Source organism: Ptychodera flava, chromosome 7, assembly GCF_041260155.1.
Source record: "Ptychodera flava strain L36383 chromosome 7, AS_Pfla_20210202, whole genome shotgun sequence".
NCBI lineage: Eukaryota > Metazoa > Hemichordata > Enteropneusta > Ptychoderidae > Ptychodera > Ptychodera flava.
The window spans coordinates 23,326,017-23,614,374 of NC_091934.1; the positions used below are offsets into that span (position 1 = coordinate 23,326,017).

At 39.7% G+C, this 288,358-nt stretch overlaps 12 protein-coding genes across 13 annotated transcripts; 6 read left to right on the forward strand and 6 right to left on the reverse strand.

Moving 5' to 3' along the window:
- Positions 1–18,163: 18,163 nt before the first annotated feature.
- On the reverse strand, positions 18,164–49,233 carry LOC139136380 (pneumococcal serine-rich repeat protein-like). The gene is made up of 25 exons (XM_070704105.1): positions 49,070–49,233; positions 48,572–48,751; positions 47,575–47,754; positions 47,029–47,256; positions 46,580–46,804; positions 46,363–46,477; positions 45,815–46,141; positions 44,592–45,643; positions 43,907–44,321; positions 43,220–43,781; positions 39,546–42,442; positions 38,442–39,374; positions 37,906–38,340; positions 36,181–37,843; positions 27,452–36,067; positions 26,277–26,429; positions 25,083–25,193; positions 24,286–24,401; positions 23,874–23,944; positions 23,165–23,328; positions 22,362–22,542; positions 21,268–21,335; positions 20,576–20,690; positions 19,790–20,099; positions 18,164–19,597 (listed from the first exon to the last, which is right to left on the reverse strand). The coding sequence occupies exons 1-25, from the start codon at positions 49,231–49,233 to the stop codon at positions 19,574–19,576; spliced, it is 19,305 nt and encodes a 6,434-aa protein (XP_070560206.1). The 3' UTR covers positions 18,164–19,573.
- Positions 49,234–49,415: 182 nt separating this feature from the next.
- On the reverse strand, positions 49,416–54,955 carry LOC139136381 (mucin-2-like). The gene is made up of 12 exons (XM_070704106.1): positions 54,335–54,955; positions 54,030–54,209; positions 53,357–53,770; positions 53,126–53,231; positions 52,831–52,933; positions 52,555–52,734; positions 52,060–52,239; positions 51,562–51,741; positions 51,064–51,243; positions 50,566–50,745; positions 50,373–50,463; positions 49,416–50,291 (listed from the first exon to the last, which is right to left on the reverse strand). Exons 1-12 carry the CDS (start codon positions 54,953–54,955, stop codon positions 49,416–49,418), a joined length of 3,291 nt encoding a protein of 1,096 aa, XP_070560207.1.
- A 65-nt stretch (positions 54,956–55,020) lies between these two features.
- Positions 55,021–60,159, reverse strand: LOC139136383 (transcription factor SPT20 homolog). The gene is made up of 12 exons (XM_070704107.1): positions 59,999–60,159; positions 59,502–59,681; positions 59,004–59,399; positions 58,459–58,686; positions 58,010–58,189; positions 57,512–57,691; positions 57,319–57,409; positions 56,625–57,193; positions 55,971–56,195; positions 55,522–55,701; positions 55,329–55,419; positions 55,021–55,203 (listed from the first exon to the last, which is right to left on the reverse strand). Exons 1-12 carry the CDS (start codon positions 60,157–60,159, stop codon positions 55,021–55,023), a joined length of 2,664 nt encoding a protein of 887 aa, XP_070560208.1.
- Positions 60,160–61,736: 1,577 nt separating this feature from the next.
- LOC139136384 (transcription factor SPT20 homolog) lies at positions 61,737–78,518 on the reverse strand. Its single transcript, XM_070704108.1, has 16 exons — positions 78,378–78,518; positions 68,274–68,462; positions 67,970–68,148; positions 67,472–67,651; positions 66,974–67,153; positions 66,476–66,655; positions 65,978–66,157; positions 65,480–65,659; positions 64,982–65,161; positions 64,485–64,664; positions 63,988–64,167; positions 63,491–63,670; positions 63,298–63,388; positions 62,495–62,719; positions 61,994–62,220; positions 61,737–61,878 (listed from the first exon to the last, which is right to left on the reverse strand). The coding sequence occupies exons 1-16, from the start codon at positions 78,516–78,518 to the stop codon at positions 61,737–61,739; spliced, it is 2,814 nt and encodes a 937-aa protein (XP_070560209.1).
- A 35,808-nt stretch (positions 78,519–114,326) lies between these two features.
- Positions 114,327–120,632, reverse strand: LOC139137056 (uncharacterized). 2 transcript variants are annotated; one of them, XM_070705012.1, is made up of 4 exons: positions 120,387–120,632; positions 116,716–116,940; positions 115,613–115,715; positions 114,327–115,394 (listed from the first exon to the last, which is right to left on the reverse strand). In XM_070705012.1, the coding sequence occupies exons 1-4, from the start codon at positions 120,496–120,498 to the stop codon at positions 115,244–115,246; spliced, it is 591 nt and encodes a 196-aa protein (XP_070561113.1). In that variant the 5' UTR covers positions 120,499–120,632; the 3' UTR covers positions 114,327–115,243. The 2 variants fall into 2 exon arrangements, with proteins under 2 accessions (XP_070561113.1, XP_070561112.1); XM_070705011.1 differs by having other exon boundaries at positions 116,716–116,943; positions 120,387–120,626.
- A 7,352-nt stretch (positions 120,633–127,984) lies between these two features.
- Positions 127,985–165,422, forward strand: LOC139136385 (H(+)/Cl(-) exchange transporter 6-like). The gene is given in 23 exon segments (XM_070704109.1): positions 127,985–128,062; positions 130,350–130,365; positions 130,368–130,402; positions 130,761–130,892; positions 133,099–133,165; positions 134,915–135,021; positions 136,448–136,574; positions 137,415–137,541; positions 138,045–138,091; positions 138,878–138,963; positions 140,246–140,359; positions 141,736–141,899; positions 142,894–142,984; positions 144,205–144,367; positions 153,482–153,635; positions 154,469–154,628; positions 154,849–154,955; positions 155,574–155,763; positions 156,061–156,218; positions 156,682–156,829; positions 158,124–158,231; positions 158,966–159,091; positions 159,965–165,422. Coding segments are annotated over 23 exon segments (2,589 nt in total). The 3' UTR covers positions 160,049–165,422.
- LOC139137058 (uncharacterized) lies at positions 146,095–153,447 on the reverse strand. Its single transcript, XM_070705013.1, has 6 exons — positions 152,854–153,447; positions 152,385–152,571; positions 151,772–151,839; positions 150,288–150,413; positions 149,545–149,743; positions 146,095–148,290 (listed from the first exon to the last, which is right to left on the reverse strand). The coding sequence occupies exons 1-4, from the start codon at positions 153,371–153,373 to the stop codon at positions 150,385–150,387; spliced, it is 804 nt and encodes a 267-aa protein (XP_070561114.1). The 5' UTR covers positions 153,374–153,447; the 3' UTR covers positions 146,095–148,290; positions 149,545–149,743; positions 150,288–150,384.
- A 5,159-nt stretch (positions 165,423–170,581) lies between the features above and the next one.
- Positions 170,582–190,337, forward strand: LOC139137059 (NACHT domain- and WD repeat-containing protein 1-like). Its single transcript, XM_070705014.1, has 20 exons — positions 170,582–170,979; positions 172,756–172,886; positions 173,321–173,523; positions 174,013–174,125; positions 174,728–174,939; positions 175,222–175,461; positions 175,852–176,063; positions 176,461–176,706; positions 177,121–177,333; positions 178,339–178,669; positions 180,011–180,313; positions 181,032–181,251; positions 181,720–181,870; positions 182,465–182,639; positions 183,619–185,313; positions 185,521–185,652; positions 186,076–186,245; positions 186,862–187,009; positions 187,610–187,737; positions 189,353–190,337. The coding sequence occupies exons 1-20, from the start codon at positions 170,882–170,884 to the stop codon at positions 189,428–189,430; spliced, it is 5,199 nt and encodes a 1,732-aa protein (XP_070561115.1). The 5' UTR covers positions 170,582–170,881; the 3' UTR covers positions 189,431–190,337.
- Positions 190,338–190,477: 140 nt separating this feature from the next.
- LOC139136387 (NACHT domain- and WD repeat-containing protein 1-like) lies at positions 190,478–218,083 on the forward strand. Its single transcript, XM_070704111.1, has 20 exons — positions 190,478–191,850; positions 192,589–192,728; positions 193,281–193,483; positions 194,107–194,219; positions 195,599–195,810; positions 197,085–197,324; positions 198,166–198,377; positions 199,196–199,444; positions 201,627–201,839; positions 202,225–202,555; positions 203,231–203,533; positions 204,162–204,381; positions 205,893–206,043; positions 206,857–207,031; positions 207,404–209,110; positions 209,507–209,638; positions 210,496–210,665; positions 214,316–214,463; positions 214,921–215,069; positions 217,811–218,083. Exons 1-20 carry the CDS (start codon positions 191,750–191,752, stop codon positions 218,081–218,083), a joined length of 5,442 nt encoding a protein of 1,813 aa, XP_070560212.1. The 5' UTR covers positions 190,478–191,749.
- An 8,009-nt stretch (positions 218,084–226,092) lies between these two features.
- Positions 226,093–230,192, forward strand: LOC139136175 (E3 ubiquitin-protein ligase TRIM56-like). The gene is made up of 2 exons (XM_070703923.1): positions 226,093–226,710; positions 227,689–230,192. Exons 1-2 carry the CDS (start codon positions 226,164–226,166, stop codon positions 228,798–228,800), a joined length of 1,659 nt encoding a protein of 552 aa, XP_070560024.1. The 5' UTR covers positions 226,093–226,163; the 3' UTR covers positions 228,801–230,192.
- Positions 230,193–256,136: 25,944 nt separating this feature from the next.
- LOC139137060 (tripartite motif-containing protein 2-like) lies at positions 256,137–262,431 on the forward strand. The gene is made up of 2 exons (XM_070705015.1): positions 256,137–256,713; positions 259,101–262,431. The coding sequence occupies exons 1-2, from the start codon at positions 256,158–256,160 to the stop codon at positions 260,381–260,383; spliced, it is 1,839 nt and encodes a 612-aa protein (XP_070561116.1). The 5' UTR covers positions 256,137–256,157; the 3' UTR covers positions 260,384–262,431.
- A 6,800-nt stretch (positions 262,432–269,231) lies between these two features.
- LOC139137061 (tripartite motif-containing protein 2-like) lies at positions 269,232–274,832 on the forward strand. The gene is made up of 2 exons (XM_070705016.1): positions 269,232–269,818; positions 270,764–274,832. The coding sequence occupies exons 1-2, from the start codon at positions 269,242–269,244 to the stop codon at positions 272,407–272,409; spliced, it is 2,223 nt and encodes a 740-aa protein (XP_070561117.1). The 5' UTR covers positions 269,232–269,241; the 3' UTR covers positions 272,410–274,832.
- Positions 274,833–288,358: the final 13,526 nt, after the last annotated feature.

Below are 288,358 nucleotides of genomic sequence, written 5' to 3' on the forward strand. Positions count from 1 at the left end.
ATGGAAACAAATTACCCAATCTTTATTACTGATATTCAAAACGGCCACCATCCCTTGTGTAAATTATTTGGGAAATAGTAAATTTTCGATTTCAGTGACAGAAGACAGTGTAAATCTTAATCACTACAAGAGCTTTAAAATGAGCCCCACATAACGCTCTAATAAAGTGAAACTGAACTAAGCATGCTAACATTCACTCCGTAATTTACATATGTGCTGTACTAGTGCTGTTGGGCAGTTCGTCAACGCTATTAAAGGGAGGGGGTCGTCGGAACTGCGCGTGTGCGACTTTCTTGTTTACAAACAATGAATAGACCATGTTCCGAACAGCGCGAGACATTCCGAGATATCGCGAGAATATGTGGTTCGCAGTGGACGTGTTCTCGCAACACAGGACAAACTGCGTAAAACAGGACAAGTCGCTAATTACGTTAAACAATGTATAAAACATATGAGGTTGCAATCTTTGCTCAGTTCTGCACTTTTTCTAGTCCCATACAAAGTTTGACTTGTATTACTAATTTGGAATCCTGTTTCTATGGGCATGTATTAAAGTCTCGCGAGATCTCGCAATCAGCGGAACATCGTCTATTGCATGCATGATATCTAGATGAATCACGTCAACATAGCTGCAACATTTAAATTTTACGATATTCATTGTTAAAAAACATGTTTTAACTTTCGTCAATCGCCAACGTACCCAAGATACAGTGTTTACGTCGGTAGGGGTCCCTGGAAACCTTTGAGCAGAGTTCCGACGACCCCCCTCCCTTTAAGGTAAGACGCACATCGCCAGGACAGATATTCAATTTCTCAAACTTTTACAATAATTCACTGGCCTACCACTTGTCTGGGCTCATCTTAAAGTGGAATGACTTAAGTTTCTACTGGCATATTTTTGTGAAAAGTAACATGCTATTTTTGCTCACAAAGTTTAACACAGGCTGGCAGCCACTTTGAATTTAAAATGTCGGTAAATAGTTGTAATTTGTTTCTCTAATACCAAATTTAGGACAGTGACCTCTGATTTTCATTCATGAATTGAAAAGGTACTGATTTTAAAGTTCGATTGAGGAAATTTTGAGCAAAAGTTTAAGTCTTTAAAATACGAGGCGCGTGCTACTTTAATCCGAGACTCTGCGAGATGAGAGCTACGTCACAGAAAACATGCTATCGGTACGTACAAAATTCGTGTCACTTTATGGGGTGTGCAGGCAGGATTCAACTACTACCACTGAAAAGCTTTTCTTGCAGGAAGCAGACTGCAATGTGCGATAAGCAACAGAAAATACTTCGGCAACGAGAAAGGCCGTGAAATCTCCTGTACACCGGAATACCACAGATAAAGAAAAATGTGATCTCGAAGATACGCGCGGGAAAGAATTTTGCGAATGATATTTAATCACATTTTATCTGACATCAACAGATTAAAAAACGCGCCCTCTTGTACTCTAAGGTTTCCTATCAGCATCTCTGCATTGATGAAACTCACTTCCTCAATAGTTCTAAGAAATAAAAACATATGTTAGAAGACTAAAATCGTCCATCTGTCTGTGTGGTAAGCGAAAGGTTTGCAAAGTTCCGGCAAGTTGGCAAACAAAAATATGTGAACGTCTTGGTGAAGTAATCTCTACCTCAAACTAAAAAAGCTGTTATGTATTGTTCATTGTCTTGCTGTAATTTAAGGCAATTACTGACGTACCGAATCACTATGGATACACGATCACTACAAATTTGCATATATATCCATATGTGGGAAAACGGAGCTCATCAATCATGTTTACTTGTATAATGTCAGTGACACTGTGCAGCTATGTATTTTTATATGTAACTTTTTTAAGGCTGAAATCACGGCTCGGGGACAGATATTCTACCATTCTTTCCTGATCTACCACTTACGGGGGCCCAATTTAAAGCTCTTAAAGAAAGAAAATATTCACCGTCTTAGTTTTTCGAAAATCCAAAATTGAATTTTTCCAATCGAGTTAACGCAGTTGTGGCGGCCATTTTCATTTTCAAATGTCGCAAAATATTTGGTATTTTGTTTCGATAGTTTCAAAATTTGCACGGAGACATCCAATTTTTATCGTTAATTTAGTAAGAGAATGGTTGAAAGTTTCCCTAAGGAAAGTTTGACCGAAAGTTTAAGTCTTTAACCTTCGAGTAGCGTACTACCTTAAAGACTGTTGCCAGACAATGAACAATATATAACAGTCTTTATGAGGTAGAGATCAGTAAAGAAGACATATTTTTGTTTGTCGACTGATTTACTGTAAATTAAATAGTAGGTCGTACATGTTTCTACTGTACAATTGTCACTTTGTTAAAGCACAGGAGGGACTGTGACTTAGGGTAGCTGCGTTGTTTAATCATTGAATAGGCAATCGAATACATTAAAGGGATACAGTCGTCGGAACTGCGCCCAAAGGTCGTATGGACCCTTACGACCAATGTAAAGACTTTCTTTATTCAAGGTACGATGGCGATTGATGAAAGTTAAAACATATCTGTCATAATCTACATCGTATAATTTAAATGTTGCAGGTATGATGATGAGGTGCATCTAGATATCGTGTATGAAATACATTGTTTGTAGACAAGAAACTCGCACAGGCGCAGTTCCGAGGACTGTTTCCCCTTTTCAACCCTGTAGAGATATCATCGTCAGAAAGACACATTGACTGTGTGACTCAAAACCATGTCACAACTTGCACCCCAAGAATCATTAGAGCCTAGGTTCATAACACCTCGCGTAGGAGTGATGAATTTAGTTTACTAAACCAAAGGTTAAAGCGTGCCCTGTTCTTTTATGAAAATAGTGGTAACACATTCAAATTAATTTCTGGCTTAGAGCAAGTCTCTATCGACAGCGTTATATTTTTTTTATTAGTCACCTTCGATAAAATGCTCTCATGGATTATTAATGAGCACAGCGACTAGGCGATGGGGAATACATGAAAATCCGTCAAAAGTTTGTCACACTTTGTTGCAGCGCCGAATGTCAGCAATGGAGATTTCATTCCGCGAACAAAAAACCTGGCCAAATCAATTATTGCTCCTGTGAAATATTCTCCAGTATCCCTTGTTGAAATTATTATACTCGAGTTCGACGCAAATAGAGTCTTTTTTCCTGTAGCTGGCTATTAAAGAAATCCATTATACACAGAAGAAAGTCCGTACAATCCATTTGATTTCTTGTAATACGAGATGACATTATTTGATGAAGACTGATTTCACTAAAGCAATTACAGTGGAAATATACTGGCGGTGATATCACCTTTCAGAGGCGTAAATGTGAGCGTTTGACCGTACCCCCTTGCAAATGTGAATGGTTGATTGGAACATGTATGGGCATTCTGTTACCAACTCTAATTCGTCTCTCAGCAGGCACAAGACCACTAATTCATTTCCCATAGGCCACCACAGTAGCGTTGAGCTCGATTTTCCTATTTTAAAACATTCAGCGGCACGAATCCTCTTAACAGGTGTTAGGTCAATGTCAGCTTGACTACTGATTAATTTTTCGTGTGGGCAAGTACACGGAAATTTTGAGATAGCGATGAAAATAGCGCCCTCAGTGGTGTTTTTGACAAATTTCAGGCTTATTGTTATGATTTCTATTAGCCCTAGAACTCCTCATATTACCACCAAATGCTTCAGCCATTATTCGCAACAGTCTGCATTTTGATTCAGGCAGAAAAATATCTTTACAAAAATTCTTGACGTTAAAGTTCAAACTAAACAAGCATCCATGTAGATATCAAAACTTCAAGGTCTGCACTATTTTTCTTCCGAACTATCTTCGTGGGTAACGAACCCGGATCCGGAAGTGAATTAGTGATCTTGTGCCAGCAATTTGCGGGGAAAAATCACACTAGAATTTTCATTAGCGTTGGGTAGTATCCTGAGATGTAAGTCACGTGGTCTTATGAAGAATCGCCGTTGTCTTCAGTTGTCTCAACTTATGCTTCAACGGTTAGTATATAGTTTCCAAGTTACAATCTCCGCGGTATGATTTTTACAAAATTGTACACTTTTCGAAAGTCCAAATCTGATAATTTGGTAACTTGGTCGTGAACAGATTAAAGATAGGCCAACATGGCAGTAACGACTCCATACAAATGAATAGGGTCGTCAAAGGTCGTATGGGACCCATACGACCAAAAGATGTAGACACTGTATTCAAGGTACGTTGGCGATTGCTGCAAGTGAAAACATGTTTGTCACAATTTACTTCGTAAAATGTAAATTTTGCAACCAAGTGACGTGATTCACCTGGATATCGTGCATCAAATATATTGTTTGTAAAGAAGAAAGTCACACAGGCGCAGTTCCAACGTACAAGGCCCCCCCCCCCCGTTCAACTACCACGAGCACTTTTAAACGTGTTTCCTGTCTCTCAACACAGTCACTATCGAATATGCATAGTACTTGATTAATAGCTTTTATATTGATCTGATAATGGCAATATATTCCGAAATTCCTACCCCGAAAAATGATCAATATTGATCGCATTCATACTGCTTTTGCAGATATCAGTATTATCCCAAGACAGATACAACAATGATAAATATCCATCATTACTGTGAATATTATGAACTAAGTATGAAAAGCAGAGGAAAGAAATTCTGGTGCCATTTACAAGTAAGGAGACACGGCATTGTCGGCCTTTGATTGTGTAACATTCGATGTTGAAGAACTGAATAGGTCGTCCACCATCAAATGAATTTCGTCGCTCACCAACCATTACCTATACTCCCATGTAGCTTCGCATCTCTGCGCCTATCTTTCTTTCCATAATCCCTCCCCTTTCCAAAGGACCTGATTACTTCGGATATTTGATACAAACAAGTGGCCGTTCCTACATCCCAAACTTACACACATATATCATTTACAGAAAGTAAAATAAAGAATCCAGAGAATTCCTTGCAACACAAATATGACGATCCTTTACTCGTTTTACGATGTTATTTGATAGATAGATAGATAGATAGATAGATAGATAGATAGATAGATAGATAGATAGATACGTACGTACGTACGTACGTACGTACGTACGTACGTACATACATACATACATACATACATACATACATACATACATACATACATACATACATACATACATATATACATATTTAGAGCGTACAATTTAATTCTGTCTTGAAAATCTTTGAAAAACGGATCCGATAAAAGCATATGCAAGGTCCTATACGTGTAGATAAAATCATTTATTCACGTTCACCCTTATGTCACTTGAAGCAGTCTTTGATACCGACTCAGTTCAGATGACGTTTTACTTTTGGCACCCAATTAATGCAAGTTTCCGAACCCTTTTATGTAGTAACCGAATATCAGGCAAGACAGAGATTTTAGCTCATTGCAATTTGCCTTTTCTAACATCTCAGGTTGCCGCTGTCAGCATGACGCAAATCCTGCAATCCATAAAATGATAGGAAGCCATGAATCTGGCGGATTATTCGTCAATGTTCACTACTGCAGGTCGTGATACTCGCGCTCTTCTCGTCGTTCCTGTGGTAAGGACAGTGAGGGCGCCACCACAGTTTTTCTTCTGTCGGAACCACCTGTTCGACAGAGGAAGTTCAGTAGATTTTCGATCGGATTCGAACTCACAACTCACGGCGCCCAGTCACCTAGTTAAGGCATCACTATCGTATAACAATATCGCACGTCGGAAATGGTAAAATTTTTTTGTTGTTTAACGCAGTTGCCAGTTGTGTCTATGCTCGGATAAATATCCCTAAACGGAAGATTAAAGTATGACACAAATAGAGATGTCATACTATTTCTAAGCCAGTAACTAATCTCCCGGTCGACGCTTCAGTCTCCGGCTGAAAAGTTCATCCAATATAGCAGCAATAATCAATTCGCTCTTCAATGAATGTATTAAATAGTAATGAAGACGTCAACGAGTGAAAATATTTCTGGCCGAGGCAAAGTATTGTCTAGCTATGCAAGACGCCTATTTATATCATATATATCAAAATATTCATGTAGGCGGCTATTTATGTACTTTGACATGCTTCTTTGTCCGGCCTGATTTTTTCGTGTGACCTTCCCGTTCTCCACTCACGACAGGGTGCAGAGAATCGGGCCCTTTTACTGAAATTACACTGTGTATTTTTTTTTTTTTACTACATTGGATCGTCATTTTATTTTCAATGTACGACCATGGCGAGTGGAAGTCGTCATTCAGAAGACAGAGCTACTCGAAGTCCACTGACGCCTGTAAGACCAAGGTCATCTTCTGTACAGGTAAGGATAAAGTAAGAGTTAAGCCGCGGGGAAATAGCGCCCTCATTGATAACTTTGCGAAATCCATGTGCCGCTTGATTCGGACATACTAAATCTACATACTACGCTACACAGTCTACCGTCTGGTGTCGTCTCTGAGTAAATGAATGAATGAATGAATGAATGAATGAATGAATGAATGAATGAATGAATGAATGAATCTAAGGTCCCGCTGAAAAAAAAAACATTTTAACATGTTCAATTCTGTAAACTCATTATCTGAACTCTCAAAATAAATTAAATAGGCAAACAGACACACAAAAGATCAGCACTGTTTCTCATCCGAGCTATTTTGGTGAGTACAAAAGTGAACTACAAGTCTGAAATATTCTTAACCGAGGAGCACGAACATGTCAAATGGTGCGATATCATACTGTAATTTGTTAACTAATATTCAAGGTGATGTAAGGCGAAACAGCCGAATCCCAAAATAAGTTGTTTTTTTTTTTAAATTTACTCTGATCTTCCTTCGTCGATTCCCCAAACGTCGGCCTGTCGCCACCGTCTGCAATGTCGTTTGCGCCTCTGCATAGTGCTTCGTCATCATTTAAAATGATTTCTCTTCACAACTGCATCATAATTGTTATGTTTAACAACGATTCAACGAACACTATCGACAATATTTTTGTTCACAACAAACAAAAAAAATCGCCTTACTTTCGTACGCAGTGTAATTATCTCTTTCAGAGAGAGTTTGTTTATACAGAAAAGGTAGTCTCTCCTAACATACGGTCAAAGACTCGGGTTAGGGCGTAAATAGAGGGGTTTCTTAATCTTAGCTTGAAGCAGTTACAAACATCGACAATGTCCATAAAAGACCCACCTTAGCATAGTGTCGGTAGGTCCTTATCACACTAGTTAGGGCTATTCTATTTGCAGCAAAACTATAAAAAGGCGATTTCTTTCTTAGGGCATACATTCATTGAGGATTTCATTTAGCTCTATCCGTCTTGTGACTTGATCTTGAAGTATGGTGTTTCACAGCGCCCGACGGGGCGCCCTTTATAAATGTTCCGTACTCAGCGATTTGGTCGCACCCTTATTCAAACGATTTACCAAAGGAAGTAATTCCATTTACTCGTGTCCCTGGCACAAGACGATTTTACATGCATTTACATGCACTGGCGACTCCACACTGTGACACAAGACAATGATCATGGCAAAGGCGGACTGCCATCTTGTTTTGTCTTGTCTAATCGAAGATTCCCCCTGTCAGTAGAGGCACCTCAAACTGAGTTTCAAAACGGAACATACGTCACCATGCATCAATACGGAACTCCACAAACAGCAAATAGCCCTTTATGTCTTTATTCATTTATTTATTTATTTCAAAAAAAAAACACGATCGTCTATTTATCATGAAATGTTTGCTATTGCTTGGCAAAGATAATTTGTCAGGTTGCATGTGACAGCGGATGCAGTATTGGTTCAGGATTCATGCCAAAGAGGGCGTTCTTCTGCACATAAATGATATTATTCTCGACAAGTCGGAAGTCGTTCTCGGCCTTTGTTCCTCGCACTATAGTCTAGTCGGAAGGTAGGGTTCCCATGCACCCCATGGATGTATTTTTAACCTACATTTTTGTAATCCTTAGGGTCTATATTTAATGAATTTTGATGTTCCCAAAATCAAATAGTGTCCCATGGGGTTCATTTGGCGCCATCTTTGCCGCCATCTTGGCCGCCATCTTGGATTTCAACAATGGGGTAGGGGTCACGTATTTACCGCTCGACGGAAACAGAAACAATAAAATACTATAAACGTTACATTTTAAGAAAGCCAAGATCATGGCCTTTTCATTGATATATAACTTAATAGGGATAAATTAATATTCGAACGTCGATTAGACTTTATATCGGCCATTGACCGTAAATCGTAAAATTTGCTAAATTTCACACCCAATAATTAAGTTCCCGTTCCTCCAAACAATTTTTCATAAGGTATTTATATATTTTTTGAAAGAACTCAGTGCAATAAACAAGAAAAACAACATTAAAAGTATGTGTCTTGAGATTTAGTGGGTGCATGAGCTTGTTTTCTTATTACGCAGTATGCCATATATCCGTGTGTAACATAAGGGGTAGGGGTAATGTTTCCCTTTCTGTTTCGAATCATGAATGATGAAACCATATAAATGTTACATTTTTTGAAAGTGCTGCATCAGACCTTTCTAAAAATATATAGATTTATGGGAAAAAGATGCATATTTAAAAGTTACAAAGCTTAAACCTTTCGGTTTGTGTCGATTTTAAGTGATTTTTTAAGACCGAAATTACAACATATGGGGTAGGGGTAATGTTTCCCTTTCTGCCTCGAACCATGAATTATGAAACCATATAAATGTTATACTGTTTAAAAGCTCTGAAATAGGCCTTTCCAAACATGTATAGTGTTATTGGGAAAAGTCCATATTTGAAAGTTACAAAGCTTATGCCTTTCAGTTTGTGTCAATTTTAAGTGATTTTTTAAGAACGAAATTACAACATATGGGGTAGGGGTAATGTTTCCCGTTCTGCCTCGAACCATGAATGATGAAACCATATAAATGTTATACTGTTTGAAAGCTCTGAAATAGGCCTTTCCAAACATGTATAGTTTTATTGGGAAAAGTCCATATTTGAAAGTTACAAAGCTTATGCCTTTCAGTTTGTGTCAATTTTAAGTGATATTTTAAACAAAATTATAATATAAGGGGTAGGGGTAATGTGTCCCGTTCTGCCTCGAACCATGAATTATGAAACCATATAAATGTTATACTGTTTTGAAAGCTCTGAAATAGGCCTTTCAAACATGTATAGTTTTATTCGGAAAAGTCCATATTTGAAAGTTACAAAGCTTATGCCTTTCAGTTTGTCTCAATTTTAAGTGATTTTTTAAACAAAATTATAATATAAGGGGTAGGGGTAATGTTTCCCGTTCTGCCTCGAACCATGAATTATGAAACCATATAAATGTTATACTGTTGAAAGCTCTGAAATAGGCCTTTCCAAACATGTATATTTTTATTGGGAAAAAATGCATGTTTGAAAGTTACAAAGATTAAGCCTTTCAGTTTGTCTCAATTTAAAGTGATTTTTTGAACAATATGCACAAAACAGTTAGTCCGTTGGCCAGGTATCGAAATCATCCATTCTAAGGCATTTTACCCACTATGATTTTCTGTTAGGTAGTATTATCAGCTGTCATAATCTGCTTATTTTCCATTTAACTGATGGTGTGTGAGAGTGTAACGACTTGTTTGTTAAGTGCTGTCACGCCCTCAGTAAATAGGAGTGGGTTAGGGGTAACATATTTACCGCTAGTCGGAAACAAAAACAAAAAAGTACCATAAACAATACATTCTTAAAAAGCCAAGACAATCCCCTTACCATTGGTATACAACTAAATGGGGATAAATCGATATTCAAACATCGATTAGATTTTATATCGGACATGAAATGTAAATTGTAAAATTTGCTTAATTTCAAACCCAATAATTAAGTTCATGTTCCTCCAAACAATTTTTACAAGGTATTTATATATCATTTGAAAGAACTTAATGCAATAGAGAAGTAAAAAAACATTAAAAGAGTGTATCTTCATGAGACTTATGGGGTGCGTCGATTGTTTTCCTAATATATGGTATGCCGTACATCCCTCTATAATATACATTTAAGGATAGGGGTATGGGTAATGTTTCCTCTCCTACCAAACGCAGCGAATAAGGAAGCCACATAAATATCATATCTCTGAAACACTAACGAAGTTGTTTTTCCAACAAGATATGGCTTGATGGGGTTTACTCAAAAATTATGCAGTGACAATGCCTAAACTCAAAAGTTTGTGCTACTTTACTGACATTTACTTGTTAAAAGGAACATAGAAAAATACTCTATAGGCATTAAATAGCACTAAAAAGTTAAAATGGTGGTTAATAAAAGACGTTTTACTCATTTCAATAACTCAAATTAGGGAAAGAAAGTTAACAGCTATAATATATCAAAAATTATATATTCCAAACCCACAAACACTAAATTGGATGTCATAGTCGTCATGCTAAGTTGATATGACAGCAGCAACAATCAATCCCTTTTCTTTAATTGTATCGCGAGAGATATATAAGCAATAAAGCACCACTTTGAAAGGATACCACACGGTTTCGACCGGTAAACAACATATACGCACGAACTTCAGTCGTGTGTATAAGGAGTGAAATGGTCAAAACCGAGCTCGAGTGGTGTACCCAACTTATAGGGGTTGTTTATCGCTATATTATATCAGTATATTGAAACTTGTGATGAAAATAAAAACAATGTGAAAGTAACCCACTTTGGAGATAGGAATGGCACAGTCACGTGACCGTCTGGGCAAATCAGAGCTCACTATTAATAGTGTTACTTTTAATACCACACGGGAACACGAGAGAATCTTTTATCGCTCAAAACCAATCACCATTAATCCACAATATAGCTTCTACATACTAAGATAAGATGGATCGACAACACTTTACCTTCCTTACCAGAAAACAAGAGATCATAACCAATTTTTCGAAATTATTTTACAACGCAGAACACTATATACTCCCAATGAGGATTACATTTTCGACTGGGTACTAAAATTAAATAGCAAAATAATTCTGATCTAAAACCCGAAAAGCCAAATGTCACAGAACGCATTCAAATTACGCAACTAAATAGTAAACAGAAGGCGAACAAACACTCTCTACACCAAGCAATAAGAAGGCGAGACAAACCTCAGAAAATGACTAAAAAGGCTTATATTTCCATTGACACCTCAATGTTTAAAATGCCTTGTGAGTGAATCTATCATTAGTTTCTTATCATGGATGCTTTTACCCAATGTTAGACCCTGACGTCTTTGAAGCAAAGACCCTACAAACGGACGTTTTAGGGTCAATGCTTGAAGATACCATTCCCACCAGCATGATCGAATCAGAGAGACTAGATTGATCTAACTTTCGAGCTAGATCAGCCACCAGCAGCTGAGAAAAAATAAGTCAACATAATCATCAGAGTCAAGCGAGCTAGACAACGGCTTCACACATTATACTCCACAGAGAGGACATTCTTACACAATTCACAAAAAGCGTTCAAAAGCTTCGTCAAAGGCATTGTTCGCGATCCCAGGGATGGGCATGGCTGGTTGCGTGGCAAATGCAAAATATTAGTCGTGCTGAATCAAGGTGTAATCAAGTAATAGCTTATTTATAGATTGGGAAAATCCTAATCCTGATAGTAATGATGGAATATAAACTTTGTAAAAAGTTGAGAAAATTTGCCACTTCTTTGATTTGTATGTTTTACATTCCATGTTGTACAGTACTGCCTGTACTATACATGAACAGTCAATACATCCGGCAAGTATTCTGTGCTGTTCTTTTATAGTTAGGTCCCCGCAGTCCGAGATAAGTCTTTCTATAGTGTCAACCATTCTCTTCGATTACTGTAATCTACTCCAATAAATTCCCATTTAACTCATTTGTATGATTACAGGGAAGCCTAAGCCTATCTCTTACAATCTAAGATTTGAGATATTTGACAACAACATGTATGCAATTTTCATATTTTTCATAGGCCTAAATAACAGATAGAAGAAAGTCATACTCAATGTTTTGTCCAATTGAAAGTCAAATTTTCACCGAAACAAGTAGCGGTGGCCATCTGTAAGCCAAACGAGAATTAATATTAGCAAAGATGGATATTAATTAAGCCTTTCCCATTTCCGATCCCAGTTACTCATACAACGGGGTATAAGCGAAAGCCAAGAGTATCGAATGTGTTGAAACCTAAGTGGCCCCTATTCAGTACCACGTAGCCTACAGGTACACCTTAAAGAATACTTACCAGGCCAAAGTCCTACAGGTACACCTTAAAGAATACTTACCAGGCCAAAATACCGAGTGTTGAATTCCTTCAAAAGTGGCAACACCTGGAAAGACACTGCGGCAACCAATTTATCACCCTGATCTCTAACTATTTACCTCTACACCCAATAAAGCACCGGGACTCAAGACAGTTGTACATCACAAACTTAAGAGAGCGATCGAAGACACTCGCTACACAGAACGCAGGATGGAAGGCTGCAAAGGGACGATTCTTCAAATAGGCAAAAAAGAGGCTAAAAACAACACAAACATTCACAGCAACGACGATAGGTCGGGTTTTCTTCCTATACTACGGTACAAAACCAAACCAAAGGGTCTTTCAAAGGCCACCGAACTTCCCTTAAAGCCCGGCTTGAAATGGACTGGGATCATGATTAGTGCCAAGTTTTGTTGAGCGTTTTGGGGCATGGCTCTGCATAATGAGTCTGTTGGTAACGGTTGCGATTGTTCGCATTATCTGCGGATCTGTTTGCTCTCAGATCACGCTCAGCCTCGGACTAATATAGATACGTACAGCCTTCGTTTCCAGGTTCGTTTCAGTTGTGCCATGGCAAATACTCGAAATAAAAAAGAAAGGAAAACTATCAACTTAATCAAACAAGAGTTTGCTTGAAAACGATTGGAAATATTTGGGTTTATAGGATTTTGAAAAGTTTGTCAAAAATTATTGAAAAATAAGGCACCAGACCATAATTTGTTGCTACAGACTAAGGTAAATTTCTTAATTTTGTTCAATCTACTTGGCAACAAAGTTAAGTTAACTGCTTTTTACTAAATCTAGTCAAATTTGCTTTTTTTGCAAATGTAAATACAGTGAAATAAACAAAAATTTTGCAAACTGTACTTATCATATAATTCTGCAGAATGTTTTGAATCTTACAAATTTTCATCCTTTACCTGTTTTTGATATATCACGGTTGTCAAATTGCGATTTTTCAAACAGTTATAATCACTACTTTGTTTGACTGCTGATAGTACATTGTAAACTCTCCTATTTTGCCAAACTGTCATTTTCATTATGTGGTAGATGTTCAGGAAACTAAGGTATTTCATACTTTTGAAGTTAGTACCTCAATAAGGCAAAGTAAAATAGTTAAAATTGTATTTTTTTATTCTATCTACTTAAAAAGTACAAGGAGTTCAAGTAGCTGGTGAAATATTTGTATTAAAATGATATTTTGAAATTGAAAAGTTGAAAATGTCTAAAAATTGTTCATGACAACACTACCTTATATTTTCAAGGCCACCTTGAACATGACCCTCTATTTTTCAAGGCCACCTTGGACATGACCCTCTATTTTTCAGGGCCACCTTGGACATGACCCTCTATTTTTCAAGGCCACCTTGAACATGACCCTCTATTTTTCAAGGCCACCTTGGACATGACCCTCTATTTTTCAGGGCCACCTTGGACATGACCCTCTATTTTTCAGGGCCACCTTGGACATGACTCTCTATTGTTCAAGGCCACCTTGGACATGACCCTCTATTTTCTCAAATTACCAAAACTTGGGGAATGGACAAAACAATAATGACAATTTCAAAGAAAACAATGGGATCTGTCATTTTGAAATGGTAGAAATCTATTTATTGTGCAAATTTATCAAAAGTGTCGGGTACCCTATAGCTGTAAGTTACAATATTACAGATTACCTTAAAAATATGTGAATTGCAAAAAGCGAAGAGTAGATGAGCTTAAATTTACTGAATAAACCAATATTACTACAATATCCTATTATCCCCAAATATTTCCAATCGTGTTTTGAATGAATTTACCGAAGTTTCAGGCCATATCAACGTTCATTATGTGAATGATTCGGCTATGGACTGCCATGTACATACGGAAAATTGGCGCCGTCTAAAGTCGAATAATTATCAAAAAAGTAAAAAGCTTATATCTGAGCTTTCTAAGAATGTATTGTTTATGGTACTTTTTTGTTTTTGGTTTCGACTAGCGGTAAATATGTTACCCCTAACCCATTCCTATTTTACTATTGAGGGCGTAACAGCCCTTCACAAACAAGTCGTTACACTCTCACACACCATCAGTTCAATGGAAAATAAGCAGATTATGACAGCTGATAATACTACCTAACAGAAAATCATAGTGGGTAAAATGCCTTAGAGGGGATGATTTCGATACCTGGCCAACGGACTAACTGTTTTGTGCATATTGTTCAAAAAATCACTTAAAATTGAGACAAACTGAAAGGCTTAAGCTTTGTAACTTTCAAACATGCAATTTTTCCCAATAAAACTATACATGTTTGGAAAGGCCTATTTCAGAGCTTTCAAACAGTATAACATTTATGTGGTTTCATAATTCATGGTTCGAGGCAGAACGGGAAACATTACCCCTACCCCTTATATTATAATTTTGTTTAAAATAATCACTTAAAATTGAGACAAACTGAAAGGCATAAGCTTTGTAACTTTCAAATATGGACTTTTCCCAATAAAACTATACATGTTTGGAAAGGCCTATTTCAGAGCTTTCAAACAGTATAACATTTATATGGTTTCATAATTCATGGTTCGAGGCAGAAAGGGAAACATTACCCCTACCCCATATGTTGTAATTTCGTTCTTAAAAAAATCACTTAAAATTGACACAAACTGAAAGGCATAAGCTTTGTAACTTTCAAATATGGACTTTCCCAATAAAACTATACATGTTTGGAAAGGCCTATTTCAGAGCTTTTAAACAGTATAACATTTATATGGTTTCATAATTCATGGTTCGAGGCAGAAAGGGAAACATTACCCATATGTTGTAATTTCGGTCTTAAAAATCACTTAAAATCGACACAAACCGAAAGGTTTAAGCTTTGTAACTTTTAAATATGCATCTTTTCCCCATAAATCTATATATTTTTAGAAAGGTCTGATGCAGCACTTTCAAAAAATGTAACATTTATATGGTTTCATCATTCATGATTCGAAACAGAAAGGGAAACATTACCCCTACCCCTTATGTTACACACGGATATATGGCATACCGCGTAATAAGAAAACAAGCTCATGCACCCACTAAATCTCAAGACACATACTTTTAATGTTGTTTTTCTTGTTTATTGCACTGAGTTCTTCCAAAAAATATATAAATACCTTATGAAAAATTGTTTGGAGGAACGGGAACTTAATTATTGGGTGTGAAATTTAGCAAATTTTACGATTTACGGTCAATGGCCGATATAAAGTCTAATCGACGTTCGAATATTAATTTATCCCTATTAAGTTATATATCAATGAAAAGGCCATGATCTTGGCTTTCTTAAAATGTAACGTTTATAGTATTTTATTGTTTCTGTTTCCGTCGAGCGGTAAATACGTGACCCCTACCCATTGTTGAAATCCAAGATGGCGGCCAAGATGGCGGCAAAGATGGCGCCAAATGAACCCCATGGGACACTATTTGATTTTGGGAACATTAAAATTCATTAAATATAGACCCTAGGGATTACAAAAATGTAGGTTAAAAATACATCCATGGGGTGCATGGGAACCCTACCTTCCGACTCGGCTCTTTGTTCCTCGCACTATAGTTTAGCGCCCGGTTTCCCACGCTTCGCAAGGTTAAGGACATACAATGCGGTTATTAATCTGGCAGGCGCTAAACGTGTTGAAATACCGCTCACTGAACAAAGGGCGCGCTACCTGTTTGAAGGGAGCTGGAGGGGACACCTTTTCAGCGTCGTCATTAAGATCTGCTCTATACGTCTTTCTTTGTTTGCTTTCTCGATGTTCACAGTATAGTGCGAGAAGCAGCTGCGACTGTCCAATTAAGTTTCAGCCAAGGTAAAATGCACCACAGGAATATTATTTTGGCCTTCCATTTGTGGGGGATGAGTTTGAATTTATGGAGTAAATAGAGTTTTCATCAGCTTCTGTAAAAATTGGGTAATTTACATTTCCCCATTGAAATAACACAGGCAATTTTGATATTCAAATATCAACAAATGTTGGGTAATTTTTCTTTCTTCTTTCTTATACCAAAAGTTGCACGGTGACCCTCCCGAAACTTATTCTTGATTTTGAAAGAGGATACTAGTAGTTGACAGTTTGCTTTTGGAAAGTTTTAAAAAAAATGTTTAAGTTTCACATTTTTCGAGTCCCATGCTATTAAACTTAAAGCTCCTTATATCCGTAACTTGTGATTGTTGACGTATTATTTTCGGTATGCTTGTAAAGTTCAGTCACTTGACGACCTTAAGGTCGTATTGAGCCGGTTAGTGTACAAATTGTCAACTCAGTAGCGTCCAGTGTTATTGTTGACACCGAATTTTAGTCCGGACCAGAAGAGAATTGTCAACAATGCAGTGGCATTGTACACAATACTTTAAATTGACAGGACTGATACTTTGTGTTTCAACATTAAGGAGAATGATAACGACATGTATTTTTTTAAAGACAAAAATAATAGCTTTCCTTTTTATACATTTCTTGGCAATCTTGCATATCGATGCTGAGTTTTCCCCGTAGGGTGAACAAAAGAATGAATTTCTTGAATTTCATGTGTCGGTAAATGAAATGTAATTTCTTTCTGTTGTACCAAAGTTTGTAAGGTGACCCTGACTTTTTATTCTTGATTTTGAAAGAGCATGGTTGACCAAACGTCTAAGGTCTTTCGGTGTTGGGTCGCGTACTACTTTAATGTGGAAGTATTTTTCAGCTAGTGTCATTACGACCATGGGCAGTCCATGTTGAGGGCTGCTCCAGCCTTGGAGTTTTAATCTGCTTCATAGGTGTCTATAGCTAACTGGGCGTCCTCGTACTCCTTTTAGCACTGGTTATATTTCTTGTTATTCACAACAAGAACCGTGTCAGTACATTAAAAGGAAGGGTCGTCCAGTCTGCGCGACTTTCTTCTTTTAAAAACATTGTCTCTTCCCAGATATCGGACAGGTGATGAATGCCGAGCAAATATGGAGCAAAATTCAGTATTTTATGCATGTTCATAATTCACCACTCTTGTAGTTTGCCAATCGCTGATACACTTTGCCACATAAAATTTGGTTACGACCCTTTGTTTATATGAGGCTGCTTCGGCCGAGGTCATCACTATCTGTACAGCTGCCATTTTTAAATGGTGGATGTGCATAACAACAGACCCATCGTTTAGTCCATATGCACATCTGCAGACAAGGCGAGCCTCTCCCTGTAAACTACAGAGATGCCCCAGAATGGTGATATCATATAAACATACACTCTTATCATTCTTCGCATTCCTGCTCGTCGATGAAAGTTCTAGTAGCTTCACATTCTTCACTGTTGATGTATAATCCCCCTTCCAGATTCTAGCCCTTATGAGACTATTGTCAATGTAACTTCCAGGTGTCAGAGATGGGAACATGTAAAAATTAGTAGGAAAGAAAGCAATATTTTGCACTTGTAAATTAAATTAAAGGTAAGTTCTGTGCTGTCGTGTCAGACCATAGGCCAGTGTAGTATACTTTAATGATATAAGTCGTCGAGCGCGATGTTAATGAGGCTCACAGAACGCCGGGTTGGAATTTAAGTTCATATGCAACTGGAAAGCGACAAAGGGGTTTGCTCGCACTTTCCAAGCAAATTACCCTTACATTTATATTTAAACCTCAAAGTAGCCGCAATTTCAGTGTTAACTCTATTTAGAACTCTAGATGGTGAAATTGTTTTCTTCAAAGAGCCCAAACAAGTGGTAGATCAGAGAAATATTATAAAAATTTGAGTCTGAAGATGTTTCCGATGCACATTCTAGCTATTCTAGTGGGTTACGACACACGTATAGGCTGTGCCCATGCTAAAATACAGATACAAGTATAATTTCAAAGATCTTACATGAAATGATCATCTTGAGCTTCCTGAAGCTGCTTATGAACAACAATGATGATACAGCTGACACCGCAGTTTTACTTTTGTATCTCCGTAGTGTCGCAGCTCGATTGATAGTGAACAAATATGGGACAGATTATTTTGTCTTTATAAAATACTTTATTTTGAGTCATAAATACAAAAATAATATTAAAATTTGTAAATGTTTGTCTCAGCAAACTTCTTGAGTATAGACTTCAACTTCATCAAGGTGATTTTGCTTTGCTTCTTTAATGACTGAGAAAATTTATTATAAATGGCTTTGAGTTCAAGCTATTGCAGCATTACAAATTGAAACTTGTTCCTCCAGTTTAAAAACACAGATAGAGTCACAATGGTGCTGTAAGTTATCCCTAAACTGTTGTATATAGTGTTTTTCTCTATTCCTACAAGGTAGTAAGTGTAATTCATCCAAGGTATGTATGCTGAACAATGTTGTCGATTCACTTTAATGGCTTTGTTGATATTGCTGATTCGATATTCGTCAAATGCTATTTCGGTCATTGCTCGTAATGCAGAAATTCAGTCACCTTAGCGGATCGATTCAAGTTACCAACCTTCATAAAAGTGGAATGGCGATGATTTACACTTCCATATCGATTTCCAATCACTGTGAATGCTGGATAGAAACACTTGGAAAGTTTCAGGTTGGCAGTGACTTAACCCCTTCATCACCATGGTTTGGCCCCAAACCCATTATTATCCATGGTGATTGCGGACCTGTTTACAGGGCATAAGGGTAAACAAGTTGAACTAACAAATAAAAGACTTTCTATGTTGATTTCATTTATATATCCTCTCGATATTTTTCATAATAATTGCTATTGCATATTATGCCGTATAATGCACAGCTTACTAAAATATTTCGCACGTTTCTCATGTAAATCTACAAAGAATATAACCGATACTGCTTATAAAAATAAAGTATCATAGGCGAAAGATATGCAGCATTTTTAGATAGAATAAGTTATCAAATATACACCATTATTTCTATTCTTTCAAAGTTCACATGCTTGTCATAGATTTAAACAATTTATACATTACATATTGCTTAAAGCAAATTAAATAATGGCAGACGAACTATACATTTCCTTGGTATTAAAGATTATCATAATTACTATATACATGACTGTAAATGTATGCAAAAGCTTACAGTCTTTTGTAAGTACAAGGAGATCGAGGATATCTCCTACAGTCTTAATAAAAATCAAGTTGGTCAAAGATACCATGTTACAAAATAAATATTTCTTCTGTGGTGATGAAATGTGCATACTGTAAACTAAAGTTACAAATGAATTGAAGTTCAGCAAATTGAAACTGACATGGATTTGTTTACCAAAATGTTCTTTATATTGTAAATTGTTATACAATTGGTATATGATTAAAATATGTTTAAAGGAATTAAGTATTTATTGTGGCCTCCACTGGTTGTGATCAAGCAGAAGCAAGAGTTCATTTCTATTGTCTCTGTGAATATTATGTCACTTCCGGATAGGCAAGACATATGTCATATTCATCTTTCAGATATCTTCACCTTCGGGTTTCTACAGAAAAAAAATCAAAAGAAGTTCACTTGATGATAAATTCTTTGTTGGAAATATGAGAGGGAGTATTTGTTGTGTGTGCTGACGCACAATCACTACTGTATGCTAAAAAGGTCTTAATTGTAACTTGCAATGAAAATAAAACTTTATGATGGATCATTAATGCACATCGATTGAATTACCGTTGCCTACCCTCAAGGTGTCGAAATCTTCGCTGTAGTGATTTATATCAACTTGTGGCCGGTTAATTGCAAAATGTCCTTCTTCCAGGTCGCCTTCCAGGTCGTAATCCCATCTGAACTGGAAGTTGCTGTCGTTAGCAGCAGCATAGGAAAAGTTGTCCCGATACAGGTGCTCAACCCCTTTCCAATCCCAGTCCATGGTTTGTTCGTCGGTGTAGTCTTCAATGGTGTCCTCGTCACTGTAGTCAGCGGCAGGGTAAGATGAAGCCACATAGTCACTATCAGTCGAGGTGTCGTATTCGTACACGTATTCTACTTTTCTGTGGTTGACAATGGATAGCAAAAAGAAAGGCACGAGAATTAGAGCACTTAAAGACTAAGAGATGCTGCAAAACTTTATTCCAATCTACCCCATATGTGAGAAACGCTGTAAACGTCGCTAGCTTAAGTAGTTCTCAGTATGGCAAACGAAATATTCTGCTCACTGTTGCATGTAAGCCTAGACTAACAATACCTCATAAAATACTTTGTAATTTGTGTACAATGAGGAAAGTATGAAAAAAGAGTATATTGCTCTTTCATAGAAAGACACTGCGCAAAGAGGTGTATATCGAAGGAAATGATGTTCTGTGAATTTGAAAGAGACATTTTAATATCCTTTAACCCTTTCATCACAATGGTTTGGCCAAATTCCATTTTTATCGTTGGTGATTGTGGAAATGTTTACATGGAACTGGGGTAAACAGGTTTAGTACGTCGTTAGATCTCAGAGTCAATGTGAAACAAGATAACTTACTCCTTCTGGCGTCGCCTTCTGGCAATGCAGGCTATACAGCAGCAACAGCAGCACAGTGTTGTCAGAATCAGACCAGTGATTGCAATGACAACCCACAGCCATGTCAAATCTTGAGCTGTGGTTGGAAAATATAATTTTGTTATTAAAAAGAAGTTTATCACCAAGTGGACACTGTTATGTTGAAAAGAACTTAATTACATGTTGAATTATCTCACTCCTTGTTTTCAATTGCATTAACAACTGGAGATTTATATTAATAACAGCAATACATTATTTTCAGATTGTTAGAATTATTTAAAGTTGTTTGAGCAACACAGAGTTTTTTGTCGCAGGTATACTTTTTAATTTTAATGGCGTATTACCCATTTTGGAGCACTCAGTAACCCCATTTTTGTGTTCAGGCGCCTATACTTTGTTGAAAGACATTGGCGTTGTTTCTAAAAACGATTTAAAGAACCGACTTTGTCGGGTATAAGCACCATTCGAGAACAGATTCCAAACAAAACAACAATAACGATATATTGTTTGAAACTACAGGGGCAAAAATGCTTGGATGACCCTTTTTCAAGTCAGCATTTAGTCATATTTTTAGTTATATCAGAGCAGCTTTATAGCTGCTTTCGTGAAATAAAGTGAAAATTCACTTATCTTAAGTCGATGAGGCCGATGAGTGTGAAACTTAAGTTACTTACCAGGTGTTGCCTTCGGCTCAGGGGTGGCTTCTAGGGTACAGTTGGGCCCGGTAAGGCCATCTGGGCATCTAAAGTGCAGGCGAAATTAGTGATATTTAATATGTTTAAAATGTTTAAAATATAAACACAAACAATAAACAACTTATCTTGATATCAATTATTGAGACAATACGTTTTGTAAAACCTAATTATATTTCATGCTATTTATTAAAATGATATCTGCGATCTTGTAACACTTTCTTCTGTCAACACTGTGGAATATTACTCCTTAAAGTATAAAATTCGTAACTTCCTTTGACTGCCGATAGATTTGACAAATTTCAAAACCAGCATTTTTATACTGCTGAACACTTTATTCTAACTACAACACCGTCATTGTAGTACAATGTGTACAGATTGAAGTTTAAACGGTACACTTTCATACATGTGCCTACATGCAATACTTGTTTTCTGGTCAAGTGCCTGCATTTCCTGTACAAAGTTATGATGAAATTGCGAGGCACGAGTACTTGATTTGTGTTGCGCCAATGATATATTTAACGGATGTACTTTACCATACAGGTATGTTTCAGAAGCTAGGGGCAAGACTAATGGAGACATACATATGCTCTCTTCATGCGATTTGATTCTTTGCAATTGATCTGTCGTTGAAAAATTTGATGTTGTCGCATTTACCTGTTCATCACTAGTGACGTATTTTAATAAAGCTGATCATGATGAACACGATTGGAACTAATTTAGGATATATGGATTTTCAATTTTTTTAATTTCCCAAAAGTGTTTGGTGCCGTATAGCTGAATGTTGCAATATTGCAAATAACTCATAAAAAGAAGTGTTAACTGTAAAAAGAAAAGCAGATGAGATTATATTTGTGGATTAAATCGGCATTACTTCACCGTCTATTTATCCCAAAGTAGTTCCAATCGTGTTGATGGTACATCTGTAGGTTGCTATCATAAATATGGCGACGTGGATGCGACTTTTGCTGTCATTGCCAGAAATTAAAAAAAAATGTTGTATTTTTTGCTCATTAATGTTGAACTCTGAAGTCATTGAGCCCTATAAACATTTCCCTTCCAATTGATGTACTTACTGGCACTTGATGAACGGATCTGTCTGAGGGTCTGTCATATTCACACACTGGGCGTTGGGCGAACAGTACTCTCTATTGTCCGAGCAAATGGCAATGCAGTACTCATTGATATAAGATTTGCAGTTCATCCGACTTGGACATAGAGTAAAGTGACAAGGATCCCTATAAACCATCTCAGAGTCTGTAAGGAAAAGAACAAAATTTAGATACTCCAGATTGTAAAATATGTTCGTCTAAATTAAATATAAATACACTATATTTACAGTGGTTTGCGTTGAACCATTGACAATACGCAAACTCGACACACTGTCTAAATTGAGGAGTAGCCAACACTGCCAGGCATAATTACTGTTTAGGTAGTATAATCAATCAATAACAAAGAAATCAACGATGAGAAAGTTGAAATATTGTCTGGGAGGAGGCAATGAGTAGTCATAACAGCACCACGCATCCACACACATCCTGCTTTGGTGGTATTGTTTTGACTAAGTCTTACCCCATTGAACACAGTTTTCAACCTTTGCAGAGTTGATTTCTTTGCGATCGACTGAAATTACCGATATGACGATAGTTACATCTGGCAGTGTTGGCAACTCCTCAGGACGTCTAGTTCCCGCATTGCAAACGGTTCAACGCAATAGTTTATATTAGTGTCACTTAAAGATTTAAGTCTGCACTAATCCTACTTTAAAATCTACAAGGGTTCATGAACGTCTTCAATGAGAGGAAAAGTTAAACAAATACATTCAATAGGCACAATTTTATCAGCTAGAGGAAAGCATTTAGCAATGTACAGGACTCACTTCTCTGCTCACTCGTTGCTGCAAGAATTTCTCTGACAGTGAAATTGCCGAGATGTTGATCTTCTACAACTGAGCTGTAGATCTCGTCGATAGCATGCTTCTGCTCGGCCTGCGTGACCGTATCATTGAACACCAGATCGAAAATGGAGATGACACTCCCTGGCCTGGAAATTAAGGTTTAAAAACAATTTATTACAGTTTACAGGAATCAAAGAGAGATCTATCTATCTATCTATCTATCTATCTATCTATCTATCCATCTATCCATCCATCCATCCATCCATCCATCCATCTATCTATCTATCTATCTATCTATCTTTTGTTTTAATATTTTAGGGTTTTATTGCATTTTCTAATCGAAGAAGTGAGTAACTTTAGTCTATGTTTGCTCTACTTATTTAACTAAATCATGCTTGGCTGGACGTTGACAATATGTACTGTGCCTGGGCACATCGCTTATATAAAATAAAATTGTGGCACATCTCATACATGAAGATTTTTGATTGGTGACAGCTATTCAGAGGCATATGCTCAATTAAAATTGAGTACATTTGTTCAAGTTCCTATAAAAGATATGTCACCACTTTTGGATCAAACGTGTTGTTATCATCTGACATATGTGAACATCTGAACATATATTCATCTAAAATAGAACATTTGAATACTCGTGTGTATGAAAAAATATCACATTGTTCTTGCGTGTACTTACTTAAATCCACGGATCACGATGCGGTCATAGCTTGGTATTGATGAGTAGATACTGGAGAGCAGCTGGGTCACCTAAAAATATAATGATTGATTCAAGAGACTTGGATTATTTTTTTCGTTTCCCTCAGATTCTAAGCATATGAACCTTTGCAGAGTTTGTTACAGTATTCAAGCCAACAATATTAAATTATGGATATTAACATCAACTCAAACTTTTGAAAAGAAATGAATGTGCACTCTTCCATATGCTGGACAGCAGATCTAGGACACAAGTGGTGTAGAAGATTGTCAAAGTGAATTTACACACTCTGTTACAATAAGTGTTGATTACTATCTTCTTTTGAAAATGTACATCTTTCTTAGTGCTCAAGGTGTCTTCATGCCAATAAAGAATTATATCACTCAATACTTACTGCAAATATAATTTCAATGCTCAATTCTATGTATGCCTGTGATGATGGGTCTTCTAAATCAGTCGACCACTGGCGATTACTTATTCGAATTTCCACTGCAGCAGAATAAGGGATCTCTGCAATGCAATATATGACTTTATAGATTATTTTCTTTTTTCTCAGATTATTAGAAGACTTGTACTGGGTTTCTTAACATGTACTCAATTAAGAGATAGAGGTTTTTAAGAATATCTCCAATCTAAATAATCTTCATGAATGCCTGTGTACAAACTGAGTAGCTGACATTCCAACTACTCAAACTTTCTTCAACTGTCTTTTAATATAGACAAGATAAATCCTCTGATCTTCAATAGATAAGACATAAGCAGCTGATAATCAAACAATGAAGTAAAATCACCATTACCGCCATATTTGTGATAGAATGCACCTTTTGGACAGATATTTGAACTCTCAAACTTTCACAATATGCTTTCGGCTTTCTACTTGTTAGAGCTAACTTTGCAGTTCGTGGAAGAACATGTGGATAGCGGCTATTTTGCATTTCAAATATCGGTAAATGTTTGGTAATTTGTTTCTGAAGTACCAAATGTTGCACTGTGACCCCTGATTTTTATTCATGGTCTTGAAAGACAATAATTGAAAGTTTGCTTGAGAAAAGTTTAAGCAAAAGTTAAAGTCTTAGTTTAAGCAAAAGTTAAAGTCTTTCATTTTCAAGGTGCAAACGACCTTAATCTATCATATTACATTGTATATTAATCAATTTAAAGTTGTAGAAAGGAAATGTTTGGAAAACTTACCGTATTGACAAAGGTCACCTTCATAGTATCGATAACACTTACAGTAAAAATCACCTGGATCACGTGGAAAGCACTCACCATTAACACACGGCTCAAGGTCACATGGGAAATCTAGAGGCAGGTAAATGTGAGGGTCCGTTAGCTTTTATATGCAACAATAAATTAACTTTGGAAAACTCTTAACCTATAATTCGTGTACAACTTTTACAAAAGTTACACTATCGTGAGTGTCCAGGTTCAAACAGAAGTGTTCACGCTTCTCTTGGAAGATTACTATCGATTACAGCTTTATCCCTTTGTGTAATAATCTTATGTTTCGTTGATGCAATTTGAACAGAACTATCAGGCTGCTCAAGTCATCGTTCAGCTAATTACTAACATTACTGATGATGTTGATCTTGCATTGAATTTAAATGCGTGACTGCTATTACAGAATTCTTACAGCAACAGATGAGCACTTTCCTTAAATTGGAAAACTGTTGTGTCACAACTCACGCTTGAAGTGAGATATATGTTTGTTCATAATATACAGGAACATACATCTGTTTGATACACTTGCTCTACCTTTATTTCAATTATTGTGCACAAATTCTCACAATAATTATATGCAATGGTTACATCATGGATACTATCAATACAGATGATACTGATCACTAGCCATATTTGTTCTAAAACTGTTTTTATGAAAAATTCGCCAGTTAAAACTTCCAACGAACCTCTTCCAACAGGAAATTGCGTTTAAAAAGTGTATATAATACATTTTTTGCATTGATTACCCGTGCACACTTCCAAACTTCACATGCACTGAGCTTCGTTTGAAGTGTGTGGCTGTGTTTCAAAGGACTCATGGCAGTGTAAAGATGACAGAAATTTTGCCTGCTGGCAGTGCTCAATGAAATCTCTGTATTTCCTGTACAACTACATTCATTGAGCACTTTATAGGAAACAAAAAGTAATGACAATCTTTCATAACATGTAACAAACAGTTCGATGAAAACCTGGGTAAGTGAATTAACTTGAACAGGATTAACTTCTGATATTCAGGCTGTGCAAAAACTTATACATGCTAGTTAACCATAGTGTAGTATGGGTGCAAATGGCATTAACACATACGTATGTCTACGCTTGGCCTAAAATAAGTACTCATGAGATTGTGATGTTTGAAATCAGCATATTCATTATTTGGAAACGTACATAGCTGGCACTGTTTTCCTCTATACCCAGTTGGACAGTTACATTTGTAGTTTTCTCCTTCTTCAGACCTGCTGTCACCCTGAGGTATGCAGGTACCGCCATTCAAGCATGGTGAAGGGTTGCATGGATCTTGGCTGCTGACTGTTGATGACGCTGCATAAAAATGTGTATAATAAAGCCAAACATTTGCAAACTTATTGTCACGTAGGTAAGATGATATCAAAATTGGCCAATAATCACTATCATCAAAGGTTAAATAATTTACCAGGCCAAGACACATTTGGAAATGACAATAACAGAAGGGTACTCTGTAATCATTTTCATGGGTTGTACAGGGATTTCATACAGTATGTAATTGACTGCACCGATAGGTCACCCGTGACAGGCCTGATTTACCAGGGCCTAAAGTATCGCAGACTTTCTCATAATTTCTCTTTTCAAAGTAACTGACACTTTGCAAAAGGTTATGAATATACTTGTTCAGTTTTTGTCATCATTTGGGTGAGACTTCTGGCAGGGTAAAATAAACATATCAAAATCTCTGCTTCCATCAAAGCATTAAAAGCAGAATACAAAGCATTATTAAGATAATGGAAAGTAGGTGGATATAGTTGCACCAGTCTTTTCATTCTCTGTGAGTTATTGATAATATGACTCTGAACGTGAATACAATTACAGTTCATGGACGATACCATAATACAATCATTAATAATGTTGATTGAAATCATACAATAGAGCTTATAGATGCAGTCCGCCAAAAAGTTACATATACACCTACAACAATAGTAGTGACAAGCGATGATACTGCAAATAGCATTTGTTAGCAATTTGTTTTTCACTTTGAAGAAAACAATAATCTTAGAAGCTACTCGGAAATGTAAATCCCAGATAACGTAAGATTTGCATCAAATTATTTAGAAATTTCTTTCCAATAAATTTCAATGTCTTTAGGGTTAGCAATTCATCTTCTAAATTGAATCCCTGTTGTCAAAGGCGCAGATGGAGTAATTTCAAATGACTCTGCATAAGATACCGACAATTTTTTACGGTCAAGAGACAAGTTGTGCCAATGTATTTCCATCTGACAGAAGTGCTGTAACAGATAAAAATTAAACAGCATTTTTGCTTGGATCTCACTGGGAGCAGGCACAATTCGTTTCTTTACAGTACTGTACCTGAAACAGTGTTAGTTGTAGCTATAGATCTTCTAGCTTCAGACGTTGCTGGTGTTGTAACTTTACTTTTGGTAATCTTGCTCGATTTTGGTATGGTTGTTGTGGCAACTGTGGTAGATATGTCTCTTTGATCAGTTGTTCTGGACAATGTCTTCTGACTGGAGATTGGAGTGCTAGCCATGCTCCTACCATGACTCGTAACAGAAGTAGGTGTTGCAGACGTTGTCACTTTAGGCTGTGTAATTTTGCTCGACTTCGGTACTGTAGTTGTAGCAGATGTCGATGTTATGTCTTTATCAGCAGTTGTTTCAGGTGATGTATCCTGAATGGAGGTTGAAGTGCTAGCCTGACTCGAATCGTGACTTGTAACAAAAGTAGGTGTTGCAGACGTTGTCACTTTAGGCTGTGTAATTTTGCTCGATTGTAGAATGGTACTTGTTGCAGTTGTGGCAGTTATGCTTTTGTCAACAGTTGTTTCTGGCAATGTCTTCTGACTAGAGGTAGAAATGCCAGCCTTACTAGTGTCATGAGGTACTACTTTGGTAGTTGTTTCAGACGTTGTAGTTTCAGCCTGTGTAATCTTACTTGATTTTGGTATGGTAGTTGTAGAAGCTGTGGTTGTTAAGTGTTTATCACGAGTAGTTGTTTCAGGGTATGTCTTGTGAATGGAGGTTGAAATACTCGTCTGACTTGTATCATGACTTGTTACAAAAGTAGGTATTTCAGATGTCACCTTAGCCTGTGTAATCTTGCTTGACGTGGGTAATTCAGTTGTATCAGCTATTGATGTTATGTATTTATCCCCAGTTGTTGCAGGTGATGTCTCCTGAATAGAGGTTGAAGCACTAGCCCTACTAGAATCATGACTTGTTACAAAAGTAGGTGTTGCAGACGATGTCACTTTAGGCTGAGTAATTTTACTTGTTTGTAGTATGGTACTTGTTGCAGTTGTGGCAGTAATGCCTTTGTCAACAGTTGTTTCTGGCAATGTCTTCTGACTAGAGGTAGAAATGCCAGCCTTACTGGTGTCATGAGGTATTACTTTGGTAGTTGTTTCAGACGTTGTAGTTTCAGCCTGTGTAATCTTACTTGATTTTGGTATGGTAGTTGTAGAAGCTGTAGTAGTTAAGTGTTTATCCTCAGTAGTTGTTTCAGGGTATGTCTTGTGAATTGAGGTTGTAATGCTGGTCTTGCTTGTATCATGACTTGTTACAAAAGTAGGTATTTCAGATGTCACTTTAGCCTGTGTAATCTTGCTCTGCATTGGTAATGCAGTTGTAGCAGCTGTTGATGTTATGTCTATATCACCAGTTGTTGCAGGTGATGTTTCCTGAATCAAGGTTGAAGTGCTAGCCTTACTGGAATCGTGACTTGTAACAAAAGTAGGTGTTGCAGATTTTGTCACTTTAGGCTCTGTAAATTTGCTTGATTGTATTATGGTACTTGTTGCAGTTGTGGCAGTTACGCCTTTGTCAACAGTTGTTTCTGGCAATGTCTTCTGACTAGAGGTTGAAATGACAGCCTCACTAGTGTCGTGAGGTGTTACATTGGTAGTTGTTGCAGATATTGTAGCTTCCGCCTGAGTAATCTTGCTTAATTTTGATATGGTAGTTATAGACACTGTAGTAGATGAGTGTTTATCAGCAGTTGTTTCAGGGAAGGTCTTGTGAATGGAGGTTGAAATGCTGGTCTGGCTTGTATCATGACTAGTTACAAAAGTAGGTGTTGCAGATGTCACTTTAGCCTGTGTAATCTTGCTCTGCATTGGTAATGCAGTTGTAGCAGCTGGTGATGTTATGTCTTTATCACCAGTGGTTTCCGGTGATGTATCCTGAATGGAGGTTGAAGTGCTAGCCTGACTCGAATTGTGACTTGTAACAAAAGTAGGTGTTGCAGACTTTGTCACTTTAGGCTCTGTAAATTTGCTTGATTGTATTATGGTACTTGTTGCAGTTGTGGCAGTTACGCCTTTGTCAACAGTTGTTTCTGGCAATGTCTTCTGACTAGAGGTTGAAGTGACAGCCTTACTGGTGTCATGAGGTATTACTTTGGTAGTTGTTTCAGACGTTGTAGTTTCTGCCTGTGTAATCTTGCTTGATTTTGGTATGGTAGTTGTAGAAGCTGCGGTAGTTAAGTGTTTATCCCCAGTTGTTGTTTCAGAGTATGTCTTGTGAATGGAGGTTGAAATACTCGTCTGACTTGTATCATGACTTGTTACAAAAGTAGGTCTTTCAGATGTCACCTTAGCCTGTGTAATCTTGCTTGACGTGGGTAATTCAGTTGTATCAGCTATTGATGTTATGTATTTATCCCCAGTTGTTGCAGGTGATGTCTCCTGAATAGAGGTTGAAGCACTAGCCCTACTAGAATCATGACTTGTTACAAAAGTAGGTGTTGCAGACGATGTCACTTTAGGCTGAGTAATTTTACTTGTTTGTAGTATGGTACTTGTTGCAGTTGTGGCAGTAATGCCTTTGTCAACAGTTGTTTCTGGCAATGTCTTCTGACTAGAGGTAGAAATGCCAGCCTTACTGGTGTCATGAGGTATTACTTTGGTAGTTGTTTCAGACGTTGTAGTTTCAGCCTGTGTAATCTTACTTGATTTTGGTATGGTAGTTGTAGAAGCTGTGGTAGTTAAGTGTTTATCCTCAGTAGTTGTTTCAGGGTATGTCTTGTGAATTGAGGTTGTAATGCTGGTCTTGCTTGTATCATGACTTGTTACAAATGTAGGTATTTCAGATGTCACTTTAGCCTGTGTAATCTTGCTCTGCATTGGTAATGCGGTTGTAGCAGCTGTTGATGTTATGTCTATATCACCAGTTGTTGCAGGTGATGTTTCCTGAATCAAGGTTGAAGTGCTAGCCTTACTGGAATCGTGACTTGTAACAAAAGTAGGTGTTGCAGACTTTGTCACTTTAGGCTCTGTAAATTTGCTTGATTGTATTATGGTACTTGTTGCAGTTGTGGCAGTTACGCCTTTGTCAACAGTTGTTTCTGGCAATGTCTTCTGACTAGAGGTTGAAATGACAGCCTCACTAGTGTCGTGAGGTGTTACATTGGTAGTTGTTGCAGATATTGTAGCTTCCGCCTGAGTAATCTTGCTTAATTTTGATATGGTAGTTATAGACACTGTAGTAGATGAGTGTTTATCAGCAGTTGTTTCAGGGAAGGTCTTGTGAATGGAGGTTGAAATGCTGGTCTGGCTTGTATCATGACTAGTTACAAAAGTAGGTGTTGCAGATGTCACTTTAGCCTGTGTAATCTTGCTCTGCATTGGTAATGCAGTTGTAGCAGCTGGTGATGTTATGTCTTTATCACCAGTGGTTTCCGGTGATGTATCCTGAATGGAGGTTGAAGTGCTAGCCTGACTCGAATCGTGACTTGTAACAAAAGTAGGTGTTGCAGACTTTGTCACTTTAGGCTCTGTAAATTTGCTTGATTGTATTATGGTACTTGTTGCAGTTGTGGCAGTTACGCCTTTGTCAACAGTTGTTTCTGGCAATGTCTTCTGACTAGAGGTTGAAGTGACAGCCTTACTGGTGTCATGAGGTATTACTTTGGTAGTTGTTTCAGACGTTGTAGCTTCTGCCTGTGTAATCTTGCTTGATTTTGGTATGGTAGTTGTAGAAGCTGCGGTAGTTAAGTGTTTATCCCCAGTTGTTGTTTCAGAGTATGTCTTGTGAATGGAGGTTGAAATACTCGTCTGGCTTGTATCATGACTTGTTACAAAAGTAGGTATTGCAGATGTCACTTTAGCCTGTGTAATCTTGCTAGACGTGGGTAATTCAGTTGTAGCAGCTGTTGATGTTATGTCTTTATCGGCAGATGTTGCAGTTGATGTTTCCTGAATAGAGGATGAAGCGCTAGCCTTAGTGGAATCATGACTTGTTACAAAAGTAGGTGTTACAGACGTTGTCACTTTAGGCTGTGTAATTTTGCTAGATTGTAGTATTGTACTTGTTGCGGTTGTGGCAGTTATACCTTTGTCAACAGTTGTTTCTGGCAATGTCTTCTGACTAGAGGTAGAAATGCCAGCCTTACTAGTGTCGTGAGGTGTTACATTTGTAGTTGTTGAAGACGACGTAGTTTCAGCCTGTGTAATCTTGATTGATTTTGGTATGGTAGTTGTAGAAGCTGTGGTAGTTAAGTGTTTATCCTCAGTAGTTGTTTCAGGGAAGGTCTTGTGAATTGAGGTTGAAATGCTGGTCTTGCTTGTATCACGACTTGTTACAAAAGTAGGTGTTGCAGACGTTGTCACTTTCGATTGTGTAAGTTTGCTCGATTGTAGTATAGCACTAGTTGCAGTAGTGGCAGATACGCCATTGTCAACAGTTGTTTCGGGCATTGTTTTCTGACTAGAGGTTGAAATGCCAGCACTTGTTTTAATCTCACTTGACGTTTGGGCAGCAGTTGTTGCATCTGCACTGGCTGTTACCTCTTGAGCTGTAACGAGTGGCTGTGTTTGAATAGCAGTTGCCAGAGTGGTGTCTCGAGTAGTTTCAACACTACTTATTGCTGAAGTTGTTGTTTCGGACTGTGTGCTTTGGCTTGATGTTGGGGTGTTACTGGTGGCAGCTGAGCTTGAGGTGGCTTCCTCGGTACTTGTTTCAGGCTGTGATGTTTGAATAGGGTTGTAAGTCATCACTTGCGATGTTGCCTGCATTGATTGCGATACAATACTTGTTGATTTTGTTTCTTCTGATTGTGTACTTTGGCTTGATATTTGAACAGTACTTGTTGTAGCTGCAGTGCTTGTGGATTTGTCAGTAGTTATTCCAGGTCTTGAACTTGAAGTAGCTGCTTGAGTTGTTGCCTGTGTTGTTGGAGCATCATTTGTTGTTGAAATTGTTGTTTCAGCTGTGTGACTCTCGCTTGAAGTTTTGCCAGCAGTTGTTGAAGCTGCAGTGCTTGAAACTAAATCAGTAGTTGTTTCAGGCTGTGTTGACGGAAGAGAGCTTGAAGTAGCTGCTTGAGTTGTTGCCTGTGTTGTTGGAGCAACAGTAGTTGTTGACATTGTAGTTTCAGCTGTGCTACTCTCGCTTGAAGTTTGGGCAGCAGTTGTTGCAGCTGCACTGGTTGTTTCCTCTTGAGCTGTAACGAGTTTCTGTGTTTGAATAGTAGTTGCCAGAGTGGTGTCTTGAGTAGTTTCAACATTAGTTGTTGTTGAAGTTGTTGTTTCAGACTGTGTAATTTGGCTTGATGTTGGGGCGGTAGTTGTGGCAGCTGCGCTTGTTGTGGCTTCATTTTTACTTGTTTCAGGCTGTGTTGTTTGAATAAGGGTGGAAGACAGCCCTTGAGTTGTTGCCTGCGTTGATTCAGAAACAGTAGTTGTTAAAGTTGTTGTTTCTGCTTGTGTACTTTGGCTTGATGTTGGGGCAGCACTTGTTGCAGCTGCAGTGCTTGTGGCTTCATCAGTAGTTGTTTCAGGCTGTGTTGTTGGAAGAGAGCTTGAAGTAGCTGCTTGAGTTGTTGCCTGTGTTGTTGGAGCAACAGTAGTTGTTGACATTGTTGTTTCAGCTGTGCTACTCTCGCTTGAAGTTTGGGCAGCAGTTGTTGCAGCTGCACTGGTTGTTACCTCTTGAGTTGTTGTGAATGGCTGAGTTGTTTGAATAGTAGTTGCGAGAGTGGTGTCTTGAGTAGTTTCAACACTAGTTGTTGCTGAAGTTGTTGTTTCAGACTGTGTACTTTGGCTTGATGTTGGGGCGGTAGTTGTGGCAGCTGCGCTTGTTGTGGCTTCATCAGTACTTGTTTCAGGCTGTGTTGTTTGAATAGGGGTGGAAGTCAGCCCTTGAGTTGTTGCCTGCGTTGATTCAGAAACAGTAGTTGTTAAAGTTGTCGTTGTTTCTGCTTGCGTACTTTGGCTTGATGTTGGGGCGGTAGTTGTGGCAGCTGCGCTTGTTGTGGCTTCATCAGTAGTTGTTTCAGGCTGTGTTGTTGGAAGAGAGCTTGAAGTAGCTGCTTGAGTTGTTGCCTGTGTTGTTGGAGCAACAGTAGTTGTTGACATTGTTGTTTCAGCTGTGCTACTCTCGCTTGAAGTTTGGGCAGCAGTTGTTGCAGCTGCACTGGTTGTTACCTCTTGAGTTGTTGTGAGTGGCTGAGTTGTTTGAATAGTAGTTGCCAGAGTGGTGTCTTGAGCAGTTTCAACACTAGTTGTTGCTGAAGTTGTTGTTTCAGACTGTGTACTTTGGCTTGATGTTGGGGCGGTAGTTGTGGCAGCTGCGCTTGTTGTGGCTTCATCAGTACTTGTTTCAGGCTGTGTTGTTTGAATAGGGATGGAAGTCAGCCCTTGAGTTGTTGCCTGCGTTGATTCAGAAACAGTAGTTGTTAAAGTTGTTGTTGTTTCTGCTTGCGTACTTTGGCTTGATGTTGGGGCAGCACTTGTTGCAGCTGCAGTGCTTGTGGCTTCATCAGTAGTTGTTTCAGGCTGTGTTGTTGGAAGAGAGCTTGAAGTAGCTGCTTGAGTTGTTGCCTGTGTTGTTGGAGCAACAGTAGTTGTTGACATTGTTGTTTCAGCTGTGCTACTCTCGCTTGAAGTTTGGGCAGCAGTTGTTGCAGCTGCACTGGTTGTTACCTCTTGAGTTGTTGTGAGTGGCTGAGTTGTTTGAATAGTAGTTGCCAGAGTGGTGTCTTGAGTAGTTTCAACACTAGTTGTTGCTGAAGTTGTTGTTTCAGACTGTGTATTTTGGCTTGATGTTGGGGCGGTAGTTGTGGCAGCTGCACTTGTTGTGGCTTCATCTTTACTTGTTTCAGGCTGTGTTGTTTGAATAAGGGTGGAAGACAGCCCTTGAGTTGTTGCCTGCGTTGATTCAGAAACAGTAGTTGTTAAAGTTGCTGTTTCTGCTTGCGTACTTTGGCTTGATGTTGGGGTGGTAGTTGTGGCAGCTGCGCTTGTTGTGGCTTCATCAGTAGTTGTTTCAGGCTGTGTTGTTTGAATAGGGGTGAAAGTCAGCCCTTGAGTTGTTGCCTGCGTTGATTCAGAAACAGTAGTTGTTAAAGTTGTTGTTTCTGCTTGTGTACTTTGGCTTAATGTTGAGGCAGCACTTGTTGTAGCTGTAGTGCTTATTGCTTCATCAGTAGTTGTTTCAGGCTGTGTTGTTGGAAGAGAGCTTGAAGTAGCTGCTTGAGTTGTTGCCTGTGTTGTTGGAGCAACAGTAGTTGTTGACATTGTTGTTTCAGCTGTGCTACTCTCGCTTGAAGTTTGGGCAGCAGTTGTTGCAGCTGCACCGGTTGTTACCTCTTGATTTGTTGTGAGTGGCTGAGTCGTTTGAATAGTAGTTGCCAGAGTGGTGTCTTGAGTAGTTTCAACACTAGTTGTTACTGAAGTTGTTGTGTCAAACTGTGTACTTTTGCTTGATGTTGGGGCGGTAGTTGTGGCAGCTGCACTTGTTGTGGCTTCATCTTTACTTGTTTCAGGCTGTGTTGTTTGAATAAGGGTGGAAGACAGCCCTTGAGTTGTTGCCTGCGTTGATTCAGAAACAGTAGTTGTTAAAGTTGTTGTTTCTGCTTGCGTACTTTGGCTTGATGTTGGGGTGGTAGTTGTGGCAGCTGCGCTTGTTGTGGCTTCATCAGTAGTTGTTTCAGGCTGTGTTGTTTGAATAGGGGTGAAAGTCAGCCCTTGAGTTGTTGCCTGCGTTGATTCAGAAACAGTAGTTGTTAAAGTTGTTGTTTCTGCTTGTGTACTTTGGCTTAATGTTGAGGCAGCACTTGTTGTAGCTGTAGTGCTTATTGCTTCATCAGTAGTTGTTTCAGGCTGTGTTGTTGGAAGAGAGCTCGAAGTAGCTGCTTGAGTTGTTGCCTGTGTTGTTGGAGCAACAGTAGTTGTTGACATTGTTGTTTCAGCTGTGCTACTCTCGCTTGAAGTTTGGGCAGCAGTTGTTGCAGCTGCACTGGTTGTTACCTCTTGAGTTGTTGTGAGTGGCTGAGTTGTTTGAATAGTAGTTGCCAGAGTGGTGTCTTGAGTAGTTTCAACACTAGTTGTTGCTGAAGTTGTTGTTTCAGACTGTGTATTTTGGCTTGATGTTGGGGCGGTAGTTGTGGCAGCTGCACTTGTTGTGGCTTCATCTTTACTTGTTTCAGGCTGTGTTGTTTGAATAAGGGTGGAAGACAGCCCTTGAGTTGTTGCCTGCGTTGATTCAGAAACAGTAGTTGTTAAAGTTGTTGTTTCTGCTTGCGTACTTTGGCTTGATGTTGGGGTGGTAGTTGTGGCAGCTGCGCTTGTTGTGGCTTCATCAGTAGTTGTTTCAGGCTGTGTTGTTTGAATAGGGGTGAAAGTCAGCCCTTGAGTTGTTGCCTGCGTTGATTCAGAAACAGTAGTTGTTAAAGTTGTTGTTTCTGCTTGTGTACTTTGGCTTAATGTTGAGGCAGCACTTGTTGTAGCTGTAGTGCTTATTGCTTCATCAGTAGTTGTTTCAGGCTGTGTTGTTGGAAGAGAGCTTGAAGTAGCTGCTTGAGTTGTTGCCTGTGTTGTTGGAGCAACAGTAGTTGTTGACATTGTTGTTTCAGCTGTGCTACTCTCGCTTGAAGTTTGGGCAGCAGTTGTTGCAGCTGCACCGGTTGTTACCTCTTGATTTGTTGTGAGTGGCTGAGTCGTTTGAATAGTAGTTGCCAGAGTGGTGTCTTGAGTAGTTTCAACAATAGTTGTTACTGAAGTTGTTGTGTCAAACTGTGTACTTTGGCTTGATGTTGGGGCGGTAGTTGTGGCAGCTGCACTTGTTGTGGCTTCATCTTACTTGTTTCAGGCTGTGTTGTTTGAATAAGGGTGGAAGACAGCCCTTGAGTTGTTGCCTGCGTTGATTCAGAAACAGTAGTTGTTAAAGTTGTTGTTTCTGCTTGCGTACTTTGGCTTGATGTTGGGGTGGTAGTTGTGGCAGCTGCGCTTGTTGTGGCTTCATCAGTAGTTGTTTCAGGCTGTGTTGTTTGAATAGGGGTGGAAGTCAGCCCTTGAGTTGTTGGCTGCGTTGATTCAGAAACAGTAGTTGTTAAAGTTGTTGTTTCTGCTTGTGTACTTTGGCTTAATGTTGAGGCAGCACTTGTTGTAGCTGTAGTGCTTATTGCTTCATCAGTAGTTGTTTCAGGCTGTGTTGTTGGAAGAGAGCTTGAAGTAGCTGCTTGAGTTGTTGCCTGTGTTGTTGGAGCAACAGTAGTTGTTGACATTGTTGTTTCAGCTGTGCTACTCTCGCTTGAAGTTTGGGCAGCAGTTGTTGCAGCTGCACTGGGTGTTTCCTCTTGAGCTGTAACGAGTTTCTGTGTTTGAATAGTAGTTGCCAGAGTGGTGTCTTGAGTAGTTTCAACATTAGTTGTTGTTGAAGTTGTTGTTTCAGACTGTGTACTTTGGCTTGATGTTGGGGCGGTAGTTGTGGCAGCTGCGCTTGTTGTGGCTTCATTTTTACTTGTTTCAGGCTGTGTTGTTTGAATAAGGGTGGAAGACAGCCCTTGAGTTGTTGCCTGCGTTGATTCAGAAACAGTAGTTGTTAAAGTTGTTGTTTCTGCTTGTGTACTTTGGCTTGATGTTGGGGCAGCACTTGTTGCAGCTGCAGTGCTTGTGGCTTCATCAGTAGTTGTTTCAGGCTGTGTTGTTGGAAGAGAGCTTGAAGTAGCTGCTTGAGTTGTTGCCTGTGTTGTTGGAGCAACAGTAGTTGTTGACATTGTTGTTTCAGCTGTGCTACTCTCGCTTGAAGTTTGGGCAGCAGTTGTTGCAGCTGCACTGGTTGTTACCTCTTGAGTTGTTGTGAATGGCTGAGTTGTTTGAATAGTAGTTGCGAGAGTGGTGTCTTGAGTAGTTTCAACACTAGTTGTTGCTGAAGTTGTTGTTTCAGACTGTGTACTTTGGCTTGATGTTGGGGCGGTAGTTGTGGCAGCTGCGCTTGTTGTGGCTTCATCAGTACTTGTTTCAGGCTGTGTTGTTTGAATAGGGGTGGAAGTCAGCCCTTGAGTTGTTGCCTGCGTTGATTCAGAAACAGTAGTTGTTAAAGTTGTTGTTGTTTCTGCTTGCGTACTTTGGCTTGATGTTGGGGCAGCACTTGTTGCAGCTGCAGTGCTTATTGCTTCATCAGTAGTTGTTTCAGGCTGTGTTGTTGGAAGAGAGCTTGAAGTAGCTGCTTGAGTTGTTGCCTGTGTTGTTGGAGCAACAGTAGTTGTTGACATTGATGTTTCAGCTGTGCTACTCTCGCTTGAAGTTTGGGCAGCAGTTGTTGCAGCTGCACTGGTTGTTACCTCTTGAGTTGTTGTGAGTGGCTGAGTTGTTTGAATAGTAGTTGCCAGAGTGGTGTCTTGAGTAGTTTCAACACTAGTTGTTGCTGAAGTTGTTGTTTCAGACTGTGTACTTTGGCTTGATGTTGGGGCGGTAGTTGTGGCAGCTGCGCTTGTTGTGGCTTCATCAGTACTTGTTTCAGGCTGTGTTGTTTGAATAAGGGTGGAAGTCAGCCCTTGAGTTGTTGCCTGCATTGATTCAAAACAGTAGTTGTTAAAGTTGTTATTGTTTCTGCTTGCGTACTTTGGCTTGATGTTGGGGCAGCACTTGTTGCAGCTGCAGTGCTTGTGGCTTCATCAGTAGTTGTTTCAGGCTGTGTTGTTGGAAGAGAGCTTGAAGTAGCTGCTTGAGTTGTTGCCTGTGTTGTTGGAGCAACAGTTGTTGTTGACATTGTTGTTTCAGCTGTGCTACTCTCGCTTGAAGTTTGGGCAGCAGTTGTTGCAGCTGCACTGGTTGTTACCTCTTGAGTTGTTGTGAGTGGCTGAGTTGTTTGAATAGTAGTTGCCAGAGTGGTGTCTTGAGCAGTTTCAACACTAGTTGTTGCTGAAGTTGTTGTTTCAGACTGTGTACTTTGGCTTGATGTTGGGGCGGTAGTTGTGGCAGCTGCGCTTGTTGTGGCTTCATCAGTACTTGTTTCAGGCTGTGTTGTTTGAATAGGGGTGGAAGTCAGCCCTTGAGTTGTTGCCTGCGTTGATTCAGAAACAGTAGTTGTTAAAGTTGTTGTTGTTTCTGCTTGCGTACTTTGGCTTGATGTTGGGGCAGCACTTGTTGCAGCTGCAGTGCTTGTGGCTTCATCAGTAGTGTTTCAGGCTGTGTTGTTGGAAGAGAGCTTGAAGTAGCTGCTTGAGTTGTTGCCTGTGTTGTTGGAGCAACAGTAGTTATTGACATTGTTGTTTCAGCTGTGCTACTCTCGCTTGAAGTTTGGGCAGCAGTTGTTGCAGCTGCACTGGTTGTTACCTCTTGAGTTGTTGTGAGTGGCTGAGTTGTTTGAATAGTAGTTGCCAGAGTGGTGTCTTGAGCAGTTTCAACACTAGTTGTTGCTGAAGTTGTTGTTTCAGACTGTGTACTTTGGCTTGATGTTGGGGCGGTAGTTGTGGCAGCTGCGCTTGTTGTGGCTTCATCAGTAGTTGTTTCAGGCTGTGTTGTTGGAAGAGAGCTTGAAGTAGCTGCTTGAGTTGTTGCCTGTGTTGTTGGAGCAACAGTAGTTGTTGACATTGTTGTTTCAGCTGTGCTACTCTCGCTTGAAGTTTGGGCAGCAGTTGTTGCAGCTGCACCGGTTGTTACCTCTTGATTTGTTGTGAGTGGCTGAGTCGTTTGAATAGTAGTTGCCAGAGTGGTGTCTTGAGTAGTTTCAACACTAGTTGTTACTGAAGTTGTTGTGTCAAACTGTGTACTTTTGCTTGATGTTGGGGCGGTAGTTGTGGCAGCTGCGCTTGTTGTGGCTTCATCAGTATTTTCATGCTGTGTTGTTTGAATAGTGGTGGAAGTCAGCCCTTGAGTTGTTGCCTGCCTTGATTCAGAAACAGTAGTTGTTAAAGTTGTTGTTTCTGCTTGCATACTTTGGCTTGATGTTGGGGCAGCACTTGTTGCAGCTGCGCTTGTTGTGGCTTCATCCTTACTTGTTTCAGGCTGTGTTGTTTGAATAGGGGTGGAAGTCAGCCCTTGAGTTGTTGCCTGCGTTGATTCAGAAACAGTAGTTGTTAAAGTTGTTGTTGTTTCTGCTTGCGTACTTTGGCTTGATGTTGGGGCAGCACTTGTTGCAGCTGCAGTGCTTGTGGCTTCATCAGTAGTTGTTTCAGGCTGTGTTGACAGAAGAGAGCTTGAAGTAGCTGCTTGAGTTGTTGCCTGTGTTGTTGGAGCAACAGTAGTTGTTGACATTGTTGTTTCAGCTGTGCTACTCTCGCTTGAAGTTTGGGCAGCAGTTGTTGCAGCTGCACTGGTTGTTTCCTCTTGAGCTGTAACGAGTTTCTGTGTTTGAATAGTAGTTGCCAGAGTGGTGTCTTGAGTAGTTTCAACATTAGTTGTTGTTGAAGTTGTTGTTTCAGACTGTGTACTTTGGATTGATGTTGGGCCGATAGTTGTGGCAGCTGCGCTTGTTGTGGCTTCATCTTTACTTGTTTCAGGCTGTGTTGTTTGAATAAGGGTGGAAGACAGCCCTTGAGTTGTTGCCTGCGTTGATTCAGAAACAGTAGTTGTTAAAGTTGTTGTTTCTGCTTGTGTACTTTGGCTTGATATAAGGGAAGCACTTATTGCAGCTGCAGTGCTTGTGGCATCATCTGTAGTTGTTTCAGGCTGTTTTGTTAGAAGAGAGCTTGAAGTAGCTGCTTGAGTTGTTGCCTGTGTTGTTGGAGCAACAGTAGTTGTTGACATTGTTGTTTCAGCTGTGCTACTCTCGCTTGAAGTTTGGGCAGCAGTTGTTGCAGCTGCACTGGTTGTTACCTCTTGAGTCGTTGTGAATGGCTGAGTTGTTTGAATAGTAGTTGCCAGAGTGGTGTCTTGAGTAGTTTTAACACCATTTGTTGCTGAAGTTGTTGTTTCAGACTGTGTACTTTGGCTTGATGTTGGGGCAGTAGTTGTGGCAGCTGCACTTGTTGTGGCTTCATCTTTACTTGTTTCAGGCTGTGTTGTTTGAATAAGGGTGGAAGACAGCCCTTGAGTTGTTGCCTGCGTTGATTCAGAAACAGTAGTTGTTAAAGTTGTTGTTTCTGCTTGCGTACTTTGGCTTGATGTTGGGGCGGTAGTTGTGGCAGCTGCGCTTGTTGTGGCTTCATCAGTAGTTGTTTCAGGCTGTGTTGTTGGAAGAGAGCTTGAAGTAGCTGCTTGAGTTGTTGCCTGTGTTGTTGGAGCAACAGTAGTTGTTGACATTGTTGTTTCAGCTGTGCTACTCTCGCTTGAAGTTTGGGCAGCAGTTGTTGCAGCTGCACCGGTTGTTACCTCTTGATTTGTTGTGAGTGGCTGAGTCGTTTGAATAGTAGTTGCCAGAGTGGTGTCTTGAGTAGTTTCAACACTAGTTGTTACTGAAGTTGTTGTGTCAAACTGTGTACTTTTGCTTGATGTTGGGGCGGTAGTTGTGGCAGCTGCGCTTGTTGTGGCTTCATCAGTATTTTCATGCTGTGTTGTTTGAATAGTGGTGGAAGTCAGCCCTTGAGTTGTTGCCTGCCTTGATTCAGAAACAGTAGTTGTTAAAGTTGTTGTTTCTGCTTGCACACTTTGGCTTGATGTTGGGGCAGCACTTGTTGCAGCTGCGCTTGTTGTGGCTTCATCAGTAGTTGTTTGAGGCTGTGTTGACAGAAGAGAGCTTGAAGTAGCTGCTTGAGTTGTTGCCTGTGTTGTTGGAGCAACAGTAGTTGTTGACATTGTTGTTTCAGCTGTGCTACTCTCGCTTGAAGTTTGGGCAGCAGTTGTTGCAGCTGCACTGGTTGTTTCCTCTTGAGCTGTAACGAGTTTCTGTGTTTGAATAGTAGTTGCCAGAGTGGTGTCTTGAGTAGTTTCAACATTAGTTGTTGTTGAAGTTGTTGTTTCAGACTGTGTACTTTGGCTTGATGTTGGGGCGATAGTTGTGGCAGCTGCGCTTGTTGTGGCTTCATCCTTACTTGTTTCAGGCTGTGTTGTTTGAATAAGGGTGGAAGACAGCCCTTGAGTTGTTGCCTGCGTTGATTTAGAAACAGTAGTTGTTAAAGTTGTTGTTTCTGCTTGCGTACTTTGGCTTGATATAAGGGCAGCACTTATTGCAGCTGCAGTGCTTGTGGCATCATCTGTAGTTGTTTCAGGCTGTTTTGTTAGAAGAGAGCTTGAAGTAGCTGCTTGAGTTGTTGCCTGTGTTGTTGGAGCAACAGTAGTTGTTGACATTGTTGTTTCAGCTGTGCTACTCTCGCTTGAAGTTTGGGCAGCAGTTGTTGCAGCTGCACCGGTTGTTACCTCTTGATTTGTTGTGAGTGGCTGAGTCGTTTGAATAGTAGTTGCCAGAGCGGTGTCTTGAGTAGTTTCAACACTAGTTGTTACTGAAGTTGTTGTGTCAAACTGTGTACTTTTGCCTGATGTTGGGGCGGTAGTTGTTGCAGCTGCGCTTGTTGTGGCTTCATCAGTATTTTCATGCTGTGTTGTTTGAATAGTGGTGGAAGTCAGCCCTTGAGTTGTTGCCTGCCTTGATTCAGAAACAGTAGTTGTTAAAGTTGTTGTTTCTGCTTGCATACTTTGGCTTGATGTTGGGGCAGCACTTGTTGCAGCTGCGCTTGTTGTGGCTTCATCAGTACTTGTTTCAGGCTGTGTTGTTTGAATAGGGGTGGAAGTCAGCCCTTGAGTTGTTGCCTGCGTTGATTCAGAAACAGTAGTTGTTAAAGTTGTTGTTGTTTCTGCTTGCGTACTTTGGCTTGATGTTGGGGCAGCACTTGTTGCAGCTGCAGTGCTTGTGGCTTCATCAGTAGTTGTTTCAGGCTGTGTTGTTGGAAGAGAGCTTGAAGTAGCTGCTTGAGTTGTTGCCTGTGTTGTTGGAGCAACAGTAGTTGTTGACATTGTTGTTTCAGCTGTGCTACTCTCGCTTGAAGTTTGGGCAGCAGTTGTTGCAGCTGCACTGGTTGTTTCCTCTTGAGCTGTAACGAGTTTCTGTGTTTGAATAGTAGTTGCCAGAGTGGTGTCTTGAGTAGTTTCAACATTAGTTGTTGTTGAAGTTGTTGTTTCAGACTGTGTACTTTGGCTTGATGTTGGGGCGATAGTTGTGGCAGCTGCGCTTGTTGTGGCTTCATCTTTACTTGTGTCAGGCTGTGTTGTTTGAATAGGGGTGGAAGTCAGCCCTTGAGTTGTTGCCTGCGTTGATTCAGAAACAGTAGTTGTTAAAGTTGTTGTTTCTGCTTGTGTACTTTGGCTTGATATAAGGGCAGCACTTATTGCAGCTGCAGTGCTTGTGGCATCATCTGTAGTTGTTTCAGGCTGTTTTGTTAGAAGAGAGCTTGAAGTAGCTGCTTGAGTTGTTGCCTGTGTTGTTGGAGCGACATTAGTTGTTGACATTGTTGTTTCAGCTGTGCTACTCTCGCTTGAAGTTTGGGCAGCAGTTGTTGCAGCTGCACTGGTTGTTACCTCTTGAGTTGTTGTGAATGGCTGAGTTGTTTGAATAGTAGTTGCCAGAGTGGTGTCTTGAGTAGTTTTAACACCATTTGTTGCTGAAGTTGTTGTTTCAGCCTGTGTACTTTGGCTTGATGTTGGGGCGGTAGTTGTGGCAGCTGCACTTGTTGTGGCTTCATCTTTACTTGTTTCAGGCTGTGTTGTTTGAATAAGGGTGGAAGACAGGCCTTGAGTTGTTGCCTGCGTTGATTCAGAAACAGTAGTTGTTAAAGTTGTTGTTTCTGCTTGCGTACTTTGGCTTGATGTTGGGGTGGTAGTTGTGGCAGCTGCGCTTGTTGTGGCTTCATCAGTACTTGTTTCAGGCTGTGTTGTTTGAATAGGGGTGAAAGTCAGCCCTTGAGTTGTTGCCTGCGTTGATTGAGAAACAGTAGTTGTTAAAGTTGTTGTTTCTGCTTGTGTACTTTGGCTTAATGTTGAGGCAGCACTTGTTGTAGCTGTAGTGCTTATTGCTTCATCAGTAGTTGTTTCAGGCTGTGTTGTTGGAAGAGAGCTTGAAGTAGCTGCTTGAGTTGTTGCCTGTGTTGTTGGAGCAACAGTAGTTGTTGACATTGTTGTTTCAGCTGTGCTACTCTCGCTTGAAGTTTGGGCAGCAGTTGTTGCAGCTGCACCGGTTGTTACCTCTTGATTTGTTGTGAGTGGCTGAGTCGTTTGAATAGTAGTTGCCAGAGTGGTGTCTTGAGTAGTTTCAACACTAGTTGTTACTGAAGTTGTTGTGTCAAACTGTGTACTTTTGCTTGATGTTGGGGCGGTAGTTGTGGCAGCTGCGCTTGTTGTGGCTTCATCAGTATTTTCATGCTGTGTTGTTTGAATAGGGGTGGAAGTCAGCCCTTGAGTTGTTGCCTGCCTTGATTCAGAAACAGTAGTTGTTAAAGTTGTTGTTTCTGCTTGCATACTTTGGCTTGATGTTGGGGCAGCACTTGTTGCAGCTGCGCTTGTTGTGGCTTCATCCTTACTTGTTTCAGGCTGTGTTGTTTGAATAGGGGTGGAAGTCAGCCCTTGAGTTGTTGCCTGCGTTGATTCAGAAACAGTAGTTGTTAAAGTTGTTGTTGTTTCTGCTTGCGTACTTTGGCTTGATGTTGGGGCAGCACTTGTTGCAGCTGCAGTGCTTGTGGCTTCATCAGTAGTTGTTTCAGGCTGTGTTGTTGGAAGAGAGCTTGAAGTAGCTGCTTGAGTTGTTGCCTGTGTTGTTGGAGCAACAGTAGTTGTTGACATTGTTGTTTCAGCTGTGCTACTCTCGCTTGAAGTTTGGGCAGCAGTTGTTGCAGCTGCACTGGTTGTTTCCTCTTGAGCTGTAACGAGTTTCTGTGTTTGAATAGTAGTTGCCAGAGTGGTGTCTTGAGTAGTTTCAACATTAGTTGTTGTTGAAGTTGTTGTTTCAGACTGTGTACTTTGGATTGATGTTGGGGCGATAGTTGTGGCAGCTGCGCTTGTTGTGGCTTCATCTTTACTTGTTTCAGGCTGTGTTGTTTGAATAAGGGTGGAAGACAGCGCTTGAGTTGTTGCCTGTGTTGATTCAGAAACAGTAGTTGTTAAAGTTGTTGTTTCTGCTTGTGTACTTTGGCTTGATATAAGGGCAGCACTTATTGCAGCTGCAGTGCTTGTGGCATCATCTGTAGTTGTTTCAGGCTGTTTTGTTAGAAGAGAGCTTGAAGTAGCTGCTTGAGTTGTTGCCTGTGTTGTTGGAGCGACATTAGTTGTTGACATTGTTGTTTCAGCTGTGCTACTCTCGCTTGAAGTTTGGGCAGCAGTTGTTGCAGCTGCACTGGTTGTTACCTCTTGAGTTGTTGTGAATGGCTGAGTTGTTTGAATAGTAGTTGCCAGAGTGTGTCTTGAGTAGTTTTAACACCATTTTTTGCTGAAGTTGTTGTTTCAGACTGTGTACTTTGGCTTGATGTTGGGGCGGTAGTTGTGGCAGCTGCACTTGTTGTGGCTTCATCTTTACTTGTTTCAGGCTGTGTTGTTTGAATAAGGGTGGAAGACAGCCCTTGAGTTGTTGCCTGCGTTGATTCAGAAACAGTAGTTGTTAAAGTTGTTGTTTCTGCTTGCGTACTTTGGCTTGATGTTGGGGCGGTAGTTGTGGCAGCTGCGCTTGTTGTGGCTTCATCAGTACTTGTTTCAGGCTGTGTTGTTTGAATAGGGGTGGAAGTCAGCCCTTGAGTTGTTGCCTGCGTTGATTGAGAAACAGTAGTTGTTAAAGTTGTTGTTTCTGCTTGGGTACTTTGGCTTGATGTTGAGGCAGCACTTGTTGTAGCTGTAGTGCTTATTGCTTCATCAGTAGTTGTTTCAGGCTGTGTTGTTGGAAGAGAGCTTGAAGTAGCTGCTTGAGTTGTTGCCTGTGTTGTTGGAGCAACAGTAGTTGTTGACATTGTTTTTTTAGCTGTGCTACTCTCGCTTGAAGTTTGGGCAGCAGTTGTTGCAGCTGCACCGGTTGTTACCTCTTGATTTGTTGTGAGTGGCTGAGTCGTTTGAATAGTAGTTGCCAGAGTGGTGTCTTGAGTAGTTTCAACACTAGTTGTTACTGAAGTTGTTGTTTCAGACTGTGTACTTTTGCTTGATGTTGGGGCGGTAGTTGTGGCAGCTGCGCTTGTTGTGGCTTCATCAGTATTTTCATGCTGTGATGTTTGAATAGTGGTGGAAGTCAGCCCTTGAGTTGTTGCCTGCGTTGATTCAGAAACAGTAGTTGTTAAAGTTGTTGTTTCTGCTTGCATACTTTGGCTTGATGTTGGGGCGGTAGTTGTGGCAGCTGCGCTTGTTGTGGCTTCATCAGTACTTGTTTCAGGCTGTGTTGTTTGAATAGGGGTGGAAGTCAGCCCTTGAGTTGTTGCCTGCGTTGATTCAGAAACAGTAGTTGTTAAAGTTGTTGTTGTTTCTGCTTGCGTACTTTGGCTTGATGTTGGGGCAGCACTTGTTGCAGCTGCAGTGCTTGTGGCTTCATCAGTAGTTGTTTCAGGCTGTGTTGTTGGAAGAGAGCTTGAAGTAGCTGCTTGAGTTGTTGCCTGTGTTGTTGGAGCAACAGTAGTTGTTGACATTGTTGTTTCAGCTGTGTTACTCTCGCTTGAAGTTTGGGCAGCAGTTGTTGCAGCTGCACTGGTTGCTACCTCTTGAGTTGTTGTGAGTGGCTGAGTTGTTTGAATAGTAGTTGCCAGAGTGGTGTCTTGAGTAGTTTCAACACTAGTTGTTGCTGAAGTTGTTGTTTCAGACTGTGTACTTTGGCTTGATGTTGGGGCGGTAGTTGTGGCAGCTGCGCTTGTTGTGGCTTCATCAGTACTTGTTTCGGGCTGTGTTGTTTGAATAGGGGTGGAAGTCAGCCCATGAGTTGTTGCCTGCGTTGATTCAGAACAGTAGTTGTTAAAGTTGTTGTTTCTGCTTGCGTACTTTGGCTTGATGTTGGGGCGGTAGTTGTGGCAGCTGCGCTTGTTGTGGCTTCATCAGTACTTGTTTCAGGCTGTGTTGTTTGAATAGGGTGGAAGTCAGCCTTGAGTTGTTGCCTGCGTTGATTCAGAAACAGTAGTTGTTAAAGTTGTTGTTGTTTCTGCTTGCGTACTTTGGCTTGATGTTGGGGCAGCACTTGTTGCAGCTGCAGTGCTTGTGGCTTCATCAGTAGTTGTTTCAGGCTGTGTTGTTGGAAGAGAGCTTGAAGTAGCTGCTTGAGTTGTTGCCTGTGTTGTTGGAGCAACAGTAGTTGTTGACATTGTTGTTTCAGCTGTGCTACTCTCGCTTGAAGTTTGGGCAGCAGTTGTTGCAGCTGCACTGGTTGTTACCTCTTGAGTTGTTGTGAGTGGCTGAGTTGTTTGAATAGTAGTTGCCAGAGTGGTGTCTTGAGTAGTTTCAACACTAGTTGTTGCTGAAGTTGTTGTTTCAGACTGTGTACTTTGGCTTGATGTTGGGGCGGTAGTTGTGGCAGCTGCGCTTGTTGTGGCTTCATCAGTACTTGTTTCGGGCTGTGTTGTTTGAATAGGGGTGGAAGACAGCCCTTGAGTTGTTGCCTGCGTTGATTCAGAAACAGTAGTTGTTAAAGTTGTTGTTGTTTCTGCTTGCGTACTTTGGCTTGATGTTGGGGCAGCACTTGTTGCAGCTGCAGTGCTTGTGGCTTCATCAGTAGTTGTTTCAGGCTGTGTTGTTGGAAGAGAGCTTGAAGTAGCTGCTTGAGTTGTTGCCTGTGTTGTTGGAGCAACAGTAGTTGTTGACATTGTTGTTTCAGCTGTGCTACTCTCGCTTGAAGTTTGGGCAGCAGTTGTTGCAGCTGCACTGGTTGTTACCTCTTGATTGTTGTGAGTGGCTGAGTTGTTTGAATAGTAGTTGCCAGAGTGGTGTCTTGAGTAGTTTCAACACTAGTTGTTGCTGAAGTTGTTGTTTCAGACTGTGTACTTTGGCTTGATGTTGGGGCGGTAGTTGTGGCAGCTGCGCTTGTTGTGGCTTCATCAGTACTTGTTTCAGGCTGTGTTGTTTGAATAGGGGTGGAAGTCAGCCCTTGAGTTGTTGCCTGCGTTGATTCAGAAACAGTAGTTGTTAAAGTTGTTGTTGTTTCTGCTTGCGTACTTTGGCTTGATGTTGGGGCAGCACTTGTTGCAGCTGCAGTGCTTGTGGCTTCATCAGTAGTTGTTTCAGGCTGTGTTGTTGGAAGAGAGCTTGAAGTAGCTGCTTGAGTTGTTGCCTGTGTTGTTGGAGCAACAGTAGTTGTTGACATTGTTGTTTCAGCTGTGCTACTCTCGCTTGAAGTTTGGGCAGCAGTTGTTGCAGCTGCACTGGTTGTTACCTCTTGAGTTGTTGTGAGTGGCTGAGTTGTTTGAATAGTAGTTGCCAGAGTGGTGTCTTGAGTAGTTTCAACACTAGTTGTTGCTGAAGTTGTTGTTTCAGACTGTGTACTTTGGCTTGATGTTGGGGCGGTAGTTGTGGCAGCTGCGCTTGTTGTGGCTTCATCAGTACTTGTTTCAGGCTGTGTTGTTTGAATAGGGGTGGAAGTCAGCCCTTGAGTTGTTGCCTGCGTTGATTCAGAAACAGTAGTTGTTAAAGTTGTTGTTGTTTCTGCTTGCGTACTTTGGCTTGATGTTGGGGCAGCACTTGTTGCAGCTGCAGTGCTTGTGGCTTCATCAGTAGTTGTTTCAGGCTGTGTTGTTGGAAGAGAGCTTGAAGTAGCTGCTTGAGTTGTTGCCTGTGTTGTTGGAGCAACAGTAGTTGTTGACATTGTTGTTTCAGCTGTGCTACTCTCGCTTGAAGTTTGGGCAGCAGTTGTTGCAGCTGCACTGGTTGTTACCTCTTGAGTTGTTGTGAGTGGCTGAGTTGTTTGAATAGTAGTTGCCAGAGTGGTGTCTTGAGTAGTTTCAACACTAGTTGTTGCTGAAGTTGTTGTTTCAGACTGTGTACTTTGGCTTGATGTTTGGGGCGGTAGTTGTGGCAGCTGCGCTTGTTGTGGCTTCATCAGTACTTGTTTCAGGCTGTGTTGTTTGAATAGGGGTGGAAGTCAGCCCTTGAGTTGTTGCCTGCGTTGATTCAGAAACAGTAGTTGTTAAAGTTGTTGTTGTTTCTGCTTGCGTACTTTGGCTTGATGTTGGGGCAGCACTTGTTGCAGCTGCAGTGCTTGTGGCTTCATCAGTAGTTGTTTCAGGCTGTGTTGTTGGAAGAGAGCTTGAAGTAGCTGCTTGAGTTGTTGCCTGTGTTGTTGGAGCAACAGTAGTTGTTGACATTGTTGTTTCAGCTGTGCTACTCTCGCTTGAAGTTTGGGCAGCAGTTGTTGCAGCTGCACTGGTTGTTACCTCTTGAGTTGTTGTGAGTGGCTGAGTTGTTTGAATAGTAGTTGCCAGAGTGGTGTCTTGAGTAGTTTCAACACTAGTTGTTGCTGAAGTTGTTGTTTCAGACTGTGTACTTTGGCTTGATGTTGGGGCGGTAGTTGTGGCAGCTGCGCTTGTTGTGGCTTCATCAGTACTTGTTTCAGGCTGTGTTGTTTGAATAGGGGTGGAAGTCAGCCCTTGAGTTGTTGCCTGCGTTGATTCAGAAACAGTAGTTGTTAAAGTTGTTGTTGTTTCTGCTTGCGTACTTTGGCTTGATGTTGGGGCAGCACTTGTTGCAGCTGCAGTGCTTGTGGCTTCATCAGTAGTTGTTTCAGGCTGTGTTGTTGGAAGAGAGCTTGAAGTAGCTGCTTGAGTTGTTGCCTGTGTTGTTGGAGCAACAGTAGTTGTTGACATTGTTGTTTCAGCTGTGCTACTCTCGGTTGAAGTTTGGGCAGCAGTTGTTGCAGCTGCACTGGTTGTTACCTCTTGAGTTGTTGTGAGTGGCTGAGTTGTTTGAATAGTAGTTGCCAGAGTGGTGTCTTGAGTAGTTTCAACACTAGTTGTTGCTGAAGTTGTTGTTTCAGACTGTGTACTTTGGCTTGATGTTGGGGCGGTAGTTGTGGCAGCTGCGCTTGTTGTGGCTTCATCAGTACTTGTTTCAGGCTGTGTTGTTTGAATAGGGGTGGAAGTCAGCCCTTGAGTTGTTGCCTGCGTTGATTCAGAAACAGTAGTTGTTAAAGTTGTTGTTGTTTCTGCTTGCGTACTTTGGCTTGATGTTGGGGCAGCACTTGTTGCAGCTGCAGTGCTTGTGGCTTCATCAGTAGTTGTTTCAGGCTGTGTTTGTTGGAAGAGAGCTTGAAGTAGCTGCTTGAGTTGTTGCCTGTGTTGTTGGAGCAACAGTAGTTGTTGACATTGTTGTTTCAGCTGTGCTACTCTCGCTTGAAGTTTGGGCAGCAGTTGTTGCAGCTGCACTGGTTGTTACCTCTTGAGTTGTTGTGAGTGGCTGAGTTGTTTGAATAGTAGTTGCCAGAGTGGTGTCTTGAGTAGTTTCAACACTAGTTGTTGCTGAAGTTGTTGTTTCAGACTGTGTACTTTGGCTTGATGTTGGGGCGGTAGTTGTGGCAGCTGCGCTTGTTGTGGCTTCATCAGTACTTGTTTCAGGCTGTGTTGTTTGAATAGGGGTGGAAGTCAGCCCTTGAGTTGTTGCCTGCGTTGATTCAGAAACAGTAGTTGTTAAAGTTGTTGTTGTTTCTGCTTGCGTACTTTGGCTTGATGTTGGGGCAGCACTTGTTGCAGCTGCAGTGCTTGTGGCTTCATCAGTAGTTGTTTCAGGCTGTGTTGTTGGAAGAGAGCTTGAAGTAGCTGCTTGAGTTGTTGCCTGTGTTGTTGGAGCAACAGTAGTTGTTGACATTGTTGTTTCAGCTGTGCTACTCTCGCTTGAAGTTTGGGCAGCAGTTGTTGCAGCTGCACTGGTTGTTACCTCTTGAGTTGTTGTGAGTTGCTGAGTTGTTTGAATAGTAGTTGCCAGAGTGGTGTCTTGAGTAGTTTCAACACTAGTTGTTGCTGAAGTTGTTGTTTCAGACTGTGTACTTTGGCTTGATGTTGGGGCGGTAGTTGTGGCAGCTGCGCTTGTTGTGGCTTCATCAGTACTTGTTTCAGGCTGTGTTGTTTGAATAGGGGTGGAAGTCAGCCCTTGAGTTGTTGCCTGCGTTGATTCAGAAACAGTAGTTTGTTAAAGTTGTTGTTGTTTCTGCTTGCGTACTTTGGCTTGATGTTGGGGCAGCACTTGTTGCAGCTGCAGTGCTTGTGGCTTCATCAGTAGTTGTTTCAGGCTGTGTTGTTGGAAGAGAGCTTGAAGTAGCTGCTTGAGTTGTTGCCTGTGTTGTTGGAGCAACAGTAGTTGTTGACATTGTTGTTTCAGCTGTGCTACTCTCGCTTGAAAATTGGGCAGCAGTTGTTGCAGCTGCACTGGTTGTTACCTCTTGAGTTGTTGTGAGTGGCTGAGTTGTTTGAATAGTAGTTGCCAGAGTGGTGTCTTGAGTAGTTTCAACACTAGTTGTTGCTGAAGTTGTTGTTTCAGACTGTGTACTTTGGCTTGATGTTGGAGCGGTAGTTGTGGCAGCTGCGCTTGTTGTGGCTTCATCAGTACTTGTTTCAGGCTGTGTTGTTTGAATAGGGGTGGAAGTCAGCCCTTGAGTTGTTGCCTGCGTTGATTCAGAAACAGTAGTTGTTAAAGTTGTTGTTGTTTCTGCTTGCGTACTTTGGCTTGATGTTGGGGCAGCACTTGTTGCAGCTGCAGTGCTTGTGGCTTCATCAGTAGTTGTTTCAGGCTGTGTTGTTGGAAGAGAGCTTGAAGTAGCTGCTTGAGTTGTTGCCTGTGTTGTTGGAGCAACAGTAGTTGTTGACATTGTTGTTTCAGCTGTGCTACTCTCGCTTGAAGTTTGGGCAGCAGTTGTTGCAGCTGCACTGGTTGTTACCTCTTGAGTTGTTGTGAGTGGCTGAGTTGTTTGAATAGTAGTTGCCAGAGTGGTGTCTTCAGTAGTTTCAACACTAGTTGTTGCTGAAGTTGTTGTTTCAGACTGTGTACTTTGGCTTGATGTTTGGGCGGTAGTTGTGGCAGCTGCGCTTGTTGTGGCTTCATCAGTACTTGTTTCAGGCTGTGTTGTTTGAATAGGGGTGGAAGTCAGCCCTTGAGTTGTTGCCTGCGTTGATTCAGAAACAGTAGTTGTTAAAGTTGTTGTTGTTTCTGCTTGCGTACTTTGGCTTGATGTTGGGGCAGCACTTGTTGCAGCTGCAGTGCTTGTGGCTTCATCAGTAGTTGTTTCAGGCTGTGTTGTTGGAAGAGAGCTTGAAGTAGCTGCTTGAGTTGTTGCCTGTGTTGTTGGAGCAACAGTAGTTGTTGACATTGTTGTTTCAGCTGTGCTACTCTCGCTTGAAGTTTGGGCAGCAGTTGTTGCAGCTGCACTGGTTGTTACCTCTTGAGTTGTTGTGAGTTGCTGAGTTGTTTGAATAGTAGTTGCCAGAGTGGTGTCTTGAGTAGTTTCAACACTAGTTGTTGCTGAAGTTGTTGTTTCAGACTGTGTACTTTGGCTTGATGTTGGGGCGGTAGTTGTGGCAGCTGCGCTTGTTGTGGCTTCATCAGTACTTGTTTCAGGCTGTGTTGTTTGAATAGGGGTGGAAGTCAGCCCTTGAGTTGTTGCCTGCGTTGATTCAGAAACAGTAGTTGTTAAAGTTGTTGTTGTTTCTGCTTGCGTACTTTGGCTTGATGTTGGGGCAGCACTTGTTGCAGCTGCAGTGCTTGTGGCTTCATCAGTAGTTGTTTCAGGCTGTGTTGTTGGAAGAGAGCTTGAAGTAGCTGCTTGAGTTGTTGCCTGTGTTGTTGGAGCAACAGTAGTTGTTGACATTGTTGTTTCAGCTGTGCTACTCTCGCTTGAAGTTTGGGCAGCAGTTGTTGCAGCTGCACTGGTTGTTACCTCTTGAGTTGTTGTGAGTGGCTGAGTTGTTTGAATAGTAGTTGCCAGAGTGGTGTCTTGAGTAGTTTCAACACTAGTTGTTGCTGAAGTTGTTGTTTCAGACTGTGTACTTTGGCTTGATGTTGGGGCGGTAGTTGTGGCAGCTGCGCTTGTTGTGGCTTCATCAGTACTTGTTTCAGGCTGTGTTGTTTGAATAGGGGTGGAAGTCAGCCCTTGAGTTGTTGCCTGCGTTGATTCAGAAATAGTAATTGTTAAAGTTGTTGTTGTTTCTGCTTGCGTACTTTGGCTTGATGTTGGGGCAGCACTTGTTGCAGCTGCAGTGCTTGTGGCTTCATCAGTAGTTGTTTCAGGCTGTGTTGTTGGAAGAGAGCTTGAAGTAGCTGCTTGAGTTGTTGCCTGTGTTGTTGGAGCAACAGTAGTTGTTGACATTGTTTCAGCTGTGCTACTCTCGCTTGAAGTTTGGGCAGCAGTTGTTGCAGCTGCACTGGTTGTTACCTCTTGAGTTGTTGTGAGTGGCTGAGTTGTTTGAATAGTAGTTGCCAGAGTGGTGTCTTGAGTAGTTTCAACACTAGTTGTTGCTGAAGTTGTTGTTTCAGACTGTGTACTTTGGCTTGATGTTGGGGCGGTAGTTGTGGCAGCTGCGCTTGTTGTGGCTTCATCAGTACTTGTTTCAGGCTGTGTTGTTTGAATAGGGGTGGAAGTCAGCCCTTGAGTTGTTGCCTGCGTTGATTCAAAACAGTATTTGTTAAAGTTGTTGTTGTTTCTGCTTGCGTACTTTGGCTTGATGTTGGGGCAGCACTTGTTGCAGCTGCAGTGCTTGTGGCTTCATCAGTAGTTGTTTCAGGCTGTGTTGTTGGAAGAGAGCTTGAAGTAGCTGCTTGAGTTGTTGCCTGTGTTGTTGGAGCAACAGTAGTTGTTGACATTGTTGTTTCAGCTGTGCTACTCTCGCTTGAAGTTTGGGCAGCAGTTGTTGCAGCTGCACTGGTTGTTACCTCTTGAGTTGTTGTGAGTGGCTGAGTTGTTTGAATAGTAGTTGCCAGAGTGGTGTCTTGAGTATTTTCAACACTAGTTGTTGCTGAAGTTGTTGTTTCAGACTGTGTACTTTGGCTTGATGTTGGGGCGGTAGTTGTGGCAGCTGCGCTTGTTGTGGCTTCATCAGTACTTGTTTCAGGCTGTGTTGTTTGAATAGGGGTGGAAGTCAGCCCTTGAGTTGTTGCCTGCGTTGATTCAGAAACAGTAGTTGTTAAAGTTGTTGTTGTTTCTGCTTGCGTACTTTGGCTTGATGTTGGGGCAGCACTTGTTGCAGCTGCAGTGCTTGTGGCTTCATCAGTAGTTGTTTCAGGCTGTGTTGTTGGAAAGAGCTTGAAGTAGCTGCTTGAGTTGTTGCCTGTGTTGTTGGAGCAACAGTAGTTGTTGACATTGTTGTTTCAGCTGTGCTACTCTCGCTTGAAGTTTGGGCAGCAGTTGTTGCAGCTGCACTGGTTGTTACCTCTTGAGTTGTTGTGAGTGGCTGAGTTGTTTGAATAGTAGTTGCCAGAGTGGTGTCTTGAGTATTTTCAACACTAGTTGTTGCTGAAGTTGTTGTTTCAGACTGTGTACTTTGGCTTGATGTTGGGGCGGTAGTTGTGGCAGCTGCGCTTGTGGCTTCATCAGTACTTGTTTCAGGCTGTGTTGTTTGAATAGGGGTGGAAGTCAGCCCTTGAGTTGTTGCCTGCGTTGATTCAGAAACAGTAGTTGTTAAAGTTGTTGTTGTTTCTGCTTGCGTACTTTGGCTTGATGTTGGGGCAGCACTTGTTGCAGCTGCAGTGCTTGTGGCTTCATCAGTAGTTGTTTCAGGCTGTGTTGTTGGAAGAGAGCTTGAAGTAGCTGCTTGAGTTGTTGCCTGTGTTGTTGGAGCAACAGTAGTTGTTGACATTGTTGTTTCAGCTGTGCTACTCTCGCTTGAAGTTTGGAGCTGCACTGGTTGTTACCTCTTGAGTTGTTGTGAGTGGCTGAGTTGTTTGAATAGTAGTTGCCAGAGTGGTGTCTTGAGTAGTTTCAACACTAGTTGTTGCTGAAGTTGTTGTTTCAGACTGTGTACTTTGGCTTGATGTTGGGGCGGTAGTTGTGGCAGCTGCGCTTGTTGTGGCTTCATCAGTACTTGTTTCAGGCTGTGTTGTTTGAATAGGGGTGGAAGTCAGCCCTTGAGTTGTTGCCTGCGTTGATTCAGAAACAGTAGTTGTTAAAGTTGTTGTTGTTTCTGCTTGCGTACTTTGGCTTGATGTTGGGGCAGCACTTGTTGCAGCTGCAGTGCTTGTGGCTTCATCAGTAGTTGTTTCAGGCTGTGTTGTTGTGGAAGAGAGCTTGAAGTAGCTGCTTGAGTTGTTGCCTGTGTTGTTGGAGCAACAGTAGTTGTTGACATTGTTGTTTCAGCTGTGCTACTCTCGCTTGAAGTTTGGGCAGCAGTTGTTGCAGCTGCACTGGTTGTTACCTCTTGAGTTGTTGTGAGTGGCTGAGTTGTTTGAATAGTAGTTGCCAGAGTGGTGTCTTGAGTAGTTTCAACACTAGTTGTTGCTGAAGTTGTTGTTTCAGACTGTGTACTTTGGCTTGATGTTGGGGCGGTAGTTGTGGCAGCTGCGCTTGTTGTGGCTTCATCAGTACTTGTTTCAGGCTGTGTTGTTTGAATAGGGGTGGAAGTCAGCCCTTGAGTTGTTGCCTGCGTTGATTCAGAAACAGTAGTTGTTAAAGTTGTTGTTTCTGCTTGCGTACTTTGGCTTGATGTTGGGGCAGCACTTGTTGCAGCTGCAGTGCTTGTGGCTTCATCAGTAGTTGTTTCAGGCTGTGTTGTTGGAAGAGAGCTTGAAGTAGCTGCTTGAGTTGTTGCCTGTGTTGTTGGAGCAACAGTAGTTGTTGACATTGTTGTTTCAGCTGTGCTACTCTCGCTTGAAGTTTGGGCAGCAGTTGTTGCAGCTGCACTGGTTGTTACCTCTTGAGTTGTTGTGAGTGGCTGAGTTGTTTGAATAGTAGTTGCCAGAGTGGTGTCTTGAGTAGTTTCAACACTAGTTGTTGCTGAAGTTGTTGTTCAGACTGTGTACTTTGGCTTGATGTTGGGGCGGTAGTTGTGGCAGCTGCGCTTGTTGTGGCTTCATCAGTACTTGTTTCAGGCTGTGTTGTTTGAATAGGGGTGGAAGTCAGCCCTTGAGTTGTTGCCTGCGTTGATTCAGAAACAGTAGTTGTTAAAGTTGTTGTTGTTTCTGCTTGCGTACTTTGGCTTGATGTTGGGGCAGCACTTGTTGCAGCTGCAGTGCTTGTGGCTTCATCAGTAGTTGTTTCAGGCTGTGTTGTTGGAAGAGAGCTTGAAGTAGCTGCTTGAGTTGTTGCCTGTGTTGTTGGAGCAACAGTAGTTGTTGACATTGTTGTTTCAGCTGTGCTACTCTCGCTTGAAGTTTGGGCAGCAGTTGTTGCAGCTGCACTGGTTGTTACCTCTTGAGTTGTTGTGAGTGGCTGAGTTGTTTGAATAGTAGTTGCCAGAGTGGTGTCTTGAGTAGTTTCAACACTAGTTGTTGCTGAAGTTGTTGTTTCAGACTGTGTACTTTGGCTTGATGTTGGGGCGGTAGTTGTGGCAGCTGCGCTTGTTGTGGCTTCATCAGTACTTGTTTCAGGCTGTGTTGTTTGAATAGGGGTGGAAGTCAGCCCTTGAGTTGTTGCCTGCGTTGATTCAGAAACAGTAGTTGTTAAAGTTGTTGTTGTTTCTGCTTGCGTACTTTGGCTTGATGTTGGGGCAGCACTTGTTGCAGCTGCAGTGCTTGTGGCTTCATCAGTAGTTGTTTCAGGCTGTGTTGTTGGAAAAGAGCTTGAAGTAGCTGCTTGAGTTGTTGCCTGTGTTGTTGGAGCAACAGCAGTTGTTGACATTGTTGTTTCAGCTGTGCTACTCTCGCTTGAAGTTTGGGCAGCAGTTGTTGCAGCTGCACTGGTTGTTACTCTTGAGTTGTTGTGAGTGGCTGAGTTGTTTGAATAGTAGTTGCCAGAGTGGTGTCTTGAGTATTTTCAACACTAGTTGTTGCTGAAGTTGTTGTTTCAGACTGTGTACTTTGGCTTGATGTTGGGGCGGTAGTTGTGGCAGCTGCGCTTGTGGCTTCATCAGTACTTGTTTCAGGCTGTGTTGTTTGAATAGGGGTGGAAGTCAGCCCTTGAGTTGTTGCCTGCGTTGATTCAGAAACAGTAGTTGTTAAAGTTGTTGTTGTTTCTGCTTGCGTACTTTGGCTTGATGTTGGGGCAGCACTTGTTGCAGCTGCAGTGCTTGTGGCTTCATCAGTAGTTGTTTCAGGCTGTGTTGTTGGAAGAGAGCTTGAAGTAGCTGCTTGAGTTGTTGCCTGTGTTGTTGGAGCAACAGTAGTTGTTGACATTGTTGTTTCAGCTGTGCTACTCTCGCTTGAAGTTTGGGCAGCAGTTTGTTGCAGCTGCACTGGTTGTTACCTCTTGAGTTGTTGTGAGTGGCTGAGTTGTTTGAATAGTAGTTGCCAGAGTGGTGTCTTGAGTAGTTTCAACACTAGTTGTTGCTGAAGTTGTTGTTTCAGACTGTGTACTTTGGCTTGATGTTGGGGCGGTGAGTTGTGGCAGCTGCGCTTGTTGTGGCTTCATCAGTACTTGTTTCAGGCTGTGTTGTTTGAATAGGGGTGGAAGTCAGCCCTTGAGTTTGTGCCTGCGTTGATTCAGAAACAGTAGTTGTTAAAGTTGTTGTTGTTTCTGCTTGCGTACTTTGGCTTGATGTTGGGGCAGCACTTGTTGCAGCTGCAGTGCTTGTGGCTTCATCAGTAGTTGTTTCAGGCTGTGTTGTTGGAAGAGAGCTTGAAGTAGCTTCTTGAGTTGTTGCCTGTGTTGTTGGAGCAACAGCAGTTGTTGACATTGTTGTTTCAGCTGTGCTACTCTCGCTTGAAGTTTGGGCAGCAGTTGTTGCAGCTGCACTGGTTGTTACCTCTTGAGTTGTTGTGAGTGGCTGAGTTGTTTGAATAGTAGTTGCCAGAGTGGTGTCTTGAGTAGTTTCAACACTAGTTGTTGCTGAAGTTGTTGTTTCAGACTGTGTACTTTGGCTTGATGTTGGGGCGGTAGTTGTGGCAGCTGCGCTTGTTGTGGCTTCATCAGTACTTGTTTCAGGCTGTGTTGTTTGAATAGGGGTGGAAGTCAGCCCTTGAGTTGTTGCCTGCGTTGATTCAGAAACAGTAGTTGTTAAAGTTGTTGTTGTTTCTGCTTGCGTACTTTGGCTTGATGTTGGGGCAGCACTTGTTGCAGCTGCAGTGCTTGTGGCTTCATCAGTAGTTGTTTCAGGCTGTGTTGTTGGAAGAGAGCTTGAAGTAGCTGCTTGAGTTGTTGCCTGTGTTGTTGGAGCAACAGTAGTTGTTGACATTGTTGTTTCAGCTGTGCTACTCTCGCTTGAAGTTTGGGCAGCAGTTGTTGCAGCTGCACTGGTTGTTACCTCTTGAGTTGTTGTGAGTGGCTGAGTTGTTTGAATAGTAGTTGCCAGAGTGGTGTCTTGAGTAGTTTCAACACTAGTTGTTGCTGAAGTTGTTGTTTCAGACTGTGTACTTTGGCTTGATGTTGGGGCGGTAGTTGTGGCAGCTGCGCTTGTTGTGGCTTCATCAGTACTTGTTTCAGGCTGTGTTGTTTGAATAGGGGTGGAAGTCAGCCCTTGAGTTGTTGCCTGCGTTGATTCAGAAACAGTAGTTGTTAAAGTTGTTGTTGTTTCTGCTTGCGTACTTTGGCTTGATGTTGGGGCAGCACTTGTTGCAGCTGCAGTGCTTGTGGCTTCATCAGTAGTTGTTTCAGGCTGTGTTGTTGGAAGAGAGCTTGAAGTAGCTGCTTGAGTTGTTGCCTGTGTTGTTGGAGCAACAGTAGTTGTTGACATTGTTGTTTCAGCTGTGCTACTCTCGCTTGAAGTTTGGGCAGCAGTTGTTGCAGCTGCACTGGTTGTTACCTCTTGAGTTGTTGTGAGTGGCTGAGTTGTTTGAATAGTAGTTGCCAGAGTGGTGTCTTGAGTAGTTTCAACACTAGTTGTTGCTGAAGTTGTTGTTTCAGACTGTGTACTTTGGCTTGATGTTGGGGCGGTGAGTTGTGGCAGCTGCGCTTGTTGTGGCTCATCAGTACTTGTTTCAGGCTGTGTTGTTTGAATAGGGGTGGAAGTCAGCCCTTGAGTTGTTGCCTGCGTTGATTCAGAAACAGTAGTTGTTAAAGTTGTTGTTGTTTCTGCTTGCGTACTTTGGCTTGATGTTGGGGCAGCACTTGTTGCAGCTGCAGTGCTTGTGGCTTCATCAGTAGTTGTTTCAGGCTGTGTTGTTGGAAGAGAGCTTGAAGTAGCTGCTTGAGTTGTTGCCTGTGTTGTTGGAGCAACAGTAGTTGTTGACATTGTTGTTTCAGCTGTGCTACTCTCGCTTGAAGTTTGGGCAGCAGTTGTTGCAGCTGCACTGGTTGTTACCTCTTGAGTTGTTGTGAGTGGCTGAGTTGTTGAATAGTAGTTGCCAGAGTGGTGTCTTGAGTAGTTTCAACACTAGTTGTTGCTGAAGTTGTTGTTTCAGACTGTGTACTTTGGCTTGATGTTGGGGCGGTAGTTGTGGCAGCTGCGCTTGTTGTGGCTTCATCAGTACTTGTTTCAGGCTGTGTTGTTTGAATAGGGGTGGAAGTCAGCCCTTGAGTTGTTGCCTGCGTTGATTCAGAAACAGTAGTTGTTAAAGTTGTTGTTGTTTCTGCTTGCGTACTTTGGCTTGATGTTGGGGCAGCACTTGTTGCAGCTGCAGTGCTTGTGGCTTCATCAGTAGTTGTTTCAGGCTGTGTTGTTGGAAGAGAGCTTGAAGTAGCTGCTTGAGTTGTTGCCTGTGTTGTTGGAGCAACAGCAGTTGTTGACATTGTTGTTTCAGCTGTGCTACTCTCGCTTGAAGTTTGGCAGCAGTTGTTGCAGCTGCACTGGTTGTTACTTCTTGAGTTGTTGTGAGTGGCTGAGTTGTTTGAATAGTAGTTGCCAGAGTGGTGTCTTGAGTATTTTCAACACTAGTTGTTGCTGAAGTTGTTGTTTCAGACTGTGTACTTTGGCTTGATGTTGGGGCGGTAGTTGTGGCAGCTGCGCTTGTTGTGCTTCATCAGTACTTGTTTCAGGCTGTGTTGTTTGAATAGGGGTGGAAGTCAGCCCTTGAGTTGTTGCCTGCGTTGATTCAGAAACAGTAGTTGTTAAAGTTGTTGTTGTTTCTGCTTGCGTACTTTGGCTTGATGTTGGGGCAGCACTTGTTGCAGCTGCAGTGCTTGTGGCTTCATCAGTAGTTGTTTCAGGCTGTGTGTGTTGGAAGAGAGCTTGAAGTAGCTGCTTGAGTTGTTGCCTGTGTTGTTGGAGCAACAGTAGTTGTTGACATTGTTGTTTCAGCTGTGCTACTCTCGCTTGAAGTTTGGGCAGCAGTTGTTGCAGCTGCACTGGTTGTTACTTCTTGAGTTGTTGTGAGTGGCTGAGTTGTTTGAATAGTAGTTGCCAGAGTGGTGTCTTGAGTAGTTTCAACACTAGTTGTTGCTGAAGTTGTTGTTTCAGACTGTGTACTTTGGCTTGATGTTGGGGCGGTAGTTGTGGCAGCTGCGCTTGTTGTGGCTTCATCAGTACTTGTTTCAGGCTGTGTTGTTTGAATAGGGGTGGAAGTCAGCCCTTGAGTTGTTGCCTGCGTTGATTCAGAAACAGTAGTTGTTAAAGTTGTTGTTGTTTCTGCTTGCGTACTTTGGCTTGATGTTGGGGCAGCACTTGTTGCAGCTGCAGTGCTTGTGGCTTCATCAGTAGTTGTTTCAGGCTGTGTTGTTGGAAAGAGCTTGAAGTAGCTGCTTGAGTTGTTGCCTGTGTTGTTGGAGCAACAGCAGTTGTTGACATTGTTGTTTCAGCTGTGCTACTCTCGCTTGAAGTTTGGGCAGCAGTTGTTGCAGCTGCACTGGTTGTTACTCTTGAGTTGTTGTGAGTGGCTGAGTTGTTTGAATAGTAGTTGCCAGAGTGGTGTCTTGAGTAGTTTTCAACACTAGTTGTTGCTGAAGTTGTTGTTTCAGACTGTGTACTTTGGCTTGATGTTGGGGCGGTAGTTGTGGCAGCTGCGCTTGTGGCTTCATCAGTACTTGTTTCAGGCTGTGTTGTTTGAATAGGGGTGGAAGTCAGCCCTTGAGTTGTTGCCTGCGTTGATTCAGAAAAGTAGTTGTTAAAGTTGTTGTTGTTTCTGCTTGCGTACTTTGGCTTGATGTTGGGGCAGCACTTGTTGCAGCTGCAGTGCTTGTGGCTTCATCAGTAGTTGTTTCAGGCTGTGTTGTTGGAAGAGAGCTTGAAGTAGCTGCTTGAGTTGTTGCCTGTGTTGTTGGAGCAACAGCAGTTGTTGACATTGTTGTTTCAGCTGTGCTACTCTCGCTTGAAGTTTGGGCAGCAGTTGTTGCAGCTGCACTGGTTGTTACCTCTTGAGTTGTTGTGAGTGGCTGAGTTGTTTGAATAGTAGTTGCCAGAGTGGTGTCTTGAGTAGTTTCAACACTAGTTGTTGCTGAAGTTGTTGTTTCAGACTGTGTACTTTGGCTTGATGTTGGGGCGGTAGTTGTGGCAGCTGCGCTTGTTGTGGCTTCATCAGTACTTGTTTCAGGCTGTGTTGTTTGAATAGGGGTGGAAGTCAGCCCTTGAGTTGTTGCCTGCGTTGATTCAGAAACAGTAGTTTTAAAGTTGTTGTTGTTCTGCTTGCGTACTTTGGCTTGATGTTGGGGCAGCACTTGTTGCAGCTGCAGTGCTTGTGGCTTCATCAGTAGTTGTTTCAGGCTGTGTTGTTGGAAGAGAGCTTGAAGTAGCTGCTTGAGTTGTTGCCTGTGTTGTTGGAGCAACAGTAGTTGTTGACATTGTTGTTTCAGCTGTGCTACTCTCGCTTGAAGTTTGGGCAGCAGTTGTTGCAGCTGCACTGGTTGTTACCTCTTGAGTTGTTGTGAGTGGCTGAGTTGTTTGAATAGTAGTTGCCAGAGTGGTGTCTTGAGTAGTTTCAACACTAGTTGTTGCTGAAGTTGTTGTTTCAGACTGTGTACTTTGGCTTGATGTTGGGGCGGTAGTTGTGGCAGCTGCGCTTGTTGTGGCTCATCAGTACTTGTTTCAGGCTGTGTTGTTTGAATAGGGGTGGAAGTCAGCCCTTGAGTTGTTGCCTGCGTTGATTCAGAAACAGTAGTTGTTAAAGTTGTTGTTGTTTCTGCTTGCGTACTTTGGCTTGATGTTGGGGCAGCACTTGTTGCAGCTGCAGTGCTTGTGGCTTCATCAGTAGTTGTTTCAGGCTGTGTTGTTGGAAGAGAGCTTGAAGTAGCTGCTTGAGTTGTTGCCTGTGTTGTTGGAGCAACAGTAGTTGTTGACATTGTTGTTTCAGCTGTGCTACTCTCGCTTGAAGTTTGGGCAGCAGTTGTTGCAGCTGCACTGGTTGTTACCTCTTGAGTTGTTGTGAGTGGCTGAGTTGTTTGAATAGTAGTTGCCAGAGTGGTGTCTTGAGTAGTTTCAACACTAGTTGTTGCTGAAGTTGTTGTTTCAGACTGTGTACTTTGGCTTGATGTTGGGGCGGTAGTTGTGGCAGCTGCGCTTGTTGTGGCTTCATCAGTACTTGTTTCAGGCTGTGTTGTTTGAATAGGGGTGGAAGTCAGCCCTTGAGTTGTTGCCTGCGTTGATTCAGAAACAGTAGTTGTTAAAGTTGTTGTTTCTGCTTGCGTACTTTGGCTTGATGTTGGGGCAGCACTTGTTGCAGCTGCAGTGCTTGTGGCTTCATCAGTAGTTGTTTCAGGCTGTGTTGTTGGAAGAGAGCTTGAAGTAGCTGCTTGAGTTGTTGCCTGTGTTGTTGGAGCAACAGTAGTTGTCAACAGTAGTTGTTGACATTGTTGTTTCAGCTGTGCTACTCTCGCTTGAAGTTTGGGCAGCAGTTGTTGCAGCTGCACTGGTTGTTACCTCTTGAGTTGTTGTGAGTGGCTGAGTTGTTTGAATAGTAGTTGCCAGAGTGGTGTCTTGAGTAGTTTCAACACTAGTTGTTGCTGAAGTTGTTGTTTCAGACTGTGTACTTTGGCTTGATGTTGGGGCGGGTAGGTAGTTGTGGCAGCTGCGCTTGTGGCTTCATCAGTACTTGTTTCAGGCTGTGTTGTTTGAATAGGGGTGGAAGTCAGCCCTTGAGTTGTTGCCTGCGTTGATTCAGAAACAGTAGTTGTTAAAGTTGTTGTTGTTTCTGCTTGCGTACTTTGGCTTGATGTTGGGGCAGCACTTGTTGCAGCTGCAGTGCTTGTGGCTTCATCAGTAGTTGTTTCAGGCTGTGTTGTTGGAAGAGAGCTTGAAGTAGCTGCTTGAGTTGTTGCCTGTGTTGTTGGAGCAACAGTAGTTGTTGACATTGTTGTTTCAGCTGTGCTACTCTCGCTTGAAGTTTGGGGCAGCAGTTGTTGCAGCTGCACTGGTTGTTACCTCTTGAGTTGTTGTGAGTGGCTGAGTTGTTTGAATAGTAGTTGCCAGAGTGGTGTCTTGAGTAGTTTCAACACTAGTTGTTGCTGAAGTTGTTGTTTCAGACTGTGTACTTTGGCTTGATGTTGGGGCGGTAGTTGTGGCAGCTGCGCTTGTTGTGGCTTCATCAGTACTTGTTTCAGGCTGTGTTGTTTGAATAGGGGTGGAAGTCAGCCCTTGAGTTGTTGCCTGCGTTGATTCAGAAACAGTAGTTGTTAAAGTTGTTGTTGTTTCTGCTTGCGTACTTTGGCTTGATGTTGGGGCAGCACTTGTTGCAGCTGCAGTGCTTGTGGCTTCATCAGTAGTTGTTTCAGGCTGTGTTGTTGGAAGAGAGCTTGAAGTAGCTGCTTGAGTTGTTGCCTGTGTTGTTGGAGCAACAGTAGTTGTTGACATTGTTGTTTCAGCTGTGCTACTCTCGCTTGAAGTTTGGGCAGCAGTTGTTGCAGCTGCACTGGTTGTTACCTCTTGAGTTGTTGTGAGTGGCTGAGTTGTTTGAATAGTAGTTGCCAGAGTGGTGTCTTGAGTAGTTTCAACACTAGTTGTTGCTGAAGTTGTTGTTTCAGACTGTGTACTTTGGCTTAATGTTGGGGTGGTAGTTGTGGCAGCTCTGCTTGTTGTGGCTTCATCAGTACTTGTTTCAGGCTGTGTTGTTTGAATAGGGGTGGAAGTCAGCCCTTGAGTTGTTGCCTGCGTTGATTCAGAAACAGTAGTTGTTAAAGTTGTTGTTGTTTCTGCTTGCGTACTTTGGCTTGATGTTGGGGCAGCACTTGTTGCAGCTGCAGTGCTTGTGGCTTCATCAGTAGTTGTTTCAGGCTGTGTTGTTGGAAGAGAGCTTGAAGTAGCTGCTTGAGTTGTTGCCTGTGTTGTTGGAGCAACAGCAGTTGTTGACATTGTTGTTTCAGCTGTGGTACTCTCGCTTGAAGTTTGGGCAGCAGTTGTTGCAGCTGCACTGGTTGTTACCTCTTGAGTTGTTGTGAGTGGCTGAGTTGTTTGAATAGTAGTTGCCAGAGTGGTGTCTTGAGTAGTTTCAACACTAGTTGTTGCTGAAGTTGTTGTTTCAGACTGTGTACTTTGGCTTGATGTTGGGGCGGTAGTTGTGGCAGCTGCGCTTGTTGTGGCTCCATCAGTACTTGTTTCAGGCTGTGTTGTTTGAATAGGGTGGAAGTCAGCCCTTGAGTTGTTGCCTGCGTTGATTCAGAAACAGTAGTTGTTAAAGTTGTTGTTGTTTCTGCTTGCGTACTTTGGCTTGATGTTGGGGCAGCACTTGTTGCAGCTGCAGTGCTTGTGGCTTCATCAGTAGTTGTTTCAGGCTGTGTTGTTGGAAGAGAGCTTGAAGTAGCTGCTTGAGTTGTTGCCTGTGTTGTTGGAGCAACAGTAGTTGTTGACATTGTTGTTTCAGCTGTGCTACTCTCGCTTGAAGTTTGGGCAGCAGTTGTTGCAGCTGCACTGGTTGTTACCTCTTGAGTTGTTGTGAGTGGCTGAGTTGTTTGAATAGTAGTTGCCAGAGTGGTGTCTTGAGTAGTTTCAACACTAGTTGTTGCTGAAGTTGTTGTTTCAGACTGTGTACTTTGGCTTGATGTTGGGGCGGTAGTTGTGGCAGCTGCGCTTGTTGTGGCTTCATCAGTACTTGTTTCAGGCTGTGTTGTTTGAATAGGGGTGGAAGTCAGCCCTTGAGTTGTTGCCTGCGTTGATTCAGAAACAGTAGTTGTTAAAGTTGTTGTTGTTTCTGCTTGCGTACTTTGGCTTGATGTTGGGGCAGCACTTGTTGCAGCTGCAGTGCTTGTGGCTTCATCAGTAGTGTTTCAGGCTGTGTTGTTGGAAGAGAGCTTGAAGTAGCTGCTTGAGTTGTTGCCTGTGTTGTTGGAGCAACAGTAGTTGTTGACATTGTTGTTTCAGCTGTGCTACTCTCGCTTGAAGTTTGGGCAGCAGTTGTTGCAGCTGCACTGGTTGTTACCTCTTGAGTTGTTGTGAGTGGCTGAGTTGTTTGAATAGTAGTTGCCAGAGTGGTGTCTTGAGTAGTTTCAACACTAGTTGTTGCTGAAGTTGTTGTTTCAGACTGTGTACTTTGGCTTGATGTTGGGGCGGTAGTTGTGGCAGTTGCGCTTGTTGTGGCTTCATCAGTACTTGTTTCAGGCTGTGTTGTTTGAATAGGGTGGAAGTCAGCCCTTGAGTTGTTGCCTGCGTTGATTCAGAAACAGTAGTTGTTAAAGTTGTTGTTGTTTCTGCTTGCGTACTTTGGCTTGATGTTGGGGCAGCACTTGTTGCAGCTGCAGTGCTTGTGGCTTCATCAGTAGTTGTTTCAGGCTGTGTTGTTGGAAGAGAGCTTGAAGTAGCTGCTTGAGTTGTTGCCTGTGTTGTTGGAGCAACAGTAGTTGTTGACATTGTTGTTTCAGCTGTGCTACTCTCGCTTGAAGTTTGGGCAGCAGTTGTTGCAGCTGCACTGGTTGTTACCTCTTGAGTTGTTGTGAGTGGCTGAGTTGTTTGAATAGTAGTTGCCAGAGTGGTGTCTTGAGTAGTTTCAACACTAGTTGTTGCTGAAGTTGTTGTTTCAGACTGTGTACTTTGGCTTGATGTTGGGCGGGTAGTTGTGGCAGCTGCGCTTGTTGTGGCTTCATCAGTACTTGTTTCAGGCTGTGTTGTTTGAATAGGGGTGGAAGTCAGCCCTTGAGTTGTTGCCTGCGTTGATTCAGAAACAGTAGTTGTTAAAGTTGTTGTTGTTTCTGCTTGCGTACTTTGGCTTGATGTTGGGGCAGCACTTGTTGCAGCTGCAGTGCTTGTGGCTTCATCAGTAGTTGTTTCAGGCTGTGTTGTTGGAAGAGAGCTTGAAGTAGCTGCTTGAGTTGTTGCCTGTGTTGTTGGAGCAACAGTAGTTGTTGACATTGTTGTTTCAGCTGTGCTACTCTCGCTTGAAGTTTGGGCAGCAGTTGTTGCAGCTGCACTGGTTGTTACCTCTTGAGTTGTTGTGAGTGGCTGAGTTGTTTGAATAGTAGTTGCCAGAGTGGTGTCTTGAGTAGTTTCAACACTAGTTGTTGCTGAAGTTGTTGTTTCAGACTGTGTACTTTGGCTTGATGTTGGGGCGGTAGTTGTGGCAGCTGCGCTTGTTGTGGCTTCATCAGTACTTGTTTCAGGCTGTGTTGTTTGAATAGGGGTGGAAGTCAGCCCTTGAGTTGTTGCCTGCGTTGATTCAGAAACAGTAGTTGTTAAAGTTGTTGTTGTTTCTGCTTGCGTACTTTGGCTTGATGTTGGGGCAGCACTTGTTGCAGCTGCAGTGCTTGTGGCTTCATCAGTAGTTGTTTCAGGCTGTGTTGTTGGAAGAGAGCTTGAAGTAGCTGCTTGAGTTGTTGCCTGTGTTGTTGGAGCAACAGTAGTTGTTGACATTGTTGTTTCAGCTGTGCTACTCTCGCTTGAAGTTTGGGCAGCAGTTGTTGCAGCTGCACTGGTTGTTACCTCTTGAGTTGTTGTGAGTGGCTGAGTTGTTTGAATAGTAGTTGCCAGAGTGGTGTCTTGAGTAGTTTCAACACTAGTTGTTGCTGAAGTTGTTGTTTCAGACTGTGTACTTTGGCTTGATGTTGGGGCGGTAGTTGTGGCAGCTGCGCTTGTTGTGGCTTCATCAGTACTTGTTTCAGGCTGTGTTGTTTGAATAGGGGTGGAAGTCAGCCCTTGAGTTGTTGCCTGCGTTGATTCAGAAACAGTAGTTGTTAAAGTTGTTGTTGTTTCTGCTTGCGTACTTTGGCTTGATGTTGGGGCAGCACTTGTTGCAGCTGCAGTGCTTGTGGCTTCATCAGTAGTTGTTTCAGGCTGTGTTGTTGGAAGAGAGCTTGAAGTAGCTGCTTGAGTTGTTGCCTGTGTTGTTGGAGCAACAGTAGTTGTTGACATTGTTGTTTCAGCTGTGCTACTCTCGCTTGAAGTTTGGGCAGCAGTTGTTGCAGCTGCACTGGTTGTTACCTCTTGAGTTGTTGTGAGTGGCTGAGTTGTTTGAATAGTAGTTGCCAGAGTGGTGTCTTGAGTAGTTTCAACACTAGTTGTTGCTGAAGTTGTTGTTTCAGACTGTGTACTTTGGCTTGATGTTGGGGCGGTAGTTGTGGCAGCTGCGCTTGTTGTGGCTTCATCAGTACTTGTTTCAGGCTGTGTTGTTTGAATAGGGGTGGAAGTCAGCCCTTGAGTTGTTGCCTGCGTTGATTCAGAAACAGTAGTTGTTAAAGTTGTTGTTGTTTCTGCTTGCGTACTTTGGCTTGATGTTGGGGCAGCACTTGTTGCAGCTGCAGTGCTTGTGGCTTCATCAGTAGTTGTTTCAGGCTGTGTTGTTGGAAGAGAGCTTGAAGTAGCTGCTTGAGTTGTTGCCTGTGTTGTTGGAGCAACAGTAGTTGTTGACATTGTTGTTTCAGCTGTGCTACTCTCGCTTGAAGTTTGGGCAGCAGTTGTTGCAGCTGCACTGGTTGTTACCTCTTGAGTTGTTGTGAGTGGCTGAGTTGTTTGAATAGTAGTTGCCAGAGTGGTGTCTTGAGTAGTTTCAACACTAGTTGTTGCTGAAGTTGTTGTTTCAGACTGTGTACTTTGGCTTGATGTTGGGGCGGTAGTTGTGGCAGCTGCGCTTGTTGTGGCTTCATCAGTACTTGTTTCAGGCTGTGTTGTTTGAATAGGGGTGGAAGTCAGCCCTTGAGTTGTTGCCTGCGTTGATTCAGAAACAGTAGTTGTTAAAGTTGTTGTTGTTTCTGCTTGCGTACTTTGGCTTGATGTTGGGGCAGCACTTGTTGCAGCTGCAGTGCTTGTGGCTTCATCAGTAGTTGTTTCAGGCTGTGTTGTTGGAAGAGAGCTTGAAGTAGCTGCTTGAGTTGTTGCCTGTGTTGTTGGAGCAACAGTAGTTGTTGACATTGTTGTTTCAGCTGTGCTACTCTCGCTTGAAGTTTGGGCAGCAGTTGTTGCAGCTGCACTGGTTGTTACCTCTTGAGTTGTTGTGAGTGGCTGAGTTGTTTGAATAGTAGTTGCCAGAGTGGTGTCTTGAGTAGTTTCAACACTAGTTGTTGCTGAAGTTGTTGTTTCAGACTGTGTACTTTGGCTTGATGTTGGGGCGGTAGTTGTGGCAGCTGCGCTTGTTGTGGCTTCATCAGTACTTGTTTCAGGCTGTGTTGTTTGAATAGGGGTGGAAGTCAGCCCTTGAGTTGTTGCCTGCGTTGATTCAGAAACAGTAGTTGTTAAAGTTGTTGTTGTTTCTGCTTGCGTACTTTGGCTTGATGTTGGGGCAGCACTTGTTGCAGCTGCAGTGCTTGTGGCTTCATCAGTAGTTGTTTCAGGCTGTGTTGTTGGAAGAGAGCTTGAAGTAGCTGCTTGAGTTGTTGCCTGTGTTGTTGGAGCAACAGTAGTTGTTGACATTGTTGTTTCAGCTGTGCTACTCTCGCTTGAAGTTTGGGCAGCAGTTGTTGCAGCTGCACTGGTTGTTACCTCTTGAGTTGTTGTGAGTGGCTGAGTTGTTTGAATAGTAGTTGCCAGAGTGGTGTCTTGAGTAGTTTCAACACTAGTTGTTGCTGAAGTTGTTGTTTCAGACTGTGTACTTTGGCTTGATGTTGGGCGGTAGTTGTGGCAGCTGTGCTTGTTGTGGCTTCATCAGTACTTGTTTCAGGCTGTGTTGTTTGAATAGGGGTGGAAGTCAGCCCTTGAGTTGTTGCCTGCGTTGATTCAGAAACAGTAGTTGTTAAAGTTGTTGTTGTTTCTGCTTGCGTACTTTGGCTTGATGTTGGGGCAGCACTTGTTGCAGCTGCAGTGCTTGTGGCTTCATCAGTAGTTGTTTCAGGCTGTGTTGTTGGAAGAGAGCTTGAAGTAGCTGCTTGAGTTGTTGCCTGTGTTGTTGGAGCAACAGTAGTTGTTGACATTGTTGTTTCAGCTGTGCTACTCTCGCTTGATAGTTTTGTAGTGGTAGTTTCAAAGAAGTTTGTAACTGAAATGACGAGTTAGAAGATTTTTAATGTTAAAATTAAAATATACATACTTTGAATTGTGAGCCATCTATCTTTGATAGATATTTTTATCTTTAGTGTACAAGCTCAGATGTGCTTCAGTTTTTGCAACTCAAATCTGATCAACGAAACTAAGCCACTTCATGGAAACTCATATCTCTGATGCAGTTGTATCACAAAGTGACATTGTGATCACTCACTGACAGACATTTTGTTTGGAATCAAAATTTTCAAATCTGCCCTCGAATCAGTTGATATTGTAATACAAAATGGTGTGCTTATTTTTCAAGTTTTCTGATAAATACGAAAAGTATAAAACAGCACTACATTGTATTTCATTTTGTTTTACTCGCTGGCGTTAGGGCTCAAAATACTTTATTCAACTTCCTCTCCACTGGACAAGTTAAAATAAAAAGAACCTGTCCCGTTCAAAAAATTTCCTGTCCACAAAAGTGGTTCTGGTTATTCATAGAAAAGTACCAATTTAAATTCATCCGAAAGAAATAGTCTACAGAGATTAAATAAAAGTTATTTTGCTTAACACCTCTTTCGATAGCTTGGCAATCATATTGAACAGTCCTCAATCTCGGTTTTCTATGATAGCGGATATTACTTGGTTAATGTTAATGTTGAATAACACCGTTCATTGTTGTTAAGGTGGTGGTTTGAGGTACATCTTATACATATATCCTATACCCTTTGTTTTTGTGTAGTATATAATAACTGCTTTAAGACGATTTTCAGCCCTTAAACTGTGATGAGCTGATTAAGACTGATGTATCACTGCGCTGTAGAGTTTGAAAAAAATCCTTTACAACTGTCTGTTAGATTGTATGAAGAATGAGTGTTGCCAAAAAGTTGAAGTTCCGCCATGATATGTTTATCAAAAGCACAAGAAAAACTGCTGAGTCAGCATGTTTTTGCAGGTCATTTTGTACAGAGAGAAATCATATTGGCATTTATCATGAAATGTTGCATGGTGACACCACGTTTTGAAAATAGTCTTTTGTGACAGTTTCAAGAGAATGACAATATTGCCACGATGTTTCCTTGCATTTCCACTGGCAAACCAATGAAATGGGCCGATTGCACTGTCCATGGGTAGTCCCTTACCTCATCCAGGTAAATTATTAATAACGCAAAAGCACCCTCAACAGTGTAAATTTGAATATTCCAATATGGCTGCCTTCTATCAACAGAGTCGAAATGATCGTCGTTCTTTATTATTTTGTTTTTGATCTAAGTTTGAATGTCCAGATTGCGGGTTCGAAAATTTTCATTTAACGTTACATGGATTGAAAGTTTTACACATTGGGTAGTGGGAAAGATTGTAATTCTGATTGAGGGCTGAAAATTCCACCAGTCCACTTGCATTTGCTGATCATGATACAAGTGTTCGGTCCGGTTCAGCATCGTGCAATTGCAGTCACATGAAAACCACTTTCTTGAGCTGTATTGCTTTCTAGGACGGTGCTTGATTCCCAATACTCAGTGGTACGCAGTTCACTTCTTCTTCCGAGCACAGCAAAACCGGTAAACGGTTGGAACAAATCTTGGCAGACAGCGATAAAGCAGATGCAATACTGCAACTGTCCTGTGTTTGGTTAGGTGGAGTAGCCAGAGTCTGAAAACCAGAGACCCTGTGGTGTGTTCACACTAGGTACAACTGGAAACGTTTTAGAGACACTATTTGTGATTTGCAAGCATTGAGGATTAAGAATTTGAGTCTGAGATAAAAATAACTTAGTCCTTGTTTGGGTGTTTTACTGGGCATAATGCACCCTCTCCAGGTCAAACTGTGTATATGGCCAAGCATATCGTATTGCAACAATATAGCGGGCGTAAACGACGTTGTCGGTCTTGAGACAGTTCCTCGAAGAAAGGCATTGAGATTCTCCCCTTACCATTTTCGTCTGTTGCCGTCTACATCTTCTTGCATCGGAGATTCAGTAACTTGATTTTTAGTTGGCACTGCTCGGCTGTCGATTTTAGGCCCTTGTGCATAGCCTAAATTTCAGCTATTTTGTTTTATAAACATGCTTGTCCCAGCATGTTCGGTTCAGCATTCGTTGAATGTTTTCGTCTAAGCAGACTAAAATCAGAAATTTGATCTCTTTATTAAACTGATTGTTGTTCCCCGAAATGCAAAAGTCAGTGCAGGTGCTATAATGAAAGCAAGTTGAATGTTATACATTACGAACACCTTCGGCGTGAGGGCATTTAGAACGTTCCTGAAGCGCCAAGATCCGTTCAGAGAGCATGTTGCAGGTAGAGTCATTGGGAAAACACATACTATCCGGGCAGTAGCAAGATGATATTGAGATTCTGATCAGTAATTACTGTGGCACTTGAGTAATTCACCTGAAACTTGATATCCAATAGCTCGATGGGCTACAATGTGTACACGAAATCATTGATAAGTATCACAGTGCATAAGCTAATTTGTGACAGGCGTTAGTCCACTGGATAAAATTCCTTGATAAAACCAACGGATATAACATTATTGAACGTGAGTTATGAAGGTACGTAAGTACTTAAATAACAAGTTTTTTGTGTTGTCTCCTGCCTATCAGTGAAAATACGTAAAGAGTGGGGCTGTTCAATCAATGATCATTGAGTTTCTGGAAATGTTCGTGGCAAAGTCAGCTAGTTTTCAGTAACGGCAAGCTGTATTTGTCCCGTGCCTCATTTTTATCACTTTGTTCAAATTTGTTTGTATGGGTACACTGTTGAAAACTTTGAGTGCATTAACTCATATATCTCAAATTGGTTTATGAATGGGTTGTGGTTTGTGCTAATCACTGCAGATGTCAGCATGCAATGTTCACACTTTGCCGCCTATGGACTTACTGCAGCCAGATCAGATGTAAAGTTTGACTTGAGTTACAGAAGTGCCTTGGTAATTGCAGAGCAAAGTCTCAGTATCGTTTGTGAATTTGCCGGGCAATTAGCTTGTTTACTGTCCGGATAACAAGAAAAGTCACAGTAATCCGTGTGCCGGCTCAAATCTGAAAGGTTTCAGGACCATTGACTGTCCACATGTAATTTTTACGCCAGTATTTAACCTTACATGTTTCAAAAGCGTCCCAATGGACTCTCTGGACCGCCACTTTAATGATTAGACAATCATATAGGAAAGGCAATAAAAGTCGACCGGCCAAACATTTAGAACATGCCAATTTCATGCTTGTTTAGTTTGTCACTTTTTCTACAAACGCTCACAATAAGTGACAGCGGAAATGGAAACAATCTAGAAGATACAAAACGCCATGGTAAAGTTTGTAGCCTACATGATACAATTTCATGGGCACTTTTGTAAAGCTTGTAAAGGACCAAGGGTCAATTGAGGATAACCTGAAATATAAAGCAATGTTTACAACTTTTTGAACTGGGGATTCACATGTAATCGGTTACTTACACTGCGTATAGGACACCTTGCACAGAGTTTGCAGGGCTAAGTAGCTCATCACAATTTACAAAATTAACGAAATATTATCAAAGATGAAAAGCTATTTTCCTGCAGGAGCCATCGCCGTGTATAGAATCACAAACGACTTTGGTAGCTCACTGTAATGTTGTAAAGAAATCTGCTAGGTAAATAGCCTACGATAGCGCGCAAGAACGAGCATGTTGGGTCTAATTTAACCTCCAATGGCAAGCTACGCCTCCACTCAACGGGGGCGCTCTCTGTGCAGCCAACGGAGCGGAGCGGAGCCTCTCCTTTGTACAGTTCCCTGACGCAACTTGGGTCAACTCACGTCACCTTCAGATTGTGGACAAGGGTACTCGGTAATGCTTCACCAATAATAATATAAATGATAAGTTAATTTATCGCCTCTTGAGTCTTAAAATCAATAAGCTTAGGCCCTAATGACCATAGGTTTAGGCCTATATGAGTGCATTGTAACAAAATGCGGCTCGGCGCCCGTCATTAATTGCCGGCGTGTATCATGCCTATATGCGATGCTAGCTGAGATCCCAGTCCCTCCACACTGCACTGTGCTGTACTATCGCCGCGGGTACGGATGCTTTTGGCGTGCGCTTATCGATGACCCGAGTTCGATCGATACGCGCGCGTATTGCAATATCACAGCTAATGCGATGCATTACATAACGGCCGTATGCCACTGCCGGCTGCCTCACCGACAATGACATCGGAAATTTTCTAAGGTCTGACGAATTTTACAGCATTTCAAGTATCCTTACCTGAATAAATCGAGTCAGACAGAAACAGCGTAGAGACTTCAAATTCCCTCAAGTGAATGTCATGTTTGTTTGAGAGAGGTCAGAAAGAACCGCCGAAAGAAAACATAAGGTACGTTACACAGCTGATCGCGCAGCAAACATGCGGATATTTGTAGCGGCGCATTCATTCGGGGGCAAATTCTTTTCTCAATGCCTTCTGAGCATGAAACTGTATTTGTAAATCGCCAAAATATAGGAATATTTTATCACCAAGTAAAGCTGATAATCCAAAATGAAAATCACTGAAAATCGCTTCACGATTTTGACTCAAAGTTGATGACGTACAGTCAGTCTCCGAAAGAAACGGTCAGTTCTGTAGCATATCGTAGCAATGGCCGCAAGCATGCGTCGCCCAACGCATGATGTTTACAACCAAAGTTGTGCGATAGTAGCAGGCCTCCGAAGAGATTTTTGAAGCGCGGTTTTGGAGTTTCACCGGTGCAAGACCGACGGTCGAGTACGTTTGTGTCCGATTCCCTACCCCGGATTAATCCATGTGCAAGGCGAACTGCAAACTAGCAGACGACAAACGGCCAAGCTACCCCGTCAACCTCAAGGACTACAGTGCAGGGTACACCTTTTCTCAGTCTTACGTCATATTTTGCCTGGTACTTTCTGTTTCACATTTAGATATTCTGCTTCTCGCCTTGTTTTTTTCTTCCGTGGCCGGCTTTCTACATTTCTTACTTTCTGATACAACGACGCCGAGACAGATGAGCAGTGTTTGTAATTGTCGAGCTGGAAATTCGACTCGTTTGTAGAGGATGAAATGCATTTCTGCAGTCAGCAACCGCATCATGCGGCGCTTTGCCTACTTTGATCTGAGCAGGACTGATCATGAATAATTTGTATAGGCCTACACAGCGACGCATACATAGCCTGGATAAATTTAGAAAAATACCAGAGATGGCAACAAATTTTGTTAGACTTAAATGTTCTAGTATTTTTCTTTTTCTTTTTCTTGTTTTGGTATTTGGTCAGGGTCATGAAAAACAATCATTTCTGAGGATGCGCTATGTTATATTACGTATAAAGATGATTTCAAGTCGTCTCTACTTCGTCTAAGGTCTGTTGACAAAGCCCTGCAGCAATGGCCGTTTTCTGTGTTCTGTCATAGCACGGCCCTGAAAAATTATGCTCTCCTGAAAATACTCCGGATCTCATATCTGATCACTCCCAGAAGTACGTATTCATAGAATTGTAGGCCTACACATGTGATGGCTAGATACATCACACACAGTCCATTACGGGGCGTTCATATATTATGCTAGAGGGTGGGCCGACAAAATCTTTTCGCGCCCCTGTAAAAATAAGCAACCCCCTTCCCACATATAAAATACATGACCATGACCCCGATGGTAAATTTCATGACAGCCCCTCTGCCATGTGCCATTACTATAGCAAATACTGATAATTCATCCAATATCCTGTTAGTTTTGCTATATTAGTTATATTCAATCGAGCACTATTATATTTGACTTAGCATCTCAGCGTGTATGTATAATAGAAAAACTGTCAGAAGTAAGCTTAAAAGTCCAGAATTGAATTTTCAACGATAAAAGGCCACTACCGGTACACTTATGTACGTTGTATGTTGACAATATCATGTACGGGGAAAAGAGCTTTTATCCAAGATCCTGCAATTCTTCCAAGTCTAGTGTATATTGCAATGTCTCTTAGAAGGATCGGAAAGTAGTAGTAGTAGTAGTAGTAGTAGTAGTAGTAGTAGTATTTTATTGCATTATAAGGCCTCCGGCCCATATGCAAAGGAGTTACAAGTCAAAATTTACATATCAAACAGAAGTTAATAATTTAAAGTGAATTAATTAGATACAATTTGAAATTCCTCACACAGGATTGTTGACATTTAAATTACAAAGAAAATCTTTTCGAATTTGGCAAGCCTTTAAAAGAAAAATGCCCAATTTACGTATAGTTCTCTCATCACGAGAGCGTAATAACTGCTGAAACTTCAAAGGTTTGGATAAATGAAAATATCTTCAGGTATATAAATTGACCTAAACTCATGATACGCAGGGCATTCAAGCAGAAAATGAAATTCGTCTTCAACTTTACCAGAATCGCACACTTCGCAAACCTTTCAGTAGTTCTTCAGTATGGTGCTTCCACCAATGGTAATGATCAGGTATCATCTCCTTCATCTAACTATAGCTGGCTATATTTGTCAATGTCATTTTGGACAGTTTTCACGATCTACTGTCTTTCTCCCTGTTTCTCGAATTTTCTTTTGTTCTTTCCTGAATATATCCCTTTCAACTGTTTAAGTTTTATCCCTTTGTTCCCTTTTGTCGGCAGATTCCAACTACATTCGCTGACTGCTGTGCTTAGTTGCCACTCATGATTACCTTCAGGGTAAACTTTGATATTTTTGACATGTATCAATTTTCATATTGTCACAAGGCAGGTTGGGTTTTACTTTCTCCTGCGAATCACTGAAGGTACTAAATATAGTACGCGCCTCGAAAGTGAAAGACTTAAAATTTTCCAAAAACGTTCCTCAATGAAACTTTCAACCATTCTCTTACCAAACCAAGAACACAAATCAGGGGTCACCGTGCAAAGTTTGGTACTCCTACGAGAGAAACAAATTACCTGTCATTTACCAATATTTGACTTTTTAAAATGGCCGCTTTCCAATCCATGTGTAAACTCTATAGGGAAAAATAAAATTTGTGATTTTCGAAAAACTAAGACGGTAAAATTATATGCGGTAGATAGGGAAAGAATTGTAAAATTTGAGATTCCGAATGCCCAGGGAATGAGAGAGTTTATTTCAAGCCTGTGCGATTTCGAAGGAAGGATTGACCCGCTCAAGCGAATGATAAAAATATTGAATTCAAGATTGACCTTGATAATGAATAAAACTTTGAAGGTCAGCAGCAATACATGTGGCCGCGTCGTAGCCAAACACGTGAAAGAGAACTTCTCCGAAGAACATGTAACTATTGAATAAGCACCAATGCTGGGATGGCTGAAGACAAACTACAGTACTATGTGTGTACACAGTTGGCAAACTTTTGTCACACCTGCGTACAATGGAATTGGTTTAAAATTCCACGACCTACGTGTATGAATCGTACGACATTTTTCAACATTCAATACGAAAAGCAACTCCAAAAGATTTGTACTCAATGGAGAGGTTTTCGTTACGACCATAGCCTTTATCGGGTACTCCATGGGGGTTCGCATTGTCAGACATCTATTTATTACTTACTTTGTTCTATTTATCTTTATAGGGTACTAAGTTCCAAAGGGCTCGCCCGCAACTCACCCTCCATTTTACGCCCGTAACTGAATGACTTGGCCCAATAAATATGTGTTAGTCAGCGTCAGCTCTTTATAAAGTTGCATCACTTAAGATGACTTGTAGGGAAGTAATGGAATGCAGTCAATTGACGAATTTGCAAAAATTAAAAGCAGAATTTCATTTTTTCTTTTGAAATTTGTATTTTTTATTTGTTTGTTGTCTTACAGGCACAGACTAAATTTATTATGACATAGACACCTAACAGTACCGGAGAGTTGTTACCTCTTCCAAAGTTAACTCACTGTCGCGGAAAAGGTATAGTATTTCCATGCGTTTTAAGGTCTTATTAAGATAGAACAATTTTATCAAGGAATCTAGATTCAATTTAGCCGTTGTGTTTTCTCATAAATGCCTGTCCAGACACTGCGTCAAAATATTACCGACAGATTGTCAAGCCATCTAACTCATCCCACCGACTACACTTTCCCAGTTACCAATCTAGTAGTTGTACCCTGAAATTGAGTTCTGATCATTCTATCAAGATGAAATTCCTTCTGAACAGTTTTATTTTAGTTCCTCTACGATTGCCTAGTGGTACGTATGATTTAATTTGTAAGTACTGCACAAAATGATGCTAATGACGTACACATAGATAGATGTAGAGAAATAGAGCAGACAGACAGGCAGACATGCATACATGCATGCATGCATGCATGCGTACATACATACATACATACATACATACATACATACATACATACATACATACATACTGGTACTTGCTCATACCTATTTCGTGAGCGAATCAAGTGGCTACATATAACGAAATACATACGAAATGTATGCGGCTTAAAATCATCTCAACTTTTAACATTCCTGGCAGAGCTCAATGATCTTGCCTGTGAATGTACTTTAAACATAAGAGAAAAATACCTATTTTAGATTTTTTAAACCTTTGACATAAAAACTTCACTTTCAGGTGATAGAACCAACCCCCAACCCCCTGCCCCACCTCTCCAATTACATTTGCGTTAATTTAAGCATGTCGCGTTCGACACATGTCAACTTCAAATATTAAAGTAAAACATGCATGGGAAATGAGGTATTGCGTTTATTTGTGAAAAGTTGTCCGGGGTGGTTCTCTACGACGTTGCGCAAGTAGATAGAAACGATGGCTATAGATACAGAAAAAAGTGCGTACCATGTGTAATTGGCCTTGAAGCCTGGGACAAATTCTTTGCAACAAGCCCAATTTCTGAGAGTGGCATACTTTCGCCCAATGATTGACTTCGGATCAGCTTGTCCGAAACAAAGCGGGGCGTAAGTCGTGACTCGGCTCGACAGCACAATAATTGCGCCATCAATACCGAGATTCCAAATTGCTCCAGAACATTGCGTTCAATTCACTCTCTATCAATAGTGTGCGAGTCTATGAAGACCTTTGCAGACCTTTTCCCAGGGCATGTTGTTGTTCGTGCACGCGGGCAAAGTGAACTATTTGTCGTTGTCTCTTATATTACAGCTATTTCAATTCTGTATGCTTAGAATAGAGAATTGACAACGCCTTTTTCGCTTTTCACAGGTGCATTTTTCCTCATAATGACGTCATAGTGCCGAATTGTAGAAAACATCGCCCATGAGTCTGTTAACTTAATGTCCGAGTAAACAAGATTTGGTTGAAAATTTAGTCGTTGATCATAAAATGTGATTCACTAGAACCTTAATCTGATCCTTATCTTTAGTGTCAAACCCCCCCCCCCCTTACAACGAAACTCATTCATGCGAAATTGGTTTCAAGAAAATTGCGTTGTACATTATGTATAGGGAATGCCGACCTGTCTTCAACGCACACGTTATGCAAAATCTTCACATGTACAGATAAACAAACTACCCGTTCACACTTTTTCAACGTTCCGGACAGTCTGTGTTCTACACAAGTATGTGTGATTTTCTCCAGGGCAGAAGAACTTCGGAATTAAAATTTGGAGTCTAAGGTCGAGCTGTTCTACACTGCTGCCCCTGTACATCTTGAAAAATCCCCTTGCAAATCACTAGTTTTCTCCACTCGCCGTCAGGACCACCCTTTCCACTCCCCCCAACCAGAAAATGCCCTCCGTTCTCTTCCCACTTTATGAGGTTCAAACTGCCCTCACTTCACAACATGCCCTTTCCCCATCCATTAGGCAGACCTCCGACAACATCGGAGTCATATTCTCTGACCGTGGTTTATTCTTCAGTTTCCCGCATAAAAACAAACAACAGTTCCCTAGCCCGCTGATACAAGAACAATTGCCAGCCTGTCCGCCAAGAACGATCACAGACGCTTTTTTAATTCTCGAATAGTTTTGTCGGCTACCCCTAATGGAACGGATGCTAAGTTTACCCCTAACGATGACGAGTAGCCCTCTATCGAGTACCTCTGTATGTTCTGTGATTTGCCGTAGAGCTGTCCGGCTTTGGCGAATCGACGGTATTTTGGAGTGCCACCTAAGCTGGTATACTGTTCACGATGGTGTTGTTCCATTGTAACCTTTACTGTACAAAGGTGAGGCAAATGTCCGGTCGGTTTTTTAGGGCAAAACCTCAACGACCTTGATTAAATGGTGCCTAATCATAAATTACAGTACATGTCGAGTGAAGTCTGTCATATCCCTGTTTTACATGAATATCTAGCCATCTACAAAGCAACAATATATGTGCCATACAAAATACACAAAGCCATAGTCTGTTTGTTTACGAACTAGACACCGCCCGGGAGATTCTTTTCGGTATTCTATCATGATAAAACCTGGCTCACTCCCTTGGACATGAAAAGAGTGAACGTTGACATGGTGATCTATTTGCGTCCGTAGAGCATGTGCGTCACGGGTATATGCATAGAAAGAGATGATAGGTGCGTACACATATGCAGAGTATATATGATTTGTAAACCACTTAAAACATCTGCAAGTCAGGCCATCAAGTGACGACCACCTGTGGCGTCATCACCGCAAGTAAACAGGGCGTGAGCTCAGAAGCTTTCAGCATAGTATTTGCATGTTTTGATAATTCTTATTTCGATTACAATGGTCGGTGGAGAGAGCCTGGTTTTATGACGTCTTCGTATAAATTAGTGTCGAAATTTCGTTTCCTCGTCTTCAGAAAGTATATGTCTCAAAATTGGAAGATTCAAACTTTTGCTAATACTTGCCTTAAGGAAACTTTCAATCAATCTCTTTCCAAGTCAAGAATCGAAAATAAAAAGTGGGGGAGTTCCACCTTGCAAGTTTCGGTAGTATGGAAAGAAATTACCTAGGTTTTGACGATATTTCAAATTCAAAATGGCCGCCATCCCTGTGCTAACTCTGTAGGGAAAATCAAGTTAAATTTTCGATTCTTTTTGGGAGGGGGGTGCTGTCGCGGATCCGGAGGGACCATGGTAGCAGGTTGCCCGATGCGCGGCATGATCCCATAAGGGGTCAGTGTCGCCTGCCAGGCCCCCAAGATGCCAATGCATCCCAACTGTGGCAGCACAGACAGTAGACTGTCTATGGTGACAGTAAGCACGTCTTTCACTAAAATTGGACGGCCAAAGATTGTGCTCCACAAGCTTCAAATTGAGCCCTCACAGGTGGTAGACCAGAAAATATTATAAGAAGTTTAGAGTAAAAATATCTGTTCCCGAGGCACATTCTAACTTAATGTTTCTTTCTGTACATTTCACAATGACATTTGCTTCAATGATGCTGTCATGATCCTAAAAAATTCACTTTCGACTAAGAGACAGAGGGGGTATATTGCCCTAGAATGCTACGGTAGGCTTAAATATACGTCAATATATAGTCATGTGGGTATGGCAGAGGCGCACATGCGCGTTTTCCTGTACTGACATCTCAATCGATGGCAAATGTATGTAGAGACATTTCATTGAATATGCCGCTCAACGCTGCAGCGCGCCACAAAGGATCCAGTCCTGTCACCATGGCGACTTGCCGAACAGACCATTACGCATGAGCAGTCGTCAGCTCAGAGTTGCAGAATTCCGCTACAGGCAAGGGTAAAATCATTCATAGATTATTGCGATTGTACACATCGCAGAGCTTAATTTTATCCTCGAAATCATAGAGGTGGGATTTATGCCGAAATTTACGTCAACCGGTGTTCCCAATAGTTGTTTATCTTCAAGCCACTTTACCGAACAATATTTAGGAAGTAGTATTGCTTGAACATGAATAAGTTTTGTTTCTTGTCATGTCGCGGCGGACTACCTTGACACGCGCGTGTGCGTCATGTCCTTTTTGTCTTCCTAGGTGTGTTCAACAAGCATACTCGCCCTTGCATTCCCAAAGAAATGGTTAGCACACACCCTATACACGATTTACTGACATTGACAAAAGTCGATGTGTTGAGGTACCATTTGCCTTGACATTGAAAGGCTTGAATTTATGCCCAAAAAATTTCAGTCCGAAAGGGAACTTTTAACCACCCTCTTTCGAAATCATAACAAAGATCAGGGCTCGCCGTGCAAAATTTGGCACTACAGAAACAAATTACCCGATGTTTCCTAACACTTGAAGCATAAAATGGTCGCCAACACGGTGTTTACTCTAAAGGGAGGGGGTTAAATTTTCGATTTTCACAAAAATGAGCCCTTGGCGCTTTCATCCGCCTAAAGTGTTCGACCAAGAGATTATTGTAAAAGTTTGAGTGTCTGGTTATCTTGTCCCCGAGGCGCGTGACCATATGCTGAAAAGTGAAAGACGTTCGGCAATAGCATTAAGAGCAAGTGTTTCGGCCTAATAGAAGGGAATAAAAAAGTCGGATCATCGCGTCCATTCCGCCAAATGGTGTTTTCTTCTCTTAGCTTTATCGTTAGCGGTTTGTGGTTTTGTTGTTTTTTTGTTATGTCATTGCATCGCCTTGATTATGTCAAATTGACGCAGACAGCGAGGCAACCATTGGCCGGGGTGACGGGGTCAGCCGATCTTTAGAATAAAAATTGAATGATTAAAGTTTACGGTGGAAACCCCACAGAGGCTTTGTACAATTGCGTTGCGTTGCTGTCTCAGATTAAATAGACTCAGTCTCGTGGTTTTAAGTTGTCTTCTTCAAACAAAGAGCGTTGGTTGACTGTGGTCATACAGACAGCCATGATTATGAACCGCTTCTCAGCATGGGAAAATTTAACATTGCTAACTATACCAGTCCGGGTCAGCTCCAAAATTGGAGACTCATTATGATAATGTATTCCGGCATTCAGCCAATCATCGACCAGATTACATCATTAATAACGTACAGGTCACGCTGGGTCACAAATTACCCACCAAGTGTGATCGGCAGTTTTGGGACGCTTGTTAAGCCCCTGTCTTGTGAATTTAGACGAATTTCGACAGTCAACATAATCCACGTGTTCTGCAGAAGGTCATGTCCAACAAGGAGTCCGATTAGTGAACAAATATTCGAAATATTGACGATTTATTTCTACCCCCAGTTTATCGATTTCGCTCAAGTACCGAGAATCATTTTGTGGATGTTCGTCATCTTTATTAGAAATACTGTTATAAAGGTTATTTGTGTAGGTACGCGTATAACATTTTGCAAGAAAGAAGAGCAATGTCAGAGCTTTAGAACGATACCTGTTTTGTAGTTGTCAAACGCAGACTAAAAATGGTACGCGATTTTGAAAATGTGTTGACAGAGTGGCCACACAACTGTTCCCCATACGGTAGAATTTGTATCGCTGCCATCTCCGATACAAATGGGGTATTCTGAACGATCTGTGTAGGTACACGATTTATATTTCGCAGGACTTCAAGCCAGAGTCTAGGAATCACAGCGATATATGGGGTTTGTTTGTATTAGCCAGAATAAAACTGGTACGCGATTTTGAAATTGTGTTTTGACAGAGTGGCCACACAACTGTTCGACATATGACAGAATATGGCGCGGGAGTTCGACACAGTATGGCGTCCGTAACGAAGGACGCATGTGGAGGTTGCCAGGAAATACAATAGACGATGTTCCGCTGATTGCGAGATCTCGCGAGACTTTAATACATGCCCGTAGATACAGGTTTCCAGCTTAGTAATACAAGTCAAACTTTGTAAGGAACTAGAAAAAGTGCAGAACTGAGCAAAGATTGCAACTTCATATATTTTATGCAGTGTTTAATGTAATTAGCGACTTGTCCTGTTTTACGCAGTTTGTCCTGTGTTGCGAGAACACGTCCACTGCGAACCACATATTCTCGCGATATCTCGGAATGTCACGCGCGGTTCGGAACATGGTCTATTTTTACTGATGGCGCGCTGGCCGCTGATTGGCTAATGAGAGGGGGAAAATATTATGGTATAGCGTCTCCAATTTTGGAGCTGACCCGGACTGTATACAGCAGCGTATATCCAAACACAGTACTGGCTCGTACGGCTGTTGTCTGATTTGGAACGTCCATTGAATTTCACGTCGTCGTATCACGCATGGTATATGTTTTTGACCTCGCCCAGAGGACGCCGCGTAGCAACGTTGCGCAATCAAACTGACCCGTCCCTTCACTCAGTCGTGTATGTGATTTGATTAACACTGAGAGCATCGGAGTGCTATAACCGTCGCTATGACCAGTTGCTAGATAATGCCAACGGTTTGAAATCTCTTTTTAATGGCCGTCGTCTGCGCCTCAAAGTGAAAGACTAAAACTGTAGCTCAAACCTTCCGTAATGAAACTTTCAAACCGTACTGTTACCACTCAAGAATAAGAATCACGGGTGGCCATGCAAATTTTGGTACTTGAGAAACAAATTGCCTGACATTTACAGATATCTGAAATTCAAAATGGCCGCCATTCCGGCATTAGCTCTATGAGGAAAACTAAATTAGCGATTTTCTATAGAAACTAAGCGGGTGAAAAGTTTTCTTACTCCAAGAGCTTCACCCCAAACAAGTGGTAGATCTCAGGAAGTGTAGGTTTTAGAGTCCGAATATCTGTCCTCCAGACTTATTCTACTTTAATTTGCTGGGTACGGTGCTCTGAAAGTGTGCGGCTAGCGGAACTTAATCACCTAAAGAGACAGTACGACGGCACTTACTCTGGTGGGCGGTTTACTGCACAAAGAACGCAATGTTCAACATTTTATGCTAATGCTTACGTCGAAACTTTATATTTTCATTAAGAAATCGAGAGTAGACATTTAACCGTTGTCTGTCATAACAAAGAATAAGAATGTCACACTGCAAAAAAATTGTAATTGAAGAGGCAGCTGTACCCTGTGTTAAATCCATATGAGGAAAAATCAAATTTCGACATTCACAAAAAATAACTATAAGGTGAAAACGTTATTTATAATACAGGCTTTCTACCTTAAAGTAGTAAGCGCCTCGAAAGTGAAAGACTTAAACTTTTTCTCAGATTTTCCTTAATGAAACTTTCAGCCATTCTCTTAATAAATCAAGAACAAAAATCGGGGTCACCGTGCAACTTTTAGTACTGGAGAAACAAATAACCCAAGATTTACCGGTATCTTAAATTCAAAATGGCCGCCATCCTTGTGTTAACTCTATGGTGAAAAATTAAAATTTTCGATTTTCGAAAAACTAAGCCGGTGAAAAGTTTGCTTACACCAAGAGCTTTCAAATGAACCCCCACAATGGGGTATATCAGATAAGAATTGAAAAAGTTTGAGAGTTTGAATAAGCTTATCTGTTCCGGAGGCGCATTGTACCTTAAGGACAGATATTTGACAGAAGATTTCTTAATGAATTCCGATTTGACCCATGGTCACTACGTCTTTTGTCCCTGGCAATGATGGCATCGAAAGCCTTGAAATCCCTAATTAACAGATAAATGCACTTCAATAGGCCACAGAAGGAAAGTGCGCGAATGGGCATTATTGCGGGGCAATAGCTTTGTATGCAGACATACGTTCGAATCTAGACGAAGAGTTCGAATCAGGTCATTTCCACGAGTTTCGTATATTAACCGAGTGCCAATTTAGAGGGGCGACATTCATAGAGTCTGGTTCTCGTTGCGTGGTAAAGTCCTACCATTCAGACTAACTTAGCTATCGTTGGTTCAGTGATAAAAGGGGGCAGCTGGATAATGACTGGCAGCTACTCTAAGGCAAATATATTACTCCTTATAAACTTTATATTCCGCTTTTCAGTCAGATCTGATATTCGAAAAACTGATAAGCCCTGTTTCGTTTAAAAAAAACCCAAAAAACAATAACTTTCAGAGTTCTTTAGTTTCACAGACAATGAAGTCTTTGATGCCAGGAATTCATTAAATGCAAAGAAACGAGATATTGTGTAGTGACTGATGAATTGGGCTTTCTTTTTTCTTGACTGTTAATCTCCCGTATGAGTGTTTGTCTGTCAGGAATAGTTTCATGAGCTAGCAACCGAAGTTGTTGACATAATACCCGCATTGACATACGTAATGATCGTGTATATACTTCGTCTTTCTGGGGCCTAACGGCAGGCACAATGTATGTTTCATTGTACGGTGACGTCACAACTTAGAATTGCTTCAAGCTGCGACTACCGAGGGTAAACAAGAATACTTTTTCAGCTAAACGTATTCATTTGAGCTTTTATTGACAAGCCATTCATTGTTAAGACCTGTTTTTCGATTCCTTCTGCAATATCTATAAAAACAACTACAGTCAGAGGGGTACCTACAGAGCGTAGGGTAAGGAAACAGAGCCCCTTCGTCAAGACTAGTTCATCCGAGTAGAAAAAAAAATGAGTCGAATAAACGATTTTGACAGAACAAAAAGGTACTGCGGTCAACCACGAAACGGTAGTGCTACTGGAGTATCCTGGGTGTCGCTGAATTTACGCAAACATCTGGGTGTGGCCATTTTATACAGGTGAATGTATCAAATGTTTACAATGCACTTTCTTCTCGCGCCATTGGTGTATCATTAATTAGATGCAAAAAATAAACATTAAAAATAAAAGCGGAGCTCTTATGTTTGAGGCATGATCTCTTACAAATTGCGTTTAAAGGAAAAGTTATAACTCTAGTCAGTGCGTTTGATAATTGAAAGTGGGTGATATCAAAGTTTATCGAAGCTAATAATTCGTTTATGTTTGACTGAGTAGTCGTGATTTTTTTAGTCAACTTCATGGCTTGAGTGCTTTCTTGCACGGTCACCAGTCGGCTACTGCACCATTGAGCTACACATGGATAAAACCTCCTGTTTATTTGTATACAACAAATTGTACACACAATTACACTAACCGTCAAAGGCAAAGTTGCACTTCGCCGAAGGAGACTAAAACTTTCTTCTTCAGAATACGTCTGTCCCAGATCATTCCTTTAGCGCTTGGCAGATGCTTATTTCAAACACAAAAAAAAGAAACTGCGGCCCTTACCTGTTGACGGCGACTGCGTCGTACATTTTGTCCTGGCGATGAGGCAGAAGACTCCCAACAAACCGAAATACAGCCGGTAAAATCCATGATCGCCGCGACGGCGAGCTCGTCCCATTTCACGTGCGTATTCCTTGGCGTGTTTCTTATTATCTCCTTAATTGTCTCGCTGAACAAATTTCAAGAATATTTGAAGAAGCACCGGCAAATTTCTTATCGATCTGTTCCAACGCGCCGACATGTAAAGTATATGTAATGACCAAAGGCCGGGTTTGAGCTATGGGATTATAATATCCCTTTCAAACACAGGCATTAGGGCGTCCACTCTTTCCGCCAATTGGGTGACTCTACAAAGGGATGGGTCGCTCAATAATTCAATATACGCAAACACACCTGCCGACCGAACATAACATGCATTCACACAATACATCTTGTAAGGACTGCTCGACACGGACAAGATCTCAAGAATATTTCTTCTTTCATTACTCCACCCGACCCAGTTTGCAACATCATCACCCCTTGTGACGTCCCTGCGCTCTCTGGCGGTGAGCTCGTGGCACAGGGGAGCTTCTTGACAATGATTATTACAGAGGGCCGCAAAACCCCGCCATTCATTTTCATCAATCTCTGCATGAAAAGGCTCCAGTAATCGACGTTAATGTGCGGCTTAATGGTCGCAGGGTAATGACGCGGAGTCCATCCCTGAGTAGTGTAAGACGTTTTCTTGAAAAGACGGACATTTACTTGTAAGCCAGTGATATATATGCAGCTCACAGTGTAACAGCCTTTTGTAAGCCGCTCTGGAATGTCTAGGGTTTTATGGCACGGTACAGCCCGTTCCAGTTGGATATTTTATCCCTTTCCCGGTGAAAATAAGAAACACGAGAAAGAAAGGAACACATAGCGATCACTGGGCAGGTGCCACGCGGCGAGAGGAAGGAATTCCCGCGCGCATACTATAGTGCAAAGCACCATCGGAAGTGTAACTATAACAACGGAACTGTTACCATGGTTCCCCTCCACGCCAAGGTTTCAACAGATTATTAATTTGCTTTGAAGTGTACGTTGACGTTGCAAATACCGTAACAGCAAATATTGCGAGATTTCAAGTAATTTTTTCGTCTTTTCTACATTCAGAGCTATTCAACGCTATGGAATGACAGTACGGTTCCTTACCTTAATTTTGTTCGCTAATCGAGAGACTTAAACTTTTTCTGAGTATTTTCTTACGATTTTTCTTATGATCGTGGGTAATCGTCCAAAATTATATCTAGAAAAACAAATTACCAAATGTTTTACAGACGCTTGAAATTCAAAGTGGCCATCAACCCCATGTTAGATCTGTGGAGAAATTAAGTTTTCGATGTCATAAAAATAAGCATGTGAAATCTTTACTTATTCCGTGAGCTTTAAAATGGCCCCCACCCCCACCAAGGGGTAGACCAACACAGTCATGTTTGAGAGTCCAAATACCTGTCCCCGAGGCGCCATTCTGTCTTAAACCGGCCTGCATAGCAACCAACCGACAGATGTCTGAAGCCAGTGCTTGTGTTCACAAAATGTCAACTCTGTTACTTACACGACCTATAGACACATTTGGGCCGAGGTGACGAGGGTGGGCAAGAGCTTTCCAAGGGCCGGACGCATCTCCTAATCGCTTGCATACAACTACACAGATCATCCCCTTTAATAAACAAGGCACACTCCCTTCGCGAGCTAGTAAAGGGACTCACAATAACCGCTCCTTTTGTTATTTACTTTAATTTATGACTTTCTTCCCAGTCGTGCTTTCAAATGTAGAGGATGCGGCGATTCCAAATGTTTTGAGATCTTTCGAACCTATTCTTAAGTCAGAAATTATGAAGTTCCCCACTGTTTCATGCATGAAATAAAACTAGCCCTCTTCAAACCGTCCTATAAAAGTAGAGACCTTAAAAGTGATCTGTCGAAGCCTTGGGTCTGACTATACGTGTTTATGCACGACTTCCATATATTACCCAGATTGAAGAGGTCGCCCTCTGTCGTCTTGATATGAACATTTAACTTCAATCTTTAATCTTGAGGCGGTTTAGGTCTCGTTTGACCACATTGATGATCGGTTCACATCCTTATCCGATACAGATGACCATGAAATAGCGACACACAAGATATTGATGATCGGTTCACATCCTTATCCGATACAGATGACCATGAAATAGCGACACACAAGATATATATGTTTTTTCAACGAACCTTGTACCATATCGTTTACGTAAAAAGTTATTCGGTTTATCAGTCGGATGACGAGGGGAACGCCTTTCGATTCTGATTTCCCATGAACTTGGGACGTGTTGACTATCAAGAAGTAAAATCTTATGCTGCCAAAATAACGTTTTTCACTGAAAATACGCTGAGTCCGAGGGACTTGAAATTTCAGATAGATATGAGCAATAGCGGGTCGATTTCAAGACCATAAGTATTTGGTTTGTTTTGTTTCGTATCATTTCGATTTTTATAGTGTATTACAATAAAGGGAGGGGGTCGTCGGAACTGAGTTCAAAGGTCGTATTGGACCAGAAAGACCAATCTAAACACCAAAATGGGTACGTTGGTAATCCATGAAAATTAACACATATTTGTCACAACATACATCGTTAACTTAAATGTTGCAGTTATGTTTACGTGATGCATCTAGATATCATGCATTAAGTACGTTGTTTTTAAACAAAAAAGTCGCGCAGGCGCAGTTTCGACGACCCCTCCCCCTCCTCTTTAATTTTTCTTCCATGGTCAGTCGACATTGTGGCCGATGATAGAGTAAGGTTACTCAAAATCATTTTGTTGCTGATAGGGGTCAAAGGTTATCGTTATCACCAGCTGTTCACTTCCTCCGATCACAACTTCAAAATTAATTCTCGACTTAATTCGGGTAATGTTCGTACGATTGTTTGAAGTCGAAAAGAAATAAGATTTTCAACTTTGTGTACGCAGACCACACCTGTTACCCTTAACGCTCCTGCCCCTTATCAAAAAAATTATTTCAGTCTGTTCAAGTTTTGTAATGTGTAAAAGTTAGTGTTTTCGTCAAATCCTCAGTGTTAACTACGTATACATTCAAGTTAATAGTTTGATACTTCAGTGAATGTTAAACAATTTTTGAGGATTCCTAATACACACACTACATATGTGAGATGTGCTGTTCTGGAGTTATTTAGCTTATCATTGGCTATTATTTAACTCCCTTCCTAGGCACTCACATTGTCTGTATTTAAGCGTATGATCTATTTCTACATGTATACGACATTCCAATGTCACAAAATAAAATTTATCAACATAAATAATTGCTTCAAAAACACAATGTATACATTTATTTCAAAGCTTATGATCTTCTCGTATATAGCTACTAGCATTTACACCTCAGGGATCGTATATATGTAATGTATATTTACATGAACGTGTCATATCAATAGAAAATAAGCTGGAACTGACCACCGTGTGTTAACGTAGAACTTGACCTTGTTTATTGAATACGGAACCATGGCTAGGCCTCACGGCCCAGTCACTGATACATCAGTCTGTGAGTCTGCCCGTGTCTGAGTCGGTCCTAGTTAGTTTGTCCTGTTAGTGAGTGTGTCAATTTATACAGCACCTTGGCTATATATGTCGGATACCGACGCCATAAAGAATACAATAAGACAATACTTTGATATCTACCGACATTAGAAAAAATACAGAATTTCAAATTATCACTTGCCTGTGCTACAGTTCTTTTGTTTGAAACCCATGCTATGAATAAATTAGATTGACAACAACGGCTAAATATTACGATTGGTTGAAATACACACAGAGAAACATACTCAGAGTGGCAACGCTTGCATGCCTTTTGTTCCATGGTCGTCTCGGTAGACTATTGGCTTTTCATATTAAAATGAGCTTCAAAGGTGTTAAACTTTTTTGAGGCTTTGTTTGTGGTTGATAATTACACGAGATTATGCGAAAAATACGACGAGATGGCATCGTACTGCCAGTCGCGTAGCAACCATAGTTACTTTGTGAGCTCTCAGGCCAGAAACACTGCTTCACGCCAATCAAAACATAACACGCCAGCAGTTTCATAAACATGTCCTTCCTTGACGCACGTATAAAAGACGGTATGACTGACCGTAAACCATTGAGTAAAACCAGACAGTATCGATAAAAGACTTTCAAATTTGGTTCAAACACACTCATTATATATTCATAAAAAAATGAGAGGAATTTTTAAAACGGTAAATCTCACTTTCCTGAAGCTCAAAACACTCCCGTTTTCGCCAGCACGTCAATTCCGCTTAGCACCACACGACAACAACAACACAAACTTTGCCGAACATACTTTCGCTTAACAATTGGCGAAAATCCGAAAATTACCGAAGAATGCATGGTCGGCACTCTTCGGAAAAGAGAGGCGAGAGCAACCTGAGGCGAGGCGAACATGGATGGATTACGTAACCGCTTCACGCCTTAAACAATACCCGTTGCGACTCTGTCTATGTTCCTCTGTGAAATACAATAGAACATGGCGGTAGTACACATAATACCTCCACGACAAAGATAAGTGACTGGATGAATTTTCAAATGTGTAAACGAGCAAGACTATGTTGTCGATACCGTGCTGGTATTTCGTAGCGCCAGTATTGTTAGAATCCACATTGAGAGTGTTGCGTGGGATTTATCGCGTCCAAGGACGTGAGGGTGAAATACTAATTTTCTTTGCGTCAATTTGGAACATTTTGGCAAGGGCCGATTTCGCAATAGAAAATGACCTCATTGTCAAAATAATACGTCCGTTCCCTCCGAGTTGAGGATATGACAAGTACATTCTCTGAAAGAAAGTTGATTCAAAATCATAAAATGCATGATCGCTATTAACCTAAAATAATCCTCGCGTCTTTGGCGGATAATAATTGGGCTCGTCTGGCCTTGAATGATAACAGTAAAGAGCATGTAGGCATATGGAAAGCAACACGAGAAGAGTATTTCTATCATTCGTGTTTTAGTAAAGGCAAAACTTAAAAAAGCTAGCACCAGTCCAGTGATACAATCCATTTGCGACCACACAGACGACTCCAAGACATCAACATCTCTGTATCCTGGACTACACTTGATGTACAATTAGATTTGTTGCCTCCACATTTATACTTCATTGATTCTTTTCTCTCGATCACTTACTTCTTTCATGGAGTGAGGTCACTCCATCAGTTGAGGAACGCCCATGTAATGATATCAATCTGACGTTGGATAGGGGCTGTGGGTATATCAACCGTGCGGGTGTAAACAATAGGTGCGAATAAGAATAAAAAGGACTGAGAAAAAGAGAGTTGGATAATCGGCCCTGGAGGAGAACCCTTGATGACCTGAATACCACGCAGGACGAGACAACAGCTCGGCACTCCTCTCCTCCACGGTTTAGACATCTTGCTCCCCGCTACCCCCGCACTATTTTGTAGGTACCTCTCAGCTCAGTCTTAGCCAAGCGAGTTAGCTCTAGCAAATGAGCGAAATTCCCCCCCATTATATTCCTCTGCTCCACCCCCGCCCCGCGCCTGAAAAAGTAACAGTATTTTTGTACAATTGAAGGCATATTTATTTATAAGCTGCAATCTTTTGTCCCAGCGATGTGCAATATTTATATTGAGAGTGAATAATAAACATTTCACACAGGTGTGTTTCCCTGGCTAGCTTAAGATCTTTTACTTCAGCAACGATACATACATCTCGGTGCATTCATTGTTTATTAAGTTGTGTGCAGTGCATATTATAATATGGAAAAGCATTTTCGGTATTTCGCATCCGAAAGTTTTGGATTTTTTTTTAGGGGGGGGGGGGGCGGGGTGTTTTCCGATACGGTGAAGGTTTGTTAATTAGTAAAACAAATTTATTGGTTGTCCATAATGGTGTTGTAATGATAGTAAATGCGAGTGACAAGAAGGTCTTAATATAGCCAGTACGCATCTTTGTCCTTAGCTACTGTATGGTGGCAGGTTTCTTCCCTGGATTTTGCTACCGATACGCATTCTTTTCAAAGTCGGCGCCTTTCGCGGTCACCGGAACTACACGGAGCTCTTTCCGAAGTCAAGTGTCCAGTGTTAGTAGCTATCCGTGACGGCGTGTGTATTGAGCAATGCCCCCGTCCTGCGCATTTCCACGTTTAATGTCACCGGCCGGAACGTTATGCTATCATAGTGAATTCGAGGAATGAGGTATATGTTACAGTGGGAATGCCTTCCAACAGGTCAGGGATAAATAGTTTCTCTTCCATTTCAAGTTGAAGGGCACCTCATGCTCTGTTCATTAATGGGAGTTTATTTTAGCCTGCTCATGTTTAGCAGCCCTAATATAAGCTTTCGGAAACAGAAATTCGGAATCTCAAATTTTGATAATACTTCTTCTGATGAAACTTCTGTTGGTACAAATATAAGAACATTGAAATGTGTTAGGTCAGGTGTTAAGTTGTTTGTCAGCTTGTGCACTTTTGGCGCCACGAAAAAAGTTCAGTCACCCCTAATGTTGTGAACGTGAGGTTGCGAACGCAAATTTGCATAAATGCCACGCTGACGTCATAGAAAGAGTGCATTTAGTGCATAACCTATCACGGATATTAGGGGGAATTTCAAATCATAATTTCGTCATAACGTTTTCCGACTTTCAAATTTTCGTAAAGGGTTTCGGGCCCAACACAATGAATTCCGCTAGCCATGCGCATGTCTCGGTTATCTACTGCCCCGAAGTCAGGGCGTGTTTCAGGCAAACAACTGCGCCTGGGGATATATTATTGGACTCTCAAACCTCACTATTCAGCACCGGCCGAGATTTCAATTTAAATGGGTCTCATTTTCCAACCAGTAGAGGCAAGACTAAGTATTCTTCGTCTTCTCTTTGTTACTGTAATACACGCCCTGAAGCTGTAGGTCTTAAACTTTAACCCACATGTCGCTGGATAAAGCTAAACCACTTCTTGCATAATGAAAAATAAAAACCAGGAGTCTCTGCATAAAGTTTAGGATTAAACAAACAAACTGATATGTACCAATTTCAAACGTTTTCATTGGCTGCTAATGATGTCTGAGTTGAACTTTATTGTGTTTTTTTTTTCCATTTCCCATTTTCACGAAAATAATGTGGTGAGAAATTCATTTATTCATCATGCTTCGAAATGAGTTCGCTCACAAAGAAGATAAATCCTATCCCGAGGCGCATCCAACCTTTAGACCAGAATTATTCGCAACAAATGGAATCACGGTGATTTAGAATTTGTTTAATACTGGTAAGAATTCTAAGCAATTTATTGCTTTGATCAAAACGCATGCTTGATGACCCCTGACCTTTATTCCTGAACACAAAGGAGAGATGTTAAAAATTCCCTTTGGCTAAAATGAGAAATGTTTCACTCACTATTGTAGACAGATATATGTGGGCAAGGAAAAATCAGGAATCATCCTTTTCTCTGGGATTAAATATTCCAGGATTTCCATATTGCGTAAGTCTGCTGCATCAACAAATTATCGGGCTTTTGTTTTTTGAAGTTCAAATCAAATTTCAACGTCGGGGTTTCTAACTTCCAATTTTTCGTTTTCTGAATGAGGGAAGGTTCTTCAGGTAAAGCTAAATTAGTTTTTGTGACCTCTACGTGTTTCAATCGTCCACGGCCCCTAAGATGACCTGCAGACGCGTACGACCATTTCAAAAGTGTAAATATTTGACCGCCAAAAGATAGTCTCAAAATATGTACTTTATGGGCGGTATCGGTTACTTTTCTGTCCAATACTTTCCTTTTTTTACTTTTTACCTTCCTGAGGGGGTTAAATATGCAATCTGTTTAATAGTCAGCATTCAACATTCAAAGACTACCAGGTCTGAAAGAGGTCGGATAGCCTACTCAAGACCCGCATCACGAAGCATCAAATTTAACAGCCCATTGATGTTTTGCCCGGCACTGCCAAGACAGCAGTAGTGCAATATGTAGTGGCGTCTCCAACTGAATAATACATGGGCGCTAGTATTGCTTTTGAAGCAACTAGTTTTTTTAATTTACCTTCCTTGAAATCTTCAATGCCAACATTTTCTCGATGGCAATACTCGATAATCTGGAAAGGGTATACGAATGTTCGTTGCTTTTAGACCTTTTCTCAGTAAACAGAATCAATCCAGTCTGAGAACCCATAATCCCTCAGTGGCATTAAATGGCCGATACGATACAATGCTTTGATTGGTCTATGGTAATTATGTTCGTCAAGTGGCACCAAATCCTCTCTTTTCTTACGTGTGCAACGTGCACTGAATGCACAAACAGGTAGGCTTCGGCTTCTACAGTGTCTTTTGGAGGGACCTTAGCGAGATCAAAATTAAAGTGCCCTGTATGCCATGTTCATTTGACTGTATTGGCAAAAGCCGTATAACAATTGAAAAATACCTTCTGGAGTTTTGTTATAGCTCATAATTATATTTTCTTTGTCTTTTCCATCAAAATATGTTGCAACACAAAGATTAGCCTTGCAAACACAACGCGACATGTACGGTATGCAGTTATGTTCAAATTGACAGATGAATGTTTGTCAGGACTAAATGTCATCTCAAAAAAGGGTGGTTCAATAATTGGGCTTAGTTGTCACATTTTTTCTGACTGAGACCCCTCCACATGTTGTAGAGTTCATGAAGCACTCACGCTCGTACACTTACTATTACACATCGCACACACAAACTTTATCGAAGCAATGAATACATCACTCAAACTGGGCGAAAGACAGCCTCGGAGACAATTCTGTTAATTGTTCCTTACGGGACTGATCAGTTTTCATATTCTCCGCACATATAGGCTGCAGACCAGCAGCGCCCATACTCCAACCTCTGAGTGTATATGTAGTATGAGTGGGATCAAGTAGGGGTGTTACGTGCTTGTACAAGTACCCTAGACGATAGTGGCATTGTAAACAATGTCAACAGGCACAACAACAAGTATCCTTTGATGCAGACTACGCCTATAGGGGACAGATATTCGGACTCTCAAACTTTGACCATATTTATTTTAGTCTACACATGTGGGGGCTCATTTTGAAGCGTGGTGCAGTAGTTAAACTAAAGTTTCCACTGACCTTTCATTGTGAAAATCGAAAGTTTTATTTTTCCTTATAGAGTTAAAACAGAGACGGTGGCCATTTTGAATTTCAAAAGTCGGGTAAATATTGGGCAACTTACTTCTGTTGTACAAACCTTTGCATGGTGACCCCCTGATTTTTACTTTGTGTTGAAAGCTAATTATATCAAGTTTCTTCACAGAAATCTTGAGCAATAGTTTAAGTCTTTCAATTTCGGGGCGTGTACTACCTTAACACTACTCGAGCAACACAATCGCCGGAAAAGTTGAATGTGGCACCGTTATCACACAGTGTCTGGTCTGATGGCCTCTTCAGTGTTTGTGTTGACACGGTAGATATTGTATGATCGCCAGAGGTGTGTAGGGGGTCGAAATGAATTCAAAGGCGAGCAGCGATGCACATCACTGTGAGTACGAAAACTCAAGTGCTGATATGCCGAACTGAATAGTAAATAAGCTGCTTGGGAACGTATCTCCTGTCCAGTGGAACGATAGAGTTGTATAATCGCTTGGTGCTACAAAAATATGGCAAAATGACAGTACATATGGAACCGGCTACTGCCGCTAAACAGATGGACTTACAAAAGACACCTACTTAATTTTGCAAGCAAGAAATGGCACAAAGAAATAAAAGAGAGACAAGTTTGGTACATACTTTGCTCCAAGAAACTTTTCAAAATGGCCACCATCTTCCTCGATCTATTATTGATTATTGATTGTGTAAATGAGCCTCGTTCGTATAGCTAATAGGCTTTATTTCATCATACTTTATGCAGGCCACAGACAAATCGGCTTTGATAAAAAGGACGATAAAAATGTGATATTTTCTACAAGTTCTAAACGGAACAACTGTGCTGTTAACAAAGGAATAATCTTACGATTTTCAGTAACGAAAAATCTATCCCGAGGCGTAGGGTCTTAATGATAATGTAATTATGAAATGAACAATAACTAGAAGACTTGATAAATTTTCATCATTTTTGTACAATTAAACCGCTACAACATGTATGATGAAATGTAAAGGGTTAGCCCTATGAACAAGGCCCATTTCTACATAGGCAACTTATATATCGATCATGAATACATGTGTTTTTATTCTTGTTCGGACTTATCAATTAGCGACATGTTCGGATATTTTTGTAGAAGTTTAATATTAGACGTTTCGAAATGATATACGAAGTAAAGCACAAAAAGCCGTCCTTAACAAAAACAAAAAAATGAGAATTTAAGGTTATCAAAGATTACAGCTAATGGAACTTTGAAATCGTATGATAAGAAAAACTAAATGTGCACATCCTTTTAAAGGAGGGAGTCGTCGAAACTGCGCTCACAGGTCATATGGGACCCATACGACCAATGTATACGTTGTAACCAAGGTACGTTTGCGATTGATGGCAGTGAAAACATGTTTGTAATAGTGTATGTCGTAAAATTTAAAGATTACGACAATGTTGACGTGATTTATGTAAATATTGTGCATGAAATACATGAAATAGTGTTTGTAAACAAGAAAGCCGCACAGCCACTGTTTCGGCGGACCCTCCCTTCAAGCTAGCGTTATTTGCTTAAAATATGTAGATATGATTGGCATGTAATACAAGCATTCTTTTAGAGCAGGTTCGTGTTTGGCTCCAAAGGTGAAGGATTGAAAGCCACGCTTACATGGGTTACGACCTTGGTGGAGTTCTCTACGTGCATGCGCAGATGGGCGGGGGGGGGGGGAAACTAATCAATCTGTCATTTTACACACGAGGTGGTTCCCGTGACCTTGGTTGACCTTACAGGCCCATAATGCTTTTGTTCAGAAATAAGGAGGGCCTTTTAAATTGTGCGGGTTGAAGGGTGACAGTATTGTTACCCTCGGTTATAAAGGAAATACGAGTACAATGACCCCAACCATACTATTAAAACCCAAACTGATATAATGGATTCTTTTCAACGTGTTTACCATTGCGTCTTATTTTCTCACTTACTCGTTAGGTAGTACGCGCCTGGAAGTTAAAAGAACCTTTGCTCAAACACTTCTGAACGAAACTTAAAACTCCCTTCCGATATCAAGAGGTCTTTGTGGAAAATTTGGAAGATGAGAAACAAAATACCAAGACTTGGTTCAAGTCTGTGATTTGTGAATGTTTGAGTGGAGTGAACGCGATGATTTGTGTTTTGTTTTCATGTGAAACGGGTGATTGGAGTGGACGCGTTGAGTGGGGTGAATGCTATACAGGGGAGTTTCACCCGGAATCCAGCAGAAACTAACTCACTACTGCGCAGAGTAACGCATTCAATCGCTGGGAAAACCTGGCCTTGGCTACCAAATTCCGAATAGGTTTGTACAAAATAGGAGAGACACAAGAGAAACTATTATAAATGATTTTATTTATTTTTTTAAATTCACCGACTTGAACCAAGTCTACAAAATACCCACTATTTATACCGACAGTTGAAAGTCACAATGGCCGCCACCCCTTTGTTAAATCTATTGGGAACAATTAGGTTTTCGATGTTTACAAAAATAAGCTGGTATAAGAGATATCTGTACTTCGTGAGCTTCAAAATGAAGCCCCACAAGTTGTAGATCAACATGCATGTTTCAGAGTCCGAATATCTGTCCCCAAGGTGCGTTCTACCTTTATGCCAATCAAAAATCGCCGAGCAGTGTGTGCAAGCCTGTATTTTCGTTTGTCAATGAATGATTATTCAAGCGGAATTGTCTCCTCCACATGTTAATTCAGCGATTGTTTCCTTTGGGATAAAATCGTCTTTAACTCAAAGTTGAACTGATTCAGTTCTCAGCATTGACTATGACACTATTTATCGCTGACAACAACATACAATGAAGTACTTAACCGCCAGTATACGTTCAGAACCATCATATACGTGTCTCTGTCTGTGTCTGCGTTTGTGTCTGTGTATGTGTCCTTCACAGTGGGACTGTGTAACTCTATGTGCTCTGCCAGAAACGCAAACATGTTGATCGTTATCGGAATCCAGTTTGGATAAAGGTTTATACGGTCATCCAGAGGTGCTCGAACTCCGTACGCAGCCATGACAACAACGTAGTTGACACAATTATTTGAAAAGCTTAAAATAATATTTGTACCTCATGTCAGATTCGCTTATTAAGGAGTGAAGACCCGGTGGTGCCCTCTTAGTCAACTGTACTTCGTTCATACAGGCAAAAATTGAAACGTTTCAGCGACTTTATTTGTGATTTGTAAACACAGGGGATTAATAGTTTGGGTCCGCTCGTGTCCATACTCACAAAATTAGCCATTGTTTTGATATTTAAGACGTCTTAATGCGCCCTCTCGAGTTCAAAAGGTGTGTATGGCCAAGCATACTGCATAACAAGATGGCTGAAACGAACGACGTCGTACTGGCTGTAAAGAATGTGAAAGAGGCTCCCCACCGAACTATCCAAAATGTTTTTGTGTCGAGTTTGTGTTTTGTTCGTTTCTAAATTGTGTTCCTACATTCTTATCCGATTGTTTGTGTTAATAAAAATGTTGTTTCGCCTCGCCATAAGCTTTCCTCACACAAACAAAACATTACCGTCCACACTAATCCAAACTTCCCTACAAATATCCGAGGCGAAACAAACATTTTTATTAACACAAACAATCGGATAAGAATGTAGGAACACATTTTAAAACGAATCAAACACAAACTTAATGACTCAATCGAATATTTTTGTTCCCAATTAATAAATCATATAGACAATCTCAATTCTCGGTTTATGGCAATTTTTGTCGACTGATAAAAGTCTTTTCATCTTCAACATTCCATTCTAATTTCACCTACGGTATATAATATCCTAACCTCCTGTGACTTTCCTTCTAAACGTTGATTTGCCTTGTGCACCAAAGAGATGCTGTATTTTATGCCAAACGATGAAAAAATATGTGAAGAAATAACCATGTATCAGTCAGTACGGCAGGCGAAACCCGGACGGCCATACCGATTGGAGACAGAGCAGAGTAGATCGAAACCCAAACGGGGTGTTATTATAGGAAAGGCGGTGACTTATTTTACAGCTGAATAAAATGCTGTCTCTGGTTGTGTAAGTCTGTTGATCGACATATATATTTTGTTCCCAGTTGATTAATCATGGGGGATGGCAGTCTCGATCTCCCCTTTATGGTTCGATATTTACTGACTCGTTCCCTCTCATTTTTGTCAATCAATGAAAGCATTTTCGTCTTCCATATTCAATATTACTTTGACCGATGTTACATCCTGACCTATACTGTCATTAGTTTTGACCAACGTACAAAGATATTGCCCATGCGTCCGGCTGATGAGATGTTTTGCAAAACGGTGAAGAAATGGGGGCCCGGGAGACATCGATGTCAGTCTTTCCGGACTGTTTACATGTAGCTAATAGGGGATATCAAAGGAGATGAATCAGTTAGTTGAATAAAACATAACTTTTCGGACTTATTTTATGTCAATTTTGTCAATGTCGGACTTTTGATTCAAGAGAAACCAGAATCACCTACAGAGATGTCTGTATTAAACACGACGAACAATTGGGAATAGTTTGTTATGCTACTGTCGGTCTCAGTCGTGGTGTCTCCCATAAAATTTCGAAGCTATAGGTCTACACTTGTCGTTTCGATTCACAGGTAGCGGTACACCGATGACCAGATATTGTACTGTTCTTAAAACTAGTCCAAGCAATTTTACGACACTGCACTATTTGCCATCGTGTCTCCCCGTGAACGTCCTTGAATCTATGGACGTGACCATTGTTTTACTGCGCCCATTAGAGTGTAAACCCCTGTTCGTTACCAGCAGAATACTTTTTAAAGTTCTGTACATCAGTGTACACTGTGTGTATAAGCCCTAAACCTAGTTTAATTCAATTATGGAAAGGTATTAAAGAATAAAGGGTCGTTACAGTTGCTAAAATTGCGAGAAAAACGGCACTTTTTACTCAAATAGTCCTATTCACAAGCTCTATTGTTTTAAATCACGTCCATGGTGTGCTGTTGATTTTCATTCTTTCGTGCAATTTCATTCGCTTGAAGCAATTATCCTTTCATTTGACTGCTCTGTGGGACTCTTCTGAATATGTGTTTTGGATAAAAAGAACTCTACAGTGAAAGACATAAACTTCGACGGTGATAGGTATACAATATCGGTTCTCGACGGTGATAGGTATACAATATCGGTTCGATGTGTGAAGATATACAGATTACAAGTATTTTAGAAGTTCTCAAACCAGTAAAATAATTCTGCGCGCCACTTATTGATAATTTCTTCTTGTGAACGTCCTTGAATCCGTGACCGCGACCATTGTTTTCAAAGTGTTCGACGGTGGATGATCGGTAGATTAATGAAGATATATGTTACTGAACTATCGTGTGATTGTTTAATAGCATGGTTAGGTAATAGACGGTGTAGTCTGTAGAGGCGATACGGCGAAATTCCACGGCCCAAGGGAGCGTACATCGCATGGTTTCTTACAACGAACCATAGACAGAGCCGTCGGTTTCCATAGCTACTACGTGAAATCCGGCCTCACCGATGTCCCGGGCCGATGTCCCTGTCCTGATTCGGAGAACAACTTTAAAACTGCGTGTTGAGGTTCAGATGTCCGATTTTTTCATATTCAAAAGGCTTATTGATTTACAGAGAACGCCCGTCTTGTTTTTAGCTTTAACTTAGCGCAAGATGGCAATTGAAAATTCAAAGCCAAATAGCCAGTGGGAAAAAAATAGACGACTCGCTCTCACCAGCGGTCGAGGTCGCAATGAAAAAAAAATCGAAGTCTCTGAAATCGGTATCATTGCTCCGCCATGTTTATTGTTGGTTGTACGGCCAGTTTAAAGTCACAGACTTTCTTCAAGGTAAAGTTCATATAATTGCCATACCGCGAAGTTCAAGCGCCACGGACATTCGATCGATGGTGATGAACTTTCTCCAGGGCGTGACATGTCACCAGTTACGAACTTTACCGGTTTTCGATACGAAATATGCAATATATTATCAGCGTTGTTCACGTTGTGTTTTGAGTTTGATATGGAATATAACAGGAAAACACTAACAATTAGAGTGACGATAGAGACCATGCCCGATACGGAAAAATTGACATCAACTACTTGCAATGAGCAGTGACCTGAAACTTCAGACTGATATATAAATGTCGACAATATAAAACATTGAAATGCCGGAGAGAGAGAGGGAGAGAGAGGTTTACGCGGTCGCGAACTGATTATACTCTTTCGGATATGACTTCGGTGTAGACGATACACAGACATCGAAAATGTACACCTACTTTCCAGAAATTCGACTAATCTTATAATAAAGAGTGGAACAAATCCAAAAGTGTTGGTGGAAGTAAATCTTCAGATGTTGGTTTTCTAAAGTTAGATAATACTTACAGAAATATGGCCATGGTCGTCATAGTCTTCTTTTAAAAACTATTATCTTCAACACCACGTTTCTTATGATCGGTGATGTCATTTTTTATTATTTTTACAAACTTTCAATGCATCAAACGCTATAAGACTATCTCATCTGCCTGTCAAGGAGTTACAATATATTTCCAAGGGCTGGCACACGATGTCAACTTACGTGTCGTCCGTCGAGCGGCCGGTGGCAGTCTCACAGATTGTTCCGTTTGTAATCGCGGCCACTTTGATTTTGATGTGACACCAACGTGCGTTTGAGTTTTTTTTTGTTACGAAATTTGTCGACCTCACAAAATTTCACAGTCCATGCTTTGAAGCAGTCTCAACATGGCAAAAATGTCTCGCTTAAATTTCATCCTCGTCGTTCCAAATTAAATTCGACCACTAAATTATTTCGGCAGTTTTAATTTCCTATTAATTCGACGTTTTTCAAATCGTAATGAATTTTTTTCTGGTCGAATTGATAGGGTTTTTGGTATCAAGCTTATCTCTTCGTCGGACCAGTATACCGCGAGATGTAGTACTGTGTTCGGCAGCCATGGCGAAAGTGAATATTGTATATTGGTTGTTGTTTAGTTAGTCAACTGTACGTTGGTTGATTTTTTCTATCGACAGCTTTTAGTATCGCTGTCAGTGGGTGAAGGATTGGCACGATGACACTTCTGTGCCAGTTAATGGATCACGAACTCCTTCAAGGGTTCAATGTATAACTGCTTTCTGAGTGACTAACACGGGGGATGTGGTGGGAGTTGTAGCGGAACTCGCACAGATCAGTGGACATACAAAGTAAACAGGAATGCGTTAGAGACTAACACAGACATATTAACATGTATAGGTATATAATCACTAGTAGGGACCGTGTTCTCTACACGAGAGTAGAGTGTCGATGCAAATGCGCCGTAGGAGAATAGATATAAGACGTGTAGAATGTCTGCAACCCAGTTTTTACCACTCAGGCTACCGTTGGTATGTCGTTCACCTGTGTTACATACGGAAAACTCGAGTAACCTACCTACCTACCTACTAACCTACCTACCTGTGACCTACCTACCTACCTACCTACCTACCTACCTACCTACCTACCTACCTACCTACCTACCTACCTACCTACATACATACATACATACATACATACATATATATATATCTCGCATACATACATACATACATACATACATACATACATACATACATATATATATTATATATATATATATATATATATATATATATCTCGAAGTATATTTGCAGTAATTTGTGATTTGTGTGATATTAATATACATATATATATATATATATAATTTTTATATATATATATATATATATATATATATATATATATATATATATATATATATATATATATATATATATATATATATATATTGCGAGGCATACCGAGAGTACTACGTTACTACATTCATGTGCAAGAGACTGGGCTGCGCTCGCAATTTTTCTAGAACGCGTTTGTTCGGTGTGTAAGTCGGTCAGCTGTGACAACTGTTTATGGCAGTTTTTGAACAAATTCGCGCGTCACTGTAACGTGCATTTCGTGTTCAGCCAGGCGAGCTGCTGCTTAGTTTGTGGAAACTTGGAAGGCACGTCCTTTTCAGGAATCATTGACGAGTATCCGTTTAGCAAGTACTATAGACCGACAGCTTGAAAGCCTTTTGCAATTAAAATAGAAACTTATTAGGGGTGTGGCAGCTACTTCTGGTCATTTGAGACAGCGCACTCATGACGTCACCTTGTACTTGTCATTTTTACTTTGTAACCGTTCACTTTTTTGACTTGGGCGTTTTCAGTGGATTATATTAAGTGCTTGTTTTTCCGAATTTTACAAATAACTTGCTCTAACCCTTCGCTTAAAAGCCGAACCAACGCCTACCTACTGTTATCAGAGACTATTTTGGGGCAGAATGAGCTTCTGGGACACTGATTTTTTATAATAATAAGTTCCTGGTCTGCTGCCTGCTTGAACTCATGTAGAAGCCTGCGGGAGCTTATGACGTTCTCACCATTCTGTTTTCCTTTATAAATATATTCTCAAAAGAGTTAACAAGGGTATGGTGGCCATTTTGAATTCAAGTATTGGTAAAACTTGGGTTTTCCTCTATTCAATCGAAAACTGACCCCGAGTGACCGCCGAATTTTATGTTCCTGAAAGAGTCAACGAGGGTCTGGTGGTCATTTTGAATTCAAATATCAGTAAAACTTAGGTAATTCTTTCTTTAATCCAAAAATGACCCCAGTTAACCGCTAAATTTTATGTTTGGAGATTTGGCGGCATAAATGGCTTTTATTATTTCATAGTCAATAAAAATTAAGTACACAAAAAATCCAGGTACTCAGCCCTAAATGAGAAAATCCAAACGCCCCTCGGACTGACAAGAGGCAGTGTGAACAAAACAACGCAATCACGATGAAGAGTGACATAAATCGAATCGGCAAAATAACCAACATGGAGATATAACACCCAAAGACAAAAGCAAATATTTACAGCCAAAAGAGAATAATGCACAAAACAAAAAGTAATTTTATAGCACAGATGTTTATGTGTTTTGGATTGTAAATGTGGCTACATTTAACTTTCTGCCAAGTATAGGTACATTTAAGGTGTACTGTCACCTGTTCCAATTTTGCTACAGTTACCATGGGAGGAGAAAATCTAACCAATCACAGATTTTAATCGGGTGGGCGCTTTTTAAAAACAGCGCCCTCACATGGGCATTTTTTAATACCAAGGAACGCCCCTTTGACCATATATGGGCATATTTACATTACAGGTGACTGTATACCTTTAACCAGCTATAGATTCACAATTTTTTGGGATGGGAAAATATTGTACGACTCACACCATGACGGTCTGTCTTTAGCTTGAAATAGGCAATAGCTTGAGATAAGGCATAGTTTACTGACATCACGTATCACGGTTTTATGCTGTTTAGTTCATTTCAGTGCCTTAAGAAATTGTAGAAGTCTGAGTTTATTGTCCGTAGTTATTTGTCCTCTTAACCCGACCCGAGAAGAGAATGGTTTTAAGGTTTCCTTAAAGAAATTTCGAGTGATTGTTGAGGGGTTCCCGTCTCAAGGCGGGAACTATCTCTTATATTTTTAGTTCATAAATCTACTGGAAATACGTCAAACTATATTGTGACCTTCTATACTTGAAAAAAATCCGGACGGAATTGCTGGTAAAACAACTATTGACATTGATTCTGTTGAAAACAGCAACAGTGAACATCACTGCCTGGAGCGACATCTCCCTCATTCTCTGCAAGGTTGCAGTGTAATTTTAACCTTGACATTGACTGTGAGTACATGTTGGTCGCAGGGTGAAAGCGGATAGACTGGAGTTGAGGCATGACGGGAAGAAAAACGGGGCAATTACACAGAGTGGTTACAGTTACAAAAGGACAATGAGAAGCTCCATTCCACAGTTGGAGGGGCGTGATAAATGTTTATAGGGCGTTATTTGGTGCAGCCATCGTTACAAAAAACAGACCACAAACCGAGTCAGTTTACATCTGAAGTGTCCACTGTGTTGGGAACTGGGTACCGGAGTCGTCACGCTGGTGGTTGGGTTAAAGCACGTTGTACTTTTGCATTCATGAAGCCCCAAATACCTCTCACGGGCAATTGTGTCGGTTTTTTCAAAGATACCCATCAGGCGCTGCAAACTGAGCATCGCCATGGATTGCCGTCAAACTATCAAGAAAAAATCAGGCGGTCAGAATTTGACCTTGTTCGCAAAAATGTCCAGTCAACGTGGATGCACTTGACCTACTTTGACGGGCAGTTTAAATCGATTGAAGATTTGCCAGTGTGAATTGTATCAAACTTAAACGATGAACAGAGTTGCCAAATTATTGGAACTTCCAATTCATTCATTCAGTAGTAACCTTGGGGTTGAACAAATGTACTGTGTATATTACGTGATGGTGTAACAGACCGTGGGAGCAGTGTTTTCTCCATGATGGCATCAACAGGGGGAGGATCATCCCTGAAAATTTAGGGGGGATTTCACCAGTTCATTTGTTCTACTTGTATCTCTAAGGTGTTCCTGGCACCATTTCAATGGGGGCTGGTCCCCCTCCCCTTTGACAAATTACTAGGAGGTGCCAACATGTCAACAGAGTGGGATTCTCCGTCAAATGAAACACTGTGGAAGTATGGATTTCTTCTCTTTGTGCATACATTGTGCTGTTTATAATAATTAAAAACTGCTGTGTGCTTATAGTGCTGTCATCGAAATATAAAATTCGGGACAAACGTCAGCAGTACTGTGGGCGCGGTGTTTGTGTTGGTTTCTCTGTGTGTTGCTGTGCTGTTAAGGTGGGGGCTCTGCTGTAAGGTCACGAAATCACTCTGGAAAGAGTCGACAAACCGTGAAACCATGCAGCTCTGACTCTAAGGCTGTGAATGTTATATCCTCTTCAAAAATAAAGTAAACAACAATAAAGAGGACATCGGTGCCCAGGGTAGAGGAGATTTCACTGCAGAAACGGCCGCGGTAGATTTTTATTATTAATCACGTGACCGATGGTGATTTTTTTTTCGTGCAACCATGTTATTTTCAATGTAAGGTTTACCCAACACACTCAACTAACAAGGGCTAAATTCTAAATTTTGAAACCGCCTTCCCCTGAAAATTTAGAGTTGAGCTAATACGTGCCTCGAAAGTGAAAAACTTAAAATTTTTGCTAAAACTTTCGTCAATGAAACTTTCAACCGTACTCTCTTCTACCTTAAGAAATAGCTGTTGGCTCGCTCAAACAGAAACTGATTATCCGTTCAATTCAGTTCAATTCAGCTCAGTTAAGGAGATAAGTAATCCTTTTAGGATTCCGGACATCCCTCTATCCAAAAAGAGGCGTAAGTGACAGAGAGAGAGAGAGAGAGAGAGAGAGAGAGAGAGAGAGAGAGAGAGAGAGAGAGAGAGAGAGAGAGAGAGAGAGAGAGAGAGAGAGAGAGAGAGAGAGAGAGAGAGGCAGAAATGTATCGTTGTGTATTCGATCAGTGTTTAATTTACGGTAACACACACCATATCATGAAAGGTGGACAGACTGAGTGAGACACGGGGTAGAGAGACAAACAAGGAGTCGGCAGGTATGGTAGATAGACAGGCCGATGTACAGCCTCTGACAGTTTGGTTCCCATGCAGATATACTACTCAAATTTTGTCAACCGACGTTCCGTCGGTCCTTTGAGGCTCGCTCAACGAAGCAAAATACAAAATGGTGAAATATGCCGTTTGAAGTTCAGACAACACTGAGGAAGCGGTCGTTGTTCACACAAACTTCCAATGCATTTCGGGTTGGATCTACACATTAGTTAAATCAGGGTGTGTTGATGAGCATGTCTCCGCTTTCTAAGAATTTAGAAGAACGGACAGGTAGTAAAACCGCGATTACGTTTCACATCGGCACTTGCTAACACCCGACAATGACCCCGGCTTTTTACTTGTCATCTGATGTTGTCCGGGAGACCCGGTTGGAAAGAATGGCATCTTTCCTGGTGCGTATCAAGTTTACACGGTAAGTGGTACAATAAACCGCAACAACACAATACCATCGGCGTTGGTTTATAAATGTAGCTATTTAACAAGTTAGCGACAACGTGCGACACGCCTTCTTTAAAGAGGCCGTCCTGCTATAAAATACCGATATACCGGTGAAATGATTCGCAGCAGATTTCTGTTCGAAAAGCAGCGTTGCCTTTTTGTGCTCCTTTCATTTGTCTCGCTATTTCCTGAGCTTTGTTATTTTGTATATATTCAGGTCGGGAAATTGGGTAAGTAGGTCTGCCTGTCTGTCTGTCCGTCTGTCGGTGTAGATACTGTAGGTATGTAGGTAGGTTCGACTGGAGGTAGGGATCCTTGTATCTTGGCATTAATTAAACCCTTTTCCTGCCAAGTCCATATTTCACCATCAGGTCAAGCTGATTAAAATTAATGAAACACAATGTATTCCATATGGTGTATTTTAACATACATAATACTGTACATTTGAAGGCTGTTGAAAACATAATACTGTAAAGTTGATTTGTTTTGGACAAAAGATGCTATAATATACCAAGCCAAGTGGGTGAAAATACGTCATGTTTTGGCTCAATACCGCTTTTTACTGACTTGGCTGATGAGGAAGTGATACAGTTATTACTGTCTGGCAGGAAAAGGGTTTTAAAACTGTGTCTTTTGTATCCATGTATCAATTTGCTTGGATGTCTATCTGTCTATCTGTCTATCTTCTTTCTATCTATCTATCTATCTATCTATCTATCTATCTATCTATCTATCTATCTATCTATCTGTCTAATATCTATCTATCTATCTATCTATCTGTCTGTCTATCTATCTATCTGTCTGTCTATCTATCTATCTATCTATCTATCTATCTATCTATCTATCTATCTGTCTATCTGTCTGTCTATCTGTCTGTCTATCTATCTGTCTGTCTATGTCTGTCTGTCTATCTATCTGTCTATCTATCTATCTATCCTATCTATCTATCTATCTATCTATCTATCTATCTATCTATCTATCTATCAGTCTGTCCCTCTCTGCCTCAGTGTCTCTTTGTCTCTGTTTGTCTATCTCTATCTGGCTCTCTGTCTCATCCATGTGTCCATCTATCTGTCTAGCCCTCTGGATTTCTGCGAAACGTAAATTAGTAGGTAGGTAGGTAGGTCGGTCGGTTTGTCGGTAGCTCAGTGGTAGCACTCTAAAGGAGAAGAGACAGCCATGAGTGTTCCGGGGCCCAAAATCACGGAATAGGGTAAGTCTTTGTTGTATCATCTAGGTCCGCGAAAAGGGGTACTTTTTTGTCAAAGCTGATACATAAAACGGTTAGAATACCTCTTTGAAATCTGGTAAATATTTTCCCAAAAGTCATCCAGTTGCTCCAGACTGTAATGGAGGTAATCTGGTACAGGAAGCAATAACAATAGACTGATGTGTCAAGACGATCTCATTGCTCTTTACAACATTGGAATGGTTCGCAATGTAACTGTATCTGCAATTATCACACCCACTCTAAGGTTCTATAAATTAGCGGTGTCTTCTGGTTTCTTTTACTACTCCTGTATTTCCCATAGTAAGGGTGTCTTATTGTGAAAAATCTCATATTGAGTGTCTTGCAATTTTGCGGACAACCATAGGTACGAGCTTTTCCTGGGAGTGCCACAACCGGGGTCGGTACCAGGTGTGGGTAGGTTCGCCCGAATGATAGAAGTTTTGTCCTTACCCCTGGAGTAAGCACCCCCCCCCCCCCGGGTTATGCATACTGGCTAATGAGCACGCCCTTGCCACGGACAGCAATGCTGCATATGGTCGCTCCAGACCGGTATAGAACGTCCTGAACATCGAACTGCTTGTAGGGCGTGTACGGGGTGAATACATTGTCTGTCTGTCTGTCTGTCTGTCTGTCTGTCAGATTATGTTGCGGTAAACTTTGCAAGTGCACTTCTTAATGTTGTAAATTTCTCGTTTACGCTACAGTGCGTCTTTGTGTTTAAGATAGATCTATGCACCTCGAAAGTGAAAGACTTAAACTTTTGCTCTAACTTTCCTCAAGGAATCTTTCAATCACTCTCTTTCAAAATCAAGAATAAAAATAGGGGGTCACCATGCAAATTTGGTACTAGAGAAACAAATTACCCAAGATTTACCGATATTAGAAATTCAAAATGGCCGCCATCCCTGTGTTAACTCTATGGAGAAAAATAAAAATTTTCGAATTTCGAAAAACTAAGCCGGTGAAAAGTTTTCTTTCACCAAGAGCTTTGAAATGAACCCCCACATGTGGTATATCAGAAGAGAATTGTAAAAGTTTGAGGGTCCGAATGTCTGTCCCCGAGGTGCGTTTTTGTTTAAATAGATCAGTGCCCTCAGATCGTTTCATGAGTAAATGTGTGTGCTTGTGTGATTGTGTTAAAGTTTTCTTTTGACTAAGAAATATAGAACAGCATGACAGTCTGAATAAGGAATATATTTTCAAGCCAGTACTGTTTCTGGTCAACATAAATGGAACTTTTTTCACAAAATTTGATGGGCAGATAACTTGTAATTATTTTACCGAATTCATTGTTGCTCATGAATTCCCACTTTTCCTCTCCATTGACGATGTAGCAGTCAATATTTCTGTATATATTCTGTAAATATGCAGTGCAGTCAACGAATGTTAAAGTTAATTCATTACATTTAAAATTCCTACCGGTAAACAATTTTCGCTACAGGTATGAGAGAGTTCCCCAAAATGTGTAAGTCTGAATCGTGAAGTGATAAGTTTTTGGCGCCCAGACGGTCTGTAGAACCGGTTGATCTGACGTGATGGTAGAGTTCCCTCGGTGGCAAACATTCGGACTCAAATTTTTACAATTCTTTCCTGATCTACCTCTTGTGGGGGTTCATTTTAAAGCCCTTGGCCGGAGTAAGAATATATTTTATAGTCTCTTTTTTTTTTCGAAAATCGAAAATTTTATTTTCCCCATGGACTTGACAATGGGTGGCGGCCTTTTTGTCTTTGAAATATCGGTAAATGTCAGGTTATAAATCTCTAGCTCCAAACTTTGCATGGTGACCGCTGATTCTTGACTTGATAAGAGAATGGTTGAATGCGTCATTAAGGAAAGTTTGAGCGAACGTGAAAATCTTTCACTTTGGCGCCGCACAATATTCCTTATGGGTCGTGTAAAGTGTTCCAAGAAATAGTCGAACTTCATTACATTCATTTGTTAACAGAAAAGTATTAAATGGCACGACTATCGTCATCTTTGCAGAACGTGCAGAAGCTTGACGGTTCTCTTGATGGATTTTTGAACGTAAGATATGGGTTGCTGATACGGTTTGACCCGTTTCCAAATTCTAAAGGTCATGATGTTTTTTACCCAGAATTAACTTGAAGCTTAAACTGTATAGATGTCCTCCCGACGGCGCATGACGCTATCTGGCGCGCAAGTGGTGTTGACAAACTAAACTATCTGAGCGCGTAACGGGGACGACACGTTTCGCTGTGCATTGGCTATAATGATACGTCGTGGTCACACATAGTAGTGTAGAAAGTGAGGTAATTGTTCACGGTTCGCGGACTCTCCAACATAGAATTGCTTCACGCATGGTTGAAAAATCGGCGCACTAGTTTATTAGTGGCTGAAATGCTACCGCAAAATAACAGTCTTCGTTGACCAACCATGTAGAGTCACACTGCACGCAGAGAAATGAAGTCTGTGTTTTCTCAAGTTTTGCTCTCGACACTTTGAAAAATCTCGCGAAAAAAGCTCCACATTGTGCAAGCTACACGCAGCTCAAAAATCTGTGATTTGTTGAAATTGCATGACCCCAACAATCGGCTTCGCGCACTCCTGCCAAATTCCTACCACCCAGAAGACAAACATGCGCAATACATAAATAAAAAGTCCAGACAACAAGTTCTTACAAAGGGACACTAGTCTCCTTGACGCCCATGGTGATATAAGGTCAGTCTTACCTATGGATTATGTCATTAGGTTCGATTCCTTCTGACAGACAGCTCGATGATTGGACTATCATGGTATTGTACCAGTTGAGAGACCCGCATGTTCCGTCAAATTAGCGCTCTAGATTCCGACACAGAGGAGATTCCATTCCCCGGCAACACAGCACGACAATTATTTGACTAGCTTTATTGATCGTCTTTTGGAAAAGTTCATGCATTTTGATGCAATGAACAGGTAAATAACGCCAAAAAATCATGGTTTTAATTTATGCTTTCTCTGAAGAAAAATGACATGTAATACTCTGTAAACGCAATGCGATTAAGGTAGTATGCACCTCGAAAGTGAAAGACTTAAACTTTTGTTCAAACTCTTCTGAATGAAACTTTCAACCAAGGCATTCTCTCACCAAATCGACAACAAAAATATGGGGTCACTGTGCAAAGTTTGGAACTAGCGAAAAAAATCACCCAACATTTTACGATATTTGAAATTCAAAATGGCCGCCACTCCTGTGTTAACTCTATGGGGGAAATCAAAATTATGTTTTTCTTTCTCTAAGAGCTTTAAAATGAGCCCTCACAAGTGGTATATCAGAAAAGGATAGTAGAAATTTGAGTGTTCGAATGTCTGCCCCCGAAGCGTGTTCTACCTTAATGGCCTTGTGACTTTAAAAAAAAAATGTAGTAGGCCTACCATACAACCATATCTTGCCATATTTATTTATTTTATTTATTCAGCTTTGACATAAAGTCAGGATGAGTCGCACAGGTGACTAACACCTATACAAAGCAACCCTCCACAAAAACACACATGTAACAAGTTACACATACAAAATTAAAAACAGAAAAGACAAACGCAGAATAAAACAGTCATAAAAAAATACAAGAAATTTCAAAACAGAACAAAACAAAACAGAGAAATTAACAGAGACGGCAATTTTTACAGTGGCACTTTCCCACCCAAGTACAAGTGTTATCAGGATAAAAATTATTGTTTAACAAACCCGTGTAATGTTTTAATAAAATAGACTTGTATGACCTAACACTTGTTGAAGATTTGCCATGAAAGGCATAACACTACTCGAGTAAAAAGCTCTGTTAAAAAACGAGTAACGAAAACATTCAGTTTTAAAAAATGGCATCTTCATGGAAGTGTCATCAGGAGATTTAAATGTGACAAACTGGCTTAAATTTAAGTCATACATACCAGTGAAACATTTAGCTAAAAAGACAGTCATTTAATTCTCTCCTGTAGCTCAATGGGAGCAAATTCAATTTAATCATACGCTCTTTGTAATCCATCTCCTGGGGATATCCAAGAATGTATTTTGTGGCTCTCCTTTGGACACCTTCAAGATGAAGCATTGATTGCTTAGTCGTGACAGCCCATGACTGGGATGAATAATCAAGAATACTACGGACAAGGGATAAATACAGTTGGAGTTTCATTTTAGTGGAACACGTGTGGCCACATGTACGTTTAATCAGTCCCAGCATGCGGTTTGCTTTTGTAACATATATATTGATATGCTTATCCCAAGACATTTGAAGAAACTTCGACTCCATATCTTGCCATATTGACTGTCATTCGCCCAGTTAAGCGACGTATTCATTGCTTTGGTAAAAATAAAGTTCGTGAGCGATGCTAGCGAGTGCATGTATGCGTAAGCTCCATGAACTCTACAGCGTGTGAAGGGATCGCTGTCAGAAAAATTGTAACACTTGACCATAGTTCGGTTATTGAACCTCTCTTTGATAAGGGCGGGATTTAGCTGAGTGGTTTTGACTGTGATCTCTTCGCTATAGGTGACTGTGTGTCCGCTCAAGTACGTTATGGGTTCGAACCCCATCGAGAATTTACTGTATTTAAGCGAAGGAGTCGATACGCGGCGATCCCTCTAAAAGCCTTGCGAGGACTACTCACTCGGTTGTGTTTTATGAAATAATGCGCCCTCGCCATCTGAAGGTAATATGCCCCTCAAAAATAAAAAAACTTCAATTTTGATGAATTTTCCTCATGGATAATTACATTCTCTTTCGTTGCAAATCAAGAATTAAGATCAGGGGTCACCGTGTAATTTTTTTTACCAGAATGAACAATTATCTTAAATAAACAAATATTTGAAATGAAAATGACCGCCAAATCTGTGTTAATTCTATGGGAAAAATTAAATCTTCAATTTTCGCAAAGATAATACTGTGAAAACTTCACTAACTACAAAAGTTCAAAATGAAGCCAAACAAGTGGTATACAAGTGGTATGAGAGAAGGGTATTGTAAACGTGTTAGCGTCCGAGTTTTATCTGTCCCCAAGGCGCATTCTACTTGAATCGAGATTAAAGTAGTACGCGCTTCGAAAGTGAAAGACTTAAACTTTTGCTCAAAATTCCCTCAAGAAATATTTCAATCATTCTCTTTCAAAATCAAGATTAAAATTCGGGGGTCACCGTGCAAATTTTGGTACTAAAGACAAATTACCCAAGATTTACCGATATTTGAAATTCAAAATGGCCGCCATCCCTGTGTTAACCCTACGAAGAATAAAATAAAATTTTCGATTTTCTAAAAACTAATCCGGCAAAAGGTTTTCTTGCACCAAGAGCTTTAAAATGAATCCCCACAAGTGGTAGATCAGAAAAGAATTGTAAAAGTTTGAGAGTCCAAATATCTGTCCCCGAGGCGCATTTCTAGCACGGTGTCAGGTTTAACTACGTTGTTATCTGGGCGTGGACCCCAGCCAACCGTGCTGGTCACTGCACTTTAATCCCACGTCACGGCTCTGAGTTTTCAAAAGGGACAACCATACCGCCTCGGTAAACAATTTAATGCTGTCTTTAAAAACAGTGTGTAGATTTTACTTTTTGGGTTTTCCCCGGGCTGGTGGCAATGTTAACAAAGTCGGGTATTTTTCGTCCGCGGGTCGATCAATCGTACGTGCGACATGGGCCAACAGAGCGACTCTGTGTATGGCTGACCAACCGCGACAATTGCAATCTCCTCAAAGTCAAGCATGTGAAACAGAGAGAAAGGTACAAAATCGCTACCCCTTCTTGTAATTTTACTCCTCCAGCTGAGTTGAGGGTCATACGTTGGATACAACGACACCCAGATACACGTACATGATGATGGGACCGTCGACTCACCAGATGTCGCCGACTTGAGCCAAACTTCAATATGTTTCGGATCCCGAAACAAATATTAAAATATCAACACATTTGGAAAATTGAGTTCCAGCCTAACATGATGTAAGTCAAGAACAAAACCGATAGTCTCGACATATCGTCTTCTATCGAACTCAATTGACAATTTCCCCGATGGCCGTTCAGCGCAAGTTGTATCATTAGCGCCCTCAATAACGTTCACGCGTCTTTCACCTCGGCATCCGATCCGATCGTCCTGCCATCTCTACCCTACTTCACGTCCCCACATAAAATATTACGATGCGTGAGGCAGTGACTGGAATGCACGTTAAGAAAAGGCATCCATTTGTACAGTAAAACGATGGTAAAAACCAGTATTATTATGGAGTGGGACATAAAGTTCTCTTTGTGAACGCGGCCTGACCATGTGAACATTTTCGGATAATGGCATTTCGGGTATTCGTCTGCTCAAGTGAGATTTAAAGAAAGTCTGTGATCACAGAGTTCTGCTGCTCACAAGATGATGTCGTAAGTTCAAATCAAGTCTTTCCATGGTTCCTTTCAAATGGGTCAGGTTACCGAGTAACGTTGGTTACGTCACGAAATCTGGATTTATCTCGAGTCTCGGCAAAGCCCCGTAAACTGAACAATCACCAAAGTAAAATTTACAATCAGACATTTGAGAATATGGAAAAAAATTGTGGTAGTAGCAAAACGATCGCCTACCGTCTCTACAAAGGTGGAAATAAAAAAAAAAAGCCTGACACACTTTGGGCATTTTTGCTCAAACCGAGTCCATTTTGGACATACGTTGTGCGTGTTGAAATCAAAGGCTACAGATCACAATTACGAAAACGAATCAAAAATGAAAGTTTAATACTGATCATTGAACCATCTTTATCGTAAATGGAAATGCAGGACACACCCTCTGGTTAATGCTGCCATTCGCTGAATGAAGACATTGCGTCGTCAACAAACAAAATTAGATTCAGGTTGACGTCATTCCTGGTCTATTTATTTGATGCAGGGAGCGGTTTGTGGGTGAACTTCCTTGTAAATCTATTTGGAATTTTTCTCTGATGATTCAGCGGTTATATATAAAAAAATAACTCATTCCTCAGTCCCCTTGAGACAAAGACTTAAACTCTAAACAGTACATTAAATTCAATATCATAACCCATAATATTCATACCTATAGCCCTCTCGTTATCGCCATTGTGTAAAATCCAGTGAACCTGGAATGGCCCGTAGTTGTATAACTTCGCCATATATACTTAAGGTCCCGCCATGTTTTACAAGTGAAAGACGGTGGTTACAAATGGAACATGAAGTATTATTAACAAAATGTTGTTGATTAAATCTTTGTACATTCCCTAATTATTCTAAGAAATCAAATATGTGGTAAAAACGACTGCGATAGCCTGAGGACTTGTCTTGATTCAGAATCTATCGTTCTGAAAATCTTATTTGAATCACGGTCCCTCTATCACAGCGCCATCACACGGCTGACATGTTGAATGCTTTTGTTTTTTGAACAGTAAGCCCGATCGGACACTGGTATCTATTGACGCCACGGTCAATAATGACAGCTAAAAATATACGGTTTACTTTTAATGCTTTAGCGTAATAATTTACACGGCGGAAACTTCATTTACACTCTTCAAGCTTCAACATGAGTCATTTGTAGAAAATATAAAAATACCATAATTGTTAAAACCTGTGAATAAATAAACACTCAGATAAAACATTGTGGTTGTTTCGTTTTATAATGCATACGGTCCATCGACACTGTTTTTTGCGCCATCTTCTTCTTCGGGAAAGTCGACTTGAACTCCAAAGTCTGCACATGCTGGGTTTTCTTCGCCATCGAGATCCTGTTCGGTATTTTCTTTCTTGAGTAATGCCGTCTCTCGCCTGACAAGTGAAAAAGACAAGGTCTAACTTTGTTCTTCGGCTAAACTTTGGTGGGCCGAGAGAGAGAGAGAGAGAGAGAGAGAGAGAGAGAGAGAGAGAGAGAGAGAGGGGGGGAAAGGGAGAGAGAGGGGAGAGAGACAGGGAGGAGAGTAGCATATACTGGTAAACAAATTCAGATCAGCACATGACAGAATTGACATGGAAAGGAGTTCACTGACCTTTCTTTCTTATTCTTCCGTCTTCTGTACTCAAAGGCAATAATTATTACAAGGAAGATTAGAATCATCATAATAAGGCCCGTTAATAAATAAACCAGAGTATCTGAAACGAGAAAAATAAATTCTCTTTCTGTAAATAAACAAACGCTGACTAACAGAGGTTTGTTGATCAAGGATAAAATGAGCGAATTTAATGCTCCTTAATTACAGTGTTCGCTGCAGCTTGTGAAGCTGCAGTGAGTAATGGCGCCGCGTATTTTGGGGAAGTTAGTCACAATCTGTAGCCTTGTAGAAATCGGTCGTAAATTGACCATTAGAACTTTGTTAATCTTCACTCTGGCATAATTTAGTCTGCAACTAGTGACACGACGGTAACAACCTGTGTATTACTCCTGACGGCACAAGGGCAGTTTTTCTTGACGTAAAGTTACTATAATTCAGATTCAAAATGAGGTTTGAATGGGTTTTTTTAGGATTCCCGGAGTTGCGAACGAACACGGCTTGACTCTGCTGTACTTTTATCGACAAGTCATTGCCCAGGCGAAGAGACCGGCCTGTTCTATGAGAAGTATTTTTTACGAACATCGGAATCGTCGACGTCATCGGCCGATTCATGCTATACTTGACAGGACCCTTTCGTGTCACCCGCACTATTCTCTTCGAATCAAAGAAGCAAATGCAGTTTACAGTTCCCTTGCGCAATACCCACAGGCGCTACCATTGTCGCTTCGTGAAGTCCCAACGACACAACAAGACAGTGTCCGAGAAGCTTTGCAAAGCGACGATCGGAGCGCCCTGTGCTAATACCCGTCACAGTCCCTCTATAGAGGGACTCAGTGTCAATCAACAACTAGTGACCCGTGTGTGACGTTACAGACTCGTGTGTCCAACGTTTAACGTGTGTGTCCGTATATTTACATCTCCCAAGCTGACTGTCAAGCACGATCCCTGGTCCGGCATTGCGGAGGATGAAAATCTGGCAATTTAGAATAGAACTAAATTCCATTCTATTCATACACCTACTTATTGTATTAGATAATCGAAGTTCGAAGATGCAAAAATTGTTGGCACAAGGCACGTTCTTGGGCATAAATGACTCATACCTTGTTCTGGTGCAGAAGTTGTTTCTGTTACGGTGAAATTCGTTGGACTTGACAGAGTGGTATTTTCTGTCGCCACCAATTCTTCTGTCGGTTGCTGAGAGGTCATCTTCCCTGCTGTGGCGCCCTCTGCCGGCGACGTTTTACTGTCTTGCATAGTAGTTTCGGGGGCAGTCGTGGTGTTCCCTTCTGTGCTGAGGGGCGCCGCATCGTTGGTTGTCACGGCTACTGCTTAGCATGGAAAAGTTACAAAGAAAAATGTTCTGGGATTAAACTATCGATCACTAGTCACCAGAAATTTCAAAACACACCTACTAGAGTTTATCAAAACTGAACAAGTATGTTTCACAGGGTGTAATTTGGAGTCGTTTTAAGTCTGCCAGTCGTGGTCTTCTTTGTCTGTGATCGCGTTTTGTCGTTTATGTATGTCGGTGTTTTTCTGTGTCTTAATCTTATCTGAAATATTAAAGTCAAAATTAATTAAATAAAATAAATTAAACCATAGCAAAAAAAAATCCCTCCCCTCCCCTCCCGACCCAAGGGGACTTACTGCTGTACCCTATGGTTTATTGCTTTTCAAGGCCTCCAGCACATAAGCAAGGGGGTACAACAAAGTGGTACAGGTGAGAAGTATACATACAGTGTTCAGTCACACCAGAACAATAAATACACGAGTTTCTCGTGAAAAAAAAGAAAGGGCATTCCGTAACCGTTAAACGTGCAGCATGGTTGAAGTTTGCCTCCGTAGAAGATTTCCGTTATTAATGTAATTGCTTCATGGAAACGCTATATTGGTATGTTTCAGCATCTCGGTATTACTAATAAAAATAAATTGTGTCAAACTTGAAAACTTGATAGTATATGAAATTTAATTTCTCATTTGAAACTAGAGTATATATAGAAAATATGACATTTTTGTTTTCCGTTATATATTCCCAATCAAAAATGTGGTTAAAATCATGACAAGTAAAAATTGAAATTACTTTTATTCAAAATGTAACAATTTTATCGCAAAACAACATTTTGACCAAACCAGAATGGAGTTAATTATTTTCGAAATATTGAAAACGGGAGAAAAAATAAGCAAGGATATTGGGTGATTTGCATAAATTTACTTCTCTTTCTCAGCCAACTTACGACTACTTGTCATGCCAAACGGTGAACCCGATCAATATTTTAATCCGGGGTTAACAAATTAATAAAAAAAATACCATATCTTTGCATCAAGGTGATTTTGAGCAAAATATGCTGCATTATGCGCACCGCAGCCTTTAAGTGTAAAAGTGTATTTGCAATGAGTAGAGAAGCCTGAATCAATGCGCATTGCAATATTTCTATCTAAATTCACACTAAATTTCAGCTTTGTACGGACGATTGGCACCAGTACAGTATGTCGTAGAATCGTGAAATTCGGCATGGCCAATTTGGCTAATTTAGGGCTAGATGTCTTCGCTGAACTCGATTTTAGGCGTATTTCGCGTGCAGCGGAAACGCGTACTTATAGTATGAGTGCCGACATCACCTTCACGTTTTGCCATTCCTTGTATTTCATTAAAGAATATTCTGGTCTCCAGCCCCATTTCTACCGCTGGCTGCACTGCTCACAAAAATATGCAAATATTGACCTTCATGAATCATAAAACGTGACAGAATAGAAGGCCTTCGACTGAATGTGTTGCCACAGGGGGAAGAAATAAGACCCCTGGGATGGGGAGGCAGGGTTTTTTGTGCGACGGTTTACCGTATTTGATTTTATTAATTTTGTCTGTGATATTTCAAATAAAGAGTTCAACTCCAAACCGTCAGACTGCTTTCTTTATTACTACAAGTAATTTTATTAATTTTGACGGTAGCATTTCAAATAAAGATTTCGACTCCACACCGTCTGACTGCTTTATATATTACTGACAAGTTCTTATCTCTTCTTCAACCTGTGTGTACACTACTATAATTGTTTCGAAAACATTGCCAACTTGCTAATCCGCTGTCCGTATCAGCGGATTAATTGATTAATCAACACCACAGCCGTCACACATGTAGTATGTCACAAATGCAGTAAAATACGTGTATATATATATATATATATATATATATATATAATCTGTTGAAATGATATGTAGTGAAAATAACACCATGGAACGATTTTCTTCCTAGTCTGTGCATAGAGATATAGAGATAGCACCCGAATACCTCCGTGCGCGCATGGAAGTTAGTATAGTACCAAATCTTTTGTACCTCCGCGGTCATATACAGAATGCACAGCATAAGTTTTTGTTACACGACAAGCTTACTGAGAGCATTTGAGGAAACTTTTTACCTCCATTCTGAGAACACTTGGTACAAACCATAGTGCTTAAAACAGAGATTTTACCTCCATGTACAAACAAGGCCATCTGCAGCCTAATACACAAAAACCACCGGAATATCCTCCGTGTACTACTTCCATGACTGTATAGGGCGGTTACAGAATGGATGTAGGGTTATAGGGTATGAAATTCTACGCTTTTGTAAAAATGTAAGGTTAAAGTTACCAAAGTTGACAGGTACCGTGGTTTTTGTCTTTCTTTTACCACCATGCAATGAGAGAGCAGAGAGGCAGGGAGGGACCCTGGACTGGAGTACCCATACCATTGAGATGGTCCTATTATGTCTGTGTTCGCATTACGTCATCATGGAGTACTCGTGAGATGTTTGTACTGCTGCCCCCGACGTTTGTAACTATTGTCAAACAGTAAAACATTTTATTTACTTTATTTTCACCTGCACTTGGGTGATACAGAAAAAAGCCTGGAAGTTGTCTCGCCTCTACTTCTATGACAGAAACCATGGGTGTCGCTGCCAACGCGGTCTGCCTACTGTCTTGGACCAAAACAAATATAGTGTTCTCCCAAGGAATGTCTGATAGCTTAGAGACTACAATGTAATTTGCATAACAATGCAATTCAATGTCATGCTACTGATTTCTACAATTAAAGAGTAGCGGCCACAATGCTTTAATTGTTCAGGGGTTAACATTGGAATAACAAATATTAATACAATTTCCAAACTCGAGACAGTTCGATTGCTCTGTCAATGGACTATATTTATAGTCCATGCTTTGCCCTTGATCAAATGCCATTGGGCCTTGTAAATCAATGTTTGAGTCCAAGTTTCACTACCTCTAAAATGCCCGCACGTGAATTCTCTAGGGTCTACGCTGAAATAGTGATATCCGTTTACAATGTGGGTTTGACGTGTTCAGTAAACGACAAGAAATGATGACTTTGTTATGCTAATTTTATCGCATGAGCGCACCGTGCGTCTTGGGCCACAAGCTGAATGGAACCCATTTGGTTTCCGGCAAAGTATAAAAGCATTTGAACCGCGCTTGTCGCAGAGGTTGTGCTTGTTCGTTGTGTACATCCTCTCTTGTATTACACTCTCTTTGATCGCGCCATGAACTTGCCTATAACTAGACATGTGAAAAACAATAGATAAGAAAACTACAACAGTATCCGCTGTCTGACCATGGAGGTAGCTGCCTTCATGGTCAGGCTCAAGTGCAGTTGTGACTGTTGGGTGTAGTTAGGTGTAGTTGGTCATGGAAAAAACACGGTCACTCAACTGTGTCGAAAGCTAGAACCAGCGGCTGGTAACCCGACATACGAGGGTCGTAACGTAACATGTTGACCTACCTGTGGGCACGGTTTGGCCAGCAACAGTAGTCGCTTGGCAGGGTACTCCAAAACTCAGAATGATCAAAGAAAAGGCACAAAGCCATATCTGTGAGTTTGACTGTCCTTTCATGATAGCAGTACCGTCCGAGATCGCCTCGAGTTTGATTCAGGCAGATATGAAGGGCAAAAGCCCCGTTTTTGGCCCAAGTGAGGCTCCTACCTTCCAAGGCCTACCTGCAGTGATTTGCTCAATGACGTTTATATGTAAATTCACTTTTATGGCGTACCGTACGCAAGGTCAAAGGTCAGTGTGCCGCTATGTCCGGCGATCACTTCAGTGATTTATTAAATATGACAAATAAATGATACATACATCAAACTTATGACAACAAGGTTGAACAGTGTCATTGTGTGTCTATAGCCATAGACTGTACGACAACAACTGACTGTACTCTAACACTTATCTTCCTGTATTTCCACTGGGGTAATCTTTGTATTTTTAATGTTGACGGTTTTTGTTGTCGTTTATGTTGTCATTTGGTAATAAAAGTGAACATCACAAGTCTGTTCCTTACTGTTAGTACCCTACTAAATAACTGTAAAAGAAAATAAGGCCAAAGTAATTAAATTCTTTGTTTTGCGTCCACTCAAAAATGGTGGGCGTCTAAGCGGCTGAAAAACACACAAGAAAATTAACACAATGTTATTTGATTGCAGCAAATAAAAAATTGTAAAAAAATTTTAGTTCAGAAAAGCTAAGCGGCTATGTCCTAAAATTTCCTATTCAAATACACTGAGTGTGTTTTTCATGAAAACCTTAAATACCTAAGCGGGTGGGGACGCAAAACAAAGAATTTAATTACTTTGGCCTAATTATAGAGCTTCCAAGTCATTTTGAGCCCGTGCCAAGAAGATAGAGTACATAGAGTATTTCTAATACTATTAGACCTACCTTGGTAAAATTAAATGTACAACAAGTCTGTTCTCAAGGTCAGCCTTTAAAACCGGCACTTCTCAAAAGTAATATTAAAACGCACACTGCTCGAATGTTATCATAAGTTGTGAACAATTGATTTCATCAACGTTGACACTGAATAAATAATCACGGTCCCATAGTCCCTCCTGTGTAGTGTTACAAATGAACGCACAGTCACGCAAAATTTCTACATAACGGTCACCCACATAAAAGAGCTTATATGTTAGTGGAGCGAGTGCAGTACTTGAATGATAAAGTGAATTCGTCATATCAGTGAGCGTAGACATTGTAGTATTTCACACCAAGGGACGGTATACCGTGCACGAGATTTCGACAAGTTCGTGACATATGAGCGATATCGAGTGCATATGTGAAGTGGTCAAAATCGAGTGGTGCGCCCTTTGCTGAGGTGGCTTAATTTCATTATACCATAACATTATATTGAAATTCTGGCGTGAAACTTAAAAAAAAAAAATAGATTTTTCGCAAGCTTAAAACTCGCGCGTGTTCCAACAGTGCTATATCGCGAATGTAGCACCGTTATTGTAGTACGTTTCGACAGATCAGATTGCTGTTTGTGCTATCAATATGACCTATTACAGTTGGTACGATATTATTAAAAATCAAGCATTGAATTTGAATATTGTGAAATGTAATATTTTATATCAAATGTTTTCCTTCACTGTGGTTGCTTGGAGTATGACGGGGCCTCAATTGATGTCGTTACCGATTAAATATTATGTGTTCGAACGAAAGCTGCCCGGCCACCAGTGCGTCTGACCGCAAGTTATCCTCTGCTGTCGCTCAACTTGTCAAGTGAAAACATCAACCCGCCACATGCAAAATATCGTGGAACTAAGGGACGGACCATTAGATCTTGGGAGGGGGTGGTCAAAAACAGAAAAAAAAATTTCAGAGCAGAAAGTTAGGAAAAAAAAATCTTCAAACTAGTTTGCAAAATAAAAAAAAATAAATAAGAAGACAAAGGCGTAAAAAAAAGTCTGCAAAAGTCTTTAAAATTTTGAATTTTTTTTAGATTTTACCGACAGAAAGCAACTTTCTGTATTTTTTAGTACATCCTCCAGGCACATTTTTAATTTTAATTTATACATTTAGAGTGACTGTATCCCTTATACTGGAAGTTGTGATTATCTTATCTTTTCAGGACTTTTGTATTCTGATCACTTGAAAATTATAAAGCCTGTTTTCTACTTGTTTCCTGCGTACAAACCAAGCAGGTACACTAGGTAAAACATTGAAACTATGGTATGGTTGTCAAGACAGAAAGTTGTATTTGCCTTTTAAGATCAAGCTAAACAGATGCAGGCCACATCAGTTTCATTTTTTTCACAGCATTTTATTGCAATGATGAATGCAAGAATGGGTGAACAAGAGAGAGGTCAGGGGTCACCGACATGAGCGTGCACCACTGATCGTGTTGCTCCGAAATACCCAGTAAAATATACAGCACAACCAGTATTATCCAGAACAGTTTTACCACTAAAGGACATATAAAAGTAGCAAGCATCGACTGAAGGAGTGAAAACCATGCCACCGAAAGGAAAATCAGGTAAAGAGAGCACAAAGACAACTCAACAGAAGACTCTCAACTTCAACAGCCATGCCACTGCCAGAGCACGTGACCACCAACAGGATAATTCGGATCGGACGGAGGACGAAGAGCAGTCGAGAACAACCGACAAGATGCACGACCACATCAAAGGTGAATTCGAACAGTTCGTCAAGGCCACCCTCCAAAGGATGGAAGAAAAGATAGATAAAGTCGCAAATGAACAGAAACACTTCAGAGAAAGACTTGTAAGTATCGAGGAAAAACAAGATAACTTTGAAAAGTCATTAGAGCACTCGGCCAAGGACATCGACGAATTGAAGAACGACCACGTGGTCACAGAGAAACGCATCAAAGATCTCGAACTCATTATCCAGGCTCTTGACTCCAAGCTAAAAACCCACTGAAGAAAATATCCGTTTGCAGCGGTACTCCAGAAGTTTCAATCTCCGCTTTGGAGGGATACAAGAGAGAGAGGAAGAGAACTGTACACAAATATTAGCAGATCTACTTGAAGATAAACTTGGATTCGAAAACGCCACCGCCATGTTGGAAAACGCACACCGCGCGCGCACAGGAAAGGCAACAGCAAACAGAAGGAGAGGTGCTGGTCAACCGAGCCACATCATTGTAAAGTTCATGAAGCGCCCAGAGCGACTGAAGGTGTTGATGAAAGCAAGACGTGCACTCGAAGGATCAGGCATTTTTGTCACGGAGGATCTGTGCCCCTCTGACTACAAGCGAAAGTGTGAACTAGGAGACGTGATGAAAAAAGCCTATGAACAAGGTAAAAGGCCAAGATTCGTAAACGGCAAACTCTATATCAACGGTCAGCAATACGATTGAACTACAGCGCCGCGGAGCAGAAATGTAGAATTGACTGTTTGCATCTGATTCGCAACATGAACGAAATAGTTTGCGCCAGAACATGATAGTGATACTTCAGGAAAGTATTGCGTTGTTTGTGTAGTTTACACTGTAGCTGCTCAACAGATTATGTAACTTTGAAAAGTATGTGTGGAAACCCAACTGTTGTTAACGCTTTCGGTTTCCTATTTATTTGCTGGTCTTTCGATCGACGCCGTCCGGTCGAAAGCAACCTTCAAAACGATACACGCAGATTTTCTAATCGAGGTTAAACTGTTATTGAAAGAGTTTCTTATTATTGCTGTTTTTTACAAAATTTTACTATTGTAATGATGATCAGGGTAGGAGCCTGTGTCTGAGACATGGTATATAGACCCAAAGGTGTTTATGGGTCACGTCTGTGGTACCATCAACCACTGACACTTTGTGTTTGTTTTTCTAATGTAGTTTTGTCAGGTATTTATCTGATTTATGTTTGTCCGTTTAGTCCTGTTTTGTGTTTGTTCTGTTTTTATGACAAAAAAGGAGTTATGAATACTAAAATCTGGGAAAACATGAAAGAAACCTGTAATGTCTTTTTTTTTTTTCTCAGATTTAACGAGACATGTATTTGAAAATTTTTGATAACTCCAATAAAAACGTTAAAAAAAAAAAAAATGGGTGAACAAGTAGAAACACGTCAATAATGATAAAACAACATATCAAGTCATTATGTATTATTTTGCTTTTAAAAAGGCATTTTCAATTCTTTTTTCTCAAAAAACAGCCTCAAAAAACAACAGCAACACATGTTTTAACATTCAACAATACACTACGTAGAATGCCATCTATCCAACAAATCCCAACACAAAAACACGCAAAAGGGTTGAACTGTGAAAGTTTCTCGATAGCAAATACTGAATAAATCTGCATGAATAATCGTTTTTGTGTTGCAAATTTCAAAGAAATTGGACAAGCCCTTTCAGAGAATACAGATTTTTTGACCATGAATGACATAAATTGCCCTAAAAAGACAAATATTGAAATTTCAACACATCTATACACATCCAATCAATTTGGACATGCTGCTACAGAGAAATAGATGTTTTGATCAAAAAAGGGCAACAATTGCTCTAAAAACACAAATATGCAAATTTAACTATATTATTTAGCTTATTTTAGCTTCTCAGCTTGTCAAAATCAATTGTAAATCATGAGATATGCATGATGTTTGGTGGGGTGGATGTAGGCCCTTCACCACGCAGTAGAAAGGGAAGCCAGGAAACCAAAATAGTCAATTTTCAAAACTATAGGAAGCTACTGAGGAGCAAGAAGACCATGTTTCAGAGGAAGATGTGTAATCCGAAAAAAATGCTCCCAAAGTGGCACCAAATAACACCATTTCTATCTCTATTTTTCAAAAGCTCCAACAGCAGCAGGGGGACACCCCTCTCCTGACCTCCCACCCGTGACCGCTTGCGTGGCCGCTTGTGGTGCTTGGCACCACATCTTTGTCCTCTTTATCTTCAGACAGCGATGAACTAAAAAAACATTATAAATCTGAAAATTTACTCTGAAAAAAAACATTTGCACAGCTAATCTCAATTGGAAAAAAAAATTCAGAAATTTACAATAGTAAAAAAAAAAATTTCACACTTTCATTGTGACCACCCCCCTCCCAAGGTCTAATGGTCCATCCCTAATTGAAAAATTTCTTCTAAAATTTTAACACCAAGATTTCACGAATTAACGCATTTTTAAGACGTTGCTCAGACAATCATTCGTACAGTCCATCTTGGTAAAACTGTGAAACAATTAATATAATGAACACGATTTACGTAAACAGAACACCGACGTCCACACGAGAGAAATAACTGGTGGCTCGCTTTATAAGATTGAAAACCTTACCAGATATTTCTTATCCACGATCACTGAAACGATACTTTTTTCACCACCTCTCGGAACGACAAATAATCAACACTGGATTCCCTTCACTAAGTAAGATTTCCTTGACAATCAAATCCTGCAACTCTGGCAAGTTTGCAATCCCTCTCCTAAATCTCTGTATCCAGTGAAAGTACCTGACAAAGGTAAACAAGCAAATCGACAGAAAAGCTAGTTACAAAAGCTCGCTTCAGTCGGTGTCTGGAAGGTGGGTGTATTACCCCTATTTGTAACAATAACCCTATTTGTAACAAAACCTAATTTTCAAAAAAACTTTGCCGCATTTGTTGAAATCTTAATGAAATATGCATATTTGTATGTTTCCGGGCAATTTTCTTTTTTTTCCTTGTCGAAACTATTTTTTTGTGAAACTGCTTTTGTTACAAATTGGGTTGATTGGTACAAATAGGGGTGACATGTTCACCCCTATTTGTAACAATCAACCCTATTTGTAACAAAACCTAATTTTCAAAGAAAAACCTTGCCACATTTGTTGAAATCTTAATGAAATATGCATATTTGTATGCTTGGGGGCAATTTTCTTTTTTTTCCTTGTCGAAACTTTTTTTTTTCTGAAACTGCTTTTGTTACAAATTGGCTTGATTGTTACAAATAGGGGTGACATGTTTACCCCTATTTTGTCACAATCAACCCTATTTGTAACAAAAGTTAACCCCACATAGGGTTAGTATAACATCTGTCAGAAAACAAGATTTTTTGAATTTTTGACCGAAATTGGTTAAAATTGCCCGAAACAAACTTTTGGGATGTATCTACACAACTTGATTATCTTTTACGAGAAGACCTATTATCCCAAGGAACCTACACAACGAAATTTAATCTAACGAGCAGTTTCAGAAAAAAATGAGTTTTGACAAGGAAAAAAAAAGAAAATCGTTCCCAAAAATACAAATTTGCATATTTCATCAAGATTTCAACAAATACGTCAAAGTTTTTTTCTGAAACTGCTTTTGTTACAAATAGGGTTGATTGTTACAAAATAGGGGTGACATGTTCACCCCTATTTGTAACAATCAACCCTATTTGTAATAAAACCTAATTTTCAAAGAAAAACTTTGCCATATTTGTTGAAATCTTAATGAAATATGCATATTTAGGATTAGTATGATTTCTGTCAGAAAACAAGATTTTTTGACATTTTTGACCAAAATTGGTGAAAATTGCTCCGAAACAAACTTTTGGGATGTATCTGCACGACTTGATTATATCTTACGAGTAGGACTCTTATCCCTAGGAACTGCACAACAAAATTTAATCTAACGAGCAGTTTCAGGAAAAAATGAGTTTTGACAAGGAAAAAAAAAAGAAAATCGTTCCTAAAAATACAAATATGCATATTTCATCAAGATTTCAACAAGTACGGCCAAGTTTGCTGGCAGCAGTGTCTCTGCTTTTACGTTTTGAATACACCATTGATTTCAGACACAGGCTCTTCGATCGTCACGTCGTTCGCGAAGGCCCTACATATGATACAACTTAGGGCTACTCGAAGAGACGATCGGAAACGCCCGTGATTTCAGCACTTTGTATTTCTTCTCCCACTATAGGCGCCATAGGTTGATGTACGACAATGGAGAAAAAATGCACATGGACACCAGCTTACCTATCGTTCTTTCTTTTGTTTCTACTATTATTCTTACCGGGACGTCCTGAAACATGTTTCCAGTTTAGCAGAAGAAAGTCTTGTACGGCCGCGGTATGTATGGCAATCGAAATACCTTACATAACCTTTACAATGTAAATGTAATGGGATTTAGACTTCGAAAACATGGGACCATGGATGTAAAAAATCCATTTTTTACATCCATGCCGGGATGGGACCAATTGCCCAGGCACGGCACCGACGTACTTTTTCTATTCTCGGGTCAATGGACAGAGGATTTTCAACAGGAGCACCAAGTTTCAGAGCAATAGTAAGAAGCAACCGCACAACACATATATACAAATGAAATATGCCATACGTGGGTTGTAAAGATAATGTAATCTAATATTACATGAGTAATACATTGTCATAATTTATGTACATAATGCATAGGCTAACGATACAGTCATTATTTACCATATGTCTTTAATTATCTGCTATTATGTTTGAAATAGAAAGAATGACACTCATCTGCATTTCAACCTAAACGTGTAGACAGCATCTCTAGGTGGTATTTACTTTAACTTACCTAGAGGTGAAGCACTCTGCGCCCTGTACTGTTTTAGGTCAAGTGGGTCAGTCATAACATTGCCGTGCGCGCGCACAGAAGAATCAAGATGGCGGCGGCAAACAGGCATCGTTGCTGCTGCCTCTGTTGTTGTTGCACCGCTCAAGATGAAAACACGGAAGAAATGGTAAGGTTTCAAACTCGTTTGTCAAATTCTTAATCCCAAGCGTCCAAAATGGCGGGTCAATGTATCATCTGCCGCGTGCATTCACAGATATGCGGTAATTAGCTCAACGGCTCGCCACATGTTCTTGCCAAGAAACCTTGTTTCTTGAAGGTGAAGGGGGCGTGTTCACTATCATCACCCCATATTTCGGTCGCCGCAACGTTGGCCGCCCGAAGTTTTTCGTGCTCAAGACGATTCAGGCACCGCTTGGTTACCTTACGCCGATGATTTTGACTCTCTGTAGCCGCTTTCTGATTCCTCTTATCACAATATTGCCGAGTAAAACCCATTCTCACTCTCATCATGCCGTGGGTAACGCTGCCGAAATCTGAAACCTGCTGAAGTATATCAATATCCATACATTACGTATTACGTTTGTTCGCGCTACTACCTCCGTACGAATGGAGCACGTGTTTATATTTATTTTGAGTGTGACAGGAAAAAATTGTGCACAAACAAGATTCGGTTTAGGAAACCGGAGCACTATACCTTTAACGGACGGACTGGATCTTTCGCTTCAATTTCGTTTCAACTCGGTACTGAATGATCAGCAATTTTAGCTTTCGATTTTGTTACCTTATTATCGCTTGTATTTTTCCTCGTATCGCAATAGCTGTTGACAATACACAGTAAACTTAGACTTTCTGTGGATAAATATTGCCGTCCGATCCGATGCCATCCACTACGAACACCCGCAATATTGAGGAAGTGAAGCAGGTGTTTAGAATTTCAAATTAGTGGTACTTCACACTACGAGAAAAGTTTTTCATTCCCGGCATGCAACGAGGAAATAAGCAGAGACGTGAGAAGTACCCCCATTATTCATGTTAGGTGTCATGGCGACAAGGCTAGCTCAGATACCCTTTATAATTGCATACTATAATTTTTTGTTGCAAAATTTCATGCGAATTTGAGCCACACAGACAGTGAGGTCACCTAACATTGTCGTGTACATAGGTTAGCTTGATTGGACCATGGAGGTAGTAGGAGTGATTGGACAAATACAAATTTCAAACTGTTGGAGTTTATCAGAAAGCAAACATTGAAACTGATCTGATATGTAGACTGGGAAGTCAGAGGAAGTGCATAACATGAAGTAGTCTTCTCTCAATGCCATTCAACAGAAAACAGGAACTGAGTGGAGAATATTACCAAAGATAAGCTTTATGCAAGCATGTTTTTTTTTGACGAATGGACAAGGATGTATCATCTGGTGATAGTCAATTGACCAAATTACTGATACATATCCATGCATGATGCAAGCCACTGCAGATAATGGAACGACTGCACAGTGACTGTAAAATTTTCCAGCAAATATCCCAGCAGTTGTAATCACAAACAAAACAGAAGAACTCAATATTGGAACAGTTTTACTGACATCATATACGCCAAGTTTTTACAAAGTGTATTATGCAAAGGAAGGAACTGTTGCAACCTTGAATGGAAATCAACATGTCCTACTACACAGCTATGATTTGATTTTGGGGCTGAACTTCGACTTGTCTTTACAAATATTTGATAATTCACTTGAATTTCTGTGTAGTAATCACAGCTGGAGTGCGTGAAGTGAATGCGACTTAAATGTATGTTTGTTTGTAAGGGTGAGTATTCAGAGAGAGTGGTGGACACACATGGGTGCTTACTCCTTAAAGGTGGGGTATGCTTTACTTCATGCATAGAATTGAATTGGAAACTTATCAAAGTATCATTTATTGACAAGTAAACCAACAAAAACAAATAAACAAACAAACACCATTCTTTATTTACAAACATGAACGAAAATACAACTCTTTCATGGTTCTTTATTTGAATATGGAAATAATCATACACGACAAATAAACAAACACACATAAACAAACAAACAAGGAGCCAGAGCTCCCTTTCCTCAGAGTGGCTACTTCGAAGCAAATCATATCAACCAGTGAGAGCCCCATTCTGTTGTAGTTTTTAATTTGCCTCTCGTATGTCTCATAAAAGAAATGTGGGTTCGTATTACTTCTTGTGCTCATTCAATCATGACCCTGTTCACGGAATGACAGGGTGCTCCACAAGGTGATAATTTTGATGGGTAGGCCACCCCCCTGTGTATTTGAAGTAATCTATTCATATGTTAATAGCAATATAAAAGAAGAAATTTCCACAACAAAAGAATATGCAAGTTGTATATTGTTATGTAAATGGCCGTCCCACTGTTTTTCAAGCTATGGAGAACACTGAATAAACTGATGGATGTGAAATTTATTTTCAGACTGTCCTTGGGAAAACCATGAAGAGCATCATCTTCCACGCAAGGATTATGAAGTAAGTAATATCTGTGATTTGTAACCATTATATCATTGTGCTAAAGTTTAGCTATGCAGAGATAGCAATAATAATTTTCATATGGTGATCTGTGTGGGCACTTTAACAAATTAGATGGTCCAATTCTGTCCAAATGAAAATGTTGGTGGACATTACAAAATGAACTCAAAGGTCATGATCTTCTAATAAACAGTCCATTTACAACTGCCCTAAAATATAGTTTATTTGTTACAGATTAGATACATCATGGTTCATCATCCCCATTTAATACAGGAAAAGGTTGTTCATACACCATGTAGTGTTTTGTTGTCGTAAAACCCAAAACATCAAAGTTTTCATCAGTATGTATATTTTTCAGAGTTTGGACTATGATGTGTGTCACAATGAGATATGTGCTCAGATGCTGGAGAGCCGAGACAAGAAGTCTGTCAAGTCCCTCGAAGCCATGAAATGGGTTACAACATTTCTGATCGGAGTATTTACAGGTCTTGTAAGTATATCTTCCGGCATTTATTTACTTTGAAACCTTTTAATGCCAGGTTCATTTCCCATTATGAGGTATAGCTAGTCAGAACCGTAAATGAAATGTCGTATGTAATCTACCTGGTATATAAAATTTTTTACAGACGTGATTGTTTGAAGATGCATGGATGAGGCCAGGACCATATTGAGATCTACAAACCCTTTATCCAGTAGCCCACAGGCTAGTAACCAAAAGATCTGGGACCCATCCTCAGTTTTCCCCCCATGTACCGTATTCCTCCAATTATAAAACCCCCTTTTCAGAACCATAGGTGACGGGAAAGATGTGGGGGGCTGTATAAACAGATGTCAACGCGAAATCGAACGTCATAGTTAATTTATGCAAATTAATGCAATGTTATGCACACTTTATGCCAATGTTTTTTTTTATTTACGCGAGCGTTGCAGACAAAGCAACTCATACTTTGTGATATCGACTCATGGCCATGCTGCGTCGATACTGGCAGTCGAAACTGTAGGGCCTACAGTATAAATTAATGGAGATCTGCAAGTTTTGAAATTTAGCGTATTTGCCATACCCTCTTTTGCCAAACAATACGATAGCAATAAATGTTCGTATTTCGTGTATAGATAATCACCACGATACTTCGTTGCGCTCCTCAGCAGCAGCTAGCTCCCTTTAGCATGGCCGCAAAGGTCAGACAATGAGTAAAGGGAAAGTCCCTAAAGTTCCGCTGGCTGTGATTGGTCAATTCACGCAATAGGTCAAAGGTGTTAGTGCATGAGGTCAGGGTAAAGTTCTGTTCAGCACATGCATGTGGTGGTGTCCGTCCGATGTTTTCTATTTACGATTTTCAATTAGCGTACTCCTTAAAATAAACGATCAATTACACGTTGTGAGTTTATTGTTTTGCTCCTACGGTAGTTTCAAAAAGTCTAACCGTATCTCGAAACGAAATGTGATCTTACGAACAGGCAGGCGCTAGGCTCGAACTGATAAAGTGTTGAAACATCGGCTGGCCATGGCCGAGACGAAAGATTGCTACGCCAATCTGCTTACGATTTGGTGAATTGAATTTTTGGCAATAAATCTTTGAAGTATTTTATTATTTGTATCGATGAACGAAATGTCTCTTGATGTGGAATTCAGTCATCTATGATCAACTGTTCGAAATATGGTACAAACATGCACGTTTTTGTTCTAACTGTAAGTGTATGGGGCCGTTTATGAAGTCGCGTATTTTTCTCTCGCAAGACTTCGAAAGCATGCATAATCTTGAAAATCTGTTACACTATCGCCTACTCATTGCCGGGACTAGTTCAGGAAAAGGACACACACAAGCAAGAAATGCCGTTCAAACAATAAATACATTTATTACATGAGAAAAACTATGTGCAAAATTGATAAAACATTAACGAAAGAAATTCAAAGAATTTTCAGTTCATGCGCGGAAGAAACTTCGGATGTCGCGTTTGTCGATACAATTGCCCTCTTCATCGAAGTCAAACCCGTCGAAGTCTATATCGTCATCTTCCCCCTTGTCATCAAACACGAGTCCTACGGCTTCATTTGAGAAGTCGTCATCGAGTACCGGAATCTCCTCGGAAATATGTCTTCACTTCCGTCGAGCGCATTCGCGATACCCATGGAAAGGAACGATTTTTTCATCACAGTGACGAAAAGACGGCATTGTACTAGATGGAGACGCTCAAAAACCCAACTCTTATAATGTTTATTTACATAGCGCAATCAAAGTGGAATTTTATCGCCAGGAACGATAGAACCGTTCCCGATTGAAATGTTCCAACACCAAATAATAGTGTGCTTGTTTTGAGGTTTGATACTTCACTTTGGCACTTGTTTGTGACTTTGATAAGCAACGTAGGTGTCTCGGATATCCTTGTCTCATTACATGACAATGGCTCTATTGTTCCAGTCAGAATTTGGGTGTACCCCCCTGGGGGGCGTTATAAACGAACTAACAGCCAATTACGAATCGATAAAATAATCCTGGGGGGCGTTATAATCGGGCGGGGTTTTAGAATCGGAGGAATACGGTACTAGTCAACATTTTATCTGATGGCTGAAATTGTTTGATGTAAAAAAAATGCCAAATTTAACCAATATTTGAAAAGTTGGTGGTAGAAATCTGTACTCATTTCATGATCCACATATTTGGATCATAATGTTCCTTAATTTTGTTTTTCTTCAGATTGCATTCTTCATAGACTTCTTTGTGAAATTACTCAGTAAATGGAAGTTTGACACCGTTGGAATATGTATCCTTTGTCAGTCGGTCCCATGTTTTTGTGGTTATGGTGAGTTTTTGAAAGGCAGGTCCAGTTTCATGAGAACCCTCTTATGGTTTATTGTGTGCCAGGGTCGTCAATGGTGCATTGGACAACTGGTATGCAATCATTGCTAACCAATCACAAATCATAATTTTGCATTCAATTATGTCCGTTAACAATCATGATCGACAAGACTCATACAAAACATGCCCTCAAGCTACCATAAAAGTGTCTGTCCGTTACGGTAGTATGCGCATCGAAATTGAAAGAGTTATAAACTTTCGCTCAAATTTTCTGTCAGGAAACGTTAAACTTTTCTCTTTCGAAATCAAGAATAAAATACAGGGGTCACCATGCAAAAGTTGGTATTAGAAAAACAAATGTATACCTAGTATTTATCAACATCTGAAATTCCAAATGGCTACCATCTCTCTGTTAACTTAATGGGGAAAAATAAATCTGCTCCGTGAAAGGACGAAAATTTTACTTACTCCAAGAGATTCAAAATGACCAAAACAGCATTGTAAAAGTTTGAGATTTCAAATATCTCTATCCCAGATGCGCATCCTACCTCAAAGTGATGTGATGTGATGACAATATGTCAGACATTGTTTGAACATGTTTCAAAGTGCAACATATTTCGGCACAACCATATATTGCCACAAATTTGTGATCCCCTTTGTGAAAGATGCAGCTACCCGTGCCTAGGTGAATTTCACCAGGGTTCCCAGACCATGTACAATACTACTGTATGTTCCAAAAACCTGAAGCCAAAACACTGTATCAATTTAATCAAATATGAACTGAAATATACATCTTGTCACCTTATTCTTCCAGGCTAAGCAACTTTATCTTAAAAATGCAAAACCACACACTCTGCTATAAAGGTTGACTGCACAGTACAATAAATTACCCACAATTCTCTTTGATTTGTATCCTTGAAGGTTACTTTTCTTATAACTATTTCAGTTCTTTAGGCAAACAATAATGTGCAGCATCAGAATAATTGATAAATAATATCAAATAAAAATACGTTTAGAAATTTCAGCAGAAGTTTCCAAATAACCATTAATTAAACATCCATGGAAGTCATTTACATCAATATCCTTTTGTTTCAAAAAACAGGTACAACTAGTCTCCCTACTTTCCATCACTTTATTCTGTATGGCTGAGGACACAATCCGTGGAAAATTTTACAAAAATGCTATCTCCTCTCTCAATCTTGCATAATTTTCCAAATCATTTAAAATGCAAAGTAGAATGGTGTCCTTAAAAGTACGTTATCAGAATTTTTACAACTAGTCTATGAATTTGTCTACACATGGGAGACCTGGTAGACTTCTCTGGGGAATCTCTGAGGATACAAATCATAATGAATTATGGGAAATTTACAGGACTGTGGACTGCAACATGATTTTGATTGGAATTTTTGTGAAGGCCATTAATATCAATGATGATATCATCTATGAAAACCATAATGTGAGTGTCTGAATACAAAACATCTAATTCCTCCTCATTTACTCTTTATTATTCTCACATTCTTGTAACCCTTTGACCATCTTGGTTTGGCCCAAACCCGCTGTTTATCAATGGTGATTGCAGACCTGTTCACAGGCAGCTGGGGGTTAACAGGTTGAGCCAGTGAGGGCAAATAATACATCAATCTAGCATTTAGCTTGAAATGTCACTCCAAAGGAAACATTCCAGACTGATTATTTTCCTTAACGCCATTGACAGCGATAGAAAGTTGCAGTCTCCATGGCTGTTTGGTCATATCACTGTTGATATTGCTTGCATTCAATGTGGGCTTTGTACTGATATCCAGCTGTCTGGTGGCCTTGGAGGTGAGTCACTCCCGTTCGACCTTTGACCTTTCCGTCTCTCAGATCTTGTGACCTTCCTGTCTCAAGTGTGGCAAGTTGTTGACATGCCGCCCTGCCCATAGTATGATGTAATGCAGTTTTTGTTTACTTGCAAAACACTTGAATAAAACTGAAAAAATAGTTTTTGGTGCAGCTGATATGAATCTCAGCTATCATGATGTTATCAGTTATATGGCTGGGCAACTTAAGAGTTTCAGGTCACAATAATAAATAAATTGTACTACTTCTGTAAATAAACACAGAGGAGGCACTTCCCCATTCATGAAAAACTGGATCTAATCCACCATAAAAACCCTATTAATTCGACAAGAAAAAATAATTACGATTTTAAATTGTCAAATTATTAGAAATTTAACCAGCCCAAATAATTTTTTTAGTGGTTGAATTATTAAGGATTTCAACATTTTCGAGAGTTCATAAGTGATATGCTTACCATCTTGGATGATTGAAACATATAAAGGTGACTTTCCTGAAGTCCTGACTTCAACATTCTATGCTGTACATTGTATTGTTCTGTGTATTTTATTGAAAAATAAAATGGTCATGATTGGCTGGTCAAATTATTAGAGATTTAGAATGTCCCAATTCCCATCGGTGGTTGACTTTACTGATAAGGGTACAATGAAATTACATTTTGAGAAAAAAATAGAGTGGTCAAATTGATAGGGATTTTACAGTAATACATTCCTGTATCAACAGCCCAGAAATCATAACTCATGACAAAGTCTTTCACATTCACTCACGGGAATACACCAGAGTTTCTTTTATACACTGCCTTTAGGATGTAGAAATGCATCCACTGCCTTTAGGATGTAGAAATGCACTCAGAACTTAGCATGCCAGCACAGGCTGTATTTGGCTTTATTGTCAGTAAATTTTACTGATTTACGTCAGACTTGACGTAATTGGCATCAATAGCAATGCATGTCCCACAGAGATGCAATATCTTGACACACCCTAATAGTAGCTTACTTCAGTGAAGTACTGGTACACCAAGGATAGTGTTGTCGATACAGTATACTGAATTACATCATACCTTTGTCAAAACCAGTGAATTTTTTGATGTCATCCCCCAAATTATTAGTGATAATGTATCAGATTATTCAGCATTATGGACAAAGATGTTTTCTACATCTACAGATTCACTGGTATTGCCAAACTATAAAATACTAGCAATAATGTACCCCCTTCCGGCCCATAATGGACTCAAGCAAAGTTTTCACTCCATAATGTACTTGGCTTCACCTCGTATAATCATGTCGTGCAAAGTTTGCTTTCGTCCATTATGGGCCGGGAGGGGGTACATTATTGCTTACATATAAAATGCACTTGAAAAAATTGTCCACAGTTACAGATACTGACTGAGTTATCATGCGTCTTTCTGTAGCCCATAGCTGCTGGTTCTGGTATTCCTGAAATTAAATGTTATTTGAATGGTGTCAAGGTACCACATGTTGTCAGATTGAAAACACTGCTATCCAAGGCAACGGGTGTTCTCTTCAGTGTCGCTGGGGGTAAGTTTTTGTTTCATTGTAAATTTATTAAGTTTTCCAGAGTGTTTCTGATATATTTTAACTTTTCTATCAACATGAACTGACAAAGTGTATTTCCTTTCTAGTTTTAGAAGTTGTGATGGACAAAACAAGATTTTTCAATGCAGAGTTCGAGCTGTGCGTGCCTTTCATACCCTTTAGTTACTTGTCACCTCACAGCTTGTTGGTCAAAAACAGGGTCTAAAAGCTCCTTGAAAGTCCCTTAAAGTCCTTGAATTTGAATTGACCTTGGGAAATAGATAAACCACCAAAGGTTTTTGAAAATCGTGAAATGATGGGGAATTAAATCCTAAAAGTGATAATATGTAAATGATATTGTAAAAATATGTTATACCATGAAAATATTTCGAGTTCGGCAGTGTGGACTTCAAAAGTCCTTGAAAAGCGCTGAAAAGTTCTTCAAGTTTAATTGACTTTGAGTGTGTGGACTCTGTAAAAGTAATAAATGAAACCTAACGTATTTCGTTTTTCACCTGTCAGAGCACAAACTATACACTTGTACTGTATATAGAGTACTAGTATGTTTGGTGTTCTTGTAAGTTGATAGGTGCCTTTTTTTATGTTGTATCAAGATGATTGTATCATAGTTGTTCACGAGGGAAAAGTAAAGTATACCTTATGTGTTACTGTACATACATGTAGGTAATCTTGCATGAATATCTCTCTCTCCTTCTCTCTCTATCTCTCTCTCTCTCTCTCTCTCTCTCTCTCTCTCTCTCTCTCTCTCTCTCTCTCTCTCTTTCTCTCTCTATCTCTCTCTCTCTCTCTCTCTCTCTCTCTCTCTCTCTCTCTCTTTGATAGGTTTGTTTGTTGGGAAGGAAGGACCCATGATTCATAGCGGTGCCATCATTGGCGCTGGTATTCCGCAGTTTAAAAGTATCACCTTCAAGAGGTGCAAGTGCAACTTTCCATATTTCCGAACGGACAGGTATGGAATAGAGAGCCGCACTTGATCTTGTTTCATTGCCAGTACATATGTACTCAGGAGTAAAGCACCAATCAGTGTTCATTGCGCATGCATTAATTTGCATAAAGTAATATGTAATGAGCTGTCTTATGTAGGCATGTTTCATAGAAAAATGGATACCCAGCCATATTCATTAAAGAAACAGTGTAATGACCATTGAATCAAGTAACGTTTTTCACTCAGACACCCCTGTGACCGCAGTGTACAGATCCAACATCAGTGAAGTACATACCCAATGGGTCATACTAAGTTTAACTTGTCACATGCTGTAGGTGGTATTTCATTTCTTTGAGACACAACAAAGGGATTCCCATCAGAATCATTACAATTGAATCTTCCACTCATGCTCACTTCACCGCATCGGGGCAGAGCTCTGGAACAGTAAAGGAAGTGTATTAAAATCTGCCATGGAAATTGCTTGTCCAGCTAGGAGTGTTCTCCCATCTTTTCCATCTTTTCCACAGGGATAAGAGGGATTTTGTTTCCGGTGGTGCAGCTGCTGGAGTGGCAGGTAATTTTATCACAGTCAATAGCATGCTTCTGCTGGCTATTAATGGGACAGTTGCAGTAATTTTGTTTTAACAATATTTACATTTATATATTCATGCTCTATTCTTCATCTCCGCACAGTAAATCAAAATAGAACGTACCATAGCCTTTGAAACAGTACATGTAGTAGAATGTGCAATATTCAGTGTCAACAAATGAATTCCAGTGAATTTACCACAGCTGTTGTGGGAGAAATGTTTCACGTTGATAGCAAGGGTCCCCTTGGAAATTGCACCCCAAAACGCACAGAAGATTGATTCTGATGCAAAGAGGATAGCAGGTATGAATTCAGAGATGTAGTGGGAGCCATTTATGCAGATTTATTGAACTGTGCCTTCCTGTGAGGCAACACCCTCTCCGAACTCTGTGATATATGTATGTGTGTATTACGGCCATTTTATTTCCGTACTTCCTCTGTTTCAAATGCTTACAGTGGTCCTCACCTTGTATCAAATCACAGGCCACTGTGGTCTCAGTGAGCTGTGCACATCCAGTAAGGCCACAAGGCTATCAACTTCTGTGACAAACTATCTTAAAAATATCTTTATCCAAAACCCATCTACTACAAACAGTGAACTGTAACTTACTGAAATTTAATAGCTGCACGAGCTAAATGGGCTCAGCCCTAGTGTGATATTAAACAGGAATGGGAACAGTTCTCTATGGTGTCACTGCTACTACTGTTCTGTACTACTACCACAAGTACGCCATGTGTCTACCATACCGTATTGTAATTCTCTTCCCTTAGCTGCGTTTGGCGCCCCCATTGGAGGTGTTTTATTCAGTCTAGAGGAAGGATCCTCGTTTTGGAATCAGTCCCTGACTTGGAGAACAGTAAGTCTTTTATGATATTACCATATGTACATACTTCCATATGAATGAACATATTTATCTTTTGTGTCACTTGTTTGTTTGTTTTTGGCTGAAAGCTCAGAGGAACACAATAGTACCAATAGCTTACGATGATATACATATTCTCTAAAGATGCCCCACTGTATGAATGGACGTCTGCAACTCCCCATGGTAATTTTGGAAGGAAGCTATGTAGGGTTTTATTATATGTTTATACCAGTGTAGTGCCGTTTTTATCCCCTGCTGATCGTATCCCCACACATACTTCGCCGGGCATAGATTGACAGCTTTAGCTCCTGAATCGTACTGTTGCTGATTTCGACCCTCGTGATAAAATCAAAACTATTGAAACTATTATAGTAAATTATGCATTGATATGTAATGTTGAATTTTCATTCTCAATGGTATTGAAATATTTTGTACTTTTAAGAATTGATAAAAATAAACTGGGTGAAAATCTGTCCATGGTGCCATGACTATTGATTCTTCAGTGACTAGCCAAAATATCAGCATTTTTCTAAAGGGAGAAAGACATGCAATTCTCAACATGACATTTATATGACAGACGTTAAAGGCTTAACACATTCCGATTACCATGCTAGAAATATTTTTGCATCAAATATGGCAGGCGTAAATATTATGCAGCCTAAAGGATACCCCAAGCTTAGATGAGATGCGACTCAAAAGTCATATACCATACAAGAAAATAAAAACATCTGACAGAAAATGGCTTCAGGTTCCGGTAGATATTCAGGTTGTTTTTAATATGATTAGAAACTAAGTTGGATAGTCCGCACAGGCGTGGGGATAAGATCGGCAAGGGATAAAAACGGCACTGCACCGGGTTGGAGGTCACATAAATTTGTTTGAGATGATGACGTGTTGAATACTGGCGGTGCACGCTGCCTCTGATAGTTTTGCAAACATTTTTATTACATTTGTGGTGATTAAAACTTTTGTACACAATGGAAGCAGTATACACCATTCTCAGATTCTCATTTACTCCTGTCACTAATGATAGTGACAGCTGCATGGAAAACATTTAATCCACTCATAACCCCACCTATTTCCAGTGGAACAGTCCAACCAACCATCGCGCTCCTGACAAAATAACAGGGTGATACCATAGTGTAAGTGTTAAAAGGTTGGTTGACATCGTTTTCAGAGATTTGAACCTTTGACCTGTCAAAGTCTTTTACAATTTTCTGGAATTAAATACCTTTGTAAAATTGCATTATTTTTCCTTATTCCCTTTACATTCCAGTTTTTCTGCTCCATGTCAGCAACACTCACTCTGAACTTCTTTCTGTCTGGAGCTGAGTATAAACAGTGGGGAGCTTTGGATCAGCCTGGTCTGATAGACTTTGGTGTCTTCAAGGTAAGGACCTAACCTTTGCGCTTTTTATTCTTTTTCCTACAGGAATACCTAACACCAATTTTGTAATTCTGCGAACTGGTATGCTAGTTATAACTAAACAGCATGTTATTAACTGGTTCAGATACCACTTTGCACACCTTAAAGCCCCATTAACGTAGCTTTTATTATTTTACTTACCAAAAAAATACAATCCAATTTGCAGGTAGATATTATGGATCTGATATTGAGCCATAGTGTTTTTGAAAATGTCACTATTTCAAACTATGGTGGATTTTCTCAATCAATCAGTTCCTTACAGTATATTTGTGGCGGCCATATTTGAGTTGCAACTTGAAAATTATTAAGTTGTTAGAGTTGTGTGTTCATCACCAAAGTTTGAACAACTTCCTATTTTCACACTTCAGTAAGCACTTTTGTTTAAGTTGCATTGATTTCAAGCCATTATCGAAAAAAAAGCAAAAAAGGTATAGCAAATGGGGCTTTAAACTGGAGAGTATGCAACCTCACAGATACACAACTAAATACACACTGTGTTTGTGTGCTTCACACAATGTATTGTTGATGACATAAGTGGACAATTTCACAAAATAAAAACAACAAAAGTAGCATGTAGTAACACATACTGTAGCACGTTAAAAGTGTCTGTCCTTCAGAGCTCTTCACATATAATACGCTCAGTAATATTCCCTAAAAAAATACCTATATATATTACAAAAGTACACTTATCTAATGGAAATGCGGACAATAGCAAGGTCACCTCATTACCCCTGATAATTACTCTTCAACATGTATTAATGCGTGGTCCCATACCACAATGTGAAGCTAATCATAAAAACTGTCCACTACCCACATGGTAGAGGGCGATCAGTTAGCTTATATATCAACATTGCTCCCGACAAGTTTTGCTTGTTCAAGCTGTGCACAAATTAATACATTGCAATTAGAATAGAAGAATGGTCCAAAATAAAAATAAATAAAAAGGGTTTATGTCAAATTCTTCTCATTTTCTCCAAAGATACCTGTAGAGTACAGGCAAAAATACTATGGTACTATAACATCACTGATTTGAATGTCAGTACATGGTCTTTTCCATTTAATGTTAACATGAAATAAATCTACTCGTCAATATTTTGTTTTCTGTTCCATTAGATTAGAGATTTATTTATCGCTTTGTTAAGTTTACCTATTTCTTTGTTTATAATATGTTTGTTTACTCAAAATTTAGCTTTAGTTTCTGTCATATTTCTCAAACGTTCCTTGTTTATTCACTGTGTATTTGTATTAACATGTATTTATTTACTTGGACATGTTTATCACCTTGATTTATGTACACAGCTTGTCTGTTTACTTCATTTTCTTTCTTTTTTTTCTTTCAGTGTGGAAATGAAGGAGAGTGTAATTTATGGACTGTTGTAGATTTGCTGATATTTATCGTTATGGGAGTAGTGGGTGGTCTGCTTGGAGCGCTCTTCAATTCACTGAACACAACTTTGACGAAACACCGACTGAAGTACATCACAACCAGAAACAGAGGTGTCCGGTAAGAAGTATTTGATGTGTTAGAGAAAGTGGTCGGTGATTATGACCATGTCATTTGAAACAAAAATTACGACTGGCTCTAATTACGGCTTTGCTTGTTGTGCATACAGTAAAGAAGGTCACCTTGAGCCATTCAAAGTACTAGAGATAGGGTTTTCTGTAAAATTGATTATCATACAGCTTTGTCAGCCCCCCAGATTATTACGGAAAATATATCCAATTATCCAGTATTTTGCACCAAAATGTTTTCTACATCTACAAAGTCACTGGCATTGCCAAAACTGTAAATAATATATAAATTACCACAAACTGCCCATAATGGACTTAAGCAAACTTTGCTCTCCATAATGTACGAGGCTTTATCTAGTTCATTATGTCATGCAAAGTTTCCTTTTATCATAATGTATTTGCTAATAGACAGTTATAGCTTCTATAATGTTGACACCTTTTTGATGAGTTAAGTTCCAAATTTCAAATAATTTCAGATCAAAATTTGGAATATGTTAAAACTTTTCATAGTCAGCCAGAAGAAGTTATGCATTGTGATTGTTAAGTATCTTGTATTGGATATTCTAGTGGTATAGTTGTAAGATGTATATGAAAAGCAAATACATGTGTGTAGAGACACTACAACATGACCGATCTCTGCAGTTCAATTTAGAATGCAATGTACTGCTGATTTTACATGTGGCACTGATAGAAGATGTGACGCCATCTAATAACAAAGTTTTTGACGGTCACACAGTAGAACATTCAAAGCATTTCAGTGCTGTGTTTCTCTCTAACAGACAGACAGACAGGTCAAAAAAATGAACAATGGATACACAAATAGGTGCATGTAAATACAATGCTTCGTGTACTATGTGATCAAGAGAAGAGGGGAAATACCAAAAACGGGGGAAATATGCTGTGAAAGTTAAGACATTTCAGTATTGAAGAACATGAATGATGTTCTAGACGTTGGATTATCATCACCTTTGTGATTTGGCTTTCAGAATTCTTGAAGCCATGTTTGTTGCCATGGTGACAACTACTTTGGCCTTTGTAGCTGCCATGACCTTGGGTCAGTGTAAAGAAATCACAAACGTAAGTTTATACATCCAACAAATTAAAAGAAAGCTAATGATAACATTGCAATTAATTTCATGGAATTTGAAATTTTTCTGTACGATTACAGCAGTATTCAAAGGAAAAATATGAGTTCTCAGAACAAAGTTGACATACTTTTTGTGTCAAGCAAAAACTGTTTATATTGCCAATAGATAGCCATAAGATTACCTTTTGATCCATATCATCTCTATTAAAAGTATTTAATCATAATATTACCATAAGGCCATTTAAAGAAAAATCTTTGTTTGCCGTTCTTGGATTTTTGAAAAACTTACCAGCCAGCCAGGGAAAAAACCAAACACAGACAGAAAGCACATACAAGTGTATTAACATAAGGTCATTTTTTATAAGCGCACATTTGGTGTACCAATGTGAGGTTATCGTATAAGCTGAATCAGTCATTTGCATCTGATTTGCATGTCTGTATGTCTGTATATTTGTGGGTACACACAAAGGCTCCCATACCGCCAAAGCTACCATCTCAGTATTTGGTGTACAAGTAGATGCAGGGGTTGAGATGTGAATTTGTTCAGATGAACACATCAGTGTCAAAAATGTGCAAATGAGGTAAAAAAAAGTGAAATCCTGCAAATGTGCAGGAGGCATGGCAGTGAGAAACAGGCCAACTCCACTGATCTTGACTCATTTCCTGTCATTGTTTATGAACTGTTACATATTAACAGACCAGCTGCAACCATAGACAGTAGATGGGGGAAGACCGTTTATACTAAACTAAGAGGGGCTTTTTTCTGCTATGCATGTTGCTAAAGTTGACCTCCAGTACCTAAAGTTAGACCTTAATTACTTTTGTCATTCTTGTTTTTCTGGTTTAAATATTTCTTGTTGTTTTTCTGGTTGTACTGTGCAGAAATCATTGCCATAACATCAACGTAGAATTTTCCTCCACTGAACAGATAGAAACAACATTTATTGTTGATCATTGGTAACCCATACTGGTATATACCAATTCTGATCAAATTTGAGCGACACCGTATAATTGCGGTAATTTTTTGTTTCTTTTGGAAAAATAATATTTTTATTTGTAATAGTGTTAACGTTGTGTTTGTTTTCTTAATTTTCTCTGAAAACTTACCAGCATGCGGACAGCAAACAAAGAATTGCTAAATATTACCTAAGGTAATATTTAGCAATTTATAATGTGGAATATGGTGGCAAATAACATATTTTTCCTACAGGGCTCAATGCAGGCCAACGTGACAAATGGTACAAATCTAACGGATGACTCCGTGGATAGTTCCCTGAGAAGTTACTTTTGCAAAGATGGATACTACAACGACATGGCCACGCTATTTTTCAACTCCCAGGAGAGCGCCATCAAACAGCTCTTCCATCAAGAAGGTGAGGGCGCTGTCTGGGTCAACTTGTATCCCATAAATCCTGCACTTTTATCAATATATACATATATATGTTGTGTGTAGATGTTCAGCAATCTGGGTACAACTTGTATATATATATATATATATATATATATATATATATATATATATATATATATATATATATATATATATATATATATATATATATGTGTGTGTATATATATAGATATCTGGGTACAACTTGTATATATATATATATATATATATATATATATATATATATATATATATATATATATATATATATATGTTGTGTGTAGATGTTCAGCAATCAGTAACAGCAATACCTTTTAGGCTATGCAGTTATTCACTCAAGATAACTTATTGTATATAGGTATGTATCGCATCCAAAAAATGGCCACACCCATTAACATTGAATATTTCACAGAATGATTGTAATTGAGTGAATAAATTCATAGATGATGGCTCTTTCTCTGATACCATAGATAACCCATCTCAGCAAGCCATGCTGGAGTAAAATGAAAATGAAAAGATCCAGGCCTTTCATTCAATGTCCAACACAAACTTGATTTAAACTGAAAGACAACTTTCCATTACCAAGCCAATGGAGCCACATATAATTATGGTAATCCATGGTGGTCAACACATCTGAAGTTGATTCCCCACCAGAATATTCCTGTACAGAGTTCCAATATTTCCAGACAGTAATAAGGATGTACATAAACACTTAGGGTTAGTAGGCTTAAAGCTTCACTGACAATTAAAATATATAAAACAGGATCATTGAATGTCACTGAAAATGGTAGACACATGCCATATTGAGATGCTACATACACATTTTGAAGGTGAAGCCCTACGAATTAACCTCAAAATTTATTGTGGTGTCAACTTCATGAAACTTGGTATATACATTCCGTAATACAGCACCTTTCAAAAAATGAAATAAAAAATGGGGGTCACCACATCCGTTTCCATGGAAATGGAGCATGAAAAGTACTCCCTAAGAACCCGAAAAAATGTAATTTCAAAGTATAGTTCATTGTAAAAGTGTAAAATACGTACAATCTTCTTTATTGTTTTTAAAAATCAATCGATTGAATTTGATACTTTAAAAATATTTGCCTTTTCAGATATTTAACTGTCAATCAAAGAATAAAATGCTATTTGAAAGGGAGATGATGGAGAGTTTAGGAATCAACGATTTTAAATTTACAGCTGACTATTTTCTACTGGTGTCAAATTCATGAAAATTCATAAAATGAAACTTTACTGTATGCTAATCATAATACAAAATTAAAAATAGGGTGTCACCACGCTAGTTTTAAAGATATATTCCGATTTCTTACCGAGAATCACTGAATAAATCGCCTCTAATTGGATTTTGAATGCATGTGCCGAAAAAACGAGTAACCTAGGGGGTCATATTCACAATGGGTCAAAGGTCAATGGGGTACTCTTTATACTAACATTGAAGTGAATCATCCACACAAAGGCACTCTCTTGAAATTTGGGGCCGAATAACTCCAAATTAGCCTAAATCTTCATTTTACAAGGCCCCCTAGCATGGTAATTATTTGATGGGGGTTCATAGTACAGCTGCAAACTATATCAGTTTTACACTGAATTTAATGTAGTTGACTGTTGGTATCTTTACACATATTGAATGCCGTCTATTCATGAAAACATTGTCTTCTACTTAAAAAAATACAGAGATATAGACACATGTACATCTTATTTTATTTTTTATTCATTTTTACTTTATATATTCACATTTCTACGCTCTAAATGTTACACATCCAAATAATACAAAAGACACAAAAATGCCCCATCAACTGTCAAACATTACACTGATTGAACTCCTCCCTCGTCATCACAATAAAACACTCTTAGCAATAAAAACCTCCAGAAACTTAACATTTCTGACTCCCCTTTTTGAGGCAATCTCTGATAACAAGTTGTCAATCTAATTTGAAAAAAAAGACCTAGTTTGTAGGCTTATGTACAACAAGCAACCTAACCGCCAATATAGCTCCGCTGTGTTTATGTAGAGAATAACTATTTTTGACACATGTTGATGAAGAAGCTGGAAATCTTTGATAGCTCATTTCAATGGCCAGAAAAAGTGTCTAAAATAGCTGCAAAAATATACAATTGCCAATTTCATCATAATTTGAATATATCACACTGGATCATCCCTGAGAGCATGTCAATCAAACCTATCTGACCAGTAGTTTTTTGATAATGAAATTTTATGACCAAAAATGGCAAAAATTGCCCAAAAAGTGCAAAATTGCAGATTTCATCATTATTTCAATAAATATCATTTAGATCATGTGTAGAAACCAGTGTACCGAATTTCAAAGCTATCAGATGACTAGTTTTGGATATACACATTTTTTTGACCAAAAATGGCAAAAATTGCCCCAAAAATACAAAATTACAGATTTCATTTAATATATACTACTTACTTCATCTGTAGAAACCTGTATACTAAATTTCAAAGCTATTAGACCAGTACTTTTTGAGGAACACATTTTTTGACCAAAAATGGCAAAAATTGCCTTAAAAATGCAAATTTGCATATTTCTGCACAATTTGAACAAATCTGAAATAGATCATCCCAATGTACCAAATATCAAAGCTATCTGACTGGTATTTTTGAAGAAGAAGATTTTTAAAGATTTTTTTACCAAAAACGACAAAAATTGCTCCAAAATACAAATATGCAATTTTCACCACAATTTGAAGAAACTTAAGTGAGGTTAGTCTAAGTAAACTGCATATAAAATTTCAAAGCAATTTGACTTGTGGTTTCTGAGGAGAAGGCAATTGTTGATGGACGACGGCGGACATCAACGGAAAATCAACCTATTTGATAAGCTCCACGTCGCTGACAGCGAAGCTAAAAGGTGAACAAAACTACAGATAAGTTTCTGATATTCACAAATATTTACAAATCATTATGATTTTTACTAATAAAAATCTGACAGTAGTTTGTGTAAACTAATATACTTAACAACAAACTGATATAAATTATTTCTACTAAAGTCAATGCCTTGGTCAGCAAGCTATCCAATGACTGCTTTCATATTAGGTCATCATGGTACAGCTTCCAATCACTACAGGGGCTCAACAATTATTGAAATAGTTATGAACATTTTGAATAATTTTTTCAGATTTAGTAACCCTTGTTACGCCACCACATTCCTCAGTAAATAACCCCCTCAAACTTTCAAAGCCACCCCTTTTATATGCTATATGCAGATGCCTATAGGTCAAACCAGACCCTGCTACTTTCTATGCCATAGATTTACTGAGAGTTTTATTGTTAACAAGACATATCAAGGTACTGTAATTAAAAGATTGTTGCTTTCTGTAATGAAGGTATTGTATCATCCAGTCTGATGTAAAACTGTGTTCTAGAAGAATTGACATCAGAACATTGCAAGTTTTAAGTAATGTTTGTAACATTAATACATCAGCTGTTGCATTATGTGCTTCATACTCCTTGCCAACAAACTTGTTTGTCAGACTTTCCTGAGAATATGATCTCATCCCTGGATAAATTGACCTGAACAATGGCAAGGTGTCAACAAAACCTGCAACAGTTAAAACAAACTGGTTTATCAAAGAACAATCATGCAAAGCATTAATTAAATAGCGACAGTCAAATGATCTAGAATTATGCCCAACTAAAATGCGATTGTCAAATGCCTGCAAAAAATATACAAAAACTTTGCATGCAAGTCTCTTTAGGCACACACTGGACTGCTTTGCCCTTGTAGCATAATTTCCCGTTTTCAACAGTTAGGTGAGTTTTCTCAAATGCAATGCGGCATATAGGTTGGTTTGGCAAAATGTACCCTTCAAACTGTTGTTCACCACTAACAGCTGATAGCTGAATGATCTCAGCAGTTGAATCTGAAAGACAAAAAATGAGGATCTTCAAAAGAAGTGCTTTAAAAAAAAAATACTGCAATTATATGGTATATATATATTTGATCAGACTTGGTATGTACCAGTATGGGTACCAAAGATCAATAGTAAATGTTTTTTTTATCTGTTCAGTGGAGGAAAATTCTACGTTGATTTTATGACAATGATTTCTGTACAGTACAACCTGAAAAAAAAAACAAGAAATATTTAAACCAGAAAAACAGGAAGGACAACAGTCAATAAGGTCTGAAACTTTAGGTATTGGAGGTCAACTTTAGCAACATGCATAGCAGAAACAGCAAGCCCCTCTTAGTTTAAGAATAGACAGCCTTCCCCCCTCTACTGTCTATGTTTTGAGCAGAAAATGACTCAAGGTCAGTGGGGTTGGCCTGTTTCTTACTGGCATGCCATAACTCCTGCACATTTGCAGGATTTCCCTATTTCTTACCTCATTTGCACATTTTTGACACTGACGTGTTCATTTGAACAATGCCACATTGTCCCACATCATGGGAGCCTTTGTGTGTGACGGACATACATCTGCACATACATACCCACATACATACATACAGACACCACTGACTCATCATATAAGCTCTTTTTGGTATTTATATACAAAACCAAATATGAGCTATGAGAAAAGTACCCTCTCAACTGGGCAGTTATTTTCCGGCAGTCCAGGACACACATTTTGAAACTATTTTTATTCTCGTTGCTACATGCGATTGCTGTCTGCATACGTTCCATTCGATAACACATCAGCTTGCGATTCAAACCGGTCTCTCTGCACCTTGCATGCAGTTACATGTATGTAGCAAGTAGTCTACTATTCAAATCTTATTCTGATCGGAACTGGTTTAACCCTTTCACCCCAGTTCTCTGTGTAGAGGTCCAACTTAACCATTGAAGACAATGGCTTTGGGACATTGTACCATGGTGTTGAAAGGGTTAAAACAATTACCTCGGTCATATGATGTACGGGCCCCGTCCACCGTACAACCTCGGTTCGCAACACCCGTATCAGGGTCATAAAGATTAATTTCTGGATTAATACAAAAAAAGGTAGTTGATACAAAGAACCAGAAATACAGATAAAATAGCATAACAGTTCAGCTCATGTCCCTTTAATGCCAAGTTGTATGGCGTAGCAGTAAGCTATGGAAAACCATGCAATAACGTATGCCAAAAACAAGGCAACACAAAGTAGCACAGTTGATCTAAATCACACATTACACTTACATGCTGATGTAGTTTCAATATCAAAGACAACAGGTGTATACTCTCCACAAGAAACTGGGTTGAGCTTGGGACATAAAACTGGTTCAGGAATCTCTTCTGTCTGGTGTTCGGCTTGTGCAGATAGTGCAATATCTTTTTGATATGTTGCACCTTCCCTAACTTCAGTGGCAGCAATTTTATTGGCTCTCTTTTCTCTTTGCTGCAAACAGAAATAGATGATACAGTGATACTACCCTTTTAATGGGACAAAGTCACTCATTTTTGACATTATTTTGATTATTTTAATTCCTTTGGGATATTATTATGATAGTGTTGTTCTACACACTAAAATTGGCTCAATCTCTAATTGTCACAGCTCAGTTCACACCCTGAATATGAACATAATACCAAAAATTATTTATAGCAGAATTCATGCCACTATGGCCATGTCTAGGATGAGAGTTGAATGGTAAAAACTGGTTACTGAGCATATTTATGTTAACTGGAAAATATAAAAATATTTTAAAACAAAACTAAAACAATTGAAATAATGTCAAAAATGTGTGACTTTGTCCCTTTAAAAGTATCATATGCTAGGACAGAACATCACTTTTTGATGCAATATTAAATAATCTATGATTCAATCAATAATTGTGGCATGTCTGTGTTTACAACTTATACATTTGCCATGTACAAATGATTGCAGGCTTCAAAACTTGAATTTTGAAGGCAATTACATAGTGATCCTCCAAATAGAAACACACCTTAATTCTCTTCAGCTTTCCAATTTTTGATTTAGTCTGTTCAGTCATATTCACTGTTTTCTTATCCAACATTCTCCCATAAATTTGGCAGCTTCTGCTAGGGGACAACATATTCTCCTTGTGCACCTGAAGAGAAAATGAGACATAACATTTGGTACAAATCCATTTTTTATTTGGGATGCCATGTACTGTCCACATTCATTTATTGTTACTGGCGTTCGTGTGTGTTTATTTCATTTTCCTGTCAAAAGCCACCTACAAGTAGACCCTTGAAAATGTAGTATTATCATAAGAAGTCTCGAACATGATACTAAGTAGAGACCATACAGAACACTAACTACAAACCTCACAGCCATTACCAACCTGACTAATGTATGTATGACCTAAGTTCTTCTGGGCTACCGCAGCAGCAACACGAAAGTTGAAGCTGGTTGAGCCACTATAGTGTTTGGCCTTTGGTGCTTTGGATGAAATGACCATGTTCATGTTTTCATTTGCTTGAGATGATCCTATCCTAGCAAGTTGTTCAGCATTTGCTATGTATGTTTTCATGATCTCCTCTAAATCCTCCCTGAGGTCTTCTCCACAGAGATCTTTGCCATATGGAAGACTCTTATGCTTGTAAGTACTGGGGTTTGTTAGATAGTTACACCACTCTATATCACAATGGACATGGTCTCCAAATGCATGAGGTACTATTGCCCTAAGATTTTTTTCTAAACCTCCAGGATTGCTATTATTTTGAGCTATAGCATAGTTAAAACATTTCTGAAGGTAATTAATTACTTTAGTTGACAACTGACTGTGCTTCTTTTCTTCTTTAAGTTTGTAGAGTTTGTTAGTAAATCCTTTCTTTGTATGATTATTATCTTTATTTTTTACTATATCAGGCCTGACTTCTGCATGCAATTTAGCCATTGTTGTGGTGTCATCATCCATTGTCACACTGTCTATTTTCACTATCTGTTCTACTTCTTTCACTGTCTCTACAGCTATGCTAGCTTCCATAGACTTCGCGCTACCTGACCAGTTCTTATGACAATCATGCTGTCTGGCTTTCTCACCCTGCTGTTCTGCTGAGTCACAGATCCACACATCCTACACTGCTTGCATCTAGTGCTATATGCTACTACTTTTCCTGTCTGTCTGCCTATTAGTGTTCCATGTCCTACATAGAAATGTACATACATTATCATCTAACAAACTGTAAAGCATGTGTGCTGTTGTGTGAAACTCAAACATACAGTTTATCTTCAACAAGTAATTGTGAATCCATACACTAACATGACAATGCCGTGCCAAGTTTGTTGCTGCTGATTTAAAGAGATGACATACTACAGAATAGAAGCAAAAGCGTGGAAAATTCAGTTATCTGCGTCAGTCACTTGTTGCATTGAAAGCCAAATCTTAAACAGAACACTATTTTACATTCTATGATTTTTGGAATTTTATTCTTAATGTTTGTAGACCTCCAAGCTACTTACCAGACAAACTTTTATAATCTCGTCCGCTACCCCTCTTCTGCCATCCTCCATCAAAAGAAACATCAATTCTGATGAGAAAAAAAAAGATACACATATGAGATGTGATATGACAGACTAACCCTAAGAAGTACAGTGACTGGTCAAGCTAACTGTGATTCAGAGATACTTTTTGTTATGAGGTTAGATAAAGCAGGGGCAAGTTTGGTGAATGATTTTCTTATTAAAATATCAATATACCTTGTATTGCTAAGATATATAATGAATAAAGTCACTCACACCTGTTTTGATTTCGACTTGTTCCAGTTTACTAGTTTCAAACAATAGCAATAATAGCTTACAGACATTAAACACAACAGCCCCCCCCCCCCTCAAGATAGGAGCAGGTAGTCAAACCCATGCCCCTACACAAGACCTCTCTAGCTAACATAGGTTTGCTAACAAGTCAACTAATTCAGCTGAATGAAACAGATGATGAACTAATTCGGAGTTTTTCAACGATCTGATTGGTACTTATGGGTTTTTGGGTGGGTGCCCTTGTCACCTTTGTTTCCAAAACTTTAATTTTGTGTTTACACCATAGACAGTATCTCTACTGTCTAATGTTTACACTTACCTTGCCTTCTTAGAATTTGAAATTTCACCTCTCAAAGCATGCTCACAAGATCTCTTTGCAACCTTAGTAATTGCTTCCCCGGCTGCTCTCTCCTTTCGTTTCAGTGTCTTCTCGTGAATAGTTGGAAGTGATATTGATGAAAACAGGCTGTTGACATGTCTCTCACCTATGCCTGCATGGATCATACCTGGTGCAAAAATGATGTGAAATCAATACATGAGAAAAAAACGACATAAAAGATTCATTTGTGTACACATTTCAACAAATACTTGCACCAAAATTGAAAATGATTATATTGTTAAAGAACAAAAACAGAACATTTTAGTTCCCGTTTAAAGACAGGCGGATGACAGGGAATGGATATGTGAAACCATTACAGTAATTGTTACCCGACTGGTCATGGCAAAATGCCATGTATGAAAATATATTCGTACAATTACAATAAGTTGAGAATAATTACATGGCATACCTGTGGCTATCTTTGTGTTTATATCGAATGCTGACATTCCGTACTTCTTTCCAGCTGTCCGGCTTGTTTTACTTGTGTATACGTTGTTGAAAGTGCCGCAATGTTTACACGGAACGTGCAAAATGCTGCCTCCCCCGTATTTAGTCTCGCCTTCACAATTTACCAGACGCAGATGGTTTCGGCACAAACTGCAAGAGTCGAGTCCTTGGGCAAGCACCCCAAGATTGACGAGCCTCACACCTTCATCCCATGGAATTTCTCTGTTCATAATCGGAGGCGTTGTTACATCATCGTCGCCTGTACTCGTCGTACTCGCATAAACAGACGTACTGGGAGTCACGTTGAACGTCCCTGGAGCGTCTCGATTTTGGTACTGACTGGCCAGTAGTGTTTCTGAAGCCTTATCGCGCCATGATTTTTCACCTCGCGACAAAAATTTTCCGCTTTTACTAGATTTTGGTTTCATACTTATCGTAAAAGACGTACACATACCTTTCTCAAAATGGCTAACCTGAAACATATTTCTGTCAAGCTAGGGAGTTTACTTGCGCAGAAACGTATGCGCAAGAGAATTCGGCGTGCTTAACTTTGAAGCTCACTGTATAATTATTTTCAATCATCTTGTTAGGTGCCTTCAGTCTTCCTACCCTTGGAATCTTCTTCATGTTGTTTTACATCCTGGCTTGCTGGACCTACGGAATACTGGTTCCCAGCGGTCTCTTCGTTCCGTGTCTTCTCTGTGGAGCTGCATACGGAAGATTTGTGGGAAATGTCCTGCAGAGGTCAGTTCACCTCAAGGTTTCAGGATCTTAGCCAAGGGAGCATGACTAAATGATTTCAAAAAATATTGTATCATCATCAGCTGGTTCTGTAAAACCTCAGTAGCATTGTAACAGGCAACCAGTGTACACCTAAAACATGTACAAGTATCAGTACTAGCAGTAATAGTAAGTTCGGAAAAAGGAAAACCAGCTACTTGTGGTATTACTAACAGTGGCTGTATGTCTTTGATACCGTTATAGTGGTATGCGTTGAACCATTGACAATATGGAAACTAGTTATACTGTCTAAATTTTGAATTGCCAACACTTTTAGGTGTAGCAACATGTATTGTCTAAGCAGTAGTATCAGTCAGTAACAAAGAAATCAACTACAGTATGCAAAAATTGAAACATTGTCTGGAAGGAGGTCACATTTAATCAAAACAACACTGCACATCCAGCTAACTGTCCAGAACACATCATTTACAAGCTTCATTTGTGTGGATCAGGTGGTGTTGTTTTGACTACGTCTGACCTCTTTCCAGACAATGTTTCAACTTTCACAGAGTTTATTTCTTTGTTATTGACTGATATTACCACTAGACAATAGTTATGTACACCTGACAGTGATGGCAACTCCTCAGTCTAGACAGTAAGTCTAGTTTGTGTATTGTCAATGATTCAATGCAAACCACTGTACTTTGTAATTCACATGATTATACCAGTCATAATCTGAAATGATACAACTTTGCCTTTTACTTATTATTTCTTCAGTTTGGATTGTTTGCCATCTACTATTTTCCTATAAATCATATGATCATCTTTCAAAAAAAATGCTCGCTTTTCATTGGCAGTTTCCTTGGTTACAATCGCATCTATTCTGGCACCTTTGCCCTGATTGGTGCAGCAGCTTTCCTTGGGGGCGTGGTTCGAATGACAATCAGCTTGACAGTTATCCTGATAGAATCCACCAATGAAATCAGTTACGGATTTCCAATCATGGTAACCTTGATGGTGAGTGATTCATGATTTTGTCACCAGTAGTGGACTTTCAAGTCATATGTTGATATGGCAAATTTTCTCAAAGTTGCAAAAATGCTTTTGCATATTATGCAAATCATCAATACATAACCTCAAAAAAAATCTGAAGAAACACTATTCCTTTAGTCTTTTTTTGTGTTAGTAACTTGATATTGTATAATCATTTAGACTTTTTCAATATTCTTGTTGCTAGGTTGCCAAGTGGACTGGAGACCTATTCAATGAGGGTATATATGACATTCACATTGAACTGAAAGGTGTTCCGTTGCTTGGATGGGAAGCTCCACAAAACATGCACAGGTATGTACTTGGGGGAATAAAGATTACTGATAATAAGATAACATGCAATTTTGTCTGGATTTATTTCTTATCTTTATCAGTGCTTTTACTGTGGATGGGGTCCTTGATTTAATCATGTGGATATACGGTAACATATCTGCTGTTCCTTTGTATGTGTGCACTGATGACAAGGGAAATACCAATATTAAAGTAGTATTGGCATCAAAAGTGAAAGACCTAAGCTTTCACTCAAAATTTCCTCAATGAAACTTTCAACCAAGGTACCAGAGGAACAAAAACCTAACTTATATCAATATTTGAAATTCAAAATGACCACTATCCCTGTGTCCACTGCATGGGGAACAAAATAAATTGTCAGCACACAAAATTGACTGAGCAAAAAGCCCTGAATAAAATTGTCCTCAGCTAATTTCTCTTGTGTATGACAGGTTTAAGGGCTGATAAATTCATTGATTCTTGTCAAAAAAATAAGTTTGATAACCAAGCTAAACAAAGCCATGAAATAGCTGATTTCAAATAAGTTGGCATATATATTGAAGGAAATATGGAAAAATGAAATGAACAGATCACTCACACATACCGGTATGTATCTCAATGACGTGGTATCTCCTTTCACAGTTTACGAGCCCACGAAGTGATGGATACAAACTTGGTGTACGTCTACCCGCACACCAGAGTGCAGTCCGTGGTCAGCATTCTGAGAACCACACGACACAACGCGTATCCAGTCGTGACAGAGACGGTCGACAAATCTCTCGAGAGGTCCGTCAGGTCCAACACTCTTGCCAGCCAAAATATACAATTTAAGGTAAGAAGGTACATGTATGACATACAAGCCGTGTGCAAAAACATTCTGTCAGTTTTGGCTATAAATATCTGTGAAGACCTTTCTATTACAGTGAAAGCCAGCTGAAAATGAACGATGAAATTAATGTGAATCTTATCTCACTTATGTTGTTAGTCTATGAAGTTGTTTCAAAGTTTACTACAGGACCAGAAATTGCAGAAATTCTCAACATTATTCTCATTATTTTAGGGAGAATCAAAAATAGAGTAATAGAATTTGGATATGTTCATGATTTGTTTGTGTGTGTTTGTTCTATAGAAGGAAAACACGTTAACTAGAGCAGCTGAGGTCAGAAGACGCACACTGTCGCAGAGTTCAGTGGAAATGAGGAGGAGAACCAGCAGTGGTGCTTCAAGGTCAGGAGCGAGGCGAGTTGTCGGCGACGATGAAGACATCGACAAACTCCTTGTAGCTGGGTATGTGGTCATGAGCACATTGCTTTTGATTACCGTTTACTGAAAAAGATATGCACAAGAAATGCTAAATGGAGGATTAATGATGTTAATAGGGGTTGAGCTTTGACAAGGAGGCCCTGGTTGTTTAAGAAGATGAAAAGTTTGACAGAATAGGAATTGTTTTCTATACTAAGAAATGAAATTAAAATGAGAAACCACAAAAAAGATAAAGAGCTTAGTTTCTGTATACCCTTACAAAGCTGGCCATTTATACTTGAAAGAATTATCCATATAGGCATAGTTGCCTGCCATAAGTCTACAAATAAATTTAGAACAGGGTTGGGAAAAAATCCATCATAATTTTTTGTCCACAGGTGGCGTATGACCAGTATCAAGGTAAATGCAGTGGTTGCACATATACTATGCTTGCTATTATTGACCATAGATAATTTCTTTTCTAAATGTTGTTTCCATTTTTTTGCAGACGACCTGAGCCATACAAAGCTTACTATCCTGAAGACAACAGACCCTTGGAGGAAGAATACAAGCCACTCACATTCCATGGACTGGTTCTCAGATCCCAACTTGTCACCATGCTGGAGAAAGGAGTATGCTATCCGGAGGGTACTCCGGTAAGTGCTTTCACATACAGGGTCTGTGCGCTTATGGAAAATCCGTGAATAGTAAAGCCGCCTGGGAAATCCTGGAAAAAATCCTTGAAATGAAAAGTCTGGAATGTTATGGAAAAGTGATCACACAATTTTCAAACATGACAAGATGATCAGTCATGGTATCATAGAACTGATGTGTAAAACCATATATGTAAATGATATATTGTAAAACTGATATCATGAAAATGGTTGTTGAACCTCAAAAAGTCTTTAATGATTGCTGAAAATTTCCTTTAAAGTACTTTAATTTTAGGTGACTGTGAGAGTATGGACGCCGCTCATAGTATATCTGATACAATGAAACTTAGCCTGTGTGTAGGACAGTTGTGATACATCTCTATGGTGTTTCACATAGCGACACACTATAGGGTGCAAAAATTCATCAATTGCTTTCACAATTAACAAAAAGGGTGACCCATCCAGCCCGGTTACATTATCAAGGACAAGCCAAGTTCTCAAGGCGTTGACTGTGTTCAACTGCAGCCATTTCAGAGGGCAGTAGGAAAGCCGTTTCCAGAGATGAAAAGGTCCATTTATCTTGTAAACCATAAAAAAAGATTACTTAACAGCCTTTTTCAGTTATCACAAAAAATGTTGTGCTCACCAAGATGTAGTCTTGGTTCCATCACAGCAGCTTGAATCATGAATCCTTTGCTCCCTGTTGGAATGCCAATCTCCGAATGATGCCATAGTTCACCACAGGGTCAGAGTTCAAAGGGTCAGAGATATTTTTTGAATGTCAATCTCTGCATGATGTCATAGTTCACCAAAGGGTCAGAGTGTAAAGAGCTAAGTTAGAGCAATGGAACTTTTTACAATTACATGTAATATGAGGATACGGTATATATGCTCTTAACTAGTAGCGTCATCATTAGTGAGAAGTCTTTTCATGAAAAATAAAACATTTCAGCTCTACCAATTGTGCCTTCCACATATTGTTGATCAAAAACTCATGTAGAATTGACTTCTGGTGTACATGCAAAATGGCTGCCTTCAAAAACAATTTGTTGTAGTTTGTGTTACAAGTACATATTTTTTGTTGCAATCAGTATCTTAATGATTTTAGTATAAAAGCAAAAATAATTTATACTTTGGATAGAAGGTATTTTTGGGACAATTATTCAAACTGTCAAAATTTTACCATAAATCTTTCTGTCTCAAGGTAGATACAACCGTATTGAGAAATAGGTGTAATAAACTCGGCTTGTTTTGATTTGATTTTTCTGACAAAGCCCTCAACTTGTTCTTTCTACAGAGTACCTATCAGCCTCATCTAAGTTATGAAGATTTAACAGAAGATTATCCTCGTTTCAAGGACATCTATGACTTGGATTTGACACAACTTAATCCACGGATGATCATGGTAAGAATCAAGTTGTGTGCAATAGAGTGACTGTACATTTAAATCTACAATTTACTCATTGTAAACTTATTTCTCGCTGTTGCAAAAGACTAGCAATTTGTGGCAATTGAAGGCAATTTGTGAACTCTTACGTGACCTTGCATCTTAAAAGGTAGAAATATCCCTATTTCTATGGAGGTCAATATATGTTGCCAAAAATTGCAATGTTTTGCTGGAAAATGAGTTCTTTATTTGAAAACGAAAGGCAGTGACAATTTTATACTGTACAGAACTTACACTGTAGTGAACAGGGAAGGGGGAGTTTAAGGTAGAATGCACCTCAGGGACAGATATCCAGACTCTCAAATTTTTCCAGGATTTTTCTGGGCTACTGCTTGTTTCGGGTCATTTGAAAGCTCTGGGAGTAAGAAAAGTTTTCACCGTCTTAGTTTTTTAAAAAGTTGAAAAAATTGTTTTTTCCTCATAGAGTTAACACAGAGATTGTGGCCATTTTGAATTTTAAATATTGGTAAATGTTAAGTAATTCTTTTCTCTTGTTCCAATTAAGTCTTTCACTTGTGAGTTGCATACTACCTTAATCAAAAGGACGAATTTGTACCAAAGATGTAAGTTCAAATAGGAGTCACACACAAAAGTGCAGATTGTGGTGTTTGCCTGAGAAAGACAAACAGATTTTTCAAATATCACACTCACACTCTGTAGTGTTCAGAATGTTTTCCATGATCGCTTTGCAGGATGTGACCTCGTACATGAATCCATGCCCATATATGGTGTCGCCTGACATGCCAGTGTCACAGGTGTACAATTTATTCAGGACGATGGGTCTTCGGCATCTGCTAGTCATCAATAGTGTCGGTGAGGTACGTGTTTTCATCCGATAGTTCAGCATGACTTTGTGTTATGGTAGTAAATGATTAAGCAATAAAGCACACCCAGCGACAGTATACCATGAGGTTTTGACCAGTTCAGGACATATATGCACGTGTGATAGCGAGTGTATACATGTATATGCATGTGTGCCAGTGTGCCAGCCGTGCACGTGTGCCATCTGTGGTATATCGCAAATGTACGAGGATTCTTTTCAAGTCTCGTTCAATCGGATTGCTGTATTTGGGCCATCAATATACTGGTATGATATAATATTTAATATGCAACAGAGTTTTTTTTGGGAAACTTAGAGCTTTTTTGCACTTGAGAGGGACAGCTGTAATTCATCACAGTGTGTTCAATCAAAGTGGTAAATTCATACAAAACCAAACCCAAACACAATGTACCTGTAGTTACATTTATGGGTCAATGACCAGTAATTGTATGTTGTGATGTTCATTTGTTTGCTATTTGATTCCCCATGGCAACCATTGATAATCACTGAGCAAGATATAAGATGAATTGTTTAGAAACATACATTTATACTATTTAGGCCATCATAGTTTCATACCCGAAGTTCTTTTGTTTTTTTAATCAAGAATTGAATGAACTTTTTTCATCATTTTCCACACACTCTTTGAAAATTGACTTAAAAATGCAATGTAGTGAGTTAAAAATTTACATTTGGAATACCTACTTATACATTTGCAGTATTCTTACCGCTATTTATGCCATCATATTTTTGTACCTGAAGTTCTTTTGTCTTTACCAAGAGCTGAATGATGACTGTAAGAGTAATGCAGTGTAGTTTGTCTTACCATGAATAAAAGTCTCTCATTTTCTCTTTTCTATGTTCTGTTTCACAGATCTTAGGTATGATCACCAGACACAACCTGACCGATCACTACCTCAAGGAGAGGTTAAGATTTCATCGCCATGCCAACAGCTGAGATGAAGTCTCGTGGAATTAAGCTGCCGTCGTCATGCCAACAGTTGAACTGACAACCATTGTTTTTCAGCCAGACTTCTTTACGAATTCCGTAAATGTGTCACAGAACTCTGGTACGAGTCTTCCTACGTGATGTGATGTCCAGTTTGTACAGAAAACATGGCAGGTATCTAAGATGTATGTAGTAGCTTAACCATCACTGAGCATTGCTTGAATTCAGTGTTAAGCCTGTCAAAGGACTTTACAATGTGTGTCAATGAGTAAAAGTGAGCTGAATGTGTTCCAGGTGATATTACATGGCACTAATGAACGCCCGTAACAAGTGAAATTGGGTAATTAAATAATTAAGTTATTCCTCTTGAAATCTCATCAAATAGATGTGTTCGTTGTGATTTGCCAGTTCCAGACAGTGTGTCATTTCAGCCAATGTGATGCACCAACGACTAAACAATGTTCCGTCTGACATAAGAAAATTTGGCAACACAGCTGTATTGGTACTGAGTGGACTCAGAGAAATTTCCAGACATTGCAAATTTAAAATAGACGTAAAGATTTTAAAAATATTAAATAGTTTGTGGTCACACTCACTACTATGTGATGTTGTTGAATAGCAGATTTAAGGGTAGCATGAAATGAGCTGTACATTTCAGTCTGTTCGTCAGAGTAAGTTATCGTAAGTTTGTTACATGTGATGTTATTGTAACGTGTGATGTGATGTGATGTGATGTGATGTAGTGCCATGTAAAGAGTACTAAGATTATATGACCATCATGCCTGTAAAATTGCATGAAAATGTCTGCCTGAATCTTTCAGTGATACACGGTGTTTATCTGTGTATATTTTGTAAGCTATGTTGATTTTTAAATAATCCGTCACCACAGTCACTGTGCATGATACTGTACATGAAATATTCTAAAATTTCAGGAAAATTACTGATGAAGTATATAGCGTTTTGTTTTGATTATTTTAATCATTTTATGCAATTTGGCAGCTGATATTTTTTTTGGCCAGTTTCTTAATAGTGGTTTGGTCATATGTGTATTTAAAATCTTGCACTGCTCAGTATGTCCACGGGGCAAAGTGATAATTTTGCCATTATGGTGGCAGCGCAAATCTCTTGGTGTACCGGTATGTGTCATTTGTCCAATTGTGGTACCGTGGCTACAAGGATACATAACAGTAGTAGCAGTCGTGTAGTGGTAGAAGTTACTTCAGGTATCAATCAGCAGTCTTGCCTTGCTGGTGTTCTCTAAGGGACAGTAAAACCTATCTGAACAGAATCCCTAGAAAAATGTTTGGTTTGAAAAGCGTTAAGTTAGTAGAGGTTCTTTCAACATTGATCCCAATCTGAAGAGACTGATAAAAATAGTTTAAACATGGTTCACTTTAGACAGGTGTCACTGTAACTTGAAAGTACATAATATATTCTCACTGCCAATTTTATAAGTCCTATCAATTTTTCAACGATATCCAGGTTATGTTCCCTTAGAGTAGATTCAGATCCACACAAATAACTTGATATCTTACTTTGTATTTTGTCTCATTCCTTGGTTATCTGGTAACTTGATGTCAAAAACGAAAGTGAACCAAAGATCAGATTTTCCATTTAGTCAGGTCCCACTCCCCAGTACATATCTGTTTCAGAGAAGGTGTATCAGCCAATCAGGGAATAATATACATAGCATTTCATCTTTACACAAACGATCTTTTAACCAGTCTATTTTCAAAGTATCTTCTGCCATTGAATTCACTTCAACTTATATGCTGTATCAACAGTTGCATTTTCTGAGTCAGTATACTTATAAAATTATTTTTCTTAAATTATTTTTCATAAAAAAAATATATGAAACAAGTGTATAAGTTACTGTTATTTGCATTGTGAAGGAACCTGATGAAATCTATAAATTAAGAGAAACTATCTCATGGACTGCCTTTCTCCACAGAATGGTCATATCATTATGCCTTTCTAAACACAAAATGACAAAAAGAGCCTCAAGATTTTCTCTTGCCGTGATCTTTGTGATAGAAATCTTTCAGCAATATTTCTGTCATATTCAAAGATACTTTTCATTGGCTGACTTTTAGTTCAGTGAAGACATTAGGCGTAGCAGAGTTAACATGTTTAAGCAGTCTTTACGATGCCTTTAGATTAAAGGGATACAGTTGGCGGAACTGCACCCAGAGGTCATATAGGATCCATAGACCAATATAAACACTGTATTCAAGATGCGATGGTGATTGATGAAAGTTAAAACATGTCTGTCATAATCTACATCGTATAATTTAAATATTGCACAACTTCTTGGATACATACCAGAAACATTATTCTTCTTCTTCAATGGCGCGGTCCCATTCAAGTTGCTCTTGCTCTCGTACGAGTTCTTCGCAGTCGCGAAGATTTTCTGCAGCCTAGATATCGTGCATGAAATATTTTGTTTGTGAACAAGAAACTCACACAGGCGCAGTTCTGACACTGTTTCCCTTTAACATTATGGTCTTTTTATGTTACTGTATGTTACACCTTAGATTATTATAATACTTCAAAACTACCCTAGACAATATTCAGAGACATGTCACAATCATATTCAGTGAATACAAGTCATCATGTTGATGTGTCTTGTATTTATTGGCAAGGTTTTGCCACAAACGTTTTGTTCCTCATGAGATTTTGTGGTCACTGCCACTAATACAGTTTCCACTTTGTGAAGTGCAGTCTGTAGTCTGGTCACAGTATTCTCTGCATGCCAGTCTGCTTTACCGCTGCCTACACGTTCAAGATAAATCTGGCCTTTCTAGCTGTGGCAAGTCACTTCAACCCGTGCAGCACTCAGAGTTGGTTTGACCCCATTGTCGGCAAGTGTATGGTTGAACATATTTGGACGAAGCCAGGAGGAAATAAAATAGAAGAAAAAAATAAGCAAGCAAGGAGGATTTGACATGTTATTATTATGCAAAAGACAAAAATCATATCATGATGTATACTCACAAATACATCGATAAATTTGTCAGAATATTCTCAATTTGCATTGATGTGTAAACATAATTTTGTGACATATTTTTCCTAGAAAGATTCCTTCAAAAATTTCATTGCCAAATATCCATTATTTTAATGATTTTAGACTTTGTCTTGGGTTGTGCGTGTTATGTATCTGTCATATTACTCATGTGGGTTTATCAATGAAAGTGCAATGTAAAAGTATTTGTCTCGATGTCCCTCCTTAAATAGCCTGTCCACCCCTGTTCTGTTTGGTATGCACCATCTCTCCTCAGACCAATCAAAAGGTGATGCAGACCTGAATGAATACTAAGGCTCAAGGAACTGTGTAATGTCAATTTTTTATTGTGTATTTCAAAACATAAAATACTCTAAATACGATGAAAATTTTATGCTGTGTACAAGTTTTGGTAATTTGATTTTAAAAAAAGACAAAATTTTAAATTGGTTTTATATCAAACTTTAAATTAGTTTTATATCGAATGGACAATATGTGTAACTTTTTTGGTAATTTCACAAATCTATCTCATTCAGTTTTCTGTAATTTTAGATTGCTCCGATTTTAAAAGCATCAATTGTACCTTTTTCTACCAGGGATGTCTAGATTTACTCCAAAGATATAATGACTTTGTGATGATTTAACTGTCTTTTAGTTAGTGAAGGAAGTAATGGCCGAGAATGAAAGGGACAGTAGCTGTAACTTTGATGATTTTTTTTTCACAATTTGTGTTTTTAAACCCTTTGCGTGCTGTAATTTTTCCCACAAAAGTCTTACTGCGACATTTTACCAGTTTTCAAGAACTTTTCTGTAATTTTTTTCATAATTTTGGACCAAATGGACATCAAATTTCATTGGCTACAGTGTATCATTCAAATTTTGGCAAAATTCTGAAAAAAAAATTTGACTGGGGTGTATTTTATAAAGGTGATAAAAATTGACTTTGGCACTCAAAGGGTTAATGACAACCATGTTTTCTCACTCTAGTCCCTCAAACATGTTGAGATACACAGTATTCAGCTTGTCAACTCAGCCTGTACATGTGTAGACTTCATTGTTATTGTTGACAAGTGAATTCTGGTCTGGTCTAGAATTCAAATGTAAACAATAACAGTGCATTCTACTCAAACAAATGCTGGGTTGACAAGCTGAATTGTAGATGTTTCCAACATGCCTTAGGGAGTAAAACAAAAACATGCAGTTGACATACAAATACAAAATAGTGAAAAAAAATCATCAAAAATTACAGCTACTGTTCCTTTATATAGTTTTATCATTAGTCAAAGGAGGCAACCAAACGGAAAATTATCTCCTTTCCAATTTTAGTACCATAGTAGTAACATCTTTTCCCATGCATGTCCATGTTAATACTGATTTGTATATACAGATGGTATTATACTGTGTTCACTTCCAGTAGAAGTGAAATAGACTAGAATCCAATGTACATGGCTAGGCCATGGATACATAATTGAATGTACTACCACTTCAGTGTACAAGTTCATGGTTAGTGTCACGGTAACATGGAGAATGTGCTAGCATTGGTGTGTACCAGTAATTTGCATGTTCACTGCTGTGTACACAGTCCCTTGAAAGTGACAGAGGGACTGTGATGTGTATAAAATGACTTTCAAATTACTGATTCAATCGAAAATTTTGAAAATATACAGAAAAGAAAGCTTGTTTGCCTTTTTTGAAAAACCATGTGTCAGTATTATTCAAAATGTAACTCTCATATTGATGAAATGTCAAGTCGACATTCTTTAGTTTTTAGAAGCTAAAAATTTGACTATATCTGTTTATAATAGCCAAACTTCATTTGCCCCTTTGTCATCTGTGTACCATTCTTCAGGAATAATTATGATTATATCTGTGTGAAATAATACACATATACATGTACACTGACAAAAAATTCAAATTTTTAGGGAGCCGAAGTGAAAAAGTACGAAATAATGAAACCTTTGACCCCCATGTCTTCTTATCTCGATTTGACAGACTACTGAGGCTGTGATATAGACATCTATCAAGTATTCCTACAAGCTTTATCATACATAGACTGAAAGATCCGTCACTTGAAGACGCTCTCTACGCTCCCCTCCTCTTAGAGATAGCGCCCTCAAGCGACAGATCTTTCAGTCTATATCATACATAGCCCCCAAATTTATTTAACCTCTTCTTCACACATACAGTTGTGCATCTTACATTCTATTCTTATTTATGAAATTTTTGTGTCTTTTCAGATTTGTTGTTTATTTACATGAATCTCATCAAACGCTTTAACTTTTATATTGCGATAAAAAGTGACTACACTATATGTATAGTATAAATTTTTTTAATAGCCGAATACTCCTTTCGCTGGAAAAATAAATGTGCATGTCTAAATGTAGAATATGCGTATTGTCTGATTTGTTTCCACTCCAATATCCAATGTTAATATTCTGATTCCTGATTGAAGGTGCAGCATATCAAATATCTTTCATCTGTTATTTTTAGCTCATATTTGGTATGTATATAAACACCAAAAAGAGCTTATATGGTGAGTTGGTGGCGTCTGTATGTCTGTACGTATGTATGTTTTTTCATTTGGATAAATCTCCGCCTACTACTGTTCTTTCACAGTAGCGTGGCAAATAGTTTAAGTATTGTATGCTTTGCATGATCAAGCCAGTTGATGTTACATACCATGGTAGCTGATATAAGTGTAGCCTTGTTGGGCTTGATCATGCAGCTTGGGCCTCTGTCTTGCCGCTTGCCCTACCAAGATAGTCATTGTGCAAGCCGCACGACTGAGGCCAAAGCCGCACGACCCGGCCCACCAAGCCTAAAATTATTGCAGATAATACTATGTAGATGTAGAAAAAAATTTTCACTTGACAAATAAAAAAATGTAGGCCGTTTATAAGTAGTGTGTGAGCACATTAAGTTTGTGCAAAATTTCCCTGTATTTGCTAAAACATAATTTTCATAGCTTGCAAAGTTTAGCTGAGAGCCTGTTGTTTTAAATTCTTGCAAGCTATTTTCTACAGCCTGCGTATGTGCTATATTAAGACAGATTGCATTGGATGCAGTCTGGTCACAGGGAGCTCTTCCTCCTTGTTTATGTGTGTCTGTGTTTTTTTGTGTGTGTTTGTGTTTATTTGTTGCAATAATACAGTTTTTGTCGATGATATTTTGGCCTTGCATTACCTTCGTGGTTAGGGTTGGGGTTAGGCTTAAGTTAGGGTTAGGAAGGGAGTGATTTCAGTCTAACCCTAACCCTAACCATCGGAAATACATATAAACAAACAAATAAATAAATAAATTGCTCTTCATTGACACATATAAACAAACAGCTTTTCGCTGTTATGTTATTAAAATTACAAATAAACACAACCACACAAACAAACAGACACATAAACAAGGAGGAGAGCTCCCTGTGGTCTGGCACGCGCGCACACACACTCACACACACACATGCTTTTGGGAATGACAAAGACTGTTTCTCTGAAATGCGATTAAGTATAGCATCCGACAGACTGTCACCCTCTTCAATGCTCGTGAGACATAATATGATAAGACCACTCACTAGAGCGACACATGAATTTTCCGGTTACCTCCGTCTTCTATGCGATAACCCCTCCAGGGAACCTCCCCCGAGACTAGTATGCGATACTACGGTTTATAAGTATTTTCCTGCAAACTCTTGGAGATGTAGTTTCATTGATAATCTTGCGAAGTAAGAAAGCAATAATACAGTTTATGTCGATAATATTTTGGCCTTGCATTACCTTCGCTGTATACGTGCGCCCCTAACGACAAAAATCTGAATAGTTATATCAGAGTCCTGTTCCATCTGGAAGGTTTGACCACAGTCTTTCAGGGTTAATCAAAAACGTATTAACAGAAAGGCAGTCATAACTTTAATAAAAGGGAAGTTACATTTGAACAATCAATTTGACTTTCAAAAGGATTTAAATGTTTTATTTTCAAGATAATATGAATACAGGATTATTTTGTGTCGTATTGATAAAATATTGGTACAAACGTTATACGCCTTTCCTTTCCGGCAAATATGTGTCGGACTTTGAGGGCGCAAAGAGCCATTTTCCATTCATCGGCACAAGGGGCCGTGCATAATACGCGCACGGCAAACACAACTTCGGCACTTAGGGTCGAGGGGGTTTGGCTGTATTTCGATTACCGTGCACAAAAATGGCAGTACATTTTTAGCTCCCATAGCCATATGTATATATGGCAATGGAAGCTATTCTTATAGGCTAGGAAAATGTCTGTATGTATGTATGTCTGTATGTCTGTATGTCTGTATGTCTGTATGTCTGTCCGTCAACATCAAAAACTCCAAAACCGCTGCACATTTCATCTTGATATTTGGTGTGTATGGATGATGGGCTGTAGATGAGATTTTGTTCAAATGAAGTTGTCATTGCCAAAAATATGCAAATTAGTGCCAAAAAAGGCGGTTTTTGGTAAAAAATCTCCTTCTTCATAACCGCTGGTCAGACAGCTTTGATATTTGGTATACAGGTCCCTAGGGATAAGCCAACTTGGATTTGTTCAAATTGTGATGAAATATGCAAATCTGTATTTTTAAGGAATTTTTTTGTCATTTTTGGTCAAAAATTTATTTCATCAAAACCGCTTGTCTGACAGCTTTGATATTTGGTATACAGGTCCCTAGGGATAGCCCAACTTTGATTTGTTCAAATTATGATGAAATAAGCAAATCTGTATTTTTAAGGAATTTTTTTGTCATTTTTGGTCAAAAATTTATTTCATCAAAACCGCTCGTCTGACAGCTTTGATATTTGGTATACAGGTTCCTACAGATAAACTAAATATGATATACAGAATATATGATGAAATCTGCAATTTTGTATTTTTGGTGCAATTTTTGCCATTTTTGGTCAAAAAATGTGTTTCTCAAAAACTACTTGTCTGATGCCTTTGATATTTGGTATACAGGTTCCTGGGGGTTCTCTTAGTGTGATATAGTGAAATTTTATGAAATCTTCAATTTTTGTATTTTTGGGTCAGTTTTTGCCATTTTTGGTCAAAATATTTGTTTCTCAAAAGTTACTCATGTGATAGCTTTGATATTTGGTATACATTTTTATACATAATTATGATGAAATCATCAATTTTGTATTTTTGCAGCTAATTTTGCCATTTTAGGTCAGGCCATCCTGAAATGAGCTATCAAAGATCTCAACCTTCTTCATCAATACATATGTCACAAAACGTTGCTCTCTTCATAACACAGCAGAGCTCTGTTGACCATTGGGTCATTTGTTAGCTCCCATAGCCATATGTATATATGTTTACAAGTTTATATTTTATTGAAAATCTCAATAGCCACTGAGCAGATTAGATGAAAAATTAGCATGTAAGTACTTTGGGCTGACCTGAAATGATTGTGCACATCTTGGGTCAGTATCTTGGACTTGCTATTTTTCATGAATTTTTTTGTAATTTTTTCCCATTTTTGGTCAAAAAATCTCTTCTCTGAAACCACAAGTCTGATTGATATGAAACTTGGTATGGAAGTGCATAGGAGTGACCTTTCTCAAATCTGGGCAAATCATGGTGAAATTTGCATATTTGCATTTTTTGGCTATTTTTTTCATTTTTGATCAACAATTTTTTTTAACTCTGAAACCACACGTCCGATTGAGTTGAAACTTAGTGTAGAGGTTTTTACGGGTGACGTCAGTAAGATTTGATCAAATTCTGGTGAAATTCGTATAATTTTATTTTATTGGGGGAATTGTTTCTATTTGTGATAAAAAAATCTTTTAGCTCGATTTTAGCTTGTTTTGATAACTATATGGGAGCGACCAGTGACATTGGCAGTATTTTTTATAGCGCAACATCTCGCTACACGTTTTTATGTATCGCAAAATATTGCGCTACATTGTTCGGCGTGTGCCAGGCCAGTGCGGCACCGGTGTTATTTCTTTTGGTTGCGTCATTGTCGAGTTTGTGCTAAACAAAGATTGATTTTAGAGGGGGCGTGTATGGTTTGAGGGGGAGGGGGTAACGTATGCGTGATTTCATAGCAACGTAATTAATACCGATTGTAGGCCAGCTGGATTGTAGGAATGCTGATACAGAATGAGTCTTGATTGGATTTTTGCACTTCCAAACTCTTGTTTGGGGGGGGGGGGGGGGTCGTTGAGGCCAAAGGCCGAACTCAGTCAGTTGCGTTTACTGTGCGCGTGTTTTAATTATCCACGGCCCCTGAAGGGTGTCCAGACTAGGATGGTCGCGGGTTTTCAAGTTTACCCTTTCATGCTCGGAGACCACGAACCCTCAGCTCCTGCCACAAACGTCGCAATGCCCAACGATGACATTTCGAACACTACCTGAAATAGTGAGGAAAATTTCAGTCATGATTGAGAGCAAAATTCAGGGAGGAGTCACCTGGAACGATCACTGCAAGGGAGGGGGCATGCTTTTTTCACAAAGAACATGTTGGGAGAGGGGTCACTTGATATTCGAGGATACCAAACCAGTCGGAAACAGTGTCTCCGATTGCAGTCATTTTCACCCCCCCCCCCCCAATCATCTCAATACAGGTACATATACGTGTATCTTGTTTTAATAGCATCTTTCCGTGGCAACGATTTTTTTTAGCCATGCCTGGTGCTAGTTCAGTGTTTCCGGTATTTTACCCGTTCAACTCCAGAAAACCCGCCAACCCTAGACATTGCTTTTTCGCATTTTCAAAACAACTCAAGGAAACTCTTTGAATATTACCGTCTTTTTGTGAGTATCAGCCAACAAAAAGACAAATTTATAAAATCCCCCGACTTACCTATCCTAATTTTCGGAGGCTAGGCACGTTACCGGAAAAGCATACTTATCTTTTTTTATCCTTAGGCAAAGCACAGTCACAATTGACCCTTTGTTTAAGCATAGACAGTAGAGTTTCTCTACTGTCTATGGTTTGAATTTTCGCGTTCTGCCGTTGGGTAGCTGTTCTATCTAAGTGTTTATTCAAGTAACAGATCAAACAACCCATCCTGGGAAATGAAAACATTAAGTGAAAGTATATCTTTGACATGTTGCCGTCAATTGACGTATAAAAGGAAGAAAGTCACCTCCTTGACAATTTTGAATTATTTGAATGACAAGTCGGTTATACAACTCAGGACCTCGAAACGTGCCCCAGGTATAGAAGAGTGGACGACAAAACGGTAGTCTACGACAGAACACTCAGAGCTGACCCGATGAAAGCGATGACATAGTGTTTATGCTAATGAGCTAACGTCGGCTTTCACAGTTGCAAAACCGTATTAACGGTACAGGCGGGTTTTAATAATCACGCTAAAACCATACATCGGCATATTTTTTTTTCAAATTCACTTCCGCTGGTTTTCTGAACTTAATATGTTTATATGAAAAAAATTCTAAAAGCAGCTACAGACATGAGTCCTCGGAGAGGTACTGTAACATCGTTTTTCTAGTGTATACATTTCTGCTTACAGCGATAATCTCGCTGTTTTAAGGCCCTTGGGGTTTGACGTTTAGCAAGTACATTATCGCGGAATTCATGTGCAAATTTGTTTAATGTACAGTCACGGTGCAGTGTTTGCTCTTACACGAGTAAGAATTCTGTTAGCAACACGCGCCGTTATTTTGTTATGTTATTCGTAGCCAAGGAAGCTGTTGTCGGTGTCACAAGCCTGAATGGGCGGTGAGGTCAGGCTGGCTGTCACGCGCGATCGAATATGCGCCTTTTACATTACTAAACCTATAGCGCTGACATTTAAAAAATTCGAGCGCTTGAGTTGGGGACCTCGATATCTCTATATCGAAGCTCATCGTCGACTGCAGGTTACGGGATGGGGTGTGGCCCCAGCACGGCGTCTAGCGACCATCCAGGTGGCGTTCCTGGCGTCGCTGGAAACGCAGGGAAGCCGAAAACGGGAGGCGAGATAAGGTGCGTTGTTTCATTCATTCACCGTCATTTCATGAAGCACAAAGCAATGTCGGCCTCAGCATTGTGCGCTTTCACGTCAATAATATTACAAAGACTGCATGGCCGACTAGCTACAGAGATTTTTCGGTCATAAAATGCATGAAACAGTAATTTATGTACGCGAAATATTCATTTTAGTATCAAAACACTATGTATGCAGTGCACGTTAAGAACTGACAACGCTGACAAACACAATGAGAGTGTACGTTAATATCCTGCCCGGATGATAAACGAGTGAACTACGCTTTCAGTAAACGTACCTTTTCTCTGAATGGCATATTTCAAACGCCGACCTAAATACACCTTATGCCACAGCCCTAGCCCTGACAGCTGACATTGTGTTTGCTAAGCGACGTGCAGAAACATCTTGACCATTTGTATTTTCAACGCTGTCAATATTAACTGACAGTGAGTATAGCACGTCAGCCTAGAGTGCGTATCGCGGCAGTGTACATGTAGTTTGCGTGGAGACTCTTTATTAGATGTCGTAGTTTACCTATCGAAAGCAAGACTGGATATAGAATATAGAACGGTATTAAAGCAACTGAGACTGACAGACAGTGTGACAAACAGAGACAGAAGAAGCATACGAAAGACCGCTGGAACGTAATAGGCATGTGTACACGTAGAGATATTTGATAGGGTTCAAGTCATTTCGACTCGAATATTTTTGCCAACGACCCTATCACAGTTATGATAGGAAACGATCACAGGAAAGGGGTCACTTATGTTTCACACACAGCGACCATTTGCCGTCTAAATGTATGAGAAATGAAGGGTTTCTTTGTATATCATTTGCAATGCGGTGCGGAGTTTAAAGGGATACGGGAACAAGCCATAAGGTAGAATACGCGTCGTGGACACATATTTGGACTCTTGAAACTGTCAGGACGATTTTTTTTCTATATTACTTGTGGCGGCTCATCTTGAAGCTCATAGCGTATATCAAGTTTTCACCGGCTTAATTTTGTAAATTTTGTTCATCTCATAAAGTTAAGACAGAGAACACGTTTTGAACTCCAAATGACGGTAAATACCGAGTAATTTGTTACTCTAGTACCAAAATTTTGAACGGAAAACCCCTATTTTTTATTCCTGATTTCGAAAGTTAATAGTTTGAAGTTTTCTGACTGAAAGTTTTAGCAAAAGTTTAAGACTGTCAATTTCTAGGAGCGGAAAACCTTAACGTGGATGATAATACGCGTAGGCCCAGGTTTTACCGAGGCACGGCAGACTTGTGACTATCAATTCAAGCTGTAAAATTATAATATAACTGAAAACGACTGTAGTTTTCAATGGACATTCTGATTTCAGCTTATTTAAAGGGAAATTTGGCCCGTGAGAATATACTTGTTGTAAATGTTATTTGATAGATTCACAATCGAGTCGGAACCGCCCGTCAAAATGGGTATAGAATAATTTAATGAGAAAGGTCATAGGAATGCCAGAAAGTTTCAAATGATATACCGGAGTCTTGGATAAATGCGTTTTTTCATACAGATATACTTCGAGTCCAATGTAAACAGCGCAATAATAGAATTTAGAATTGATTTCAGATGGGGACTTTGCTGCAAACGAAACGTCGATATGTCACAAGACGCTTGCTCTCAATTTTGCAAAAAATGTAGCTCACGTGACATTTACGTCACAATTGCTGACCGTAGCACTTCCGAAAGAAGCCGCAATTAAAACATTACGTCATCATCCAGAAAACACAAATATCCCTTTCTCTCACAGTAACGGCGAGGTCAACGCACCACGAGTTAATACAGGCGAAGATCTGAAGCTAATCCTAGCAGGAGACATGACAAAGAAGTGTCCGTCCAACGCAAAGATCGTCCGCATATTTACAAGTTCAACATTTACAGGTACATTAGGAAAACGCCTTGCAATTGAAGCGCCATTTTGTTCGGCAAATTGTGGCTCTGAATTCGAGGTAGCAAATATTGCAAAAAAGTTGCTATCCTTGGTGTTGTAAAAAAACTGTAATGGTGTGCAACTTACCGCTTACTTTCACTTTCTATAGTCTAAACATTATAAAAACTGCCGTTTAATAAAATAACCAATGTCAAACTCCAGCTTAAAACCATTCTCTTTTCAAAAATCACCTTGCAAGCCTGGAATCTGTATTACATAAAAATTTAGATGACTGTATAAAATGTCTTGGAGCCGTAAGTCCAAAACGAATGATAAGTTTGAGAAGTTGTTCTTGTGATATTATTTATTAATCTATTTATTTATTCATTCACTCATTCATTCGTTCTGTTATCGTCATCATTTGCACATTCTTTGTCGTGTTTAGACACGCAGCATGAGCGTAACGCACTCATGGAAAGGGTCTACCCGAGGCTGAAGAAATTCTGCCAGGAAAGGGGATATGAATTCCAGGTGGTCGACATGAGATGGGGAGTCCGGGACGAGGCTACAGACGATCACATGACCACTGAGCTGTGCCTTCGGGAAATCGAAGCATGCCAAAACGTTTCAACCGGTCCAAACTTTGTTGTGAGTATCATGGTAATAAAGAAAAGTTGAAAATGTGCACATATATGCTAGGCTACCAGCAGGTAGTTGGACTGAAATTTCAAGACGTAATTTATGTATGCGTGTACCCACGTATTTGTCTACGTATGTACGTATGTATGTATGTATGTATGTATGTATGTATGTATGTATGTATGTATGTATGTATGTATGTATGTATGTATAATCTATGTATCTATGTATCTATGTATCTATGTAGCCATCTATGTACTGCATGTATATGTTTATGAGTATGCGTCAACACCTGAGAGAGAGAGAGAGAGAGAGAGAGAGAGAGAGAGAGAGAGAGAGAGAGAGAGAGAGAGAGAGAGAGAGAGAGAGAGAGAGAGAGCACAGAGTTACCTAAGCTTTTCTTTTCATCAAAAATTGTCTTTATAATGCATGACACGTCTACGGACAAGAGGACAATGTTCTCTCTCATTTTTTTTCCTTTCTTGCTTTGTATTCCAGACCTTCCTTTCTCATAAGTATGGATACAGACCTCTTCCTCGGAAGATTCCACAAGTTGAAATGGAGTTGATCATATCCAAAGTCGAAAAGGATGATGGAGCCCTCATAGACAGGTAATGACAAATCAGTGCCTGCATGGCTCACATAGATGCAGCTGCAAATATCGTACAATGTTGCTATATTTGCGTGCAATTCATTTAGTGTAAAGGAAAGCGTGGTTTATGCCAGCGTAAGTTAACACAAAAGAGCGAAACGTCAAAAAAATAGATATGGCAGATAAACTGCGCTGGCATGCTATGGTCCAATGAATATTTAATTGTGCTAATTGCATTCCTGGGAAAAATTGTTCATTGCGCTGTATGTTACACATTAGAATGCCTACGTCAAATATTTGTGTGTTTCTCGTGCATACGATTTAATATGATCGTTTAGTATATAGTAAATTTCACCGTAGGAATTAAATGCAAGTATGATGTCATAATGTTAGGGTGAAGGAAAACAGTGTGCTTGACATTGACTAAAATCAATATTTTGAATTTTACCTCTCGGATTTGCGCAATCGAGATTCCACCGTTCAAAGGCACATTTTTTAGTTTTCTGTTGAAGTTAAAACTTAAGGTCATCGTGCGAAATGCCATTTCCTTGTTAATGCGTTCAAAGTGGGTAACGAATTTTCACTGTGGAAAAATGCTTACTTTGATTTTTTTCCTGTAAGGTGGTACAGAATAGACGAGAACGAAGTACCGGCAGTGTACATGCTGCAAGCTGTGAGTGCAAACATACCCGGATACAAATCTGAAGACGTTGAGGAGATAACCAAAGCTAAGACAGAATGGTGGGAAACCATGTTGCAGCTGCGGCAAGCCATCGTCACTGCAGCTGAGACAGCGCTTCAGAATCCTGCGCTTGAAAAATATAAACACTCAGGTACAGAAAGAGAGAGACAGAGAGACAGAGAGAGACGAACAGACAGACAGACAGACGAAAAGAGGGAGTCAGAGACAGAGCGAGAGAGGAAGAAACTATATAATCGATTTTCAAAAAAAACAAAAAGTTGACTCTCTTTACATCTTCTAATGAGTCCAAATCAGATAGCTGAAAAGTGAAAGATATCTTGAGAGTCTAATAACTCATCCGTCGAAGAGGTAAACAAGTGATTGCGCATGTGCGATTTGACCTACAAAACGCTGTTATCTATTGTTTCCACAGTAACTGAGCTAGAAATAGCGAAAGGAATGTTGCATTCACGTGACCATTCGACAAACGCTTTCTGGTTTCATCGAGTTCTGGAAGACATAGTTGAAAATGAGCAGAATGCCCTGGCGAAACGATTTACCGAGGGGACGACTGGTGACGCAGGATCGTTATTGAAGTCCCTGAAAGACAAAATCAACAACTCTGTCTCAACCGGCAATATAGCGACATATAAGGTGAAATGGACTGACCAAGGTAAGTTGATAAGCTACTGCTGAATTTAAACAAACAAGCAAACGTATGTATGTACAGAAATATACAAATAACATATGAATAACATATATACATATGTACGCAATACAGACATGCATGCATACATACACAGATATACATAGATACATACATTATGCATGCATAGATAGATGGATGGATAGATAGATAGATGGATAGATACATACATACATACATACATACATACATACATATATATACATATGCACGTACATATGTACATACATACGTGAGCTTGTTAGAATGTACAATTGTTGTCACTGCCGTTATATTTAATTTGTTCATAGAAACGAAGCCATTAATAAAATCACACTCCACACTTCAATTCTTTCTCCAATAAATATCTTTCCAAAGGCGTTAACCCAGACTCCGTCATCGAACATAGGGAATACATCAATCAACTCTGTGAGGATTTCGAGATAAAGATGCGGGACGATATCCTACAAGGTATAACAGAACACGAACAGAGTGATCTATTTGACCCGCTCCACGAGGAAGTCATTCAACACGTGGCCTTCGCTCAGTCTAAATGTAAAGTGTTCCACGGACGAGAGGAGACGCTGAAGGTATTGGAGGGTCAACACTTTCTAATTTTAGGCCTATTCTATCGTAAGAAAGGGAAAGTTAGTTAGTTAACATTTTTATTTCAGATACTCATTGAACAAAAGTGACAATATCGAATAAAAGATCAACTTGTAAAACAGATGTATACGAAAGCTATGGTTCCAATCTAATAAAGAAATAAAACATACCGATATCGTGTATAAAGATGTTTGGAATAAATTTTCTGCAGGGAATATTAAAACGCCCGGTTCTATTAAGGAGACACTATATTTGAGCTCTACCATAATAATGTGACTCGTCAACTAAGAGATAAACACAGAGATGCGAAACGCTCTCAAATTACTCATTCCGATGTTTTACCCGTTTTTGTCAATTATTTATTGCCCACTACCATTGCAGCTCATAGAGGACCACATCAAAAACTTCACCATGACCCCTCTGGTAGTCCATGGACCCTCTGGGTCTGGTAAAACATCGGTGGTCGCCATGGCAGGTAAACTGGCCCGTGATTGGCTGTCCAGCGACGCAGTGGTGATTCTCCGTTTCCTGGGAACCACGCCGGACAGTTCAAACATCCGTAGGGTCCTGTACAGCGTTATACAACAGATAAACAAAGTGTATGGAGATGATTCTAAAGTTCCCGAGGTACGCTTACTTGTTGACTGTATTGACTTTGACCATGGCAGAACGTTACCATATATTAATCTGAGCAGAGAAATGATTGCATAAATTAAAGCAATATCATGAAGCTGTCAGGTAACAAGGTACAAACGCTGAGCATGCGTAGTCCTAACATTCACGACCAGCTGTAACCTCTGCATGCATCGTTTCGTTATTTCCTTTCTCGCCATATTCTTATAAAGCCGTACCTAAACCGTCCACTGCAAATCTATAAACTTTGAACCACTTTTACAGTTTTGTGTATACTTAGTGTATATTGGAATGTTCAACTATTGAATGGGTGGAATCAGTTATGACCTTGTTCAGATAATACACGAGTGTGTATACAGCCGTGAGTGCAAACGCCAAAGTCATCAAATGTGCTTACTTTCTATCCAGGACATGAAAATGCTCATTCGAACTTTCCGTGAAAACCTGTCGAAGGCGACTGCAGAGCGCCCTCTTGTGATCTTGCTGGACTCACTCGATCAGCTCGACCCGGATGACGGTGCCAGGCAGCTGTCGTGGCTGCCGACGGAAATACCGCCATTCGTGAAGCTCATACTATCAACTCTTCCCGAGGATGAATACGAGTATTATCCGAGACTAAGGGTTAGTGTCAATCCTAGAATTGTAACGGACTTCTTTATATGAAAGTTACCAATAAGAACTTGTCAGGCTAAAATAAAAAATACGTGTTTCAGGATCAGGGGCTCGTGTCAATTTTCAAATGCTAGGGTAAAATGTGCCTGGGGGAATAGGTATACCGGCTCTCATTTTTTTCTTAATAATTTTCTGGTCTGCCTATCGTGGGACCTCATTTTATAGCTCTTATATAGAAAAAATATTTTGCCCCGTGGAGTTCAAGCTGACACACAGGGAATCAGTGACGGCCATTTTGAATTTCAAATATCGGCCTCTGTAAATGTTGGGTAATATTTTTCTCTGGTACTAAGCTTTTTCACGTCGACCCCTGACTGTTGGTCTTGCTTTTATAAGACAATGGTTGAAAGTTTTATTGTGGGAAGTCGAGCAAAAGTTTAAGACTTTCACTTTCGAGGCGCGCACTCACCATAATAGGTTCCAAGAAGAAGTTCATTGGCCAAAATCATATATAAATGTGGTTAATTTTCAGTAAAATGTCTCTGAAATATGAAGTGGGTATTACGATGAATCTGTCTCACTCTTTTTTGTTTCATATTTTGGCTTGATATGACACAAACTGAGAAAATGACAATTGGGTAATTTTTGACTGGAATAAAAAAGTTAAGGGAAATTAGGAGGGATGGGGTACTTGGAAAAAACATCCTTGATTTCGTTAGGTCACAAGCTAGCTTCAAAACGAGTCTGACTCCCAAATAGCAATATGTCAAGAGTTTGCCGACACGATGCGGCTGTCAAGCTTGCATTGGTTTCACATGAAGATTCTTCGTTTATTCTGTGGCATCCATCCATCAACTATCCAATGTTCCAGACTTCTGCCGTTAATCCAATCAATTTTCAACCCCGAAGCAGCCTCATATAAAACAATGTCCCAAATGCTGTATGTGTAACGTATGCATCAAACAGTTTGATAGTCATATTCATTGTATAATCTCTCGTTACATATTGCATCAGAGCATATTACCTGGAGAAGACAGTTTCGTAGCCGTTCCAAAGCTTGCACAGAAGGACGTTCAAGAGATCTTGGACCAGTGGCTTTCCGATGAGAATCGACGTCTGTCTGCATCTCAGATGGAAACAGTGGTCTCGGCGTGTCGTCAGTGTCCCCTTCCGTTATTTCTGAAAATCTCGTTTGACGAGGCTTGTCGTTGGCATTCCTACAGCAAACCAGAGGAGACACAACTGAAGTTCACCGTCCGTGACGCCATTGTCGAACTTTTCGAAAGAGTCGAGCGGAACCACGGAAAAATATTGGTCAGCCGTGCACTTGGGTATATGACTACAGGTCAGCTTATGAAAAGTTGTGAAAGCCAATAATTTATCCTCAAGTATGAATTGACATGGGTAGTCATCAAGTAATAGTAGACATTGATATGCTACTAATTATATTCCTAAAAGCTCGTGATATTCCTGATCGTGCGCCAGAATTTTTTTCTAATTATTACTCACCGAAGCGTTATGAGCAACTCCTCTTAGAGGTCCACTTAATGGGATACAGTCCTCGGAACTGTGCTCAAGGTCGTATGGGACCCATACGACCAATGTAAACTCTGTGTCCACGCTACGATGGTGATTAATGAAAGTTAAACATGTCTGTCATAGTCTATATGAGGTGCATCTAGATATCGTGCACGAAATAAATTGTTTGTGAACAAGAAACTCGCACAGGCGCAGTTCCGACGACTGTTTCCCTTTAATTTATTAGTCGTAAAGATAGTCAAACGATCAAATGCAACTGATAAACTCTTTTTACAGTGTAAACAATGCAGTTTGAGAGCACGATTACTCTACGTACACCAATTGGAGTAACTATGGTTAGACTGACAACAGAGTGTTCAATTGGGTTATTTTCGGAACCAAATATTTCGACAACGGGTCTATTAAGAATGACATCACTGCCCACCGATAGTGACGTAGGGAACTCAACAAGGATAATTGTTTGTCACAACCGGGCTGGTTACTTTGCAGTGCAGTGGACAAATGCTACGTACCATGACAATCTTTTTCAAACAATTTTAACGCAGGACCAGAGTAAGGAAAAGTCTCCGATGGGTACACGTCGAAGGGGCATAACCCTTAAACGAAAGCATTAATTCATTAAGGTAGTATGCGCCTCATGATTAAAATACTAACAATTTCTATCAAACGAAATACAAAACGGCCACTATCCCTGTGATAACTCAGTGGGGCAAATTTAATTTTCGATTTTCACAAAAATGAGACTCTACCTTTATTTAATCCAAGAGCTTCAAAATTAGCCGAAACGTCAAAAACCGTAGATCAGAAACGTATAAATTTGTAAATTTGACAGTCAAAATATCTGTCTCCGAGGCGCATTCTACTTTAAAGGTATACATTCACCTGTAATCTAAATATGCCCATATATGGTCAAAGGGGTGTTCCATGGTATTCAAAATGCCCATGTGAGGGCGCTGTTTTTAAAAAGCGGCCACTCGCTTAAAATCTGTGATTGGTTAGATTTTCTCTTTCCATGGTAACTGTGGCAACATCGATACAGGGGACAGTATACCTTTATTGTCACAATACATGCTATTCGTCGATTAGTTGACTATAATAATTTAAAGGACACGTTCACAATGTATCTTCTTCTTCATTACAAAAACAGGAAAGAACGGATTGAGTGAAAACGAACTGGAAGACATCCTGTCCCTGGACGATGACGTATTGAATGACGTCTACCAATATTGGACTCCTCCCATTCGTCGACTGCCGCCGTTGCTATGGGTACGAATTCGAGCTGAGCTGTCGCCATATTTGGTGGACAGAGGGTCTGACGGCGTCCGTGTCATTAACTGGTACCACAGACAGTTCATCGAGACGGCAGCGGATCGATATGTGGGTGACGAAAGGACGAAAAAATACCTGCACACGAGGTTGGCGGAATACTTCTTGGGAACATGGGCAAACGGTAAGCCAAATTTGTAGAGAACTGTAGTTTGGCTATATTCCTGTATAAAATTGATAAACTACTCAAAATATTGATATTTTCATTTCACATCTGTGTGAAAAAAACCCATACTATTTGCACATAAAGTAGTGCGACATTAGGAGTTGACCTATGATTTGTTACGCATTTCCCGTTGACTGCGAAAGGTCTTTTCTCAGTAATGAAGTTGTGTTATCCTAGATTTTATAGAGGGAAGTTTTTGTACATTTTAAGTTCAGATAATAAGCTGTCTCTCATGGAATATTTTACAAACACTATGTTTCCCCCAGTAGCTGCAGGTAAAGACATTGGAAACAATGTTTCACGCAATATTTAGTTTTGTTCTTGCTATATTGCACTTTCTGAAGTGAGCTGTTGTAAAGCAAAGTTGTAAATCAACAAGATTGGAACTAGTTTGTTTGGGATAATTGGATTTTCATATTTTTTAAATTTCTCAAAAGTTTTAGCTGCTAGATAGTTGAATGTTGCAATAATACAAATTACCCATAAAAACAAGTGTGTAATGTAAAAAGAAAAGTAGATGAGATAACATTTGTAGATTAAATCGGCATTACTTCACAATCCAATTATTCCAAATTAGTTCCAATCGTGTTCATCGTACTTGCATACCAGTATGATCGGTAGAGTTATCCCAAGCTGTCGAATTTTATCTGAGTTTCCTGTGCTATCCATGCCGTAGGTGTCAACAAACCATATGTAAATAAGAACGGCGAGAAGGGAGAGGTCGATCGCCTTGTAGCAGCGCAACCGTTGCTCTTCGAAGAGAATTCGTACAACCTGCGCAAACTCAACGAGCTCCCCCATCACCTGCTGGAAAGTGACCAGCTGCAGGTACTGAAAGACAGCGCCCTCTGCAGTCTGGAATGGATATGCGCTAAAATGAAAGGCACATCCTTGAGGTAAATTGTAAAATACATTATTTTAAACTGTAGTGTGGGAAATATCACGAACGTCGAATACCAAAGTCGGAACGGCTCGAACAGATAGTTTTATCGAGGCAGAAAGGCAACGCGCCGAACCTTCACATATATTTTTTAATTACCAATTTGTGATTGCGATTGTCGTCACTAATCCGACTCGACAAAATGGCCGTAGATTTCATGAGCATAAGTGATATCGATGATATGACCAAATTTTTCGCTGAGGTTTAAAGCTAATCCAAACCGATTTGCGAGAGTCAAACATATAAAAAGAAGGGGAAGACGGACGGACAGACAGAGAGACAGACGGACAGACAGACAGACAGACAGACAGACACACGCAGAATCGGGGAAACAGGAACTGGTAATTTAAATTTTTTATGACTCACCAAGGATGTGGATATGTTGTCGTGTACTCAGATTTCAACATTTGTTTTAAAAATTCAGAAATGTTTTGGAAGATTTTACGGCGGCAACTAGCAAGTACCCAGACGACAAGCAGATAACATTAATGTTCCAACTTATGCGTCTTTCTAAGGATGCGCTTGAACGTGATCCCGCGCAATTAGCTCCGCAGCTTATTGCCAGAGTCTCAAAGGCAAGTGCAACTATCGGCAGAGAGAGAAAGAGAGAGAGAGAGAGAGAGAGAGAGAGAGAGAGAGAGAGAGAGAGAGAGAGTGACAGAGAGAGAGAGAGAGAGAGAGAGAGAGAGAGAGAGAGAGAGAGAATTTCATTGTTACTTTTCATCGGAGTGTTTCCTTCATGTCACATGTTCAACTGTTCATGGCTAAATCAGGGTATCTAATAAGGTAGTTTTGCTTCTCAACTTGGTCTCACTTTTGTGACTTCTGTACAAGTTGTTACTAGAAAAATATGACGAATGTTTTGGGCTTCTGGCCGTGATTTGCGGAATTTCACATTCACCCCGAGATCCCCCTCAAGTGGCGGCAATGATGTACAATAGAGCAATAATTTATAATCAGAATACTAAGAAATGTTGGCAACTATACAAACCTGGCTTTCGAGTTCAAATAAAGAGTGCTGTGATGAACAGTTGTTTTCAGAGATGATCAACAAGTGTGTATTAACAATTTTTTATCACCTTAACAGTGTCATAATTATAGTCCTCAAAGACGATTCTTTGTATAAGGGACTCACAAAGGCGATTTCTTTTCTAAATTTGGAACTTTAGACGGAGGGCATGGAGGCACTACTTGAACAAGCGAAGAACCCACCCATGCCTTGTTTGCTACCGTCCGTCCCGTTCATGACGCCCCCAGGCGGCCAGCTGTTGAACACCTTAGCAGGCCACAGCGAAACCATCAATTCAATTGACATCACTGCGGATGCAAGTCTGTTGATATCGAGTGCGTTAAAGACTTTTTTTTGTCTCACCTACCAAGCACTTCTAGCGATACCAAATCCGGAAGTGACGTTTATTCTTCTTTGACTGCGGTGTTCACACAGTGCATCAATCGTAAATTTTCTCGTTTTTGATTATTTTGTCGTTTGTCATAATTCCATTATTTTTCTCGATTCAAACTTTCTATTCACATGCATGGACCGTTTTTATAAAAGGAATATAGTATAAATGTAGGATAATTGTAGTGTAAATGTAGGATTGTATTGAATAATTAACATATTCCAGTCACCCTAGGTAGACAAGCTGTTTTGGAATAATATAAACAAAAAGGTATAAAACAGGCCAAAAATAAAGTTAAAATAAACGGACTATTTCCGGGAAGACGTTTTCTGCGCAAATTTGTAAGAAGATACTCAGTTACAAATTTTATGTTCTTGTATAAATTGTAGATATCAGGGCAATTTGGCGATCAGAACTGAAGACTAGCTACGTAATGTTTTGAACGTACGTTGGTGATAAATGTTCCGATATATTAATATTGTCTTGAGTGATATCAACGTCACTTAGTGGCTTCTAAAGCGTGACGATTGACTTGTAGAGTCAGACAGAGTATGTATCGTCCCATGCTACCGATAAGTTCATTTGTAAATGCTAGCGTTAGCCATTTCAATACACCTGCGTCTCAGACTCGGAAGCAATGTATACTTGACGTTATCCAGGCTAATAATCGTTACTAGAATGAGAAAGTGTAGTAAATTGCGTCGATTAGAGGTGCAACAGCTGTGCAATATTTTACAGCATTTACTCCACAAAATAAGCACGTTTTTTCTTCTTCTCCTCACACACATGAAGAACACCATAACGTATCTTCTCCATGTTATGGAGCTTTTACTTGTTTCGTCAAAATTTACTGCTAATGGAGTTTGAAATTGCGAGCATGCAAAATGGTCAAGTTCATCGAACTGCATCACTTTATTTCACAGGCGACGACAAAAAGACCTTCAAGATTTGGGACGTGGAGAGTGGTTTTCTCATAAAAAGCATAGAGTCAGAGGAAGACGTGAAGAAGGTAGCTTTCTGCAATGAGGACAAACACTTCGCTGTGTCCTATGAGACAAGTGTAAAGATCTTTCGATCGGACACCATAGCCGAGGTAAACAGCGAGACTCCGTATCACGAGGACGACTCGGCAACCGGCATTCCGTTCGCTTTAGCCGGCGCCAAGAAGGAAGTCCTGGTCATTCCTTGTCACCGGAAAGTCTTCGCGTACCACGTGATCACTGGAGATCGCGTTGCCAGGGTGCTGGACTCGAAGGTGTTGAGGGAATATTACGAAGAAGTTCAAATTGACGCGAAGGGGGACATCGTTGCCTACTACAACGAAAGTTTGGAAAAGAGGTGGAATATGATGGCAGTGATTGACTTGTCGACTGTCGGGAGGAGGCCGGACTTTGTCGAGGTGTACCCGGATGTGAAGATCGACGACGACGGCGACGAGGATCGGACGCAAATTAGCGCGCTTGTTGTCACCGGCGACAAGAAGATCATCGTCTCCAACTACCATGACAACGACTTGAAAATTTTTGATGCAACGTCGCAAGAGCTGGTCAGAACCCTGAAGGGGGAGAAAAGCGATTTCAGTCAGCACTTTTACGTCACACCAAACGACCGCTACCTTCTCTTTCCCAACAGTTCGAACGTCTGCGTCTGGGATCTCCAGACCGGTGAGCGGTCCTACTGCGCCGATCACCCAAATTCGACCGAGCGAGCGATCAGCATCGACGCCAAAGTCATCATCACTGCGGCTGTGGACAACTTGATCCGCATATGGGACGTCACTAGACCCGATTCATCGAAGGACTTGGTTCGCAGAGACTGGCAGTTCTACAAGGGCGCCCTCAAGGGAAAGAAAACAAAAGCAAAAGTCGGAGAGAAGAAAAAAGGCGGAAAGAAGGGTGGCGGTGATGAAGAGGATGACGAAGAGAAAATTCTTGATCTGGCAGTCATACCCGATCAAAAACGGTACATCATCGTCCACTCGAAGCAGGGAAAGCTGTACGCTGCCACAATCTGGGACTGCAACACGGGGAAACCACTGCTGCGGCTAGCTGAACCGACGGTTGGAACGCAGCGGAAATTCGACTGGACCGTAATCGACAGCCGTTTGGCGCTCAGTAAGATCAACAGGCGACTCAAACTGGTTGACTACACCACGGGTGAGATTAAGCGGGTTTTCACGGGAAAGCTTTCCTACTACGAACATTACATCGTCAACGACGGGAGCGAAGTCGTCACCGGGACGAGGAATAACAGAAATCTTAAGATATACGACATCAAGACTGGCAAAGTCATCCAGCTCCTCAGACACAGCGAGAAGAGCACCAAGGAATCGAAGACCATTGAAGATTTCAAGGCCAAGTCCGGCGGTAGCGGCCGTCTGGTTATTTCAAAACTGGAGGACGAAGAACAGCACGTGTATGTCTGGGACGTACCGAACAGAAAGCTTAGTAGAATGCTCCAATTGCCTGTGAGGCCTGGCACCATTGACGAGACCGACAAACCAACACTGGATATGGGAGAATCTGCCATTTCCAACGACGAACGCTATTTCTGTTGTGATGTTAATTACAATGATGACGAGAGGAAACCAAGCCCCGGAGTATGGGACCTGAATACAGGTGAGAGAGAGAGAGAGAGAGAGAGAGAGAGAGAGAGAGAGAGAGAGAGAGAGAGAGAGAGGGAGGGAGAGAGAGGACAGACAGACAGGCAGACGGGCGGACGGACAGATAGACAGACAGACAGGCACATAAAAGAGACAGGGAGACAATAATACCGTCAGAGGTGTGACCGGTCCCCTTTTCAGTAAACCGTATTTCCTCTTTCAGGTCAGTACCTGCACACCTTGCAACACGAGTCAACGGGATCGCTCAATAAAATTGTAGCTTGCGGTTGCGACAAGTTAATCGTAAGCTACTATGATAACACTACGGCGATTTGGATATGGAGTCTCTTGTCAGGTATGTGGTATGGTTATCTTGCCATCTCCCTTTTCACCATGATGAGAGAAACGAACTTGTGACGTTGAATTACTGCTGTAATTACGCAATATAAGTATTGTAAACCATTTTACAGACTTCGAATATATTTTACCCTTGAAATTTGTAACTGACAATTTTATATGTGTCACGTCCTCGAACCTCATCTTCAAAGTCTTCTTACTGGAAAGAGCCTGTAGCTGCTTGAGTTGAAAGAGAAGTTCGATATATGTTAATATGTATGCAATTGCCGAAACGATTACCAACGAACGTTGCTCTCTTGTGTTGCCGGTTCAGAAGCCACTGACATTGTCACGGCTCCGTATATCGATGAAGGAAAAGCTTTGTCTATAGAAAAGAAATTATAATGTGTGAAAACATATTTCTTTACATTCTTCCAAGCAGGAGAGCCACTTGTCAAGTTACCCGGTCACGCGAGACTTGAAGTCGACAGATTGCTGGTGTCGGACGACGAACGTCGTCTACTGTCTTTCACCAGCGGCTCCGAGGAAAGGGAGTTCATACTGTGGGATCTGATCCATGGAGACAGAATTGCTGGATTCACCCTGGAAGAGGTTGAATTACCTTATATTGATACTTAATTACATTTCACATAGAGTTAATGTTTAACATTTTATTAGGGTGTTACCATAATTATTAAACTTATATCATCCATCCGTTCGTCCCTTACCTCCCTCCCCCCTCACTAGCTACGTATCTACCTCGGCTTACCAAACTACCAAGACCTACCTACCTACCTACCTACCTACCTACCTACCTACCTACTTGCCTACCTACCAACCTACCTACCTACCTACCTACCTACCTACCTACCTACTTGCCTGCCTGCCTACCTACCTACCTACCTACCTAGCCCTACCTACCTACCTACCTACCTACCTATCTACCTACCTACTTGCCTGCCTGCCTGCCTGCCTGCCTACCTACCTACCTACCTACCCACCCACCAACCCACCTACCTACCTACCTACATACCTACCTACCTACCTACCTACCTACCTACCTACCTACATACATACATACATACATACATACATACATACATACATACATACATACATACATACATACATACATACATACATACATACATACGGACCATACTGTATACATCTACAGTTAGTGTGATATTGTTATAGATTTCTCACTACCGGTTCTCTCTATGATTAGACAAACGAGATCAAGTTTGCTTGTGGAGATGACGTCATTGCTGTCGCATCCAATAGTATTAGCTCGATGGTAACCTTCACCTTGAAAGGACCAGGCACTGAAAAAGTACAGACGGCTCCAAATGGACCACAAGTTTACAAAGACATGGGTGCGTATATTGTCAGTAATTGAATCTGAGTTTGAGCTTTCAAAGGGCAGTCTTGAATGAACAGAAACCGATATATGTTGTTGGCATTGAACGATACGACACCGGATATGACAGATAGTGATTTTATTCTTGGTTTGGCAAGAGAATGGTTGCAACGTTAATTGAGGAAAGTTTGAGCGATATTTAAGTCTTTCACTTTTGAGGCGCAGACCATCTTAACCCTTTGAGTGCCGCAATTTGTCTGACCAAAATTTTATAGTGCAACGTTTTACCAATTTTCATGAATTTTTCTGTAATTTTTTTGATGAATTTGGACCAAATGGACATCATATTTCATCGGCTACAGTTTCTTAGCAAAATTTTTGCAAAAATCTCAAAAAAAAAATTGATTGGGAATATCTTATAAATATGGCAACAAAAATTGACTACGGCGCTCGAAGGGTTAATCGCTCAAGCGATAGAAATGAAATTTGCTACACTAGAATTTTTCATTTCACCGCTAAGCAAATGGTTCACAACGGAAAATCCTAAGCGGGAATCATACAACTTTACCCATTTTCAAATTAAAAGAACGTTGTCATGGATATTTTTTGCCAACAGCTGACGTCATCCCGTTCGATCAAAATGACGGCGTCAACGACGAGAAGGAAGACCCGGATGACATCGATAGTGATGAGGACTCGAACGGTGAAGACGATCTCGGAACCGATGAATTCGATGATGACACGGTAGGTAGATTATTGTGGTACCATTTCGATACATCATGGGGTACAGTACAGTTAATGAGGTTATTCACAATTAGCCTTTATATGTGCTCAAAGGGTTATTCAATTGTAATTATTTCCGAACAATTTCAAACTTGACACTGAATTTCAAAGCTATTTGTCAAAAGTATGCTCCATGATTATTGATTATCTTACATGTTCCAAGTTCAAGAGTAAACTGGAATGCGGGCGTTTGTAGATCCTAAAAATTAATACAGTAGATACTTTTCAAAGTGAGGTTACCGGCAAATGGTTGCGTAATAATATAATATAACATGTCAATTTCAGCATTCTCTTTTATGCCAGCACAGATGCAACTTATTCCATTAACTTCCTTGGAAATGGTATGCATATGGCTTTTGAAAACATTTGTCGAAAATATAACATAATTACTATATCCTCCTTGAAAAAGAGATTGATGTACCTCATCATTCGAAGGTGAAAAGAATATTGTCAGAATTTCGATATATCATAGAGAAAGATAGATAGAGTGGCAACGGGTATTGTTTAAGGCGTGAAGCGGTTACGTAACCCATTCATGTTCGCCTCGCCTCAGGTTGCTCTCGCCTCTCTTTTCCGAAGAGTGCCGACCATGAATCCTTCGGTAGTTTTCGGATTTTCGCCAATTGTTAAGCGAAAGTATGTTCGGCAAAGTTTGTGTTGTTGTTGTCGTGTGGTGCTGAGCAGAATTGACGTGCTGGCGAAAAGGGAGTGTTTTGAGCTTCAGGAAAACGAGTTTTACCGTTTTAAAAATTCCTCTCATATTTTTATGAATATATGATGAGTGTGTTTGAACCAAATTTGAAAGTCTTTTATCGATACTGTCTGGTTTTACTCAATGGTTTACGGTCAGTCGTACCCTCTTTTACACGTGCGTCAAGGAAGGACATGTTTATGAAACTGCTGCCGTGTTATGTTTTGATTGGCGTGAAGCAGTGTTTCTGGCCTGAGAGCTCACAAAGTAACTATGGTTGCTACGCGACTGGCAGTACGATGCCATCTCGTCGTATTTTTCGCATAATCTCGTGTAATCATCAACCACAAACAAAGCCTCCAAAAAGTTTAACACCTTTGGAGCTCATTTTAATATGAAAAGCCAATAGTCTACCGAGACGACCATGGAACAAAAGGCATGCAAGTGTTGCTACTCTGTCTATGTTACTCTGTGGATATATTCACTAATCGTTGACCCTAAATACGATATCTTGTAAGAAAACCTCTCTTAGCGAATGTTTGTGTGGTTGTTTGTCGATTGAATTTGTTATATTTTTTCAATAAAAACATACAATTATTACCAACGGCCTTATCACCCTTTAATTCACGTTTACAATCATCGTAACACCACTATGGAGGCTAAATTTATATGATTCTCTGATCTAAACAAGTTAAGCAATTGACAACGCTCACGGGCAAATGATATTAACGTGTAGCCAAATGTAGTGAAGGGAAGTGAGACATCACATGTCCAGTTTGCAGCCATTTCCAGATTTCTTCAAACTCGACGAATGATATTCACACTGATCCTTCCTACGTTCACATTGAACCCTGTGCACTGAAATCAAATCACGTCACATTTCAGGACTTCAGCGACGACGATCTTGACGATGACTTCGACTTTGACGATGGTGGCGATGCTGATGGCAACGAGGACGTTTGATGACGCTGATAATGATGGCGATGACGATGACCTCGAAAAAGCCGGCGAAAAGAAATAGATTAGAACTTCAAGATTATTAGATAACAGGACAAAACCGACCCCTGACCCTCAGACCTGACAACAGAATATATTCAAATTAATGTTCTTTATAGCATTGAACTACAAAGATGATGTTTTGTCATCGACTGTGACTTTCAAAAAACACAAGGTTTATTTTTTAGATAGGAAGAAAGAGTACACCTATATATTACTAGTGCAACAATACACCATCATCTACGCACTGAACTCATCCGAATATAGGCTCCATTGATACAGAATGGCCATCAATTATCAGGATTAGGAGATGAAAATTTTGCATATCACGTATTTACTGAGAAATTTACATAATATGGCCAAGGTTATCGTTTGTATATACCTTTTCTTTTGTTTATTTGCTTTTTGCTCTTTAATTCTTAACTGTTAATCGCTCCAGATAAGTAATTCAGGCCCTTTAATAACACAAAGCGTCTTTCTCCACTTCAAATATATATATGGGGTCTGTAGAAACTAAAACTTTGCCGAGGGTCACAGATTTTTCTGTATGTCAGTAGCTGCTCTTCTTGTATTTTAATGGGCAAACTAGCAATTCCAATTATACTCTCTAAATTCATTTAAAGTCATGCGAAAGTTTCAACGAATTGTGCAATTCAGTGAATTATCGTTCAGAAGGTGGATTGAGAAGCTCTCAGGATCTCATAAAGCGCAGTGTGGAAACAGTTTGCAATGTCAGAGCTCTTCCAGTATATTAATCGTATTCTCTATTTAACAGGATGTAAATAAGGTCTTTTAATACACTTTTAAATAGTTGTTGAAGCGTTATGTATATACTTTCTATACATGGAAACTATAATTGCCTTTATATACCTTCCATTGTTCTTTTTTTCATTTTATTAATGTGGTGAAAAGTGTAAATAACGAAAAGAAGAAGGAGACAACCACCCTGGTTACGAAAGTAACTGTTACTGAATATGCAAATTAGCAATTGATTGACATGGTTGCTAAGTGTCCTTGCACGCTATTACAGCACTGAAAGATCAGCATCTGGCGATGTTTATGTTACGCAGTAATTAGTAACTTTAAAAGTACCTGTTATGGAAGCAGTATAGTTAGATCTCACGGTTTTCAAATTGATGACCATTTTAGAGTCCATTAAATCGAGCGATGCGGATCAATACCATGCAAACAGATTACATACTGCAATCTGACAGAAAGTCTGGCAATTACGACGGTTGCCTGCGCGTCAATTATCTCAAAGCACATTGCGAAATTCAATGTACAACCATGGGCCGAAAATTGCTTGCTGTTTGGAATAGTTAGTAGGAGAAATACCTTATTTCAGTCGACAAAAAAGAATAATGATGAATCTCAAAGACTTTTTGTTTGTCTGTCCCTGGCTTTCAATGATTGTAAACTCGGAGACTTCTCAATCATTGTGTATAATTTGTCATTTTTCGTGTATACTGCTGTCACTGCAAACTGGCACTATAAAATTATCGTGAAAAGAAGCATATTTCAACAGACTCTAGTAATGCCCCGCGCCTCACTCAAGCTGTATTGGCCAATACGCGAATCCCATTTCACAAAGAAACGTATGTCATTAGTCTTAAATAAAACAGCGGGAATGACCCACTTTATCTATTTAAAACCTTGCAGAGGCAATATTGGTGTATTTCTGTGTGAGTTGCGCGCCATCAACTGTTGCGCATTGAATATGCGCAACAGTTGATTTAAGAAGACGTACAATGTGCAACGTCATATTGGGATCGCACTTTCGCCAAAAATTTACATGTGAAATGTCAACAATGCGTTTGCAAAAAACAAATCTCTCAGTTAGAACTCATTACATTACAGAAGCTCCTAACTGCCCCCTCCCCGCCAAATTAATTTGGCTATTAACACTTCGCGAAACTCTGGGAACCAACCGAGTCCTCCCCGGGGTCCTCCCATTTGCCAACAGCCAGCTTAGCAAAGGGAAATTGAATCGTACAGCTCAACGGTGAATATTTTCAAATATTTTCTTTCGCTGTCCTCTAACACGATGAAAACCTTGCTCGCCAGACGACTGATTGCGGAAGACCTTTTTTGCGTGAGCAGTTTGGCTGTTTGCTGCCCTCCGTGACCGCCGTAATAGGAAGCCTATGTGTAGAAGCGCCCTCCGGCGACGACTTACCCAAGTGCAACACATTCCACATGGATACCAATGAACACAGTGACAACTGAAGACATAGCGCTGAGACATCGTCCCGCTCGGAAACTCGTTGGGGCTACTTACCCGGCAGAATGGGGTGCGGGTCTAGTAAGAAACCAGGAGACACTCCTGCAGAACCAACAATCCCAAGGATACCTTACAAGAAATCTGAACCGAAAAGAAATCTAGACAGGTGAGTTTCACTCGATTCCGTGTTTGTGGTGCCAGGTTTACGAAGCGCAGCCTGACAGAAAAACGACAGTCACCAATATCGGCCGCGCGGGCACGGCTTTCACACATTCTAGTTTGTCGACACCGGCTATCTACGTGATGCAAGTCCTTCATTGCTGTTTATGTTTTGTGAACAATTACCATGGAAAGCAATGTGCAGCAGGCTTGCATACAACCCCTCAGAATGTAACATATATTATCATAATTAAATAAACAACATAAAATCAGTGACTCGGATGGTGATTGATGACGAGCATGTAGATATCAACTGATAGGAGGGGGACAACAAAATTGAAGTATACAGTGTCACATTTTCTCAACGCTAACAACTTGTATTTACGTACCCGACACAATGATCGGGACGGTTCAGTTGTTTTCTGTGAGACAGACGACATTATACTTCAGTCCACTATTGATTAACCTCCGTAATTGTTAACCGTATATGGCGCATATGCCGTCCCTTCACAAATTGTCTCCGTCGCTTGGGCGACGTTCCACGCTCCCATTCGCTTCAAGTGGTTTATTTTGCTTCCTGGAGAGACATTTTTGAATATTTTCAAGCATTTTGAAGAATATATGCCCGACTGCAACGCAACCAAAGCCGGTGACCACAGCGGCCGAGCAACGGCCCCTTTATGGGACTTGTGTTTTCATCCATTACGTAATACCAGTTAACAAAGAGCAAATCTCTCCTTTCAAGCGTCTATGAACCTGAAAATGTCACAGCAAAACAAAGGGACCTCAGAGAAGACCTGAGACAAATATTGGCGGGCGATACGACGAGGAAATGCCCGTCCAATGCCAAAATCGTTCGCATATTTACAAGTTCAACGTTTACAGGTAAAATAGATTTTTTTATCATAATTTGCTATAATTGCCAAAACCATTAGGCCTACAGTGTCTTTTTTGTCTCGTGTTCTGCTTCTTTTGCCTGAAAATTTGCGAAAATCGGCACAAAATAGAAATAATTGGCGGATGCTTGGTACGTTGATAAGCTTAATATTATATTCTCATTACGCGTGCACGTGGTTTTCTTGTGACGATAATAAACGACGTACATCGATTTTGACGTTCAGAGTAGACGAGACATAACCTTAACACCACATCTACATATAACCGTTAAATATGACAAGTCAGATTTTGTGGCTGGGTTTTCAGTGTTGCGCTTTCGTAGTGCTTTCCCGTCTTATATATGTCTGCTCGATATTGCGTGTTAATATACTCTCGATTATGCAGATTACTCAATATACCGACGAGATAAATGGAAAATTGTGAAAAATACAAGCAATTTTATCCCATTTAAGTACTTTAAAGTCTTGAAATTGTCTCCAAGGTTAAACATGTTAAGAATTGTTAACACATATGGTTAAAACGCCAAATTACCCCCCACAGACACACAGCATGAACGTAACGCCCTCATGGAGAGGGTTTACCCAAAACTAAAGAAATTCTGCCAGGAAAAGGGCTACGAATTCCAGGTGGTCGATATGAGATGGGGAGTCCGGGACGAGGCTACAGACGATCACACGATCACCGAGCTGTGTCTTCGGGAAGTAGAGGCTTGTCAAAATGTGTCGACCGGTCCATTCTTTGTCGTGAGTACATCGATGATTCATGAACGTGCTCATTATCGATCGGTAGCAGGCAATTAAAATTCACACCCGCTTCTTAATTTCATTTCATTTAATAAATCTGTCCAAGCATGTTTGTTTAAGTAATGATGCATTACGCTGTCAGCGCTGCTGGCTCAAGCTTGATAGCGAAACTATGGCTTGTTTGCTGACTGAAAATCGTAAATTGTAAGACAATCGCTGAGATTCTCAGTCTCATGCAGGAGAAGTTGGAGGGCGCCCTCTAGAGATTATTTTTCCTTTGCCCCTGTTCCGTATGATCTATCTCCAATGCCATCACCATCGAACTTTGAGATGACTATTTTTCAAGAGCAGTTCTTTGTTTCTTTGTCTTTCTGTTGTTTGGCAAAGCGTTAATCAATCGAACGAAATAGTTGCACTTTATGAATAAATGAATAATTGAACAAATTGAAATAAATAAATTGATAAATAAAGAAATAAATAAATAAAATCATACATGCATAAAAGTTTTCATGGCATACGATGAGTTACTGTGTAAACATCTTGAACGGCTTATCTTAAAATTGTATGTCTACCTAGTCCAACAATTCATCTTTTTTATTTTCATTCACCACCTTTTTCCTTAGACTTTCCTATCTCACAAGTATGGATACAGACCGCTTCCCAGGAAGATTTCCGACTTTGAAATGGAGTTGCTTTCATTAAAACTCGACAAGGACAGCAAATCACTCGTCGAGAGGTAAATAACAGTCATGCGTATGTTTCTCACAAAATCATCCACCAACGAATTTATGAAATGTATGTCGTTTGTTTGCATCGCAATGTGTGCATTTCATCACCTGCCATTTTGTTGCCAAATTGTTGGACTTTTGCTTTTTATGGAGATGTATTAGGGCAGAACGCGCCTCGGGGACAGATATTTAGACTCTCAAACCTTTACAATTCTTTTCTGTTATACCACTTGTGGGGGTTCATTTTAAAGCTCTTGGTATAAGGAAACTTTTCACCAACTCAGTTTTTCGAAATTTGAAAATTTTTATTTTTCTCCATAGAGTTAACACAGGGATGGTGGCTATTTTGAATTTTAAATATCGGTAAATCTTGGGTAATTTGTTTCTCTAGTTCCATACTTTGTCCGGTGACCCCCGATTTTCATTCTTGATTTTGAAAGAGAGTGGTCAAAAGATTCCTTATGGAAAGTTTGAGCAAAAGTTCAAATCTTTCACTTTCAAGGCGCATACTACCTTAAGGTAGAATGCGCCCCAGGGACAGATATTCGGACTCTCAAACTTTTACAATGAATTTTTGGTCTACCACTTGTAGGGGTTCATTTTGAAACTCATGGAGTAAAGCTACGCTTTTTCACCAGACAATTTTATGGAAATCGAAACTTGTGCTTTCCCCTCATGGACATAACTCAGGGATGGCGGCCATTTTAAAGTTCAATTGTTGTTAAATATTGAGCAATTCGTTGCTCTAGTAACAAACTCTTCTTATTTATTTCGAAAGGGAATGATTTAAAGCCTCCATACGGAAAATCTAAACAAAATTTTACGGCTTTCAATTTCGAGGCTACTTTAAAAAGACTGCCTTTAGTATTGAAATATTAGTATTCTGCATCAACCGCATAACAGCCTGAGGACCAAAGAATTTACATAGCGAGAGAAAAAAAGAAAGTAATGAAGATAAAGAATGATAGATATTTCCTTCGTTACTATTTACAATTCTATTCATATATCTGGTCAAGTTATTCATTTTGGTCCGTTTTGAAGTAACGAGCAAATCGTCCGCAACCGTTGCGGCCGATCTAACCATGTAAACCACACAAGGCGCTTTAAATAAAATTCTTTGTTTGCCGCCCGAGTGCTGGTAGTTTTTCAGAGAAAATTAAGAAAACAAACACAATGTTAACAGTATTACAAATAAAAATATTATTTTTCCGTCCAAAGGAAACCAAATAAAAATTGAGTTTATGTTAATAGACTTGTGTTTTTTGTCTGTTTGTTTTTTCCTCGGCTGGCTGGTCGAATTTTCAAAAATCCAAGGACGGCAAACAAAGAATTTTCTTTAAATGGCCCAATAGCAAATCATCGTCATGCGTCATGTGTCCGATTTCAGGTGGTATAAAAATGACGAGAATGAAGTCCCTTCGATGTACATACTACAGCCGGTGAGTACAAACATTCCTGGGTACAAGTCCGAAGAGAGGGAGATTAAGAAAGCAGCCGCCTCCGAATGGTGGAACACTATGTCAAAGCTACGGAAAGTCATCGTAGCAGCCGCCGAAAAGACTTTGGAAAAGCCGGCACTGCAGAAATACAAATATTCAGGTATTGCAAAGAAGAAGTTGACCAACTGCCCTGTCATCACCAGTCCTACATAAATGTCTGTTTCTCAGCCAAGCCTCCTGTGTCTGACTGTCTGCCTGTCTGCGTCTCTCTAACAATTATATACGGCTTGTCTAAAACACGTCTGTTATATCCACTACGAAAGACGCAAGTAATATTAGAACTGTTTATAGCTAAAGTAATATAAAAAGTGTGAAAATTTTAAAAATCGACAAAAGTTCGCTCATAAACTCATCAGATAAACTTGCATCACCAGTAGCTTCCCCTCAAAAAAGTACAGAAAAAGTTAGCTTAAAAGCCAATTTAAAAAAGGTGTATTTTATAAGGTTTGATTTAAAATATGAGAGACTAGGATCTTAAGTGGAAGGTTATTTCAAGCGCGATCACCTGATTTCTAGGTATTATATTTGACCTGTTTAACAGCGTTTAAACTGATCAGCGGACCTCAAATAACAATTTGAAACATATAAAGAAGTCATGTGACAAACGTTTTTCGGAGCAAAGGAATGGATGCACTGTAGAGAACATTAAAATTAAAAGTGACAGTTTATGGTAGCGGGTTAGTAGCCATACTCTGAGGTCGTTGAAGACGATTGATGAGAATTCAGGAAGTCTTTAAAATCAGAATTACAAGAAGGATTTCGAGCTGTAACAAATACGGGCATTAATTGCTCCATGGCAGATTTAGAAACTAAAGATATCATTTCGGAATATGTCAGATACGGCCTAAAGGGAAAATGGCAAATTTGACCAGCACGTGACTTCATTGTGAGGCTGTAGTCAAGACTAGCACCTATATGCTTTTGGCCTGACAGTGAACTGGAGTCAAAGTATCGCCAACGCTAATTTCCTTGATCCCTTCTTCAGATTGATTACCAGAAACGTCAGTGTTGAAAGGCATGTATTCTCTCTCTATGTATGAGAGAGAGAGAGAGAGAGAGAGAGAGAGAGAGAGAGAGAGAGAGAGAGAGAGAGAGAGAGAGAGAGAGAGAGAGAGAGAGAGAGAGATGTGTCTGTACATCAGCAATGGATAACGAACAATACTCTCTCTCTCTCTCTCTCTCTCTCTCTCTCTCTCTCTCTCTCTCTCTCTCTCTCTTTGAAACATACATATACGCCCAAGCCTTTCCATAGCCATATATACATTAATGTAATAGAACTGGACGTGGTTGCTCGAACAACATCAAAGCATGGTCTATCAGTGTCAGAATGTCACTATCTAAAAAACTCATTCCAACTTTGTTCGATCACAACAGTTACTGAACAAGAGATCGCAGGCGGAATACTCCACTCAGGCGACCACAGTGCGAACACCTTTTGGTTTCACCGCCTTCTCGAAGGCATGGAAGGAGGTGGGCCGTGCGCAATGAAGGAGCTATTTGCCGAGGAGGGCGACGACGACGCCGGGTCTCTATTGCAGTCACTTATACAAAAAGTAAATAGTTCGGTCCCGAATGGCAATATTAAGAAATATATCGTGAAGTGGACAGATAAAGGTGAGATAGGTGTATACATTAGTAACGTGTAACGAACAATACCTTGATTATGTTGTAAATTGTGATAAATATCACGCAAAGAAACCTTAACCGTGTTTTATCATCCTCTTTGCTATCTATCTCCTTATGGTCTCTCAAAGAAAACTGCCAATTTAAATGCCTGCCCTACCTAACCCCTCCTTTGTTATTAAAGGCCAGGGGCTTGATCCTCGGGATCAGGTTTGTTCTTGTCTGTAAGAAGATTATGGAGTGTCATAGACTTTTGTTTTCCATTGAAATTGTAATCTAGTAAGTACATTTCCTTGCAAGACAATCTGACACCTGACACAGGCCTTTAAAATTTACCTTTCTCTCGATAACCAACGCAGAGAATTACTGAACAACCCGTTAACAGCTTATAATATAAATTACGTACGCACAGACACATTTGTGGAATTTGTCATCGTGATCATAGACAGTAGAAGCTCGCTTCTACATGTCGAGCTTGACATGTCTACTGTTTAAGTTGTAATTGACAAAGCAATGTAGTACACACTTGACCTTGTGATGAGTAGGTCACTTTGCGACAACCAAAGAGACGTGCTGCGTGGACACACATGCGAAGATAATCGCGTTCAAACACAGGGATACGGTTATTACACACGCATATTGTTATCCTCAAATAATTCTCCACACACGAAAGGGGAAAAAAGGTTTCCCTCAAGGTATAATTGTGAGCGTCTTGCCGAACAGGTACAATTACCAGCCGGAATGAAACGAAGAATTTTACATCTTGCGGACCAAAATACCTTAATATTGACATGATTTTTTAATAATTAATATTCTGTTTTCTTCAAAATAGGCATTGATCCGGACGAAGTGCCCGAACATCGTAAATACATTGACAGTCTGTGTGAAGATTTCGAAGAAAACATGAGGGAGCGAATCTTAGCGGGAATGACCGACCGAGAGGACAGCAACATCTCCGACCCACTCTTCGAGGAGGTCATCCAACATGTCGCCTTTTCTCAGAAGAAGTGCGAAGTGTTCCACGGCAGAGAGGAGACCCTCGAGGTATGGAAATATGTTCAAAAATTACGTATCAAAATGACCAGAGAAAGAGAGTACCCTTTGATTTCTTTGTGCACGACACAAGAGGGCGCTATGCTACCCGGCGGAATGCATTTAATGCAATCAGAACTCTTTTAGTGATAACAGTGTCGGTCTGAGGCTAGTATGAAGTTCAAGATCACAATTAACATCGACAGGGAAAACCTCTTGTGTGACTTTTTGGACCTAGTGATTTAACTAACTTTTTTTTCTAATTTCTAAAATTCAGGCATTTGCTGAAAATTGCACGCCAACGGCCTAGGCCTTTATTTGACATTCGGAAGATACGATCCTTTGAAAGTGCACCATTCCTCTAAAATTACAAGGACTTTCTATGTGATTAGCGATAGTTGTACCCCCAGAATCTTGGCAGTTGTAATATGTCTGCACTCAGCTACTTAGCACACGTTTTAAGATACTTATATGAAATACTTATATGAAATACTAGCACTAAGGATCATGGCATTAAAGATCGATAATATATAGATCTTCGGAGGGAAAGATCAAATCGCATCCTAGCCGGTTCTTGCAATAAAACGTGTTTCCATGAATGCATGCCGGGAAGTAAAAAAACCCGTGTTGAACCCTGGGCTTTTAAAATGTATATGCTCAGCCAACATACTAAAGAAAATCACCTTCCAATTTTGGAACGCGGGAGAAATGCGTGTTCTCATTTGTACCACTTCTTCCGAAGATCTAATGATAAGTCTCAAGAAGATAGAGTACACTTACTTTCGTCTTGAGATGAATTATCTTCTATCAAGGCACCTCTTGCTTAACAGCTGATCGAAAACTATGTAAGAGACTTCGCCACATCCCCACTGGTCGTCCATGGGCCCTCCGGATCGGGCAAAACTTCGGTGGTTGCCATGGCAGCTAAGCTGGCCCGCGATTGGTTGTCCTGCAGTGACGCCGTGGTGATTCTCCGTTTTCTGGGAACCACGCCGAACAGCTCCAACATCCGTAAAGTTCTTTACAGCGTTGTACAACAGATAAACAAAGTGTATGAAGATGATACCAAAATACCAGAGGTAGGATCCAGTGTGATTAAATATGCGATAGATTTTTTTCTAAACAGACTAAAAGGCTATGCTAACAGAACCCTCTAAATTTGAGAGAGAGAGAGAGAGAGAGAGAGAGAGAGAGAGAGAGAGAGAGAGAGAGAGAGAGAGAGAGAGAGAGAGAGAGACAGACAGACAGACAGACAGACAGACAGACAGACAGACAGACAGACAGAAACGGAGAGAGGGAGACGTCAAAGAGAGAGAGAGAGAGAGAGAGAGAGAGAGAGAGAGAGAGAGAGAGAGGGAGGGAGGGAGGGAGGGAGGGGGTGGACGCTGTTATATATCGAGTTCAGTATATCGCGTATGTCCTCAGGCTAATGTCGTGCAAGGCGGTATGTGGAATTCCATGTAGGCAATAGCTTCATAGAAACATACTTGCATTTAGCCATGGTCTACAATTTAATCCTGAATAATATACTTGTACAAACCTTCAATATTTTGACAATGTGATTATATCACGCGTCTATCAAAAATTCACATTAATATAAGCTCGCTGCTGGCACAACTCCTCCTTTCGACGCAGACTGTAAGGGAGCGTTCAGTTTTTACAGCCGGGGGTGGGCCGGCAAAATCCAGGGGGGGGGGTCACCTCAAATTTGAAAACTGCAAAGGGGGGGTCATGTATTTTTCAAACAGCTCAGAGGGGGGTCACTTAATTTTCATAAGCATCTGTCCCGTCAAAAAGCAGTTTCAGTGTTCAGAAATATTCTGGGAGATAAAAATGATTTGCTGCATGATTTCATGCTCTGAAGTCATTTAATTGTAAATCTGAACAAAAGTATAATTATCTATCGCATGAACATCTTGACTTGGCAACTCTGAGGCATGTCTTATTGTCAATGGAGCTCACTGAGGGCAATGAACAATTCCTATTACTTACATATTAGAGATATGGCATGTTTTAAACAGTTACCTGTAGACTAAGAGCACCATGAAAAGTTAAATAATTCTTTTAGGTGAAATTCTAAAATCCAATTTCCTGCACACATATCCATTTGTAACCACCCTAGTCTAATCAAGTACATTAATATTAATAATCAAGAGTACATAAATACACAGATTTACCTAATTTTGTATTGGAAAAAAAATTATTCATAGTTTCCTCATAGACTCCCATGTACAGTGAATCTACATTTCGGTGAAATTCCAAAATCCAATTTTTGGCAAACACATCCATTTGTTACCACCCTAGTCTAATCAAATACATTCATATTAATAATTAGGAGTACATAAATACACAGATTTACCTATTTTTGTATTGGAAAAAAATTATTTATAGTCTCCTCATAGACTCCCATGTATAGTGGATGAACACTTTCAGTGAAATTACAAAATCAGATTTCTTGTACACATAATATGCACCTTTAACCATCATATTCTAATCAAGTACAATTATGTTAATTATTCAACGTCTGTATATGTTCATGTATAGCAAGTTTTTCATTTGAAAAAAAAATGTTCACAATTTTATCATAGACTCCTATGTATAGTGGATGAACATTTTTGGTGAAATTCTAAAGTCAAATTTTTTGTTCACATACCAGTTGTAAGTACATTTATGTCAAATATCAAACATCTATAAATGCATAGATATAGTTTTGTATTAAAAAAGTATTAAATAGTTTTCTCATACACTATCATGTATAGTGAATCAACATTATCAACAGCTGATCATCAATTTAATCCAAATATCAAAATATTTTACACACACGCTTCCGCAAAAATATTGCGATCTACGTGTAATTTCTGTCCAATCCCTTTAAGGGGTAATTTCAAAATTATAGCAAGTCAGAAGGGGAAATTTGAACGTTAACACTTTGTGAGTTTGTAAGGAGGGTCATTTGAAAATATCTGAGAATTGAGTCTATCCCTCCGAGGTTTTGTGTGTGGAGCTTTACTCAAGCAATGTGGCGGGGGGGGGGGTCATGAAATTTTTGTCATCTTAAAAGGGGGGGGGTCATCAATTTTTGGTGCAATGGGTAGGGGGGGTTCACTTATTTTGCTTGATGCGCAGGAAGAATTTGCCGGCCCACCCCCGGCCATAATAACTGAATGCTCCCTAAGTAGTCTGCACTATTATACATGTTGATTTACGTTTCACAACAAATACTCATCTAACATCACGAATTCCAATTTTCTTTCAAAAAAGGACATGAAACTGTTGATACGGAGTTTCCGTGAAAGCCTTCTCAAAGCTACTGCCGAGCGCCCTCTAGTGATTCTTCCGGACTCTCTCGATCAGCTCGACCCGGATGACGGAGCGCGGCAGTTGTCATGGCTACCGACAGCTTTACCCAACCACGTAAAGCTCATTTTGTCGACCCTGCCTGAAGCCGAGTACGAGTACTTCCCGAGACTTCAGGTCGGTTCATTCATAGTTCAAAAGACACATCACCTGCCAGACGTTTTCAAACAATTTCAAAATTTCAAGTTTTCACACCATTGTAATTTTCAAACTGAGAGCTTAGTTTTGCTAAACGTACCCGTCGACATAAACGCAAGATTAAAGCATCAAATAAAGCAACAACACATTGCTCACAGTAAAATAATTCATGGCGACAAACAGTACAACTTAGTTTTGATCATCACACTGTACAATTAAAGCTCAAAGGGCGCCTCTCTCTCTCTCTCTCTCTCTCTCTCTCTCTCTCTCTCTCTCGCTTTGTGAAATGTATTGGCTGCTCCTCTGAAAGCATCTAATACACTCAAGATTCGCTTTAACACTATTCGTATCTTTCTCCCCGCAGAGCATACTACAAGACGACAGTAATTTTGTAGCCGTTCCAAAGCTTGCACAGAAGGACGTTCAAGAGATCTTGGACCAGTGGCTTTCCGATGAGAATCGACGACTGTCTGCATCTCAGATGGACACAGTGGTCTCGGCGTGTCGTCAGTGTCCCCTTCCCTTATTTCTGAAGATCTCGTTTGACGAGGCTTGTCGTTGGCATTCCTACAGCAAACCAGAGGAGACACAACTGAAGGTCACCGTCCGCGACGCCATTGTTGAACTTTTCGAAAGAGTCGAACGGAATCACGGGCAAATATTGGTCAGTCGTGCTTTGGGGTATCTTACAACAGGTATGTTGTCATATTAGTTTCTTCCCTAATAGAAATGGCAACGTATCCGTTTGACAGCGATTTCACGGTCTTTACTCAACAGTTTACAAAACTGACATAAGAAATTCATCCTTTTTATTAGGATTTTCAATAATGTTAAGCGGCTGCGAAAACGAGGGGTTTTTTTTGCATTTCGATTTCAGTGATTGCAGCTTTCAAAGTTTAAACATTTGCGAAAGAAAATGCCAAGCTTGTATTAAAGTTGAGTTTCACATCCCTGCCACAGCATTCCGCTTTGAGGAAGTATAGCTTTAATATATAGTTCGAACGTAAGTGCCTGAACAGAATTAACAGAGGGGCAGGAGGGAGGGCTGGTGCGATTAAAAAAACTTGGGTGCATGTTCCATCTTGGTGATATCTTGTCAACACAAGACTGGGAAAATGTTTAAATTTTTTATGTAGGTATATTTGGACATTTGGGTCACATTTCACCCTAGAATCCATGCACAAAAAGTAGTGACCCTCCCCTTAATGCTTGCACAATATTTAAAGCCCCCCCCCCCAACCACTGGCATGAAAAGATGACCATACCCTAAATTACGCCATCCCCCGTGTTAATTCTATATAGACCTAATTTTGATATGAATTAAATGGACAGATATATTAATTTGAAATATCAATTTTGATATTCATTAGGAAAGAACGGATTAACTGAAAACGAACTGGAAGACATCCTGTCCCTAGACGATGACGTATTGAATGACGTCTACCAATATTGGACTCCTCCCATTCGTCGACTGCCGCCGTTGCTATGGGTACGGATCCGAGCAGAGCTGTCGCCATATTTGGTGGACAGGGGGGCTGACGGCGTCCGTGTTATTAATTGGTACCACAGACAGTTCATTGAGACGGCAGAGGATCGATATTTCGGTGACTTTAAGACGAAAATTCACTTGCATTCCATGTTGGCTGAATACTTCGCGGGGAAATGGGCAAATGGTAAAAATGTCGCTATTCGTTCACTTGCCTATTTTATCAAAATTGTCATTTATTTGCTAAATAAGTTCTTATATAAAATAATAATTTTCTTGACCGAAGGTGCATACATAAAACATGCACACACCTAAATGCACATATCCATCCGCTTACCTACCTACCTACCTACCTACCTACCTACCTACCTACCTACCTACCTACCTACCTACCTACCTAGACCTACCTACCTACCTACCTACCTACCTACCTACCTACCTACCTACCTACCTACCTACCTACCTACCTACCTACCTACATGGCTTAACTATGATGTCATATAATATTATTGTACATTATATTGTACCAGTATTTTGTTGGCGCAAATAAAGCGATCTGATTCCTCGAGACATGAAATATTGTGCAGTTGGAACAGATGCAAGCTATCAGCTAGAGAAATCCCCTTTTTAACGTTTCATACCAGATTTTTAATTTACTGTTAAGGTACACTAGCAATAAACCATCGCAGCAACTGGTATACCACTCGATATATATATGAAAGTGGTCTACATATTTTGGTATACCCGTCGCGGTTTCTTGCTCAAATTCTACATTTTCATGACAGATAACATTTGGAAATCATTTACTAATACAGGTGTAAAGAAACCATACACGAACAAAAACGGCGACAAGGGAGAGAGCGACCGTCTGGTGGCAGCACAACCACTGGTGTTCGAAGAAAATTCTTACAACCTGAGAAAGCTGAACGAGTTGCCGCACCATCTCATTGAAAGTGGCCAATTACAAACCTTGAAAGACACCGCCCTGTGCAATTTAGAATGGCTTTGCATAAAAATGAAAGGCACATCCTTAAGGTAATGATTTTCAATGAGTGATTAAGTAAGTAAACTTAAGGTAGTATGCGCCTCGAAAGTAAAAGACTTGAACTTTTGCTCAAACTTTCCTTAAGGAATCTTTCAACCATTCTCTTTCAAAATCAAGAATAAAAATTGGGGGTCACCGTGCAAATTTTGGTACCAGAGAAACAAATAACCCAAGATTTAAGGATATTTAAAATTCAAAATGGCTGCCATCCCTGTGTTAACTCTATGGAGAAATATAAAATTTTCGAATTTCGAAAAACTAAGCCGGTGAAAAGTTTTCTTACACCAAGAGCTTTAAAATGAACCCCCACAAGTGGTATATCAGAAAATAATTGTAAAAGTTTGAGAGTCCGAATATCTGTCCCCGAGGCGCGTTCTACCTTATTAGTAGGTAAGTAAAAAGAGAGAATGAATGAGTAAGATGATGAGTGTGGATGCAAGTAGGTAAGTAAGTACGTACATAAAAAGAAGTAAAAAAAAGCTAGTGGCAAAGGCATTCTGTGATTATTCTTAATTTTGATAGGTGATAGAACGAGGAAGAAGATAACCCAGTTTGTTAAAGGGACAAAGTCGGCCATTTTTCATGAATTTTGTTTGATACGAGATACTACTTATATTGTTTGACATGTTGAAAGATACTGAATGAATGGGTGACCATGCATATGTTTGACCCCAGTTTTAGACACGATACATGAAACCATCGCGAAAATGAATTAATGGTCATGACCATTAATTCATTTTTGCGATGATTTCATTTAATTTGTCTAAAACCGGGGTTGAATATATGCATGGTCACCCATTTATTCAGTATCTTTCAACATGTCAAACAATATATATAGTATCTCGTGTCAAACAAAATTTGTGAAAAAATGGCCGACTTTGTCCCTTTAATGGTGAGATACATTGGACTGACAGACAGACAGACAGACACATTGGCAAATAGATAGAGATACAGACAGACAAACAATTAACAGGCATATTTGCCGGCAGACTGACAGACTGAACAACAGACAGAGAGACAAACGGGCATGTTGACAGGCATGAAGACAAACAAACAAACATAAGTGGACAAACGAGCCTGTGAACAGATAGATCACGGGTATTACTGATTGATTTACTGATATATTGATTGAATTTGATTGATTTATTGACGAACAATATCTGAAGTGTTGTCAAGTCATGATCCATATCGATTTTATAGAGCATTGGGCGATATCTCTCGTAACAACTTATAAAGGTAAATTTTTAAGATATCTTTGCCTGTACATTCTGTGCACGTAAGAGAAATGAAACTGGTGAGATAAACAAAATAAATGTAAGATAATTTAGAAGACTTGAAACAAAGTTCGTTACCTGTAGATCTTGATACAAGAACTGCAAGGTCATTATGGACAGCTACGCCATTTCGTCAAAAGTTACTAAAAAGTTATAATATATTTCTCTCTTTGCCTATCTCGATATATGTATAACAACATCTCTCCGAATGCACATTGTAAATTTAGGAATGTTTTGGAGGACTTCACTGCAGCGTGTACACGATATCGGAAAGACAAGCAGATAACGCTGTTATTCCAACTGATACGGCTATCCCAAGATGCACTGGAGCACGACCCTGCTCAACTGGCGCCACAATTATTGGCGCGAATATCAAAGGTCAGTTCTAACTTTCATTTCGAAATGTAATTCTGAGAAAGATGGACTTTTAGTGCCATATATTTAGAGGTATACCCAATATCGCATGTTCCTGTTTCGTATCAGCATGATCGGTGTCTGACGCAGCACAAATTATACTAATGCTGATACGACGCAAGGAATATACTCATGCCCAGAATTTTACAAACGATGCGAAAAACCTTAAATTTTAAGTCTTTCCGTAAATTCCGCCATGCGCAAAAATATGTAAATCTTAGTGTAAGAACAAGCTTCATTCATAAATTATACCGATGAACGACAAGAATGACGTTTAACGTGCTTCGTACATACTATAAAATATCACAGCTTGTATTTTACTGTAAACGTCACCAGGATATATATATATATATATATATATATATATATATAATTACAATGCTTGATGTTAAAGCAGAACGTTATAAATAATAACACAAATTACTTCAAGTACAAGTAATAATATATGTTACTTGAGTTTATGCATCTAGCAATCATCTGGCTACTTTTACCCTCAGGATGTTTGCCTTTTATAGGGTTTGGACGTACCATTGTACTGTAGTTCTAGGTGGTGTTCAAATTCTATAAATAATATTTGTTTTTAATGACGACACTTTGAGATCAACTCAGATCGTTTGTTCAACAGCGTAGATTTGACAGCATCGATTATGCGTAGCTTTTCTTACAGAAATGATTGTCCAGCAGGCGATGTAAAAACTCGATATTTATCATTTAAATTCTGCAAGATAAGCGATGCAAACACACTCAAGTTATCTACACCCTACTCAAACTTTTCAGCCACAGGGCATGGAAACACTTCTCGAGCAAGCAAAGAATCCGCCAATGCCGTGCCTCTTACCTTCATTCGCCTTCATGACGCCCCCAGGCGGCCAGCTGCTCAACACCTTGTCTGGCCACAGCGAAACGATCAATTCTATCGACGTAACCGAAGACGGGAGCCTCATAATTTCAGGTCGGTGTGCTGTTATTTGGTCGTAAAAATTATGATTTGCAAGCGTAACTGATTTGCTTAGACAGAGGAGAGAGAGAGAGAGAGAGAGAGAGAGAGAGAGAGAGAAAGAGAGAGAGAGAGAGAGAGAGAGAGAGAGAGAGAGAGAGAGAGAGAGAGAGAGTTGGAATTTGAACATGTAAAATTTCTTTCACTTTTAAGGTGTCGTCAGAGACAAAAAAATATACTGCAATTTCAAGCATACAAGGCAAATTGTGTTTATATGATGGGGACGTGATATGAATTTACTGTAATTGCATAGACCCTCGAGAAATTTGGGAATAGGTTTCTGATAAACACTGAATATTTCACACAGATAGCATTTTATATTCACAGGCGACGATAACAATACTTTCAAGCTGTGGGACGTCGAAACTGGATTTCTCATAAAAAGCATCGAGTCGGAGGACGAAGTCAAGAAAGTGGCATTCTGCAATGAGGACAAACTTTTCGCTGTGGCCTATGACTCAGTTATCAAGATCCATCGCACTGACACGATTGCCGAGGTCCGAACTTTGACTCCGCGAGGCGAGAAGTCCGACAGCTCGGGCGGGGTGCCGTTCGCCCTCGCCGGGGAAAAGAAAGAGAAAATGGCCGTACCATGCCACTTGAAAGTGCTGGTGTATGACGTGGTGACTGGCTGTCAGATTGGCAAGATCGTTGACGTCAAGCTGTTGAGGGAGTACTTCCAAGACGTGTACGTGGACGCGAAGGGGGACATTATCGCCTACTTCAACGAAAATTTAGAAAAGCAATGGAATAAGATGGCTGTGATTAACCTGGCTGCGGGCGACAAGAAGTCGAAAATCGTCGAAGTGTACCCGGATGTCACGTACGACGAAGATGGCGACGAGGATAGGACGCAAATAGGTGCGCTGTGTGTAACCGGCGATAAGATGGTTATCGCTTCAAACTATATGGACAACGATTTGAAAATCTACGCCGCTACGTCTCTGGAATTGGTTCAAATCTTGAAGGGCAACACAAATGACCTCAGCCAATATTTTCAGCTCACTCCTGACGATCGCTACCTCCTCTTTCCCAACAGCAGGAACGTGTGCGTTTGGAATCTTCAAACGGGCGACAGGTCCTACTTCGCCGAACACCCAAACTCCCTCGAGCGGGCTGTCAGCGTGGACGGGAACATCATCATCACCGCAGCGTCGGACAATCTGATCCGTATATGGAACATCAGCAGGCCCGATTCCTCTAAGGATCTCACCCGGAGAGATTGGGAGTTCCACAAGGGAGCGCACGAGGCGCGCAAACCGAAACCAACGGCAATAAAAAAGAAGAAAGACGGAAACAAGGGGACTGAAGAAGATGAAGAGGACGAAGATGATGCTGAGGAGGTCATTGACCTTGTAAACATACCAGGGCAAAGGAGACACCTTATATTGCACTCCAAACATGTCAGCATCTATTCAGCGACAATCTGGGATTGTGTCTCGATGAAGCCACTTGTACGTCTCTCTGAGTCGACCCACGGAGGGAAAAGGAAATTCAACTGGACTTTGATCGACGACCATCTCGCTCTTAGTCGTGTAAACCGCAAGCTCAAGCTGGTCGACTTCACAACGGGAGAGATCCTGCGCGTCTTCACGGGGAAGCTGTCCTACGACGCCACCTACGTCGTCAACGGTAAAACCGAGGTCGTCGCAGGGACACGGCATAACAGAAATCTGAAGATATACGACATCAAGACGGGCAACGTCGTCCATATTCTCCGACACAGTGACAAGAAGACCAAAGAATCGACTCAAATTGAAGATTACAAAGCTAAGTCTGACGGCAATGGTCGCTTCGTGGTTTCCAAATTAGATGAAGAAGATCTTAGCCTGTATCTCTGGGATATTCCCCTGAGAAAGCTGAGTCGAGTTCTTCATTTACCTGTCAGACCAGGCACAGTTGATGAAGAGGAGAAACCAACCCTCGACTTGTTTGAGTCAGATCTTTCCACTGACGAACGATTTTTGTGTTGCAGTGTCAGTTATCAGGATGATGAAAGGAGACCAAGCCCTGGAGTGTGGGATTTAAATACTGGTACAGTGATTTCTTCTTCTAAATTTAATGTTGTATCTCGCTTTTGTTTTACCATGTATGTATGTATGTATGTATGTATGTATGTATGTATGTATGTATGTATGTATGTATGTATGTATGGATGGATGGATGGATGGATGGATGGATGGACTATATATGTATGTATATGTCCGAGAGAAGTTGTCCTGAGTGTGTGTATGTGCGTGGGTGAGCATATGAATGGTAGTAAAATGAAGACAAACCGCTTCACTGCTTATGTTCATGTTCGGAAAGCTTACAATAATGTCGTTGGTGACATAAGAACTCACCGGTCACTGCACTTTACAAGAGACAGCTCTTCGGCAGACAACACACAGTTGACCAAATGTACTCATTTTGTGCACTTCTACATATTAGGTCAGTATCTGTACACCCTGGCACACGAATCAACGGGAACACTGAACAAAATGGTGGCTGTCGGCGCCGATAAATTAGCCGTAAGCTATTACGACCACAGCATGGCAATTTGGCTTTGGAGTCTATCGACAGGTACGACGAATACATCACGTATATTTTAAGTCTTTGTTTCCAAGGGATAGATCAATAGCTCCTTGCCTTTTGGCAAGTTCCCTTTGGTTTGATCACCTTATGTCACAGTATATTGAATAACGTTTGTGAATGTCACACAGTTTTGTTATCTATACGTATACTGGAGTGTGTCAACCGGTTGGCTTGACAACACAGCCTAAGTATTATATATCTAGCCTTTGGTGTTATCATTGGCAAGCATATTGCAAAATGAATCGATGCCCATTGTTGAGTGTCACTTATCCATAATAACGTGAGAAACGCAGCTGCCGGTAAATTTTTGTCCGTTCTGTGGCGGAGGGGGAAATATAGCTTCACAATCACGTGTTCTGTAGGGACTATTACAGGGAGCATGACATGTGGTTGGAGAAAGACTCTAATCAGGGTGTTAATGAAATGTTAAAGTGGCGACCATGTTCGCAGACACTTATCTTTAAACTGCTTTTCACCATTAAGCTTAGAATGAATCTATACACCCGACATATAGCATATATATTGGTAGTTCGACAATTGAAGATTACAAAAATTGTGAGAATATTTTCAAACCTGTGAGTTTTTGTAGAAACAGTTTCTAACTACCACCCGTGCAAACACCAGCCCATAGTGGACAATCCATTTATTTTGTATCGGACCGGAAAATATAGACCACTTTCAGCACACGATGCAAGTCGTACCTAAACGATACAAGCAGTAAAGGCTGTATCTACATCTTTTAAGATGCCGAGGCCAAAAACTGTTCTGAATACACCTGACAGAAATTACACTGAACAAAATGCCGCTAAACATTGTATTAAAACTTCTTTAAAACTCCACAACAGGGGAGCCGTTGGTAAAATTACCGGGCCACCGTCGGCTTGAGGTGGACCGCCTTCTCGTGTCCGATGACGAACGGCGGCTGCTATCTTACACCAAGAGTTCCGAAGAGAGGGAATTCATTCTCTGGGACTTGGAAAATGCGGAGCGCCTGGCGGGATTCACCCTGGACGAGGTAACAATATTTGGAAAGTTTAATCTGTTCCTAAAAGCATGTATTACATTTCTTCATGAAAATATTTTTATGAAATGTAAAAAGTGACCAATCATGTATTTATTGTCTTCAAGATAAATGGACATTATCGAGTACGTTAAGGCGAGGCTCGAGAAATTTCTTATGAATATGCAAATTTCACTAATAAATATTCATGTTTCCTGAGCGCGCCATCTTCGCTTGCCAAGGTCTCCGCTCCGGGCAGCTGGATGCTTCCGAAATCAGACCTTGGCTGATAGACCCCCTAAATCGTGTTTTTTAAAGCGCCACCACACGACTGTATGTGACCAGTAAATAGCCAATCAGATAATCGGTTACTACGAATGTAGTAGTATAGGTCTTTTCCCACTTTTTTCTCGGTGTTACATTTACAAGTATTCGTGGTCACTGTTTACATTTCATGCTACTGCAATCTACTGCTGAAATAACTGATGTGTTCAAAACGCTAAAACAAAGGCCCAGCCGCCAGCGCGTCGTACCGCAAGATATTCCCAGCTGTCGCTCAACTAAAGGTGAAAACATCAACCCGTCAAACTCAAAAGATCGTGGCGCGAAATAGAAAAGTTCTACCCGCCGAAGTAATCTGTTAAACCATTCCTCCAATTTTGACCTCAAACATTTCATGATAAACCCATTACTCAGACGTTGTTCAGACATTGTGGTCCTGTCAACTGGCGCGGCCGGCAGCTATTCTGTTGTTCATATCTTTGGAAAATTGTAAACATTGTGAGACGATGAACAGGATTTACCAGAACAGAACATAGACACGCCGCGGGAGAAACAACTGGAAGCATGGCTCGAAAACATGGACTAAGACTTTGTGAAATATGCTAGAACTGGAAATCAAAGAACCGGATTTTGTTTGGGTGTTGTTCAAAAAAAATTGACACATTCATCACAGCTATACACTCATCGGTGAATTTTTCATACAAGCGTCAGTTTTTTCAAAGTCATCTTCTGCACTATCGCCATATTTATTCGTCGATTTTTTTTCTTTGGGAGATATCTAACGCTTCACACGATACAAAGCATTACAGCCATACATTTCGTAACCCACGATCACTGTAACGGAACTTTTCGCCACCTCTCTGTATGACGAGAAAATCGCCCGTAACTTTATCCGCACCATGCAGTAAGATTTCCCATGCATGACAATCAAATCCTGTATTAAACTCGGGCAAGATTGCCTTCCCACTCTTAAATTTCCGTTTTAGCCATTAGGGTGTCACAGGACACCGAGACTTGGTTCAAGTCGGTGAATTTTCAAAAATAAATGATTTGAAAAGTTCCTCGTGTAAAATTTGGTAGCGATCGAACGCGTTTTTATTTAGTCTGTGCAGCTATAGCAGTAGTGAATTAGTTTGTGCCGGGTAAAACTCCCCTGTATCGCGTTCACCCCACTCAACGCGTTCACATAATCCTACTCACACATTTCACATGAAAACAGAACACAGATCATTGCATTCCAGACGATCACACAACTCACATGTTCACAATCACGCACTTGAACCAAGTCTAGTAAACCAGTAAGCAAATCGAGAGAAAAGCTGTGCACAAACAGTGCAGTGGTCGGCGTTTGGAAGGTAGGCGTGGTTTTCTCTTTGAGTGTAAGGCGTGCTCTGATTGGTCCGCCTGATTTTCTAATTCCATCAAACTCCTTAACGCAAAATAGTGGGGGTATCCCGTTACGGCGTGGTTAGTGGAAGACTCCTGTCTGGCTAACGAGCCGTGCGAGCGGGACGATGTGAGCGCGCGCGCTCAGCTTAATTCAACCAGGTCACGGACGTGTATGGTGTGCGAGTACTCGCGAGTGTAGCCCGGCTTCGAGGCTTCAGCTCATGTGTGCAAAAGACCCAAACGGGAGATTTGGAACGGCTATTTATGTCAGCCAACTTCACCGTTTCGGTCTTTGGCATATCAAGAGCATATCGAAATGAACGCAGTTTGATGAAGGATATTGTGGCTACGCTATCATGGTTGCCGCCGCGCGCCATCAGCACATGTTGATCCCTGATGTGCCCCACCACTTGTTTTCGCTATCATTCATCAAGGACACACAGGGGTGTTTTGCAACAACTGGTTGTCACTACTCACGACATGTACAAAAAAACGTCAGAAACAAAAGCGAGGTTGAGTATTTTATCGATCTCCAGAACTGCTCTCGCACCGACGCGATCGCTGAATGCGTACGGTGCTGAAATGGACGCGACCGCCTCGTTACTAGGATACAGTCAGCTGTCTCTACCCATAAAGCATTGTATATGGTCCCTGGATGGGCTTCCCCAGGGGCCTGCATAGGGATTCCCCGGGCCGGCTAGAGTCCCAAATTACGACAAGAAAATTGCAAAAATCCAGCCGCTAAACTTGTTATTCTTTTTAAATCGCTGATTTGAATATTATATTGACATGTTTGTCAATATCATGCTGGCAATTCTTTATCCCAGAAAGCAAGTGCAGGCACAGTTTGACCCCAATTACGCTCGTAATGGAGGTCGTCCGTCAAGGGTCAGCTGATATTTTGTAGCGAGTCATTAATACGGGGGCGAAATTTCTTACAGTATAGGTCGCACTAGTGATGGAAAGTGGGGTCAACGCCGACAGTGTGGTTATTTACAGGATATGGGGGAGTCTACCGGCTGGATTCTGTGCTCGAACAGACAATACCATTTTCGAACCATAAATACCGTTATCTAGTGAAATAAATTATTATTTCCGGGATTTTATCAACAGTATACTATTTTGCGGAGTCGTTTTTTATAAAATACATATACAAAGTTTGACTAATACGGAAGGATGTGCCGATTTAGCCAGTAAAACCGAAACGCACTCGTCGATAGAGGGCGCCCTTGCGGGAGCCGTGCCTTAACATACTCGAGAATGATATTATCAAGGTAGAATGCGCTTCCAAGGCAGGAACAGATATTCGGAGTAAATACAGTTTTTGCCATGACGGTATTTTTTTGTGAAAATCGAGAATTTTATTTTTCCCTAGAGTGTTAACATAGAGATGTCGGCCATATTGAATTTCAAATATCGGTATTAATAAGTTTAAGGTCATTTGCTGCCATACTTCCAAATTTTGAATGTTGATCCCCGATTTTCATTCTCGATTTTGAAAGAAATGGTCAAAAATTTGCTCCAGGAAGGTTTGAGCAAAAGATTAAGTCTTTCAATTTCGAGGCGCATACTATTTTAATTATACCTTAATTGCCGTTTGTATAAAAATAACAATATGGATGTGTAGAGCTCAAGTGAAATCGTACTAAAAGCTAGTAACACCAATTGATTGAACAAAATCACAATGATAGATGCACCTACAACCACTGATTACAACCAACAATACAACAATGGATGCTACTTGTCGTTTAAAAAGCGAAACATAAGTATAGTACTAAAACGTGCTTTTGAAAGTTCTGTATCGGCTACCCTACAGCATCAACTCGAACGTTTCCGAGGATTGGTGACATCGCTGATAACAGATTTTGACTTTCTAATGACATGGACTTTAAAAATGAGTCGATAAGGGCTTGCTTGATTGCGCATGTAATGAACTTAGTACTGAATTTATAAACACCATCATGATACCCTATAGTTTGTGCTCTTCCTTGTAGACCAATGAGATCCAGCTAGCATTCGGTGGTGACGTCATTGTCGTTGCATCTAACAGCATCGGATCGCTGGTGACCTTTACCTTGAACGGACCTGGTATCGAAAAAGTTCAAACGCCAACAGATGGAGAACAAATCTATAGGGATATGGGTAATACTATGTCTATTTTTCGGAAATTAAGCTTGTTAACAAGTATCGGCTTAAACACGATTATCATACATACACATGCAGCGAGGTTAGTTTGCCTGTACACAGAATCATACAATCAACCTTGGCTGTCAATACCGCGATACGGAGTTGTAACGTTTACATTGCAATGGGGTACTTCGTTCTGGTGAACCACTGACCTTGAATATCATATTTAAAATTAATGCGTCGTTTTTCCAAAATCGATTTCAACAAATACTGATTAATGTATGCATTTATTGTGCAATCAGCGAAATGATGACAATCAAACCTTTGTTTAAAAAACATACTTTTATTGGCACTACCAATACCCATTCACGGATGTCGTTATCTTGCTGTATCTTTTGCAATACCAGGCCAACAAAAACAACATCAAAATTACACACCTAGTTTCTCAATGCTCTACATCTTTCTCTGATAGCTGATGTCATACTATTCGACCAAAGTGGCGCCAATGACGAAGAAGAAGACCCGGATGACATGGACAGTGACGAGGATTCGGCGGATGATGATGAAGATGACGATGACGGCGACGCCGCGGAAGAAATCGACAGTACTGATGATGATACGGTTAGTTCATTATTTTCCGTCAAAACTTAAATGCTGTATTCGAAGTTCGAACCATTTTGAAATACAGAAATTTACTTAAAGGAATCAAATGACCTATATAGATATTTATATATATATATATATATATATATATATATATATATATATATATATATATATATATATATATATATATATAACCATGCCAAGGGTAGCTGTAGCTTTGATGTGTTTATATTTTCACTTTTTTGTTTTTAATATCAACTATAGCTTCTTGTTCTACTTCCCAAGCATTAAAGATGCGCAGTGTTGATCTTATCAACTCAGTTTGTACTGATGTACAGACTGCATTGTTACTGTTGTATAATTAATTTAGGTCCAGACTAGAATTCAAATGTACACAATAACAGCGCATTTTATACAAATAGACACTGCGTTGACGAGCTAAATAATGAGCGTTTCAACATGCTTTGGTAAGCAGAAGAAGAAATTGTGATTGGCCTTTTAGCTCACGTGTGTAAACACGTGGGCTAATGTCATAGCGATGTCTGTCTGTCTGTCCGTGTGTGTGTGTATGTTAGTGTGTGTGTGTGTCTGTCTGTCTGTCTGTTTACACGATAACTCAAAAACGCCTGAACGGATTCAAGTCAGATTTGGTACACAGGTACCATATGCTACTTGCAAGAACTGATTAGATTTTGGTTAGTGTGGCTTCCAAGTTATGCAATATCGGTTTTTTTCCGTACAATGGTTTCCCTATGGAGACGGTAATGACAGTGTAGACATATATCAAGAAATACTGCACAAAATTTCATGAAACTTTTCACAGATGACAGTCTGAGAACATTATGATGATACTGTGAGTGTCATGTCAATTATCTTCTCATTTGCATATTTAATGAACTTTTGTTATTAGTGAGATAACTCTGAAATTCCTGCACCAAACTTGATGATACGTGCAACAAATATTGATCTGATATATATCTAATTATACTTAGAAGCATTTGGTAGTGTCAAGTTAACAAATAGCTCATTTGCATATTTTATGAAGTTTTGTAATTAGTCATATAACTCCGATATAACTTCACCAAATGTGATGCAATCTGCTGCAGATACTGATCTGACTAATATCTAACTGTAGTGTAAAGCATTTAGTAGTGTGAAATTAATTAAGGGTTCATTTGCACATTTAATGAACTATGTAATTAGTGATATTACTCCAAAATTACAGCATTAAATTTGATGAAACTTGCTACAGATGTTGATCTGATAAATATCCAATTGTACTGAGAAGCATTGAGCGGTGTAAAGTTAAGAATAGCTCATTAGCATATTTCATGACGTTTTATAATTAGTCACATAACTCCGAAATAACTGCATCAATCGTCATAAAAAAACTGCTGCATATACTGATCCGACAGATAGCTAACTGTGTTGTAAGCATTTAGTATTGTAAAGTTAATTAAGGGTTCATTTGCATATTTAATAAAGTTTGTACTTAGGTATATAACTCCGAAATTACGGCACTAAATTTTGTGAAAACATGCGACAGAAATTGAGTTGATAAATATTTAATTGTGCTATGAATCATTGAACAGTGTCAAGTTAATTTAGGGTTTATTTGCATATTTAATGAACTTTGTAATTAGTGACATTACTCTAAAATTACAGCACTAAATTAAATAAAACGTGCTACAAATGTTGATCTGATGGATATCTAATTGTCCCATGAAGCATTGAGCAGTGTCAAGTTAATTAACAGCTCATTTGCATATTAAATAAAGTTTTGTAATTAGTGATTAAACTCTGAGAGTACTGTGCGAAGTTGAAAAAACCTGCTACATATAGTGATAACATATATCTTATTGTTAAGTGAAGGGATTAATGAACCTGTTGTAAAACACGTGAGCATATTCAGTTCATATCTGGTTACTTGACTAGAATGGCAATTCCAAGTTGTAAAATTCTCATAACAAGAAAAAATCTTAAAAAGTGTTAGTTATTTTGATCTGACCCGAACACAACTTAGTTTAACACAGAAGACAACTAATTCATTGAAGTCAAAAACCGTACTGACAACTTTAGAACACAATCTGAAATCATCAACTTTTAAGGAAAAACTTGAAATTTGTTTGCATTGTTGAACGAAGTCATGTTAAGGAAGAAATAGAGCTAGAGCGCGTTCATTGCATGAAGATATGAAAATTTCATCTCATCCCCCGGGGAGTAATACCACGGGAAGAAACTGCCGCATGTACCGTTGTTCTGACCCCTTTTTATTCCTAACGTAGACTTTTCACCCAAAAAATTTTGACAGAAATGTAGACTTTTAACCTCCCTTTTCACTCTCGCACATTTTTTTACCCATATGAAGCACTTTGAGCTAGAATTTTATAGACAGAATACAGGTCTGACCTGATGATTTAGCAAAAAGTGTCGACATTTGACCCTTCTAATGCCACGAAAAATCGTAGTGTGTGCTTGTTGTTTGAATTGTCTATGGTACACCTTTAACCAGTGGGGAGGGTGAATCCCCTTGAAGTGTTCTTTTCTGATTAAACCTCTGAAGGGGCTATCATTTCCTTGTTTCACACTCTAAGTCTGGCTATATATTTCATACTAACATATTTAGTTTCTAATCGGGTGCCATGACCTTGACAAAATAACGTTGAGTATCTTAATTTGTTAATAGTAATCAGTTGATGTCGTCCTTAAATGCTTATATTTATCGGAAAAATGGACATTTGTTTTTCTGATTTCAGGATGTTGGTGACCTTGACAATGACCTGGACGAAGCGAAGATTACTGGCACTCTTGACCCAAAGGAGAGTAAACAATCTAACAATGATGATGATGACGATGACGATGATGATGATGGCATTGACGAAGGTGATAACGATGACGAAAATAACAATGACCGTGACGATGAAGACTCATCATCATGGAATTTCAGTTCATCCGATACAGACGATGATTTTGATCTTGGAGAGAACATTAATAAGAAAAAGAAACGAAAACAGGGGAAAGGTCGATAAAAAACATAGGATAACATTATATGTATGAATGTGTACATAGAGAAACATTATTGCGTCGCAATGGCGGGTTGAACTCTGACCTTTTGCTGGATAAGCGACTTTTCCATGTGAAAGAACGTAAAAACGTTTAAAACATGTTATCTGTGCAGTACTTTGTTAGTTTGTCTGTATATTCTATAGCATTACATAAAAGAAATCTCCGAAGTGTGTGAACGATATAGCTTTTACTGCTGAGTCTAAAACGTCATCTTTCGATATCGATATCACCGCTATGAGAGAAATTAATATAAATTTCCATGAATTACATCCGAATTGGAATCAGTACCCCTTATATGGAATGGGTAACATTATCAGCTTACATGATGACAAGTCGTTGTTGATCCTACAAAAGCAATATTAATGGATACGAAAATAATAATAAAAATAATAACAATTATAATTAATATATATATATATATATATATATATATATATATATATATATATATATATATATATATATATATATATATATATATATATATATATATATATACAAGGACAATAGTACGACGCACAACTCCGTTAACGATATATGCCACACTCTGTATTTTTGCTCTTGTGGCATTCTAAACGAGCTTAAATTGATCATTGGATCGCAAACGACGAGTTTTTCCATGTAATACCAAAAAACCAAATTCATATTTACGTGTTTTGGGAAATGAGGAAACAGCTCAACGACCTGCTGATAGCTGTCGTTGTTATTATGCTGCAGCACCTTAAACAGTAAGAGCTTTTGTTCAGTCGACAAAGCTTGCGGGATGTCCATCATCTCACACTGTTTCTGCTTCCGAGCGCCTTATTTAGTTGCGCCCTCACAGACTATCCGGGTTTCCATCTACCTCCCTCATATCAAAATTTTCCATCTCCTTCATATCATTTGAGTCAGCAGTATGTTTTCATTTCATTTTGACGTCACTTGACGTCACTCTGCCCTTCTTCAACTTCGCATCGTTATTCACTCTGCGTGACAATTAAATGCCCGAGTCCGTCCATGTAAGATCGATCGTTCTGTACTTATGTAACATGAGCACCAGTCTCTCTGGCCTACGTTTTGTATTTGTGTTCATGAGTAGTCTGTCGCATTTCAGATTCAATATATCTTCTCGATGTCACAATTTGTGCGATATTGCCATCTTTGATCAGCTGCTCCGTAAACTCTCTTACCATACTGGTCTCTATGTCCTCTAAATCTCTGACTTTATCCTCAAGAACTCTTGTACTCTCATGTCCCCGAGCTGCTTAAGTAGCTTCTTGACGTCTCTTTTTGACTTTGCACGTCCGTGAATTCTTGGATTTTCTTACTGTTTTTCCTCTCCCTACCTTTGAATTCTTGGATTTTCTTTTCAGCGTGATTCTCGATATGATCACATACCGCTGTGCAATGGCGAGTTTAAAAAAACAAGCTGCACTTTTTCTACCGCCAATTTTGCTGTCCCTCGCTTCCCGGGCTTTCCTGAATAGCGTATTCATCACTTGATTGGAACACTCTGTACATTTTTCAACAACCCCGACATCGCTTAGGTGACGGTAGTCATGGGAAGTGATAGGAGTGATCTGTTGAAAGGATGATACGATAACCGTACAAGTATAAGTTCAACCAATAAAACGGAAACAGCATCAACAATCAGGGATGGGTGCATACCTCTAAATCTGTCAGAATCACCGTTGCATATTTACGACATTAACATTGTTGAATGTTTATCTCTGCTAAATGAATAAGCTTAAATAGATAAATGATGAAATGAGTTAATAAGAATTGATTTATTAATTAAATAATTTTATTATTAGTAAATTGATTAATCCTCATTTTGAATGAATTGAATAAGTCGGTCATCAATACTTCAACCAATAAATCAACAACCATATCAATCAATCAATCTACGTTGTAATTGCTACTGCTGTTATACTACCCGTTGGTAGCTAGTCAAAAAGGTCATTGCATTTCAAGTTTGTTTTACATAATAATTTATGACATTCTATTTTCCGGCTGTCGGGCTGTTCTTTATCTCATCAATCATCACCAGATCGTATTTGCCATGCCTGTTCGAGGCCATCCGGTTCTAAACACTTGAGCACATGGCTTTTATGGCTGTGTTCTCCGAAGTTAAAATGAAAGGCATCAAAACGTTAAGCATAAATGAAAATGAAAAATGTACAATATCGGTAAAACGAAAGTGACAATATATTCTCAGTCAGTCTGTTTGCACTTAATAAGGTAAATGGATCTGATCGTACAAACACAAAGCCTTTTAACAGTCTTGAAATGTCATATATTAATTTCATTCAAACAAAACGAAAGCAAACTTGAGAGTGCTTTGACAATTGCTCTAACGGCGATCCTATGTATTTGTCTCTGGTATACCTGGCTACTTCTCCGCAATTGAATGAGGAGGTCCATTTGAACTTGATTTTGAGTTGTCAATTTTAACACATGTAAGTACAACTTTGCTACTTTATAGCTCATTAAACTGTCGTCATATGATCCTTTTAACGTGGTATGCGCCACGAAAGTGAAAGACATACTTTTGCTCAAACTTTCCCAAATGAAACTTTTAACCATACTTTCACCAAATCCAAAATAAAAATCGAGGGTCACCAAGCAAAGTTTGATTCTAGAGTAACAAATTGCCAAGCATTTATCAATATTTTAAATTCAAAATGGCTGCCATCTGTGTCTTAACTCTATGTCGAAAAGTGAAATTTTCGATTTTTGAAAAACCAAGACGACGAAATAAAACTTTTTAACCCCACTTGCTTTAAAATCCACAAGAGTTAGACCAGAAAAAAACTGAAAAAATTTGAGATTCCGAATATTTGTCCCTATAGCTGCATTCTTCTTTAAGCAACTGGCCTGTCTAACCTCCGACTGTATTGTCTGCGCAGACGGCAAAATCACAGCTGTCGCAATAGAACTTATTCTTGTTGCATCTATGTTGCTGCAGTAGGTTTTGGGCTTGACCAGGGATGGGTTTTCTTGTTTGGCCGTTTCGCTGCCATCAAGGCCAGGGTAATCCAACATATGACTTGGTTTCAAGGCCCACTAAATAAATTGTAAAGCCTCTATTTACGTACAGGAGATCGTGTCGCTCATGATGCAAAGTTCAGAGATCTTTAAACATATCATGTCTGCGGCACAGGAAACATTTTCACACACAGAGTCTGTCCTGACATGTTCCTTTTGCGTGCGTGCGTATGTATGTATGCGTGTGTCTTTGTCAGTATAGTAGTATTTCTGTAAATTCAGCTGACTCATATGATTAATTGTCATAATATCGATGTGAACAGTTTTCTCACTTGCATTGACTGCGGTCAGAAAAAAGAGCTAGACCTATGACAAGACCTGAGCAGGATGTTGTCGAGAGCAATATAAGAACATGGTAGCGTCGACTGATACAAGCGGATGATTTATGGCAGTTAAGTATAGGATAAAGCCCGAGTACGAGGGCTCTTCTGGTATATAAAGTCCAACCCAACGATAAAATGTCGAGGCCGCAGGCCGAGACATTTTATCGTAGGGTTGGACTTTATATACCAGAAGAGCCCGAGTACGAGGGTTTTATCCGACTTAAAAACTATCGCCCCTAACTGATATATTTTCGTTTTCAATGTGTTTACGTCAACCGTCCCCTTTGTCAATGTAACATGTTTAGGATATGAATTAAAACTTTTCTTTGTGAAATAGCCTTCCAATGTAATGGAACATCCTATAAATGCCCTAGGGCACATTATATAAATGCCCTAGGGCACAGAAGATTTTGTGTTGCAGCTGGTTTCCGCTGTGTTACCAAATTTGAATATTAAAACGTACCAGATGTCTACAGAATATGACATGTTCACTTTTGATTGGACAGTACTTTACTACGGCGCTGTCATTCATTTCTGGAATTTGGTGACCAAGGCTTTATGAGTAAATAAAACACCCTGAATTGAGCACTCTGATTGGTCAATCAACAGTAGATAGTTTTTAAGGTACATTTTAGTACACGCCTCGAAAGTGAAAAATTTAAACATTTGTTTGCTTATAGGTTACTCAAACTTTTAACTATTCTCTGGCCAAATCGGGAGTAAAAGTCAGGGATCACCGTTCAAATTTTGACACTAGAGAAACAATTTACATAACATTTGACGATATTGAAATTCAATATGGTCGCCATCCCCGAGCTGCAATAAGTGAAGCCTTGGAGGGCTGGGCCGTGCGCCTTGGGCTTCTGTCGTCCGGCTTGCGCGATCTTGGTTGGGCATCGCGAAAGCCGCACGACATAAGCCCATGCCGTACGGTCCAGCCCACTACGGCTACAATTATTGTAGTTAGCTATCCCCTGTATGGGAAAAATATAATTCGCGATTTTCGAAAGTCTAAGACGAGGAAATCTTTTTTCTCCAAGAGCTTTAAAGTGAGCCGTCCCCAAGGGTAGATTAGCAACAACCTGTATAAAATTGAAAGCCCGAATATCTGTCCCCGAGGCGCATTCTACCTTAACTTGAGGAAACCAACTTCAAATGTTCGGTTTCATACATGAGATGAGTAAACACAGGAATCTATACAGAAATAGGTGATGTCTGTCTTTCATATATACATAGATACATAGATACATAGATACATACATACATACATACATACATACATACATACATACATACTACATACTTACATACATACAGACAGACAGACAGACAGACAGACAGACAGACAGACAGACAGACAGACAGACAGACAGACAGCATGACAGACAGACAGACAGATAGACTGACAGATAGACAGACACAGAAATAAATGCATGAATTGTGTCTTCTCCAAAGATTTAAAGTAGCTAAAAAATCCATCTATTCGTCGAAGTGGAAAGGCATTCACCAAACTATTAACGTATCATTTCACAATCGAAACTGGTATGAAAGACATTGTGTCTCTGACCTGTTCACCTCAGGAATGATATGGTCGCCATCTGACAAAGGGAACCGGGGTTCGTGACTATATGTAGTTACACGAAGAATAAAAACAGGCGTTTGCGACCACCTGTTACCCTGCCAGCATAAGTATGTTTTAACACAAATATGTCATTATATTCGTTTCGATGACTCTACATATAGTTGTAACTTTATGAGATCGGTGTACATTATAAATTCACGATAAGAAAAATATGAATACACACCTGTCAAAAATGGAATAATCATCTGACATAGATAATCGCCTGTTTACTGGCTAGCAGTAAACCTGACGAGCCATGGCTACCAAAGAGTCATGAATTGTGTCTTCTCAAAAGAGTTAAAGTTGCTAAGAATTCCATCTTTTCGTCGAAGTGGAAAGGCATTCTCCAAATTAATTACGTATAGCATTGCTCAATCGAATCTGGTATAAATGACAGGCAGTCCATTTATGGATAGGGCCAAAGTAATTAAATTCTTTTTTTTGCGTCCCCACCCGCTTAGGTTTTTAAATTTTCATGAAAAACACACACAGTGTATTTGAATAGGAAATTTTAAGACATAACCGCTTAGCTTTTCTGAACTAAAATTTTGTTACAATATTTTATTTGCTGCAATCAAATTGCATTTCTGTTAATTTTCTTGTGTGTGTTTTATTTTTATTTTATTTTATTAAACCTTGTTTAACGAGGGTAGCCTGGTAAGCTTCAGTAAAGATGCTTATCTTCCCCAGGGCCCTCAAATGAACATACAAACTGATACAAAGCAGAACAACATGAACAATACAATGCACAGAAAAAAGTGGCCAGGAGTCACCACCTGCACACAGGAGGAAAAAAAATGCACAATCACACTAGATAACAAAAACAAATTTAACAAGAAAACTAAAACTTACAAACACAAAAAAATTATACCCAATAAGCTTTCAGGTAGGCAGTTTTAAAACTGCTTAATGAGTTACTAGATCTTATATTTAAATCGACATTATTCCACTGATTGGCACTATTTACAGTAAAGCCTTTTCGATAAAACTCCTTATTTGTTGCAGGAACCACTAACAATTTTTGCATCTTGGATCTTGTAACTCTTTTATGATCAATTTCGGTAAAAAAACTTGTCATATATTGCGGTGCAAGATTATTTAAACATTTAAAAACCATACAAACATTCTTATAAACTATTCTATCTGGTAATGGCATTATATGCATTGTTTTAAAAAAATGCTCGGTCGAAGCATTATACCTTGCATCACACATCACTCTGATAGCACGTTTCTGAATCTTATGCAACCCTTTCATAAACGGTGATGCTCCCCATAAATGACAACAGTAATCCAAGTGTGGTAAAATATAGCTATTATAAAAAGTTTTCTTATATTCATAGGTAAAAACTGTCTTATTCTCTTGAGCAAAGCAATATTACTATTTACTTTTTAAAAATCTTGTCACAGTGCTGCTTCCATGACAGATTTTCATCGACAAGCGTACCAAGAATCTTTTCACAGTGTACTGCTTGCAATTCCGTTTCACCAAGATTACAGTCTAAAGTTTGTTTATTCAAATGTCTACGTCTTTGTTGCGTTGTTACAATCATTGTCTTTGTCTTGTCACAATTAATGGCCATTCTATTATTCTTACACCAATTATGAACATTATTTAAGTCAGAGTTCAAAGTTGTCTCAATTTCTTGAATACATTTTGCACTGGAAGTTATGGTTGAATCATCTGCGTACATGTCAATGTTATTATCAATATAAAGTGGCAAATCATTTATGTAAATGATGAAAAATAAAGGCCCAAGTATACTACCTTGGGGAACGCCAGTCAAAATATGTTGCTTTGTAGAGTAAAAATTTCTAAATTGAACCAATTGCATGCGATTTTGTAGGTAAGATTTAAACCACCGAAGAGATTTACCATCACACCTGTAAATTGATAATTTTTCTAACAGTACACTATGATCAACCAGATCAAAAGCTTTCTTAAGATCTAAAAACACTACTCCATTAATATTTCCATTATCCATAGCTTTTAGCCACAAGTTGCTAAGTTTAATCAAGGCTGTTTCGCACGAATGGTGCTCTCTAAATCCTGATTGAGAATTGTTCAATAGCGGCTTGATATGCTTGTACAACTGAATGTGCACATGCTTTTCAATAATTTTGGAGACAATTGGTAGTATTGAAACTGGTCTGTAGTTACAAAGGTCTTGTTTTGAACCAGCCTTGAACAAGGGAACAACTCGGGCTACTTTCCATTGATCAGGAAATATACCGGATTTTATACTAAGATTGAAAATTTTGCATAGTGAGGGGGCAATGATAGTAGCAGATAATTTAAGCATTTTTGCACTCAGATTATCTAATCCAGTCGCCTTGTTATTGCACAATTCCTTCAAACACCTAGTTACGAATTCTGGTTTCATATATGTTATTTCAAAATTATTTACTTGATGAAAGTGTTTATGTACATGATGTTTTAACTTCATATGTTTGTCATCCATACTTTGATTATTAATATTATCAGAAGAGACATAATTCTTTGAAACATTTACATTTTTCAGCCGCGCAGGCGCGTACCTTTTCCCGATGACATTTAGAGTGGACGCAAAACAAAGAATTTAATTACTTTGGCCTAGTCTTAATTCGTAATTTTGTGAGAAAATGCGAATAAATTCATAGTCTTTTGCAAATGACATAAAGCTAAACCTGCAGCGTAACGACTGATTCTTCATATTACGTTACCAACAATGCGTCTCCATATTTACGGCAATAGTCTGCTGTCAGATAAACTAGGCTTCATTGTGTCTCTGACCTGTTCACCCCAGGAATGATATGGTCGCCATCTGACACAGGAGATCGGGCTTCGTAACAATATATGTGGTTACATAACAAAAAGTCGTGTTTGCGGCGTAAGTTCACGGTCAAGTGTGTTATTATATTCGTTTTCGTTGATCCTTACATATAGCTGTTACATTTTGAAATCGGTGAACATTATACATTCACGATAATACAACATGCAATCTCTGACAATATGAATACATACCTGTCAAAAATGGAATAACCAAATGACGTGGCTAATCCATGTTTAGCTAGCAGAGGTAAACCTGATGAGCCATGGCTACCAAAGAGTCACAGTTTCTGGACGATTTCAACGAAAATTTCCTCGTCTGCTCGATTTGTTCTGAGCAGTTCAAGAATCCCAAAATTCTCCCGTGTCATCACAGCTTTTGTGAGACGTGTTTGCTTCAGTTGGTCGAGAAGACAGGGAAGTTGGACTGTCCAATATGTCGCCGGTCGTGTGAACTTCCCGAAGGAGGCGTTTCTAGCCTGCCGTCCAGTTTCAACATTCAGCAAATGGCCGAATGTTTCTCGAAGAGAAAAGCGGGAGAGAGTAAATGCATTGGATGTCAACGGGAAAACGGAACAAGGCACTGCGTGGAGTGCGGTGGCAAGCTTTGCGAAAACTGTGTCACGGCCCATGGAAATTTGGCTGTCACTCGGTGCCACCGTACGTTTACCAATGATGAATATGAAAAGGCTAAACAGGAAAACCTAGCCATGATCCAGCCTCCAACCTACTGTAGTAACCATAGAGAAAGCAAGGTCAAGTTCTATTGCGAAAGCTGTGATGTTGTCATCTGCACTGAATGTACAGTTGTAGGTACGTGAGGGATGACCTAGGCTTGGTAAAAGTTTGTGAATACAAAATCGATGCAATGTAGTAGGGTAATCGAGGCTGTATTTTTTTCTAAAAGGAATGTAGTGGAGTCAGAAACTTATGCGTTCACTCTACGCAAGCGCAAATGCACTACCCGACCAGAGAGTTCACATCGTAAAGTGTTGGCGATGGCGTAGGGTCGAAATTCCGGTCATCTCAATCAAAGCGTTTTAACAGAAATTAACATCATTGTATAATATCTCGCTGAAATGACTCTATTTTACTCATCAAGAGACTTGAATTAAGTCTAAGGCTGACAGTAAAGGGGAAAATTGTGGTTCGATCACTATACAAACAATATACCACGCATTCACATTTTAAACCACACTGCATAAATGTGGTGTTTTGAATTTAAAAATAAATAAAGAACGGATCTAGCTGTATGGCGTCCTGTGGAGCTCCTGGGCAATGGCCCTTTAGAGCGCCATATATATCAACACAATTCTCGTAATTCCAAATCACTACACACAAAAACATGTGATGTGCTGTTTTAATGATTTTTACCTCAAATCTGTCAAGTTAACGTTACTTCATAAATGTAAAGATATTCAGGTCGCTGTAGTATAGATGATCATAATAAGTCAGATGGAGAGAAAAATTGTAAATGAACTTAATTTTCCCACACAAATGTGACAAACGTCATTTTATACTCTTGAAACAGGCAATAAGGCACGAAAACTGACCTCCAAACGCGATATCATCATTCATTGCTTTTTAAGCCAACACTTATTGGCACAAACTAATTATTTATTTTGAAGTTGGATGAAACCACGATAGAGATAAATGAAGGCGAGAGTTTTTTCTTTGAACATTTGAGATACTGCGTCCATGCTGTCACGATCATAGCAAATATTCTGGACATTTACATGTTCTAAAGGGTAGCCACAACAGGGTCACTGGTGTTTATCATTATTTCAACAGATCATCCAATGACCTCTCATCGATACATAAGCCTGAGCAAGGCCGTAGAGAAATGCAGAGAATCGATCAAGCAACTGGTGAATAATCTATTCCTGAAAGAGCAGGAAGCAAGAGAAAGCAAGGCGGCAACTGGACGAATATTACTCGCTTTTGATCGCCATTGCAAAGAGGTAGCTGGGCGGATCATCGACCACGCTGAAAGAAAAATCAAAGAATTCAAAAGCAGGAAAGACAAAAACTGGAGAAATGGAAAGACAGTCGAGCAATTCACTTTAACAGTTGAGGAGGATAAAAGGAAGCTACTGAAGGAATTGGAGGATATCCGAGACAACAGGAAAGGAACTTTGGAAGAAAAAATTAGAACTTTACAAAATGTCCAAAGGAACGTGGTACGGGTGCGAGGATTGGCAGGGCAGTTAATGGAATATGGAAGTGATGTGCAAGTGATGGCAGCCAGGGAAGGCGTTGTCTTTAAAATACTGGAACTTATGGATGTGAACACGAAGCGTTCGTCTGAGACGGGCAATTATGTAACTTTTGTTCGCAACAACGGTCCTTACGATATGAAAGGCCTTGGAGAGATACTAACAACACCGAGGGCCAGTGAAGATGCAAAACCTCGGAAGAAGGGAGCTCGAGGTAAAGCAGGTCATGTGAATATCGCTCGGAATGGTAGATCTTCCACTTCCTCACATGATGTAACCTCGAACAAAAGTAGAGAAACTTGGCAACAGGCTGAACAGCCAGAAGATGTTGACACAACAGTTGCGCTCAGAAACAGTCATGTTGAACACTCACATGACCACGAGGTGTACGTTCACGATGAACTCCGCGAAGGGGAACCAGTCATTGTAATGCATGCATTGCGTCGTGAAGTTGTGACACCTCGTCGTCGTGGCTCGAAGTGGAAAAAGCCTACTTTTTGTCGAGATGTCCATGAGGTGCATGTGATACCAGTCAGGGCATGTCTGAATGAACGTATGCTATCCTCTAGCGATACTGTAAGAAACCCGACGACAGAGTTTCGGGAAAAAATGGCTTGTGCGATTGTTTTATTTTGCGCATTTATATACTATTTGTATTGTTGGGCAATAGACTTTTTCAATAAGTAATTACCGTTTTGTCAAATGTTACCTTATGGCGATGTTAGGTCCAACGACAGGCAGTGTATAGCGGATTATCATGAGTCTTATAGGAATAAGGAGATGGAAAAAAGTCAGTAATGTTTGATGTCTGATTGCAAACGCTGTCCATACAACGCCACCTGTGGTGGAAGTCAAAACGTCATCCCTTAGACTGATCCTCTTTTGCCCCGCTTAGGGACTGGTCAGTTTCTTCAGTCTAGAGGCTGGGCGGTGGATCCATCGGGGTCTTTCTGTTTTTGACTTTGGTGATGGGGTCGCCATGTTTTTGAAATGCTCAATAAGGGAGGCCAGTGTGTTTTTGAAATAAGACACACATTGATAATTGAATAAAACGTATCCTACTGGCGACGAATTGCATCATTCAGTTGCAGTTTTCGGAGAGCCCTTCGGGCGCGCGACTTTATTATATCAGAGATTTATATCAGTGATATTTGAATATTTGCAAATATTTGCAAACTACCCTGTTAATACTACTGGTAGTGATGGTTTCCTTTGTAAAGTTTCTGAACCTATCATTAGAAAGGTAACAGGGGAAATCAGGAAGTCCACTGCCTTGGAAGCTAGTAAAATGATATCTATTAAAGGCCGGTTTCAGAGAACTGAAATAATAGACTGTCATGAAAACAAAGATTTCAACTGAGTTCTCCTTTAAGGGATCGTAGCAGTAATTTATAACAAAACAGACTTCGACATTTTTTGTTCTGTAATATCAGCCAGTGTCCTGTACTCTCTGAACCTTTGAACTCCCATTTCCTCTGTAAAGATCAACCATGATTGTGAAAGGGTTAAAGGTACATTGCACCTCCCAGTGTTAAGCTTGCTGGAGCAGCCTGCATGTGTTTAGGCAAAAAAGGAACTTTCAGTCTGGACAAAATTTCATGTAGAAGTAATTAATTTACCTTAAATGATACACATTATTGTACCTATTTTGGACCTATGTATAATTTTTGCATATGTATGTTGAAACATAAATCTGGGCATTTTTTGTCGTTAATATAAAGACTACAAATCATTAAAAATTGTCAAAAGACACAGCTACTGCCCCTATACAAATGAGGAAAAACGTACTTTCAGTGAGCCAAGCATGGGTTCAATAACACTAAACATGATGGCTGATATATATATATATATATATATATATATATATATATATATATATATATATATATATATATATATATATATATAATATATATATATATATATATATTTATTATATATGTACTTGCGGCAGAATACACCGTATTCCTAGGGAAATACCTTTGGAACGTCACAGAGTGCCCCCCAAGGCCATGGGGATTCTGTCATATCATTTCTCAATCGAAATTGAAATGAATAAAGCTGTCAATTTATTGATAATCTGAATTCCTTATTTTATGTTAACAAGTCTTTTGCAAATTACAAAGCTAAACCTATACCGTAATGAATTATTCTTCATATTACATTACTAACATTGCGTCTTCATTCTTTACCGGGAACAATCTGGAGTGGGATACGCCGGGTTTTATTTTGTCCCTGATCTGTTAACCTCAGGAATGAAAATGGTCACCATATCACAAAGGGAACAATATGTTACATGTAGTGTTTGCGACAACGTTGTACCAGCATATGTACGTTTTCGCGGAAAGCATGTCATTATTTTCGTTTCGATGATGCGATATAAAGTTGTGACGTTTCCAGTGTACCTGATGAATTCACAATGTGTTCACAACGTGTTTGCTTCAGTTGGTCGAGAAGACAGGGAAGTTGGACTGTCCAATATGTCGCCGATCGTGTGAACTTCCCGAAGGAGGCCTTTCAAGCCTGCCGTCCAGTTTCAACATTCAGCAAATGGTCGAATATTTCTCGAAGAGGGTCGCGGGAGAAATGCATGGGTGCCAACTGGAAGACGGAATAAGGCACTGCGTGGAGTGTGTCACAGCCCATGGAAAATTTGTCTGTCACTCACTGCCACCGTACGGTTACATGAGCACCCGTCTCTGGCCTACGTTTTGTATTAGTGTTCATGAGATGTCTGTCCCATTTCTCGATGTCAGCATTTGTGCGATATTGCCATCTTGATCAGCTGCTCCGCAAATTCTCGTACTATACTGGGTCTCTACATCCTCAAAATCTCTGACTTAAGCCTCAATACCTCTTGTACTCTCATGTTCCCTAGTTGCTTCAATAGCTTCTTGACGTCCTTCTTGATTTTGCACGTCCGTGAATTCTTGGATTTTCTTACTGTTTTTCCTGTTTTACCGTTGAATTCTTGGATTTTCTTTTCAGTGTGATTCTCGCTATGATCAGCTACCCCTTTGCAATGGCGAGCTTAAAAAAAAACAGCAGCACTTTTTCTACCGACAATTTGCTGTTCCTCGCTTCCCCGGGTTTCCTGAATAGCGTACTCATCACTCGATTGAAGCACTCTGTACATTTTTCAACAACCTCGACATCGCTCAGTTCACGGTAGTCTTGGGAAGTGACAGGGGATATCTGTTGAAAGGATGATACGTTTACCGGACAAGTATAAGTTCAACCGATAAAACGGAAACACCATCAACAATCAGGGATGGTGCTTACCCCTAAATCTGTCAGAATCACCGTTTCATATTTACGAGATTAATATCGTTGAATGTTTAAATCTGCTATTAATGAATAAGTAGATAAATGATGAAATGAATCAATAAAATTAAGTGATTAATTAAATAATTTATTTTAATTAATTGATTGATCTTCATTTTGAATAAATTAATTAAATCAGTCGGTCATTAATACTTCAACCAATAAATAAACAACCAAATCAAACAATCAATCTACGTTATAATTACTACTCTTGTTATACCACCCATTGGTAGGTTGTCAAAATGATCAATGCATTTCAATTTTTTAAATAATAATTTATGACTTTCTATTTCCGGCTGTCGGGCTGTTCTGTATCTCATAATGCCTGTTCGAGGCCATCCGGTTCAAAACACTTGAGCACATGGCTTTTGTGGCCGTGTTCTCCGAAGTTAAAATGAAAGGCCTCAAAACGTCATGCATAAATGAAAATGAGACATGTACAATATCGGTAAAACGAAAGTGACAACATTTCTCAGCAAATTGATAAGGTAAATTGAGCTGATCGTACAAATGTAAATATTTATACCTTGACATGTCATAATGTCATAAATGTAATAATTTCATTTCAACAAAACGAAAGCTAACTTGAGAGTGTTTTGACAATTGCTCTAACGGCTATCCTATGTTCGTCCCTGCTATACTTGGCTACTTCTCCGCTACTGAATGGGGAGGTCCCTTTGAACTTGATTTTGAGTTATCAATTTCGACACATGTAAATACAACTTTGCTACTTTATAGCCCATAATACTGTCGTCATATTATCCTTTTAACATGGCATGTGCCAAGACAGTGTACGACATACTTTTGCTCAAACTCTCCCAATGAAATTTTTAATCATACTTTTGCCAAATCAAGAATAAAAATCAAGGGTAACCGTGCGAAGTTTGAAACTAGAGTAACAAACTTTAACATTGATCAATACTTGAAATTCAAAATGGCTGCCATCCGTCACGTGTGCTAACTCTATGTCGAAAAGTGGAATTTCGATTTTTGAAAAACTAAAACTATGAAAACTTTTCTAACTCCACCCCCACAACATTGAGATCAAAAACATTTGCAAAAAATTGAGATTCGAATATTTGTCCCTATATCTGCATTCTACTTTGAGCAACGGGCCTATCTAACCTACGCCTGTACAGTCTGCGCAGGTGACAACACAGCTATCACAGTTGAACTTGGCGTAACTGCCTCTATGCTGCAGTAGGTTTGGGGCCTCACCTAGGCTGGTTAGCTCATATTTTTGGTATGTATATAATACCAAAAAGAGCTTATATGGTGAGTCGGTGGCGTATGTATGTCTAGTGGGTATGTATGTGCGGATGTATATCCGTCACACGCAAAAGCTCCATACCGCCAAAGCTACCATCTCAGTATTTGGTGTGCAGGTAGGCCTATAGATGCAGAGGTTGAGATGTGACGTTGTTCAAATGAACACGTCAGTGTCAAAAATTGGCAAATGAGGTAAGAAAAAGGGAAATCCTGCAAATTTGCAGGAGTGGTGGCATGCCAGTGACTGAAACAGGCTACTCCACTGACCTTGAGTCATTTCCTGTCATTGTTTATGAACTGTTACATATTAACAGACCTGCTCAAACTAAGAGGGACTAGCTGTTTCTGCTATGCATGTTGCTAAAGTTGACCTCCAGTACCTAAAGTTTCAGACCTTATTTACTTTTGTCATTCTTGTTTTTCTGGTTTAAATATTTCTTGTTGTTTTTTCTGGTTGTACTGTGCAGAAATCATTGTCATAACATCAACGTAGAATTTTCCTGCACTGAACAGATAGAAACAACATTTATTGTTGATCTTTGGTACCCATACTGGTATGTACCAATTCTGATCAAATGTGAGCGACACCGTATGATTGCGGTATTTTTTTTTCTTGTTCGGCCGCTTCGCTGCCATCGATGGTCATCAAGTGGGGTAGAGTAACTGTGATCAAACATATGACTTGGTTTCAAAGCCCACTAAATAAATTGTATAGCCTCTATTTACGTTACTGGAGATCGTGTCACTCATGTGGCGAAGTTCAGAGATCTCAAACATGTCATGTCTGCGGCACGAGAAACATTTTCAAACACAGGGACTGTCCTTACATGTTCATTTGCGTGCGTGCGTGCGTGCGTGCGTGTATGTATGTATGTATGTATGTGTGCGTGTCTTTGTCAGTATAGTAGTATTTCTGTAAATTCAGCTAACTCATATATGATCAATCGTCATCATGTCGATGTGAACAAGTTTCACACTTACGTTGACTGCGGTCAGAAAAAAGGAGCTAGACCTATGACAAGAACGGAGCAGGATGTTGTCGACAGCAATAAAAGAACATGGTAGCGGCTGATACAAGCGGACGATTTATGACAGTTAACGTACATTTGTAGTACGCGCCTCGAAAGTGAAAGATTTAATAAACATTTGGTTTGCTTATAGGTTACTCAAACTTTGAACCACTCTCTGGCCAAATCAGGAGTAAAAGTCAAGGATCACCGTGCAAAGTTTGACACTAGAGAAACAATTTACATATCATTTGACGATATATGAAATTCAATATGGCCACCATTCCTCGGCTGCAATACGTGTAGCCTTGGAGGGCTGGGCCATGCGGCTTGGGCTTCTGTCGTGCAGCGATCTTGGTTGGGCATCGCGCAAGCCAAAACTGAAAGGCCAAGCCCACCACGGGTACAATTATTTAGTTAGCTATTCCCGTGTTAACTGTACGGGAAAAATATAATTTTCGATTTTCGGCAGTCGAAGTCGAGGAAAATCTTTTTTTCTCCAAACGCTTCAAAGTGAGCAGGTAGATTAGCAAAAACCTGTATAAAATTGAAAGCCCGAATATCTGTCCCCGAGGCGCATTCTACCTTAAATTGAGGAAGCTAATTTCAAATGATCGGTTTCATACATGAGTAAACACAGGAATCTATACAGAAATAGCTGTGCCTGTCTTTCTTACATACATACATACATACATACATACATACATACATACATACATACATACATACATACATACATACATACATACATACATACAGACAGACAAACAGACAAACAGACAGAGACAGACAGAGAATTACAGACAGAAATACCGAAATACACACAGAAATACAAATACACACAGAAATACAGAAACACACAGACACACACAACATATATTTTATTTATGTGAAAGGAATACTTTGACAATGCTTTGACAGCCTACACCTGTCTAAATTAAATGCACCATTGATGCTGGAAGATATGAAATTATTTAAAATTGCAATTATATTATACCAGTATATTGATGGCGCAAATACAGAGATCTGATTGGTTGAGACGCGAAAAGAACCGTGGTATTTAAATAATAACACATGAGAGCGAGGGCAATATCACGATTTATTACCTGCCCAAGGGATGGTGGTCATGATCGAAATACTGATGATGCCCGAGCCGTATTGCCCAAGCTCTCATGTGTTATTATTTTTATTACACCGAACAAGCAAACATGCAAAGAAACAAAAACACAAAGACTTCTTCGAGTACAGTTCGCCTTCTGAGTCCAGACCTCAGCGTAAAATGTTGTCAGTGCCGAGTCTAGGGTTGCCTCGGTGGCGTATCCAAATTTGTTGCTTGCATAGTCGCTGAACACAGAAATTGCATTCCTTGTTACCATTTTCGTTCGTTTGCTGTTTACTTGCATCAAAATATCGTCTAACTGTGCCAGTGACAGCTCTGCATGACGTTTCGCAGCCATAAGTTGCCAACTGCAAAGTACAACAAGCGAACGACAATTTGTTTGCGCAGAAAGGATGCGCAGTAAGTAAAATGACGTCATCCATGTAATATCAAATGCAGAGGGCATCATCAAGTTAGCAGAGGGCATCATCACGTTCGCAGAGGGCATCATCACGTTCTTTTACATGTCACGTGAGTCGTGTTTAACCAATGGCAGTGCACGCTGAATGAGTGAGGTGTAATAAATGGTAATACACCACGGTAGGCATACGCGCGAGCTCTCAACTTGAGCAAAAATCTGTTTTTGTCGTTCCTCGCCTGAATTTAAATATGCTGTTATGATATGATATGATATAATAGCAATAAATCATAAAGTTATTTAAGCAATAAATCACACACAGCAATGGTATACCACGAGATTTTGACCAGTGCACGACATATATGCACGAGCGATAGCGAGTGCATATGTGCAGTGAACTGGTCAAAATCTCGTGGTATACGATCGCTGTGTGTGCTTTATTGCTTGATAATAGCATGGCTTGTTGTTTGTTATATAAAAGTCGATATAAATTGAATGGGTTTATAAATATGTACAGTTCTGCTTCTGTAATTTTTTCCTATAGAAAAGGGAACCGTGCCTTTTACTCCCGTAAGAGGAATTCAGTTTCTTGTATCAGAACTTTCACATTAATGCCCTTTATCGTATTTTTAATTCAACATTTTAAATAAATACATGAATCGTGTCTTCTCCAAAGAGTTAAAGTTGCTAAAAATTCCATCTATTCGTCGAAGCCCTGCAACATGTCAGTAACATGTACATGTCAGAAAGGCATTCTCCAAACTAATTACGTATATCATTTCACAATCGAAATTGGTATAAATGACAGGCAGTCCATTTGTAATTTTGTAAACAAATGCGAATAAATTCACAAGTCTTTTGCAAATGACATAAAGCTAAACCTGCATCGTAATGACTGATTTTTCATATTATATTACCAACAATTCGTCTCCATATTTACGGGGAACAGTCTGCAGTCAGATAAGCTAGGCTTCATTGTGTCTCTGACCCGTTCACCTCAGGAATGATATTGTCGCCATCTGACAAAGGAAATCGGGCTTCGTAACTATATGTGGTTACACAAACAAACACTGGTGTTTGCGACCACCTGCTATCGGCGTAAGTTTGCGTTCACGGTCAAGTGTCTTACTATAATTCGTTTTCGTTGACCCTTACGTATAGCTGTTACATTTTGAAATCAGTGAACATTATACATTCACGATAATAAAACACCTAATCTCTGACAATATGAATACATACCTGTCAAAAATGGAATAACCAAATGACGTGGCTAATCCATGTTTAGCTAGCAGAGGTAAACCTGATGAGCCATGGCTACCAAAGAGTCACAGTTTCTGGACGATTTCAACGAAAATTTCCTCGTCTGCTCGATTTGTTCTGAGCAGTTCAAGAATCCCAAAATTCTCCCGTGTCATCACAGCTTTTGTGAGACGTGTTTGCTTCAGTTGGTCGAGAAGACAGGGAAGTTGGACTGTCCAATATGTCGCCGGTCGTGTGAACTTCCCGAAGGAGGCGTTTCTAGCCTGCCGTCCAGTTTCAACATTCAGCAAATGGTTGAATATTTCTCGAGGCGGGTCGCGGGAGAGAGTAAATGCATTGGGTGTCAACGGGAACACGGAACAAGGCACTGCGTGGAGTGCGGTGGCAAGCTTTGCGAAAACTGTGTCACAGCCCATGGAAATTTGGCTGTCACTCGGTGCCACCGTACGTTTACCCTTGATGAATATGAAAAGGCTAAACAGGAAAACCTAGCCATGATCCAGCCTCCAACCTACTGCAGTAACCATAGAGAAAGCAAGGTCAAGTTCTATTGCGAAAGCTGTGATGTTGTCATCTGCACTGAATGTACAGTTGTAGGTACGTGAGAGGGTGACCTAGACTAGGTACAAGTCTGTTAGTAAAAACTAGTGAATGCGATGGTATAGGGTGATCGTGGCTGTTTTTTCTGAAGCGATGTAGTGGAGTCATCACGAGATTCTGCGAGAAACTTTCTGCCGATCGCATACATTCTGCGCATGCGGTCATCTCAGTCAAAGCGTTTGAAACAAAATTTAACATCGATGCATATTATCTCGCTGGAATGCCTTTATTTTACTAAAACATTTTACTTGAACCGAGTCTAGGACTGACAGTAAAGGAGGAAGTTGCGGTTGTGTTTACTATGCAAATATCACAGATAATGCCACGCTTTCACATTTCAAAGTACATTGCATATATATTAACACAGTTCTTATTATTGCAACATCAACACACACAAATATGTGATGTGCAGTTTTAAGGATTTTTACCTCAAATATTTATAGTTTACTTTACTTCATAAATGTAAACGAACCACTCATATTCAGGTCGCTGTCAAAAAAGATGATCACTATAAATCATATGGACAGAAAATTGTTTCGAAAGTAATTTTGCAACACAAATATCGAAAATCTAAGTTTAGAATATTGTTAATGTAAAACAGGCAATATAGCACGGAAAACTGGCATGCAAAATTTAGATTCATTAATCATAATGTTACTGTTTCACCACAACAGTCTTTGGTAGAAGCCATTAATTTGAATTAGTTTATTGAAGTTCAGTGAAACCACAGTAGCGGTAAAGGAAGGCGAGAGGGTTTCGAACGTTTAAGATTCTTCTCTATGCTGTGAAGATTACAGCAAATGCATGGACATTTAAATGCTTTGGAGACTAAAGTAGCCACAACAGGTCGTTTATCCCAATAAAGGTTTCCGTTATTTCAACAGATCACCCAATGACGTCTCACAGATACAAAAACCTGAGCGAGGCCGTAGAGAAATGCAGAGAATCGATCAAGCAACTAGTAAATAATCTATTCCTGAAAGAGCAGGAAGCAAGAGAAAGCAAGGCGGCAACTGGACGAATACTACTAGCTTTTGATCGCCATTGCAAAGAGGTAGCTGGGCGGATCATCGAGCACGCTGAAAGAAAAATCCAAGAATTTAAAAGCAGGAAAGACAAAAACTGGAGAAATGGAAAGACAGTCGAGCAATTCACGTTAACAGTTGAGGAGGACAAAAGGAAGCTACTAAAGCAATTGGAGGATGTTCGTGACAACAGGAAAGGAACTTTGGAAGTAAAAATTAGAACTTTACAAAATGTCCAGAGGAACGTGGTACGGGTGCGAGGATTAGCAGGGCAGTTAATGGAGTATGGAAGTGATGTACAAGTGATGACAGCCAGGGAAGGCGTTGTCTTTCAAATACAAGAACTTATGGATGTGAACACAAACCGTCCGTCTGAGACGGGCAACTACGTAACATTTGTGCGCAACAACGGGCCTTACGATGTGAAAGGTCTTGGAGAGATACTAACAACACCGAGGGCCAGTGAAGATGCAAAACCTCGGAGAAAGGGAGCTCGAGGTAAAGCAGGTCATGTGAATATCGCTCGGAATGGTAAATCGGCCACTGCCTCACATGATGTAACCTCGAACAAAAGTAGAGGAACTTGGCAACAGGCTGAACAGCCAGAAAATGTTGACAGAACAGTTGCGCTAAGAAACAGTCACGTTAGACACTCACACGACCACGAAGTGTACGTCCACGATGAACCCCGCAATGGGGAACCTGTCATTGTAATGCATGCTTTCCGTCATGAAGTTGTGACACCGCGTCGCCGTAGTGCAAGGGGAAAATTGCCTGCTTATTGTCGAGATATTCATGAGGTGCATGTGATACCAGTCAGAACATGTCTGAATGAACGTATGCCATCCTCTGGTGATACTGTAAGAAACCCATCGACAGAGTTTCGGCAAAAAATGGCTCTTGCTATCGTTTTATTTTGCGCATTTATATACTATTCGTATTGTTGGGCAATAGACTTTTTCAATAAGTAATTACCGTTTTTTCAAATGTCACCTTATGACGATGTTACATCCAAAGACAGGTAGAGCATAGCGGATTATCATGAGTCTTATAGGAATAAGGAGATGGAAAAAGTCAGTAATTTTTTATGTTTGATTGCATACATTGTCCATACAGCGCCACCTGTGTTGGATGTCAAAACGTCATCCCTCAGACTGATTTTCTTTTCTCCAGTTAGGGACTGATCAGTTCTTCAGCAAAGAGGGAGGGCAGTGGATCCATGGGGGTCTCTCTGATTTTGACTCTGGTGATGTGGTCGACATGTTTTTTGAAATGCCCAATAAAGGAGGTCAGTGTGTGTTTGAATTGAGGCACACACTAGTGATTGCAAAGAAACGTATCATACTAGCCACCGGCACGAACTGCATCAGTCAGTTGCAGTTTCCGGTGCGCCCTTTGGGCACACAAGTTTATTATAACAGAGATATCAGTGATATCTGGATGTTTGCAAATTGGAAGTTTATTTTGAAAAGCACACTCATCGTTATGCATTCGTAGTTTGTAAACAGAGCATGACAAAACCCTGGTCCTTTTCTGTTTTCTCTATGAGAACTCAGTATGAGACAGCAACATGCACTAATATTTCACTTTACATTGATACAGAGACATATTCTAGAAAGAGAAAAATGACAGGTAACATGGAAAATCAAGATAGAAAAAGTCATATCCAATACATTGGAAGCTATTACAGGAACATATATTAAAGGACGGTTTCAGAGAACTGATAAAATAAACTGTCATGAAAACAAAGAGTAAAACTTAGTTCCTTTAAGGGAGAGTAGAAGTACTTTGTTACAATACAACCTTCTTTATTTTTTGTTCTGTAATATCAACTACAGTGTCATGTACTCTCTGAACATTTTCACTCCCATATTCCTCTGTAGAAGTCCACCATAATGGTGGAAGGGTTACAGGTACATTGCAGTGCCTGGTGTTAAGCTTGTTGAAAAAACTGTATGTGATTAGGCAAAAAGAGAATGTTAAGTCCAGACCAGAATTCATTAAGCTATTCACTCATCTTCAATTATTATACAGATTATGGGACCCGGTTTGGTGTATATTTTATACATGTATGCTATGTTGACAAACTGATATCTGGGCATTTTTGTTGTTAATATAAAGAATAAAGAATAAAAATCATGCAAAATTGTGAAAAGATAAAGTTACAGCCCCTTAATATTGTTAAATTTTTACCTACAAATGACAAAAAAAACCAGACTTTCAATGAGCCAAGCATTTTTTCATTAATACTAAACATAATGCCAGCCAACAATCTAATTACCTCTGAAGTTTGTGATTCATTGCTGTTCTCTATTTGACATAAGTGATTGTAGGGATGAGCAAATCATTTCTCACTCACTAGCCCCGGGCTAATAGCCAAAAAATCTACTAGCCCAGCCTCAGTTTCCACTAGCCTGCCAGTGACGCTGTGAATCCATGAGGTTTAATGATGGGTAAACATACCAATGGTGTGCAATATACAAGCGCTGTTTCACCTGCATTTTTATTTTTTAACACTTTCCTTTTGAAAATTGACGATGTTTTATCAGCGTATGAAGGATTGCTACGACAAACTTGACAGAAAATATTGTCACCATCAGTATCGTATTCAAGCCAAGGCCAAACTGTTTTCCAGTGTTCTTTAAACTGTCTCGATCTTTTCTGTTTTTCATATCTTTTGTCTTCGGTCATCTCCTTAAACGAAATTGACTCAATCGACTTCACCGTGTTGGGGGCGGTGTTAAGTTTTTTTTTAATTTGAAGACATTTCCGAGCAATTTTATGCATTCTTATAGAGTGTATGAAAGGCTATTCCAACATACACACAGTGGGAGGGTTTCAGGAGGGGGTGTGCGAGAAAGTTTTAAATTATGAAGACATTTTGGCATGAAAGACCAATACAGCGTACAGAATAATCATTATTACAACCTATTACAACATGTTTTCATGGGATAAAGTTTTTAAAAAAAAGTCAGAAAAATTAATTTGATATCACTCGGGTCTGTCATAAGGATAATTGCATTCAGTTGGCAAGGATAATAGCAAAATTTCACCAGACTGTTGTGTAGAATTATATTTAGCTCATGACTTGAACAAACATTTTGAAATGCATCATAGAAAAAGGGTTTTCACAACCAAGAAAACGATTCGCTAGAATCATGACCAGTCTGGCTATACAAAGTTTTTTACTGATTTAGATAAACTTGACAGAAGATACATTAAAATCGGTATAAACAGTTCATTCAATTTCAATGAATTATATGAACACAATTTTCAGTGATTATTGGTTTGTTGCTGATTTTGCATATAATTGAAAAAGAGAGCTAAATTTCAGTGTTCATGTTTGATAAAATCCCAAACTGACGACACCGAACGCCAACCTGTACTACACCGTATGTGTGCAACGCACTGGCAGTCGATTTGGACACAGTATGACACAACGCGATATCGGTCGACGTGCAATTTGACACTTTGATCGACGTAGCGTTTCAAAAGTACGATCGGAAAAAGTAAAAGTAATGTCAATTTTTTCAAATGGGGATTTTTGAATACCTACATATGTGAATAGTCCAAAACTGGGAAAAAAATCATGGGGTCACCGCGCTTGTTTTTTACAAAATGACATTAAAAATTCACGGTTTTTCACAAAATTACTAAAAATCAATAAAACAGGTCATCATTTTCATATTTATATCATGATTGCATTTTTCACGTTTACATTGTAAAAGAAATTATAAACCTGCTACTTTGAAGATTTTACTTACATTAAAATTGAGTTAAAAAGTCATCGTATTTATTTTTTAACCAAAATTGCAACAAATATGCCCCAAATTTTAGGAATGGGAGAGGGTAATTTATTAATTATTGATAGTTTCTACTAATGTCAATTTTCTCAAACTTTGCCAAATAATAGCACTTTTTGTGAATTTTCCAAAACCACATTTTGTTTAGTAGGTCACCGAGCTCGATTTTTCACAATTTTGCAAAAACTAACTAGGATTTACAGGTTCTGGCGATAAACCATGCTCTCCCGGGTTCGTCGCACGAGGGCGCTCTTCAAATGCCGCTGACCTGCCGTGGCTACCTGCAGTGGCCCTGTCCAGGAATGGTCATGATTTAAGCCTACCATTAAACTTTAATGAGAGGGAAATGACAGAACAAAGCAAAGACTTTTAGGTTCTTCTACTTTTAGAGTCTATATATTAATACAGCATACAAAAAATCACGTAATATTTATTGCCGTAACGCTTATCGGTGGGGATTAGGTTGACTTCGCTGCAGGCTAAGTAAGTTGTCACACACTACATGTACGTGGAGCCAGGAGCCGAGGCCGTGAACTTGGCGTTTCTCCAATACACGATGACAATCGTAAAGGCAAGCCCGCAACTGACACAAGTGTCAAGATTTTCGGCTAGTTCACTCAAATCGACTATGCGACGGCCATTCTTCCATTCTCCGGTAGGTCTACTACTAAGTACTAGCGACACTATCATTGGAATTATAATATAACCACGACACGAATAGCAAATCAGACGTCACACTTCTGATTTACGCTGTACAGGCTACGGTCATGTTGCACTTTTTTATCTCTTTGCTGAATTCTCGTACCTTCCAGCGTGTTTTGAGGGCACGCTGAACATTTTCTCGGCGCGATTTTCCTTTACCTGCAGACGACATTTTGTACAACGCAAAAACGTTCGGAACGTCACTATGCGCGCGTGGTTACTATGGATACATTTCTGCGCGGAAATCGGCGCAGTACGCTTATATTTTTCCGATCGTACATCCTTAAATCGGACCAAGTAATTTTTTGTTTATTTAGATTTGATCTAAAACCTCCCAAAAGCATCAGACAAAGTCCTACCCTTACGCAGAAAATCAAAGTTATCAAGCGTAGACTTTCTCTTCCGCGATGCACACAACTATGGTCCCTCCAGTCGATCGACTTGAATTTTGACACTGTGATTGACCATGGAAGAATTGACATGGCGTTTGAAAATTATGAAAAATGACATTCAATAACTTTTGGTCGCTTTAGATTTGATCAAAAACCTACCAAATCCATCAGACAAGGTCATACTCTTACGCAGAAAACCAAAGCTCGCTCTCAAGCGTCGACTTTCTCTTCCGCGTTTTAGTGAAACAAACGTCGGCTTCATTCGGAAATGGTAGGCTATTCGTTGGCAAAATCTAATCGTATGTTAGTCCAATGTTCGGCTTAACCTGATGTGAACGTCGGAATAATTCGGGCGGTGATCGGGAAAGCAAGGTTGCCCTCGAGAGCGATTCCTAGTATAGTACAACACGTTCGCCGATCGCGAAACTTTAGTGATGGCAAATAGTTCACTGCATAAATTGCTAGACTACATAGCCACATCGGCACTTCTGAAATATTATCTCCGGCTTGCAAGACCACCAAAAATCAAAATGTCGTTATCAAAACCAGAATTTCGGGGCTAGAGAGCGAAACAGTGCTGAATTGTAGCCGGCCAAAATACGGAAGTAGTCTGTCAATTTGGCCGGCATCCGGCTAAAAATGAACACGGTGTAAAGGGTTAAATTACTAGCCCGACGGGCTAGTAGACGCCAAAAACTACTTGTTCGGCGGTCAAAATCACTAGCCCGTGAGCTCGGGCTAGTGGATTTGCTCACCCCTGGATTGATATCTATTTATGTAAAGCAGTTCTGGATACCTGGTTATGTAGAGAAAGTGTGAAATATATTTGCAGCTCATTTATATGTATTTCACAGTTATGAGAATGTTACTGATTGTAAGGACAAATGTTTTATGCGACCCTTTATTGGTCACAATATTATCGCCTACTTTGTGTATTTCACAATCGCAACTTTATCGCAGGTATGAGGAGCTTAATTATTGTAAGGGCACACATTTTGCGCTGTACTTGATTTGTCACCAATTTAAGGCCTGCATATTGTATTTCATATTACACTTTATTATTAAAAGGGTAATCCATTTGCCCATTTTTACACACAAAGACATGAGTTGGGTATTCCTTAAAGCCAAACTAGCTGTAACTCTTGAAATTTGTTGACCTCAAAATATGTTCCTGTTATCTCCTGGTTTTCTCTGAATTCTACCCTCTGAGGATATAGGCTTTTACTGCATTAGGAAACCATTCCTTTGTGAAACACTTGACAAGTAAATTCAAATTTAATTTAATTTTGATTTTGATTTCCCGCCATTTCCGAAAATTGGTAATATTACAAAGGAAACAGAACATTGCTTTAATTACCGGTATTCTATTTTGTTAAGACAGAACAAAAAGAATGGGCTGTTCCGATAACCCGACCTACCCTTGTTTCACCTGCCGACCCTAATCCTTTTCCGAGCTACATAAACACGGAAGTAAAAAAAAAAGAAAGAAAAACCCCGTAAAATCACGCGTTCGTTACTTTGCATTTGATTTTTGCTGGAACGAGGATGTCTTTTATGGTTTTTTTCCTTTTATGTATGATACATTTTTCTGAAAAAATTGTGGCCAGTGTTTGACCGCCCTGAACCCCTGAAAAATACATATAAAATACAAATAAAATATACACATAAAATATAAATAAAATATAAATATAAAATGTAAGTACATATAAAATACATATTCAAAAATAAAACTTTTTTGGGAAAATCCCGCCGACCAACCTGCCCTATTTTTGAATACCATGTTATCGGAACAGCACAATTTATTTTTTATTTTTGTCTTTATATAACTCGCATATTGCATTTCTATCGAAGTTGTTGTTACTGTCAGCAGTTTGTATGAATTACTGAAAATAATATCAGGTAGTTTGTGTCATTGGTGCATAGTATGAATCAGTATCTGTAATTGCAAAGCTCGTTTCGTTTCTCTTTACATAGTCTTTAGTGTTTCTTGTTGGATACCTTGTGCGATAAAGAAAACGTTGTACTTAAAAGCTGATGAATTGTATTTTTTCATTGAATTAGGCTTCATTGAATAATTGAGAAAAGATTGAAGGAGGACAAGACAAGGTTGCAACCTTATTTCCCTACCGTTAATCCTATAAGTACTCCGATTGCCAATACCAAGATCTGATTTTGCCATAAACTTCATGGCAGAACCCACCTATAAATGTTCATAACAGACAACAATTTAGAGAGCAGAGGCTATGCACAAAGACAATATCCTTCTTAACTGCGTTACATGATTGCAAACAGGCAATAGTATCAAGCATTGTAACATCTCCTTGAGTGAAGGCTATATTCGTCCCATAGAAAGACTATCTGTAACTACTGTAATATCGGAGCCCAGTCTGAATCTTTATTACCGAGTCTACAGTGGCTGGAGTGCCAGGTTTAATCACCGAGTCAGGTGATGCAGTCATTCATATTTCTACTGACGTTTGCACTGCATCAAGAGTACCATTATTTGAATAAACGAGGAAATTATTTTTACGTATATACACATTTTAATCTTTGGTTATCCCGTAAACAATATATTTGTAGAAGTTAGAAAGCGCCTCTGGCCTACGGACTCTCAATTGTTTACAATGTTTTTCTGGTCTATATATACCACTTACGGGGGCTTGAAGCTCTTTGAATAAGGCGATTTTCTTTTTGTGATAATAGAAAATCTGACTTTTTCCAATACAGTTAACATAGAGCTTTCTGCCATTTTGAATATCAAGCACCGATGAATGTTGTTTCTCTCATACCAAAATTTGCACAAAAGCGTTATTCTTAATTTGTTAAGAAAATGGTTCAAAGTTCTCTATAGGGAAGTTTGAGCAAAAGTTCAAGTATTCCAGTGTCAAAGGAGAGCACTACCTTAACAAGCGTTAGGCTACACATATAGGATAAAGCCCGAGTACGAGGGCTCTTCTGGTATATAAAGCCCAACCCAACGATAAAATGTCGAGGCCGCAGGCCGAGACATTTTATCGTAGGGTTGGACTTTATATACCAGAAGAGCCCGAGTACGGGGTTTTATCCGACTTAAAAACTATCGCCCCTAACTGATATATTTTCGTTTCAATGTGTTTACGTCAACCGTCCCCTTTGTGAATGTAACATGTTAGGATATGAATTAAAACTTTTATTTGTGAAATAGCCTTCCAATGTAATGGAACATCCTATAAATGGCCTAGGGCACATTATATAAATGCCCTAGGGCACAGCAGATTTTGTGTTGCAGCTGGTTTCCGGTGTGTTACCAAATTTGAATATTAAAACATACCAGATGTCTACAGAATATGACATATTCACTTTTGATTGGACAGTACTTTACTACTGCGCTGTCATTCGTTTCTGAAATTTGGTGACCAAGGCTTTATGAGTAAATAAAACACCCTGAATTGAGCACTCTGATTGGTCAATCAACAGTAGATAGTTTTTATTGTTTATATTAAAATGTATATTTTTATCATCCAGGAATCTTTGTGTGTTACAAATAAAATTATGTAGAACAAACATCGCAGCAAAGCCAAGCAGGAATTATATTTTGATTTCAATTCTATATCACTTTCACCGCCTTTTCACGGATTTCCAGTTATGCCACACGTGTTTCATGCACAAGATTGCACGATTTTGGTCCCAGATAAATGCACAAGATTGCACGATTTTGGTCGCAAAATGTTTTTTTACGATCGCCGAACAATTGATGACCCCATGACATTTCACGTAATACATAAGGGCTATCAAAAAGCACAGAAATGGAGATTCGTGTATTATGTCTATGTACACAAGGTTTTCTTTATCAAGAACCGCTCTTTTGTCATTATATCATAGATACTTTTCTGTAATATTTCGGTTTATCAGACAATTTCTCCACATTTTGCATTTCGCCAAAATATTTTGCATGTCTCAATCATGGAAACTTTAACCATAGACAGTAGAGATGGTCTGCCCCCCGTCCTTTACTGACAATGCTCTAACTGAAGTTGTAAAGTGAAAGGTTATCACCTCATCACGTCACGTGACCATTGTGAATATCTTAAGTCTTTGTATGCCTTGCATTTTTCAAATTCAGAGGATTTTTACTTCCTGCTATATTACCATCAAGTCGTTGGGGTTTTTCATCAAAATGGTTAGCAGAGAGTCTAAATTTTTGGAAGACTTCCATGAGAACTTTCTCGTATGTTCCATTTGTTGTGGTCGCTATCAGAACGCCAAGATTCTCCCTTGCCAGCACAGTTTTTGCGAGCTGTGTTTACGTCAACTGGTCGACAAGACCGGGAGTTTGGACTGTCCAATATGTCGCCGACCCTGTCCGCTACCTTCTGGAGGGGTTGCCGATCTGCAAACAAATTTCAACATCGGGCAAATGGTCGAGCAGTATGAGCGACGCGACAAGGAGGCGAGCAAATGTGAAGGGTGCCAGAAAGAGGACGGGGCCAAGTACTGCGCCCAGTGCGAAGTCAAACTGTGCGAGATGTGCGCCACGGCTCACGGAAATCTGGCGGTCACTCGAACCCACACGCTCATGGATATTGGTGAATACGGGGCAGGTGAATCTGCCCGGCAAACCCTGGTGAAGTATCCCATTTTCTGCGGTAAACATCGGGGCAGCCAGGTCAGATTTTACTGTGAAAGCTGCGACGCTGTCATTTGTACAGATTGTACCGTACTAGGTAAGGGCTTATTATTAGTTCATTATACATTTGACATCGATCACGTTTCATAAGAGGGGGTACACATAATACGCATTCATTTGGTAAATCAAAATCAAGTGACTTGTCTGTCATATAAGAAGCAGACAAAAGCGTTGCCATAAGCGTGGAAGGGTGTTTTTACTCAGCGGTTTTTGATTACTAGTATTTTACTTTGGGTACTACTAATTCGTGTTCGCATTTGCAGGGTTGAAAATCACCGGAGGGCAATTTTTGTACTTAACGGACCGAGAAATTTTATTCTTCTGAACATGCAGCCGCTAACCTAAATTAAAGTGCTGTGAGTGAACAGCGAGACGCATTCCGTTGTTTCCGATCATTTTCTTTTAAGGAGGCCAAGCCATAGTAGCGAAAATTAAGCGGGGACCGTCTTCTGTGATGTGAAAAGGCAGATTAGTTACCGGGTTGGGAGTTGGAATTTTCAAAATGTACCTGGTTTGAGAGCTACGATAGATCTCAATTTCCTCTTAAAATGTTTATTTTGTTCAAAATAACAAAGAACGGATCATATGTTTATGTCCCGGTAACTATTGTTGGAAATGTTGGCTGTTTGCCTGCTCCAAAGTTCGCCGTGTAAAAGGTAACGCCCATAGCATACCTATACGGTAGCAAGCGTCTGAAAATTGAAGTATTCCGATCTTGTAGTAAAATTTGTCATTTGGATGCTTTCTGAGTACATCTTCTTTCCAAATCAAATATAAAGATCAGGGGGGGGGGGGTCACCGTGCAAATTTGGTTACCAGAGAAACAACTTACTATACATTGATTGATACTTGAATTCAAAATGGTTGCCATGGCTGTTCTCGTTCACCCGAAACCCATGAAAGAGGTAGTAAAATCATGAAGCTTGACTGTCCGACATTGTGTCCCGGAGCTCATTCTAGCTTAAAGATGTGTGAAGAGAGACTCGCAATCGGCTGATGGTCTAAGCTTTAAGCTGGCTGACATAGAGAAACTTGTTAAGAAAGAAATAAATCATGCTGTATCAGGTAATGTTGTACTCGCTGACCAATGTTTACGATTGTGCACATATAAGACTTGAATTGCATCCCGGAAGCTCACTTGCATTTATTTCTTGTATTACTGCAGATCACCCTATGACGTCACACAAGTATAGAAACTTAGATGAGATAGCCGACGAGTGCACACGCTCTCTGACTCCAATGATAGCGGGCCTAAGCAGAAAAGAGAAAGAACTTATTGACAGCAAGGCGGCCGCGGCCCAGATGGTCGACTCTCTCAATCATGACTTGAGGAGCGAGTGCAGGGCTCACCAATTAAGATCAATGTCATTGCAAACAGGGGCTTGTCCCATAGATTTTGTAGGAAAGGGTCGGGGGAGGGAGAGTGTTGCAATCCAATGGGCGTGGTCTTGACTAAGAAAAAGATGTGGTAGTGTGCGATAGGTTCAATGAAAGATTGCAGTGTTTTGATATGCACGGTAACCATCGCTTCACGGTGAAGGTTGACAAGTCCAAGAAACCGTTTCAGCCGAGACATGCTGCGGTCGCACGGAGCGGTAATTACTTTGTTACAAGCGGGGGAAAGCGGCAGATATTTGTGTTCAATGAGAACCACAAACTGGTCGGGTGGTATAGTTTAGATGAGGTGAAATGGCCCATGGGTATTGCGGTGAGTCCCAAAACCGACATGATTTACGTGGTTGATTACGAGGGCAAAAGCATTCATATATATGACGACAATTTTAAGCATGTCGCATCCTTTGGATGTAAAGGAAAGGGGAAAGGTCAGTTTCTTGGCCCGTACTGTGTCTGTGTTACCATCGAAGGGAAAGTCATCGTGTCCGACAAATCTAAACACAACATCCAGATATTCAGGGCCGATGGCCAGTACCTTGATTCCTTCGGGTCACATGGAACCGGTGATTACCAGTTCAATGGGCCGTGCGGCATCGCGGTCGATAAAGTTGGCAATTTGTACGTGTGTGATTCTGGCAATAATCGTGTTCACAAGTTTGACAACCGGTACCGCTTCGTCGGTTTTGTCAATTGTCAAGCGGACCAGTTGAATTGTCCTCTCGGTGTATGCATAACTGATGATGAGCCACTCAGCAAGGTTATAGTAACAGAATTTGAAGGGAACAGAATATCAGTCTTCAATCAATAAATCTGGAATATTTTCGGTGCAGGCAGCAACGTTGTTGAAGCACAAATTTTGTTCAACATCATGTTTTGTCTCCAGATCCGTTCTCCACGATGTACGGTCGTCACGCGCTGATTAGGTCGGCGCAAGTTAGTCTTCCTAGAGGGGCCCTTCAAATTTTGTGTCAACATTTTGTATTTGACAATACTTTAGACGATCTGTCCGGCATATCCACACTGACCGCAGCATTGACTTTCATCAAGCTGGATGTAGGATTTTGTCATTCCATCATAAGGAGGATGTTTGCCGTTTTCGCCACTGGCGGCCCAGGCATATTGAGTTTTTCTCACTGTTTTCTCTATCAGTTTCTCTTATTTTCTTCATGCTCTGACTGATCGGAGTAAATAAAATAAATGATTATATTTGTTGATATTAATGATTATATTAATCTAACCTAGCCTCTTGACTCTGTTTTATTTTACACTCCATGACAAGGACGTTTATCTCTCATATACACATCTTGTAATTAATTAGTCAACACAACTCATACACATATCTTGTAATTGATGAGTCAGAGCTGATGTAAAAGTTTACTCATCAAACCAAGACATTTTCACATAGAATATAACAAGTGTATCAGATTCTGTTTTCGACTCGGAAATTTACCGACTTGGACCAAGTCCAAGTTTTTTCTTTCAAACTTGGTAAAAATTGGATGACCCATTGGTCAGATGTTTATCATACATTTACTTCGCCTTTCCTGAAAAGGATATTATCAAATACAATTAAAGTAGAGACATTACCCTAATTGTCTGAAGTCTAATAAATTCCGTTCAACACCATTGTTTTGCTTAACAGTTTCACAGTGCGCAGCCTGTGAGTGTATGTAGTGATGCAATTTGCAAGTGTATTCTTAATAAATGGTTTTTGATAATCTTGGCGGCTTTGACGATGTTTTCTCTGGCTCTTAGCATCATAGAATATCAAATGGTAAACATTCATTGCCGATATTTGCTGTATTTACGCTGGATTTCGAGCAAGTATTGGGGACTATTTTGCATTTTGAATAACTTTGTACCTGAAGAATCGAAAAGATGCCGTTTGAAATAGAATGCACCATGGGACAGATTTCAGGACTCAAACTTTTACATTATACTTTTTGGTCTACCACTTGGGCTCATTTTGAATCTTTTGGAGTAAATAAATTCACTACTGGCTTATTTTTTGTGAAAATCGAAAATTTAAATTATCCCCAAAAAGTTAACACAGGAATGACGGCCATTTTTAATTTCATTTTCATCGTGAAATGATTTGCGATCCACCACTCTGCTGTTAATCCGTAAACGCTGCTAAAAGAACTTCCTCGTTGACCTAATCAGTGTTCAAATCAGTGGATCAACATCTCGCGATATGCCGTAGACCCTTAAGAAAACTCTAACAGCAGTGTGTTGTCAAGGGATCAGGAATCCAATTAAACTGCTAAATAAAAAGAGAGAGGATAATTGATAAAAAACGCAGTTCTCCATTGGAAATATCACAGATATCATCATACTACTATATATTTTGACTTTTCGTGCTTCTCCTTGTGGTCAGATTCACGTGACATCTACGCCCCCTCGCGACCGCTTAAAAGCGACCTAGCGGAATGTTCATTTGTTAACTTCGGAGGGGACCAGGTGGCTTTAATTGAGTCACCACTAATGGGGATAGACAGTATACCTGTCTGAATATTTGACACATGAAATACTACGATAATTATCGAGTTCTGCTCAAGCGATCAATTTAAGGTGAAGTACTACGAATTACGTCAAAATTAAGTTGTGGTGTCATTTTCTGAAACTTTGCACAAATATTCTTGGAAGTGTGCAAGTGCAAAAATAAAATAAAAAATGGGGGTCACCACGCTCGTTTCCATGGAAACGGACGTTAAAATGGCGTCGTTAGAAATAAATAAAAATGATATAATTCACTTAAACTAAAGAAAGCAATTATAAAACGCTTAGCAAATGAGTTAATTTTAATAAATACCAAGAATTAAGATCCATATCTATCGAATGTATAGTTTTCATGATGTTTGTAAAGAAATTGTAACATAAGTATCGATTACAAAATGACGATATCGAAATTATATCACTACATAATTTTCGAACTTTCTTCCTGTCGTTTTGAATGGTGTCATTTTGACCAAACTTGGCGAATAAAATCCTGACATAATACCATTTAGTTTACACTTTTAATAAAAGGGTGTCACCACGCTACTTTTTACAATATCCCCAGGTGAATGGGTAATATGCGCCATGTAAATGGGAGAGAAATGTTAATTTTTCGCTCATATTGAATAAAAACCAGCTTCCTAGGGGGTCAAAATATGACAAGGTTATAGATCACATGTATTTCTAAGAGACTGGGTCAAAAAATTAGGTAAAAGCGCAATTACAACAATGACAGGTGATGTTAAATACATGCGCTACAAAGTAACCCATTTGCGACAGGCTGGAGTTAAATCTGCGCAGAAACGTTCTAAAGCGTGTGCGCGTCCGAATTCGTCGGCCTTTACCTTAAGACAGGACATTCCTCAATTGAGGTTTTTATCATTTTTACAGTAAACACGACTGGAACTAAATGGGATAGTTGGATCTCGATATTTTTCAAATTTCTCAACAGTGTTAGGTGCCTTCTAGCTGAACGTCGCAATATTACAAATCACTCATAAGAACAAGTGTATAACTTAAAAAGAAAAGCAGTTGAGATTACATTTGCAGATTACAACGACCTACTTCACCATCCAATTACAACCCTTTCAGAATTAGAGCGCGAAGCCACTGCAGTGAACTGCAATAAAACTGCTTACACTAATTAGTTTCAGCTGTAGCCGTGGCCACTTTGGTGTTGAACAAGGCTACTTGATAAAGACCAAAAAGTCTGCGTGTACAAAGGCGAAACTAGCTCTGTCTGAGGCTCGAGTTGTAAATGAGAGTTTACGATTGGCACCCTGTGTTCAAGATTAAAGGTCTGGTGAAATGCCCATGTTGCAAAATCACAAAAATACAGTTGATGGTCTATAAAACAGTTGCATTCATTTTTTTTTCGTTTAGCGCGCGTGATTATGAAATATGGCAAAAGAAAAATGCAATGTGGGCGTGTCCCCGAGCCTCTCCAGTCGACTTTTTTCGGCTTTCCGAAGTTTGCCCGACGTCGTATCTCATAACGGGAAGTGAAGTATTTCACACCTCCATAAGCTCCCCACGGGGGGTAACTTCTAGGGTTTCCGCTTACATGATCAGGACAGTGTCCTCCTTCACTTTGGGAAGACGTTGTTCTTTGGTGGCTGTGACAGCGGCAAGAATATGAACGGCTCAACTGTAAACTTTTTCAAGTTCCCGTCAAGTGTGGAGTGTTTGAACCATAATGTGCTTGTCTCGGCTGGTTCGTACGATCGGCCACGGTCCCTCGGCTGAGCCTGCCTCGCTACTCGCTACACAGAAGGTTGGGATCGCAATGCAAGTCAACTGCATGAACACCAACACTGAACGTTGTGACTGCCATTAAAATGCACTAGTCTACAACACGGAACGTCGTGACCGCAATGCAAATCGACAGTAAAAAACGTAAATGGGACCGTGATTAAAATGCACTACAACTACGACACGGAAGGTTGGAACCACGATGCAAATCAGCTGCATGAACAGCAACACTGAACGTTGAGACTACCATTAAAAACGAACAACAACACGGAACGTAGAGATCATGATACAAATCATGGAGGTAGAGTCCTCCATGATACAAATCGACAGCAACACGGAACGCGTCGTTGGGACGGCAATTACTGAGGCTAAATTGAAGAACAACGGGGAATACCGGACCACGAGGAACGCGATGCAACTCGACCACAACATGGAATGTTTAAGACCGTGATTAAAATGCACAACACAGAACATCTAGACCGCAATCAGTGTAAATCAACTATAACACCGAACCTTGTTGCCTCGATTAAAATGCGTATGTCTGCTATGTACAGCAAAAGTTTCAATTCTCGCGAGCGAGCGTTCCTATGCCCGCTGTACACTGGACAAAATGACGTCAAATTTATCACAAGGGCTCGATTGCGTGTGTGTAAGTTTCAATTCTCGCGAGAGCCATTTATGCATGCTGTACACTAGACTAGATGACGTCAAATCTCTCGCGAGACTTGGCTCGATTGCAAATACGTACGACGCGACGGAAAGAACGCAATAATACGGAAGTAGACACAGTTTTTGCGAATCGCCGAGAGAGAAGCGCAGATTAAACAAAAGACTAAAAAACCCACGTTTTTTCTTTATTTACCATATTTTTTAAACAAAAATCAGTTTCGCCACTGTGGCGAATTAGGATCGATTTTTTTTCGCCACTTCGGATTTCGATTCGCATCGGCGAACGTGGCGAATGGGCAGCGCGAAGCCTGTTTTCTTAGCGGATACCGGGCAGAGATAAGGCGGCGTTGGACCGCTATTCGATGTAAATGAACACACCTGTGACGTCACAGACGGCCGACCTTGACTCCCGCTGAGGGCGTGACCTGAGTGTCGCAAAATGACCCCATGAAAGCCGCGCATAGAAATATCAAAAAAATTAACACTTGCGCGTACTCTTAGGTTGCAATTTTGTTGCGAGTGTAATAGTATTGACCTCCTGGAAGATATTCTGTCACACGACCGGACCATTTCACCAGACCTTTAAGATACAATGTAACATTACCATGCACTGGTCCATGTACAAATCTTTTTTATTTCAACTTCCCCAGACAAACTGTCTGCATGGGACATACAATGTTGTCGACTTTGCCAGCTGGCTACAGCTGAAACTAATTAGTGTAAGCAGTTTTATTGCAGTTCACTGCAGTGGCTTCGCGCTCTAATTCTGAAAAGCGTAGTATCTTAAATTAGTTCCAATCGTCTTAGTGTATGGTTCAGAAGTTTAACAGCTTCAATTTGTTCTTGTACTGAAACTAGAAAATGTTTTCAGAACGCTCACTTAACAGGTTTAATTGTTGAACAAAAATTTCCCGACTGTCGATGATAACAAAATAAATTGTCTGCCTCCCCCACCCGACTCTTGATAAGAGGAATAAAAGCCAACCAGCGAACACCCACATTGTGACGTGACAACAGCTTTGTTGACCCCCTTATCTTGTACACAGGGGCTCATAAGTGGCTATATAAGTCGATATTACAGCGTTTTTCTTTCTTTTTCAATGTTACAAATAAACTGGCTGAGCCTGAAGAGCACAACACTTGTGTAGCTGTCTTTTGTGTAGCTTGTATTGGCATGTATAAGTGCGCCCTCAACGGGGAATATGATCATATGTAAATGCGACCTTTAGTTCCGTGACCTCTAGCCATGCCTACTTCCCTCTCCATAAGGCTGGCCATGCGTACAGACGTCGCTGACGTCGCTGTGTTTACTGTACTAATTTCCCAGGGTGGCTATATAAGTCAATATTACAGCGTTTTTCTTTCTTTTTCAATGTTACAAATAAACTAGCTGAGCCTGAAGAGCACAACACTTGTGTAGCTGTCTTTTGTGTAGCTTGTATTGGCATGTATAGTGCGCCCTCAATCGGGAGTGTGATCATATGTAAATGCGACCTTTAGTTCCGTGACCTCTAGCCATGCCTACTTCCCTCTCCATAAGGCTGGCCATGCGTACAGACGTCGCTGACGTCGCTGTGTTTACTGTACTAATTTCCCAGGGTGGCTATATAAGTCAATATTACAGCGTTTTTCTTTCTTTTTCAATGTTACAAATAAACTAGCTGAGCCTGAAGAGCACAACACTTGTGTAGCTGTCTTTTGTGTAGCTTGTATTGGCATGTATAGTGCGCCCTCAACGGGGAATATGATCATATGTAAATGCGACCTTTAGTTCCGTGACCTCTAGCCATGCCTACTTCCCTCTCCATAAGGCTGGCCATGCGTACAGACGTCGCTGACGTCGCTGTGTTTACTGTGGGAAATTAGTACAGTAAGCATAGCGAGGACAGGAAGTAGGAATGGCTAGAGGTCACGGAACTAAAGGTCGCATCACACTCCCTATTGAGGGCGCACTATACATGCCAATACAAGCTACACAAAAGACAGCTACACAAGTGTTGTGCTCTTCGGGCTCAGCTAGTTTATTTGTAACATTGAACAAGAAAGAAAAACGCTGTAATATTGACTTATATAGCCACTTATGACCCCCTTATCTTGTAGCGTGATTCAGAAGCGACTGCACACCGTTAAAAATTAGCATCATTTGTACATTTTTAAAACTTCTATCATGGCGAGCAAGGAGTCTGCGTTTCTCGAAGAATTCAACGAGAAATTTCTTGTTTGTTCGATTTGTTCCGAGCGATACAAGAACGCTAAAACACTGCCGTGTCAGCACAGTTTTTGTGAGGCGTGCTTGATACAGCTGGTCTCGAAAATCGGCAAATTGGACTGTCCGATGTGTCGGCGATCGTGTGAACTTCCTGACGGGGGAGTGGCAAACCTGCCGACCAACTTCGAATTAAACCAGATGGTTGAGCAGTTCGAGAAACGAGACACCGCACTGCCGGATGTCACAACCTATGGGAGCTGCGATCACAATGACGGGACGAGACACTGCATGGAGTGCGATGTAAGCCTCGGCGTGGGCTCCGTCAGCGGTCATGGAAAGATGAAGGTGACAAGGTCGCAACGGCTGATGGCTATTGATAAATATGAGGGGTCGAAGTCTAAAAGCGCCATATTTATCCAATCAAAAGCATATTGTCATACACATGGAGATAACCCGGTCGAATTCTACTGTGATAGCTGTGACACACTGATCTGCACAGAATGTAGTGTTACTGGTATGTTGTCCTTTGTTGTTATTTATATATCATCCGATGGTCCAAATTTATGATGAACAACGAAATAGATGCTTTGCGAAATCGCGAAATAACGAAATGACAACATTTCCACAACCCCAAAATTTTTTCTTCAATAAAATCTAGTATTTAAATAATGTCCGTGACCGCAGCAGTTGGTTTACTGGGTTTAATGAACGGATTAGGTATGTAATGGAATATTTTGAAGTGACTTCAATCACGGTCGAACTACAAAGTGATACATGGCGAAATCATGGGCCGCCATGAAAATATCAGTATGAACACATACTCCCACAGTCACTACAGTACCTGTTTAGTCAGGGGAGTTGTGAAGCTTCACAAATCTCTCTCGAAATAAAGCCATAACATTTTGGGATTGAGGTTTTTAATCTTCAAACACTAGCTGTCGAAACGCAGCTATCTGTTGGCGGGTAGCGTGCGTATATAGCTATGCGGTGGCAGGTTGACCTTTGATCCGCAAAGCTCTGCATGCATGGCAGGGCACAGGCGACCCAATAAGTATTACTGAGTTTTTCAGTCTGTTTTCTCTATCATTTTCTCTTCTTTCTTCATGCTCTGAATGATCGGAATAAATAAAATAAATGGTTTAAATAACATAACCTAGCCTCCGTGACTATTTACTTTACACTTCATTACAAGGACGTATATCTCTCATACTCACATGCTGTGATTAATTAGTCAAAACCGTGGACTTATCAGACGTTGGCCAACATCTGAAAGATAGGTTTTAGTATAAAATTCCTATCTTTCGCGATGTTGACCAACCCGTAAAATCCCTGATAAGTCCACGGATTAGCATAATTAGTTGTGTTGACTAATTAATTACAGCATGTGTGTATGAGAGATATACGTCCTTGTAATGGAGTGTAAAATAAATAAAGAGTCACAGAGGCTAGGTTAGGTTATGTAAACCATTTATTTTATTTATTCCGATCATTCAGAGCATGAAGAAAGAAGAGAAAATGATAGAGAAAACTGTGTGAAAAACTCAGTAATACTTATTGGGTCGCCTGTGCCCTGCCATGCATGCAGAGCTTTGCAGATCAAAGGTCAACCCTGCCACCGCATAGCTACGCACGCTACCCGCCAACAGATAGCTGCGTTTCGACAGCTAGTGTTTGAAGATTAAAAACCTCAATCCCAAAATGTTATGACTTTATTTCGAGAGATATTTGTGAAGCTTCACATCTCCTCTGACTAAACAGGTACTGTAGTGACTGTGGGAGTATGTGTTCATACTGATATTTTCATGGCGGCCCATGATTTCGCCATGTATCACTTTGTAGTTCGACCGTGATTGAAGTCACTTCAAAATATTCCATTACATACCTAATCCGTTCATTAAACCCAGTAACCAGTAAACCAACTGCTGCGGTCACGGACATTATTTAAATACTAGATTTTATTGAAGAAAAAATTTTGGGGTCGTGGAAATGTTGTCATTTCGTTATTTCGCGATTTCGCAAAGCATCTATTTCGTTGTTCATCATAAGCCATCCGATGGTCCAAATTTCTCATCATCTTCGAATCCACATTCCACTTCAGCGTGAATAGAATTTTCTGCACCTACAATTGTATCTCACACCCAAAAGTCAGACCACATCACTCATATTCTCAAGGAATTACACTTGTTACCGGTACACAACAGAATCCAGACTGAGTATAAAATCCTCCTCATCACCTATATAGCTCTGAGCAACAATACTCATTTTCTACATATCGGACGTGATTCATATCAAAGATTCGCCCAGAGTTCTTCCGAGTCGATCTGATAACAAAATCCTACTTCACCTACAACGGGGCAACTGCCAAACCTATGGCAATAGAGCTTTCTTGCGCACTGCATCTCATCCGGAACAAGATCGCATCAGAAGTACGCTAGTCCTCCACTCTTGATACTTTTGAGAAAAACATCAAAACTTCCATGTCAAGTAGAGCAACTCTAACTCTGTAAAGCGTCATAATTTGAACATAACTGCGTTTTGGAGTTTGGCGCTATTGAAATCCATTTAATAGATTGATTAATTGATTAAAGGTAGATCGATATCGTTAATCCAGTCGAGAAATCAATTTTATGTCACAGCAACGTTGAAAATTTTTACCTTCTTTTCTTAAAATTGGTTTTTGCTGTCCAGAAATCTTCTATAACTTGAAAATTTGCTCCAACATTGCTTCAGTATGATATCATGAAAAACAGACCACAAAAATAACAAATAACGAATACTTTTCATGATATATGCCGGTACAAGCTTACTACAATTGAGTAAAATTTTGAGAATATCATATCAAAACAATACTTGCAAATAACATCTTTTCGTTTTTGTCTCAATGTCACAATTATTTAATAGATCATCCAAAGACTACACACAGTTACCGATTCCTGGATGAAGCAGCCGAGAAGTGCAAACGATCACTTCAACGGATAATAAATGATCTCAGAAGAAAAGAATTAGATGTGGTCGAAAGTACAACAGCAGCAGAGCAGGTCGACGAGTCTTTGGACCGCCATTTACGGGAAGAGAGAGTGGCAATCCAGGAGCATGCACGGCAACAAATCCAAGAATATGCGCGCCTACAGAAAGAAAATGAAACGCAGTTACTGGAACAACTTGATGAAGCGTACAACGAGTGGAAAAGTACCCTACAGGCGCAGTTAAAAGAAGTCAAGCTGGTTAAGGAAATGTTGGCGGCCGTACGAGACTCTGCAGAAAACTTGATTCAATATGGTAGCAACACGCAAGTCATGGAAACCATGAAAGGGCTGACAGCACAGATGAAGGACATCATGAACGTCGTGACAAAACGCGAACCCGCCGTAGACGCATACATCAAGTTCATCAGGAATGACGAACCGACCGATGTAAAGAGACTTGGAACATTACTTACGGCAAGGTATAAATTAGCCCTGGCTGAAAGGTTCCCACGTATTGGGGAGGATATAAAAGTTGTCGTTTTGATGACCAGTCCGAATATCAAGTCAGCTGTTGGAAAAAGTGACATCACGGTGGTGACGAAGACTCCAGACAACAGTAAAGGAGAAGTGATCATTACAGAAAGTAAAAATGGCAACTTTCTCTTGAGTTGTGAGACAAACGCAGTAGGTAGATATGAATTACATGTATCAATTTACAACGCAGCTGTAGAGGAGTCACCAGTCAACATTAATGTGCTTCCTCTCAGACGTCTGTTGGCTAGGTTTTGTTCGAAGGGATCAGGGATAGGGCAGGTAGACAGTCCACTGGGAGTCATAGTAACCAAGCGGAACGATTTGGTGATATGTGATAAGGAAAATAAAAGATTGCTAGTGTTCAGATTGGATCAAATGTTACATGGTGAAATGCAGGCCAAAAGTGTTGACATCGGTATTCAACCGCGTCTTGCAGCGGAAGCGAAGATCGGTAACATTTTGATATGGAGCTTTAACAGAAACACGGTGTTCATATACGATGCGAATTACAAAATCAAAGGGTCTTTTGGCGGAGATCAAATGAAATGGCCAAGTGGCATTGCAGTGAATCCCACCGATGGCAGAATCTATGTGGCCGATTCCAAAGCACATAAGATTCACGTTTACTCAAGGTATTACACGTACATCAAATCCTTTGGCGAGGAAGGGAATGGAAATGGTTAGTTTTTGAATCCGTTTGGTGTTTGTTTTACACCAGACGGAAATGTTGTCGTATCTGAACTTGGTAATCACCGTATCCAGATATTAACTGCAGATGGCGAATTCTTGGATAAGTTTGGGTCGCATGGATCGGGCAACTGTCAGTTTGATAACCCAAGTGTTGTGGCAACGGATAAATCGTGAAATCTCTATGTATGCGATCGCAACAACGGTAGGGTTCACAAGTACGACTCGCGCAATCAGTTTATCTGTTACGTTAATGACGATGACGAAAATTGGGAGGACCAGAGGGATTATGCCTGACGAGAGGAGAATGATCCTGCAAGTTAATAGTCACTGAATTTGAAACAGACCGTATCTCAATATTCAACACATGAATTAACGTTGTAGGTTAAGCAACAAATGTCTGTGATATGACGGTGATAGCACAACAGTGGTGTGACCAATGATAATAAAGGCAAGAGAGAGAAAGACCGTATCAATTTCTACCTTCAAATAGGATTTACGTAAATTAATATCACAATGTTAAAGTGTTACTTTTATCACTAGATCAACTTGTATGAAATATTATGTACGTTTAAAGTTATATAAGCATACATTGGCCAGTCTTATGCAAAATAATCGAGTATCGGAGCCAGGGTACGTTCCTCAGAATTGGATGGTTTAGTCTGATATGGGTTTTTGAAGCTGATCAATTTTGCGTTGTTCTATTGTAGACGTTGTTGGCTCAGCTCTGTATGGTTTAGATTGATATGAATTTTCGAAGCTAACTGTTTTTTTTTTAAATTTACGCGTTGTTTTTGTAGACGAAAGGCACATGTGTTTGTTTAAATATACTCGAAGATGTATTAGAACAACATAATGAAATAATCAGCATGGAGTGAAATACCCAGTAACAGTAAGGCTGGACTAGGAGTAGTGATTCGTCAGAAAAGGAACACATCGAATATGCATATAGAGTTATGTGATTGCTTTACAGATGTTGTGCCGTCAGTGAACATCATGTTAATTTCGAATAATTTCATTTAGCTACGGTTAATTAGGGATTATCGTTACAAATACCACGGGTGGACCATGCAAGAGGAGGCGCTAGTATTAGAAATTCATTTCACCGAGACAATACACCCTGACTTTGTACATGATGACTTGCAGTTTGCATTCTATTTTATAGTGTACATTTTGCTAATGTGTATTCTGCGAGTGTAAAAATCAAGTAAGATATTAGCAGGATATTAACGATTTATCAATTTATCTATTCACAACTAGGCGATTTAAATAAAAATTTTTGTTTGCCGTCTGTGGGCTGGTAGGTTTTCAGAGAAAATTAAGAAAACAAACACATTGTTAACACTGTTATGAACAAAAATATTATTTTTCCTAAAGAAACTAAAAATAAAAATTAAGCCTTTGTTAACACACTTGTGGTTTTTGTCTGTGTTTGTTCTTTTCCCTGACTGGCTCAGCTGGTAGGTTTTCCAAAAATCCAAGGCCGGCAAAGAAAGATTTTTTTTAAATGGTCCTAGATGGTTTCGTTATACAATTTCACAGATTATTTACATAGACGATTTAAACATCACGCCAGCGTTCGGGGAGGTACGCGCTTCAAGATGTAAAATAAATTTAGGGACGCATTGTATGCTCTTCAGTTCTTAGTATAGCGAATGGTACAAAATATTATGTAAGGTAGTACGCGCCTCGAAAATGAAAGACCTAAACTTTTGCTCAAACTTTCTGCAATGGCACTTTTAACCAACTTCTTACAAAATCAAAAATCAGAGGTCACCGCGCAAAGTGCAACAGAAACGAATTACCTGGAGTGACATTAACAAGCTTTTGAAATTCAATATAGCCGCCATCCGTGTCTTAACTCTATGGGGGAAAATAAATTTTCCATGTTCGGAAAAAGTAAGGCGGTGAAATTTTTCCTATTACCAAGAGCTTTAAAATGAATCCTCACAAATGGTAGATCAGAAAAGAATTGAAACAATTTGAGAGTCAAAATATCTGTCCCCAATGCGTATTCTACCTGAAAATGCTACTTTTGAGTTACAGATCATATTGTCAAAAACTGTGATGTTTTTGACAGTTTATTCCGGATTTGTGTGTATTTGTGCGTTATGAACGTAGTACCTGTATTCGTAATTATTACAGAAGAATAGATTTGTCTTACCAACTTTAAGTCGAAAAATAATGTGTCAGAGAGAGAGAGAGAGAGAGAGAGAGAGAGAGAGAGAGAGAGAGATTTTCAAAATAGGCGATCAAAAATTTATCCTCTCCCCACCTTTCAAATGAATCCATGAAACTTAAGCTGAAACGAATTGCGAGACACAAATTTAAACGTAAGTATAATATTTACTGGCCTTTTACTATGTTGCCAAGGTTACATTCTCAAGACGATCAGCGACATGTTCCAGCATTGCTGCTGAAGAGTCAATGGATGCATCAAACCAATTGATACGTCAAGGCAACAAGAATAGATTTGATCGTTTTGCCCTCAGCTAACTACCTTCAGTTTTCAATGTGGACGAAACCAATTTGATTGACATCAACCTGTGTCGAGACGAGGGGAGTTTGTCCAATGTTAATTGCGTCATCTTAACATAACGATTCACCGAATGTAAAGATTGTTTTCAACTAGCGAAGCGCTAGCTCACACTGTATAGCAAGACAACTATTAATCCTTTTGAATTGCGCCACTTTAGTACCCCTTTTTCTATCGACATTTTATAATATCTAGCAAAAGCATATCTTAGAAAAAGCGCCAAAAGTGCAACTCAATTGGGAAACCCTTTCAAATAAACACGATTGGAACTAAATTAGGATATTAATTGGATGGTAAAGTAATGTCAATTTAATCTGAAAATGGAAGCTCATCTGCTTTTTATTTTAAGTAACCTACTTGTTTTTATGAGTAATTTGTAATATTGCAACATTATGCTATAGGGCATCTAACACTTTTTGAGAAATTTGAAAAATGTAAAGATCCAATTATCCCAAATTAGTTCCGATCGCGTTAATACTACAATTACGCTATTTTGAGCCAGGTTTTGGAAAGGTAATTTTTGTAACTGTCTGAGGTTATGTATCCTGTTGAAAAGCTCATGTAATTTTCCATTGTCATTACCTTTTGAAAGCAAACGATGCTGTTTTTCCTTGTCACGACACTGGTGTGTACTTTCCTTGCCAACATTTGAAGAAATATGGATTTTGTTGAAAATATGTATCTTCTTTCTTCAAGTAATCAATCAATGATTTTTGAAATTAAAGAACGGAAAATGGATTCGTACATTTTTATGAAAATTAAGTTGCAGATTTTATCTAATTTCTCTTCGAGTTTCTCTACACTCGTGATACATGGCTGAATTGTACATTGAAGAGGAATTTCTTAATTTTCATTCAGGAATTTCTGTTCATTGTAATGAACACACGTTTGCACTACACGTGTGTTTAACCATTGAGAACAGTTATATCTGAATATGTTTATTGTGTGACGCTTGGGTGCAAGACGTGAAGATGTTCATAACTTTGTTGAATCTGGGTGAAAACAGTGTGATATCATACTGTTAAAAATGTCATGTCACTGAATTGGAATGTAATAGATAATATACTATCCCAGCTCCCCATCTATTAGAGAGTAAGAATTTGCACTGACAAACAAGGTTCAGAGGAACAATGCATCCATTCTTCAAAAAAATCGATGGCATTTTTCCGAAGCGAGCTTCTTTTTGATAGACATTATTTGTACTGAGAATCACGCCAACTTGGAAACGCTCCACGACAATCTTCTAACGTGACATGGATTTGTCAATTTTAAATTTCAAGGAGCAGGGGCAAATAGTTTTGATTTGATGACCTTTTTCAAGCATGAGGACGCAATTCCGTTTAATTTGACGTATCAAGTATTCGGGAAATCCTGTTTCTCTCACGCAGACGATAATCAGAAACAGGGTTTTATTTCAATGATCGTAACTTAAAGACAATATCTTTATCAATTTTATTTGTTAGCATTAGTAAAAGTTAAATTTGTTAAATTTGTCCGCGTTCTGACTTTCGGAGACAGGTCAAAACGCTCATTTACCAGTTTTGGTTTGTCAGGATTAATTGTGTGTAGTTTCGAAATCTACTTGATAAGTTTGAGTAGTTTTACGCTCTTGTTAGGATCGACCAGGACATCATACTGAATGGTTTGTTTTTGCATTTTGGATCCTTGCCATACCTTGATAATTAAGCAACGGTTTCTTAGGCTGAGCATATCGCTTGTGTTTCCCCTCTCCTCGAGGAAAACTCCCCTCTTATGCCCCGGCTTTACAAACGTTCCTCGCGTCACTATCCCCAGCGAATGGTTACATCTTCCCTTTCAACAACCCTCGCAAAGAATCGAACCATTCTGTCTACTCGTCTGCTTGACTTTTAATAATGACAATGAAATTTCAGCCATTAACATTAAAAAACATAAAGAAATATTGTACCGTAAAATAATTGCTCCCACTCCCTTCACAGTGTTTATAATTCCTATGAAGTGTGTTTTGCCCAGAATGCACGAATGTATACAAAACGAATAAAATAATATATAGGCCTACAACACGAATAAAAAAATATATATAATACGAATACTACAAGATGCTTCGCAGAATGCTCCTGAATGAAATAGTTCCCAATTCAATATGTTGTGTAAGCTTTGTGCGCTACCAAAATGATTGGTCTAGCAAAGCGTCAGAGCCAAAATTGCTGAAGTGCCTTGACATGATGAAATTCGTCGACAACATAGATATCAATAAAATGCACAGACTTTCACAGTTTTCAGTTTTTAAATTGTAAAGTCAGTTCGCGAGCCATTTTTATCAGCAACATATCTCACTAAATGGTTATCCCGCCTGAAATATAAAGTAAGTTGACAACAAATTTGCATATGATATAAAACGATATTAAAACCGTTTTACAGAATTTGCTTGGAGACCATGACATGATTAGGCTACATGATGTACGCCATTAAGGCCCCTGATTGCTGTGTATTTTGTCTCTAATTTACAGAAATAGAATAAATTCGGATTGTTGAGTAAAAAAAAAAGATTCAGTACTTTCGATAGGATTTTCTGACTCGATGTGCGGTGTTACTGCTCGCAAAGTGATTCTTTTTCACCCTGGAGTGCGGCGACGAAACGTTATGGGACGCCACACTGTTGATTGACAATCTTGTGAGACGAAAGTTACAATTTGTGAACCACACACAGACCTTGTTCTTGATGAGCCCCCCCCCCCCCCACGTGGTATAAAATTGAAACAATATTCGGAAAGGACCAATCATTGCCCAAGTTTTAGAGAAGACAATCAACCCGAGGGATATGGGAGGGCTTTATTTTTAAAATATCATCCAATGATAGTTTGGATTTATTTTATAGACATCCTGAAGGAAAGTCATTCATTGATGCCAAGTCGCAACTTTGAACAAAGCGAGAGCCCGGACCCGGGGATGTTTGAGTACGATCACCCGGCCTCGACAATATTTACCCAGAGACCGGCGTTGGCGTTCATAGATCATACCATGTAAAATTTCCTTACTATTAAATATCTCGCATTACTTTTTTTGCGGACATTTTGTAAATCACACATTTCCAATCGCGTAAATAATAAGCTTAGGCTCCATGCACTGAGAATAAACCAAGCGACGGACTACGTCGCATCAGAACATTTTCACCTCCTTTCGTGTGATGATCGATCGACCTCCGCCGCCACTCCATCCCAGTGTCAGCCCCGGCCGGACTGGATGTGTTTAATCACGGCAATTTGACAGCAATACTTGAAAAGAAATACACTACATCCCTACTCATTGTAAAACTTTATCTTTCTGACATTAATTTCCAAACATCCTTTCACAAACTCCTGACTTTGCGCGATATGCACATATTACGTTTTCCAAGGCCAGGAGATACGGCGCGCCATTCATCGGCTTGTAACATATACATAGGAGTTCGTTGACCTCATTGTACGTCTGCTGGGCGAGCGACTGGGCGACGCGCGCGAAATCGAAATATCTTTTAAAAATTGGAAGTTTTGAATAGTTCATGTTGTTTGAAGGTTATAATCTTTAATAGCTCATGGCTCCTATCATATTCCTATCTATTGATCTAAATCTATGCCTCTTTTACGAGTGTATCCCGTTTCGGTCACAGGTTCATGTTTGTCAGCACAGGCAAAACATGGTCGGGGGTACGGGTGCAACTCCGGCTTGTCCTGAGTGTTCGTTTGATGTCGCTAATTCACATTAAATCACACCCATTCACAATTTTAAAGACGGGACGAGTAAACAAAGGTATGGCTGGAGTAAATTAACATGTTTCGGGAGTCACATTATACGCGTAAAGACTTGAAATTAGCGGTTTTCGTTTGTTCTGAATTTGTTCCGTTAGAACATAGGGTAAGCGACGGGGGTCACGTATAGCGGTCGGGCGCACTTACAAACAAAAACTCATCGCGAGCCCCCCACCGGAGACGGGATATTATAATTATTAATCGCAAATACAGAGATAATTTAAGCAAACAAATTAAACCAGGTGAATGTCAGAATAATCCGCAAGAAACTTAGCAAAATGTACCTCATTAAATGCGATTGTGTTTGTTTATATTTGCCTTTATTATAATTTCTCGCGCGGGGGCACCGTCAATTGTTAGGGTAAGCGAGAGTACACGGGATTTTGCGAGAGATTTTGAAAAATCGCATTTTTTATCAAAATTATGAATTTTTATCAACATATTTCTGTACCGCCATGTTCCTGAATGAGAAGAAAATGTGTGGCCACAAAACAGGGTCTCTTTACGATCTGTGCTTGGAGAACGGGGTGAAAAAAAGATCCGGGCGTAAATATTAAAGTCAACATGAATTCTTTTTACTATATAGTAGTAACGATTGTACGCAGAGTTAATTGTCATATCGAGCTTATGATCGAGGATTAAATGCCCTGACATTCTCATCCAGAGTTTTTCTGGGCCATTTACTTTTCAGATGATAAATACTTTATATACAACAATTTTCACCTTTTTAGCATCGATGTTCCACCCCATCGGCACTTAGGGACGGACCATTAGATCTTGGGAGGGGGGTGGTCAAAAACAGAAAAAAAAAAAATTCAGAGCAGAAGTTAGGAAAAAAAAAATCTTCAAACAAGTTTGCAAAATAAAAAAAAATAAATAAGAAGACAAAGGCGTAAAAAAAAATCTGCAAAAGTCTTTAAAATGTTGAATTTTTTTTAGATTTTACCGACAGTAAGCAACTTTCTGTATTTTTAAAACATCCTCCACATTTTTAATTTTAATTTATACATTTCGAGTGACTGTATCCCTTATACTGGAAGTGATTATCTTATCTTTTCAGGACTTTTGTATTCCGATCACTTGAAAATTATGAAATTATAGAGCCTGTTTTCTACTTGTTTCCTGCGTACAAACCAAGCAGGTACACTAGGTAAAACATTGAAACTATGGTATGGTTGTCAAGACAGAAAGTTGTATTTGCCTTTTAAGATCAAGGTAAACAGATGCAGGCCACATCAGTTTCATTTTTTTCACAGCATTTTATTACAATGATGAATGCAAGAATGGGTGAACAAGTAGAAACACGTCAATAATGGTAAAACAACATATCAAGTCATTATGCATTATTTTGCTTTTAAAAAGGCATTTTCAATTTTTTTTCTCAAAAACAGCCTCAAATAACAACAGCAACACATGTTTTAACATTCAACAATACACTACGTAGAATGCCATCTATCCAACAAATCCCAACACAAAAACACATAAAAGGGTTGAACTTTGAAAGTTTCTCGATAGCAAATACTGAATAAATCTGCATGGTTAATCGTTTTTGTGTAGCAAATTTCAAAGAAATTGGACAAGCCCTTTCAGAGAATACAGATTTTTTGACCATGAATGTCATAAATTGCCCAAAAAGACAAATATTGAAATTTCAACACATCTATACACATCCAATCAATTTGGACATGCTGCTACAGAGAAATAGATGTTTTGATCAAAAAAGGGCAACAATTGCTCTAAAAACACAAATATGCAAATTTCACTATATTATTTAGCTTATTTTAGCTTCTCAGCTTGTCAAAATCAATTGTAAATCCTGACCTCCCCCCACAAAAATACTCCCCAAGTGCCACCAAATAACACCATTTTAATCTCTATTTTTCAAAAGCTCCAATGGCAGGAGGGGGACACCCCCTCCTGACCACCCCCACAAAAATACTCCCCAAGTGCCACCAAATAACACCATTTTAATCTCTATTTTTCAAAAGCTCCAACAGCAGGAGGGGGACACCCCCTCCTGACCACCCCCACAAAAATACTCCCCAAGTGCCACCAAATAACACCATTTTAATCTCTATTTTTCAAAAGCTCCAACGGTAGGAGGGGGACACCCCCTCCTGACCTCCCCCCCCCCCCGCAAAAATACTCCCCAAGTGCCACCAAATAACACCATTTTAATCTCTATTTTTCAAAAGCTCCAACAGCAGCAGGGGGACACCCCTCTCCTGACCTCTTCCCAGTGACCGCTTGCGTGGCCGCTTGTGGTGCTTGGCACCACATGTTTGCCCTCTTTATCTCCAGACAGCGACGAACGAAAAAAAAATTATAAATCTGAAAATTTACTCTGAAAAAAAAATTTTGCACAGCTAATCTCAATTGGAAAAAAAAAATTTCAGAAATTTACAATAGTAAAAAAAAAATTTTCACAATTTCATTGTGACCACCCCCCCTCCCAAGGTCTAATGGTCCATCCCTTTTCTTGTACCTTCGATGTTGTGCTATGAATAGGACGCCACCGACGGGAAATTCCCTGATGCTAATTAACATAATTTATGCAGTCAGGTCATTCCGCCATGGCGAGCAAGGAGCCGACGTTTCTGGAGGATTTTAACGAGAAATTTCTCGTTTGTCCCATTTGTTCCGAGCAATACAAGAATGCTAAGGTTCTACCGTGCCAGCACAGTTTTTGTGAAACGTGTTTGCTTCACGTTGTTGAGAAAATCGGTAAACTGGATTGTCCAACCTGTCGACGATCGTGTGAACTTCCTGACGGTGGAGTGGTAAATTTACAAACCAATTTTTTCCTGAACCAAATGGTGGAACAATTCGAGAAACGAGATTCTGCACCGCCGGAGATCACAACCTGTGGGAGCTGTGATCGAAGCAGTGTGGCGAGTCATTGCCTTGACTGCGATGTAAGGCTTTGTGAGATGTGTGTCAAAGGTCATGGAAAACTACGGGTCACAAGATCGCATCGGCTGATGGCTATCGATGAATACGAAGAGTCAAAGTCCGAAAACCCAGCCATGGTACAACCTCCATTGTTCTGCAGTAAACACGACGACAATCAAATCAAATTCTACTGTGACACCTGTGAGTCGATGATTTGTACAGACTGCACTGTCATTGGTATGTTTTCATTTGTGTGAAAAATTAATCAAACAGGAACTATAAGTACATGTGGGACTAACCCATCACAGACGATTACGCTGATTTCACTTGACCTTGCATTGCAAATATATTTAAGGGTACTCCTATACCGTATAATATCTGCATTATATCATACAAAAGGTTTCAAGATTTCTTGTACCCGCCAGTTAGACTCAATTTTCTTCCTCTGCTATCGTAATGAATGTTAAAGTTTCATTTTAAAGCCGCCGATACCTTCATTCTTGCTCGAGCTTCACCAAGTATCAGAGTTAACCATGACATTAGAATTCGAGCATTTCGACACTTTCTCGTCCGAACGATGTTATTTAGTTTTCACTTTGGAAGAGCCTGGATTAACTTTATGTGGCTTTGAAAAATGTTTGTATTATGAGTTGTTCTTTCAAAAGGCAAGACATATACTGTTAATCGAGAATACACACTGATAAGTAGAGCCAGTATAGGTATAAAATCCATATTTTTAACGACGAGAACATCCAGAAAAAGGTGTTTTTGTCAGTTTTTGTAGGTTGTCTGTGATATATGGTGACATATCATCAATTAATCGACATTATAGAAAATTGTAAAAAAATACTGCGTCAGCGATGGTTGTTGTAGAGTCGCTCACACATAAAAAATATGCTCGTAAATTCACCTGGAATCCTAGTTTTGAAAAGTTTTGTCAAATGGAATTTAGCTTCTGGAACAACGTCCTTTGTGAAATGTTCGAAAGAATGATTATAATATTTTTTCACTGCAGTACCATATTAGCAGTATTATAAGAGCAGTACCGTGCGCCATATTAGCCATACTATTTCGACAATACAGATTTTGTCGAATTTGAAAAGCTGATCCATATCAACAACATCCTAGAGCTTTTAAAGTGGTTTTACAAATTTGCCTTTTTGTTTTCACCGTCATTTACAGATCACCCAGTGACAACACACAAATACAGATACCTGAAAGAAGCAGCTGATGAGTGCAAGCAGTCAATACAATGGATGTTACGGGATCTAAGTAAGAAAGAAAAAGAAGTCGAGCGCACAACAACAGCCGCGGAACAGGTCAGTGAGTCATTAGAACGTAAATTACGCGAAGAAAAGGCAGCAATAAGAGAATACACGCAGAAGAAAATATCAGAATTCAAGCACATGATCGAGGGCAAAGAAACGCTGATGTTGGAGCAACTTCAAGAAATTTTCGACGAAAAGAAACATAACGTACACGCGCAGTTAAAAGAAATGGAAATGGTTAAAAACATGAAAGACTTTGCTGAGAAGCTGACACACTTTGGAAGCGATACACAAGTTATAACAGCCAGAAAGGGTATGACCACCCAAATACAGGAACTCATAGATAATTTGACAAACCTTGAACCTGCTGTAGATGGTTGTATAAAGTTCATCGGTATTGACCAGCCAGCTGAAGTGAAGTCTCTTGGAGTTGTTCAGACGGCAACGTGCAAAGTAACCCTAGGTAAAGAATTTAGCAGGGTTGGAGAAGAAGTAGAAGCTGCTCTTCGAATTGCGAGTAAGGACGTCAAATCAACTGTTGATGCAAACGACTTGATGGCAGAAATAAAGACACCTGATGGCAAAACAGAGGAGGTTAATATTACTGAAATTGAAGAGGGGAGATTTGTGTTAAGAGGAAAAACTAAAGTAGCAGGTATACATGAATTATTTGTCTCAGTTTACAATAAACCCGTTGACGGTTCACCTATTAATATTAACGTGATTCCCCAGAAGGGTTTCCGAAAGACATTTTGTAAAGGTGGATCAGGGAAGAGACAGGTTAACGGTCCTATGGGTATCACAATAACAAAGAAGAAAGATGTATTAATATGTGATAGATATAATAAGAGATTGCAATTAATTAAGTTCAATACAACTTTAACAAACATTAGTCAGTGTAGAAATGTTAATATTAATATGAACCCGAGACTTGCAACTATATCAAAGAACGGTAACATTTTAATATCATGTTTTGAAAAAAATGAAGTATTTTCATACGACGAAAATTGCCAACTGCTTGGTTGTTTCGGAAAAGATCAAATGAAAGGGCCAAGTGGCATTGCAGTGAATTCTGTCGATGGTAGAATTTATGTGGCCGACCATGATGATAACAAAATTCACATTTACTCATCCGATCACAAATACATAAAGTCCTTTGGTGAGGAGGGAAGTGGGAAGGGTAATCTTCTGAATCCATATGGCGTTTGTGTCACGCCAGATGGAAATGTTGTCGTATCTGATTCCGGCAATCATCGTATCCAGGTGTTCACGGCAGATGGTGAATACATTGATGGATTTGGGTCACGTGGATCTGGTGATTACCAGTTTAATTGTCCACGTGGTGTCGCAACAGGCAAAGATGGAAATCTTTTTGTGTGTGATCTGTTTAATGGAAGGGTACATAAGTTCGACTCCCAAAATCAATTTCTCTGTTACATAAATGATGAGGGAAATAAATTGGCACAGCCCGCCGGGATATGCATCAAGGATGTAGAACCATTCGATGTGATTATAGTAACTGAATTTAGTGGTCACTGTATCTCAATACTTTGCCAATAACTATGTGGCCGAGAATTCATACCAACATAGTGGCGAAGACTAAAGGCGGACCGCAGATATGAAACGGAGTCAGTGGGGCAAACTTTACATAATGAGTGGCAATGGTGAGAAGTGTTTATGGGGCTCTACAAAATGATATCTTTGTGCTAAATAGAGAATGTTTTCGACGACATTTTGTTGTAGATAATCTCTTGCACATCCAATGCACTTTTTCGTTGTCTAAAATGAGGTATTTGCTCGTTATGACGAAAATAATCACCAAATGTTAATAGCTTAGGGTTGAAGGAAAGACGAGCAATCATGGTGGACAATTATAACTTCTTTGATCAAAGAATATCTTAAAATGGTCGTTGTGGGATCCTTTAGACTAATAACAATAAGATGAAATGATTTGAGTTTGGTATAATAAAACATAGCTTATCTAAGGTCTCGTAATTGAATGTATTATTTGTCAGTGTAATTGATATTCTTGTATTTTCACTATGAGAGAATGTGACTGTTATTCGAAAGTTCTTTGATTTTATATCGTGAATATAATGTATCCGCGCATTACATAATCAAGCATAGCACTTTGTATCAGCTTGAGTGTTTTCGGACATTGAGCACGTGTTGTTGTGAAAACGTCTTGAAGAAAGTGTGTTTTCTGGTGCAAAACTTCCGAAATGTTTATGTAGTTGTGGAATTTATTTTTCGTGTATTATATATTCTCTGTCGTTTATGTTTTCCTGATAGCTTACGAAACTGCAAATGTACATATGTAAATTCAAATCTTGTTTCGACCATGAGGAAACCCCTCAGCTTGACGGGTTTAAATAATTGTCACATCGCCCTAAAATCTAGTCATAGTTGATTGAACTTGCAAACAGGCATGTATAAGATCAGCAATGACATGCATAGAGTTCAGAACTGTCTTTACACAGGTCAAGAGAAAAATATCAAATATGTTCCTTTGCGTGATGTATATAGTAATATGACATTAAACTGGTCCAATAATCATTTTCATTCAAGGTAATACATTACCAGGTCCATGGGACATTTGAGATTTACAAATTTAAGTAGGACCATCCTGAACCACTGATAGTTAGTGGTGGTACCAGGTGTCCGGAATGGGTAAGCGTACCCTGCTAGCATGCTACACCCGTCAGGATTGGTCCCAAAATTGTCTATATTGTATGAAGTGATAGAGTATATGAATCACTGTGATAAGTCAAAGCCGGGAATGCTGTCGCTAATCATTTGAGTGACCGAGGTGTCATATTTGGCCACAATGTCATCATATCGACCGTAGAACTTTTTGAAAGTCCTCACGAGTCTTTTGGATGTGTATCTCTGTCTCACTAGTTTTGATACCAATAAGCTGCATCGCATTTGAAAATCAGCGTAGGAATCACAAGCCCTACAATATCTTAGAAGTTGAGACACATACACACCATAAGCAGGTGCAGTAATTGTCTCTTGTTAACAGTCAAGTAGGAGCTTTGTATTTGAACACTATTCTAGAACTTTCCGAACTTAATGTATAGTTATGCTACTGATTATCTATAGGTAAGCGGACGAGTAGGAGGCGGTTTACGGAATTTAACGGTACAGTTTGCCAGTAAAACTCCGAGGCCCGCAGGGCCGAGGAGTTTTATGGCAAACTGTACCGTTAAATTCCGTAAACCGCCGACTACGAGTTCGCTGACCGTGTTATACCACGAATTTGCCGAGTTTTAGAGCCTTGTTTGCACGCCGAAAGTTTTTATTTGTAATTTTAGTGCAGTGCAAGTTGAAACTTTGGCAGGAAAACATTGACGCGTTTTGACACCTTGTTGAACGAAAGTATAAAAAAATAACCCATGATTGGATAAAACAAAGTTGTCACGTTTTGCTCATTTGGGTCGAAAACTTTGAGCAGCATACACGCAATTGCCGAGTCGCTCTACGTATATCGATATGGCGGATGAAGTACAAATGAAAGCTGTATCCGGTGCACTTCAACTACCAAAGCCAAAGATGGAAAAGAAAAGTCCCCCTGTCATGCCAGTGCTAACGGCCACAATGGGAAGACCAAGCTACACAGCCACATCAGAGAAAGGCGCAACAGAAACTGCAAGTACAAAAAGAAATATGTCTAGATCCACAATGACTCTGGTACTGCGAGTGTGTGTTTGCCTGTAGCTAGATTTAACTTTACCAAAGGCGACTGAAACCTCTACATTCAGTGTTGATAACTGACTTTGAAGTCTTAATTTTTCAGCTTCGAATGATCGTGATAACAATAACCTTAACACAGAAGTGATATTTGCAATCAATACCGTTATTTCACGGTGACCTGGATTTGATTTTGAGATGTACAGTCGTGCAAAATTAATTCAGTCCGGTGATTCTTTTAGAGTGTTTTTACTCTGTACTTAATTGTGAAATAAATTTCTTCTGGTATAATGTCTCGCATTTGTTTTTTTTTACTCGTCGCCACGTGACTTTCTTTTGTTAAAAAAGTGTCCATTTTACAAAGTTCTTTTGTTTAAAAGTGTCCGATTTACTAGTAAACCGGACAGTTTTTAACAAAAGAACTGTCCGATTTACTAGTAAATCGGACACTTTTTAAACAAAGAACCTGTAAATCGGACACTTTTTAAACAAAAGAAAGCCAGGTGGTAATTATAAAATATTCGGTTATGGAAATTAGACAGCATGGTTAGAACAATGGGCACGAGGCGGAGAGTGATATAACTAGTTTTAACGGTAGAGTTTGTAGAAAGGGTATTTTAGCCATATACACGGCAAAACATAGTAAGCCAGATACACTTGGGTGTGAAACGTCAGATCGTTTTTAGGCCGTAGGGCATTCAACTTTGGACTCTGTGTATTACAAGTGGAATTAACCGTTGAGTGTGACTTAAAGTTGGTGCTGTGCTGTGCTATGATTAGTTACGTACATGAAAGCTTTAGACAGTTTTGTAACTTCCTGTGGACCTATTCTTTTTAAACTCAAAATTTAATATTTTAGCTGCAGTTGATCGTTTTTCTTGAGAATAAAATAAATAAAGAAAACAACTTTAAAAACAGCTGCTGATAAAGAATCGTTGAGTTCATTCTCTTTTCTCCCGTAAGAATTTTGGCTTGATGTGTATGTTAACCTGAGATGTATCCGATATTAATCTTTACGGCCCTGATACGGTTTGCGGACCGAGGTTGTACGGCGGAAGGGCCCGAGCGTGCGAGGGCCCGTACGCCGTACGACCGAGGTCCGCAAAACCCGTATCTGGGCCGTAAAGGTTTTATCATATACCTTATTGAACGGTTGTGATATGTTTCAGTATTTATCAATAAAATTTTGTTAAAGTTATGGGCGTAAATTAAAAGAAAACATGAGCCACGCAACTTTGCGGATTAATATGTACGATGTTGTCATTTGTTCTGTTGTGGAACGCGTCACGAGCTTATTCTATGCGAACGCCAATGTCACTACAGAATGAGCACAGATGAGTAGTTGATCCTGCCTCTTTAAAATACGCTTTCTCAGCAAAACATTGAGAGGAGACTATCAAGCACTTGTTTTAAACCAATTTTGATCGGAATATGATTCGAACTGTCTACGATTTGCTTCAAAACTACGAGCGAAGCGCATAGAAACGGGTTCGAATCTCGCGCTGACGTGCTTTCGTATGGAATGTACGTGGATAGCAACGCGCGTAGCAACGACAACGAAAAAGTTGGAAAAAGCGCGCACACTACCTTATTTGGGCAAAGTGTGCCTGGGCGTGATACGGCAACTTATTACACACCTGTAAGAGCGCTTTTTCCCATAGGTTTACATGGGTACGTGAATCTAGGTATATGATATGATTCGGATATGTGACATGCATACTTTTGTAAGTAAGTGAAACAGTAGTGAAAGTCCCCGTACAGAAGACTGAATATACAACAAGTCAAAACACAAATGAAGAAGGGTTTATGATTCCGTGATAACTATAGATATACGTTCAAAATTGCTAATGAAGGGAATATTATTAACTCGGCTAAGATTTCTTAGCTCTGATAACAAAGTATCCAATACAATAAATTATGTAACAAGCCATCTAACTCTATGCTGTATACACCAAGTGCCCGATTTGCGAAAAAGTGACCTTTAAACCAAGCCGTGCAGGAAGTGGGGTTGAGTGGGAGAGAAATTACCATGTGAGGAGGCCAATCTCTGTTGAAGTTCCCTGTTCTTTTCCTTTGTATTATAAGTAGTGTTTATAAAACATGTTGTACCGATCCACTGTCTCAATCAGACCATAGTGGTTTTCAAAGTCTACGTTGGGCAATGAAAATATAGTCGTGGTAAGTAAGTTTTCCAACTTTACCTACACTTTGGAGACTTGGCTCACTTCATTTATGAATCCTTGTAAGTGCTAATCGAAGTGAAAATCATGGGATATATCTATCTACTATACGTATGTTATGATATCAATCTGACGTTGGATAAGGGCTGTGGGTATTTCAAAAATTCAAGCTAAATTCTAACTTCCACATACATAAGATTCCCATGACGGTGATAAACTATGCTGACGCCACAACCCACACCAATTAAGTATTCATAACATGACCGGCGCAAACGTGCGGGTGTAAACAATAGGTTAAAATAAGAATAAAAGGGACTAAAAATCTACGTTTTGGAGGATCGACGGAGGAGCATCGACGGAGGAGCATCGACGTAGGAGGAGAATCCTGACGACCTGAAGACCACGCAGAACAAGACAACTGCTGGACGCTCCTCTCCTCCATGATTTAGACATCTTGCTTTCCGCTACCCCCGCACTATTTTGTTAACTAGGCAATTTTAGGCAGTAGTTTGCGTAAGTGCTCGAGTTAGCTTATTTTTGTCATATCGTAAAGGAAAAGAAGCTGGATCTGACGACGAGTGCTTAGATGTATAACTGGAACTTATTTATTAAATACGGAACCATAATTGGGCCTACAGGCCCACTCGCTGATACATGAGTCTTAGTTGGTCCTAGTTCCTAGTTCTGAGTGAATGTCCTGTCTCGGTCACTCCACAAGAGAGTGACCGTGGTTATCGGTCCTCCAGTTCTCCTCCAGTTCTCCTCCTTTTTTTTCTGAGTTAGTGTGTTCTATTTTATACAGTATCTTGGCTATGTCGGATGCCGACGCCATAAAGAATATAATAAGAAAATGCTTTGATTTACCGACATTAGAAAAGATTACAAAAGTAGAAATTATCACTTGCCCGTGCGTGGCTTGCTACAATTCTTTTGTTTCAAACCCACGCTATGAATAAATTAAAATGATAACAACGGCTCAATATTACGATTGGTTGAAACACAATAGAACATGGGGGTAGTACGCAGAATACCTCCATGAAAAAAATAAGTTACTGGGTAATTCTTTTAAATGTGTAAATGAGCGAGATCATGTTGTCGATACTGTGCTGGTATTTCGTGGCGCCAGCATTGTTAGAGTCCAAACAAAGAAACGTTGCAGCTTGATCATTCGCGTCCAAGAACGCTAATGTATTATGAGCGTGGAATATTAATATTCTGTGCGCCAATTTGGAAGATTATGACATGGGCCAATTTCGAAATAGAAAATGACCTCATTTTCAAAATAATACGTCCGTTCCCTCTGAGTTGAGAATATGACAAAGTACATTTCTTTAAAAGAAAGTCTGAAACACGTGTGATTTATGATCATTAAATGCATGATCGCTATTAACCTTAAAAAATAATCCTCGCGTCTTTGGCGGGTAATAATTGGGCTCGTCTGGCCTCGAAGAATAATAGTAAAGAGCGTGTAGGCATTTGGATGGCGGACTTTGTGCGTCTTCTTGTGACCATCTCTTGGTTTGCCGTCAGCATTAGAATAGATAAAGCCTGTTCGTAAATCTTACTTACAAGAAAAACACGCTGGCTTAGCGTAAAACGGAAATAGAGACCAAGCATTGGTGTTCCAAAAATCTTTGCAAAAAATGGCTTTCAAATAGATCCTCATTTGTACGGAAACGTGTGATTTAAAGTGTATGAAATGATATTTTGTTGGACTAAACACTGTTAAAGTTTTGAGAGAAGCAAAAAATGAACGTTTTCAGATTTGGGCATTCAGCGAAAGTAAAACAATTGAATTTCATACAAAGGGAAATTTGCATAACTAAAGGCACGAGTTGACAATGAGAGGCAACGTAAAAAAAATACACAACGGTAACTAAAAAATTAAAGAAAAAATATACAACACATGATGTAGATAAAATTCACATTGCAATAGCATACTGAATCGTGAAACATAGAATTTTGCTTCTGAGGGTGTGACATCAGGCAGTATGATGGAGCCGGCCGTTACCCCGCACACTACGAGATCTCACACAATAAAATCACAGCAAATGTCAATGTGTCACTCAACAGCTGATAAAAACAATTAAGAAAAGTCACAGTTATAACAAAAATACAAGTATAAATACTTTTGTAATGTACGTTCTTTAAATAAAAACAGTAAAGTAAAATGATTTTTGTATTTTTTGTTCGTTCATTTTGAGTCCTTGTTTCTTTAGTCAGTTATTTTATTCTCATGGTTATTTGTTCTTAGCGCACAAAGAAAATGTCTTTACGTTTTTGTCCGTAAGGTAATCTTTTACTTCTTTGTGTAGCTTGAGTTCAGTTTCTTTTTCTGGCGCTTGTATAGATCGTTTCAATTGGTTCTGTGTCCTATCAAAACTGGTTGGTTTGTAGAGTTACCGAGGTTGGTTAATTTCCTTTCAGTAATTCTATTCAGCGATCTCGTCGTTTGAAAATTTTCTCACAGTGATTACATACAAACGCAAGTTTCGAAATGACAATATAATCGAAAAATTGAAAGCCAAGAATCGTACTCAAAAATTTCCTTCTTTCCCAACCCGCTTGAATTGCGTTATAATATTTAAGTATTCCATCCCGCGTGTGTAGTAGGCTCGAAGATTTGCTATGTGTTACTTTGTCGTAGATATGCGATTAACGAGCCTTTTAAAAAAATTAAAAAGAAATCAGAGAGCATATTCTAGTCCTCACATTAATCGAAAATACAATCATTTAAACAAACCTATCATTCTAAATTTCAAACTTACTGATCGCATCATAGAATTACTGCATGGTTGTTGTTGATCGTTGATTATGGGTGGCCCGTTTCTCGTCACAGGAGTGGATTCCTCGTCTTCAAGATGTCCTTCTTCGGGGAATTGCTCGATGTGAATCTTCAAGTTTATAGTTTGTTGGCTCGCCATATCGCAAACCTTCCATTCATCAGTGCTATGTACAAGTTGCAAGATCTCGCCAACATCACAGGCGACACAACCTATAACAGTCCATTGAGGGCTGAACTCCCAGACATAAAGGTAGTCCAACAAAACTGGCAAAATACCTTAACACGTGAAAGGACTTTGCAATTGGATCTTAAACGAGTTGCCCTATCCCATAACCGTCAAACTAAATTCTTCGCTTCAGCGATTGATGAATTGGCTTATCTAACAAAGCCAAACTACGAATTGTTCGATTCACCACTTTCCTACTTGGCACAATTCTTTTTTTCCGACCGCAATTTTTGCTGTCATAACGGCAATTGCTTTTGTATTTTTATTTTTTAAGCTCAGAAAATTGCATATGCAAGTCGGAAAATTAACAATTTTACTCAGTCACATTCCGAAAACAAAAGCGTCCCCTATATTATACCTCCCTCAAACATCCATCGCTCCACCACATCTTCCTATTGAAGATGTGACTTCTTCTTATTTCGATCATTTCACCTATATAAAATGCATTATTGCTCTCACGATTACAATGACCATACTATATATGTCCAAACAACTCTTTATAAGTTGAAAGTATTTTTATTTCCTAGAACATTTCTTCAGAGTTCAGGTTCTTTTATTTTCTTAGAAATTTCTACTATGTCTGATTCAGTAACATTGTGCCTACAGCATATTGCAATCGCCCCAAATAGAGTGAAGCACATGGCTAGAAAGCCAATCTGCTCTATGGAGGTCAAATCTGGTCTATTTCGGTCCTTCTTGCACGTGGAATGGCGTGCACCAAAATTAATCATCGACGATGACACTATTTTTACCATTCCACTGCCTTCAAAAATTCAAATACCCCTTGGCATGTCTTCTACATGTCGGAAAATCTTAGATACGGGATGTACTATTCGTTTATTGATCGGGAATAAACCCGTTTTTGTCGAGATTCCACTCTTCAACACTCTCGACCCTTCGATTGCGGATCTTTTGACTTAAAACATGACGTTGACACTTTCTGTATATTCGCTTTCAAAGATCTTTTTACTTAAAGAACCATGTCACTCTCTGTATTCGATTTTAAAGACATTTTTTTTTACGAACAATTTACGATGTATTCTCAATGTATATACTTCTACTAATGTAATTTCTGTCTTCTCAAAGCTACACGAGAAGAGGATTTCTATCATTTTTTTAGTATAGGCAACAACAAAAAAACAAAAAAAAAACAAAAAAAAAAATAAAAAATAGCTAGCACCAGTCCAGTGATACAATCAATCCGCGACCACGCACGAGACGACTCCAGAAACCACCATCTCTGTATCCTGGACTGCACTTCATGTATAGTTAGATTTGTTGCCTCGACATGTAAACTTACAGATTTTTTTTTTCTCGAGCACTTACTTCTTTCATGGAGTGAGGTCACTCCATTAGCTGAGGAACGCCCATGTTATGATATCAATCTGACGTTGGATAAGGGCTGTGGGTATTTCAAAATTCAAGCTAAATTCTAACTTCCACATACATAAGATTCCCCATGACGGTGATAAACTATGCTGACGCCACAGCCCACACCAATTAAGTATTCATAACATGACTGGCGCAAACGTGCGGGTGTAAACAATAGGTTAAAATAAGAATAAAAGGGACTAAAAAGTTACGTTTGAGGAGGATCGACGGAGGAGCATCGACGGAGGAGCATCGACGCAGGAGGAGAATCCTGACGACCTGAAGACCACGCAGAACAAGACAACTGCTGGACGCTCCTCTCCTCCATGATTTAGACATCTTGCTTTCCGCTACCCCCGCACTATTTTGTTAACTAGGCAATTTTAGGCAGTAGTTTACGTAAGTGCTCGAGTTAGCTTATTTTATTAAATTTTACACATTTCATTTTGCATCATAAATTTCCAGTGTTCGTGTCGGTCTATTCGGATGTCAGCACGATTCTGTAAAGGTACCTCCCAGCCCAGTCTTAGCCAAGCGAGTTAGCCCTACCAAGTGAGTGAAATTCCCCCATATATTCCCCCGCTCAAAACCTCTCCCGCGTGACACGTAGGTGAAAAATGTTTATCTCTGCGGCCACACCGTACCGTTCTCGCAAGCCTCAGCAGTATTCCTTGTCAACGATGCTACCCAATGCTACGCTACGCCTCCAGGACCAAGTTATTTACATAGGAAACAAAAACGCACAACTATTATACAGCTGGCGATGTGCAGCGGCTCGGAAGGTTATATCTGGCTGGTATATTGTCATTATACACAGCAGCCCATGATGGAGTTTGCCACCATGGCTGTTCTCTACCAGATTGACCGTTGCCTCGTAACTTTGCTCAATAACATAGCCTATTGTACAAGGATCGGGATGCAAGATATTTTTGCGGCTATATATATTATTCAGCGAAAGTTGTCATAGGATGGATGGAAGGCCCAGCTAAAACCTTGTCACTTCCGGTCTGAAATCCGTTTGATCTCCATCTTAACCTTCTCATTAAATAAATAATTTTCCGCATGAACGACGAATATCAAACCTGCGTTACAATGGCTCCTAAAAGTCACACTAATCCGTATGAATTTATGGCTCAGACTACAACAACAACTGCGAATGTAACAACAAAATTGTCCGAATTTTAGGCAGCGTTGTCCGATGTCGCCTGCATGCACGTATATTTAGTAACAAACCTGAAATCGCGATCAGCGCTATTGTTAGCGTGGTAAACAGAGAGAGAGAGAGAGAGAGGGGGGGGGGGGGGCACGACTTTACTCCGGAATTCTGTAGAGATTAACATCCACGTATATCAACGCATGCAGTCAAAAAAACCTACCATCTTCATGCCTTTGACGTAAAATATCCAATTTTGAGACGCGTTAATCGTTATACAATCCCACTTTTGGCCCCAAACTCCTGGTTGCGTATGTTAAAACATCGGCGATATTATCAAGTTAGACTGAGAACTTTTGTCTTAGACTAGTTTATTTCGATCTCATGAATATTCATTACATGCGTAGTGGTATCACTCAGAGATTCTGCTTGTAATATGTCTTCCGGCCTTGATGGAATGTAGCTCGTTGGTTGGTGTCTGGGTGATTTTCTGTGGAGTTTGGAATTATATTTTGCCTCTGGTTACCTAATGTGCTTATTTCAGGTTGTTTACTCATTAAAATTGGTAGTTTATGCTAGTTTTGTCCGATATCGCATGATCTTGGCTGGTTTCCAGGTTGTTTGCCTGGTTTATAAGTACTGGTGCAATAAACACCGACAAATAACACAAATTATCATGTACCTCAAGCCATGTTCCTGTGTAACGCTATTGAAAAAAACGCAAAAAGGCCCTGGTGTAACAATATGTCTTATCACGCCTAGGCACACTTCGCCAAAATATGGTCAAGCGCGTGCATTTCAGAACTAGCTTCATTCGTTTTAATGCGCGCGTTGCTATCAGCAGACATTCCAGTCATACACAAAGCCAGCGTGAGATTCGAACATCGTCTCCTCATTCTGATCGTACGGGCGACAGTGAATTCGAAGTTTAGCGAAACCGGGTGATTTCACACTTGAGGTTTCATATTTAAAACAAGTGTTAACTGAGCATGCTATCGATGATGTTTGCGTTTTTGGAAGATTTGAAGTAAACTTATTAGTCACGCCAGCGGCTTAGTGACTACACATGCGCAGGTTCATAGTATAATATGCAAGCAACCGGAAGTGTATCCAACTGAGTTCATGGGCGCCGCCATGCTTTTGAGCGCTTGTAAAAGAAACAAATAGGAAATGTGCAACATATTATATTTTTAAACGCCATTTATAAAATATATCACTGTCATTTCTTACTTAATATCATTCTCCATCTCGTCAATGATAAAAGATATCGTCTTTAAAGATAGAAAAATAGAGAAAAAAGTCCTGAATATGAACGATGACAAAGGCTGAGTATGCTGGGAATTAATATTTTGCGCCCTCTGTGTCGCCCAGATTCAAGTACATGGTCATTTCTTTGCTAACTCCTCACAAATTTTAAAGGCACGATATTTCTTTGAATCGAACATTTTGCTGATGATCGCATCTTGCTGCGGATGTTATGTAATATGATAGTTTACACCAAGTCATTCTTCTTACACCTGGATTTCCGCCTTTTTCTAGTTGATATACGTAATACACGTTGCTCTACAAATTCTACAGGTAAACAAATAACGTCATACTGTGCTGTATATCAATACGCGATAGGATGTGGCGATCGTTTTTCAGGAAAAATAAATAAAAATGGGGATAAATGATTCATATCGCATGTATCTTCTTTCCCAACCATGACCCAAATACTATACCTTTTTCCTTTGCAAAAATCCTGGCAATAACCGATTCATTCTATCTGTCCGTCTGCATTTCTGCGACTTCTGGTATAGGTAACATTGCAGAATTCTCTTGTCCCCGCGAAATAAAATCTCGCGCGCCAGTTGACACATTCTATGTGACAATGAACAATAAAGATACGCACATGAATTGTCCTTTCCCCTTCCATGAAAAGAACATTTGGAAGTGCAAATCAAGCGCGAAATTATCATGTGAACTTGATTCTCCCAAACTCGTCTAGGATATTGAAAATATAATCTGTTGACAGACTTGTGAACAATCTTAACACCTCAAAACGTTTGAACAGTGATTGGGCATTACGTACATGTAGGTACACGGTTACTACGGCTGTCCTTTGCCTACATTAAGGGAGTGTTCAGTTATTGTGGTCGGGATGGGCCAGCAAATTCTTCCTGTGCATCAATCAAAATACGTGAACCTCTTCCCATCGCACCGAAAAATTGATGACCCCCCTTTTGAGATGACAAAAACTTCAAGAGCCCCTCCATTACTTTAGTAAAGCTGCACTCACAAACAGCTCTTCAGGGGGAAGGGGCGATAGCATCCAAAAAAGTTCTCAGATTTCTTTTTGAAATGACCCTCTATCAAGCTCACAATGCGTTGAAATCTCCCCTTCTGGCTTGCTATGTTTTTAAAATTACCCTGAAAGGGATCGCACAGAAATTACAGATGGTTGCAATTTTTTTGCCAGCAATTTTGAAGGGTCATGAAATTTCATGTTTGTCTTTTCGAGAGGGTCACCAGTTTTTGCACCACTATTAGAAGGTATATTTGGCTGATATAGTGCTCGTCCTTAAAATATAAAATCATAATACATGGGAGTCTATTGGGCAAACTAATAACATTTTCCCATAAAAAACAATTTATACTTGTACATTTACTTATGTTTCGTTTAATAATTCATGTAAAGGTACTTTGCTTGAAGTAGCAGGTAAAAAGTGCACGTGTGTACACAAACATTTTCATATTTGGAGTTCATTGATAATGTTGATTCATATATCATGGCAGTCTATGAGAAAACTATGCATAAAACTTTTTTAATATAAAACTAGCAATATATGTGCATTTATAGATGTTTGATTATTGACATAAATATACTTCATTGGAATAGGATTGTTACTCGTATGTGAAAGCTGATTTTGGAATTTCACCAAAAAATTTATATAAGCTTACTTTACATGGGAGTCCTATTACAAAATTGTGGAACATTTTTTTCCAATGTAAAACTTGCTAAACTTGTGCATAGCGGTACATAGACGTTGCATAATTGACATAATTGTACTTTATTAAAATACGATAGTTACAAGGGCATATGTTTTCAAGAAATTTGATTTCGGAATTTCACCGAAAATGTTCATCCATTATACATAGGCGTCAATGAGAAAAATGTGGATAATTATTTCCCTCAATTTTGCATATATAGACGTTAGATAATTGACATTATTGTAATTGATTAGAATAGGGTGGTTGCAAGCTCACATGTCAAGAAATTTTATCATGAGAAAACCCCTTACCACAAACTCTGTTGCTAGACACTCATTACAATAAAAAATACAGAAGTGCGGACAACGTTTGCTATCCAATAAACACCATGTGTTTTTGTAGGTAAACAAGCATGTTTACAAACATGTGCAGGGGGAGTGGTAACTATCCGTGGCAAAACGCGTCCAACGTTTTCCTTTGATCTCGTTTTTAAATGTAAAAAGGAATAAAGACACTTTTATGTTTTTCATTAAAAGGTCTTCAGAAGATAACTGTTCTTAAGCTCATTTTCATTAGGTTGTTACTCATTCCGAAAAAATTATAACATAATTAGGGTCCCCCCTCTCACCAAATGGGGGTCTAATTGCGTCCATTCGTTTTATCGTGACTGCATGTTAAGTACTTAAATCACTAGACACTCCAAACAAAAATGTTCGAGTGTCTATGCCTAGGGAAAAGAACACACGAAAATGTGGTGTTTTTGAGTTTTCGTTTTCAAATTATCTCTTTCTCTTTCAGTGTTAAAGTATGCGTGTTCTATCCAAAGTACATGAACTGTACGCACATTTAATTACTTAGGTTTGCTACAATGTAACAATTAATTGCCGAACTTGTTATATTTGTCCAAATAATTCGCGCCACTTTTGTTTACGCAGACATTGTGCTACTTAAAATTGAGTTCCCGCCAAATTGAAAAAATAAGCACTGTTTTCAACAGATTGCAAAAGGTGGTACAACTAACCTTTTGAGGTATCTTTTAAAAATGTTCTCGAACTAATCTGGGGTGCAAACGTATGCAGGGTGTTCCTTAAAGTGGTAACTTCCAGGGGTATTTTTAGACATTTCGGCAAACAACTAATTTGCTCAACGCGGAAAAAAATTTACAGTACGGTTGGATAGGAAGTGGCTGGCTGTCTGACGTTGGTGGCGCGGTGTGTTACCATGATATTCGAATAAAGTCAATGTTCTAATTGTTTTGGGCGTTTTTTTCCGCAAAAAACATGTAAGCATACGTATTCACCATTTTACACAAAGACAAAATATATCAAAAATGGATTGCAGCCCGCAAAATAGTGCATCCGCCCGAAGTTTAGTTTTTATTGGCATATTTATTTATTTATTTATTTATTTATTTATTTATTTATTTATTCATTCTGACATCCAACAGGCATAGCCCAATAACTGGATGCAAACAGAGAAAAATTAAAACATGAAAAAGACAAATTACAACATGCAGAAACTAACTAAAAACAGGCACTAAACAAGTAACAGCAGAGACTGACAAACATCAAAAACTCTCGGTAGTAAAATGACTATCAGCAAGAGATAATAAAACAGATGATACTTGTGTTTTAAAAGCACTAAGACTGGTAAACAAATCAATATCAAAACGATAGACACTGTTTAAAAGTGACATTGCCCGAGACGAAAAACAATATTTAGACAGGTTAACGCGGTGATTTGGAATCCGGAAAAGGTCAGAAGACCTGAGACGCCTTGGGGGCACAAAGAAAGTGAAGGAGCTATTAATATCTGGACAATCGGTAATGAAATTGACACACTTGTGAATAAAACAAAGATCTAAAACTTGACGACGAATAAAAAGAGGCGAAAGTTTAAAATAAGAACATAATGTAAAATAATTATCAACATTGTACTCCATACCCTCCTTAAAACAAAGAAATTTAATTAATGTCTTCTGAACTCGTTCAATTTTGTCAATGTACGACTTCTGGTGTGGAGATCACACTACTGAACAATACTCAAGGATACTCCTAACAAGTGCAATGTAAATACTTTTGATGGCAGTGGTATCAGTAAAGTCGCAGCAAGTCCGTTTAATAAAACCGACCAATTGATGTGCTCTTTTGATTGTGCAATTGATGTGATGTACAAAGCTTAGATTTTTGGAGAAATAAACACCAAGATCCTTGATGACATCAACACGTGTGATTGATTGCTTACAAAGCTTATAATTGGAATGAACCGGAATACGCTTGTTGGAGAATGAAATAACAAAACATTTTTAAGATTTAGTTTAACTTTCCATGCTTTGCACCAATTACCAACAAGAGAGATATCTGATTGCAATAGTCTGCAATCCGATTCAGTTTTGATGAACCGAGAAAATTTCGAATCATCGGCATACAGAAACATGGTCGAATGATGGGTAGACATGGGCAGGTCATTCATAAAATAAATCACTGTTGTCAGCCCGTTGGCTTATAATGTCTATCCGCGACTCCAAACTGGAAGTTTTTATTTTTAAAAAGTGGTGGTAAATTGGGCTGGGGGTAATAGCGTTTGACCTCACCCCCCTCTCCCTAAACAGAACATTTTGGAAGTGCTAAAATCCGACCACTTTTCATTATCAACAAACGAACGTTACCAACGCTCGGGAAACTACACAATGGACACAAATTGAACGAACCATGGCGAAAGAGTACCGGTAGGCCTCCGCCTTGGGCTGGCTTGGTACATGCCAAACTAAATTATCAAAATGTGCGACTTTGAGCAAAGTTATCGAATACAGAAAAGCCGCCTCTCTATGTAGGCGCGTCTACTTGACGAGTTTTAATTACGTCCCTTAAAGTTGCAACACTTTTTGTCAGTCCCACGCGGCGTCAGTTCCGGACATTTCATCATCAGAATTTTAAAGTTTGCTACATTCCCTCGGCCAATTGCGACAAAATCTTCGATAGAAAAGGCTATTTTTCATGCCTGGCGCTACAAGTTGCATCAAATCAGAGTTCCGACTTAGGATTGGACTATTTTAAAAAGTATCATGTACTTTGGATAGAACACGCATACTTTAACACTGAAAGAGGAAAAGATTATTTGAAAATGAAAAC

Bases quoted from the DNA above. Each gene is read 5' to 3' on its own strand.
- LOC139137060 (XM_070705015.1), top strand. From the start codon at position 256,158: ATGGCGAGCAAGGAGTCTGCGTTTCTCGAAGAATTCAACGAGAAATTT. The intron at 256,714-259,100 runs GTATGTTGTCCT...ATTATTTAATAG, and splicing joins CACAGAATGTAGTGTTACTG to ATCATCCAAAGACTACACAC.
- LOC139136381 (XM_070704106.1), bottom strand. From the start codon at position 54,955: ATGTCAACAACTACTGTTGCTCCAACAACACAGGCAACAACTCAAGCA. The intron at 54,210-54,334 runs GTGCTGCCCCAA...CAAACAACACAG, and splicing joins AAGCACTGCAGCTGCAACAA to CCTGAAACAAGTACTGATGA. The intron at 51,244-51,561 runs GTAACAACCAGT...CAAACAACACAG, and splicing joins AACTCACAACAACTCAAGAG to CCTGAAACAAGTACTGATGA.
- LOC139137061 (XM_070705016.1), top strand. From the start codon at position 269,242: ATGCAGTCAGGTCATTCCGCCATGGCGAGCAAGGAGCCGACGTTTCTG. The intron at 269,819-270,763 runs GTATGTTTTCAT...CGTCATTTACAG, and splicing joins TACAGACTGCACTGTCATTG to ATCACCCAGTGACAACACAC.
- LOC139136387 (XM_070704111.1), top strand. From the start codon at position 191,750: ATGGGGTGCGGGTCTAGTAAGAAACCAGGAGACACTCCTGCAGAACCA. The intron at 210,666-214,315 runs GTAACAATATTT...TCTTCCTTGTAG, and splicing joins CGGGATTCACCCTGGACGAG to ACCAATGAGATCCAGCTAGC. The intron at 215,070-217,810 runs GTTAGTTCATTA...TTCTGATTTCAG, and splicing joins ACAGTACTGATGATGATACG to GATGTTGGTGACCTTGACAA.
- LOC139136380 (XM_070704105.1), bottom strand. From the start codon at position 49,233: ATGAAGCCACAACAAGCGCAGCTGCCACAACTACCGCCCCAACATCAA. The intron at 38,341-38,441 runs GTACGCAAGCAG...CAAACAACACAG, and splicing joins TGCCCCAACATCAAGCCAAA to CCTGAAACAAGTACTGATGA. The intron at 21,336-22,361 runs GTAAGTACATCA...CCTGCACTTTAG, and splicing joins GATCCGTTCATCAAGTGCCA to ATGCCCAGATGGCCTTACCG.
- LOC139136384 (XM_070704108.1), bottom strand. From the start codon at position 78,518: ATGGAACAACACCATCGTGAACAGTATACCAGCTTAGGTGGCACTCCA. The intron at 65,660-65,977 runs GTAACAACCAGT...CAAACAACACAG, and splicing joins CACTCACAACAACTCAAGAG to CCTGAAACAAGTACTGATGA. The intron at 65,162-65,479 runs GTAACAACCAGT...CAAACAACACAG, and splicing joins CACTCACAACAACTCAAGAG to CCTGAAACAAGTACTGATGA.
- LOC139137059 (XM_070705014.1), top strand. From the start codon at position 170,882: ATGGGGTGTGGCCCCAGCACGGCGTCTAGCGACCATCCAGGTGGCGTT. The intron at 174,126-174,727 runs GTAATGACAAAT...TTTTCCTGTAAG, and splicing joins GATGGAGCCCTCATAGACAG to GTGGTACAGAATAGACGAGA. The intron at 182,640-183,618 runs GTGCGTTAAAGA...TTTATTTCACAG, and splicing joins TGCAAGTCTGTTGATATCGA to GCGACGACAAAAAGACCTTC.
- LOC139137058 (XM_070705013.1), bottom strand. From the start codon at position 153,373: ATGTTTCAGGTTAGCCATTTTGAGAAAGGTATGTGTACGTCTTTTACG. The intron at 152,572-152,853 runs GTATGCCATGTA...TTTTTGCACCAG, and splicing joins AAACACAAAGATAGCCACAG to GTATGATCCATGCAGGCATA. The intron at 151,840-152,384 runs GTAAGTGTAAAC...TTTTCTCATCAG, and splicing joins TCAAATTCTAAGAAGGCAAG to AATTGATGTTTCTTTTGATG.
- LOC139136175 (XM_070703923.1), top strand. From the start codon at position 226,164: ATGGCTACCAAAGAGTCACAGTTTCTGGACGATTTCAACGAAAATTTC. The intron at 226,711-227,688 runs GTACGTGAGGGA...TTATTTCAACAG, and splicing joins CACTGAATGTACAGTTGTAG to ATCATCCAATGACCTCTCAT.
- LOC139136383 (XM_070704107.1), bottom strand. From the start codon at position 60,159: ATGAAGCCACAAGCGCAGCTGCCACAACTACCGCCCCAACATCAAGCC. The intron at 57,692-58,009 runs GTAACAACCAGT...CAAACAACACAG, and splicing joins CACTCACAACAACTCAAGAG to CCTGAAACAAGTACTGATGA. The intron at 55,204-55,328 runs GTGCTGCCCCAA...CAAACAACACAG, and splicing joins AAGCACTGCAGCTGCAACAA to CCTGAAACAAGTACTGATGA.
- LOC139137056 (XM_070705011.1), bottom strand. From the start codon at position 120,498: ATGAAAGGACAGTCAAACTCACAGATATGGCTTTGTGCCTTTTCTTTG. The intron at 115,716-116,715 runs GTATGAGTCATT...TTCTCGTTTCAG, and splicing joins AACTTCTGCACCAGAACAAG to ATACTCTGGTTTATTTATTA. The intron at 115,395-115,612 runs GTCAGTGAACTC...TTCACTTGTCAG, and splicing joins CGGAAGAATAAGAAAGAAAG to GCGAGAGACGGCATTACTCA.